At 44.6% G+C, this 288,358-nt stretch overlaps 1 protein-coding gene, 1 long non-coding RNA gene and 1 pseudogene across 11 annotated transcripts; all 3 read left to right on the top strand.

Annotated features, from left to right (window-relative positions):
- Positions 1-11,565: 11,565 nt before the first annotated feature.
- LOC137376487 (uncharacterized) lies at positions 11,566-48,287 on the top strand. 7 transcript variants are annotated; one of them, XR_010976244.1, is made up of 7 exons: positions 30,655-30,836; positions 31,996-32,313; positions 34,112-34,349; positions 35,130-35,335; positions 41,554-41,637; positions 42,626-42,698; positions 47,121-48,287. It is a non-coding gene; the product is annotated as an uncharacterized lncRNA (long non-coding RNA). The 7 variants fall into 7 exon arrangements; XR_010976245.1 differs by having other exon boundaries at positions 31,996-32,142; XR_010976241.1 differs by lacking the exon at positions 30,655-30,836 and adding an exon at positions 11,566-11,650 and having other exon boundaries at positions 31,996-34,349.
- Positions 48,288-72,938: 24,651 nt separating this feature from the next.
- On the top strand, positions 72,939-226,470 carry LOC137376488 (zinc finger CCHC domain-containing protein 3-like). 4 transcript variants are annotated; one of them, XR_010976246.1, is made up of 5 exons: positions 72,939-73,052; positions 126,443-126,521; positions 186,449-186,583; positions 203,717-203,909; positions 225,314-226,470. XR_010976246.1 is itself a non-coding variant. In XM_068045161.1 (4 exons), the coding sequence occupies exon 4, from the start codon at positions 131,544-131,546 to the stop codon at positions 132,321-132,323; it is 780 nt and encodes a 259-aa protein (XP_067901262.1). In that variant the 5' UTR covers positions 72,939-73,052; positions 126,443-126,521; positions 130,571-130,602; positions 131,480-131,543; the 3' UTR covers positions 132,324-133,742. The 4 variants fall into 4 exon arrangements, 2 of the variants coding, with proteins under 2 accessions (XP_067901262.1, XP_067901263.1); XR_010976247.1 differs by lacking the exon at positions 203,717-203,909; XM_068045161.1 differs by lacking the exons at positions 186,449-186,583; positions 203,717-203,909; positions 225,314-226,470 and adding exons at positions 130,571-130,602; positions 131,480-133,742.
- On the top strand, positions 131,428-131,536 carry LOC137376837 (U2 spliceosomal RNA; annotated as a pseudogene).
- Positions 226,471-288,358: the final 61,888 nt, after the last annotated feature.

Below are 288,358 nucleotides of genomic sequence, written 5' to 3' on the forward strand. Positions count from 1 at the left end.
CATAAGTAGTCAATATCTGCCCGCACACTTGATGTGGTGATGCGGAGAATCTGGATAGATGTCCATTTGTCAGGTGCGATCTTGATCTCTTTCTCCCCCCTCTCGCACTCTCTCCCTCTCTGTGTCAATCCCCATTTCCTCTCTGTGTCCATCTTTCTCCCCCTCTCCCTCTCCCTCTCTCCCCCACTCCTCCCTCTCTCTCCTCTCCCTCCTCCTCTCTCCCCCCTCCCCCTCTCTCTCTGCCCACTCTCTCTCCCCCCCTCTCCCTCTTCTCTCTCTCCCCTTCTCTTTCTCTCTCTCCCCACTCTCTCTCTCCCCCTCTCTCTCCCCCTTTCTCTCTCCCCACCACCCTCTCTCCTCTCTCTCCCTCTCTCTCTCCTCTCTTCCCCCTCCCTGCCCTCTCTCTCCCCCCTCCCTGCCCTCTCTCTCCCCCTTTCCCTCACCCCCTCTCTCTCTTCCCCCTTCTCTTCCTCCTCGCCCTCTCTCTCCCCCTCTCTCTCATTTCTCTCCGTCTCTCTGTTTCTCCCTCTCGCTCCCCCTTCTCTCTGTCTCTCCCTTTTCTCTCTTTCCCCCCTCCCCCTCTCCCTCTCTCTCCCCCCTCTCTCTCTCCCTCCTCTCTCTCTCTCTGTCCCTCCTCTCTCTCTCTCTGTCCCACCCCTCTCTCTCTCTGTTCCCCCCCTCTCTCTTTCTCTCTTACAGTTGCACAGAGTTACAGTTACCTCTACCAACTAGAAGGACAAGGGCAGCACATACATGGGAACACCACCACCTGCAAGTTCCCCTCCAAGTCACACACCATCCTGACTTGGAACGATATCGCCGTTCCTTCACTGCCGCTGGATCAAAATCCTGGAACTCCCTTCCTAACAGCACTGTGGGTGTACCTACCCCACATGGACTGCAGCAGTTCAAGAAGGCAGCTCTCCAACACCTTCTCAAGAGCAATTAGGATGGGCAATAAATGCTGGCCTGGCCAGCGTTGCCCACATCCCATGAATGAATAAAAAAAGTGGGAACTCTCAGTAAAGCAGTTTTGTTGGTCAGTTTTAAAATCACAGCTGTCAGTTTCACAGCTGTTTCGAGAGAGAACAGCGCTTCTGAACCTCAGACAGATTTGGGGTTTTCAGTGGGCTTTTTAAAAAAAGATTGGAACCTGCTGGAAAACCCCGAATCTGTCTCTGCTCTAAGCTGTGAAACTGACGGCTGTGATTTGTTTTTAAAGTCAGACTGGTCTGGCAGAAGAAGCCAATGGGAAATTTCTCATCCCTCAAATTACCAGTCACACACTTCAAAATTTTTACCATGGACACTGGACACGTTGCTGACCCCTGGGCTCAATCTGCCTCCCACCCAATGCCCATTGAGTGACAGCAGCACTTTCAGATGCTCTGACTGCATTTAGGGCCCTGATGAGCCTAATGCATACTATCAAGCATAGGTCTGCTGCATTATGATTGCTATATGCATTAGGCACACTGCAGACCTCAGGCCTTTTGCACCTATTTATATAGGTTAGCCACACTCAATGTGCATCTGTGCTAGTGGATCCAACCATTATATCTTACACATCTTTGAGTTTCATAAAACCTTAGACAATGAACCATAGTGAAATAAATTGGGAAATGTAGTGTATGTTTGACATATTTCTGCATCAAGGATGATTCCAGTTGTTTATTTATATGTACAGCATTTGGAACAAGATGAGATGATCTGTGATTCCATTATTCTTTGTTTTCAGAGATCTGGGTGAAGGATCAAGGTCCATCCTGCATGACTAAATTTAAGAGTAGCAGACAGAATGAAATAGAACAAGAAGTAACAGTTAAATCTCAGGATGTTAGGTTTTAAAAGCTTGGAGAATTTATATCCACATGTTTAGTTAGTTGCAATTTATAATATTAAACATTAGAAACGTTCAGGCTTTCATTTTGCCGTAAGTGATGAAAACAAAAATAGAATCTGAAAACTGTAAAGAACGGCTGCTCAAATAGTTAATGTTCAGGTTTAAAAAAAAATCAATTTGTTACCAAACAGGAGATTTGTTGGCAGTTTAAGGAGGTTTGTGATAAAATTCTTCTCAAATAAACCGAACTATCCTACATTGTCGCTTCACAATCATTTCAGCTGTGAAGAATTCTGTCAACACTTTATGAAAGGTTCTTTGTTGCCAAGAATTTCAGGCTTACAAATTTGGGAGCACTAAAGATGAAGGTGGGCGTTTGGGTCCACGCCAAATTTTACAGAACTTTTTGTAAAGTCTCAAAGGTGTAATCTTCATCGAGAAGCATTGAATGTGAAAGCCACATTTTAAAATTATCAGAAGAGGAACTGAGCAGCACAATGAGATTAGATAACTGACCTAGATTTTTGTTCTTCCAGCACTGAGTAATGGGTTTAACCCTAATGATGCTAACACATAAATTTTAACGTGTACACGCCTGCCTAATGGCTCTTTGATTATAGTGGTCAACCAGCAGGTGGTTTGTCAATCTGAGAATGAATTGGCCTTTGTTTGCTTCCAAAGCTATGCAGCAGCCAAAAAGAAACCAGACAAGACATTTCAGTTACTGTGGTGGGAAAAAGATCAGGTTCTCATCGGTTTTTCTCTTGCCAATGGTTATGACTGCAAAAAAAGGGACAATCAATCTGTGACCCAATGATTGTTCCTGTCATAATTCTGCCCATTACTGCACTGAAGAGTCCTGGAGCAATAATACATCCTTGATGAGCTCTAACATAATGCAAAACACATTAGCTAATCATGTTCCAATCCTATTACAGATGATGCTGTCATTATATAACAATTGAAACCTCTGTAAGTCCCTTGCTGGCATTCTTAAACAGTCAGCAACATCCTCAAGGCCTTGCAGTTGGCAGAATCTAAGGTTTTCAGTGTTGCACCAATGTCAACTTTTCATTTATTAGAAAAGCCGACCTATTTCTTAAATTTTACCCCCTTTAGAGCAAAACTGAAGGAATACTACATCACCAGATGTACTATCCTCGAAATGCTTGTTCGGATGGATATAATAGAATCCACAGCATTTACTTGACGAAGAACCTTGACTTCTTCGGGTATTGTGGCCAACATTCCTTCCTCAAGTAACATCACTGGAAGCAGGCGGTAAATTTTCCCAGCCCCGTGGTAGCAGGATTGGAGGTCATAGAGAGAGAGAGATACAGCACTGAAACAGGCCCTTCGGCCCACTGAGTCTGTGCTGACCAACAACCACCCATTTATACTAATCCTACATTAATCCCATATTCCCTACCACCTACCTACATGAGGGGCAATTTATAATGGCCAATTTACCTATCAACCTGCAAGTCTTTGGCTGTGGAAGGAAACCAGAGCACCCGGTGGAAACCCACACAGTCACAGGGAGAACTTGCAAACTCCGCACAGGCAGTACCCAGAACTGAACCCGAGTCACTGGAGCTGTGAGGCTGCGGTGCTAACCACTGTGCCACTATGCTGTGGGGAGTGGTTGGGAAAATAAGGGGAAGCCTCATCAGGACAGCTCCCCTCGTTCCCGCTGCTGCGGATCTTTCCCAGGGCAGGCTGGGAAGTGGATTCATAAAGACAGGAAGCCACTTAAGATTGTTGGGGGCCTCAATTAGGACAATTTTGCGGCCTCTCTGCCATTTTATCAGTGGTGGAGCAGTCCTCCACAGGATATGGGGGCTATCAGCTCAATGGAGGCAGCCTCCCTGTGGTAGGCTGGGGTACCCTTCAGAGCCAGAGACTCCATACCGCAAATAGAGATCTGCATTAATGAAAGGCTGCATTCATGGCCGAGACCTATTCAGTGGAGGGGCTTCCCCTCCAGGACAATTCACCTATTGGTCTAGATGTCGGCTATTTGATAATTGCTGTGCAGTCCAGTGAGGGTGCCTCTACGATGAGATCGCGTTCCCCGATCTGCCTCAGCAGTGCCCACCTCTCCTGGTGGGGCAGCTGGGGTTCTAGGGCTTCCGACTCTCTGATTCGGCGGGCAGCGTGGGTAGCCAAATGATGGCAAGCTCGGAGGTGACTGATTAGGACGGCGCCAGCAAGAAGATTGCTGACCCAGCAAGTGTGGGCTCGGAACCCCCATTTGGTCTTGCTGTCAGGGTCCCGAAGCCTGCGGCAAAATCAGGCCCCAGGTATATGGTCATTCATCTCACTTGTTGCATGCAATTTAGTTGCTGTGTTTACCTGAATAACAGTGCCTGCACCTCAGAATGTGATTCTTTGGTCCTGACATTGTGATAAGACATTATATAAATGCAAGTTCTTCCTTCCTTCCTGCTTTCCACTTCTAACTTGCTCTTCTCTCTTCCTCGGAAAGAAGACTCAGCCTCCCAGCAGGGTAAAGTTCCACAGGCGAGTGTAGTTCTCCAGTATCTTGCTCAAGTTGCCATTCTGAAGCATGAGCTTGAACACTGAACACTGCCAAGCCCTTTGTCTGCTGAGAACATTAGAGTTGATTCTGTCTGTTCCCATGCGCAATTTCTAGGTAAAATCAAAATTGCTGATCTGGTTTAGGTCAATTGATAACACAGATAGGGCATCAATTCTGGAATGTTATGTACGTCCCTGCAATAGATCAAAGGACACAAATTGTGATACTCCACTGTGGGTGTGAAGGCTCGCATGGGTCACAGAATCAGGGCCGCAAGTTTGCAGCACTATCTCTGACCTAACTTGCGTCTAGTGAGACCCAGCAATGACTGCATTTTAAGCTTTCAAGCGATGGTCTTCCCCACTAAACCACCTGGGGGGCCTTTCTTAATGTTAATTATGTTTTCATATAAATATTGATGGGCAATAGTTTAAATTACAGTGTTGTTACAACCAGGTGAGGAAGGGGTCTCAGGCTTCCCTCTGGCCCCTTTCCTGGTGAGGCCGTAACAGGGTTTAACTTTTAAACTATGGTGTTTTTAAGCTTAACCCCTCAGTGAGTCCTTGGTCACTGCTCTCTAATTGTAATTGTAAATGGACCAATCAGACAGGCTTTCTCAGGTTTAAACAAGAAAGATGTAAGTTTATTAGTCTTTTCACTTTAACTCAGTTAAAATTACTAAAATACGCGACACCACCATGCATACGAGATAAACACACACAAATAGATAGAGAGGAGGAGAAAGAATTAAAGGGGGAGGGTTTGGAGTAGTATATGGAATTCAGTTACTGTCTTTAGTTTTGCTGTAAAGTCCTTGGTTGGAATTGCGGTGTTGTAGTTCTTGCTGGGGCCCAATGCACACTTTCAAACTTGTTTCTCTGGTACCAGAAGGCTGAAAGAGTCCTATGTCTTGAGGCTTAAGTTGCTTCCATGGGTCCCTGGGACTTTGCTTGAGAGAGAGAGACAGAGAGAGAAGTGTTTTCTTCTTGAAGTTCAATTGCAGCCTGCCCCAAATCTTGCTGTGAGGCACAATTCACACAGTTCCCAGTCTTGCTAGCAGGAAAGTCATGTGACCCACTCTTTGTTTGAAACAGCATCTTCTAGGGAGGATTGTTGATTCTTCAAAGCTTACTAGACACAGTTGGTGTGGGTGGGGGGGGTGGGGGGGGGGGGTTGCTGGTGGTGGGAGGTAGTGCTGGCTCTTACACAGACAAGATGTGGATCACCACTTTTGCCCAGACCAATCTTGTTAATTGGATCAGTGAGCACTTCCATTGTCTCTCTATTCAACTGTCTGTCAGAATGCAAATGTGCAGCCATGTTTCTGCTGTTCAGCTCTGTGGTCCTTTTAAACAGGTTATGTTCAATGTCCAATAAAACATTCAAGTAGTGTTCCACATGACGAAATTAATATGTTTCCATTTGGCAGGTGTGGTTTCCGTCACAGTGTACATAAGAGCTAACGTCTGACATTACGATAAAAAGTATGTATCTATCTTATCATATTCATCCGAACGCATACCTAACATCTGCCATAACATCTGAGCACTTGCTCAGTAATAACCTGTTCACTGACACTGAGTTTGCGCTCCGCCAGGGCCACTCAGTTCCTGACCTCATTACAGCCTTGGTCCAAACATGGACAAAAGAGCTGAACTCAAGAGGTGAGGTGAGAGTGACTGCCCTTGACATCAAGGCAGAATTTGACCAACCATGGCATCAAGGAACCCTAGCAAAACTGGAGTCAATGGGAATCGGGGCAAAAATGCTCCAATGGTTGGAGCCATACCTAGCACAAAGAAAGACGGTTGTGGTTGCTGCAGGTCAATCATCTCAGTGTCAGGACATTATTGCAGGAGTTCCTCAGGATAGTGTCCTAGGCCCAACCATCTTCAGCTGCTTCATCAATGACCTTCCTTCCATCATGAGATCGGAAGTGGGGATGTTCGCTGATAATTGCACAATGTTCAGCACCATTCATGACTCCTCAGATACTGAAGCAGCCATGTCCATATGCAGCAAGACCTGGACAACATCCAGGTTTGGGCTAATAAGTGGCAAGTAACATTCACGCCACATAAGTGCCTGGCAATGACTATCTCAAACAAGACAGAATCGATGGTATGGCAAATGTTACCAACTGATGGGCATCCCTCAAATGAAGTGAGGAGGATCATAGTTTTGGTAGCACAAAAAAGTCATAATTAAGACCTAATTTTTCTCTTCAAAGAAAAAGATTAATGAAAGGAATCACATCATCAAACTGGGTACAAATGAGTCTCAGCTTGTTATTGGGCCCAGGCTCGATGCTCCAGACGTGTAGTGCCCAAAGCAAGAGCTCCGAGGATCAATGGAAATAGGTCCTTGTTGTCATCTGAATAATGTGGAAAGCTGCTATGCTAGTCGTGCCTCTGTTACGAGCTCACAGGCCAACAGTCGTGCTTGTACTGTATCTTTATTGAACTGCCTGTTGATGGATGCCTGCAGTGAGTGCCTCATGGTAGAGGTCACATGACTATGGCAAGCCAGGAGGCACATTAGTACAGTCTTGCATTTCTATCCAAAACAGCCTCCGCAGGCAGCACCCAATCTTGGACCTTGCTGCCATTGGCCCTTAGTTAGGGAGGTTTGGAGGGGCTATGTGAGAGCTGATGTGACTCCCAAACAGTCACAAGGAGCACCCCTGATGCTTCTGATTCCCCAGGAATATGTTTCTTAAAAACAAATAATGAAAACACGTTTAGCAGTCACAGGAGCTGCTGAGGAGTCCTGAGCTAGGCCGGCATCAGGACTCATCATGTTTGGGCTTGAAAACAAGTCCAGATTAACTGCTATCCCAATTAAGATGTCATGGAGATCGACTAGTAATATTTTAATTTTACCAATTATTTCACTAAAAGGTGGCCCATCAGCAAAATGGCTGGAGATACAGGAATTAGCTCGACTTTATTGATATGATGTCCTTTATATTATGTCCTTTAGGGAAGGAAATCTGCCATCCTTACCTGTTCTGGCCTACATGTGAGTCCAGACCCACAGCAATGTGGTTGACTCTTAACTGCTCTCTGAAATGGCCTAACAAGCCACTTAGTTGTCAAAGGCAATTAGGATGGGAAACAAATACTGACCTTGCCAGCAACACCCGCATCCCATGAAAGAATAAAAATAACCTACACACAGTTAACTTTCATCATCCCAAAGCCAGTGTACTTTGACTGACTAAAGAAAACAATGTCCTCAACAATGCTTATTTGTAGGGCCTCAATGGTATTGACTCTAAAGAAGGAGATGAATGATCTGTGGCACATTGTGCGAAACTTGTACAAAACCAACATGTTTTCAGCCCTCCACCCTATACCACAGTGACTCATGTTTCATTTCACTTTCTGAAATTTGTTTTACATAACACTGCATCATGCTTATTTGTAGTACAGATCCATCTAATTAGGCAAGTTAATGTAACATTTGCTGCACCATAATTGCAGGGTAGGGTTGATTAATGTCAAACAGTTGCTCCCAGCTGAATATAGTAGAACCAGCAGAAGAAGTATCGCCTCGTGCTTGTTTCTTTTCTGAATCTATTAATTTTCTTCTTCAGTTTAGATTTTCTGAACCATGCATGATTCTTTAGGTTCCCCTTGAGCTAGTATTTAGAAAGTGTGGAAGGGTGATCTACTCGATGACTTCTTCTTTTCTCAGCATGACCTTTGCTTAAGTCCCTCCCTGATGGTTTATCCCTATGGTGATAGGAAGGGCTATAAAGCCTATCATGGCCTTGTTGGCCTCTATCTCTTTAACCATGCTCTCTCCTCCAACCCTACAACTGACCCCACAGCTGTCTATTCCTTTTGTGTATCTCTTCCTCCCTTTGACCACCATTTGAGGCCATGCCTCCAGCTGTCTAGGCCACAGGAAATCCCTTCCTAAGTCCCTCCACCTCTCTTCCTTTAAGACCTTCCTTAAAACAGACCTTTTTGACAAAATATTTTGTAAACCCCCACCCCCCCACAACAGAGAGTAGGCATAAATGGGTTATTTTCTGGTTGGCAAGATGTAACGAGTGGTGTGCCACAGGGATCAGTGCTGGGCCCTCAACTTTTTATAATTTATATAAATGACTTGGATGAAGGGACTGAAGGTATGGTTGCTAAATTTGCTGATGACAGAAAGATAGGTAGGTAAGTAAGTTGTGAAGAGGACATAAAGAGGCTACAAAGGAATATAGATAGGTGACATGACTGGACAAAGATCTGGCAAATGGAGTCCAATGTGGGAGATGCGGCACAATGGCGCAGTGGTTAGCACTCACAGCTCCAGCGACTCGGCTTCAATTCTGGGTACTGCCTGTGCGGAGTTTGCAAGTTCATCTGTGACTGCGTGGGTTTTCGCCGGGTGCTCCGGTTTCCTCCCACAGCCAAAGACTTGCAGGTTGATAGGTAAATTGGCCATTATAAATTGCCCCTAGTATAGATAGGTGGTAGGGGAATATAGGGACAGGTGGGGATGTGGTAGGAATGTAGGATTAGTATAAATGGGTGGTTGATGGTCGGCACAGACTCGGTGGGCCGAAGGGCCTGTTTCAGTGCTGTATCTCTAACTATAAAAAATGTGAAATTGTCCATTTTGGCAGGAAGAATAAAAAAGTTTATTATCTAAATGGTCAGAGATTGCAGAGCTCTGAGATGCAGAGGAATTTGGGTGTCCTAGTGCATGAATTGCAAAAGGTTATGATGCAGGTACAGCAAATAATTAGGAAAGCTAATAGAATGTATAATTTATTGCAAGGGTAATTGAATACAAAAGTAGGGAGGTTATGCTACAGTTATACAGGGCATTGCTGAGACCACATCTGGTCTCTACAGTATTGGTCTCCTGATTTAAGGAAGGATGTAAATGCATTAGAAACAGTTCAGAGAAGGTTTACTGGACTAATACCTGGAATGGTTGGGTTGTCTTATGAGGAGACGTTGGACAGGCTAGGCTTGTATCCACTGCAGTTTAGAAGAGTAAGAGGAAACTTGATTGAAACATATAAGATCCTGACGGCTCTTGGCAGGGTGTATGTGGAAAGGATGTTTCCTCTTGTGGGAGAATCTAGAACTTGGGGTTATTGTTTAAAAGTAAGGAGTCGCCCATTTAAGACAGAGATGAGGAGAATTTTTTTTTGTCAGAGGGTTTTGGGTTTTGGCACTCTGTTCCTCAAAAAGCGATGGAAGCAGAGTCTTTAAATATTTTAAGGCAGAGGCAGATAGATTCTTGATAAGCAAGGGGGTGAAAGGTTATTGGGGGTAGGCGGGAATGTGAATTTGAGGTTACAATCAGATCAGTTATGATCTTGTTGAATGGCGGAGCAGGCTTGAGGGGCAGAGTGGCCTACTCCTGTTCCTAATTTGTATGTTCGTATATCTCCTTCCTTGGCTCAGTGTCCATTTTTGTCTAATTATGCCTAATTTGTCTAATGAAGCACATTAGGATTCTATGTTAAAGACACAATATAGAAGTAAGTTGTTGTTCAAATGAAATTTGTGGGTTTCTATAAGGGGTGACTGATGTGTAATGCCAGTTTTAAGTCTGGACAGGAAGTTAAAAATCCACCCACTGTTGTTGGCACAATCATCACTTACCAAAACGCTTTTTTTGCTCCTGGTATGGATTCTGTTAAATGTTGGCCATACATTGGCCTTAGATCATTCAATATCGCTGTCCTATTTCTCTTTGATGTGGTAACAGGATTAAACAAAGAAATGCATGTGTTTAGGTTTGGACATGTGAAACTTTTTAAAAGTCACAACTGCAGCTTTCATTTTTGAATGTTGGGCATGTCAAAGTGGCTGGCCAACAATAGGAAGTTGTATCACTGATCAGCACAGGAAGGTTCAGCCAGAAATAATAGCAAGTCCTAATTGAAGTGCTGTTTATATTACCATTGTGATGCTACCAGCCTGAAACCACTTGAGAAAACCACATCTTGGGGTGATCTGCACCCTTCTAGAGGCAATCACATTATTTATCTTACAATGTAACTGTTGTGGTCAGGACTGTTAGCAACAGAGATGCTGTAAGTTGAAAACGATGTATTAAATTTTTAAACCGGCCAGTTAGTGACTCCTGCTGAGTTCAGAATCTGATCCGAGATTCTGAGCTTGTGTATGTGAATGAGGCCCAAGAGCTAAGTGTCTCTGGGCCTCAGCATAAGAGCTTGTCGTTAGCTCTGCCCCTCCCCCTCACTACAAGCATTGATACCACCCTGAGTTAAAATCAAGGCCATGGATCAGACCTGTGACATTTCTGCTGCAATAGCTCAGTCGCACATCATACAGTTCCTTTGCACACAAAGCAAATGAGGAACTTTAAGATAACTTTTAATTAATGTTCCTCATTTATTAATTAAAAAGAAAGGTTGTTGGATTTTTTTTCAGATTGACAGATTGACACAATAATATATGAATGACTGACACAGGCTGTTTTATTCTCTAAGAACTAACCATAATGCCCAGTGAGGTCTGACGTGAGATATACAACTCATTCTATGGACATGTGACTAACAGAGCATTGAATGTGCACTTAGATGAATTTGGCAATAATAATACCTGCTATAAATCATTACTGCAGGAATTATCTTTTTACTTTTACTTTTGCCACTTTGTTTAACTTTCTTCTCAGTTCTGTCTTTCTATGTTTATCTACTGCTTGTCAAATTGAATGAAAGGCCCTTTCCATCCTGAATGCTAAAACTATGAGCCATTGGTTCAGAAGTGTATCTCTAAAACAAGTTCCATGTCTTGGGTCTAAGACATATTTGATGATATAGCAACCACAGAGCTTTTGAAGTACACCGCATATACGAATTGGTCCAGTCTGACATGCATCTTGTGGTTAGTTTCACAGCCTGAATGTGGTGTTTTATGTATGCAATGGGTTTTCTTGCTGAATTTCTGTACCACCCTACTTTGCCAGTGTTTTTAACCTGCTTAACATAACAGGAACTTGAGTCAGATAAAGTATAGAAAGTCTCTGCTTCGTCAGCCTATTTTCCTAATTTTGTTTGGTTACAGAATTAAGTGGAACTAAGACATACTGAAAGAGGCAATTTTCCTTGACAGGATATTTGCGCTTTGTATAAACATATCGTTTCACACAAACTAGGATTTGTTCATGGTGGGTCAAATCAGCGAGGTGGGGCAGTTGCAGTGCATACAGGGGAGGAACAGGGGCTTTGATTTATCGTATTGATCCACAATGATGGCTGGAACCTAGCACCATGAGTGAGTTTTGCTACTTAATTCATGGAACACTGAGTGTGTATTTTGAAATATTCTGGAATAACACTTGCTGTAGATCATTACTGCAAAGGTTCTGTTTTTATCTTTTGTTTTTTGTTTATTTCTATATTCTTTCACTTCTATCTTTCTTTTTTCCGTGGACCTTGCCTGCCCACTGCCATTGACCTGTTCCTAAGCCACTGCTAAAGCTTTTTGGCAGCTATTATGAAGAATTCAAGTTCAAACATATACAGCTCCCTGGGCTATCCCTTTGGCGGGTTGCGTTATGATCAATCACACTTCCAACTACCTCTTTATTATGGTAATTTCATCAGCAGCATTCTCTTAAAGTTAGGCATGTACTAAACTGTAACTATGTTGTTATTATAGAACTGTTTCTTACTAAGGATGCATGAACTCAGAGGCTACTCTTCTTTCTTTTTTCTTTTTTCTTTTGGGCCTCCTTATCTCGAGAGACAATGGATACGCGCCTGGAGGTGGTCAGTGGTTTGTGAAGCAGCGCCTGGAGTGGCTATAAAGGCCAATTCTGGAGTGACAGGGTCTTCCACAGGTGCTGCAGAGAAATTTGTTTGTTGGGGCTGTTGCACAGTTGGCTCTCCCCTTGCGCCTCTGTCTTTTTTCCTGCCAACTACTAAGTCTCTTCGACTCGCCACAATTTAGCCCTGTCTTTATGGCTGCCCGCCAGCTCTGGCGAATGCTGGCAACTGACTCCCACGACTTGTGATCAATGTCACACGATTTCATGTCGCGTTTGCAGACGTCTTTATAACGGAGACATGGACGGCCGGTGGGTCTGATACCAGTGGCGAGCTCGCTGTACAATGTGTCTTTGGGGATCCTGCCATCTTTCATGCGGCTCACATGGCCAAGCCATCTCAAGCGCCGCTGACTCAGTAGTGTGTATAAGCTGGGGGTGTTGGCCGCTTCAAGGACTTCTGTGTTGGAGATATAGTCCTGCCACCTGATGCCAAGTATTCTCCGAAGGCAGCGAAGATGGAATGAATTGAGACGTCGCTCTTGGCTGACATACGTTGTCCAGGCCTCGCTGCCGTAGAGCAAGGTACTGAGGACACAGGCCTGATACACTCGGACTTTTGTGTTCCGTGTCAGTGCGCCATTTTCCCACACTCTCTTGGCCAGTCTGGACATAGCAGTGGAAGCCTTACCCATGCGCTTGTTGATTTCTGCATCTAGAGACAGGTTACTGGTGATAGTTGAGCCTAGGTAGGTGAACTCTTGAACCACTTCCAGAGCGTGGTCGCCAATATTGATGGATGGAGCATTTCTGACATCCTGCCCCATGATGTTCGTTTTCTTGAGGCTGATGGTTAGGCCAAATTCATTGCAGGCAGACGCAAACCTGTCGATGAGACTCTGCAGGCATTCTTCAGTGTGAGATGTTAAAGCAGCATCGTCAGCAAAGAGGAGTTCTCTGATGAGGACTTTCCGTACTTTGGACTTCGCTCTTAGACGGGCAAGGTTGAACAACCTGCCCCCTGATCTTGTGTGGAGGAAAATTCCTTCTTCAGAGGATTTGAACGCATGTGAAAGCAGCAGGGAGAAGAAAATCCCAAAAAGTGTGGGTGCGAGAACACAGCCCTGTTTCACACCACTCAGGATAGGAAAGGGCTCTGATGAGGAGCCACCATGTTGAATTGTGCCTTTCATATTGTCATGGAATGAGGTGATGATACTTAGTAGCTTTGGTGGACATCCGATCTTTTCTAGTAGTCTGAAGAGACCACGTCTGCTGACGAGGTCAAAGGCTTTGGTGAGATCAATGAAAGCAATGTAAAGGGGCATCTGTTGTTCACGGCATTTCTCCTGTATCTGACGAAGGGAGAACAGCATGTCAATAGTCGATCTCTCTGCACGAAAGCCACACTGTGCCTCAGGGTAGACGCGCTCGGCCAGCTTCTGGAGCCTGTTCAGAGCGACTCGAGCAAAGACTTTCCCCACTATGCTGAGCAGGGAGATTCCACGGTAGTTGTTGCAGTCACCGCGGTCACCTTTGTTTTTATAGAGGGTGATGATGTTGGCATCGCGCATGTCCTGGGGTACTGCTCCCTCGTCCCAGCACAGGCATAGCAGTTCATGTAGTGCTGAGAGTATAGCAGGCTTGGCACTCTTGATTATTTCAGGGGTAATGCTGTCCTTGTAATGCTGTAACTATGTTGTTATTATAGAACTGTTTCTTACTAAGGATGCATGAACTCAGAGGCTACTCTAAGATCACATAATCACATGCATCCCTTACAGTTGGTTGAAGTCATGTGTTTTGTAGGACTGGTGCATGTATGACTTCTATATAAGCCTGGACAATGATTTAATTGAGCCTGGTTTGGTTTGGATTTTGCAGATCCTTTATTAGTTAAAAATGTAATCATTTAATTTGTTACAATTATTCTGCTGACATAGTTTTTCAATTTGATTAGTTTACTTCTTTGACCCCAAAATGAAGCTGGGCGATAGTAGCGTACAAGGGCTTACAGTGGTATGTTTGAAAATTTTCTCTTTGCTATTTTAAGGAGACATTGGCCTCTTTAAAACAAGAGCCTTGAGTGGCTAGTGCTTCTCTCTTAGTGGCAAAAAGGGTGAAAATTAAGTTTCTAAAGCTCCATGAGGCCCATCAGATCAGCATTTTAAAGTGAGAATTTTCATCAGTTTGAGTTGTGCTTATCTTGGCCTGAACACCAAGTGATTTAAAATTACCTTACACTGCTTTGCAAAATGGCAGTAAAACTACTCCCTTTGTTGCAATGCAACACTCTGCATGGACTTAAAACCACATCTACAGACCTGTGAAACGAATACCTTTAGTGCTACAACATGCTTTCACAATTTTGAAGATTCTTTGACTTGAGTGTTTATTGAACTAATTTTACAAAAAAAAACTATACTTCAAAATTTTGTGTTGCAAACCCTCATTGGAGTTTATGACTGTGAAAGAATGGTTCTTTAGAGTGGAAGAAATGTGAATTTCAATGGAGCTGGTTAGCCAATGGAACACAAACATGGGCTAGCAACAAAGCTCTGAACCTGAATCTTTCAACCAGGAAATTTAAAGTTATGTTAAATAAAGGTCATAAAGATTTGCTACATGCCTAATTACACGTACCTTGGATTACGCTTGGAGTTCAGGCCAAGATAAGCACAACTCAAACTGATGAAAATTCTTTAAAATGCTGACCTGTAAAATCACCTGACTGGCGCAGTGGTTAACACAGCAGCCTCACAGCTCAAGGGACCTGGGTTCGATTCTGGGTACTGCCTGTGCGGAGTTTGCAAGTTCTCCCTGTGACTGCGTGGGTTTTCGCTGGGTGCTCCGGTTTCCTCCCACAGCCAAAGAGTTGCAGGTTGATAGGTAAATTGGCCATTATAAATTGTCCCTAGTATAGGTAGGGGAATTGAGGGAAGGTGTGGGGATGTGGTAGCAATATGGGATTAATGTAGGATTAGTATAAATGGGTGGCTGATGGTCTGCACAGACTCGGTGGGCCGAAGGGCCTGTTTCTCTAAATAAATAAATAATATCAGACTGGTTGTTTTTCAGGTGTCTTTTGATGTGGGCTATTGCTTTCTAGAATTGACCCTCATTATGCCCATTTGTAAAATATGCCTAAAGATCCAATTTCTATTCCCCTATGTCCAATAAGTCAATTTTTGAAGTGCAGTCACTGTTGTTATGTTGGCAGACAAAGGAGACAATTTGCACACGTCAAAATCTCACCAACAGTAAATGAGACAATCGTCCAGCTAAACTTTTTCTAGTGGTGCTGGTTGAGAGAGAAACATTGATCAGAACACCACAGAAACTCTCTCTTTGTCCTTGAATAGTGCCATGGGATCTTTTACCTTCCACATAAAAAAATCAAATGGAGTTTCGGCTGACCATCTCGTCTAAAAGACAATATGTTCAACAATGAAGGACTCTAAGGGGCCTGAGCTGACAACCATCTGACTCAGAACTGACAGCACCAATACCTGTGCCAAGCTGATATATGAGATCGTTGAAGGATGGCCTAATGTTAGAGCTCCAGTACCACAGAAAGTCATTGTGTGCTTCAAGCCCTTGAAATTCTTTCTTTCTATATGTGGTCATAGTAAAAGCCGAGAGCAGGCACAAGGAGGTTAGGAAAGTCAGAAGAGAGGAACTGTAGGATACTGTTGTGTATTTCCTAATGATGATGGAATGGCATCAACAGAGGCCTAGAAGCAGGCTACCTACTTATTTTCTTGGCTAAGATTCTATGTGGTACGGGGAGACCACAGAGGGGAAGTGAAGCAAATAATAAAAGTAATAAAAAATTCTTCAGTAATCTTTCACAACTTAAAAATATTATTGAAAAGGATCAAATTTTGTATGTCTTTATTCCATTTTAGTTTCAGCATGTGTAATTTAGTGAGCTGAGTAAACATATTACAAATTGGTCTTTCTATAATAAGCAGGTTACAGAATTTCTGATCCAACCATAACATTTCTTGGCAAATGATCAGGGTTTAACTATAGTATGTCCTGAGTGCTGCTGACCATGCCATACTGGCAAAGCCTGAAGCAAAGTAGCCAGCAGTAAACTTTGTTTTCCTTTAAAAAATGTTTTTTTGTCCTCACCTTGGTGAGGAATGTTAGTGCTGGGGAGTAAGGACAATTTTAAAATCTGAAACCCCGACATGAGGTTTTGTCTGCTGGGAGCATGAGAGCACTCTCTCTCTCTCTGTGGCACTCTCTCTCTCTCTCTGTGGCATTCTCTCTCTCTCTCTCTCTGTGGCATTCTCTCTCTCTCTCTCTCTCTGTGGCTCTCTCTCTCTCTCCAATAAAATAAATGGGGGAGAAAAGTGGGAGGCTCTGTTCTGAATTCCCGATATATACTGTCAGTAGACAAAATTTAATGTCAGGGGAGTAAATTTATTAAATAACTGCTTAATTCTCCAATGTTTTTCAATTAGTGGGGGCAAGTTTGACTTTCTGTGATACTGTAAAACCTGTTTTACATCTCTCCCAATTTTGATCTCCCTTGAAGTCAGGTTCTCCAGCATGAGCTTTCTTTTTGAAATGCATATTGGCTGCTTCTAATTATTTCTTTTTCATCTTTCATATTTACTCATTTCATCTTTAATTAAACCGTGTAAGATTTTCCCTACCACAGATGTCAAATTTGAGAGAGGGAGAGCGAGAGGGAAAGAGATAAAGAGAGAAAAGAGCTTTCATCCCATGAATCTGGGTTGGATTCAAAGCCATGGCCCAAAGGAGAAAGAACAGAGAGTGAATTCAGTGCACTATCAAGACCTCCAGCTTCATTTTAAATTTTCTTTCTCTAACAAAGTAAAAGGTCGAGATAGCTGGCCTTGGTACTATTTGACCTCTTTATCCAGTGTGAAGCTCAGTCATACACATCGGAACAGTTCCAGGGTCAAATCGTACTCTGTGCTGTATTAGCTAATCTCAGCCGGGGCACAGAAAAAGTTAGCCACAGTGCCTCTGGGAGGTGCTTTTCAACCAGGTTTTCTGGTCCAGATTGGTCTCCAAAAGCCCCTGTTGTAAGTGTGAGTGCATTGACATTGGCTTCACAAGATCAGGCTCAGCATTACTGCCTTTAGCAGCTGAAACTTAATGGCAATTTTTTGTGGTCCCTTCAAAAGCAAACCCTTACTAGTTGAGCTGTATAAGTCAGAGAGAGTGCTATCGGCCCAGTTGTCCAAAAACATGCTCAATGCTGATGAATGCTTCATGCTGGTAACGGATGCTCATGAAATGACTCCTTTACTGTCGAGCTTCAAACATGAGTAATAGATCTTTGGATGAATACTGCAGGGCAAGCTGCCACATGTGGAGCCATTCCACAGCAAGAATCAGTAGAAGAGGGGAGAAAACTTGGCAAAATATTGAAAAGTGAGAGTATGACTGGACGTGGGAGTCTCAGTACAGACTGTCCTTCGATACTCATGAAAACTATATTTACATAGCCCGATGCAGCAGATCGCACGTGGGAGCACAGCTGTGTTTTGTGCATCTGTTGCAATCTTATAACAGCTATTTTTCAGGAGGATTCCTCCGTGAATGAGCATACAGGCACCAGAATTGTTACTGTACTGACTTGGAAGCAACTATCCAGCAGAATTTAGCTGTGCCACTATTACTTTAGCAACTGTTATACTTGTAAAAAATTCATAATGCTTCTTAGTTTGTTTTGGTATGTCTGCCACTTTGAGAGCTGAATGGCTTTTACCCATTCTGTGCTTTCGTGCATCATCACTCCATGTTACTAAATAAATGGCATCCATTTTACAAATATGATCTAAACTTTTTCATCCATTTAGAGTACAGCAAGTTACACAACAATCAATCTACCGTAGCCTTTGCTGCAGTTAGTCCCCTGTGCAGACAGTGCACAGTTTTGTTTTACCTGGATTTGTTCGAACATTGGCTAGGGGAGAGGTTTCTGCTCCTGAGCACTGATGCAGCAACCTTTGCGTGAAGTATACATGGGCAGCAGGCAAGGACAGGGGCACAGTCAGCTATGGCAGCCTCCACAGTTGAATAGATTGGTGAAATGCACTGTCATAGCTTAACATCAAGAGACCACTTGGGCACAGAGGATGATTGGCACCTGTGGATCTAATACCTCCAAGAGGGAGTCAGTGTCATCAGGAGAGGAGGGGAGCAATTTGGACAGTAAATGTGAAAGACATATGGTCCTGAGTTTCTTTCCTTGAATATTATTCCTATAATTTGAGACAATTTGTTCAGCTGGAACAAGCTGAGCTGTGAAGAAGCAAGTGCTAAAATATGCTAAAAAAAAAGTTCAGTGAAAAACAAATTATTCATATTTTTGTGTTTAAGAAGTTTAATTTAAACCAAAAAGACAATGTTCTTATGCAAGAAAAGATTTTTGGAAAATTTAATTGGTGAATGCAGTCAGAAATATGAATACATAATAAAAATGGAATGTACAATTAGGAAGAGGTTCAAAGTACTTGGGTGTGGTTCACAGAATCCCTCAAGGCCAATCCCTCATCTTCTTTCACTCCTTCCCAGGAAGGGAAAAAAATACAGGCCAGAAAGAAACAATTTAATGTAGTGTCCAATCGGAAGCTAGGCAAGGGTAGCAACTCGACCTAGCAGGACTGCTGATCAATGTAGGAAAAACCCAATGACTTAGAAATTTGGGTGTTGCAGGGTGAGGCCAAAGGCACACCTGATGTTGGGATCGGGGAGGTTGTGGGGGGGGCGGGGGGCGGCAACAGTTGAGTTGAGAAGCAGTGGTGTGGGCGGTGTGGAGGAGGTAGCAGTGGTGATCAGAAGAGGGAGTGGTGGCTGACAGAAGCCCGTGCTCTTTGAGTATGGGGTCCCGACTCTCCAAAGATGTTGATTGCTGCCACTGTGCCTTTGTAACGATTATGTCTTGTGATGCCCAGAGCTTCTTAAATAATCACACTTTAGACACAGCTACTGGATCTTGCATCATATTTTCTCACATCTCTTCATGTGTGGTGGAATGATATGGGGGGAAATATGATGGAGGCGACACAGGTCTCATGTTGCTTCCTTTGGGGAAGGCCCGCTGAATGACAAGCCAATCAGATATGTGAGAGGCCTAGAGCGGACCTATCCTGGGACCAGAACCCCTGGGGCAGGAAGTCCCGCCTGACGAGAGCTGCCGGCCAATCAGAGACCGGCTGCTCCTTTGCTCAGCATCGCCATCGGGAAGGCGGTGGGTGCTGCCGGAAGGACACCTACCGGTGGCCCAGGATCATGGAGTGACCCACGTCAGAGGTAAGTGATGGCGGGAGGGGTTTCGTGGAGTGGGGGTCATGGGGAAGCTGTGAGGGTGTCACAGCAAGGCAGGGGGATGGGTCTCAATGTCCCCCACTTTCCCGATGCTGGGTCCCTGGATCAGGCACTAAGTTGCTTTGAGCCAGGGTCCCCTGCTGCAGACCACAAGCAACTCTGCACGGGTTTGCATGTTGTGCTCCCCACATGGCAACAGGCTTGCCCGCCATTGGATTAATACCACCAGCAGCAGGAGATCTTAATTGGGCAATAATTACCCCTTAAGGGCCTCAACTGGCAGCAGGCGGGAAGGCTGTTCATGGGCTATCCTGCCGTGACTTAATTGGAATGGAGGCAGGTGTCCCCACCTGCCACCATCCTGCCCAATTAAATGCCCTTTCGGCCTCCAAACTCGCCACGGGGTCCAGCATTAAATATCACCTACATTTTGTATTTCATACACAGGTTATAGTGCAGTAGTAGATGTGGTATTGTAGAGCTATATATACATATGCTTGAACAATGTAGTTCCTAAGCCATTTTGGATAATATAACAATATAAGAACCACCCAACCCTGGAGACCTTCTAAACCCTGGAGACCAAGGCCAAATGAGTTTCCTCAATACTTGCACACACATTCCCACAGCATCCTCAGGACCATGCCAGGAAAGCAAATGTACCAATACTTTCCCACAAGTAATATGAGAACCAAATTGACAATGACTCCACAAATTATGTATGCCAAATTATGAAAAATAGCATTCATTAAAGAAAAGAAGTTAGGTACATCATATTTTGAAAAAATTCTTCTTGCTATTTTCATGTTTTGTTCATTTTAGTGAGACAAACATCAGATGATTCCAGAAAACTGTAAGTGGGTTTGGAACAAACAAGTATGCAAATCTAATTTACTGTGCGTTTGAACCATTGACTAATCTTGTATGTTGAAAGTATTGGCAAAATTGAGCGTTTCAAACTGAAATCATATGGCCCCATTTAAAGTAAGTAGTGATGTGCCAATCTACAAACATTATGACTGCTAACGAAGTAGCATTCTAGAGCACTCTGAGCCATGGCTTCTATCTCAGAACACTTTCATTAGCAAAGATATGGCAGAGGTGCCTCCAGATTTGAAGAATCAGGGCTAAATAGCTGTTGAAAAAACAAGTATATTGACTGCTTCAGGCAATGTGCAACACATCATGTGATCATGCAGACTTGGTATCCAAACCTGGCAGCACTCCACTTGTACAATTGTACAATTTTTTGCAAAAACATGTAGTGCAAATAAACAACACTTATGTGCACTTTTGAAAGAAAGGTATTTTTTAACCACATAAAACCACTCCTGAATTTCAATGCCAGTGATTTCCAAACCTGGATGAAAATGCAATATATCCCCAGGCTGTTTTACTTTCTTGCTGCTTTCCTGTCTTCTAAAACATTTATCTGTAGTTAAGCTTGATTAATTATAATTCATTAGGACACCCTAAAGGCTTTTCTTACACAAAAGGTAAGGTGTGCCCAGGGTAAAAGATTTGTTTTTCAAGGGTTTGTCTGTGAATACATGATCTTTATCAACTGTGAACTATTTGCCTGAGAACCTTAGTAAAAGAGGCTATAAAATATAGATGGATCTAATAAGCATTTTATTTGCAGTGGCTGTGTTTACTTTTGCTTTCTTCTAGTACTGTTATATCAAAGAATAGGCAGAGCTTGTGCTCCGCTGCCTACATTTTTAACATCATAGGTAAGCAGCTATGACTTTGCCCTGAAGATGTCTGAAATATCTTCCTTAAACTACTGGCTTCTAAAATAACAAATGCTCCTTTGAAGAATCATGTGTAGCTTCCCTCTCCAGATTGCTGCTTTAATGTTACACATGACTCTTTTATAATTCACAGAGCATGTCTTGATTGAGGAGGAATTCTTAGCATTATAGAGTAATGTCTTCCTGTACCTGAAGTGGGTGTAGAAATTGTGGCAGAGGGGCCCAAATCTGAATCTCTGATCAGTTTTGTTGAGTTGGGTGTGTCACCTTCTAGGGGTTCAATGAGGGCCGGCGTGTACAAACCATTGATAGGTTCTGTTTCTCTTTTAAGAAAATCTGTGTGGTGTTTTAAGCTTTGCCTATTAATTTTTTTCTCCCAACCTCCACCTGACTCAGGAACAATGGTTGAGGCGACTCAGGTTCAACAAGGAGGTGGTGACAGATCTGTGCCACTCCCTTCAAACTGAGCTGGATCCTCACACCAGGATGATGATGGTGCTACCAGTGGCCATAAAGAATCTTTCCAGGCGGAAGCGTGTGACATTGCCAACATAGGAACATAGGAAATAGGAGCAGGAGTAGGCCATTTGGCCCCTTGAGCCTGCTCTGCCATTCAAGTAGATCATGGCTGATCTTCTACCTCAATGCCATTTTCCCGCACTATCCCCATATCCCTTGATATCTTTAATATCCAGAAATCTATCGATCTCTGTCTTGAACATACTCAATGACTGAGCCTCCATAGCCCTCTGGGGTAGAGAATTCCATAGATTTGCCATCGTCTGAGTGAAGAAATTCCTCCTCATCTCAGTCCTTAATGGCCTACCTCTTAGTCTGAGGCTGTGTCCCCTGGTTCTAGCCCCACCTCACCCGCCACCCCAGCCAGGGGAAACATCCTTCCTGTATCTACCCTGTTGAGCCCTGTAAGAATTTTGCATACTTCGATGAGATCACCTCTCATTCTTCTAAACTCTAGCACATCTACAAACATGCCATCCATCGATGTATCCAGGAGGCGAAGGAGGCCATCTATGCTCGGAGAGATGAATACATTGTATTCTCCCTCAGCACATTCCGCAGTGGTGCAGGGTGCAATTGACTGCACGTATTTGGCTCTATGGCATTCCCATGTCAACGGTAAGAAGTCCAGGAACCGCAAGGACTGCCATTCTCTCAATGTGCAGTTGGTGTGTAACTATGCAGACTACATCATGTCAGTGGATCCTTGGTATCCTGGCAGCAGCCACAGTGCCTTCATTCTGAGGCAGTCTGCCGTTCCTGCCATCTTTGTGCCTCCACAGAGAACCAGAGGCTGGCTGCTTGGGGTCATAGGCTACCTCCAGTACAGGCTTATGAAAGCACCCCCATCCACCACTCGATCATATGATGAGAATGCGTAAGAAAGAGAGCAACACCAGACCTCTGAGGAAAGAACCACTTGGATGTCTGAAAGCATAAGTTTAGAAGTGGAGAGTTGGAGTGAGAGAGGAAGTATAGGGTGTATAGCAAGTGGTCCAGGAGCACACCATCTGCAGCTTGCATTTCATTCCAGATAACAGGACGAGGTGAGGTGGGAGTTTAGAAGTGGCATAAGACAGTAATATACTGTCATCCTGAATGCTCTTGGTAAGGGTCTCGTGAAACAATGTACCATCTCCTTCGTCGGACTCAGCCGCGTCTGTACCCAGCCAGTTCTGTTCTGCTCCCTTATATTGTGGGCAACCTTGTCCTGCAGGACAGAGGGTAGAATGCCAGCAACTATGTTGCACTGTGTTTGGGTAATGTGGCTGCTATGGCTGAATGGCTGGAGATCTATGAAGGCAGCGAGAGGCTGGGCCCATTGCAGGATGAGGTGAAGTCATTTAGGGAAGGCAATCTGCTGTCCTTACCTGGTCTGGCCTACATATGATTCCAGACCCATAGCAATGTGGTTGACTCTTAAATGCCCTCTGAAATGGAGCAAGCCATTCAGTTCAAGGGCTATTAGGGATGGGCAATAAATGCTGGCCTAGTCAGTGACGCCCACATCGCACAAACAAATAAAAAAAACCACACGCACGAATAGGAAGGGTAGATTGGTCAGATTAGAGTCTGGAGCAATAAAAATGGGTATACAGTCTGTGGAGTTTGGTGTCTCGGCTGAGTTTGGTGGTCCTGAGGCTTCAGGTTTGCAGATATGGTTCTTCTGGAGACAGTGATGCAGAAGATTTCCTTCAAGGGGTCTCTGCTTGCTGCAGCGATAGGCCTGGGTGGTTACGGCCAGCAGGCAGGGTTCAAAGCTTGTAAGGTGGACTGGAGAGAGAGGTGTGACACTACTTGGTTCTTCTCTTGTTGGTGTCTAGTTGCTTGTCTCGTTTGCTGCAGAGAAAACACCAGCTGAAACACATAGATGATGGGCCTGTCACATAACTGTCATCCAGTGATTCAACATGATGGCTCAGTGTGTATCCCCTCTTGCAACTTAATCAGTTCATGTCTAGGAATTCCCTTCTCTCAACCAGAGTCCCATTGTTCAAGGTTTGAGTGGATTGTCTCCACCAGTTTAATGTCCAAAATGATTGCATTAATGTCTTGTTAATGGGAGCAAGCTAGGTGGTTCACTCAAAATTCCCCAGACCATTGTTCTGGAGGGGACTGGGCAGACAACTTGTCTCCACCTTGATGCATTTGAATTTAGGAGGCTATCTTAGCTGCCAGCAGTCACCTTTTATCTGTTCCCTTTTCCCTTTGTTAAAATGTAATTCAGGTTTCCAGCCAGTAAATTAAAAAATCATCATTCGGCATAGCACGTTTCCGTGATACCAGGCAGATGTAGCTAGAATTAAACATTCAGAGGATAAATGGTGTATTATCATCCATACTGAGAAGGTCAAATGTGTCCAGAAAAATGAAAGATGATATTTCTCACTCAGCAGCACTCTATAAGGATTGCCAATTCTCCTCAGTTAGAAGCATTCAGCCTTTTAGCTTGGCAATCAGATTTCATTGTGAACTGGGGTAAACAGCCAGTGAAGATGGCTGGAGAAGCTGGTGGCCAAATGGAAATAATGTTGAAAGCTTTGGCCTACATGTTATCATTTTTAAGATCGGTGTTCCATGTAGTCTGGATCCCCTGCAGTATACGTTGTAGTAATGTTTCTCCAGCTTGTCGGCAAACCCCAGTTCTTAGCTTAGTAAGTCTGAAACTATGGCAAACCTTAGTGAGGATGAGAATGCCATGCTAAGACCCACTCATAGCAATGGCAGCTAATGTAGCTGGCCTGTCTGTCCATGACAAGGTTATATCTGGGGATAAACTGTTTCTAGTGTCAGAAGGGTTGGAAATCAGAGGACACAGATTTAAAGTGATAGGCAAAAGAACAAGAGGCGACAGAAATACTTGTTTTTAATGCAGCAAATTATTATGATCTAGAATGTATTGCCTGAAAGTATGTTGGAAACAAATTCAATAGTAACTTTCAAAAGGGAATTGGATAAATACTTGAAGGGAAAATAATTATAGGGCTATGGGGACAGAGCTGTGGAATGGGACTAATTGGCTAACTCCTTCAAAGAGCTGGCACAGGTGGGGTGGGCTGAATTGCCTTCTTCTGTGCTGTATCATTCTCTGATTCTATGTCATGAGAGCCATCGGTGGCTAAGGCTTAAATTGGACAGTTCAGTTTCAGAAACATAGGAATTGGAGTAGGCGGTTCAGCCCTTCGAGCCAGTTCTGACATTCAGTTAGATCAACTTCAAATTGGGCAGAAAATGTATCTTTAAGAAAATGATGGCCCCAGTATTTACAGAGAGGCAGGGATGCAGCAGGGCGAGTAGTAGCAGGTCAGGGTTGGGTTGGGGGGAAACCCAGAAATCCTGGGCTTGTGGAGGACCTGCTGAATTTACCAACAGAACTTCACTATCATATTTTTATTCTGTTTCCTGCTTGGCAGCCGCTGGCTGGGGTGGGGGAAAGCCACTGGTAGAAGGGCGCTGTTGGGGATGGTCCACAGGAATTAGGGAAGGATTAGGCCTTGGAGTTGGGGATTAGGGTTGGAGGCCGGCAATCACGAGGGAGGGAAAGGTTGGGGCTTAGTTTGGGGGTACGTCGTTCAGTGTTGTGCTATGTTCTTAAGTCTTCTTTAAATGATAACTGCAGATTTTATATTTGGATTCAACACAAACACAAGTTATTGCCTTACTTATCTACATTGCATTATTCATGTACAGGTCTTTTCCATGCTGGTGCGTGTCTGCTGTTTGTAAAGCCATGTGCTGAGTGAGTTCTCAAAATGGTGTCTCCTCTTTATATATGCCCGATGATGTCATCAGTCGCATCAATGGCCTGATTTCTTGAAGATACAGTTTCGTAACGGTGAAGTCACCACTACACCATAGGTCAGAGGCTGGCAATCAGGAGGGAGGGAGGAAAAGATTGCGGTTGGGGGTTTGGTTGATCGCGGAGAAGAGGCTGTGATCAACTGAAGGTTTGCTTAGACAATCAACCTAATTAAAACAGATTATCTGTTTGTGAGATCTTGCTGAGCACAAATTGGCTGCTGTGTTTCCCTACAAGACAACGATGACTTTAAAAGTACTTCATTGGCTGTGCAGTGCTTTTGGATGTCCTTGCTCCTTTGGTATGTGAACTATTGCAAGATTCACAGGACTTCAAGTAATACTCAGAAACACATGGGTTTTTATTATAACTTAAACTAGAACACATATATACACAGGTACTACAGGAGCCACACCAACACACTGTGTCAGGCTACACCCACAACTCCCAGGTCATGACTGACGTGACATCACTTCCTCCGGTGACCTTCACTTACAGCTTCTTAAGGTGGTCCCACAACAGTCCTGAGGTCATGAAAGGCTCTATTTAAATAAAAGTCTTTCTTTTCTTTTCAGACAGTGTTACTGCTTGGAACACTGCTCCTTGTATGCAGACGTTTTGAAGTAGGATTACTGGAACATACGTTAAGTTGTGGGAAATTTGTGGGTTGTTTAATGAATACCCCATCACAATTCTCGCTTCCTGTGTTCCCAGCACACATCGGGGTTAATATTATGGGACATCTGTTCATGTTATGTTAACTGGCTAGGCCCTGATGTTATACCACCTAAATTACAAAGCTAAAGCAGTGCAAGGGGACCATTGTAGAGGCAACATTTGAGAATTAATGAGGAAGAACTATCTCAAGGAAGTGCAGATACTGTATTGCTTTATTACAAAGCAAAATATTCACTGCCAGCTCATTTTTCCCATTCTTTTCCAGGTGTGCTTTGACTTCTTGCCATCAGCAACATCAGTTAAAGAATAAAATAGCAAGAAATATCATAAATTACTTTTAAAGTATATAGGACTGATTTTCCTATCCTACATGTTGGAAATGCTCAGGGGGTGGAGACCTATCGCGATGGCCCTAAGGCCTCCATATGGTGCTCAGGGTTTCTGGAGTTCCCCTGAGTGAGGGGAGAAGTAGTGGGCGGCAGAGTTTTTGCCTTTGCAGCAAAGGTAAGCAAAGGACAGGCAAGCTAATGAGGCATGAAATGGCATCACTGACCCTCTCGCCTCATTTACCCCACCTTCCCCCCTCCTCCCCACCCCCACACTGGGAAGGTGCCCAGCAGGCAGCAGTTAGAAGGCCCTTAAGCCAACGGCTGTTACCATTGCAGCACTGTTGCATTTTTGCACCTGTTGCCAGGTGCAAGGCCCTACCAAGGGGTTGGCCTGTGCCTGGTGTGTGTTGTGCTTTAGGTTAAAAACTTGCATATATTGCACATTAGCTGCACTCAGCTTGACTTGCACCCAAGAGCTAGAGGGGAGGAAAAGCACCCTTTATAATTCAGTCATAGGACTTAAACTTGCATTGCGCAAAAATAACTCATTAATCGACACTCCGTTTACATTTTTATAATGCAGAACAGTTGTAAACCTTGTATTCTTCTTTGGGCCTCCTTATCTCGAGAGACAATGGATACGCGCCTGGAGGTGGTCAGTGGTTTGTGAAGCAGCGCCTGGAGTGGCTATAAAGGCCAATTCTGGAGTGACAGGCTCTTCCACAGGTGCTGCAGAGAAATTTGTTTGTTGGGGCTGTTGCACAGTTGGCTCTCCCCTTGCGCCTCTGTCTTTTTTCCTGCCAACTACTAAGTCTCTTTGACTCGCCACAATTTAGCCCCGTCTTTATGGCTGCCCGCCAGCTCTGGCGAATGCTGGCAACTGACTCCCACGACTTGTGATCAATGTCACACGATTTCATGTCACGTTTGCAGACGTCTTTATAACGGAGACATGGACGGCCGGTGGGTCTGATACCAGTGGCGAGCTCGCTGTACAATGTGTCTTTGGGGATCCTGCCATCTTCCATGCGGCTCACATGGCCAAGCCATCTCAAGCGCCGCTGACTCAGTAGTGTGTATAAGCTGGGGGTGTTGGCCGCTTCAAGGACTTCTGTGTTGGAGATATAGTCCTGCCACCTGATGCCAAGTATTCTCCGAAGGCAGCGAAGATGGAATGAATTGAGACGTCGCTCTTGGCTGGCATACGTTGTCCAGGCCTCGCTGCCGTAGAGCAAGGTACTGAGGACACAGGCCTGATACACTCGGACTTTTGTGTTCCGTGTCAGTGCGCCATTTTCCCACACTCTCTTGGCCAGTCTGGACATAGCAGTGGAAGCCTTACCCATGCGCTTGTTGATTTCTGCATCTAGAGACAGGTTACTGGTGATAGTTGAGCCTAGGTAGGTGAACTCTTGAACCACTTCCAGAGCGTGGTCGCCAATATTGATGGATGGAGCATTTCTGACATCCTGCCCCATGATGTTCGTTTTCTTGAGGCTGATGGTTAGGCCAAATTCATTGCAGGCAGACGCAAACCTGTCGATGAGACTCAGCAGGCATTCTTCAGTGTGAGATGTTAAAACAGCATCGTCAGCAAAGAGGAGTTCTCTGATGAGGACTTTCCGTACTTTGGACTTCGCTCTTAGACGGGCAAGGTTGAACAACCTGCCCCCTGATCTTGTGTGGAGGAAAATTCCTTCTTCAGAGGATTTGAACGCATGTGAAAGCAGCAGGGAGAAGAAAATCCCAAAAAGTGTGGGTGCGAGAACACAGCCCTGTTTCACACCACTCAGGATAGGAAAGGGCTCTGATGAGGAGCCATCATGTTGAATTGTGCCTTTCATATTGTCATGGAATGAGGTGATGATACTTAGTAGCTTTGGTGGACATCCGATCTTTTCTAGTAGTCTGAAGAGACCACGTCTGCTGACGAGGTCAAAGGCTTTGGTGAGATCAATGAAAGCAATGTAGAGGGGCATCTGTTGTTCACGGCATTTCTCCTGTATCTGACGAAGGGAGAACAGCATGTCAATAGTCGATCTCTCTGCACGAAAGCCACACTGTGCCTCAGGGTAGACGCGCTCGGCCAGCTTCTGGAGCCTGTTCAGAGCGACTCGAGCAAAGACTTTCCCCACTATGCTGAGCAGGGAGATTCCACGGTAGTTGTTGCAGTCACCGCGGTCACCTTTGTTTTTATAGAGGGTGATGATGTTGGCATCGCGCATGTCCTGGGGTACTGCTCCCTCGTCCCAGCACAGGCATAGCAGTTCATGTAGTGCTGAGAGTATAGCAGGCTTGGCACGAGAGTATAGCAGGCTTGGCACTCTTGATTATTTCAGGGGTAATGCTGTCCTTCCCAGGGGCTTTTCCGCTGGCTAGGGAATCAATGGCATCACTGAGTTCCGATTTGGTTGGCTGTATGTCCAGCTCATCCATGACTGGTAGAGGCTGGGTTGCATTGAGGGCAGTCTCAGTGACAGCATTCTCCCTGGAGTACAGTTCTAGGTAGTGCTCAACCCAGCGGTCCATCTGTTTGCGTTGGTCAGTGATTATGTCCCCCGATTTAGATTTGAGGGGGGCAATCTTCTTGATGGTTGGCCCAAGAGCTCTCTTCATGCCATCATACATTCCTCTGATGTTTCCGGTGTCTGAGGCCAGCTGAATATGACTGCATAGGTGTTGCCAGTAGTCGTTTGCGCAACGCCTAGCTGTTCTTTGTGCAGTACTTCTGGCTGCTTTAAGTGCTGCGGATGTTAAATCGCTGGGGGCTTTCTTGTAGTTCAAAAGTGCAATGCGCTTAGCGGCTATGACAGGTTCCAGCTCTTCATTATGAGATTGAAACCAGTCTGCATTTCTCTTCGCACTTTTGCCGTAGGTGGTCAAAGCTGACTCATAGATGGCGTCTCTGATGTGGGCCCACTTGGTCTCAGCATCCCCTGTGGGAGTGTTTTGAAGGGCTGTTACAAGTGAATTTAGAAATTTTTGTAACAGCTGTGGGTGAGAAATTCTGCTCGTGTTGATGCGCGGGTGGCCCTTCTGCTTGGAATGATGCAACTTCTTTGGTCTGAGTCTAACCTTGCTGCACACCAGGGAGTGGTCGGTGTCGCAGTCCGCACTGTGGAAGCTGCGTGTGATTTGAACACTGTTTAAGGCGGCTCGCCTTGTGACAATGAGGTCTAGCTGGTGCCAACGACGTGATCTTGGGTGCCTCCATGAAACCTGGTGACAGGGTTTAGTGTGAAAGAACGAGTTGGTGATGCAGAGGTTATGATAGGTACACAACTCAAGCAGTCTCTGCCCGTTCTCATTCATCCTTCCAACGCCATAGCGCCCAAGGCAGGAGGGCCATGAGTCATGGTCGGCCCCAACCCTGGCATTAAAGTCCCCCAGCAGGAATAGGTGTTCGGTGTTGGGGATGCTGCTAATGATGTTATGGAGTTGTTCATAGAACTGGTCTTTAGCTTCAGGTGCGGAGCAGAGTGTTGGAGCATAGATGCTGAGTAGGTGTACTGGACCAGAGGTGGTGAGCAGTCGGATGGACAGTATGCGTTCCGAGCCATTTGAGGGAGGCTCTATCATGCTGAGCAAGGAGTTTCTGATGGCGAAGCCCACTCCATGCTGTCTTGGTTCTTCAGGATCCCTGCCCTGCCAGAAGAAGGTGTAGTCTTGCTCTGCTAGAGAGCCACTCGCGGGGAGGCGAGTCTCCTGAAGTGCTGCAATGTCCACATTGAATCTACTGAGCTCGTTGTTAATGATGGCGGTCTTCCGAGAATCGTTGATTTGTGTAAGGTCTTCCGACAGGCCAGGACACATAGTTCTGACGTTCCAGCTTGCAAAGCGAAGGGCTGGTACCTTCTTTCCTTTTTTCATGTTGTTTGGTGCGGTGTATCAGTCCACCTTTCGGGCAATGACCCTGAGCTCCAAGCACCCATTGAAGCAGGCAGACTGTGGCGGGACAGAACCTTATTGACCGGGGGCTGCCCGGTTTGAGGCGGGCGGTAGCTGTCCAGTGAGGTGCAATGACCTCTCCCACCGACAAAGGCAACCCGTGGCGCCCAGTTTCTACGCCAATTTATCTGGACTTATAACCCGTAACTGCTGCCTTCCGTGTTGTTTTAGTCGCTGTGAGGCAACTATGGAGTGACCTCTCCATGGCGCATGCCTGGGCAAATTTATGGAGGTTGAGAGTTGCCCAGTCGTCAAAACCCCCCTCTCGGCCTTTCTGGTGGGGTCCAAAGGAGTGCAGGACACGACGTTTGGCACCAGTATGGCTGCAGGAACTGCCGGAAACATGCCAAAGGTGACACATGACCGCCTACGGGGTTCCGCTCCGGATTTTCTGTTAGGGTTTACTCCCTTAGGTTTGGTCTCTCCCGAGACGCCCACAAGGCAGTGGGGTTGTTGGGGCCCCTACACAGGTGTAGGATGGTGCCGGTGGGAGGAGGGGATGCAAGGGGGAGGGGTAGAGGGAGGGGGTGGGGGGGGGGGTGCAGGGGAAGGGGGTGCGGGGTGAAGATGGTGCGAGGGGGGGGCGGGCTGGGACGGGGTTGTGAGGGGGTGAGCTGAGAGGGTGGAGCAGGGAAGGGGACGGGGGTGGGGGGGGGTGGAGGGGGGGGGGTGGAATCTGGTGCAGGTAATAAGCCATTTCCTCAGTGCCCACCATCGACGTCCGGAAAGCTCATCCACGTCCTTCGGGAGGTGAAGCATCATTTGGCAGACTTAGAGGTGATTACATTTGCTAAGGGTTTTTTTTTTTTGCAGTGGTTTAAATAAAGGCATGCAGCATTGCCGACAGTGCGCTGCAGATGCTCTCCGAGCCATCTCCCGCGGGCGCTTTGAAGTTGCGGCCGGGGGGGCCGTTCGTGGATGTTTTGGGTGTTCGGGGCACCTTTTCACAGGACTTCTCTCGGGTCCCGCAGCTCCTTCTTCACCTCAATGGACTTACCGCATGCCGTGGCTGCAGACACTCTGGACTGTGAAGACAGCAGGATCGGAGATTGAAGTATCGGCAGCTGTGCTCGTCAGTTTCATCCGGATCAATTTCATTGAGAAAACAAAGAGCAGGTGTGGCTGGGGGAGGGCAGTGGGCCCAGGTAACATACACTAAACTAACTGTTAACTTTTAGATAGGGCTAAAATGAACTGATTTAAAGAGCCTGGGGAATTTAAACAGTTTAAGAGGGCAGATTGGGGGAGAAAACGTTAGGGATGGGAGCAGATGGCCATGGATAGAGTTGAACAGCAAGGGAGCTTCCTAGGGAGCTTCCAGCCCAGGAGCCATCTTGTATAGACTCTTGTTAACCTTCTGGCTACATCATAGCTCAATCTTGGAATGAGATAAAGTGTGGGAAAGTGGGAGATTTATGTGAGGCAAAGTTCTCATGTAGTACTCAGCTTAACAATATTTGAAGAAAACAAACAACAAAACACAGATACATATATCTGCATATATTTTTCAGATACAACATGCATTATGCCTTTAATATGGAGAACACACCCCAATCCTCTTCATAGAAATACAAGGAGAAATGGATCGTGAAACAAAGGAGAAAGTAGGAGGGCTGAGTAAAGCTTGGTGTCCAAAGAATGGAACAACAGAATCGGTCGTATGTTTCTCTTTGTAAATGGATATGATTTGAACAATTATTCAACACTTCTTTTTCTTTGGTGATTTCACAAATCCTTTAGTTACCTTCTTGTAATGCCAGCTGCATTAAAAAGGATCATATTTGGGGAGTTACTCCAGTTGACCGAGACCCAACTAACTTTACGCTTTGGTACGCTTTGCATAGTCTTAACAGTGCATCTTTTTATGTGTTATTTTTAAAAGTATTTATTTTGTCTCCTTCCTCTGTGACTTCCTTACATCATAGGCAATCCCCAGCTGAGAGAGGGCAGGTGACCTGCTCCATGTCTTTGCCAATATTGCTTTTAGCTGGTCAGTACATGTTGTGCTCTGTGGTGGTTTTTTCCCCCAGACACCCATCTCCTTCCCCTAGGAAAGTGCTTGGCCTTTACTTGGCACCTCCCTATAAAGGCACAGTTGCAATCAGGAATTATGGAGGGAATTACCGGAATGAACCACTTCCTACACAATGTATTGCGCTTACTCTTAACAGTGAGTCTTAAAGAATTCCTGCCAAACTGTAAGAAATGCACCAAAGTTAAATGAAATTCTGTGTCATATTCCCTGTTTGTCAGTTTTGCGGAGGAATCCAAAAGAAGAAACCTGTTACAAAAAAGTATTTAAAATATTTTGTATAATGGACTTATTATCTTCTTTATGCTTTGATACAAATCCACATTGTTTGAGTGCAACACCACAGTTTGAATTCTATTCCTTTTGCTATTCCCTAGATGTTGCCTGTGACAACTGCTACAGAAGTTACCTACAGCCAAAAACTAGTCAACCAGTAAATTTAGGGCATGTTGTTAACCATGCTGCGTTTCTGTCTCAATCATTCAGTACAAGGCATGCTGGGTTCAAGGCCTCTGCAGAACCAGCAATGGCCACCGCTCCTGGTGGTGCTGCCGATACTGCTGAGCTGCCGGCCCTGTGATTGGCCAGCAGCACTTGGAGGCAAGAGCCCCATCTTTAAAGGGACAGGGAACCTGGCGTGGGATACTTAGGCTTTAAAACATTGGAGGATCGCTCTGGGAGGCCACAAAAATGCCAAGGCGAGGGTCCCCCCCGACCTTTTCAGCCCTGCGCTGGGAGCCCCGCCGCCTCCATGAAATCCAGCCCATGAATTTATCACATAGTTGATGGGTCACAAAACTCACAATGTAGCATGACAGGAGGACGTCAGGTATGATTATACAGTGGCACGTTTAAAGGGAAGCTAGATAAATACATGAGGGAGATAGCAACATGTTGACAGGGTGAAATGGAATAAATAAAACAGGAAGTGGTTCATGTGGAGCATAAACACTGGTTGGAATGAATGGCTTGTTTCTGTGGTATAAATCCTAGGTAATTCTATGAAAGTTACTGTCTTCATGCTGCTGAACTCAAAATGGAACATTGGGCGATATACCACAGTCCTGATCCTCAGTTTGATCTCTAGTTTGTGCTGAATTATCTAATCTCAATTGAGGTGGCAGTAGGAGCACGAGAATTGGCCTCCGTGCCTCTGTGTTAGTGTTAGTTAGTGCTCCTGCTCCTGATCACTATCCAGCAATACTAGCTGCATGTGAATATATATATATGGATGTCAGTTGAGAACAGGATTGAGCTTGGATATCATGTCCCCAAGTTTGAATGGTTTGAATTCTCATTGTACAAGCTTACACATAGAGAATGTCCATTTGTTGCAGCACCTGTAGACATGTAGGTGTTAGGTAGTTAGTAGGGGTGAAATTGGTCTTTGCTGTTAATGCAAAACAGGCTCACAATAGTTTGGCAACCCATTTTAAATTGGTTGGCATGTAAAAATATCTATTGTCTGTTTTGCGATACTGGTCTGGACCAATTTCACCCTCTACAGTTTGTGAGAACAATCTCCTGCATCCATTACCTGATATGTTAATTTTGAGCAACATGCTTTAAAAACGTTGAGCCGGACTTTACTGCAGGTTTCGGGACCCCGACGTCGGGACCAAATGGGGGCCCCGAGCCCGCACTTGCCAATGGTGGGATCGGCTCAGCAATTTTACCAGAGGCGGCCACCTCTGGGCTGTGATGTCGATGCTGCCAGCCCAATCAGAGGAACGACAGTTCTGAAGCCTCAGCAGACCTACCAGGAGAGGTGGGTGCTGCTGAGGTAGCTCGGGGATCAAGAGGGTGCCTCAACATGGAAGCGCCCTCGGAGAGGTAAGAAAAAATTTAAATTGAGATGGGCCAAGGAGGCAGACACCTCCAGATGGCCCACTGGGGCCATGGGGGTGGCTTTCTCTGCTCGCGGCTGCATCTTTGGGGCACGGAGCCTCCAGATTCAATGGTCCCTGGACGGCTACAGGGAGGCCCCCTGCATGAAGTTGTGGTGGAGGGGGAAGGGGACTGGTTGGGGTGGTGGTGGGCTGCTCCGCTGCTGGCAGAATGCCAGTGGACGAGGAAAAACACCCTTAATAGAGCCTTTAATTATTTAAATTGGCTGCCCGCCTCCATTCGACAGGCAGTTGATGCACATCTGGCTCCGCCATTAGGAGACTTTCCCGACGGTGGGACTGCAGCGGGAGCCTCACTATTTTCCCAGCTCCCCCGCCTCACATCCTGCCATTCCAGGACAGGGAAAATCCTGCCCATTTTCTGCAGGTGAATGAAACAGTAACAGGGTTTGAAGCAATGAAGGAGAAAAAAAGTGTCCAATTATCAAAACTGTCATTTTATTTCCCCCACCAAACCTAATTTATCTGATTACCTTTTTGGACAAGACTGAATGCCGTATTAAAGGGTTAATTCGCATATTAGATTGTACTGCATTAGAGAATTCATTTATTTTTTAACACCAGTTGCATGTCTTGAATTGGCAGAAATATTTTCAAATTGCACAACTTGTGCACAGTATAAATTTTCTCTCCAAAAGTATCCACAACAGGTCTGAGAATTGCAGAACTTTTATTTGCTCATGAAATTCTTGTTTACTCTTCCCAGGGGAGGGGAATTATGGTAAAACCAAGCAGCATAACATAAAGATTTGAACACTGTATGCCAGCGGCAGGGCGTGTCGAGGTTATAGAAGTTTACAATAACAGGAAACGAGAACCTGCTGAATAAAGGACACCATGTTACAGAGAACGAGCTCTGATATAATCTGCAGTACATACAACATTGCAGAGCACAGGAAGTTACAGCTGCTGGTAACTGCATTTTTAAAACACAATCCATTCAGCTCCAGGTGGTTCACTTACTAGAATTCCCCCCACCCCCGCCATTACTCATTTGAAGTCATCAGTACATTCTATAAATACTATTTTTTAAAAGTGATATCTTAAATTATGTTCATCAGGAGTCATTTTTCTCAAGAATTGAAATTAATAGAAGAGAAAATGTTCTATAATTTCTGAATCTCAAACATGGTTTGATAATAACATATTTTTATTGAGAAACTGAGGCCAAGGCTACCAAGGCACCCTTCAGGTAGAAATGAACAGAAGAGAGAATGAGATAAATTAAGACGTATTGATTAGGTGGTGTTTAGATTGGGATTTTAAGTTCAGGAGAGTTATTTAACAAGTATGAGGCAGGGGAATAGAAAAAGGGAAAGGAGAGAGTAAAACCGAAGTTCATTACGTTACATAGTTTCCACTTCTGAACGTCAACACACGGAGCACGTGTAGTCTTTGTTAGAAGTATTGACATGATAAGGGAATATGACAGATAATTACTTCCTACTTATGTCCTAGTTGTCCTATATGGACAAACCTAATAAAGCTAATCATCTGGAATTTCTATGGAATCCCCCTGATCTCCTGCTGTAACTTTGGCAGAAAATCAGTGGGACCTCCAGAGAAATGGTGAAAACATCTAAAATATGGCTGTTTATGCTGTTTCTTCAGGGGTTCTGCTCATCCTCCACTAAAACTATGGCAGGAGATCAGGAAAAATTCTCCGCTAACCTCTTTTCTGACTAGTTGGATGTCAGCTGTGGCTCAGTGACAGCACTCTCACTCTCTTGTGGGTGCAAGATCTATTCCAGAGGCTTGAGCACAAAATCTAGGCTGACATTTTGATGTAGTACTGAGGGAGTGCTGTACTGTCAGAGTTGCCACCTTTTGGATGAGACATTAAATTGAGGCCCCGTCTGCTCTTTCAGGTGGGTGTAAAAGATCCCATGGCACTATTTGAAGAAGAACAGGGGAGTTCTCCTGGTGTCCTGGCCAATATCTATCCCTCAACCAACAGCTAAAACACATGTGGAAACAGAAAATGCTGGAAATACTCAGCAACTCTGGCAGAATCTGTGAGAGAGAAACTGAGCTTAAAGTTTTAGGTCTGTGAACTTTCATCAGAATGTGAAACAGTTGATCTGCTTATTTATTTAATTACTATTTGTGGGAGTTTGCTGTGCACAAAGTGGCTGCATTACAAGTGTCTAAACTTTAAAAGTACTTCATTGCTTTGGGACATTGTGAAAGGCGCCATATAAATGCAAGTCTTTCTAGATGAAATTGGGTTGACATTCTGTTTACAAGCAGCTGATCTTTTCTTGTCCAGTTTTGTGTCAACAATAATTGTGTGGATGTCCTTCTATGTGATGGAGGTTGTGGGTTTGAGAGGTGCTGTCAAAGAAGCCTTGGCAAGTTGCTGCAGGGGATGTAGATAGTACACACTGCAGTCACTGTACACCAGTGGTGGAGGAACAGGATGTTTAGGCTAAATGCCAACAAACTTCATGATTTTCATGAATACAGTATAATTATTGCTCATAAAAAGTAGTTCATTTTGTAAAATGCTTTAAGGGATTTTGACATATAAGATGCTACATAAATACAAGTATTATTATTATACATAATAAATATGTTGTGTTTTAATGTATAACCTTGCTTACTTTTGAATGGGTTAATGGGCAATTGCAGCTCATATTAGTTATTCAAATATGTGAGAGTTTGAAATTGTATGAGGATTACCAAGCCCGATCCAATATGGCGGGTGGCGCACATCTAGCTCAAAATAAGCATATGATTCCTGCCCACCATATTGGTGGCTTATGCACCTGATAAACAAGGGTGGCACAAATGAATTTCTAGGCAAAGGTGTTCAGGAATTTATCGCCCACGTAGTGATGATTAAAGCATTTATTATGAAAACATTCAAGGCATTAAAATCTTACAATGCTCTGGGACCATTAAACTCTCAGGGTACATCCGACCAGATGGAATATGTCCCAGAATCCTGAAGGAAATCACTGAGGAAAAAGGTAATGTTCTTGTTAATATTTGTAAGAGTTTCATAAATACAGAGGCTTTATTTGTGGACTCGAAGGTGGCTCGATTAGCTTTCGTATTCAAAAATCGTCTGAGATAGCAATCAGGGAATTATAGCTAAAGACCTGGGATGGGAAAGTGGTCAAGACCATTTTATGAAAAATATCAATATTCATCTAAGGAGTTACAAAGGGCCTAATGAGAGTAATCAGAATGGGTTTAGAATGAATGACTCATGCTTCATGAAACTAGTGGAATTCTTTCAGGAGATAACTAAATTAATGGATGAGGGCTATCTGCTGGATGCATTTGACTTGGGTTTTAAAGGCATTTGATAAAGTTTTACATGTCATATGAAGTTTTCAAAGAAGACAAAAGCAAAAGTGGTACCATTATTCAAGAAAGTTAGCAGGGATAAACCAGGTAATTACAGGCCAGTGAGTCTAACATCAGGGAAACTATTGGAAAAAAATCTGAAGGACAGGATTAATCTCCACTTGGAGAGGCAGGGATTGATCAGGGATAGTCAGCATGGCTTTGTCAGGGGGAGATCGTGTCTAACAAACTTGATTGAATTTTTCAAGGAGGTGACTGGATGTGTAGATGAGGGTAAAGCAGTTGGTGTAGTCTACATGGACTTCAGTAAGGCTTTTGATAAGGTCCCGCATGGGGAATTGGTTAAGAAGGTAAGAGCCCCTGTAATCCAGGGCAATTTGGCAAATTGGATCCAAGATTGGCTTAGTGGCAGAAGGCAGAGGGTGATGGTTGAGGGTTGTTTTTGCAAGTGGAAGCCTGTGACAAGTGGTGTACTGCAGGGATTGGTGCTGGGACCCTTGCTGTTTGTAGTGTACATTAATGATTTTGACGTGAATATAGGAGGTATGATCAGTAAGTTCTCAGATGACACGAAAATTGGTGGTGTCGTAAATAGTGAGGAGGAAAGCCTTAGATTACAGGATGATATAGATGAGATGGTAAGATGGGCAGAGCAGTGGCAAATGGAATTTAATCCTGAGAAGTGTGAGGTGATGCATTTTGGGAGGACTAACAAGGCAAGGGAATATACAATGGATGGTAGGACCCTAGGAAGTACAGAGGATCAGAGGGACTTTGGTGTACTTGTCCATAGATCACTGAAGGCAGCAGCACAGGTAGATAAGGTGGTTAGGAAGGGATTTGGGATACTTGCCTTTATTAGCCGAGGCATAGGATATAAGAGCAGGGAGGTTATGATGGAGCTGTATAAAATGCTGGTTAGGCCACAGCTGGAGTACTCAGTCATAGAGTCAGAGTTATACAGCACAGAAACAGGCCCTTAGGCCCATCATGTCTGTGCCGGCCATAAAGCACCTATCTATTCTAATCCCATTTTCCAGCACTTGGCCTGTAGCCTTGTATGCTATGGCATCTCAAGTGATCATCTAAATATTTCTTAAATGTTGTGAGGGTTCCTGCCTCTACCACCTCTTAAGGCAGTGCATTCTCAATTCCAACCACCCTCTGAGTGAAATTTTTTCCTCAAATCCCTCTAAACCTCCTGCCCCTTACCTTAAATCTATGCGCCCTTGTTATTGACCACTCCGCTAAAGGAAAAAGTTTCTCCCTATCTATCCTATCAATTCCCCTCATAATTTTGTATACCTCAATCAGGTCCCCCTTCAGCCTTCTCTGCTCTAAGGAGAACAACCCTAGCCTTTTCAGTCTCTCTTCATAACTGAAATGCTCCAGCCCAGGCAACATCCTGGTGAATCTCCTCTGCACCCTCTCCAGTGCAATCACATCCTTCCTATAGTGTGGTGACCAGAACTGTACACAGTACTCCAGCTGTGGCCTAACCAGCATTTTATACAGCTCCATCATAACCTCCCTGCTCTTATATTCTATGCCTTGGCTAATAAAGGCATGTATCCCATATGCCTTCCTAACCACCTTATCTACCTGTGCTGCTGCCTTCAGTGATCTATGGACAAGTACACCAAAGTCCCTCTGACCCTCTGTACTTCCTAGGGTCCTACCATCCATTGTATATTCCCTTGCCTTGTTAGTCCTCCCAAAATGCATCACCTCACACTTCTCAGGATTAAATTCCATTTGCCACTGTTCTGCCCATCTTACCAGTCCATTTATATAGTCCTGTAATCTAAGGCTTTCCTTCTCACTATTTACAACACCACCAATTTTCGTGTCATCTGTGTACAGTTCTGGTCACCACACTATCGGAAGGATGTGATTGCACTGGAGAGGGTGCAGAGGAGATTCATCAGGATGTTGCCTGGGCTGGAGCATTTCAGCTATGAAGAGAGCATGGATAGGCTAGGGTTGTTTTCCTTAGAGCAGAGAAGGCTGAGGAGGGACCTGATTGAAGTATACAAAATTATGAGGGGCATTGATAGGATAGATAGGAAGAAATGTTTTTCCTTAGTGGAGGGGTCAATTACCAGGGGGCATAGATTTAAGGTAAGGGGCAGGAGATTTGGAGGGGATTTGAGGGAAAAAAAAATTAACCCAGAGGGTGGTTGGAATCTGGAACACACTGCCTGAAGGTGTGGTAGAGGCAGGAACCCTCACAACATTTAAGAAGTATTTAGATGAGCACTTGAAACGCCATAACATACAAGGCTACAGGCCAAGTGCTGGAAAATGGGATTAGAATAACTAGGTGTTTGATGGCCGGCACAGACATGATGGGTTAAGGGCCTGTTTCTGTGTTGTATTACTCTATGACTCTATAACTCTTTACACACTCTCCTTGTCTTAGAACATCTTGTGCTCTTAACCCTGAAAACCCATTTGGTAAAAGCAGTGCAGAAATGAGCCATTAAGACCACAAACTTCAGACTTCATTCCTAGCCTGTGCTGAGGCAGATATTTTTAACTGGGTCACAGTAGTGCTACTATTGATGTTAGGGTCCTGACTTAGGTGGTGCTGGAAAAGGTACATGTGTGAATGTCAGGTATGAAAAGGAATGGGGTCATTTGTGATCCTTGCCAAGCTGGATAAACAGCCAGAACTTACTGTCTAAGTTCACAATGAAGGATGGCCATTTGCCAAAACATTAGTGGGTGAGCTGGTACTCATAGGACTGTAAAGCAGCAACAGTCAATCTCTTCAGGAGGGAGAAGCAGAGAAAATTTGCACAACAAAGTTTTGTGCTTTCAGTTGCTCACATGTATGTCTCTGCAATACCAGTTTCAGATATTTCTTCAGGTGTTTTAGGATTGGAATTTTAAAACTGACAGTGTGTTCAGTGAACAGAAGCACATATATGGCCTGTAAAGAAATGCTCGGGTTTTCTGAAAACTATATTCTAAATTAACCACTTTGCAAACATTTCCATGTAGCCAATTTAGATGTTCATTCATAAAAGTAATCTAGCAAGACCAGCAAATACATAAAAATCACATATAAGATTGGTTATTAACTTTCTTAATATATGATACTATATCAAGAAAGAAAGACTTGTAGTTATATAGCACCTTCCATGATCTCAAGACATCCCAAAGTACTTTACAACTAATTAAGTACTTTTGAAGTGCAGTCATGTGTACAACACAACAGCCAATTTGCACACAGCAAGGTCGCATGGACAGCAATCAAATAAATAACCAGGTCATCTGTTTTAAGTATTGTCTGAGGGATAAATGTTGGCCAAGGACCAGGAGCACTTCCCTGCTGCCCTCCCTCTCCATGTTAAATTTTGTTAATAATAGCTGTGGAACAGAATTGGAATCTAGTTAGCCATTTGTTTCCTTCTCTGTTCCCGTTCTCTCTTGATTTCTCTGAAAGATAAAACACTATCCAAAGCTTATTCCAGGCTAATTCCGTTAACACCAATGCACCCTCAATGTGATGGGGACTGTAAGGTACTTTGTTGCAATGCTTGTCTGCCTGAAAGGAATTGAGGTGCATGGAGCATACTGCTGCCAAATATTAACACTAAAATATGTTTATATTTCTTTATTATAAAATATATAATTTAATTTGGGTGAAGGTTTTGGAGTTTATATTGGTTTCAGTCAAAAGCTTCATATCTTGTGTTGAAAACTTTGAGTAAGTCCTTCTCAATCAAGCAATCTTTTTCTGGTTTTCCAAGCTGAGTCCACTTGTGTTTAAGTAAATAGATAGAATGTTTTCTGCTTTTTTTTAAAAGAACTCAGCTGGATAGCAAGAGATTGAAAGGAAATCCAAGTTGACAAACAGCTGAATGAAAAGCAAGCAGGTTTAAGTACTAGAGGTAGGCAATTTAGCGTCTAATACCTGTTCTCAAGTTTCAACAAGCAGACTATTATGTGTCTTTTATGGACTTTCTACTGCAGATCCCTTTGGAAGTTTGAATGTTTCTAGCCAAAAAGTAGCCAAACTTCAGTTATGCAACATTTCAGACTGTATAAACATTTATTACAAACAAACTATCACTGCTGCATATGTACATAATGATTCATTTTGTTAATTTAGCCAATTTGGCAAAGATTAATTGCACTGTGCTTTGTTAGCTGGATTGGGAGAAAAGCCAAAGGGCAAGATGGCTGATGGCCAGGGCAAAAGCAAGATTTATTGCTTTCAAGATAAAACATAAAACTGCATGGATTAAAAGATGGCAAACACACCTAATTGGATTTCACAATAAATCCATACAGCCTTTATTAAGAAATGTACAGTCCCCAGTACAGACAACTTTGAGCCTGTAATAACATTATTTAAGAGCAAAATGACATTTTAATGAATTCCATAGAGAATCCTTCTTCTCGTCAATGCGATTGTATTTTCATTATGTGTGCCTGAAATGCTTGAGAACATTAAAGATGGCAAGATAAAGCTGCACATAAACTGGAGCAGGAATGGAATTTTCCATTGCTATGAGCCCAGACACAGAAAAAAAAAACTCCACTAATCAGGGCTGAACTGTAGTTCAGCTGTTTACTCTTAAAATGTATTTTTACAGTTGTTTGTAATTTACTGATTAGACTGTCCTTATTCTTTAAATTTTGACTTTGTAGAGTCCAATCTGATTTCTGTTGGTGACTGTTTACGATATGGGTCAAAGTCCTTTTTATCTATTGACTTCTAGCTCAAAAGGAGTGGCATGTATTACATTGTTTGTATTGCTGGCTCACAGAATGATTGCAATAGCATGATTATTATTTTTTTGCAATGTGATTGAATATGCATTGTTTACTGTGACTTAGTAAAGAACCTCATGATTTTTTTTCATCCCTTAAAAGATTGTGAACCCACCTCCTGGCAGTAAGGACAGCACCGACATATGGATCTCTATGGACTAAATACTTCAGTTAGGTACATCATTCACTCAACACTATGTCTGCTGCTTAATTTCCTCATTTTTGTTTATGTTTTTCCCAATGTGCATTCTTCTTCTCCACTGTGTGACCTGCTATTGAGATGCGCGCCAGGTGGCCAAGGATTATCTGTCTCCAATTTTCCATTTCTTTTTCCCTGTGGAGAATTGTCTGACCTCATTGCAATTCTTTCTTCCTTTCCTCTTTCCATAAAGTGGTATAGAACAGTGTGGCGTGTTCCAGTGAGTGCTAAATCAAAATAATGAATCACGCTTATGTTAGGGTTCGTTAACGAATATCATTAAAAATGGATTAATGGTCTTGTTTTGTTCAATAGTTCAAAAATTAATTTTATTGTTAGAAACAGAATTCTTCATTATGAAGTTACATCAAAGGAATGGGATAATTCCAAATTGTGTGTAAGTTAGATGTAGGCTCGAACTTGCCTTTTATTTGCAATGCAGTCGAGAAAATTCCACAAATGGTGCTCCCATGTTCAATTTTTCATTATGATTACTTATTTCAGTCTTTTTTTTATTTTCTCCCTGAGTTTCTCTGATGATTTTACTCCCTTCTCCTCAAAGATGCAACTCCTTGCTGGGGTCTGGTTCTATGGTGCCATGAGCACTGATTGCTCTTCAGTAAACGGCACAGTGGCGCAGTGGTTAGCACCGCAGCCTCACAGCTCCAGCGACCCGGGTTCAATTCTGGGAGCTGCCTGTGTGGAGTTTGCAAGTTCTCCCTGTGTCTGCGTGGGTTTCCTCCGGGTGCTCCGGTTTCCTCCCACATGCCAAAGACTTGCAGGTTGATGGGTAAATTGGCCAGTAGAAATTGCCCCTAGTATAGGTAGGTGGTAGGGAAATATAGGGACAGGTGGGGATGTGGTAGGAATATGGAATTAATGTAGGATTAGTATAAATGGGTGGTTGATGGTCGGCACAGACTCGGTGGGCCGAAGGGCCTGTTTCAGTGCCGGATCTCTAAACTAAACTAAACTAAACCCCCCAATCCCACCGACCTTGCAGCACTCCTTCAGCACTGCACTGAAGCATCAGTCTAAATTATGTATTAATGTCTTGGTATGGAGCTTAGGACTTACAATCTTCTGACTCAGAGGTGCCACGAGCTGCACCAAGCTGATATGAGCATATGCAGTGAAGAATTTAGTCATATCTGTTTAATGTTTGCAATTAATTCTGCTGATGTTCTTTGTTCACTAGCTTGCCTGCATTCTTCACTCACTTCTCTGCCTATGCTGCCCACTTCCCAGTCTACTTCTGCTGCCTGGTCCACTTCCTGAGTGTTTTCATGTCCACAGTATGTACTCCTAGGCCCAGGATGCTTCTCAATGATTTTAGGTCCCAGTTTCACCACCCTACACCTCCCCCCCATAATAATTTAACTGAGGGCACCCTAGAGGTTTCTAGACTTTCTTCAGTGTGCCAAGACCCACTCCAATTGCTTCCAAGTCCCAGCTCTCTCGTGCCTTACTGGCATTATCATTCCAATGACGCAGCCAACGCTATTTTTAAAGGAACATTTTAGGTTGGAAATGGTCAAGGCCTGCACCGTACTTACTCAGAATGGGTGATCGAGCCAAAGGAGCCCATTGAAATTGATGGGAAAAAGAATTGGGCTGCTGATTCATTAACACCTGTTTTACACTCTTGCATAAAGTCAAAATTAACGTCAGTGTATGGTTAACTAAAAAGATAATTAATATAGAGGGCACTGAAACTTGTATTCACCATCCAAAATAATTCAAGGTCTATTTTCCTATGCCTTATCCTATGCACAATAGCTTATGGGGCATTAGTCAAAGGAAATTAGAGCAGAGGCCTATAAAACTTGTCATCTGCCCCTTTTGTGCTTCTTGCACATTTATATGGATATTCCCCGTCATTTAAAAGGTGTGTAAATGATATGAAGTGATGTTATAGTGCTTCCCACATCATTTTCCAGAGATTCCACACAGAGTCCACCAGAAGAGAAAAGTGTATGCAAGGAAATTGAGTGTTAGAGGTTACGGAATTATCCTTTTAGATCAGAGGGGTTGGCAGCAACTGCCTGGTGCGTATGGTAAGTTGTTATCTTACTTTTAGGGTACAGCACGGCTCCACTGGCAAACTGGGGATCATTTGGCCATTTGGAAATCATTGCTCTTTCTGATAACAGCTAGAAGTCCTAGAACCTGCCATGAATTTGCTCTCCTCGGGCTTTTAAGACTTGCTCAAACTCTCTGCTTTGATTTGGGGCAAGCAAGCAACCATTCTCAGACAGTATTCCCCGTCTGGTGCTCACCCAGCTTATTAAAATCAGTTGATCCTGGAAAAACAGCCAAGTTCAGTTTAGGTCAAGTTGGAATTGTATTGAAAGAAGAACACCTGATTTAGAATGGGGGCCCCTGGATGCTCTGTGGCATGCTAACAACATAATTTCTAAGTGATCAGCACTGGTAAACAATGCTTTGCCATTTTAAAAGTGAGTGAACTCTATCTATAGTTAATAAAATATATAAAGGGTAATTTAATGAACTTGTGCTTTAAACACTGAGTTTCCCTGCATACATCAGGAAATTTGAATGGAAGACAGGAGATCCCACAGGATTTTCTGTCAATTCATTTCTGAGACAGGCTCCTGGCAGGTGAAGCTCTGCTCCAAGATTGTGAACATATAAATTAACACTATAAATATATGTGTAATACAATCACATAATGTAGGACCATAGACGTTTACAGCATGGAAGAAGGGAATTTGGCCCATTGTGTCTATGCTGGCTCTTAATCCAAATTTAATCCCATTGCATTTTCTTTCTCCCCATAGGACTGTTTGTTCCCCACTTCAAATATATATCCACTCTTCTTTGAAAGCATTCAGTAATTCCTGCCTCCGCTACTTATTGTGGGAATAGATTCCATATTCAAACAACTCTCTGCATAAATATATTCTATCTAAACTCTTTCGTTGTTCTCTTGTGGTGTCAGTTTTAAAATGGTGATCTTCATCAATGATTCCTCAACCAGAAATGGAAATAGTTTGGGAAATACTCTTTCTAACCCTTCCATCATTTTAAAAACCTCTTTTAAATCTCCTCTTCCCCATTTTTGCATCAGTGGGAATAGTCCCAGTATCTCAAATTTCTCCTCATAACTATAGTTTGCCAGTGCTGGCATCATCCTACGGTTACATTCTCTATGGTTTTAAACGCTTTTCTGTGATGGAGGTACCCACAACTGCACACAGTGCTCCAACTGTGGCCTAACCATTACTTGTAGAAATTTATTATTATCTCAGTGCCCTATTTCTAAGATCCAAAACGTGCCTGCACTTTTTTCTGGCTTTATCTGCCCACCGTCATACTTAGCCACATCGGAAAGCCAGTGTAACTCTAGTGAAATGTGGCAACAACTTCATCAGTCACTCTGCTGACTCTCAGCTTGTCCCTGCCAAGCAGATTCCTGGAAATGATGGGCTCACAGAATACATCTGTCCAAATATTCAATTTGTGATTACTGAAGGAGTAACTGGAATACAATTCACTCTCTGTTTGAATATTGAAATAATATTCACTGTTCTCCATATCTCAGGTAAAGCAGTCTGTAGTTATATGGGCTCCTAATAAAACTAACAAGGCCTTTCATCTATTTCCTCACTGATTGCCTTGAGGAGTTTGGTTGCAAGACATCTGGATGAATTTCTTCATGACATATGCTGCACTGACCTCTGGATATGTTAGAAATTTCTGATCCAGTTTGATGGGGCCTGGAATTTGTCCACAATATCTGTTCATTCAAACTGACATGAAACATTAATTTAATACATCTGCAATTTCTATCCAAAAAACATTCTTTAAAATACTCCTCAATAATTTTATGAAGGGGTAAACTACTTTCCACCCCCTTTCCACACACATTTATAAGTGAACTAAGCCAATGTGAAGGAGTGTGAAAGACTTTAATTGGATATCCTATTTATTCCTAAGATCGACACAACAGAGCAACCCCAGTTAAGCAATGGGGTAAATTAGTCTTCAGAAGTAGCACAAACTGGAGAATGGTGAATACACCATCTGTTTTACACTGAAGTCAATGGAAAATAAAACTGGGTGCGGTGTAAAACGGGCTTCCAATTCATTATCACACATTTTGTGCAGCTCTTAGAGAGAAGACAATGAAGTCCCTTGTCCATATGTACTGGGTCTCGGTGACCTCCCAGGTACAGCGATGCACTGTGAACTGAGAAATGTTGGCAAAGTCACTGGCTCCAGCTTGTAGGATCCTGAGGCGTAGAAATTGTTGTTGAATACATGTTCAGCTGTTTAAGAGAGAGTGTTAACAGGACCTGCGAGGTCCAAAATGGCAGGTTGGGTGCCAAATCAGCATTAAACACTGACTGATATCATGATCTGCCCACTCTGCAGGCTTCTGACATGTGCATGGCACACCCACCTTATCATCCTTCCAAGCATGGAAGTTGTCGGGAGCGGACTCTCGCCGTTAATTCTTTGCACCAAGCAGCGGGACTACGGAACTACATTTTGCAGCAATATTCTTGAGATGTTGGAAGTGACACATAAATTCCCATTCTGCCAGAAGTTATGCAAGAGTGGATTGAGATACATCATGTGGTTCACTTTTATAAGAAAGATTAGTTTTCCTTTTTTCAAATATCAGTATGTTAACAGTTCCAATTGTAAGTTGCTGCTTGAATGTATACCCTGCAGCAGCATAAACATAAATGGTAAGTATTCAAAGAGCTGTCAAGTATTCTGAATCTTTTGCATGGGCAGTAATTAATTTTAACAATGTGAGGAAATACTTTGTGGCATACGTACTTTGCCCATCTACCTGACGGAAAGTACAGTTGGGTAGCTCTACCATGGCAAATGTTTTCCGGTTATGAAACTTCTATCTCAATTGCTCCCTTGTTTTCTGGGTAGTATTTATCATATGCATCACTGTTATTTAGGTACTTAGCACCCCCTTTCCCGAGGTCAGGGTGCTCTTGAGTGGCAGACAGGACGAACTTCCTTTTCTGCCCTTCCTGGAGCATCAAGTCCAGAGCTACATTTGTGAATTTTGAGTTCTGCCACAACCCTGCTCTCATTTTTTTTTTACTGCTTTTACTTTTGAGAACAGGTAAAATCATCCTTCCCTTTAAAAAGTTGCTGCAGCTCTTTAAAGTCCCCCTCCACAAAGCTCCCAGCGAATGATAATTGAATCCTAGCAGGTCACGTGGGATAGATAATGTGCTAAAGCTTAAGCCTGAAGTCCTGAAGCTAGTGCAGGAACAGCCATTTAGGTGGGCCTAAAGTCCACTTTTCATTATTCCTGCTACTACACCAGGCAGAATGGAAGATCCTCTCCTACTCTTTTCAGCTTTGGTGGTACCATGGGCATGGCCTTTGGCCCTTCACTTAGGTTTCTCAATAAGTACAGAATATATAATCTTGTGTTTTATTGGTGGTAAAACCATACCCATTGTCACCTTATGTGCTAAAATATACTGCATTTTTTCTGGAAACTTCTTTTTAATGGATGGTAAATTGGTAGAGGAATGTGGTCTTTTTGGATATTTTAGAAAGGCTCTATTGTATGTATGTTCTTCTTGAATAAACAACTTGATTACATTTTCCTCAGTGTCGTAAATTATGCCACTTGGACTGTGGGAATGTAAAAATTACATCAAAGTGCAGTTTGTGTGCAGATTTTTCAATATTGGGTTCTCAGTGGAGGCTGATGGGTGTATATATTGTTTTCATAAATCTTGGTTTACTTGTGATATATTAGACATACTGGGGGTGATTTTCCTTTGGTTTCTGCTGCCACTTCCAGGATTTCACATCAGAACTGATGCCAGGCGTTCAGATGTGGGTGGGCTTATTGTAATGATAGGCAAATGATGTGGGTACAGCATTCAAAGTATTTTCCCACATATGCACCTTGGGAATGCTGAATACTAGGGCAAAATTTATATTTCAAATGCCTGACAGGCATGGAGTTCAATGGGGTGTGATTGACTCTACATGAAGCTTCATGAAACTTTAATTTTTTTAAAAACACTCCTGCCTCCTCTTTAGCTGCCTTGAAAGCAATTGGCCACATTGTGTTCAGGCCCTGCTGTGCAACAGTCTCTCTCTTCCCTCCCCCGAGGTGTGCTCCCACTCCCAGATACAGGCCGGAAGACCGCCATAATTATTTGAATAAGCCTGACCCTGGTAAACCTTCCAGTAACAGCGGAGTAGGCATGGGCTGGGTGTACGTTCTGCCACACTGAATTTGCACCACTGTTTAGCCCTGGAGGAAAGCCATCCCTATTAATTCTTATTTTTCTAGCATCCGGGCAAGGGATAACATCTCATGAATAATTCAAGTGATTGGCTTATTCATGCCTGGGGCCTTCATGACGTTCACCCCCTACTTTGAAATCACATTTGGTATATTATTACATTTTTCACATTAAAATATTTGTTGTAATAGTAGACAAAGGAATTTAAACAAATGTGTTGCATGTTGCACTGCCAACAATGCAGAATGCAATTTCAAAGCATCTGAGTTTCAAGCTCTTCATGATTACCTTGGTGTCTCAGGGTGATGTTTAAATCGATCAGAAATAGTCAAAACTCCCCAGCTCTAAAAGACAAAACAAAATGAAAACATGCAAAAAGCACACAGTTCCTGGTAAATGTAGTTGGAGTAAAAGGTCTCATGATGAATTAAATGTGATACCTTGGCTTGGATTCTCCTTGGAATTACCACCAGTTTTGGCACAGATTAAAGGAAGTCATTGCAGTAAAATATGTTCTTAAAGGCTACTGCCTCAAATCCACCACAAAATAATTGCACCTGCAATCTCCTTCTAAAAGAAAGGCCAGCTCCCTTTAAGGCCTGTGAGTACCTTATGTGCCTCATCTAAATGGGTCAAGGGGGTGTATCTAACCATTCCACTCCATTCCTTTCCATTTCCTCCTCAAATAATTATTGCCACTGTATCAGTGGTGGTAAGAACTGCTGCAGGGTATTGCTGAGGTGAATACAGGTGCTGAGAGAGTAAGAGTATGCTAAATAAAGAGATGAGTGAAGCTGTCTGAGTGGTCGAGGATGCGTGGCGTCAGTAGGGTTTTAATTTACCTTGGTCACCTAGTGAGATCTTCAGTTGATGATTGCACAATATTCAGCACCATTCACGACTCCTCAGTTACTGAAGCAGTCCATGTAGAAATGCAGCAAGACCAGGACAATATCCAGGCTTGGGCTGATAAGTGGCAAGTAACATTCACCCCACACAAGTGCCAGGCAATGACCATCTCCAACAAGAGAGAATCTAACCATCTCCTTTTGACATTCAACGGTATTATGATCACTGAATCCCCCACTATCAACATCCTGGGGGTTACCATTGACCAGAAAAAGAACTGGAGTAGCCATATAAATACTGTGGCTACAAGAGTAGGTCAGAGGTTAGGAATTCTGTGGCAAATAACTCACTTCCTGACCTCCCAAAGCCTATCGGCCATTTTCAAGGCACAAGTCAGGAGTGTGATGGAATACTCTCCACTTGCCTGGATGGGTGCAGCTCCAACAACACTCAAGAAGCTTGACACCATCCAGGACAAAGCAGCCCACTTGATTGGCACCCCATCCACAAACATTCACTCCCTCCACCACTGACGCACAGTGGCAGCAGTGTGTACCATCTACAAGATGCACTGCAGCAATGCACCAAGGCTCCTTAGACAGTACCTTCCAACCCGCAACCTCTACCACCTAGAAGGACAAGGGCAGCAGATACATGGGAACACCACCACCTGCAAGGTCCCCTCCAAGCTACACACCATCCTGACTTGCAACTATATCACCGTTTATTCACTGTCGCTGGGTCAAAATCCTGGAACTCCCTTCCTAACAGCACTGTGGGTGTACCTACCCCACATGGACTGCAGCGGTTCAAGAAGGCAACTCACCGCCACCTTCTCACGGGCAATTAGGGATGGGCAATAAATGCTGGTCTAGCCAGCGATGACCACATCCCAGGATCGAATATTAAAAAAAAAATCATTAAACATCTTCCTACACTCTGGTACATGCTGCACTGACAGCCTCTGCCACTTTCTTCCAGACAGCCTGTACCATTCCCTTATGAGACCTCTTGCCCTCGGTTCAGCCAGCTGCACCTCCATGGAAGCATCGGAGAATTTGTGGGTGCTTTCAGATGCTGACATCCTTAAAGCTGCTTTACTTTGCACCATTTTGCTTAGAAGTAATTTTGACCTCCAAGTGGCTGCAGCCTTCTAAATGCTGCACCAGAAATTGAATTTCTCTCCGCCGCAGTGGTGGTGAGCCAATCTCGTGGCCTCCAAACCACCCAGCTTGGCTAATAAGGGAAATAGGAGGAAATTCACAGAATCACAGAACTGTTTCGTGCAGAAGGAGGCCAGTTGGCCGATCGTGTCTGCACCAGCTCTGCGAATGAGCTATTCATCTAATGCCATTCCCCCGCCTTCTCCCCATAACCCTGCACATTCTTCCTTTTCAGGCAACAGTCTAATTCCCTTTTGAATGCTTCGATTGAGCCTGCCTCCACCACATTCTCAGGTCAGCAGATTTTACACTGGCGGGTCATCCAGTCAATGGGAGAAGAAGCTAGCTTTTTGCTTCTGTTGCAGAACAGTGGCCTTTGCAAGCATCCCTGTAACATAATCTAGTTCCCCTGCTGCAGAACCTGCCCCAAAGACATTGCAACAAGAATGGATCAGTTATACAATAAAATGATTTGTACGTGCAAATGTAAGTACGTGGTTAATGGTACTGGGTGCTGCTCACCAGCACTATGCTCCCAAGGCCACTTGGAGAACGAACTGGGTTGCTGTGTTTCTGGAGGCAGATTTATTATACAAATATTGTAGCTAACCACCTTTCTAATCCTGAGGAAGTGCTACACTATCTGGTCATTATAACATTGCTGTTTGTGGGCACTTGCTGGGTTTTGTCAGCCTGTCATTGGTCCCGGTGACAGCACTTGATGCGACAGCTGTCATGTATGCGGCTGGCCGACCGTGATCATGTGGCAGCTGGCCAATTGACATAACCAAGGTGTGGGGCCGATCCTATTTCAGGACGGGGGTGGGCTACAAGGCGCTGATGGCGGCGCAGCTGACAAGAACGCAGGTACTGGTGCCATCTTTGAAGTGCTGCCAGCCCTGCTTGTACTGCTGCCTTTCACTGATGATGTGAATCTGGAGTGCTGCTGGACCCCTCAACTGCTGCTGTACTCCTTTACACCCCTCACTGCTGCTGCTGCTGGACCCTCCCTCGACTGCTACTGCAATTCCTGCACCTTTTGCACTCCTGCTCCAGGACTGTGGACCAACGGGACAGAGCAGGAGACCACTGAGGGTCCATGGCAAGACATTGGGTGGCCCCATGGTTTGGCGATGCTTCCCTGGAGATTCTTCTCCAGCCTGCATGGGAAAGGCGGGAGGTCCTCTTTCCAAGGGATGGCAAGGAGAGATCCTCCTGCCTGACCAAGCAAGGATCAACAGCCGTGGGATCACCCCCTGTAAATGGGTCCAGTGCTGCAAGAGGGTCAATGACCTCCTTCGCTCTGCCAAGGTGAGGCTTTGATACCTGTCTTCCCTTCGGGGCTTGCATGTGGCTACATGGGTGGGAGTGCTACATGGGGAGGAAGTGACCACAAAGGCGGTGGTAAGGGGGTGAGGCATTGCCACATCCTGGCAAATGCATGGCTGCATCTTGGTGACAGGCTGTCTTCTTTCAGAGCTCACCCCCATTATGCCCCCTGAGAGTTGATGTGGGGAGGTGCCATTTAGGAGACTCCACCAGGGGAAGAGGTGCTGCCCCTGGCATAAATGTCCTGTTGTTCTTTGTGCGAAGTTTAACTGTGTCCCTCTTTCCACTTGCAGGAGAAACAGGCTTATAACACCAGGGAGAAATCAAGGATTGGAAGTGGGATCCCTGATGCGCGTGCTCTGACACTGGCAGAGGAGTTGGCTCTGGAGCTAATGGGGGCCCAGGGTAGCTGTGCAATCGTGGATGGTGAGACTAGAGTGTCTGCACTAGAGAGTAAGGAGACATTGTGTTCATGTGCCCTCCACCACACTTCTGGAAATCCACATCATGCATGCTTGGCATGAGGAGATCTAAACAACCTAAACAACAAATATTTGTGTTTTCTCATACAGGCCCAGGCACTTTGGAAGCAAGTGCTGGACAGGCGGCCTGTCATTGACCTCTGAGGGGGTGGAGGAACAGTCACAGGATGCAACATCACATCATTCCCCTGCACCCTCCACCAGCGCAGATACTTCCATATCGATGGGTACTGCGCTCAGGGTTAGATTCAGGGTCACGCACTGGTGAGAGCAAAACAGCTGACAGAGGCTGTGACAGCCAAGGCCACTGACAGTCAGAGGACTGTGGGTGACCAGGCCCATGCTGAGCCCTAGACTGATGACGAGCCTCTGGTGTCAGCAGCACAGAACATGCTGGAATTGCAGAGAGAGGTAAGGCAACATATGGCAGAGATGCCAGAGGCAATGCACAGCCATGAACGGATGATGAAGGAGTCCATCCATGACATGAATGCTGCCATATAACATGTGAGCACATGGCTTTCTCCATCGAAAGCTTGGCAACCCTCATGGAGAGCCAGATCCCACGGATGCGCGCAGACATGCACACGATCGCCTTGGCCATGAGCTGAATACAGCAGTGGCAAGGCAAGAGAGAAACAAGGCCCCTGGAGTCTTCTCCAGCTTTTCACCCTTCTCTGGTCAGCAGGGAGGTTCATGTGAGCCTTGAAAGGGAGGAGGAGAGGCTGGCATCCACAGCGGGGGGCTCTGCTCAGGGCGCTCCAAGTGTGGACAGCAGCACCTCAGCCCCTCTGCCAGTGACCCCAGTAGCTGTGATAACTGATGAGGCTTCTGCACCTGTGCAGGAATCCCTCAGCCAGCCAGGGCCCTCCAAGCCTCAGGCAGCCAGAGGATGGCCGCCAAATTCATCCCAGACCAAGGGACAGCCCGATCAGCAGACTGCCTCCAGCCTAGCTGTCAGCGCAGGGGTCGTACCACATAGAAGCACAAGAAAATGAATGAAGAAGAGCACCTAGACAATCTTAGGGCTTCCTGGGTATATTAATTGTGGCCTTTGCATTGGCTCCTGCAATTGTGCTAATAAACAGAGGTCAGATTCATTGCTGTAAATGGCTCATGCTTTCATTGCTGAATTGTGATTTGCAACCTTCAGCCTTGCTCCCTCAATGGCCGCTAGTGTAGGCATGGGCTGCGTTTGGTCAGTGTCTCAGATGCGTCCAAGCTCATGGTGAGGCTGGGCGCTAGGCACTGGAATGAGATAGGAAGGAGGCAACAGGTGGAATACAGTGAGTGAGTCTTCATTAAGTTCACTGTGAGAGGCCATCCTGGTGGCTGGAAGTAGGTATGTATGAGATTTTCTCATGCCTCCCTTTCACATCTCTCTATGGCCCTGGCCTCCACTGCAAGGGAAGCAAGATTTAGTTCTGCCTGCTCAGTAAGCTTCTCCACATCCTCCTCGTCAGATGAACATTGGTGATCAGTCATTTCTTCTTCATGCAAGGCCTCACCCCTCTGTAGTGCTAGATTGTGCAGAGCACAGCAGGCCACCACCATACGCGAGACCCTCACTGATGCAGGGCTCCACTAGATCAATTGAGGCACAGGAATCTCATCTTCAGCAGCCCAATGGCCTGATCGATGGTCACTCGGGTGGACCTGTAGCAGGTGTTGTATCTCTTTGCTGTTGCAGTGTGAGGTTTCCTCACAGGCATCAGTAGCCATGGCTTCAACGGGGAGCCTTTGTCCCTGAGATTACGTCCCTGAAGGCGAGCAGGGGGCCTGAAAAGCTGTGGCACCTGGGACTGTCGGAGTATGTATGCATTGTGACTGCTTCCTGGGAAGTGGACACACACCTGCAGGATGCGCTTCTGGTGGTCGGAGACCAGTTGTACATTGATTCAATTCAAAGCCCTTGCTGTTGATGAAGGCCGCTGGCTGCTCCGTGTGAGCCTTGATGGCCACCTGCGTGCAATCACACCTTGCACCTTGCACCTGGGGGAATCCAGCAATGGTCCCGAGTCCGATTGGCCTCTCGGCCTGACTGTCAGTGTCAATCCAGTACCACAGATAGTCGCCAGCCGTCTTGAACAAGGCATTGGTCATCTCCTTGATGCAGCGGTGGGCTGCTGCCTGGGAGGCCCCACACATGTCCTCAGTGGATGCCTGGAAAGAGCCAGACATGTAGAAATTGAGTGCCACAGTGATCTTCAGGGCCACAAGCATTGGGTGTCCTTCTTGGCATCGCCGGTTGCTGCTGCTTTCCTATTGGAGGTTCACGGGTGTGCCGAGCCAGATCCTGCCCCTTCCTCCCATTGAGCCACTGTGCGTGAGGGTATGGGACCCATGCCAATAAATTTTTGCCCCTCCCATGCCCTGTCCTTGCCAAGACGAACTTGCCTTGGGACTTTCCTGTTGCTACTGCTCTTTGAATATGTACTAATGCCCCTCAGTGCCCACCCTTGCGGAGAGCCCATCACCTGAGACTGTGCTTACCCATCCTTGCACCCAAGACTGTGCTCACCCTATCCTTGTACCTGAGACTGCACCCACTCTCCCCTTGCACCCGAGACTGTGCCCACCCTTGCAGAGAGCCCAGCACCGCAGGCCAGCAATGGCCTCCATTTCCCCCGTTCCCTTATCCACTGCTCCCCATGGCTGTCTTCCCGCGCATAACTGAAGCCTCGCCTCGGCGCCACCATCTTGAAACGGCCAGGGATCTGAAGGCACGTGATCCCCATGTGCCGTTGACTAAATCTGAAATCCCTTTCAATTCAGTGCAAATGCATTCTAACTAGCTGTTCACCATTTCAAATTGCAGTCCTGCCACATCATGGCAGCAATGCCGTCTTGAAGCTTTCCCACTGCTGACAAAATCTGGAACCGATGTCACGACATCAAATTTCCGGGCGAGTGCGTCCACACCGATTTTTCGGCCCCCCACAAGCCTCCACTCCTGCTCCTCCTGGCCGGATAAAATTCGCACACTGTGCAAATTGGTTGCCGTGTTCTTCCACTTTACAACAGTGACTACACTTCAAGGGTACTTCATTGGCTGTAAAGTGCTTTAGAACATCTTGAGATCATGAAAGGCATTTAAAAAATGCAAATCTTTCTTTTGTTTCTTTTTGGATCAACTATAAAATGAAATTTTAAGCGATGCATTTGGGGGCATACATTGTTGTAGGAATGGATACAGAGAAGTGATCACACAGCATTAATTATAGACTGCAGCTGATTGAAGTGACACCAACAGTGTGGATTGTGTTCAGAAGGACGATGGATATTTGCAATATTTATAGTGTTTACATTTCGTTACTGAATCACCGCGAAACCCAGCTTGAGCTGCAAACTGTGGCTTATTAGAAAAGATTGAGAGTTATGGAAGTGATGACAGTTTTAAATATTGCATAAAACAATATTTTGCAGTGTAGCTAAATGAAAACATTCTTGGAGTGATGGATTTATTAGTAAGACAGATGAAACATGACAGGAGTAGGTGGTTTACTGAAAAATAAACCAACCAGTGACATTAGGGGCTCCATAACTCACAAAGGAAAAGGGAAGTAAGTGAAGTTGTCTGACTCAGTTGGTGTTTATTTTTCTGTAAACTCGAGTCCTGTAATGTATCTTGTTTATATTTCATGTTGGGCGATTTTATGAGTTTATTTGAGTTACTTTTCAACATTCAGACAGCATGCTGGATTTATTTTGTCCAGATTTATCATCTCTGAAGTCTGCGGCATGCTTCATGAGACAGTACTGTAGGAGAGTGATGTCCTCATGTGGCCACTCATGAATTCAATGCCTGCCCTAAACACTACAGAAGCAAAGTAATAGGGAAGATTTTTATACTGTGGTATTACAGTCTTATAAGAAAGAAATGCTATAATTAAAAAAGAAAGTATTTGTAACCGAGACAAATTGTTTTTAATCATTTGTGTGAAAACTCTTCAAATGACTCTATGGCTCTATAGAGTTGAAGTGAGTCAACCAGTTTCTTTCTCCACTGCCTTGAATCTGGTTGTCAAAAAGGAATTATATTGCTATTTTGCGCACATTTGATGCTCTGTTGATTAGCTTTTGATATCAGTTATTTTATCAATCTATCTGGGCTGATAGCTGGTTCTGAAAATTCCCAGTATCTGAAAGACAGTTTTCTGACTTCGCTGACAGTGTGTGCCAGAAATGTGGGCAGCGACTGAGCAGGATGTTCTGACCATTTAAATAAATGGCGCATGCATGGTGTGGGCCTGAATTTCCAATAGGCAACTGGCAGGCACAGCCCCATTCCCGAAATTACCTCTCTGGCGTTCACATAAAAACAGGAAACTAGTTCCTGCCACAAGCAAAATCAGGTCAGCATCTTAGGGATTAGCTTCTGCAATTCCACAGAAATGCATGAAAATGTTTCCAGCTGGCAAATCAGACTGATTTTTAACACTTGCCATCAATTTCCCTAACCTTGATGATTAAATTGTAAATCAACTCTCTGATGTCTTGTTGCATAATTCTGTGTACTAGCTGTTGGGCCACATAAATTTGGGGGGAGGGTCGCTGATGTTTCACCAAGTTTAACTGTTGAGTTGAGTAATGCTGCCAGGAATGTCCAGGTTGGTTGCCTATCTGTTGACCTTAGCTGGGCCAGAAGTGAGGGCAGCCCTGGGTTAGGGCAAGGGAGATTGGTCAGTAGCATATTCATCTGGACACTAAATGGGGACCCAGGAGTTCTCTTTTGGAACAAGGACTATGTAGTGATTGTATCATTTGCAGAGACCAAGGACTTTTCATGTTAATAAGTAATCTGTATTTACAAAGGCAAACATGAGAATCACTGTCCAGAGTTCCCTGCTGGAAGTGTTTGTGTTTGGATGTTGAGTGAGGACAGGAAAATGATTGACAATGATGCCACCCACAGTTGAATAACCTGCTGATGCTCAATATCTAAGTTGCACAGATTGACCACTTGGCAAGATAGTTGAGTCTTATGGGTGCTCTGGAAGCCACCACTGTGTTTATATTAAGGAACAGCAAAGCTATGGACACTTTGTGACCAATAGTTAGTGATATGGCTGAAGAAGCACGGCACTGCTGATGAAAGATTTAAAGTTTTGAAGGTGGATGAGGGAACAACAGAGTTGGTGGTTTCTTTCTGATTGTCCCTCCAATGTTGACTAAGAATGCATACCTATTGATTTCCTGTAAAACGAGCACAACAAATCCAATTTCTACCCCAATATCTCCAAAAGTAATGATCCCCACAGTGACTTGCACAAATGGATAGCCAGGCATTGGGAATTTTATGCTCTCCCCCACTTCGGGTTTGAAGGCGGGGAGAGCATTTAATTGGGTGGGCTGGTGTTGGAGGGGTGGACCCGCCACCTTCCAGCCTCCACCCAAATTAAGTCCAGGGCAGGAAGGCCTGTGAACCAGAACCCTGCCATCAATTAAGGCCCTTAAGTGGGCAATTAATGCCCAATTAAGTGCCTTATCCCACCTCTGTAGATATTAGCCCAGCAGTCGGTGGGCTTGTCGCAGCATGGGGAGCACACCAAGCAAACCTGTGCGGGTTGCTTGCCGACTCTGTTGGGGGACATCCCTCTATAAAAAGCACAGTACCTGATTGAGGGTCGAGGGACCCGGCATCAGGAAGGGGGGGTGGGTGCCTGCTGAGAGCCACCCTCTGCCCTTGCTGCCTAACCCCTACACCCACTTCCCCAATGACTCCCCCGCAAAATCCCTCCTGCCTTGACTTACCCATGGCCTGGGTCCAGCACCTCTGGTGCGTCCAGTACTGGCAGCAGGCACTGCCTCCATGGGGAAGGCCCACTGCTGCCCACTTAATTGCCTAATAGGCAGGTAGTGCGGCGGACCTTCCCCCAAGGAGGCAACGTGGGGCTCTCGCCAGTGCTTTTGCTGGTGGTCAAGAACCCCATCGCCAAGATAAAATCCTGGTCAAAGAGTGGGCCTTTTATATCCCATGCAGTTTTCAAGTAGACTAAGCAGCTATCCATCACTGCCTACTCTCTTAACTAAGGAACAACTTAGTATTGGAGGAAATATACAAGCCTATTCAGACTTAATGATTCACAATGCGATAAGGACCTCGGAAATGTGTACACCACACACACTTGAGTACTGAATTAATGTATTTCACTAATAACTTGTTATTGAGCATCAGTCTTTTATAGCGATGAGACGCTAATGTTTTACTTGCGAGGGTCTTCCATCTCTCCAGGCAGCGGATCATTTCCTGGAGTAACTTGTTCCATGAGTCATTCCCTTCCTATGCCCTCTGTACACTCATGTAGCCCTCTCTTGTCCTTGTTGCATGAAGAGATACCCAATAATGATTGTACTGTGCTCCAGCAATCTCCTTTCAGCCAATTAACAACAGATGTAACCTGACATTTAATACTCACATGCCCTTCCAGACCACCTGTATAATGCTTTCTGGACACCCTGTATAATTTTGTGTGAGTTTCAGAAAATTGGTCTTTAACGATGCCTTACAAAGCAAAAGCTTGTTTCTTTGTGGTAATTTTTCTGAATTCATTTCAGCATGCAACAATGAACATGGTGAAGGAGCTTATTTCTGCCAGTATTGTACCACTGTTTGCGTAAGTCTACATTTTTACAAAAATTAGCAAATAGGGAACGATGTGGCCACTAATGCCTCAATATCTAAGGAAATTCCTTTATTTTGCGAGTAAAAAAATCATAACAAGATAAAGGAAGCTGGTGATCAATGGTGAAATGAGAGTGATACTGGAAACCCATCAAAGAAGCATAGACTAAAGTGTAATGTCAACAGGAAAAGCTTGATCGCAATCTGAAAAGATTGAGGTGATGAGATCTAATATTAGGTCAATTTATTTTGCACTAAGATCTGTAAGAACAAACTAATGTTGTTCTTTCTGCATGTTTTCTTCAGCCTATTTTCACGTGTACAGAGGAAAAAACAGCAAAGTATGTATCATATACAGGAAGTTACTGATGGCAGTGAGAGAGCTCAATTCACCAGACTGCACCGTTAAGCAGAAGACCAACCATACTTCTCTCTTTGCTTTATTTCAACAGGATAAATTCACCAATCCTGCATACCCAGTGGGGAAAACACATTCAAAGGGAGTATGGCTCAGAGAGTTGGTGCTGTGTCTTCGTTCGAGTACAGTTCCCCACCCGCATTGTGGGATTTGTAACATAGTCTTAAAAACATTAAATATTTTTGAAGAAAGATGCAGTGAGTTAGAACATAAAAGTTGCCTTCGTGATAGGGGACAGGATCTTTGGGCCCCGCCGAGGTCAGGAACAGATGTGGACAGGGCCCGAAAATACCGGCGCTGGCCAGCGTGCTGGTTTCCCAACACCGTTCCCAGAATCGGCAATTTTGGGGGAAGCGGGTTGGGGGCCCAACAAAGCTGCCCGCTCCCACAATTCAGGCAGCCAGTTAGGATCATTGAGAGCATTGTTAATCATAATTAATTTTCCAGTTGGCCTCCAGTTTCCTGATGTGACGGTGCAGGGGGGGAGGGGTAGTTCAACTGCTGGAGGCAGGCATCCTGCGGCAGACCAGGGTCCCAGCATTCCAAGCAGGCCTTCCCTGCCTGCCTGGGTGCAGGTGCAGCCAAACGCCGCCCTGTAGAGGATCCTCCCCCCACCTCTCACCGCAGCCCCCCCCCCATCCCCCACAGTGTGGCCTTGCTGCTTTTTCTATTTTTTACTTGAACTTTTAAAAAGATTGGTAATAGGGCACCTTCATGTTGAAATGCTTGCTCAGTTACTTACCATTTCCTACAGCCAGTTGCTCCTCTGAAACTGGAATGCCTCTGATTTGTCCTCCTGCTTTGAGAGACCACCTGCCACCCTTAATTGGCCAGGGAACCTGACTCCGTGCCAATTAAGGGGTTGCCCTGGTCAAAGTCCCAAAGACTGACTGTTTCCCTGGGCGGGTTTGGACCTGAAAACAGTCCCGGTTCCTGTTTCTCACTCCCAAAGTGAAAATTCAGCCCAGAGTCTCTGAAATACTAACCATCCATGTCAGAGGCAGACACTTGTGTCAGGCTGCCATAGACCCCCACAAGAGGTGATTCTAACTGAAGCCAGCCTGCCATAATTGACATGGACTACAGACAATCAGGAGAAGACAAAGTATCAGCAAAACAAATAGGCAACAAAGCCAATCCAACAATTGAATGAACCCTGCCAAATGCTCCATATTAAACTTTAGGCTCGCGACTTGGGAGTAATCCTCATCAAGAAAATGTTCTAGGAATGTACATCGCCATATATCAATTCTATGAGTCATTGTTTTTTTTATTCAGAACGATATGATTGTGTATGTGATATAAATGTCACGCTTGCCGACACTTGCAGTCTTGGTTGAAACATGGAGACAGGACACTTGGGTGGGTTCTAGAGTACGCTGGCACCTATGTTTCCCAAAAGGAGAGGAAGAAAATTCTTAAAGTTGTATTGACAGATTGCTGTGCATCTAATGCCACATAAATATCCTTCCTGCAAATCCTGATATATTGTCGTTGCATTGACCTCATGTATGATGACCTCCCACAATTGTACCACTTTCTGCCCATTAGTGGATTGCTTCTCCATTGTCACAATGTCTACAATGATCAACCGCAGCAAGGGTTATCTCTGCAATTTTTCTTTTCTATCTGCTAGGAAGCACCCAGCCAGCCCCTGATCAGCATCTCCATCTGCTGCTCTGCTAAAGCTGGAACTCCACAATAGTGAAACTCGAAAGGCAATCTGTGATTTACAAATCCATGGTTTCTTGCAGCACCAGATTTCCAACATGGAACTGCCATTGGTATCTTCCACTGTATTCACTCCATGACTGTACCTGCTATATTCAAGTGCATCTCCACAGACCCTGTCTATGACAGTTCAGATTTGACTACTAGGAGGCACTGGTATGAAGTGAATCAGCTTTTCTTCATAACTGCCCCTCTCTCTCTTCAACCCAACACCTTATTGAAGGCTCTCCAAGGCAAATGAAAGTCTTTCCCTTCTGGGACCAGGAGTGGCAAGAGTCCTCCTCCGGGCACTGCAAGGAAAGTTACAGCCTTCCTCAGCCCTGGATTCCTCCCCTTCCCTCCAATCTGAAATCCCTTTCTTATGACTTACCTGCTTGTCAGTGAGTCTTCTCTTTCTGCCGGCCACTGGCCTCGGGTTGCCTGCTGCTTCTTTCAGGTCATTCTGCATGGGCAGCTGAACTGGCATCATACAGATGAGGCCTAAGGAGTTAAAATACCCCGAGACTCAAACTTTGGCCCTGGAGCATGTTTTGAGCTCATCCCCTACCCACCTGAACCCCAGGTGTTTGTTTGTTGACACAGCAAATTTCCCTAGGTCACCTTAACCAATACTCCGCCAGAAGGACTTTGGAAAGAGATGCATCCTTCTTTGTAAACCATTGGCTTGTTAACTTAGTAGGTATGTATAGATCGTAATTTCGAAAGACCTTAATGTGATTCTGCAATCAAATATTTGAAGTTGTCAACTGCTGACACTGAAAAGATTATTGAGAAACGATTTCTGTATCTAACAAAGATTCAAAGCACTTGTTTGTTTGAGAACATGGTCTGTATTTTTAAAAAATTAAACATTCTTCTTGCTTTCTCCCATTTTGAAATATTTTTCTCCATCCTTTCGCTTCTTAAGTATCAGTTTGGCTCAGTGGTATCACCCTTGGATGGCAAACTTAGCTGATATAAAATTTTAGAAGATTTATCTAAAAATGTAGGTGATAAACAGCTGTCTAAGGGTCCAATATGGCAGGTCACATTCGCACACTCATTCCGCATTGTCCATTATATTACATTGGCTCCTCTATAGATGTCCAGGAGGTGCTCTGGAAACATTAAAAATGCTCATTATGATATTTAAATAAGGGTCCTACACTTGTTGCAGGACACTTTTGTGAAATTGGTCTGCCACAATGTCTGACTCATCATGTGATAAATGTACTTGGCACCTCTGACGCTATCAGGACCTGACAGCAGAAGTGTGAGGAAATGCATTTTGGCAGAAGCGATAGTGAGAGACAATATAGACTAAATGGCACAATTCTAAAGAGTGTGCAGGAACAGCAGGACCTGGGGTTAATGTTCATTGATCTTTGAAGGTGGCAGGGCATATTGTGAGAGTAATTAGCAAAGTATATGGGATCTTGGGCTTCATAATTGGAGATATTGAATACAATAGCAGGGAAGTTATGTTGAACCTTTATAAAGCTCTGGATAGGCCCCAACTGGAGGATTGTGCCCAGTTCGGGTCATCACACTTTAGGAAAGATATGAGGGTCCTTGAGAGGGTGTAGAGGAGATTTACCAGAATGGTTACAAGGATGGGGGAATTTTAGCTACAAGATTAGGTGGAGAAGCAGGGGTTGTTCTCCTTGGAGCAGAGGAGATTGAGGGGAGATTTGATAGAGATGTACAAAATTATGACACGTTTAGATAAGGTAGACAAGGACTAAGGGATACAGATTTAAGGTTTTGGGCAAGAGATGCAGGGGAATATGAGGAAGAACTTTTCTACTCAACGAGTGGTAATGACCTGGAGCTCACTGCCTATGAGGCTGATGGAAGCAGATTTGATCAATGATTTCAAAAGGAAATTGGATTGGCAGTAGAGGGAAATAAACTTGCAGGGCTAAGAGGATAGAGCATGGAATAGGACTGACTGGATTGCTCTTCAGAAAGCCGGCATAGACTTGATGGGCCAAATGGCCTCCTTCTGTGCTGTAGTGACTCTTTGGACTGGAGTTATATCGGCAACGGGCTGGAAGGCAGGCTGCGGGAAGGGTGACCCCTTTTATTGGCCACCCAGCCAACAATTAACTGCCGGCCGTTAGGGATGCTGTTTCCTTCAAGGGACAAGATCCTGCCCCGAAGGCTGCCGGCCAGTCAGAGGGCCGGCAGTTCAGCAGTTCCAGCAGCGCCACTGGGAGCGCTGGCCACTGCTTGTACTGCAGGAGGCCCGGAGCAGTGAAGATGGAGGAGGCCCTGGGACCAAGGTACGTGGGGTCGGGGTCACCGAGGCTAGTCAGGCAGGCCCCGGTGAGGGGGTGGGGGGTAGGGGGAGTCTTGCTGAGCGGCTGGCCATTGCTGCCAAGGGGACCCTCTGTGGGCCATGGATTGCCCCTAGAGGAGGTATCCTGCGCTGAAGCCGCCAGTTCTCAACTCTCCAGTTCTCTGCATGGGTCACTTAAGTGGCTTAATTGGCCTCCTTGCAGACAATCCTTCTGCCTCAGTGTCTGCCACGGACAAAATGCCATTGAGGCAGTACAACATTGGGAGTGACATCACCCCACATCATTTTGTTTGCCCCCACGCCCACCCTGCCTCCCAGACCGGCTCCAAGGGCTGCATAAAATCCAGCCCTATGACTCCATTAACAGCACTATTTAAAGGGTTCATAGAGTCCCGAGTGAATAGGCTGAATTTTACAGACCCCCCAATGTTGGGGGTCATGGTGGGGAGGCTGGAAAATACCTCCGGCTGAGGCCTGCGAAGGGCCTAGACGCCGGGAAGGCCCAGCCCGATATTGCCGATGGCGGTGAGGCCACTCAGTGATGGTAGCCAAATTTAAATATGTAAAATAATTTAAATGAATGAATAAACTACCTTCCTGCTCCCGCCGTCCATCCCGGAGTGATATTAGTGCCGGTGATCCGAGGCACAACACTGGTGGGGAGGGGGGAGCAGGTACATTTTTTAGTGCGGGGGAGGGTGGGGTAGTGGCATCAGTGTCATTTCATTGGTGGAGGGGATGGTGGGAAGGGGTAACGTTTAAGATTTGTGAACTTTGGGGGGGCGCAAAGGTCAGGTGCACAAGATGTTTTGCTGGGGGGTGGAGAGGGCAGGTAATTAATCCTATGATTGTTGGGGGTGGGGAGCGTGGGAGAGGGTCAGGATCAAATTATTTAATCTTTTCAAATCACTCTCTCTTTAAATATTTAAATTGAAATGTAGGGCTCGGAGCCCTTTAAAAATGGCGTCAGGACCTGCACAAAGGCGGCTGATGCCTTTGCTGGGGATGGATCGTCCTCCTCCTCCATGTCATTGGTGTGGGCAGTCCGCCCTGGCTCTTTAAATGAGATGCCACATTTAATATTGTGGCTGCTCCACGACGTGCAGCCCCCGCAGGCAGACCGCCATTGTTTACGTCCCCCGCCGATTACGGCAGCAGAAATATAAATTTTGGCCCCATGTTTCAGGTCTGTGACCTTCCATCAGAACTGATGAAGGGTCACTGACCTGAAATGTTAACTCTGCTTCTCTCTCCACAGATGCTGCCAGACCTGCTGAGTATTTCCAGCACTTTCTGTTTTATTTCAGATTTCCAGCATCTGCAGTATTTTGCTTTTATTATCATAGTGTCCATACAGGTTTGTTCATGCTTTTAGGCTGCTGGTTCACTTCTGAACATTTCATTTGTTTATTTTCTGCATTCCAAAACAGACATGTGACATCTCCTAACAACTTTGTTGCTGGTGTTGGACTGACTGTCTGTCCTTAAAAAACAGTTTTATTTCAGACATGGGTGATCTATTAGGGCCGCCTTTGGGGCTGGAGAATGAGGTGGAACAATGAAGGTGACAGGAGAGAGCAGGAGGAGCTGGGAGTAGAAGGAGGCCATATTGCAGGACACCATGCCCACAGTGGGTATTCAGGGAGCACTTTTCAAGCCTCAACTTCACTAAGCAGCAATATGTGAGTCGCCTTTCCTTCACCGAGGAAGCTGTCATTGAGTTCCGTCACCATTTGCAGCCACAAGTGGGGCCTCAAGCCAGGGCAAGGAGGCTGCTGTCTGTGGCCCTTAACTTTTCTTCAATGGGTTCCATCCAGATGGTAGCAGGTGACATCAGTGACATCTCCCAGTTTGCTGTATACTAGGGAGGTATCAGGGAGGTCACCGAGGCTCTCCACATCAAGAGGAACACCAACATCACTTTCCTAATAATAAAGAATCACTCTTGTACAAATCCTATCTTGCATGCTCATTTCCCTATCCCAGTGCTCCTCCAAAATGTATCCCTGTGGCTACAGCTTGAGAGATGGAAGGCTGCTGAACTTATATTGTGGACATGTCAGATGAACGTGGTGGGCAACCTTGAGCAGCTCTGGGCCTTGATGGTCTAGCTGCAGACTGCAGTATCTCCATATAGGCAAAGGCAGTCTGGCCTAGTTGGCTGTGTGGCATTGTTATGGTCAAGTGAGGAGGTGTCGAAGGGCTTCCCTCTTTTCCCTCTCCTTGTTTGACCACAACAGGTTTCATTCTTTCTTAAAGTGGATGTACTGGCCAATTCAGTAGGTGTTTGATTACTTACTTGGTATGATCATAACAAGAACCAATCGGTCATGTTTTCTTCAGTTAACAAAAAAAGCGGTTAACTTTATTGTACCTAAACTGAGCTAATAAAATAATAAGCAATGCACCAACTTTCACTCCCAAACACATTAGAGGTTTACACACACACAAATAGGTTACAGAGTGGGAAAAGGTAGATTGGTTGAGTTAGAGTCCATAAAAAAGGAACACAGTCTGTGGAGTTTGGTGATTCAGCTGGCTCCTAGCTGAATTCAGTGGTCCTGAGGCTTTTAGTTTGAAGAGGTAGATGACTGGTTTGGTGAGTCTCTTGGAGATAATGATGCGGATGATTTCCTCCAACGGGGTTTCGAATTGTGGCTAGAGTATGTAAAGGTGGTCAGTCAACAAGCAAAATTTGAAAGCTTTCAAGCTGGAATGGAGAGACAGAGAGTGGGGCTCCCACTTAGGGTCTGCTCATGTCAGAGCCCAGTTGCTTCTCCTTTGCTGCAGAGAAAATACCAGCTGAAAACCACAGATGGGGAGGAGCTTGTCACATGACAGTCACTCAGTGATTCAAACATAGCAGTTAGCAGTATTTCTCTGCTTGCTGAGAGAACAGGTAGTTCCTTTAAACTTCCTGGGTCTTGGTTCTTGCTGGGGACTTAGCAGACATTTCGTATCTCTCCTCACAAGCATTGCAGTGTAGGATACAGTGCTACAAATTAGGTCATAGAGTCTGCAGCAAAGGAGAAGCAACTGGAGTTATATCGTACAGAAACAGGCCCTTCGGCCCATCATGTCTGTGCTATAATCCCATTTTCCAGCACTTGGCCCGTAGCCTTGTATGTTATGGCGTTTCAAGTGCTCATCTAAATACTTCTTAAATGTATTGAGGGTTCCTACCTCTACCCCACCTCTTCAGGCAGTGCATTCCAGATTCCAACCATCCTCTGAGTGAAAATTTTGTTCCTCAAATCACCTCTAAACTTCCTGCCCCTTACCTTAAATCTACACCCCCTGGTTATTGACACCTTCGCTAAGGGAAAAAGTTTCTTCCTATCTAACCTATCAATGTCCCTTATAATTTTGTATACCTCAATCATATCCCCCGTCAGCCTTCTCTGCTCTAAGGAAAACAACCCTAGCCTTTACAGTCTCTCTTCATAGCTGAAATGCTCCAGCCCAGGCAACATCCTGGGGAACTTCTCTGCACCCTCTCCAGTGCAATCACATCCTTCCTATAGTGTGGTAACCAGAACTGTGCATAGTACTCCAGCTGTGGCCTAACTAGTGTTTTATACAGCTCCACCTTAACCTCCCTCCTCTTATATTCTATGCCTCGGCTAATAAAGGCAAGTATCCCATATCCCTTCCTAATCACCTTATCTACCTGTGCTGCTGCAAGTACACCAAGGTCCCTCTGACCCTCTGTACTTCCTAGGGTCCTACCAATCCGTTGTAAATCCCCTTGCCTTGTTAGTCCTCCCAAAATGCATCACCTCACACTTCTCAGGGTTAAATTTCATTTGCCACTGCTCCGCCCATCTTACCAGCCCATCTATATCGTCCTGTAATCATCTGTGATCATCTTAAGCTGAAAGGATGAGTTTGCTGGCAGTTTACCTTTTTAAAATGTCTTTTTAAAAAAAAATACAAATTCAGATCTCCAGCCAGTGGACCAAAGAAAATTATCATTCGACAAAACATATTGATGTAACAGGCATTAACAAAGGCACTGGCAGATTGGGTGGCAGAGGAGCAAGTGCTGCTGTCTTCTTGAGAGAGGACAGCAGGCACCATTCCCTTGGAGCCAAGGTGACTCTATTGGGACTGGACCTCAGCACAGCTACAGCTCTGCAAGAGAGCAGAGTGCTCTGGAAGGGGTTCTGGAAGCACCTGTCAACAGGAGCCCCCAAGAACCAAGCTATCTGAGCTGTCATTAGCAGCTGTGAGAGCTGTCAGCAGCGGCTCCATCATTGTGGACACCACTGTTATGTTCATGGAGCTGACCACTCACTCTATGTTGGACAGAATTGTCTCCATGCTCTGTGAGGAGTCTTGACTCCCTCCCGCATTGCCACTCACTACAACCATGACACTGTGTCTACCTGTGATGGCTAGCACATCTTCTTCTAGAGGGCAAAGGGTACCCTCCTCTAGTTATCTCTTCCTGCTGCATGTTGTGCACAACCTTCTCCTGCATGAAAAACGGGAGTGTGTTAGTGACAGCCTTGTGAGGTGTTTAGAGAATATACCTGTCTCAATTGAAGAATTCATATGTGCCTTCGGGAAAGTGAAGGTTGTAATATTTTGTCAGTAGGAGAAACAGAGTGTCTGAGTGTCTGAGGAGGAGGAAAATAAGGTGGAGTGTGGTGGGGTGATTGTATGAGAGTGAAGAGGAGGGGAGAGGAGTCTTGTGAGTAGAGAGGTGGTTCAGGTGTGACAAGAGAGTTATTGGTGTAAGGTTCTTGAGGTACAGTTCTTAACTTAGCAATTTCTGTATTGCAGGCATGTCCTGGGAGCTAAGCTCCTGGGCATTGACATACTGAGCAATCTCTTCCCACTTGTGATGGAGGTGTTGCCTGGAGGGTTTTTGACCTTCCAGAGGGGACAAGATTTCGCTCCTCCTGTCAATAGCCTGTTGAGGGCCTTCAACACTGAATCAAAGAAGCTGAGCTCTCTCCCAGTATCTCTTCCAGCCATTTTAGACCTTTTACAACATATCCCTGCTCTCTATAGCCAGAATACACCTTCTCTTTAAGATGTATTGGATGCCTTTAAGTGGTGTCAGTCAAATTTGATTTCCCATTCCCTCAAACAGCCAATAAGCAGTGTAGGTCGTGCATGTAAATGTACTGCATGCCTGACTCATGATAATGAGCTGGCAAACCACATGAACACACATGTGCAGTACCCGCTCAGTAGCCTGTGGGATGTGCCCCATCCCCTGTGACAAATGCCTCACCCCTTGCGCTCTGCCCCCTGCATGCCAGTTTTCAGGTGCAATCAAATTCCTGGTTTCTAAATTCTCAAATCAGAATCTAGTTCTGGGTACTAATGGAATCAACATAGGGAAAGTAATTTGCCACATCTGTTTACTTTTGGTCTTTTATGAGTTAGCATTGCATTCTGAACCTTTTATTATAAGAATTATTGATATAAACAACTGATAAGAAAGACGATCTTGAATTTATATAGTGCCTTTCATAACTGAAAGTACTTCACCATCAATGAACGACTTTTGAAATATGGTCAATATTACTTAGATAAATGTAGTGGTCAACTTGTGTACAGCAGGGTCCCGCAAACAGCAAAATGAATGATCAGCCAATCTGTTTTGGTGGTGATGGTGGAGGAATGCATGTTTAATAGAACATCAGCAGATCACCCCCTGCTCTTTGTTATTAGTGCCTTGTGAACAGGCAGAAGAGACCTTGGTCTAATGTCTGCTGCAAAATGTGACATCTATTCCACTGTAGCACTGAATATTGCACTGAGCTATGAACCTAAATAATGATCTCTATTCTTGACATGGGGGTGAACGTACAGTCTTCTAAGGTAAGAGTGCTACTACTGAGACAAACTGATAACAAAAAGAGGAGAGAGCGCGCCCAAAGGGAAACAGTGCAAGATGTCAACAGATGAAAGTGGGAGAAGAAGCGACAGAGTCAGTGAGAGCAGAGAGGGTCAGTGAAAGTGGAGAGAATCAGTAAGAGTGGAGAAAATCAGTAAGAGCGGAGGGAGTATTTATAGGTCAGTGTCTTAGAAGTCAGTGTTGTAGATATTTAGTGGTCAGGCTTTCAATGATTCAGAGGATTGACTACCATGGCAGGCCAGTATGGTTCCATTGCATCCTGTTCTATGTGAGAACTCCAGGACACTTGATGCATCCTGGACAACCATGTGTGCAGGAAGTGCTGCCAGTTGCTCGAGTTCGAGCTCCAGAAAGATAGTGAACTATAAATAACACAATTTTGAAAAGTGTAGATGAGCAATGAGATCTTGATGTCCATTTAACACAAATCTTTAAAGGTGGCAGGGAAAGTTAATAAAATGTTACAAACAGCATATTGATTTCTTTTTCTTTTGGGCCTCCTTATCTCGAGAGACAATGGATACGCGCCTGGAGGTGGTCAGTGGTTTGTGAAGCAGCGCCTGGAGTGGCTATAAAGGCCAATTCTGGAGTGACAGGCTCTTCCACAGGTGCTGCAGAGAAATTTGTTTGTTGGGGCTGTTGCACAGTTGGCTCTCCCCTTGCGCCTCTGTCTTTTTTCCTGCCAACTACTATTGATTACTTGGGTTTATAAATAGTGGCATTGAATATAAAAGCGAAGAGATCATCGTGGAACTTTATAAATCACTAGTTAGGCTTCAACTGGAGTACTGTGGACAAATCTCCGCACCACACTTCAGGAACGATGTAAAGGCTTTAGAAAGGGTACAAAAGAAATTTACCATGATGTTATCAAGGATGAGGGATTTCAATTATGAAGAGAGGTTAGAAAAGTTAGGACTGTTCTCCTTGGAACAAAGCAAGTTAAGAGGTGACCTAATAGAGGTTTTCAAGATGATGAGAAGTTTTGATAGCATAGATAGAGAAAAATTACTCCTTCTAGCGAGTGGGTCAATAATCAAAGGTCATAGATTTAAAATTATTGGCAGAAGATCTAGCGGGAGATGAGGAGAAATTTTTCACTCAGAGAGATCTAGGCATCTGGAACACTCTACCTGAAAGCTGACTTGATAAATGATTTTAGAAGGGAGTTGGACGGGTACTTGAAGATGAGGAACTTACAGGGTTACAAACAAAATGTGTGAGTGTGGAATTAAGCATGCCTTTTCTTTCAAAAAGCCAGAACAGGCACTATGGACTGAATGACCTCCGCCTATTCTGTAAGTTTCTATATGATTCTAAAACACAGGTATAATTGTACAAAGTTATCTTTTGCTATATTTCTCATATCAAATCTGTGGAGATTGCCTGACCTGAAGTAAATAAATCCTCCCCTCTTTTCATCTTCCCTAAGTCAGTTCCTGAGCTGACATTGTCTCCTTGGTTGGAAGAGGTCAAATGTACCCACCTCAGCCTGTTTGGACCAGCTTGATGGGAATCTCTAGTTGCATAGATCAAATCTACACTGAGGTCAGGAGGTGGGAGTTTTTATTCCAATGTGTAATCAGAGATCAGCGGACAGTGGAAGGGAGCTGAGTTAACATCAGTAAATATACTTATTAACTCGGGTGGTTCAGCAACCTTGTCACTGTAATTATGTACATGTTGATTCAGATACCCTGTACTCTATGACATAGGAACTCCCCCAGGCAAACCCTCCAGTGGTCATTAGCATTCATTGTTTAAATAAACCTGCTAAAAAAACAGAACTAGGCATAAATGAAGCAAAGAGAATGCACAAGTTGATTATTGTAATGGTTTAAGTGAGTTAATTATATTCCATAAATGTGGCCGAAGGAGTCACTGGAATGCATATCCTTGTGACTTTGAAAAATTAGTAAGCATTTTGTCAACAATTTTGTAAACCACAGTAATTGTGTTTGTTATGATACCCATTACTTTTAAATGACTCATCTTTGTCAGGTTCAGTGTGGCTCTACACCAGCTAGATGATGGAGATATTTGGGCCCTTATTCCAACATGGCAGTTCAGTGATTTTAATTTTTCTATGTACCTCTTTTAAATGAATTTTTTAATGCCACTCATATTGAATTGTGTTACTTAAATGAAAAGTTTGTACAATTTGCACAATACTGTTTTTCTGATGCAGCATGGAAGATAGTACTCACTTTGTACAGCATTGACTGGATATATAACACCATGGATTGTCCTTCATGCATATTTGAAGTGGGACAGCATTTGGTTGTCATGTCCTGAAATGATGTTAGGTGTGGTAATATTACTACATATTTACCACAATGTATTAGTACTGCTAGTAATGCAGTAATTACCACTGCTGTACATTTTCCATGTATGAGCTCAGTTGTAATAGAATGTCACATTTTTGCTAAAATACCAATAAACTCAAATGTCAGGGGGTGGCTACAATTTGTCAGAATGGTATTTTCCCAAGTCAAAAATTTTTGATTTGTGTAGTATCAAGTCAAATTTGTAATCTGTTTAAATACACCTACCAGCTGCTGGATGTACTGTCTACGTTTTTAAGTTTGGAAACATCTTGTGAATATTGGTGTTGGAATTGGTCCTCAGTGATAGTGCAAAATGGACAATCTTGAATTGGCAACCCGTTTTACACCTCCACCCAATCTTCTTTTCTATTGATTTTAATTAGTTTAATCTCATTTAGTTAGATCATAGCTCGACCTCTTCCTCAACTCCATTTACCTACTTTGCTCCATATTCGTTGACATCAAAAATCTATCGATCTCAGTCTTAAAAAATGTCTTTGTCCCAGCCTCTGCAGCCTTATTGAGAGAGAGTTCCAGATTTCCACTACTGTTTGTATGGAAAAGTACTTCCTGATTTCACTTCTAAAAGGCTTTGTTTTAATTTTTAGATTGTGTCCCCTTGTTCTGGATCCCTCATCCAGAGGAAATAGTTTCTCTGTATCTGTCCTGTAGAATCCCTTTATCATTTTAAAGATCTCAGTTAGATCACCCTTCAATTTTTAAACTCAATCATTAGCACTGAACAGTTAATAATACTCAATACATTATAATGGGTAAACAATTAATATTTCAAAGACCAATCAGTAGTGTAGATAAGGGTTTAAAGTCCTTACAAGAAGGGCAAATGCTGATAGTGACCCATAATAAAGGATAAGAATGGAAGTTTGCCTCAAAAGTATATACTGCATCACATAGAAAAGAGGCCATATTTTTGCCATTTTGTGAACAGAGAGGAAATCACATCTACTGGATCGTTGTATTCTGGCAAGTTATTTTTAACTGTTATGGGGTACGGTTTTCAACTTTCCACTTGGGCGTAAGGTTGGTGTAGAAGGTTTGACTGCATGTTACAGAATCCTCTTGATTTCTGCTTTTAGATGCATATAGGAAAACCCATTAATAAAGATGATGCTACACCAGATAAATTGGCCCACAAGATTTCCCTGGCAGTAAGCTCCCCAGAATTTTCCAGAAATTAGTCTGCCTCAAAATATCCCAAAAGGACAACTTGGCTGCATTAAATAAATCCTCCACAATCAACTGTGCAGTCCAATAAGCAGCTCATTAATGTAAAAGTTGGTGTGCTGATGCATTCTGGCTTCTTTACCCCATATGGAGCCTGAAGAGTGCCAGCATTTTGTAAGGATTGGATTTAGAAATTTGGCTGAAAGACAAGGTTAAGCAGAGAGTTATTTAAGTATCATTTACCGAATAGCACAGAACTGATCCATGAAAGTTACAAACAAAAGTGTCTCCATTATTAGATAACATGTACTCCATGGGTTGTGAGCACTTTTAGAACATATTTTCATTTGTTGGTTATGCTGCAGTGGCACATTACTCATTGGTTATGGCATGTCTGGAAAGTGAACCTAGTATATTGTTGCCCAAAGTAGTGGGGGGAGTATGTTATTTTCAGGTCTTTTAAAATTCTTTGTTTTAGTTCCTACTTTATCTCAAGTCTTGGTGTCACAAAATTCATTAGACAATCTGAGGCATGCAGGTGCTAATAGATCTGGCAGTAACATCATTTGTTCTACATTGCTCAGAGCCCTTTTTTAGCTTGTGAAGAAACTCAATGGATCTGAAACTGTGAAACACTAAAGTTGGATGGTGGCATTTTACCTTTATAGTACAGGTACCAGCTTCAGATTGTTACCTACTTCAGAATAATGACAACTGGCACTGCAAGATACATTGCCCATTCTACATGTGTGAAAGTAAAGCTTATCACATCTGTACCTAAAACTTGCTGTCAACCTTTACCTTCTAACATTAAAAATGTAGGTCCTGAATTTCCTTGATAGAGTCTGTGGAACTCACTGGGACAAGGCAGGGCCCCAGTTACACTTGACCTCCGCCAGTTCCAGGAGTTCCCATTTGGGTTTATCAGGAGCAGAACCATCGCTCGCCACTCACAAGGCCAAGGAGTTCCCACTTCTTCAGCTCAGAAGTGATCCAGTTTGGGACTGAAGGTCAGCTATTCAAGATAGAGGAGGCATACCAAACTTCAGGCCGGTGCAAAAGGGCTCCCTCAGAGGGGAGGAGGTCCAGGAAGGGGAGAGGCATCAATCCTTTAGAAATGTTTGGATCGGGACCCTGATGGTTTCTAGGCAAGTGATTTTCTGGCATAATAGGGCAGGCAGTGACCAGAGGTGCATCTGTTGTGATGTGGGTACCTGTTAGTCTCATGTAAATGAGACACCCTCTCACTGACCTCGTAAATTCCGGCTGTGTTAGCACTGGCAGGCACAATCCTGGCAAAACTGCCGGGGTCACAACCCAGTGTTTTTGGGTCCTCAAAGGCAAAAGAATTGCTTTAGTTTTAAAATTTAAAAAGATGGGCTAGTATTGGATCCAGATCATAATTCCATTTATGTGAAGCATACAGCATGCAGAATAATCTGGTAAGCCAATTTTTTCAACACACTCTCATCCTCCAGTTGAATTTGTTATTGACATTATTACCAACAGTAGAATTATAGAATCGTACAGCACAGAAGAAGGTCATTTGGCTCATCATATCTATGCTGGCTGTTTGAAAGAGTATCCACTTAGTTCCACCTGTTTTTTCTTTCCCCATAGCCCTGCAAATATTCAAGCATATATTCAGTTACCTTTTGAAAGTTACTATTGAATCTGCTTCACCACCCTTTCAGAGAGAACACACGCCAGATCATAACAACTGGCTGTCTAAAGAAATTTATCCTTATCTCCCATCCAGTTCTTTTGCCAATTATCTTTAATATGTGTGCTCCAGTTACTGACTCACCCACCAGGCGAAACATTTACTCCTTATTAAAATTTTATCAAAACCCCTCATAATTTTGAACACCTCTATTAATTGTCCCTTTAACATTTTCTGCTTTAAGGAGAACAATCCCAGCTTCTCTCATCTCCCATATAACTGAGATCCCTCGTTACTGGGATCATTCTGGTGAATCTCCTCTGTACCCTCTCCAAGATGTTGACATCCTTCCTGAAGTGAGGTGTCCAGAATTCAGCACAATACTTCAGCTGAGGTCTAACTATAAAGGTTTAGCATAACTATAAAGTTTTGCCCAGTGACTAGATAAGATCTGTGTTAATTTGTATTCTTCAATAATGAGGAGAAAATATATATTTCAAATATAAAAGGAAAAATCTTTGTTACTTGTTGAGAAATTTAAGTTATCAACTAAAGCAGAAATTCACAGGACAATAATTTTTGATAAAAGGCTGTAATTGTGTAACTGCAAGGCAAGAGACAAGATATATGTGCACAATATATATCTTACATATATGTGTCCATCACCTGTCCTTCATCAAACTGTCTGAATAAGTGTGCTAGTGGTATGTATTTCATTGTGATTTTGATCAAGAATTTAAAGACTGTTACTTTAAGTTTTAAAACAAAAATTTGTACCTTACAGCTGGATAAACAGTGCAGTAATGTTGGCATGCTCCACATAATCTTTAAATTGCAGCATTCATTCAAAGAATTAAGCTGTGTCTTTTTTCTGATGGTATTATTGCAGATAGTGCTTGTGGGTGTCTCCCATCTCCTTATGTCTGCAAAAGGACTTTCTTTTCCATAATTAAGGCGAAACATTAAAAAGAAAATAAATTAGAAAGTGACAAGGCCATTTTATTTATTTAGAAAGCTGTGAAATTGTCTGAGTCCCATGCAGCATTTAGAATGCGAAAAACGAGACACCCAGCCTAATTCCGCCTTCCATCATTTGGTCTGTAGCCGTGGAAGTTATAGCACTTGAGTCATAGAGTCATATATAGCACAGAAAGAGGCCATTCGGCCCATCGAGTCCATGCCGGCTCTCCACAGAGCTATGCAGTCAGTCCCACTTCCCCGCTCGATCCCCTTGAGGTGTATATCCAGACATCTTTCAAATGAGTTGCGGGTTTCTGCCTCTACTACCCTTTCAGGCAGTGAGTTCCACGATATAGAAAGAAAAAGAATGAACATGCACATAAGTAGCAACTTGCACTGCTGCTAGACACTGCAAAGGAGCTCACAACCATTGAATTACTATTGAAGTGTAGTCATTGTTGTAATGTAGGGAATTGTAGCAGCCAATTTTCACACAGCAAGATCCCACAAATAGCAATGAGATAAATGGCCATATCATCTACGTGAGAATAATTTTCACTCTCAGTGCATGTGGAAAGTTGGTGTTGATGGATTGATTGCCTGATATACACCCCATCTAATTTTCCTGTTCATTTGCTTTGAGATTTTGTTCTGTCAGTGGAGATGGGACATGGAGAGGCAGTGGGGTTGGTATTCATCCCACTTCACTTCAGATACATTTAAGGGGATTCTAGATAAACACACGAGAGACAAAGGAATATAGGTTATGCTGATGGGTTTGGATGAAGAGGATTGGGAGGAGGCTCATGTGGAGCATTATCATCAGCATGGACCAGTTGGGCCAGATCACATAATTCTGCACTGTGCATTCTATGTAGATAACACTGGAAGAGAGTGTCCTAACAAGTGGGGTCTTCATGGCTGGACAAACAGCAGGAGGCTTACCAGTACTCTGTGGAGTTATGCTGCACAGTTTTAATTGTTAACTACAGTAGTACTCCTGTTCATGCAGATGGAACCTTGTGCGTCATCTCCTGCCAACATTACCGAAGCTCATTAGTCATAGGTAAGTGGACTGTTTTCGGAAGAGCAAAATCTGTAGGTGCCAGAAGTCTGAAATATAAAAGAAAAAATACTGGATTCGCTCGGCAGGTCAGACAGCATCTGTAGTGAAAAGAAGCTAAAGTTAACATTTCAGGTCTGTTAGCCTTTGTGATGTACCAATAACCCTATATTGTGAGTCAATAATATAGATTTCTTTGTAGCTTCAGTTGAATCAAGAGTTGTCAACATAGGAACATAGGAGCAGGAGTAGGCCACTCAGCCCATCGAGCCTGCTCCGTCATTCAATTAGATCATAGCTGATCATCTACCTCAATGCCACTTATCTGCGCTGTCCCCATATCCCTTGATGTCATAAACATCCAGATATCTATCCATTTCTGTCTTGAACATGCTCAATGTTTGAGCTTCCACAGCCCTCAGGGGTAGAGAATTCCTAAGATTCACCACCCTCTGAGTGAAGAAATTCTTCCTCATCTCAGTCTTAAACGCCTACACCTTATTCTGAGATTCACATTCCAATCCAGTTACATACATCTTGATAAAAGCAAAATACTGCGGATGCTGGAAATCTAAAATAAAAACAAGAAATGCTGGAACCACTCAGCAGGTCTGGCAGCATCTGTGGAAAGAGAAGCAGAGTTAACGTTTTGGGTCAGTGACCCTTCTACATCTTGATGTTTGGTAACTTAGTTATCATTCATGCTTCTCAACAAATCTAGAATAATGGCTGGTAATATCTAAGCATAAAACGATAGGTCCAAATTATTGACACTATGGAAGTAATAAACATTTTCCATTGGCAAATCTCAATGTTAAGGAAGTGAAACATTAGCTAGATCATGCCCCCAGTTGTTATCCAGTAACGTCTACTATCTATTCCCCAGTACAAAGCTTGTATGTGGATATCAGGTGTTGTGTTGCTCCCCATGCTGGAATAGCCAGCTTACACTTGCTGCCTAGAGTTACACATGATTGATGGTCACTTGGACAAGGGCCAGGAAGGCAGATAGCATTTATGGAGTGTAATCCAGCACCTTCAGTGGAGCACAGAAGAGATAATAGGTGTTAAAAAATTGTGAAACGCAACATTTATATAATGCCAGTAATATGGTAAAACGTCCCAAGGCCCTTCACAGTAGATTTATCAAACAAAATTTCACACTGAGCCACATAAGGAGATATGAGGAATGGAAAGAGGTAGGTTTTAAGGAGTGTATTAAAGGGAGAAAGAGAGCTAGAGAGGAAGAGAGGTTTAGGGAGGGAATTCAAGAGCTTAGGGCCTAGGCAGCTGAAGACATGGAGGCTAATGATGGAGTGATTAAATTTTTGGGTGTGCAAGAAGCCAAAATTGAAGGAATGCGGAGATCTTGGCATGCAGTATGGCTGGAAAAAGTCACAGAGATAGGAAGGGGAGAGGCCATGGAGGGGTTTGGAAAAAGAGTTTAAACTAAAAAAAGGACAAATATATCTGTTTTCTTGGTATCTGGGTGCAGTACACTGTCATTTTTCTTTTCATTTTCCTTTTGCTATTTAACAAGAAAAGTAGAGAATCAGTTTTCATCTTGCTTTACATTGAATTACATAGCATGTACAGCACAGAATTGCTGTTTGTTATTGTGTAAGCTTGTGTGGAAGACTCGTTGCAGAGGAAGTGGCTATTTTGAGAAAACGTTGTCCACTTGTGAAAGTTTGTGTTGTTGGAGCAGTCATGCAAGTTACAAAAGGACGAGAGCCAGCATAAAGTGGCCAGATGTAAGGAGAGTAATAAAGAATGTCATTTAACCTTAGCGAGCAGGAAATAGCTGATGTAGGGAGGATGGGTGTTAAATCTCAAGGAAACAGCCAAGGCACCATGTCATTGTTGATTAATGAAGCTATTGTTATAGACAGGGTCTTCAGGTCAAAGGGTGATCACGCTTTCTGCTAAAAGGAGGCATCTTATTGTAGTGCATCCTTTAAGTAAAATGTCGACAGTTGGTAATGGAAACAATGTGACATGGGCACAACACACTAAATTCCAGCAGACAGGGCCCTGTTAACACTGCACCTGGTCACATTACATTGCTATGCTACTCATTACAAAAAGCAGCAATACTCCTTGCCCGACATTTGACATTTTCTCAGCCTTGCAGTCTGTACTGAATGAGCACATCCAAAAATTTTTTTTAAAAAACAAACCTTTCGGTTTTCACATGGCATCCAAGGCAATATTAAACAGCTCTCAAATGTTCTAGCAGCCACAACAGGAAACATTGTAAAACATTAAAAAAAACTTTGATCCTTAACTATTTTTAATAGTGTACTGAATATCGAGTTGAATGTTCGTATACCGATTTTACTTCTTTATGCGGAAAGCTCATGGAGTAAACTGAATTATTCCACTGTAGCCCATATCTACCCTTCAAGTAATGTAGAGCAGCATCTCGTTGGACTCCAAAGAAGTACCGGGGGAGAGATCATTACAGCAAGTATGACATTAAAGGTTGTCCATAGCAGCAAAAAGCCACATTCTTCGCTGCTGCTATTTTTTCTATTCTGGAAAGAGTCTAGTTAGCATACTTGGTTGATGATCAGTCCCAGTTTTGAACTCTGCCTGCATATCTTGGAATAACTCCATCTCACGCTCTTGGAACAAGCTACAAGCAAGAGCATGTTGTGTGATAGATGATCTGTCTCTCTTTCATTCTCTCTGCCAATCTTTGTTGTCCTTCATCAGTACCATTATGGTCATGTGTCCTTGAATGCTCCTATCCTGTTCTTCCAAAACTGCTTCCATTATTTTTTTCCAAAGAGCATACTATTAGGGAATATCTCCGTGGTAGGAGTGATATTTAGTTTTGTTATTATATGCACTAGATATAAATAACAAATTGGTAAAAACAACTGGCCCACACTTATTTTTAGATTGCATTTTGTGTGATTGTTGATGAGCTTTGCTAATCCTCTAAGATATTTTCCTGCATCTACTGGGCTGACAGCAGTGCAGAGTGTAAAGGGGACAAAACTGAACATCACTGTTGGCCAGCTAGATTAGCACTCTTTGCTAATGTCAGACGAGTTCAGTGGAAACCCTCTTGCCTCTGAGTCTGGATAGTTATAAGTTCAGGCCCACTCAAAGGTATATGTACAAAATCTAGCCTGACATTTCAATATAGTGTTGAGGGTAGTGCTGTATTATCATAGGTGCTAATCTTCAGTTAATTGAGATCTAGTTTTTGCCAGCTCAGGTGGATGTAAAAGATCCCATGGAGCTATTTGAAGTAAAGTAAGGAAGTTCTCCCATATTTACTTTTCAACATTTATCTCTCAAGCAATGCCATCAAAAACTGATTAACCAGTCATTTATGCCACTGCTATTTGGGGGACCTTGCTATGTACAAATTAGAAGCCACATTTCCCTAGGAAAAAGTGACTACATTTCAAAAGTAATTGCCTGTAAAATGTTTTAGGATAGCTTGAGGATGTAAAAGCTGCTATTAAATATCAGTAATTTCTTTCTAATGGCATGTAGTTTGGAAACATGAAAAAAGTGGCAGCCATAGAGGCTTGTATTGTCAGTAGTTTGCATTGAATCTGGCCTCATTGGCCTCATAATTATACAGAGAACAATGCTCTACATGTGGAACTGTCAGCATTGACAATTGCTGATGAGGTTGTGCATATTTTTAGCGATTATGAAGACAATTCGAAAACCACGAAATTCCTGAAAAAAGTCACAGTTCCTTTGACAGATCTTCAATTGTGGATATATTTAAAAATAATTGGTGATGAAACTGTGGGTGGCACAGTGGCGCAGTGGTTAGCACCGCAGCCTCACAGCTCCAGCGACCCGGGTTCAATCCTGGGTACTGCCTGTGTGGAGTTTGCAAGTTCTCCCTGTGTCTGCGTGGGTTTTCTCCGGGTGCTCTGGTTTCCTCCCACAGCCAAAAGACTTGCAGGTTGGTAGGTAAATTGGCCATTATAAATTGCCGCTAGTATAGGTAGGCGGTAGGGAAATATAGGGACAGGTGGGAATGTGGTAGGAATATGGGATTAGTGTAGGATTAGAATAAATGGGTGGTTGATGGTCGGCACAGACTTGGTGGGCTGAAGGGCCTGTTTCAGTGCTGTATCTCTAAGTAAAATAAAGAAACTGTGCCCTTTGTGCAATATTTGAGCAGCAAATAATGTTAGACCCCAGTTCAGAGCAACAGAAAGGACACAGAAAGCTAAATTCCTGATCCCTCAGGTCAATGTCAATCAATAATTAATACAGGACTTTTAAAGTTGGAAGCTCCTTATATGAATATGGCCAATTCCAGTTACAAGGGCAAGCATAGATTATGGTGATAAATATGACGTCCAGCCCTCAGGTAATACTCTTCAATTTAAAATGAAAGATTTTTATAAATGAAGAATTCTCGATCTAAGTCTTGCACAGGGCCTTCTAGTAGGTTAGAGCTAGGGCAATATCAAAAGCAGTACCATTTAAAATCCTAAGTAAATGATGACTGACACTGAGTTATATGTTTGTAACATACTAGAAGGGGATTCTTCCCACGGGTCTCAAGAAAAACACACCATCCAGTGAGGTACTAAGTCATATTGATCTAGAATCTTCGTGCTTCAATCCTTGGTCTTTGTTAAGTTAGCTGATCTCAGCTGGGTCCATGGAAGACCCAGTACAATTGCCTTCAGTGCTCTGAGCCTGAGAGCAAAAAAAAAAAATCAACAAGATGCTATGCAATGAGTCCATTTGGTCATTGCATGAGGGCATGAACAGGTTGGGCTGTCATGCCCATGCCACTACCCCCAACAGTCAAATAATTAGCCAACTATCCAGGTTTACATATAAAGAATGGACATTCAGGTAAGGGCTGCAGCCTAGATTTGTAGTTCAGCAAGTCAATACCTTCAGATGGATGGGAAAATTTATGATGGAATGGGAAACACCATCAAAAGGATTTCAATTCTGTCATAAAGATCAAGAGTGATGGCTCCTGCAGATCACATGATTCTCCCAGACCTGAAAGTGTGTTATGCTGGACGGTATGTTTCTAGAATTGAACGTGTTCTGGTGGTTAGTACATGCCTAGAATTGAAAACGCCTTCTGTCATTTAGTTCACTCCCAGACTCTTAGGCCTTGATATTTACCCACTCATTCCCCCCAATGACAGATGTGAGAAGGTTGGGATGGGGGAGTGTGGGGTCAAAGAGTTAATTACGGGGAATACGCCCCCAACAAGCTTTTTTACGGTGTGGTTATCGGGGTGTCCAAGGTAGGACACTTAGTCAACATATTTAAATCAGGCTCCCACAGTACAATTGCGAGCCGATTTAAAATGAACTATTGCTACATTGGTTTTCCGCTTGGAGTGAAAGGAGACCAGAGCTGCTGGCTCCCCAAGATAAGTGCCTTTTTCACCACTCCTTTGTGCTCCTCCTGGCCCCTCAAGGAAGCCTTTGGCCTCCCAGATCTTAACAGCAGGACCGTATTTAAATAATGCTTGCCAGACTCCCCCCACCCCCTGCACGCTGGCCCAAACACCCGGTCAGATTCACTACCGGTCCGGCAGGTGGGAGCAGGAATTTGGTCACAGGAGACCGCAGCCGGTGACCTGTGGGAACAGACCCAGTAGTCAGTGGGTGGAGGGGATTTCATTTGTGATCAGGTGGGGGATTTCATTAGAACTGGGGGAGCACGCTGGGCTGTGGATTTCCCTTGCAACTGGGGAGGCCGGGGCAGGGAAGGCCTAAAGACTCCTGTGGGTTTTGAGGGAAGCCCTCCTTTTCCTCCTGGCCCATAAGGAGTTTAAACAGGAGGAAATGATAAAACTGACCGTGGCCTCTTCTGACCAGTTGGCTCCTCCCACTGTTGCTCTGCTGCCAGGCTGCAGACATTTCAGGAATCCCCCTGGTGTGATATTATATTATTTTTTTACAAAAATACACTTTATTCATAAAAATTTGTCAAAAATACATTACAAAACAGTTCAAGTTTGACATTTCAGAAAGTGCAATAGAGATCAGATTCCTTCGATACAGAACATGAGGTGCCTTACAACTCTTGCCATTCCATTTTATATACAAAATACATTGGCATTACAGAGCAAAAAACATTTTTTGGTGCATACAGCTCAAGACGTTTTACGTGGTTTCCTGCCCCTCGGTATACTATGGCGGGAGGACCTTACACAGTAGCCTTTCCCCGTTAAGCCTTTGGGGTGGCTGCCCCAAGTTTTAGTGCGTCCCTCAGCACGTAGTCCTGGACCTGGAATGTGCCAGTCTACAACACTCGGTTGTCGACAGCTCTTTGCACTGGAAGACCAGCAAGTTTCGGGCAGACCAAAGAACGTCTGTAACCGAGTTGATGGTCCTCCAGCAGCAGTTGATGTTTATCTCAGTGTGCATCCCTGGGAACAACCAGTAGTGTACAGAGCCCTGTGTTACGAAGCTGCTCGGGATGAACCTCAACAAAAACCACTACATCTCTTTCCACTCTTTGCCTTGCAAAGGCACATTCCAGAAGGAGGAGGGCAGTGTGCAGAGGCAGTGAGACTCCGGGCATGCAGGAAGGATCTGACAGGGAGGGCCCTTCTCACCACCAGACAAGCTATGACTTGATGCTTGTTTGAAAGTTCTGGTGATGAGGCATTCTGCCAAATGACTGTGACAGTCTGCTCGGGGAACCATCCAACAGGATCCACAGTCTCCTTTTCCCGTAGGGCCTTGAGGATGTTATGTGCGGACCACTGCTTGATGGACTTGTGGTCAAAGGTGTTTTTCTGCACAAACTTTTCCACGACAGATAGGTGGTACAGCATGGTCCAACTAAAAGGAGACTTCCACGGCAGAGTGGCCAGACCTACCCTTTGCAACACTGGGGATAGATAGAACTTCAACACTTAGTGATGCTTGGTGCTTGCGTACCGGGGGTCTACGCACAGCTTGATGCAGCCGCAGACAATGGTGGCCAGGGTTAGTGCAACGTTGGGGACGTTTTCTCCCTCTTTGTCTCGAGGTCTGAACATCATATCCCTGTGGACATAGTCCATTTTCGATCTTCAGACAAAGCCGAAGATGGCTCGGGTGACCACCACGGCACAAGAGTGGGGTGTGGGCCAGACCTGCACCATATATAACAGGAGGCAGAGAGTGGGGATAAATGAGTGCTATTCTGGTTGGCAATCAGTCACTAGTGGTGTGCCTCAGGGATCGGTGTTGGGACCGCAATTATTTACAATTTATATAGATGATTTGGAGTTGGGGACCACGTGTAGGGTGTCAAAGTTTGCAGATGACACTAAGATGAGTGGCAGAGCAAAGTGTGCAGATGACTGTGAAACTTTGCAGAGGAACATAGATACATTGAGTGAGTGGGCAAAGGTCTGGCAGATGGAATATAATGTTAATAATTGTGAAGTCATTCATTTCGGTAGGAGTAACAGTAAAAAGGATTATTTCTTGAATGGTAAAAAGTTGCAGCATGCTGCTTTGCAGAGGGACCTGGGTGTCCTTGTGCATGAATCGCAGAAGGTTGGTCTGCAGGTACAGCAAGTAATTAGGAAGGCAAATGGAATTTTGTCCTTCATTGCTAAAGGGATTGAGTTTAAAAGCAGAGAGGTTATGTTGCAGCTGTATAAGGTACTGGTGAGGCCGCACCTGGAGTACTGTGTGCAGTTTTGGTCTCCTTACTTGAGAAAGGATATACTGGCACTGGAGAGGGTGCAGAGGAGGTTCACTAGGTTGATTCCGGAGTTGAGGGGGTTGGCTTATGAGGAGAGACTGAGTAGATTGGGATTATATTCATTGGAATTCAGAAGAATGAGGGGGGATCTTATAGAAACATAAAATTATGAAGGGAATAGATAAGATACAAGTAGAGAGGATGTTTCCACTGGCAGGTGAAGCTAGGACAAGAGAGCATAGCCTCAAGATTAGAGGGAGCAGATTTAGAACTGAATTAAGAAGGAACTTCTTCACCCAGAGGGTTGTTAATCTATGGAATTCCTTGCCCAGTGAAGTAGTTGACGCTTCTTCAGTAAACGTTTTTAAAGCTAAGGTAGATATCTTTTTGAACAATAAAGGAATTAAGGGATACGGTGAGAGCGCGGGTAAGTGGATCTGAGTCCACGAAAAGATCAGCCATGATCTTATTGAATGGCGGAGCAGGCTTGAGGGGCCGGACGGCCTACTCCTGCTCTTAGTTCTTATGATCTTATATACAGCAACACCGAGAGTGCCTTGTACCTGATAACCAGGTTCTTACCTGCAATGGAGAGGCAGCATCACTCCCAGATGACCAGTTTCTGTTTCACCATGGCTGCTTGCTCCTTCCAGTTTTTGCCACATGCCCTGGCCTTTCCAAACAATATACCCAGCACCTTCAGGTAGTCTGAGCTGACGGTGAAAGGGACAAGGGATTGGTTAGCCCAGTTCCCAAAGAACATGGCCTCATTCTTGCCGCGATTTACTTTGCTTCCTGAGGCCAGTTTGAACTGGTTGCAGATTTGTCTGCGATCTTACAGCAGATCCTAGCAGAAGATGACGACACCATCCAGCTCGTCCAGGGTTAGCGGCTTGTCCAGAAGTTCCCTCGTATTGTCATCTAAGACCTCCGTGATAAAGGACAAGAAGGACTGAGAGGCCATGCTGTCTGTGGGCTTCACATCGTACAACCCAGCATAAAAGGATTTGCTGATCGTTAATATGTCAGACTGCGATAACGTTACCGAGCCGTCCTCTTCCTTCAGGCTGCTGATCGCAGAGCTCTCTCTGTGTACGCTTTGGAAGATTAAGTACAAGCACATCTCATCCAGCTCAACGGAGTGGACTCTGGACCGGAAGATGACCTTGGAGGTCTCCATGGGAAAGAACAGGGCCTGCTGGCTCTTCATCTCGTGGAGATTCTCCTTGACATCGACCTCCATTGACTGCAGCAGGAGCAGATTCTGCATGCTTTTCTGGAGTTGGGATATTTCCCCCTGTCTCTCTCTCACCCTCTAAACCCCTTTGAGGATGAAGAACCTCTTGATGTTCACCTTGATCACTTCCTACCAGAGTGCCAGGGACTCAAAGAGGGGTTTCACAGTTCCCCAACCTTTGTAATCCCTTTTGAATTCCTCATTGTTCTCTGGGGTCAGCAGTTTTACATTCAGCTTCCATGTCCCCCTGCCAACTCTCTGGTTGTCCTGTAAATGACAGTCAGCCAGTAGAAGGCAGTGGTCAGAGAAGAATGACGGTTTGACGTCGGTGGATCTGACCGTGAATCTGACCGGGACACAAACAGGATGTCAATCTTGAAACAGGCAGACCCGTCTGGTCTTGACCAGGTGTATCTATGCTGCACTCCGTCTGCAGAGCTGCTGAAGATGTCGTGCAGCTTGGCATCTTTTACCGTTTCTATTAGGAATCTGGACGTGGTGTACATTTGACTGTTGGCCCTGCCGGATCGTCCAGCTGCATCAACGATGCAGTTGAAGTCACCGCCTAGAATGACCGGCCTGGATGTCACCAGCAGCAGTGGGAGCTGCTGGAGGATAGTCAGCGGCTCGCTGCATTGGACCGGGGCGTACACGTTGCTTAACCGGAGTGGAGCATTTTTGTACATTACGTCTGCTACGAGGAGGCAACCGCACACCACCTCCTTAACTTCGGAGATGGTGAAGTTGCCTCCCTGCAGCAGAATACCCAGGCTAGAGGAATGGGAATCATTTCCCCCTGACCAGATCGACAGCCCGTGGGACCACCATCGCAACCATTGCCTGTAAGTGCTGCGGTGCGGGATTCCACATTCCTGCAGAAACAGCAGGTCAGCTTCGACATTGGCAAGGTAGTTCAAGGTCGAAACACATTGTATAGTGGATTTAATGCTACACACATTAATGGAAGCAATCTTTAACCCATTAAAGCTGTATGTTGCTTGCCACTCCAGGTGTCATTATGAGTCCCAGTCTTTGGCTATGTTCCTGCATTTCTATAGTGTTCACAAACTGTTGCACAGTTGTTGGGCTCAGAAAACTGTCCTGGTCACTCACGGGGTTGCGGTTCATTCCGCTGGGGTGACATCAAGGGGGTCTTGAAGGCATCAAGGTTTGGAATGTTCTCTACTGGTGGTGTCTCTCCCTCTGTTCCTCCTTGAGGATGTTGCTGCTCCCAGCTTCCTGGAGCTGGGGTGCACTGGGCATCTCACTGCGCTCGGTGCTTTGGGGTTGGGGTACGCTAGGCCCTTCGCTGCTTCCAATGTTTTGGAGCTGGGGGGCCTTCTCTTCCAGCTGCTTTGTGTTCTGCCACTTCTTTTCCTGGTGACATCTTTCCTGCCCTTCCTCATCTGATGAGGAGCAGCCGCTGTAGTGCATCTCAGACATTAGCCTCCTCTTGCCACTAGTTTAGGGGGTGGCTTGTTCCTTTTTTGGGCCTTCTTCTTTGTGGTTTTCCACTTGCCACTTACCAGGTTGCCCCTATGCTGGCTCCTCCTCCATTGATTCTGCATGCTGAGGAGGAGGCTGTGGACACAGGGTTGGGGTTTGGCTGCTTGCTGCAGCTCCCTCTGCTTTCTTCTCCTTGGTTTCCTTAGACAGATTTTCCTCACTGGGGGGCTCGGTGGGCGAAAGGTTGCTGGTCACCTTCGCAGCTCCAGCCATATTCACCCCTCCTTCCTCCTGCCTCTCCTTGGTTCTCACTGCCTGTGCGTAATTGAGGCAGTGTTTTGGGCAAGTCTTGTTGAGGTGGCCTGCCCCACCACACAGGTTGCAGCACTTACTCTGCTTGCAGTCCTTTGTCTGATGGCCTTCTTGCTTGCAGTTCTTGCAGAGCACTGTGCTGCAGTTGGCCATCACATAACCAGATTTGCCACAGGTACGACAAACCCTGGGCTACACCGTGTAGATTAAGTAGTCCTGACTTCCCCCAATAGTGAAGCTGGAGGGAGGGCGGAGGATGGTTTCGCTGACGTCCACATTCAAGGTCACCTTGATTTGCCGTTTGCTGGTCCAAATCCCAAGCGGATCCTTGACCTCGGTGCTGCTCCCAGCCACGTCAACGTAACTGCTGAGGAACGTGAGCACATCCAATACAGGAACATGGAGGTTGTAGAGATGGATGGTCACTACCCAGTTATGTTGCAAAAGCAGTGTAAAGAGTGGCTCTGCTGTGAGGATCGACAGCGGCGCCTGGTTTCCTCTCTCCTTGAAGACGCCACGTTCTTGAACGTCACTTCATAATAGCCACTGCTAGGGAAGTCCTGCAGGCAGATGATGTCTGCAGCTTGGAATCCACAGCATTCAAACAGGACGCACTTAATGAAGAAGGTCCGGTCCATGGGTGCACCTCCTTCTCTATCTTTGACTGCCACCATAACAGTGGTACGCACCCCCTGACCTGGAGCTCTGGTGTTGGTTACAGCCATTGTTTGCTTGAAGCCTTCCCAGGACAGGCACTAAGATCCAAACCAACAGGAAAACAGTAACCACTGTAGATCTCCAATCCCAAAGGGTGAAATGCCATAAAAACGGCACTGAAATTCCACAAAAAACACAAAAAGAAAAACATAAAAACACCACCTACAGGATCCTCTGCTGATCATGGTCTCTTCCTTAATAAAAGCAAAATACTGCGGATGCTGGAAATCTGAAATAAAAACAAGAAATGCTAGAACCACTCAGCAGGTCTGGCAGCATCTGTGGAAAGAGAAGCAGAGTTAACGTTTCGGGTCAGAGACCCTTCTTCGGAACTGCAAGGCTAGGTTCCGAAGAAGGGTCACTGACCCGAAACGTTAACTCCATTATGGTCTCGTCCTTGCCAGGTGACATTAATATTATGTTACACTGCTGATGAATTTTGCATCCTAAGTAGACACTCATCCAGGACCTCAATCTCCACCTTCATGTGATGGCGGGCTGGAGCAGGATTTTAACTTTCATGATTTTAACCCGTCGCCCAACCCTTCCCTGCCTGTCATGTTAAAATTGAGGCAGGTTTTTTGTGATATATACTGTTTGGTTTTATTCATTGTATTGCAGCTTTTCCATTGCACCATTCTATTGGGTTCATCAATATGGCAACGTGCATATATGCAAAAGAGACACCATTTGCTTGCCATGCAATGCTTTTGGTGACTGTGGAAATGACACATCTTTTTTGATAACATGCCAGGATAGGTTTAAGGTTTTTTTTCAGCCTAACAAGGTTTAAAGTGCTGATAACTGTACTTCTAAAGGCAACCTACCAGAGCAGTACAGTAGACAAGTGCTGAGGAAATCCTAAAATACTGTTATTACTGTAAACCTTACTGTTTTAAATACTCATTCCCCAACTTATATAAATAACCTTTACAAATAATTGTTGAAGTCATGCATTGGTTAACAGTAAAGTGGTGGCTAAATATATATGGTTTGCATTTCTTCCCTCCCACTAAAATCTCTCTTTCTCCCCACAACATTTGCACAATTTTGGATGATATGTGCATATTGGTCTGACAAGCAATTCAGCCGTTCTCAAAACTGACATAACAATGTGGCTACATTACTGCACTCATCGCTATTTTTATATGGAAACCAAATGGCTGTAGACTTAAAACAGAAAGGGACATTAAGCCCTCCATTGGTGCTTCATTTCACCCTAACCTGATGAATTGTTTCCATGACACTTTTGAAAATGAGCAGAATGTTTCCTTTTTTCCCCCTATTCTCTGACTTTTTAGCCTAGTTCTATTTTAGTCATTGTGTAAACTATCTGTTCTGCTGAAGGACAAGAGTTCAATCACGCCCTAATTTTTGGCATTGCATGTGGAAGAGTCTAAGAAAAATAACATTTTGCATTAGTGTTACGACCCAGTGAGAAAGAGGTCTAGGGTTCCCTTTCAGCCTTCATCTGGGCTTACCATAACAGGGTTTAATTTTAAACATACCGTGCTTTTAGCTCCCCTTGGGGAATCCTTGTTCACCGCTTTCCAATTATAAGGCAAAGAAAGCAGCACAATCAGGTTTGCTTAGGTTTAAAGAAAAGAAGGTTGAAATTTATTAAACTTAAACCTAAACTCTAATTCGGTTGATGCCTACGGATACACGACACACCCACGCTAGCATGCATACGCAATACACACATGCAAATAGAGACAGAAAAGAGCAGAAGAAATAAAGTGGAAAAAGTTTGAGGCATTATCTGAAGAGGTTTTGTCACGGTTCTTCACGCTTACTGTAGAGTCCTTGATTGTTGGTAGATCTTGCTTTTTGTTGGGGCCCAGTATTCTTCTTAAACCTTGTTTGCTGTAGGAGACTTTTCTCTTTTGGGGTTCATGTGTCTTCAGTGGATTCAGAGGCTTGTGAGAAAGAGATGGGAGCAGACAGGCGAGATCTTCTCAGTCCAGGAGCAAACAGCCCTCTTTTCGAGTTCAAAAGACCCTGGAGCAGCCAGTTAGTCATGCTGGTCGAACCAGTCCTGGATTGTACCATCTTAGCAGTCACTGGAATGCTCCTCTTACACGCAATACCTGGTGATCAAGGTCCATTGTAGGTTGAATGTGTTCGGGAATGGTCCTTTGACCTTCCAAGCACTGTCTGTTAATATGCAAATGTCTTTTTCCAGCCATGGCTGATATGTTTAACAAGTCATTTTCTCATTCCAGCAACAGTTTAAAATCAACATTCATGACAAAATTAATGTGCCTCATTTTTGGCATGTGGGAGCCTAGCATAACAATTAGAAATGCCATTAAATGTCAAGAATGAACCAAAGTAAGTGAAAACGGAAGAAGAATAAAGTTTGTTTATGGATACTGATTGACAATAAAATAAATCTCATGATTGAAGCTACGATTCTATTACTTGCCCCATTCCTGTTCTGCCTCTTATCTAACTTGTGACTTGACAAAAAGTGGTAAATCTAATCTTTATATATTGGCATGGGTGGGCAAGTTTTGGCATCAATAGGACATTTACCAATATCAATTGTCATAACAGACATTACGGCAATGGAAACTGGGTTGGCAGACTGTCTCTTCTGCTTCTTCTTCTTCTCAGGTAGTCCTTCGGGACCAAGAATGACTTGATTCTACTCCGGTTCAATGTGTTCTAACATGGCTAACAAATTTGATGTGTGAACTGCAGACACCAACACATGTGGGGCAGGTGGTGTTTGAAGAGCTGGATAGGCGAGTTGCTTGGCAGACTGTAACTAGCAGGGTACAGCAAGACCAGTACTTGGGCCTCAGGTATTTACAATGTATATTAATGACTTAGATGAGGGGACTGAATGTAACATATAAGAGTTTGCTGATGATATAAATTTAGGTGGGAAGGTATGCAATGAGGAGGACGCAAAGAGGCTGCAGAGAAATATAGACAGGTTGGGTAGTGGGCAAGAACATGGCAAATGGAATACAATGTGGTGAAGTGTGAAGTTATCCACTTTGGTAGGAAGAATCAAAAAAAGCAGAACATTTTTTGAATAGTGAGAGACTGGAAAATGTATGCATTGTTACGGACAGGTGGGAAATGATAAGGATGGTTTCCCTTTTACATCTCTCAACTGATCGAAGACAGCATTTTTATTAGAAATGTGTTTTAAGCCTTGAGAGTTTTAATAATCAATAAACAAATGACAGGTTTTCTCGTAGGTTTAAAGAAAGATAAATGGCACCCACCCACATACACACATATGCACACACACAAGAAAAGGTAGAGATTAAAGATAGCATGTATTTAGGTCTAATGGTTTTTAAAAAAGAGTTCATTGTGAATCTTCTTTGTTTCCCTGGGAGAATGATCTAGAAATGGTGCAGGCCTGTTTTCCATTCATCTGGTTCACTGATGCCAAACTTTGGAAAGTTTCAGGTGGACGGATGCTTTGCTGCAGACTTCTTTGGTCAAATCTCAGTCACAGTTCAATGATAAAGGTAGGTAGATTCAAGGTCACCTTTTGTCTCTGCCTTTAGGTAGTTTAAAGATGGTGTTCTGGTAGGGTCCTTCTTCGTGCTAGAGTGGGTCTCTCTTCCTTCTGGCTTTCTGCTTTCCACAGAAAATATCTCTTATTAAAAACTCCTTAACAGAGACTTGGCTTCTGAACAGTGACCCAAGTTTCTCTCCCATTGTATTTTCACAGATGGCATTTGATGATGCGGCCATTGTTAGACTATGGGTTTGGATGTTGTTTATCTCTGTGTCATTTTGATAAAGTGTTTTTTTCACACCCAATATTCTGAGTTTTAGTCTGGAGTCTCTAGTTGGGATTTCATTCTGGTGGCGGGGGTCTCAATGTCTGGATAAAGCAACGCTGAAATCCCTGTGTCACCTCTTCTCCAGAAGGCCCACTGAATCTAGTGTCAATCAGGCACTTAAGTGGACAGCAGTGGGCCTTCCACAGAATCAAGGACCCCATCGCTAGAAGTTCAGCCTTTGGAGAGTTGCTGGCCAATCAGAGGCTGGCAGCTGCAGCACCACTGGGGAGGCGGTGGCTGCTGCTGGAGGAGCACCGGAGGTCAAGGAACAGCCACCCCCCACCCCCCCACCCCTTCCTGATGCCGGGTCCCTCATTCAGGCACTAAATACCTTTTAATAAGAGACCCGCCACTCCCAGAACCGTAAAGCAGCCTGCAAAGTTTCTCGTGCTGTGTTTCCCATGTGGCGACAAGGCTGCCCGCCGCATGGCTAATTGTGGCTGCAGCGGGAAGAGGCCTTCCCACCCCAGACTAAATTTTGGCACAGGCAGGATGGTGGTGGGAGAGCCCCCTGCCACCATCCCACCCGATTTTATGCTCTCCCTGCCTCCAAACCTGCTAGGGGGAGGGCATAAAATTCCCCTCTCTCTGTTTTCAAAGTCATTGTTAGCCCAACTTGTTGAAGAGGAGTAGCCATTAACATTGAACGGGCCATTTACATTTCTAATGCTTTCTTCAACACTTGACCAGACATGTCAGTTTGTTCAACGTTCCAGCAGCTAACATGCATATTTGCAGTACAGGAGAGGTCACCTGACCTCTTACTCCATCTTGTTTTGCAGCGAAAGATGCCCGTTTTGAGTCCAATTCATCAGTTCATTTTATAGTTCATAATTTCTCCTGGCGTGAACATGACAGCATTTAGAGGGGCCTGGGTGTCCTTGTATATGAATCACAGAAAGTTAACATTCAGGTACAATAAGAAATTCGGAAGGTAAATAATATGTTAGCTATTATTACAAAGGAATGAGAGTATAAGAGTAAAGAAGTCCTACTATAATTGTACTGGGCATTGATGAGGTTACACTTGGTGTACTGTGTACAGTTTTGGTCTCCTTACCTAAGGAAGGACATAATTGGCCTCGAAGGAGTGCAACGATGGTTCACTAGACTGGTTCCTGGAAGGGGTTGAGTGGACTAAGTCTATATTCCCTGGTGTTTAGAAGAATGAGAGGTGATCTAATTTAAACATTTGTGGGCCTTTACAGGATAGAAGCTGAGAAAATGTTTCACCTAGCTGGGGAATCTAGAATACCAGGTCACAGTCTCAGAATAAGGGGATGGCCATTTAGGACTGAGATGACAACGACAGCATATATTTGGGTGGCACAGTGGCGCAGTGGTTAGCACCGCAGCCTCACAGCTCCAGCGACCCAGGTTCAATTCTGGGTACTGCCTGTGTGGAGTTTGCAATTTCTCCCTGTGTTTGCGTGGGTTTTTGCCGGGTGCTCCGGTTTCCTCCCACAGCCAAAGACTTGCAGGTTGATAGGTAAATTGGCCATTATAAATTGCCCCTAGTATAGGTAGGTGGTAGGGGAATATAGGGACAGGTGGGGATGTGGTAGGAATATGGGATTAGGGTTGGATTAGTATAAATGGGTGGTTGATGGTCGGCACAGACTCGGTGGGCCGAAGGGCCTGTTCCAGTGCTGTATCTCTAAACAAATAAATAAATATTTACATAGTGTTTTTAACATAATAAAATGTCCCAAAGTGCTTTACAGGAGCATTATAAAACAAAGTATGACACCAAGCCACAAAAGGAGATATTAGGTCGGATGACGAAAAGCTTGGTCAAAGAGGTAGGTTTGGTCAACATTGGAGAGGCATTGGAGGAAGATGGTATGATGAGGATAATTTGTTTGCTCAAAGGTTTCTGAATCTTTGGAATTCTCTACCCCAGACAGCTGTGGATGCTCAGGCAGTGAGTATATTCAAGACAGAGGCTGATAGATTTTTGGGTACTAAGGGATATGGGGATAATGCGGGAAGGTGGAATTGATGTAGAAGATCAGCCATGATCTTATTGAATGGCATAGCAGACTTGAATGGCTCCTCTTTTTTAATTTCTTATGCAAGAGTTACTCAGGGTCTGGCAGTACAATACTGTATGCCTGCAACATTTTTTTTGTGGGGTCACTTTGATCACTTGTACAGGGCTCTAGTTTTGTCTCATAGCCAAAGTATGGAGAACATTTTCATCTCATCAATCTAATTGATACAAATTCATTCCCAACAGTGACAGGCCAATGCACAAGGTTATGCCACCTATCCATGGCACTGTCAATATCTCTCTGGTCAGAAGCATAATCTAGTTGCCTTTTAAATCCATTTACTTCAGTGGCACATCCTGGTACATTGTTATATTGTTCCATAAGTCTCCTCTCTCTGTTCCTTCTTCAAATCAATGAACTCCATTCATCATCCAGCGTTAATTACTCTTTTCCTGATGATTTTACTGCAGATTCCCTTCAGTTCACATGCCATCAAAAACGCAATGTTTCCATTCCTCTTACACTGCAGCGGCAGAATCTGTATATCTTAATCTTCCTGTTATCCTGTCATGGGGCACTGAAAATCTTGTTTCTTTCAATTCTTCAAAGACACTGTTAAGAGTCTCAGTTTAACATAGTGAAGGCATAAGGAGAAATAACAAGGGAGTTCAGAAGCACAATGATCACAGTAGTATTAACAAGAATATAGAGAGGCAATAAATATGGAATAAAAATCAGATGGGTTCCACAAAGTGTGGGTGATGATCTGCTCTACCGAATAGTCTCTTCATGTTACCTTCAAGTCTAACAACTGCAATTTTTACTCGCTTTGTTTCTTCACTTAATATTCTTGATATCTCTATGTCCTCTGACCTCAGATAGTGCTCTTCTATCTCTTCCATTGCTAAAGCTGCCTTCAAGAAATTCAGTTTCCTCTTTTGCAGTGAACATTTCTTCTCCTTCAACAACTTTTAATTCTCTATGAAGTATAAGTCTGTCTGAAGCTGGTCCCATATCTGGAGAGACATTTCTAACACTTCCGTGACAAGAAAAACCTGTTGTCAGATGCGCAGCCACTCCATTACTGATAACCTACAACTTTCTTCATTTCAATCTTCTTTGCCTCTCTATATTTTTGTTAATACTACTGTAATCAATGTGCTTCTGAACTGTTTTGTTCTTCCTCCCTATATCTTTGTTAAAATTGAGACTCTTAATACAGTCTCCAACTCACTCATTCACAGGAACCTGAAACACCTTACCTCCCATAGCCCTTTCATATCATTATCATGGCCATGAATTTCCTTAGAATTTCTGCTGCTGTACCTTAGTTTATACGTGTAAATGGGGTTTCTGTCACAGTTCCAACTAAATTATCATGGCGCAGTGACAGGAAGTCTGAGCAAATTAGGGCCCAAATTTATAAAGCCCATGTGTGGTGTTACCAAATCATTGCTTCCTGATTTATCTGATCGAACAAAAAAAACACAAAATGTTTTCAAAGTTACTGTATATTCTTGTGGAGTCAGAAGGAGCGAGATGTTTCTTCTGGTTCAACGACAGTATGGTGGGCCAATACCAGCTCAGCACCCCCTCCCCCCACCGACCTTGACTTCACCTCCTCCTTCCAACCAGGAGTTACTGGGGAACATTAGGAACAGGAGTAGCCCATTGGGCTCTTTTGCTTCTTCCACCTTTCCGTTAGGTCATGGCTGATCTGTACCTCAACTACAAGTGGGCCAGATCCGTGCCAGAGCCGGACGGAATCGATAATGCCCAATTGGGGTGTACCTTTGGGATGCCTGTTTGGTGCCTGCAGCTCGTTGATTCCAGTCAATGAGGCCTCAGACCTCAAGCCAGCATGGTCCAGCCTGCGAAGCAATCATTCTACTAACTTGCCACCCGTTTTGGGCACAAGTTGAATTTCTCCCCCTTGGCTTTACTGAGCTGGATGGAAACACTTGTTTTGCTTGAACACAGTTCAACTGCTTTTAATTTCCATTTAGCACAAATAATGGTGATTTGTTTGCTTGTTTAGGTTAACTTTCTGGAAATATCAGAAAACGCCTTGGGGGCTTTAATTTTCAAAATGAAGTAATCTTTCCTCAGCTCATTTCCAAAATCAGTATGTGCACTGTCTCAGTTGATCTGTGGTGTGGTGTTTTGATGAAATTTTGCTTCTGTTTATTTTTAGCACAACTCTAAAGTGACTTTGTTGCGAGACTGGGGACATCAAGTATACTTATTGCAACACTCAGGTATAACCTACTCTGAAAACACAGCTTAATCTCTGACCTGTTCATTGGCAGCCTAAACTTGCGCAGTGACAGACAGTAGGGCTGGAATTTTCATTCTGGGGTCAGGAATCCAATGCCCGAAACATTTCTGGGTCCCAACCCTGTGCCTCATCAGTCTCAGTGATGTGAGGCAATTTTCATATGTAAAGGGCCTAATTGGCCCAGGGATAAGTCCATTGCCCAATTAGAGATGCCGGAAGCATCTTGGAGGCAGGACCAGGTTACAGAGGGTGATTTTAAAAGGCAAGTAGCAGCCATGACTGGGCTTGCCGTTGCCTTCAGAAATGGAGCAGCAGGGAGATCGGAGGGCCAGTGTTGGCATGGACATCCGTCCCCAGACGGTACCACGTTTCTCTGATGCCTTGCTGGAGGTGTTGATGATGGAGGATGCAGTGGCAGAGAGCAGAGAGGTGCTCGTCTCGGCTTCAGGAAGGAGAAATCCATCGGGTGAGACCAAGAGGGCTTGGATGGAGATAGGCAAGGAGGTCAGCAGCTGGGGACCCACCAGAAGGACATGGATCCATTGTAGGAAGAGGTTCATGACCTCTTGCCATCTGGTAAGCTGAGTGGCCAGAGGCAACCAGTTGATTGGTGACCAACTCGCTAAGCAGCAGTATGCAAGTGAGCTAAAATCACAGAATGTCCATAGTTCTCCCTAACATTGTCAGATCAAGTGTCGAGTCGCATTAATGAGATGGCAGCCATCCTCACATATGGGCCGATGGGGACATCAATGAGGGGAACAACAGCCCAAGCGTATGTCATGCTGGAAAAGATGAGGGAGGGCAGCCTACCCGTGAATAATTCTGCTCTCATCCTGCAGGAGAAGACATCCCATAAGGCTTGAGAGATGGCCAGAACGGGTGGTGGAGTGGCCCAACTGCACACTTTGACTCAAATGGAGGAAGCGGCACTGGAGATTGCCAGGGTGCCCTTGAGGCATTCGGTGGGGACTGGCAAGGTGGGAGGCTGTGAGCAACGGGGTCATTTGATTGCTCTCTCTTGAGGTGAAGGGCATGGCACAGACTCCTGCCCAATGCGTGCTATGGATCTAAGACCGCTGACATCTGGGAGGATGGTTGTGCTGGGGCACTTGTTGAGTAGGACCAGTCCTCATTTCTATTTTCTTGCATTTCGAACTGGGCCAGTTGCAGAGGGGGAGTTAAGTGCACCTGTCCAACTGGCGCTGCCAATCTCGGTGGGGCGAGATGCCATGGAACCAGCACCATCACATCCTACCTCAGCACCTCTACCAGCACAGACACACTTAGGAGTCGGCAACCTGTCCGTACACCAATGTCCATGGTAAAAAATTTTGAGGTCCATGACTGGTAATTTCAAGGATGAGAAATTTCCCATTGGCTTCTTCTTTCCGACCAGACTGCCTTTAAAAAAAGTCGCAAATGCCAGTTTTACAGCTGAATTGGAATTTCTAAGTTCAGATCTTTATCTCATGTTCATTAACAATCCTTGCCATATTCACAGCTGACAGCTTATTCGGGAGCAGAGAGTGCGAGCGAGTGATCAGCTGGGAAGGTCAGTTTCAAAGTAAACTTAATTTCCTTTTGTTTTCGGCGGAGACCAGGGTGCTGCTGGGTAAGTAAAACCCCATATATTTGGGCCGTTTAAAATAACTTGCCTTTCATTGCAGCAGCTTATTCGGGAGCAGAGAGTGCGAGCGAGTGATCAGCTGGGAAGGTCAGTTTCAAAGTAAACTTAATTTCCTTTTGTTTTCGGCGGAGACCAGGGTGCTGCTGGGTAAGTAAAACCCTATATATTTGGGCCATTTAAAATAACTTGCCTTTCATTGCAGCAGCTTATTCGGGAGCAGAGAGTGCGAGCGAGTGATCAGCTGGGAAGGTCAGTTTCAAAGTAAACTTAATTTCCTTTTGTTTTCAGCAGAGACCAGGGGCTGCTGGGTAAGTAAAACCCTATATATTTGGGCCGTTTAAAATAACTTGCCTTTCATTGCAGCAGCTTATTCGGGAGCAGAGAGTGCGAGCGAGTGATCAGCTGGGAAGGTCAGTTTCAAAGTAAACTTAATTTCCTTTTGTTTTCGGCGGAGACCAGGGGGCTGTTGGGTAAGTAAGACCCTATATATTTGGGCTGTTTCTGAACCCGAGACACTACACGGGTAGTGTCTCCCACCTGCCCTCCTCCTCTAACCAAAAAAAAAACTCGGTGGTGTGTAGATAAGGTAAGGCTTTTTCTATTTCTCTTTTTTTTTATTGTGTGATTGGTAAAAACTTTTCGTTCCTTTTTCATTTAACTAAGTTAAGCTTAAGATTAAAAATGGCAGGAGATCTCAGACCCGTGCCATGCTCCTCTTGCTCAATGTGGGAGCTCAGGGACACGGCTGATGTCCCTGACTCCTTCACGTGCAGGAAGTGTGTCCAGCTGCAGCTCTTGTTAGACCGCATGATGGCTCTGGAGCTGCGGATGGACTCACTTTGGAGCATGCGCGATGCTGAGGAGGTCGTGGATAGCACGTTTAGCGAATTGGTCACACCGCAGATTAGGATTGCTGAGGGAGAAAGGGAATGGGTGACCAAAAGGCAGAGAAAGAGCAGGAAGGCAGCGCAGGAGTCCCCTGCGGTCATGATTAGATTAGATTAGAGATACAGCACTGAAACAGGCCCTTCAGCCCACCGAGTCCGTGCCGAACATCAACCACCCATTTACACTAATCCTACACTAATCCCACATTCCCACCAAACATCCCCACCCGTCCCTATATTTCCCTACCACCTACCTACACTAGTGACAATTTATAATGGCCAATTTACCTATCAACCTGCAAGTCTTTTGGCTTGTGGGAGGAAACCGGAGCACCCGGAGAAAACCCACGCAGACACAGGGAGAACTTGCAAACTCCACACAGGCAGTACCTGGAATCGAACCCGGGTCCCTGGAGCTGTGAGGCTGCGGTGCTAACCACTGCGCTACTGTGCCGCCCTAATCTCCCTCCAAAACAAGTATACCATTTTGGATACTGTTGAGGGAGATGGCTCACCAGGGGAAGGCAGCAGTAGCCAGGTTCATGGCACTGTGGCTGGCTCTGCTGTTCGGAAGGGCGGGAAAAAGAGTGGAAGGGCTATAGTCATTGGGGATTCGATTGTAAGGGGAGTAGATAGGCGGTTCTGTGGTCGAAAACGAGACTCCAGAATGGTATGTTGCCTCCCAGGTGCACGGGTCAGGGATGTCTCAGATCGGCTGCAGAACATTCTGAAGGGGGATGGTGAACAGACAGTTGTCATTGTGCACATAGGCACCAATGATATAGGTAAAAAACGGGATGAGGTCCTACAAGCAGAATTTAGGGAGTTAGGAGCCAGTTAAAAAGTAGGACCTCAGATGTAGTAATCTCAGGATTGCTACCAGTGCCACGTGATAGTCAGAGTAGAAATGAAAGAATAATCAGGATGAATGCGTGGCTTGAGAGATGGTGCAGGAAGGAGGGGTTCAGATTTTTGGGACATTGGGACCGGTTCTGGGGGAGGTGGCACTATTACAAAGTGGTCGGTCTACACCTGGGCCGGACTGGAACCAATGTCCTTGGGAGTGCTTTTGCTAACGCTGTTGGGGAGGGTTTAAACTAATGTGGCAGGGGGATGGGAACCAAATGAGGAGGTCAGTGGACAGTAAGGAGGTAGTAACGAAAGCCTGTAAGGAACTAGATAATGAAGTCAGTGTGACTAAGGGGAAGAGTAGGCAGGGAGCAGATGATGAATGCAAAGGGAGTGGTGGTCTGAGGTGCATTTGTTTTAATGCAAGAAGTGTAGTAGGTAAGGCAGATGAACTTAGGGCTTGGATTAGTACCTGGGAGTATGATGTTATTGCTATTACTGAGACTTGGTTGAGGGAAGGGCATGATTGGCAACTAAATATCCCAGGATATCGATGCTTCAGGCGGGATAGAGAGGGAGGTAAAAGGGGTGGAGGAGTTGCATTACTGGTCAAAGAGGACATCACAGCTGTGCTGAAGGAGGGCACGATGGAGGACTCGAGCAGTGAGGCAATATGGGCAGAACTCAGAAATAGGAAGGGTGCGGTAACAATGTTGGGGCTGTACTACAGGCCTCCCAACAGCGAGCGTGAGATAGAGGTACAAATATGTAAACAGATTATGGAAAGATGTAGGAGCAACAGGGTGGTGGTGATAGGAGATTTTAATTTTCCCAACATTGACTGGGATTCACTTAGTGTTAGAGGTCTAGATGGAGCAGAATTTGTCAGGAGCATCCAGGAGGGTTTTCTAGAGCAGTATCTAAATAGTCCAACTCGGGAAGGGGCCATACTGGACCTGGTGTTGGGGAATGAGCCCGGCCAGGTGGTTGAAATTTCAGTAGGGGACAACTTTGGGAATAGTGATCACAATTCCGTAAGCTTTAAAATACACATGGACAAAGACGAGAGTGGTCCTAAAGGAAGAGTGCTAAATTGGGGGAAGGCCAACTATACCAAAATTCGGCAGGAGCTGGGGAATGTAGATTGGGAGCAGCTGTTTGAAGCTAAATCCACATGTGATATGTGGGAGGCTTTTAAAGAGAGGTTGATTAGCGTGCAGGAGAGACATGTTCCTGTGAAAATGAGGGATAGAAATGGCAAGATTAGGGAACCATGGATGACAGGTGAAATTGTGAGACTAGCTAAGAGGAAAAAGGAAGCATACATAAGGTCTAGGCGGCTGAAGAAAGACGAAGCCTTGGAAGAATATCGGGAATGTAGGACCAATCTGAAACGAGGAATTAAGAGGGCTAAAAGGGGTCATGAAATATCTTTAGCAAACAGGGTTAAGGAAAATCCCAAAGCCTTTTATTCATATATAAGGAGCAAGAGGGTAACTAGAGAAAGGATTGGCCCACTCAAGGACAAAGGAGGAAAGTTATGCGTGGAGTCAGAGAAAATGGGTGAGATTCTAAACGAGTACTTTGCATCGGTATTCACCGAGGAGAGGGACATGAAGGATGTTGAGGTTAGGAACAAATGTTTGATTACTCTAGGTCAAGTCGGCATAAGGAGGGAGGAAGTGTTGGGTATTCTAAAAGGCATTAAGGTGGACAAGTCCCCAGGTCCGGATGGGATCTATCCCAGGTTATTGTGGGAAGCGAGAGAGGAAATAGCTGGGGCCTTAACAGATATCTTTGCAGCATCCTTAAACACGGGTGAGGTCCCGGAGGACTGGAGAATTGCTAATGTTTTCCCCTTCTTTAAGAAGGGTAGCAGGGATAATCCAGGTAATTATAGACCGGTGAGCCTGACGTCAGTGGTAGGGAAGCTGCTGGAGAAGTTACTGAGGGATAGGATCTATTCCCATTTGGAAGAAAATGGGCTTATCAGTGATAGGCAACATGGTTTTGTGCAGGGAAGGTCATGTCTTACCAACTTAATAGAATTCTTTGAGGAAGTGACAAAGTTGATTGATGAGGGAAGGGCTGCAGATGTCATATACATGGACTTCAGTAAGGCGTTTGATAAGGTTCCCCATGGTAGGCTGATGGAGAAAGTGAAGGCGCATGGGGTCCAAGGTGTACTAGCTAGATGGATAAAGAACTGGCTGGGCAACAGGAGACAGAGAGTAGCAGTGGAAGGGAGTTTCTCAAAATGGAGACGTGTGACCAGTGGTGTTCCACAGGGATACGTGCTGGGACCACTGTTGTTCGTGATATACATAAATGATTTGGATGAAAGTATAGGTGGTCTGATTAGCAAGTTTGCAGACGACACTAAGATTGGTGGAGTAGCAGATAGTGTAGGGGACTGTCAGAGAATACAGCAGATAGACTGGAGAGTTGGGCAGAGAAATGGCAGATGGAGTTCAATCAGGGCAAATGCGAGGTGATGCATTTTGGAAGATCCAATTCAAGAGTGAACTATACAGTAAATGGAAAGGTCCTGGGGAAAATTGATGTACAGAGAGATTTGGGTGTTCAGGTCCATTGTTCCCTGAAGGTGGCAACGCAGGTCAATAGAGTGGTCAAGAAGGCATACGGCATGCTTTCCTTCATCGGATGGGGTATTGAGTACAAGAGTTGGCAGGTCATGTTACAGTTGTATAGGACTTTGGTTCGGCCACATTTGGAATACTGCGTGCAGTTCTGGTCGCCACATTACCAAAAGGATGTGGATGCTTTGGAGAGGGTGCAGAGGAGGTTCACCAGGATGTTGCCTGGTATGGAGGGCGCTAGCTATGAAGACAGGTTGAGTAGATTAGGATTATTTTCATTAGAAAAACGGAGGTTGAGGGGGGACCTGATTGAGGTGTACAAAATCATGAGAGGTATAGACAGGTTGGATAGCAAGAAGCTTTTTCCCAGAGTGGGGGATTCAATTACGAGGGGTCACGAGTTCAAAGTGAAAGGGGAAAAGTTTAGGGGGGATATGCGTGGAAAGTTCTTTACGCAGAGGGTGGTGGGTGCCTGGAACGTGTTGCCAGCGGAGGTGGTAGACGCGGGCACGATAGCGTCTTTTAAGATGTATCTAGACAGATACATGAATGGGCAGGAAGTAAAGAGATACAGACCCTGAGAAAATAGGCGTCATGTTTAGATAGAGGATCTGGATCGGCGCAGTCTTGGAGGGCCGAAGGGCCTGTTCCTGTGCTGTAATTTTCTTTGTTCTTTGTTCTAGGTGCTGAGAGTCGGAACAGTAGTTTCTGAACTTCAGACAGATTCAGGTTTTCCGGCGGGCTTTAAAAAAAAAATCGGAACCCGCTGGAAAACCATGAATCTGTCCAAAGTTCGGAAACCACTGTTCCCACTCCCAGACCCTGTCAGGACAGCTTCGGGGTTTTCTGGTGGGTTCCGATTTTTTTTAAAAAGCCCACCAGAAAACCCTGAAACTGTTCGTAGTTAGGAAGGCACTGTTCCTGCCCTCAGCAATGGTCAGACGGGGGTGGGGGGGCAGTGATGTGTCGGGGACAGTGATGTGGCAGAGCCAGAGAGAGAGAGGGGCAGAGAGAAGAGAGGGAGGGGGCAGAGAGAGAGAAAAGAGAGAGGGGCAGAGAGTGATAGAGGGGGCAGTGAGAGAGATGGGCAGAGAGAAGGGGGCAGAGATAGAGAAGCGAGAAAGTGGGGAGAGAGATGGGCAGAAAGAAAGACGGGCAGAGAGAGAGTGGGGAGAGAGAGGGGGCAGAGAGAGAGGAGGCAGAGAGATGAGAGAGATGGGGGACAGAGAGAGGGGGACACAGAGAGGGGGGATGACACACGAGGGGGAATGACACAGAGAGAGGAGGGAACGATACAGAGGGGGGATGACACAGAAGGGGCAACAAAGAGGGGGGAACACAGAGGGGGGGGGAACACAGAGAGAGGGGCACACAAAGAGGGAGGGGGAGAGAGACGGAGAGAGAGAGAGAGGAAGGAGGGAGAGTGAGCAATCAAGATCACTCCTGACAGATGGACATGTATCCAGAATATACCCCATCGCTACAGCAAGTGTGCAGGCCGACAATGACTACTTATGCAAGCAAAAGAAAATGCAAGTATCTCACTAAATCAGTGCCCAACACAGTGAAGAGAAAATAAGTCAATAAATTAGTCTTCTCATTGAAAGCTTCTTCACAAAAATACACATTTGTTGTTTTGATTAATAGTAAGATAAGTCTTAATGCCTTTATCTTTCTGAAATTGTCTCATCACTCCGCATGTAAGACAAAAATTGTGATGTGGTCCCACGCGTGCAAAGGTTGGACACCCCTGCTCCAAGCCTTTAACCGTGTGTTTTAAAATTACCTCGCAGCCAGGTTATTTTAAAACACAGGTTTAAAGGCTTATGTTATGTAAACTCATTTTAAAATGGCAAAAGCCACTGTGGGAATGTCTCGATTGCTACGCTCTGGCACGCATTACTTTCATTTGGGATACAAGCTCACTGACATGTTGAATGTGGCTGTACTTTTACTTCTATATAAATGTCACAATTCCGCTGCTATCCATTTGGAATCACATTGTTCCAGAACCTGTATTGAGGGGACAACAGGCAAGAAAATCCCAAGGAATCTCCAGACGTCAGAACTGTAGATTCCTCATGAATACAAGAATATGGTGTAATAGGGTTGAGTGATAGTGACAAAAACAGGATGCTGCTGACCCATATACAACAATTAGTAAATGCAATGTAATGGATAGCTTTAATAAACTTTAATCTACGACGAACTGTTTACGATTCCTGAACAAAATCCATGCCGCATTTGCAGTTTTAAAAACTATCGGGACATCAAAGTAAAAATTTATTATGTTTCAATGACCACGTTAGAAACAGTCAAAGAACAAACAAAGAACAAAGAACAGTACAGCACAGGAAAAGGCCATTCGGCCCTCCAGGCCTGCGCCGATCTTGATGCCTGCCTAAACTAAAACCTTCTGCACTTCCGGGGACTGTATCCCTCTATTCCCATCCTATTCATGTATTTGTCAAGATGCCTCTGAAACGTCGCTATGGTACCTGCTTCCACCACCTCCCCCGACATCAGTTCCAGGCACTCACCACCCACTGTGTAAAGAACTTCCCTCGCACATCGCCTCTAAACTTTGCCCCTCTCACCTGAAACCTATGTCCCCTAGTAACTGACTCTTCCACCCTGGGAAAAAGCTTCTGACTATCCACTCTGTCCATGCCGCTCATAACTTTGTAAACCTCTATCATGTCGCCCCTCCACCTCCGTCGTTCCAGTGAAAACAATCCGAGTTTATCCAACCTCTCCTCATAGCTAATGCCCTCCAGACCAGGCAACATCCTGGTAAACCTCTTCTGTACCCTCTCCAAAGCCTCCACGTCCTTCTGGTAGTGTGGCGACCAGAATTGCACGCAATATTCTAAGTGTGGCCTAACTAAAGTTCTGCACAGCTGCAGCATGACTTGCCAATTTTTATACTGTATGCCCCGACCGATGAAGGCAAGCATGCCGTATGCCTTCTTGACTACCTTATCCACCTGCGTTGCCACTTTCAGTGACCTGTGGACCTGTACGCCCAGATCTCTCTGCCTGTCAATACTCCTAAGGGTTCTGCCATTTACTGTATACTTCCCACCTGCAATAGATCTTCCAAAATGCATTACCTCACATTTGTCCGGATCAAACTCCATCTGCCCTTTCTCCGCCCAAGTCTCCAACCGATCTATATCCTGCTGTATCCTCTGACAATCCTCAACACTATCCGCAACTCCACCAACCTTTGTGTCGTCCGCAAACTTACTAATCAGACCAGCTACATTTTCCTCCAAATCATTTATATATACTACAAACAGCAAAGGTCCCAGCACTGATCCCTGTGGAACACCACTAGTCACATCCCTCCATTCAGAAAAGCACCTTTCCACTGTTACCCTCTGTCTTCTATGACAGAGTCAGTTCTGTATCCATCTTGCCAGCTCCCCTCTGATCCCATGTGACTTCACCTTTTGTACCAGTCTGCCATGAGGGACCTTGTCAAAGGCTTTACTGAAGTCCATATAGAGAACATCCACTGCCCTTCCTTCATCAATCATCTTTGTCACTTCCTCAAAAAACTCAATCAAATTAGTGAGACACAACCTCCCCTTCACAAAACCATGCTGGCTCTCGCTAATAAGTTTGTTTGTTTCCAAATGGGAGTAAATTCTGTCCCGAAGAATCCTCTCTAATAATTTCCCTACCGCTGATGTAAGGCTCACCGGCTAATAATTTCCTGGATTATCCTTGCTACCCTTCTTAAACAAAGGAACAACATTGGCTATTCTCCAGTCCTCTGGGACCTCACCTGTAGCCAATGAGGCTGCAAAGATTTCTGTCAAGGCCCCAGCAATTTCTTCCCTTGCCTCCCTTAATATTCTGGGGTAGATCCCATCAGACCCTGGGGACTTATCTACCTTAATGCTTTGCAAGACACCCAACACCTCCGCCTTTTTGATAATGAGATGACTGAGACTATCTACACTCCCTTCCCGAGGATCATCATCCACCAAGTCCTTCTCTTTGGCGAATACTGATGCAAAGTATTCATTTAGTACCTCGCCCATTTCCTCTGGCTCCACACATAGATTCCCTTCCCCGTCCTTGAGCGGGCCAACCCTTTTCTTAGTTACCCTCTTGCTCTTTATATACGTATAAAAAGCCTTGGGATTATCCTTAATCCTGTTTGCCAATGACTTTTCATGACCCCTTTTAGCCCTCCTGACTCCTTGCTTAAGTTCCTTTCTACTGTCTTTATATTCCTCAAGGGATTCGTCTGTTCCTAGCCTTCCAGCCCTTACGAATGCTTCCTTTTTCTTTTGGACTAGGCTCACAATATCCCGCGTTATCCAAGGTTCCCGAAACTTGCCAAACTTATCCTTCTTCCTCACAGGAACATGCTAGTCCTGGATTGTAATCAACTGACATTTGAAAGACTCCCACATGTCAGATGTTGATTTACCCTCAAACAGCCGCCCCCAATCTAAGTTCTTCAGTTCCTGCCTCATAATGTTATAATTAGCCTTCCCCCAATTTAGCACCTTCACCCGAGGACTACTTATCCACAAGTACCTTAAAACTTATGGAATTATGGTCACTGTTCCCGAAATGCTCTCCAACTGAAACTTCGACCACCTGGCTGGGCTCATTCTCCAATACCACGTCCAGAACGGCCCCATCCCTAGTTGGACTATCTACATATTGTTTCAAGAAGCCCTCCTGGATGCTCCTTACAAATTCTGCCCCATCTAAGCCCCTAGGCACTATGTGAGTCCCAGTCAATATAGGGGAAGTTAAAATCACCCACCACTACAACCCTGTTACCTTTAAAACTTTCCGAAATCTGTCTGCAGATCTGCTCCTCTACCTCCCGCTGGCTGTTGGGAGGCCTGTAGAAAACCCCCAACATCGTGACTGCACCCTTCCTATTCCTGAGCTCCACCCATATTGCCTCGCTGCACGACCCCTCCGAGGTGTCCTCCTGCAGTACAGCTGTGATATCCTTAACAAGTAATGCAACTCCCCCACCCCTTTTACATCCCCCTCTATCCCGCCTGAAGCTTCTAAATCTTGGAACATTTATCTGCCTTACCTGTTATACTTCCCTTAACCAAGTCTCTGTAATAGCAACAACATCATAGTTCCAAGTACTAAGCCAAGGTCTAAGTTCATCTGCCTTACCTGTCTGCTCTTCCTCTTACTAAGGCAGAACCCTTAGGAGTATTGACAGGCAGAGAGATCTGGGCGTACAGGTCCACAGGTCACTGAAAGTGGCAATGCAGGTGGATAAGGTAGTCAAGAAGGCATATGACATGCTTGTCTTCATCGGTCGGGGCATAGAGTATAAAAATTGGCAAGTCATGCTGCAGCTGTACAGAACTTTAGTTAGGCCACACAGAATATTGCGTGCAATTCTGGTCGCCACACTACCAGAAGGACGTGGAGGCTTTGGAGAGGGTACAGAAGAGGTTTACCAGGATGTTGCCTGGTCTGGAGGGCATTAGCTATGAGGAAAGGTTGGATAAACTCGGATTGTTTTCACTGGAACGACGGAGGTGGAGGGGCGACATGATAGAGGTTTACAAAGTTATGAGCGGCATGGACAGAGTGGATAGTCAGAAGCTTTTTCCCAGGGTGGAAGAGTCAGTTACTAGGGGACATAGGTTTGTGAGAGGGGCAAAGCTAAGAGGGGATGTGCGAGGGAAGTTCTTTACACAGAGGGTGGTGAGTGCCTGGAACCTGTTGCCAGGGGAGGTGGTGGAAGCAGGTACCATAGAGACGTTTCAGAGGCATCTTGACAAATACATGAATAGGATGGGAATAGAGGGATACGGACCCCGGAAGTGCAGAAGGTTTTAGTTTAGGCAGGCATCAAGATCGGCGTAGGCTTGGAGGGCCGAATGGCCTGTTCCTGTGCTGTACTGTTTTTTGTTCTTTGTTTGTTCTTTGTTAGTCTTACTGGCCTTATTTACTCGTTCCCCTCATTTATTTCACTTGCTGTCCTACTGCTCTGGTTCCCACCCCCCCCTGCCACACTAGTTTAAACCCTCCCGAGTGACGCTAGCAACCTCACAGCCAGGATATTTGTGCAGCTCCAGTTTAAATGCAACCCATCCTTCTTGTACAGGTCCCATCTGTCCCTGAAATGATCCCAATGATCCAGATATCTGAAACCCTCCCTTCTACACCAGCTGTTCAGCCACGTGTTTAGCTGCACTATCTTCCTATTTCTCGCCTCACTGGCACGTGACACAGGGGGTAATCCCGAGATTACAACCCTAGAGGTCCTGTCTTTTAACTTTCTACCTAACTCCTTAAACTCCCCCTGCAGGACCTCATCACTCTTCCTGTCTATGTCATTGGTACCGATGTGTACCACAACCTCTGGCTGTTCACCCTCCCCCTTCAGAATGCCCCCTGTCCGTTCAGAGACATCCTTGACCCTGGCACCAGGGAGGAAACATACCATCCTGGAGTCTCTTTCATGTCCACAGAAGCGCCTATCTGTGCCCCTGACTATAGAGTCCCCTATAACTATTGCTCTTCTGCACTTTGTCCCTCCCTGCTGAACAACAGTGCCAGCCGTGGTGCCACTGCTCTGGCTGCTGCTGTTTTCCCCTGATAGGCCATCCCCCCCAACAGTATCTAAAATGGTATACTTGTTAGAGAGGGGGATAGCCACAGGGGATTTCTGTACTGACTGCCTGCCCCTTCTAGCGGTCACCCATCTATCTGCCTGCACCTTGGGTGTAACCACTTCTCTAAAACTCCTGTCTATGACGCTTTCTGCCACTTGCATGCTCCTAAGTGCATCCAGTTGCCGCTCCAACCGATCCATGCGGTCTGTGAGGAGCTGCAACTGGGTACACTTCCTGCAGACATAGTCGTCCGGAATGCTGGAAGCATCACAGACCTCCCACATCTCACAGGTGAAGCACTTCACCCCTCTAACTGTCATTTCTAGCACTAATTAATAACTTAATTTAGATAAATAAATACTTATTAAATCCTTACTAAATTGTTATAATAACTATATGGTCCCTAGTGCTAGATTCCTACTATAAATATTAAATGGTAACTAAATACAGTAATCTCCTCCCTCTGGTTTAGTAACTCTACTTTTTAATTAGTTAATTAGGGTTTTAATCAATTTTTATCAATGTTTTATTTTCAAATTCAGTAAAAAAAAATCCCTACCAGCCAATCAGGTCACAGCTTTCCTGTGACGTCACTTTCAGTTTTTTTTTAACCAGAGGTAAGTTTTTTATACTTACTGGTCCGGAACGCCGCCCTCCGAGTCTTCTCCCAGTCAGCTGTGCTCTTTGGAAGCTCTGGGCTCCCCTCACTCTGAGGACAGGTAGGAAATGAAAGGAGCTCCTCGCTCCCTCCTTACTGAACTTCCTCATTTACCAAACTTCCACTGTAGCACTCTATTGCACCCAAGTCAGCACTCCTGTGCAAAGTCATTAACTTATTTAGTTTTGTGCTGCAAATTATATTAAAGGACAAGTTTTACAAGTATGTCAAAGATCAGTAACTGTAATGTGTATCATTTACTATCCAATTTGAGGGCAGATAATCTGAGTGGCCAATTTCATTTGAAAGTTGTCTGCATCATACAATTGTATTACATTAAAAGTGCACCTTTGCTAACAGGTAAGAAATTTGGATGGACATAAATTGATTAGTCTGGAGTACAATTTTACAGATAGTGACTAAACATTTTGTACATGCAGTAACAACTGCTCAACTTTTTGCAGAAAAGTTTTTGTTAATAATTGTCTTGTCAGAACTGAATCGGAATCAACAGTGATAGACTGAGATATAGATATAAGTGAATTTAAGAGAATTGCTTTATCGGGGGAACTGAAGGGTGCTCTTTTTTTGTAACTGTGTTTATCTAATTTTGACACTAGCTTTGGTGAGTAAATGACATTTTGTCCATGAGAGATGTTGTTGTTTCTGTATTTTTGAATCCAGGACCTAGTTGAACAGCTTGTCAAGATGAATAAACTAGTCTTGGTTACCTAGCGTTAATCTCTCTGTCCCTTCCTGTCCTACTCTGCTTTTCTATTTTACATGACTGTTCTGAAGTACTGTCTGATCCATCCTATAAAATTCACCTGATTTGGAGATCACTGTCCTCTTGTTGACTGAGCAGGTGGAGACGTTGCACAAACATTAACCGTCATGGGTTAAATTGTCTTGTGACAATAGCAGTGTGAGAAATGGTCTATCTTTCTATTGCTGATTTTTCTACTGCCTCACCTCAATATCCACAATAACAATTCTCTCCTTGAGTTTCATGGTTTATTGCATGAATTTGCACTGCTGACACAGTGTGAATCCACAGAGGTCATCTGATATGGTTCATCTACCACCCTGTGACATGGTGTAGCTAACTGTATTCTGTCAACAGAAGCAATTTGCATTGGCATTGCATACGATTTTGTTTGCTAGCTAGCTAGTTAATACAATTGTGCCGCTCTCCATTGCTGTTTGTATGCTTAACTACTTAGCACTTGGGTGGCATAGTGGCGCAGTGGTTAGCACCGCAGCCTCACAGCTCCAGTGACCCAGGTTCGGTTCTGGGCACTGTCTGTGTGGAGTTTGCAAGTTCTCCCTGTGACTGTGTGGGTTTCTGCCGGGTGCTCCAGTTTCCTCCCACAGCCAAAGACTTGCAGGTTGATAGGTAAATTGGCCATTGTAAATTGCCCCTAGTGTAGGTAAGTGGTAGGAGAATGGTGGGGATGTAGTAGGGAATATGGGATTAAAGTAGGATTAGTATAAATGGGCAGTTGTTGGTCGGCACAGACTCGGTGGGCTGGAGGGCCTGTTTCAGTGCTGTATCACTCTCTCTCTACTTTTTTTATAGGGAGAAATGTGTTTTAAATCAGACTGTATTTTGATGGCATTAGATTGGCTATACACTTTATATACAGATTAATTGGCCCCATGCCCGTGGCTGAGTTAATAATTTTGTCAGTTGTCTGTGGTGCAGCATGTTGGTGCCTATCCCTTGGACACACTCACCTCAGTTGGGTCCCAGAGTAACGTATAAAGGGGAGCACTGCGTGAACCTCACGCAGTGAGCAGGAGGTGGGGGGGCGGGGGGTGGGTGCTGGGTGATGAGGCAGAATCAGCTTTGGCAAGTCCTCTTCGGAGGACAGTGGATAGACATGATGCTTCGCTGGGTGAAGATGCTGTGCCTCGACTGTTTCAACCATGGATGGTCTTCCTCAAGAACCAGAGGTAGATAAGTTCCAGGTTGTGAGAGTTTTCTGAGGCCTTGAGGACCATGGGCAGACAATGGAGAAGTCCATGCAGCACTTGTGCTCTGTCATGACTCAGGGATTCGATCGCATGAACTGCTCCATTGAAAGACTGAGCAACCTCTTGGAGAGCCATATGCAGCACCACTCTGAGTGGGTGCAGGAGCAGTGTACTGATGTACACAAAAAGAGTGAGACTCTCAGTAGCAACAACCACTTCATGTTGCTGATGGCACAGAAATCCTCAAAGTGGATGTCAGCTGCGTCTCTGTCAGTGGCCTCATCCAGCATTCAAGGGCACTGAGGCAGTCGAAGTGGCAGATGAAGGGGTTACCCCTCAGGAGGCCCCGCGCCTCCTCTGATTCAGGAACCATATGTGTGCCAAGGCTCTGTGACAGAGGCAGCCCCTGCAATGACACAGGCACAACAGCCTGTGGAGGAGCCCCTACAGGTACCTCCAAGACGAGGGTGGAAGCCCTGGGCATCTCAGCCAGTGGCAGACAGTAGGGAACAGGCTGCCTCCACCTCATCCTCTGCCACAGGGGGAGCACCCTGTAGAAGTGGTCGGGAAAGAAAGGTGCCATGCCATCAACTTCACTTAATTGATCACGTGGGTGCTGTACGCACATTTGTCTGTTCTTTTGTTATCGTCACAATATTACTTGTTTATGTTATCACTCTGATATGTGTATTGTTGATCAGAAGGGGAATGTAGCATTGTGGGGTGGGTGGCGAGGACAAGGGGCCCTAGGAATGTTACATGCAGGGGTCGGCAACTTGATAAAAGATTTTGAGGTCTGTGACTGGTAATTTCAGGGATGAGAAATTTCCCATTGGCTTCTTCTTTCCGGGCAGAGAGGCTTTTTTAAAAATCGCACTGTCAGTTTCACAGCTGACAGCTGACGGATGCTGACAGCAGGCACGTTGCTTCCGAACTTCGGATAGTTCTGGTGTTTTCCAGTGGGTTCTGACTTTTATAAAAAGCCTGCTGGAAAATCCCGACAATGTCTGGACTTTGGAAACTACTGTTTCTGTTCTCAGCAATGGTCGGGGTGGAGGGAGGGTGGCACAGAGAGGGGGTTGCAGAGAGAGAGGGGGGAGAGAGAGAGTGGGAGAGAAAGAATGGGGAGAGGGGGAGAGAGGGAGAGGGTGTGAGAGAGAGGCAGGAGAGACAGGGAGAGGGGAGAGAGAGAGGGGAGGGAAGAGAGAGGGGTAGGGGGTGGGAGAGTGAGAGAGAGAAGCAGCAATGAGAGACTGAGAGGGGGAAAGAGAAAGGGTGCAGAGAGAGAGGGGAGAGAGAGAGGGAGAGAAGAGGGGCGGAGAGAGGGGTGAGAGAGGGTGGCAACAGAGAGAGACAGAAGGGGACAGAGAGAGAGAGTGGGGGAGGGGAGGGGAGAGACAGAGGCAGTCAGAGGGGATAGAACGATAGACAGAGAGGGAACACAGAGAAGGAGGGGGAAAGACAGAGAGAGAGAGGAGGGAGAGAGCGCAATCAAGATCAGTCCTGACAGATGAACATCTATCTGGAGTATTCCGCATCGCTACAAGAAGTGTGAGGACAGACATTGACTGCTTGTGCAAGCAAAAAAGAATGCTAGGTATCTCACTAAATCAGTGTCCAACATAATGTCTAGAAAGTAAGTCAATAAATTAGTTTTCTTATTTAAAACCTCTACACAAAAACGCACATTTGTTGTTGTTTTGATTAATAGTAAGATAAATTTTTAACTCCTATATGTTTCCGAAATTGTCTCAGCTGTTCCCTATGTAAGACAAAAATTGTAATGTGGGCCCCAACATGAAAAGGTTGGACACTGCCTCTCTCTCTGCCCCCACCCCCCCATTCCCCTTCTCTCTCTGTCTCTCTCCCCCACTCCCTAGTTGTTAGGTTATTTTAAAACACAAATTTTAAGCTTATGTTATGTAAACTCATTTTAAAATGGCAAATGTCACTTAGGAAATGTCTCAATTCCTACGCTCTGGCACGCATTACTTTCATTTGGGATACAAGCTCAGTAACATATTGAAAGTTGCTGGACTTTCACTTCTATATAAATGTCACAATTCCACTGTTATCCATTTGGAATCACATTCTTCCAGAACTTGTATTGAGGGGAAAATGGGCAAGAAAATCCCAAGGAATCTCCAGAAGTCTGAACTGTAGGTTCCTCATGCACACAAGAGTATGATGTAATGGGGCTGAGAGATATTGACAAAGACAGGATGCTGCTGACCCATATACAACAATTAGTAAATAGAATGTCATGGATAGCTTTAATAAGCCTTAATCTATGATGAACTGCCTACAGTTCCTTAACAAAATCCATTCTGTATTTGCAGTTTTAAAACCTGTTGAGGAAGACATAGTGAAAATTTATTATATTTCAATGACCACATTAGAAACAGTCATTAACTGATTTTCTTGCTGCGGATTGGATTAAAGGACAAGTTTTACAAGTACGCCAAAGATCAGTAACTGCGATGTGCATCATTCACTATCCAGTTTGAGGGCAGATAACCTGAGTGGCCAATTTCATTTGAAGGTTGACTGTATTATATAGTTACATTAAGTTAAAAGTGCACCTTTGCTAACAGGTAAGAGATTTGGCTTGGACATAAATTGGTTAGGCTGGAGTACAATCCTACAGATAGTGACTAAACATTTTATAAATGAATAATACATACAGTAACAACCACTCAACTTTTTGCAGAAAGGTTTTTTGTTAATAATTAGCTTGTCAGAGCTGAATCAGAATCAACAGTGATAACACTGAGATATAAATATCAGTGAATTTAAGAGAAGTGCTTTATTGAAGGAACTGAAGGGTGCTCTTTATTTGTAATTGTGTCTATCTAATTTTGTCACCAGCTTTGTTGAGCAAATGATATATTGTCTGTGAGAGATTCTGTTGTTTCTGTATTTTAAAATTCAGGACCTAGTTTAACAGCTTGTCAAGATGAATACACTAGTCTTCCCAACCTACTGTTATTTTCTCTCTGTCTCTTCCTGTCCCACTCTGCTTTTCTGTTTTACATGACTCTTCTGAAGTACTATCTGCTCCAGCCTATAAAATTCTCCTGATTTGGAGACCACTGCCCTTTTGTTGGCTGCCCTGTCTTCAGACACATATTACAAGCAGGTGGAGAAGTTGCACAAACATTGACCATCATGGGTTAAATTGTCTTGTGACAATAGCAGTGTGAGAAATGGTCTGTCTTCCTATAGCTGATTTTTCTACTGCCTCACCTCAATAACCACAATAACAATCCTTTCCTTGAGTTTCATGGTTTATTGGATGAATTTGCACTGCTGACACAGTGTGAATCCACAGAGGTCATCTGACAAAGTCTATCTACCAACCCGTGACCTGGTGTAGGCCAGCTCTATTTTGTCAATAAAAGTAATTTGCATTGGCATTGCATAATATTTTGCTTGCTAGCTAGCTAATACAGTTGTGCTGCTCGCCATTCACATTTGTTTGCTTAGCCACTTTATTTATAGGGAGAAAAGTGTTTTAAATCAGACTGTGGTTTGATGGCATCAGATTGACTATACACTTTATATACAGATTAATTGCTCCCATGTCCGTGGCTGAGTCAATAATTGTGTCAAATGTCCATGGTGCAACATGTCAGTGTCTATCCCTGGTTATGTGCCCATGTCTTTTGACGCTGGACAATGTTATCGAAGGAACCCTCATTCTGCATGCTCAAGGCTGGCAATGCTACCTCTCAGTTATGGGTCATATTGGTTTGATAACTCTCTGTGCTGGAATGTGAGTTTTGGGGTCTTTTGCAGCAAGAGTTCAGGTGATGTGCTGTTGTATCAGCATGGCCCTTGCTGCCACGCCAGCTTGGAGTTCACCCTGAGATGTGGGACGGCATTGGCTAGTGTCCTCTGCAGTCTGGTCACCGGCCACCTCTTGAGTGATGCCTTCCTCTTCTTCTTCCTCCTCTTCTTCCTCCACCCTGTCCTTCTCCAAGGTAAAGTGGCATTCCAGCTCCTGCTCTTCATCAACCTCCAGGCCTCTTTGCATTGTTATATTGTGCAGGGCGCAGCAGATGACCATGATACAGGACACTCTGGCTGGCTCGTACTGGAGGGCACCACACTGGTCAATGCAACGGAAGCCATCTTCAAGAGGCCAAAGGTCTGTTCAGTGCAGGTCCATGTTTGGAGATGGCTCTGGTTGTAGTGCCTCTCTCCATCCGTGTCTGGGTAGTGGACAGGTGTCAGGAGCCACCTCTTCAGTGGATAACCCTTATCTCCCAGCAGCCACACACAAAGTCTGGATATGGGCCTGAAGAGGTGTGGCTCCTGGGACTCTTGCAGGATTAAGGAGTCATGACAGCTGCCTGGGAACAGGGCACAGACCAGCAAGATTCACTGACCAGCTGGACATTCAATGAGTGGTAGCCCTTGCTGTTCAGGAATCTGACCGACTGGTCTGTCAGTGCCTTGATGGCTATGTGGATGCAATCGATGATGCACTGAACCTGCAGCTATCCATTGATGACAGTGAAGCCCAATGCCCTTTGTGCCTGCACAGGCTCATGTGTCAAAGTGAATGTAGTCCCCCAACCTCCAGAATATGCCATCCATGACCTGCCTGATGGTGTGATGAGCTACTGATTGCAAGATACCACCTAGGTCCGTAGCTAATCCCTGGAACAACCCAGTTGCATAAAAATTCAGGGCGACGGTGACCTTGACGGCTACAGGTAAGGGATTGCCATGGGGGCTGCAAGGCTTCAGGTCATTGTTGATTAGAGCACACAAGTCCGAGACCATCTGCCTGGATAGGCCCAGCCTCCTACGGCACTGATGCTCTGTCATTTGCAGGGATCTGACTCTTGTGCAGTAGACCTGTTGTGTTAGGTAGTGCCTTCTTCCCCTTGCAGCCCCCCACTGTGCTCCTCTTGCCTCCTTCTGTCCAGGAGATTGCATCTGCTGAAGCTCATCCTGGCTGCTCTGTCCAATGTCAGAGTAGCCTGTTCCCACCTAAACTCCCACAGCTGGAGTTTGTTTGTTCACCAGGCCTTCCCCTGCCAACCGCAGTTGCCCGAGTGATGCCAGTGGCCTCATGTCCCTCTCCAGATTCCTACCACTCACCACTAACAAATGCAAGTCTTTCAACTCCAGCAATGGCTACTCTGTGGCACTTTAGGAGCAGCTGAGCTATAGAGTCATAGCGTCAAAGAGTTATACAGTACAGAAACAGGCCCTTCGGCGCATCGTGTCCTTGCCAGCCATCAAGCACCTATCTATTCTAATCCCATTTTCCAGCACTTGGCCCGTAGCCTTGTATGCAATGGCATTTCAAGTGTTCATCTAAATACTTCTTAAATGTTGTGAGCGTTTCTTTTGGGCCTCTTCATTGTGTTAATCAGTCCTTTCCATAGCCCTCATGGACCTCTGCATCCTGGCGCATTCCAGACAGGGCATTTTCCCCGTGCCCTTCCATTGAAAATTACAAACTGCTCCTGATAAGCCTTTGAATGACCTCCACAGTGAGCTCAACAGGTGATTCATTGGGGGGCAATTGCATTTCCCACTCTCTCTGGAGGTGGTGGGAGCCAGTGCCGACCTTCAAGAACGTGCCCTTCAAATTGTGTGTGTGCCTACTTCTGCTCCCAATGGGCTTTCAAAATCGGGCCCTACATCTGCTGCAGCATTGCATTTTCAATGTCATTTTTTTCCCCCCTTCTCAACTGTGTTTGAATATGGATTTACAGGGTGCTACCAGCTGCCCTGTATCTCATTCAGGTGGCCAATTTTGATATGCAAACCTAGACAGTGAGTGGTGTCAGGCTATTCAATTGCCAATGGAGATACAGCAGAGCCTGATCTAGGCCTCACCCTTTCACACAGATAGATCTTAACTTTGTGAGATACTGTAAAACAGGTGATAGTGAGTCAGCAACATGTTTTACATCTCTCTCCATTTTTATTTCCATTGACCTCAGAGAATGACCTCCTTCTCTGCTGTATGATTCTATAATGAGGGAAGATGCATGATTTATTCATCCTTTAGAATTTATAAAGTTTAGTTTTAAATCTGCCTTTGAAACTATTGGCCAACATTCCTAACGTAACAATACACAGTCCAAGCTGTACCTTTGAAAAGAGACTTAAAGCCAAATGGTAAAGGTCAAATATTTAAAAGGTGAACGTTACTGTCTATCAGTGCCCCTTGTAAGAATAAACAAAGAATATTTTAGGCTGGAATTCTACACCCTCAGGAACGGGCTGGGAGGCGGGTGGGAGCCTAAAATTGGGTGGGCTGGCAGTGGGGTGCCATGTCCGTCTCCTACCCTCCACCGCTGGTATTTTACCAGTGGTGGAGGAAGTGGTGGGCAGCCCGCCCAACCTTAGACCAATTGAGGCCCTTGGTGGACAATTAATAGTCACTGAAGGGCCTCTTGCCACCTATGCTGATATTTTACCAGCAGCAAATGGGCACTTTGCCACCTGGGGAAGCCGCCCAGTTAAACCTGACGGCCACCTTTTGGATGGGGTGGGGGGGAACCCTCTGATCTGTGCCCCATAGAGTGACCCCCCCCCCAGGGGCATGGGCACCCCCGCTGGAAGACGCCCCCCTTCCCTCGCGATTGACCCCCCCCAATCCCCTTGCCAGGGCCTGACTGATTGGCCCCAGCGAGCCCTGACTCCACTTACCTTCATCTCTGGCCTCCATTGCTGGCTGGGTCTGGGGACTGTTGCAGTCCCAGCAGTGGCCACCACTCCCGGTGGCGCTATTGGGGCTGAAGAGATGCCAACTCTTTGATTGGCCGGCAACTCTTGGAGGTGGGACATCTTGCCTCAGAGGGGCAGAAGCCATGACCTCAAGCAATTAATTGCCTGAGCCATGCAAAATAACGTCATGGGTTATTTGGGGCGGCGGATGCGGACTCGCACCCGGTTTTCCAGCTGGTGGGTGGGGTCATAGCCTTCTCGTTAAATCCCAGCCCATGTTTCTGGAAATGTCTGCTGATATTTAAACCATAAATGTTAAGACTGGATAGCATAGTGGATTTGAAAATTGTCCTTTCACCTCAATGACTTGCATTTGAATCTAGCCCAGGCCCAGAATCATTATTCTTAAACCACTGTTATATTGTGTTAGTCCTATAAACATAAAGGTCTCACACAGCCAGTAGATACAAGAAGATAGATCTGCTACATTCATCAGTAAGACTTATTAGGAGTACCCTACAACTCTGGCAGGGAGGAAAGCTGATAGTGTTGGATCAACTGCCTTACCAGATTTATCCAGTTAGTCCCACTCCCCTGCTCTTTCCCCATAGCTCTGTAACTTTTCACTTTTCGAGTATATATCCAATTTCCTTTTGAAAGTTGCTATTGAATCTGCTTCCACAAAACTTTCAGGCAGTGCGTTCCAGATCATAACAACTCGTGTAATTTTTTTTCTCCTCATCTACCCCCCCCCACCCCCAACCCCCCGCCCGAGTTCTTTTGCTAATTGTCTTAAATCTGCATTCTCTGGTACTGACCCACGTGTAAGTGGAAACAATTTCTCCTCAAAACTCTTCATAATTTTGAATACCCTTATTAAATCTCCTCTTAACCAACTCCATTCTAAAGAGAACAATCCCAGCTTCTCTATTCTCTTAACATAGCTGAATCCCATCCCTACTACCATTCTTGTAAATTTCCTCTGCACCCTTCCAAGGCCTTGACATGCTTCCTAAAGTCTGGTGTCTAGAACTGGACACAATACTCCAGCTGCAGCCTAACCTGTGATTTGTAAAGGTTTAGCATAACTTATTTGATTTTGTAATATGGCTCTCTTTCTCAAGCCAAGGGCTGGGATTTTATGCTTGCGACGAGGTCTCGTCATCTAGAAAAAGTGACGCCGAGAACACCGCATCGCCTCTTCTCTGGAAGTCCTGCCGAATCCAGTGCCAATCAGGTACTTAAGCGGGCCTTCCAAGGATTCAAGGACCCTGTCGCCAGAAGTCCCGCCCTTGGAGATTTTCAGGCCAATCAGAGGCCAGAAGCTCTTCCATTAAGCAGCGCCACTGCGGAGGCAGTGGCTGCTGCTGGAGGAATACCTACCAGAGGCCCAGGAACAGCACTGGACCCAGGCCACAGGTAGGTCAGGGTGGGAGGGGTCTCGCAGGGTGGGGTTTGCAGGGGAGGGAGCATCAGTAGCAAGGGCAGGGAGTGCTTCTTTTCTGCCCCTCCACCCTTCCTGATGCCGGGTCCCGAGTTCAGGCACTAAGTGTTTTTTAACGAGGGACCACAACCACCGCACCCCAAGCTAGGAAGCATCCCGCATGGTTTTTTGTGCCGTGCTTCCCGTACGGCAACATGGCCACCCACCGCATGGCTAATTGCAGCGGCGGTGGGATGAGACCCTTAATTGGGGATTAATTGCCCAGTTAAGGGCCTCAATTGGTGGCAGGGCAGGAAGGCTGTTCACAGGCCTTCCTGCCCCGGGCTAAATTTCGGTGGAAGTGGGAAGGTAGCAGGAACCCTCCCGCCCCCCCACCACCATCCCACCTGATTTTATGCTCTCCTCACCTCCAAACCTACCTTGGGAGAGAGCATAAAATTCCCCCCCCAGGATCCCATTTGCTTTTTAACGGCCTTTTTAACTTATCCTGCTACCTTCAAAGATTGATGTATGTGACCCCCAAATTTCTATTTTGCTGTATCCCTTTTAAAATTGTACCATTTATTGAGAATAATTAGTACACCAGTTCGATTATAGCATTTTTAGCAAAACAGCGACCATAAAGCAAAGGTACAAATATATTGAAAGAAAGAGGGAGAGAAAGAGAGAAAAAAAGGAGAAAGAAAGAGAGAAACATAGTGAAAAAAGAGAAAGAAAGAGAGAGAAAAAGGAAGAAAGAAAGAAAACGATTACATTTTCCATGGGTTTTGGAAATTGCTTGGCGATTCCAATCCCCCGCCTCCCACGACCCCCACCCTCCACAACAGTCATCTACATCAGTCACTGGAATCCATCATGAAAGGTCAATAATGACCAAATGTTGAAGATATGCTACACACCCTGACCTGGCTGCATAATTTAAACAGATCCTGAGGATTTGCGTTCTTGTTGTAAACACGGCTCAGGCGATGAAGTTGACCAAATATGGGAAGAAGTTTAGCCTGAGAATGGACGACTGACTGCCTGCTGGCAAAATATGCTGGTGCTGTACCATGTTCATATGTTCCCACTATGGTGATAAATGACAGCATCAAAAGGTTTATAATGTCAAGGCACAATAGTTGGCTAAAATTAACACAGCATTGAACACTCCAACTTTGCTGACATTACTTTGTAACAAAGTCTTATCATGAAATATTGGGTTTTCCTGAGTTGCAACAAACATGAACAACAAGCCAATAATAAAAAAGTGCATAAAAGGGATTTATGTCCCTTTAAACTCCAAAGAGCTCAGCTTTATAAATATTTGCAACAAAGGCAAATCTACTGACGCACAGACTTAAGGGCTGCTTATATTGATTTTGGTCCTAGCCTCCTGTGGTTTACTTTTCCAAAGGATAGTTTTGGTCAGACAAGTTTACCCAAATGATCTCTTTTAGACAACTGCATCCAGATTGTGCGGAAGGCCTGCGGGTTTTTTCTGCTCACACGATTTTATCCTCATATGTACTCCTTAAGATATTGGGTAGTCTTAGATTTCTTGTACACTGCTAGTTACTCACGGGAATACTGGCATGATGTGGGTTCCTTAACTTGATTAAAATGACGCATACCCTCCACAGCCTAATTATAACTCGTTGATGAGAATATATGAAACCATATGGCAAATTGCTTTTTCTCCTGATGTTCTTTTTTGTGGCTGAACATAAAGTGAACATATCAGTTTTGTTGGCATTGACAGCTGGTCTATTGACAAATCAAACCACCAAATTGGACTCTGTCATGCTATGAAGGGATGATGTAAATTTGTTTTGACTACATTAGACGTATGAGTCAGAAAGTCTACTGCATCTTGTATTACTACCAGCAACAGGCAGATGTTTTAAAGATGTGCTAATTTGCCTGGTTGCATTGGTTCAATCAGGCCTCAGTAAGTTCTCAGACATAACAAGTTGTAAGTGAAACAATATAATTTCAAATACTATGGCCATGATTTTGCCCACTGTGGTATGGTGACTGGCACTTTTTTTTTTAGATATTTTTAATCATCATGTGGGAAGATTTCCTGTGTGCTGTGAGTATCAAAATTGTAAGTTCATTCTTTACAAACTGGTTTACAGTTTCATTACACACATATCACAGGTCATTTGCTTTCTGGCATTAATGAAACCCATCTGGTTCAGTAATGTCCTTTAGGCAAGGAAATCTGCCATCCTTACCCTGGTCTGGCCTGCATGTGACTCCAGACCCACAGCAATGTGGTTGACTCTTAACTGCCCTCTGAAATGACCTAGCAAGTCGCTCAGTTGTCAAGGGCAATTAGGGATTGGCAACAAATGCTGGCCTTACCAGCAACGCCCACATCCCATGAAAGAATAAAAAAAGCCACAATGTTTAGCACCAAAATGTAACAAGTTCAGCATGGTGGAAATACTGACCTGTCCCATCGATTTGTTAAAAAGCTACTGAAGGTAAAAAGGTTGACCATGACTCCCCAGCACTGAGTGCTCACTTTTAAAATGGCTATTCAACAATTAGCATATGCTGGATCCATGTTCTTGGTGGGTCAGCTTCCTGATACAACACATATGTTCATACAACCACATATGTTCAGTCCAGCCAAAAATAGAGCACATTGTGTATAGTCTGTGAAAGAATAGGCTTAAAGGACCAAAAATATTCTTGCTGTTTAGTATTAACAATTCTTGGTTTGATAAATGCCTAAACCTTGAAACAGTGTGCAACTTATCTTACTAACATAAGGATATAAGCAATGACAAGTAATGAAAGCAAAATAGCAGAAATATTGTAAAGTTGTATTGCCTCGGTATTTATTAGAGTGACTAAAAAGGTGGGCATGATATTAGAAGAGAACAAATATGATAGAAAGACACTTAAGATAGAAAGTGGGGAGAAATTGGTAAAGTAATAAAACCTACAGAGGATAATACCCCTGGTTTGGATGGATTGCATCGTGCATATTAAAAGAAGTTAGTGAAGAGATAGCAGCGGCACTATTTTATATTTTATTTCATTAGAAAAGGGAATAATGCCAGAGGATTGCTGGACATCTAATGTGATTTCTACATTTATAAAGGGAGATAGAACAAACCCAAGGAACTATACATCAGTTAACATAACAACAGTTGCAGGAAAGATAATGCAATCTTTATTCAAAGATCTAATTGAAAAACATCTAGAAACTGAAAACATAATAAAATGTAGTTAGCAGTTTTCAAAAGGGAAGATCAGACATGATCAAACTTATTGAATTCTTTGAAGGAGTGACAGAAAGAGTAGACTAGCTAATTTCGTAGATGCAATATATTTGGATTTTAAAAGGCATTTGATAAGACGCCACAGAGTAGACTCATGACTAAGGTCACAGCCAATGTACCCTCTAATTTTTTTTTGAGTGGACAGGTGATTTATTTAAGTGCAGCTGCACATGCGTGATAACTTAAAGGGGCTGACTTGTGCGTGACACTTTTCAGATTGTTGGGTGGCAGTGCAGCTGAGAGAGAACATTGGACAGAGCATGTAGAATCAGAGGACAAGAAACAGAATGGATATCAAGCTAGCTACAAACCAGAGAGTAAGGGTTAAGGGTAGTTGCTTATACTGGCAATAGATGGGAGTTGGTGCTCTAAAGGAATCATTACAGGGATCACTGTTGTTCACAATTTCCATTAATGATTTGGACTTGGGAATTGGAAGTACAATTTCAAACTTTGTGGATGACACCAAATGGGATGGGTGGGTGGGGCAATAGTTAATATGAAAAAGGACTTTGAGAAAATACAAGAGGACGTTAACAAACTTACAGAACGGGTGTGCAAACGGCAAATTAATAAGAATGAGGTGGTGCATTTTGGTAGCAAGAATAAAGAGGCCACATGTTGCTTGGATAAGTTGCCTAAATGTATAGAGGAGGAAAGGATCCACATTCACAAATCACTAAAAGTAGCATTGCAGCTTAATAAAACCATAAAAAAAAACAAGCAGAGGGGCTTATTTCTAGAAGCATAGAAATGAAAAGCAGAGATGTTGATGTTAAACTTTTATTGAACCTTGGTTAGACCTCACTTGGAGTATTGTGCACCCTTCTGGTTTCCATATCATAAAAAGGATATCGAGGCACCGGAAAAGGTGCAAAAAAAATTCACAAGGTTGATGCCAGAACTGAGAGGATTTTAATTATCAGGAAAGACTAAACAGGCTGGGGCTCTTTTTTTCTATAAAAGAAGAGGCTAAAGGGTGACCTGATGGAAGTCTTTTAAGATAATGAAAGGGTTTGATAGGTTGACACGAAAAAAAATTTCCATTTTTGGAGAGTAAGTAATAAATGTAAGAAGTATAAGAAGTAAGAAATATAAGAAGTAATAAAAATAAAATAGTCACTCATAAATCTAATAGGAATCCAGGAGAAAGATCTTTACCAAGAGAGCAGTAAGAATGTAGAATGCGTGACCACAAGGAGTTGTTGAAGTAAATATTATAGCTGCATTTAACATAAGCTAGGCAAGCAGGTTCATGTGGACCTCTTTGATCTGCCTGAAACTTGCTGGTCTTTCAGTGGAAAGAACTGTTGATGACTGAGTGTTGCAGACTGGCACATTCCAAGGTCCAGGACTACATGCTGAGGGACACACTCAAGCTTGAGACAGCCACTGCAATGGCTCAATGGTGAAAGACCACTGTCTAAGGCCCTCCCGCCATAGCGTACTGAGGGCTGAAACCCATGTAAAACCCCTCGGGCTGTGTGCACTGGAGAATGTTTGACACAAAATGTAAATGTACATTGGAAATATAACCTGTAATGGCAAGTGTAGTGAGGCACCTCATGTACTGCATTGAAAGAAACTGATATGTATTGCACTTTATGTAATGTCAAATTTGAACTTTTATGTAATGTTCTTGTACAAGCTTTTTGAATAAAGTATAATTTTGGGAAGGAAAAAGCAGGCTCATGTGGAGCATAAATATTGGCATAGATCATTCTGGCCAAATGGCCTATTTCCGTGCTGTATGCTCAATGTAGCTTGAAATAAAGGCCACTTTACTCATCAGGAGTGGACCATACTTTTCACTGACTGTGTACAATATTCCCTGTTGTGGACTCACCTTAATGTTGCTAATATCTTGAGGTATCTGAAGAATTGTAGGTAAAAATTCCACGATGAAACATGTACACCCGCAGAAATGTTTTAATTTAAAGCATTTATAGAAAATAATGTTTTTTCCATGATGTTCTAAAGCTGCCAGGATACAATGTGTGCTCATATACCTTACCCACATAGTTTTTCTTCATTTGTGAGCATAGACAGTGAGTGTCACTAAGTTGTTCAATGATGTGTGCATCACAAACAAACCTGATCCGGTTCTCACTTGATGTCCAGACACTTGTACCTTCCATTAGGGGTCACTGGATAGTGGAATCTCTGACTGATATTTCCCCCCCCCCCCCCACTACACAGAGGTGCTGAGGTCAATTTAATGCTCTTTTTCCTGTGCTGATTATCAGCTATCTTGGAATTAGCTGAAGATTCAGCGCAAGGCATTCCTTACCTATATGGCTCAGCTTAATACCAGCAGTGCAATTAGCATCTGAGCCTTCAGAGTAGTTGGGGGCAGAAATTAAAACCATGCAGTCAGTCAGAGAGCAAGTTGTCACTTCTGTAAGCACTGCAAGGGGGCCTCACAATGATGGAGACTCTGGTGACAGTTCTGACAGCTTTGATTGGAGCTCAAAGTGCTGCTATTTTGGCTTTGTAATCCAGCATCTCCTCTGGCATTCAAAGCCTGAAGGAGAGTATGGGTAGGAACTTCAAGAACCTTCCAGCATGCCTACTGTCTGTTCTCATGCAGAGCTGAGGCTCAAGACCCTGAGAGTGGGATTAGCTCCATGGGCGATGCATATGAAGAAATTCCTTCCTATTGAGAAGCAGTGCAGGGCTGCATGTATGCAGTCTATGATGTCCTGCATCTGTGGGAATCTAGCAATGTGGGCAAATGCCAGTGCTGTTTTATTTTGCTACATGCCATCCTCGATGAAGAAGGTAAAGAACTGTTGTTGCTTTGTAAACAGTGCATCACTGACCATGCGCACATCAAATTGACTGATGTTTGGAAGGAGTCAAAGGCATAAACATTTAGAGCCATAGTGACCCTCACTGCCACTGTTGAGCACATAAAGCAATATGGCACTGGACACACTCTGGCGCCATTCCAGTGTGGGATGTCGCAATGGAAAATTCCACTTTGTGACACCCTTTTTGGACCCAGAAAACGGGTAAAAATTTCTACCAATTTCTACCTCACAATATATTAAAGGGGATGGCCCCAATTTTAGGTGTAGAGAGTTTTAAAGAGCTCAAAACACATCATTTTTGCCACAGTAACATCATGCACAATTCACAAGATTATCTTTTAGCAATCTAATCTTGTTTTCATGATACAGTTAGTGATATAAATTTGCCATTGTGTCACTTGTTTGGAAACAGCTTGCCACAGCCTGAGCTCTTTGCATGATGAAATACTTCTATTGATAGTGTGAATGGACAGTTTCATGTTATTCACATCCCTGATCGTTTTCCCAGCACAGTCCTAAATGAGACACATGTGTCACGTAGTTATCTATTTCTGTAAAAATTTGCCCTTAATTTCCTCAGATGCTGCGAATAGGCCACTGTAATTTGGTCGAAGGTGTGATGGAAACCCCACTTCATCAGAAGTGCACAGGAAGCTCAGGTGAAATTTCTTTACCCAGAAAGTGGTGAGAATGTGGAACTCGCGACCAAATGGAATGGTTGAGGTGAATCGCATAGGTGCATTTAAAGGGAAGCTAGATAAAAACATGAGGGAGAAAGGAATAGAAATATATGCTGATAGAATTAGATCAAGTAGGGTGGGAGGAGGCACATGTGTAGCATGAACACCAGCATTGACCATTTGGGCCCAATGGCCTCTTTACCCATGTGTCCTCCACTAATGTGCGTGTTTAAGGGGCATGATGCCTGTTTTGGGGTCCCATAATGCTGTGCTGTGAATTCTTTGTACAACTCTGTGAGAACTGATTGAAACAATGGAAGGGCTTTCCAATGACTCAATGGGGTAAATCTTGGTCTGGACCCTTACCAAGAGGCCTGAGGATTGATGAAAATCAGTCCTCGGGCCTCTTCAGCATACCCAGATTGAACTACTGTCATTGTTTGCGCCTCCATAGGCAACTTGCCTAAGCAAAAAGATTAATATCACTGGCAGCAGGCCTCAGGTAAGTCCTGGGAGGTGGAATTGGAACAGAATGCAGGAGGGGCCACTGAAGAGTTCCAAGCGGGGTACGCCTGACACCTGTCTCACTCACAAGTGACTAATTTTACCCATGTGTCCTTCAACATGCTTAGGCCACTAATGTGCATGTTTAAGGGGTATGATGCCTGTTTTGGGGTCCCATAAATTTAGCAGTGGGACCAGCACCCACACAGATTGGGTAGAGACCATTTCACTGCGACATTGATTTGCTTTACATGCATTTTGCCTGAAAAATGGATGCAATGCATACCAATTTCTACCCCAGTGAGTTTTACCAGTGAATAGCTGAACTATAAAATTCAGAAAAGTTCCAGATTTGATGCCTGCTCTGTGCTGAGTTTGCAATTCTCAGCTGGTGCAATGATTGTAGTGCCACGATGGACCTCAACACCCTTGATTTCGGAAAGGAGAATATCAGCCAGGATTCCTGCTCTTGCTTGCTAACCAGTTATTGCAGTTTAAGTATGCATGTGTGCAGGTAAAGTGATGGCAGGATTTGATTCAGCTATAATTCCCTCCATGGTCTCATAGGCTGCCACCATCTATGGTCTGGGCTCACTTGTGAAAAAGTTGTTTCTTAGGTTAGATCCCAGAGGTCAACCAGTGAATAGGAAATCATATTCAAAGAGTTCAACACTTTCAGAAAAGCATTAGATGGAAAAAATGGCAAAGAAAATTAAATACAAAAGAAACAGTGGATGATATCACATGGATTCTGCTATTGTTTTTGTTAGCTCTTAGTTTGATAATTAGGCTGGCCCAAAATGCAATAATCTTTTCTAGTTAGCATTGACTTCAAATAGTTTTTCAATTTTTATAGCATGAATAGCAAGTTTAATGTAAGATTGATAGATTAAAGCAAGATGTTTCTTGCTAGCCAACTTCCATATTTAATACAACTATGTAAAAATGCATTTGTGCCACAAAGAGGTAATTTTATGTTGAGAATGGAGTCCTAGCAAAAGTGCAGTATCAGAGATATTGTCCATATCCTATCTTCTCAGCTATTATAAAAATATTTTGAGTTGTAATTCCTACTGAAACTATGAAGGTAATAGGTGTAATTTGCCAACATGTGGCCTGCTCAAAATCCACAACCGCTGTTGTATATGCGCACATTTAAAAAAGAAAATAAACACATCAAGATGTGTATAGTTGAAGGTGGTAGGGAAAGCTGATATCGCTAATGGGATACATAGCTTTGTAAATAGAGACACTGGGCTGAATTTTACCGGCCCCTCGATGTCACGGGTCACGGTGGGGGTGCAGGTAAAATTCTGTGGGGAGAGGCCCACCTCAACCTGCAATGCAAGAAGGGCCCGCCGCATATTACTGGCAGCGGGGGAACCTCGGTGCGGCCCCCCCCACTGCCTGGCGGCGGGCCCTTCATCAGCATATGCAAAGTAACATCAATCATATGTAAATAAACTTACCTGCAGGCGGCAGCCGTCCCATGCCCGATATTACGGCTGCTATTCGTGCTCTGCACTCTGCATGGAATTCCGAGGTGAGAACCTGGTGGGGAGGGGGGAGGAATAAAATTTTCTGGGCGGGAGAGGTGGAGGAGCAGGTAAAACACTTTTGATTGGATGTGGAGATGGTGGGAAGGGGTTGAAGGGCAGATGTAAAGAGGATGGGGGGGAAAGTGTGGGTTGGTAATAAAGTTTCTTTTTCTGCTAAAAAACATTGGGGGGGATGGGAAAGGGCCTCCGTTATGTGCTTAATTTTTATTAAATAACTCTTGACAACATTCCTTTAAAAATTAAAATTTCTCCTAAGGGCTTGCAGCCCTTTAAAAATGGCGCTGGCGCCTGTGCGGTGGCGCCGGACGTCACTGCCGGGGACGCAGAGGCCGCCCCCTATATGTCATCGGTTGGGGGCCCTTCCGTGTCGGAAGGCTGCTGAGTTGAAAGCAAGCTGCCACGGAGCGCGGAGCGCGATTAAAATTCAGCCCATTGAATTCAAAAACAAGGAAGTCATGCTAAACCTTTACAGGTTACTGGCGAGGCGTCCACTGGAGTGTTGTGTATAATTCTGCACACCCCACTGTAGGAAGGATGTCAAGGCCTTTGACAGAGTACAGAGGTGGTTTACCAGGGTGATATCAAGGCTGAGAGATTGGAGAAGCTGGGATTTTTCTCCCTTGAGCAGAGAAGGTTAAGGTGAGACCTAATAGAGGTAGTGCAGATTGAAAGTGGTTTTGATAGAGCAAGTAGGGAGAATCTGTTTCTTCTGGTAAGTGGGTTGGTAATCAGAGGTCACAGATTTAAAATTATTAGCATAAGAACTGGAGAAGTGAGGACAATTTTTTTCGCACAGAGAGTTGTTAAGATCTGGAACTTTCAAAAGGCATCTGGACATGTACTCTGAAAATTATTCCACAAATATAGAAATGGCTCACATGTATGTATTTGTCATTGAAACATATTTCAAAATGGGTCTGTTTAACTCTGTACAGTTTGACGGTGGTTATAGTTATCACAATCAAGATCCACTCATTTTCTATGCCTGGATGTTGAAAGAGGTAAGAGTCAGGCTTAAAAATGGTAGCAGTCAACAGCATTGTCTAGGCCAAGGAATGAGATCAGCCAGTGGGTGAAGGTTAAAAACCTCTAAGCCGATCACATGTCTGTGAACTTTACCCAAAGTGAGAGGCATGGCAAAGGTTAAAGAACTCTGAAAGATTTAGAAAAGAAAGCTAAATAAATAAATGCAAGGTAAGTGATGCTTTTGATTTTTAGATTCAATTTGCACATGAATGGCCGAGCTCTTGCCAAATCTGCCTCTATCCCTATCAATTACTGAAACTTGAATTGCTCTAGAGAAGCGATTTGGCTTCAAAGTGAACTGATTTGTTAAGTGCAGTTGTTGCTGGCAAAAATAACCTGTTGAAATAATGGTTACTTTTCCAGCACCTTTTAAATTCAAAAGAAGTGTTCTGATTTTGGCATTGCTTCAAGTCTCATTGTATTTCTGCTTCTGCTGAATACTGAGACGGTTCAAAACCTCAGGTTCCTGCAGATTTGTTTTTAATTATGGTGCTTTGCACAGGTCATGCCGGGGTAAGAATGCACGTAGCTCAGAAAGAATGGTTGCTTCTAGTCAATTCATTGTACTGTGTCTTCCAGCCATTCCTTCTTTCTCCCAAGAACAGTTGGCTCATGCCCAATCCCAATAACCTATAGCTCACTGTTCCTGGTGACAGCCTCCTGCCTTCCTTGATTTAATTGTCCCACCTAAGATTAACAATCCATTTTAAAAAACATCAAAGGAGTAGCTAATGATTTGTGGCACATATACAAATGAACATTGAACCATGCACATTGTTGCATACACCTTCTTTTATGTCCCTGACATTTTAGTTTCCCTGCATTAAAATTCTATTCTCATTTAAATCTGAAATATTGTGCGTGAAACTCTAATATGTTCCTTTTTTGATCATTCACTTTCTTTTTTCTCTCCTAATTTTCTCCCCTCCTCTCCTGAAGATGGTGACTCTTGCTGGGTTATGGTTACCAAGGTAACACCAGTCCTTTGGTATCTTGGTCAAGTGACCATTCTGCATATGCTAGCTTGGACAGAGGTTGTCAGACTATTCAGCCATTAGTATAAACAAATCTCCAGAACCTGATAGGTTCCATCCCAGGGTATTGAAAGACATAGGTGAAGAAATTACAGATGCATTGGTCATAATTTTCCAAAGCTCTCTAGATTCAGGAATTGTGCCTTTGGATTGGAAAATTCCAAATGTTTTTCCATTATTTAAGAAAGAAGTGAGGGAGAACCCAGGTAACATCAGTCGTGTCAGTTTAATATCAATTGTGTGAAAGTTACTGGAACCTATCATCAGGGACAGGGGGCTGGAATTTGTTGAGGTCCCAACACGGGATCCGTGCTGGAGTGGGGGAGGTGGGGGGTGGGGGGGTGCCAGAAGATTGTACTGACAGCAGCTCATCACGGAGCCCGATGCCGGAAGTGCCAAGCCCGATCTTCCCAGTGGCAGCAAAACTCCAAGGCAGCCCCCCTGCTACTGGGAAATGGGACCCGACTTTGAATATGTAAATTAAGAAAATTAATACATTTAAATACAATTGTCGGCGATCTTACTGGCTGCACGGGATCTTCTGAGCGGTGGCCGGCCTTTACTTTCCCGTCGAGGGACAGCTGGTGCCACGAGGTGGGAAGGGGGGTACTTAGAATTTTCAGTGTAGTGGGGGATGGTACGGGGTCAAATGTGCATTGGGGGCAAAGGGGTGACCTCTGCACTTTGAACAGTTTGGGGGAGAAGGTCAAGTCTTGTATGTAAGTCTTTTGTTGGGGGGAGAGGGCAACTATTATCTGTGTTATCGCTTCTCGGCCTTTTGGCTAAGATCAAGTGTGGTATCTGTTCTTATCAGTGCTTACTTGGTTGAGAAGAGACCATGATCATTGCCTTTTGATCCTGGGGAAGCTTTGAGTAAAATGGCTATAACCAATCTTCGAGCTTCGGGCCAGGGAGTGCGCAACACCGTTCGGGTGGTCGTGAAGGACAAGGAAGGAGATGCACCGGTCGATCGCACCTTCTTCATCAAGAAAATTCTCTTCGATTGCTGCGGATTTCAAGCGACGGACGTCTTCTGCCTGCAGGATTTCCCCAGCAGTGGATACTCCGACGTGACGTTCCGGAACGTGGCGGGATGCATCAAGTTCCTGAAAGTGTTCAAGGAGAAAGGGGACCGGGCGCCACTGTCGATCCTCACAGCGGAGCCGCTCTTCACACTTCCGTCACAACGGGACCGGGTGGTGACGATTCACCTCTACAACCCCCATGTTCCGGTGGTGGATGTACTCATCTTTCTCGCCAGGTACGTCGAGGTGGCCGACAGCAGCACTGATGTCAAGGACCCCTTTGGGATTTGGACCAGCAAGCGGCAGGTCAAGGTCACCTTGAAGGTCAATCCCAGTGGAGCCATCATCCACCCTCCCTCCAGCTTCGCTATCGGGGGAAGTCGAGGCTTCTTGGTCTATGCTGGGCAGCCCAGAGTTTGCCGCACCTGTGGCAAATCTGGTCACGTGGCGGCCAACTGCAGCACGGTTGTTTGCAAGAACTGCAAGGAGGAAGGCCATCAGACCAAGGACTGTAAGCAGGCTAAGTGTTGCAACTTGTGCGGTGCGGCAGGCCACCTCTACAAAACCTGCCCCAAACGCTGCCTCAGTTACGCCTCAAAAGAGGCGGCAGAACTCCAAGGAGATGGAAGATAAAGCATCCCAGCCCCCGGGCACTGGAAGCTGCGATGGGCCCGGCGTGCCCCAACCCCAAAGCGCCACACGTAACGATGTGGCCAACGCATCTCAGCTCCGGGACATCGAGAGCAAAGACACGTCTGGCACACCTCAGCTCCTGGAGGCCAGGAGCAGTGATGTTTTCGAAGAGGAACAGATGGAAGCAGCAGAGGATAACCCAACCTTTGCTGCCTACAAGACCCCCCCCCGATGTCACCCCAGCAGAAAAACCCCTGCATGAAAAACCAGGAGGGGTTTCTGAGCCCAACCAACGTGAAACTGCTCGCGCACACGATGGGTATGCAGGAACATCCCGAAAGACTGGGACTAGCAAGGACAAATGGTATGGGAAGCAACAACTAATTTTTTAAAAAATGGGTGTAAGAATTGCTTCCATTAATGCGCGTAGCATTAAATCTACTACGCGATGTGTTTCAACCTTGGATTACCTTGCCAAGGTCAAAGCTGACCTACTGTTTCTGCAGGAGTGTGGAATACCACACCTCAGCACCTACAGGCAGTGGTCGCGATGGTGGTCCCAAGGGCCATCGATCTGGTCAGGGGGTAATGATTGCCGTTCCTCCGGCCTGGGTATTCTGCTGCGGGGAGGTAACTTCACCATCTCCGAAGTTAAGGAGGTGGTGGGCGGTCGCCTCCTCGTAGCAGACGTGATGTACAACGCTCCGCTCCGGTTGTTCAACGTGTACGCCCCGGTACAATGCAGCGAGCGGCTGACCGTCTTCCAGCAGCTCCCACTGCTGCTGGCGACGTCCCGGCCGGTCATCCTAGGCGGTGATTTCAACTGCATCATCGATGCGGCTGGACGGTCCGGCAGTGACGCCAGCAAACTGGACGCTACGTCCAGATTCCTAATAGAAACAGTTAAAGATGCCAAACTGCACGATGTCTTCAGCAAACCTGCAGACGCAGCGCAGCACAGATAAACATGGTCAAGATCGGACGGGTCTGCCCATTCCAGGATTGACTTCCTGTTTGTGTCCCGTGCTGTCACGGTCGGATCCACCGACATCAAGCCGGTGTTCTTCTCCGACCACTGCCTCTTACTGGCCGACTGTCACTTAAAGGACGACGAGCGGGTTGGCAGAGGGACGTGGAAGCTCAAAGCTACACTGCTGACCCCAGAGAACGTTGAGGAACTCAAAAGGGATTACAAAGGTTGGAGGACCGTGAAACCCCTCTTTGAGTCTCCAGTTCACTGGTGGGAAGCGATCAAGGAGAACATCAACAGGTTCTTCATCCACAAAGGTGTTCAGAGGGCGAGAGAGAGACAGAGGGAAATGTCCCGACTCCAGAAAAGTATGCAAAATCTGCTCCGGTTGCAGTCAATGGGGGTCGAGGTCAAGGAGGACCTCCAAGAGGTGAAGAGCCAGCAGACCTCGCTCTTTGCCAAGGAGGCCTCCAAGATCATCTTCCGGTCCAGAGTCCGCTCCATCGAGCAGGATGAAACGTGCTCGCGTTACTTCTTCCAAAAGGTACACAGAGAGAGCTCTGTTATCAGCAGCCTGAAGGAAGAAGATGGCTCGGTAACATCTTCGCAGTCCGACATACTAAGGATCAGCAAATCCTTTTATGCTGGGCTGTATGACGCGAAGCCCACAGACAGCAGAGCCTCCCAGTCCTTCCTGTCATCTATCACAGAGGTCTTAGATGACAGCAGGAGGGAGAGATTGGACAAGCCGCTAACTCTGGACGAGCTGACAAAGACCGTCGAGTCCTTCGAGACGAGTAAAACTCCCGGAAGCGACGGCTTACCGGTCGAGTTGTATTCGGCACTGTGGGACTGGGTTGGCCCGGACCTGCTGGAAGTATATGAGAGTAAGCTCCTGGCCGTCAGCATGTCAGAATCCATGAGGAAAGGCATCATCACCCTCATTTACAAGCGGAAGGGGGAGAGGGCAGAAATCAGAAATTGGCGGCCCATCTCACTGCTTAATGTTGACCACAAGATTCTGTCCAAAGTCATAGCCAGTCGAGTCAAATCTGCTCTGGAGTTGGTGATTCACCCCGATCAGACCTATACTGTACCCGGCAGGAAGATCTCTGATAGTCTCGCGCCTATGTATGGGACAGGAGGGTGGACACCTGCCTCATCAGCCTGGACCAGGAGAAGGCTTTTGACAGGATATCGCACACCTACATGATGGACTTGCTCTCCAAAATGGGGTTTGGGGAGGGAATCTGCAATTGGATCCAACTGCTCCACACAAACATCAGTAGCGCAGTCTCAATCAACGGGTGGGAATCGGAAAGTTTCCCAATCAAATCTGGAGTCAGACAGGGCTGTCCTCTCTCCCCGGTCTTGTTTGTTTGCTGTATTGAACCCTTTGCTGAGTCTATTAGGAAGGATGCGAGCGTAAGAGGGGTGACAATCCCAGGCAGCGGAGGCACTCAGGTTAAAACCTCCCTGTACATGGATGACATCGCCGTCTTCTGCTCGGATCCGTTGTCCGTGCGCAGACTGATGAGCATCTGCAACCAGTTCGAACTGGCCTCGGGAGCCAAAGTTAACCACGGCAAGAGCGAGGCCATGTTCTTTGGGAACTGGGCTGACCGATCCTTTGTCCCCTTCACCGTCAGGTCAGATTACCTGAAGGTGCTGGGGATATGGTTTGGAAGGGCCGGGGCGTGCACCAAAACCAGGGAGGAGCGAGTAGCCAAGGTACAACAAAAGTTGGGCATGTGGGGGCAGCGATCTCTCTCCATTGTGGGTAAGAACCTGGTCATCAGGTGCGAGGCGCTCACGTTGTTGCTCTACGTGGCGCAGGTCTGGCCCATACCCCACTCCTGCGCTGTGGCAGTCACCCGAGCCATTTTCTGCTTCATCTGGGGATCTAAAATGGACCGGGTCCGGAGGGACACGATGTTCAAATCTCTGGACAAGGGCGGGAAAAATGTACCCAACGTGGCCCTCATCCTGATGACCACCTTCGTGTGTGGCTGCATCAAGCTGTGTGTAGACCTCCAGTACGCAAACTCCAAGTGTCACAACGTGCTGAGGTTCTATCTGTCCCCGGTGTTGCGAAGGATGGGCCTGGTCACATTGCCGCAGAACGCTCCATGCAGTTGGGCCGTGCCATACCACCTATCCTTCGTGGAGCAGTTTCTGCGGGAAAACACCTTTGACCACCGGTCCATCAGGCAGTGGTCTGCACGGAATGTCCTCAAGGCCCTACGGGAAAAGGAGACAGTGGATCCTGTCGGATGGTACCCCGAGCAGACTGTCAAAGTCATTTGGCGGAATGCCTCATCACCAGAACTTTCAAACAAGCACCAAGATGTAGCTTGGCTGGTGGTGAGAAGGGCCCTCCCCGTCAGATCCTTCATGCACACCCGAAGTCTCGTCCCCTCCGCACAATGCCCCCGCGGAGGCTGTGGTGGGGAAGAGACGGTCGCCCACCTCCTCCTGGAATGTGTCTTTGCAAAGCAGCTGTGGAAAGAGATGCAGTGGTTTTTGTCGAGGTTCATCCCAAGCAGCTCTGTAACACAGGAGTCTGTGCTCTGCTGGCTGTTTCCAGGGACGCACACCGAGACAAACATCAACTGCTGCTGGAGGACTATCAATTCGGTGAAAGACGCCCTTTGGTCTGCCCGAAACTTGCTGGTCTTCCAGCGCAAAGAGTTGTCCACCACCGAATGTTGCAGACTGGCACATTCCAAGGTCCAGGACTACGTGCTGAGGGACGCACTAAAGCTTGGGGCAACTGCAGCAAAGGCTCAATGGGGAAAGACCACAGTGTAAGGTCCCCCCACCAAGCTGAACTGAGGGGCTGGATCCATGGGAAACCCCTCGAACTGTATCGGAGAAATTTTGTGTGCTGTAAATGTAAAAATATATATGGCATGACAATGAAATGGAAGAGTTGTGAGGCAACTCATGATTGTATAGAAGGTAACTGATCACCTTTGCACTGTCTGTATTCTTTGACTTGATGCTGTTTTACACTGTTTGGGAATGTAATTTTTACAGATTTTTATGAATAAAGTATATTTTGGAAATTAAAAAAAAAACTATCTGTGTTATTTGGGGGAGCAAGGAGCGATATTTGTTATTCTGGTGTACTGCGGGGGGATGATTTTTAATATTTAAATTTAGCATGAGATCTGGCTGCCCTTTAAACATGGCGCCAGCACCTGCGCACAGGAAGCTGATGCTGTTGCCAGCATCGCAGAGCTCGCCCCCACCATGTGATAGGGTGGTGGGGCTGGGGGGAGGGGCGGCCTGACCGGCGTATTATCTTGAGCCGCTGCGTGGTAGATTGCAGCGGCATGGCGGCAAGCAACATGTGGCCCGCACGTGCGGGCCGCCATTTTCTTCACCCGCCGCCAGGAGAATAAAATTCAGCCCAGGATGACTGAGCACTTGGACAAATATCAGTTTATAAAAGGGAGTCAGCTTGAATTTGTGACGTGTAGGTCATGTTCAACCGATTTGGTTGGAGTTTTGGGGTCATTGGCAATGCCAACCATATCTATTAATAACTTGGAAGAAAGAGTAAAGAGTTGTATATCCAAGTTGAAAATAACAGAATCATTGTACACACTTTGGGAAACGATATAGAAATTGAGAGATGCTGTCGAAACAAGAGTAGGTCAAGTAGGCCATTCAGCCCCTCAAAACTGTTCTCGCATTCAATTACATGATGGTGAATCTGTACCTCAACTTTCCTCCATATCCCTTGATGCCTTTATCTAACAAAAAGTTTTTTGATCTCAGCCTTGAAAATTTAAATTGAATAGCATCCACGGCCACAGAGAGAATTCTAGGTTTCCACTACACTTTGAGAAACAAAATGCTTCCTAATTTCACTCCTAAATGGCCTAGCTCTAATTTAAGATTGTGCCCGAGATAAGACCTGAAATTACAGTATGTCAAGAGTGTATGTACATATGTGATGTATTAAATGTCCTGCTCTAGGCACAATGTAATGTCCGACTACACAATACAGCAATGAGCTGGATCAAGTCTTTGTTTCTACCCGCTGCAGCCTATTAAATGTTCTGAATTTAGATCTGGAGTTATATGGGTAATCATGGCTGTGATTAATATGAAGAGGAATATCTGAAGTCAACAATGATAACAACTAAGGTTTCATAATATCATAGCCAACTATCTTGGTGGCATTGCTGTCTGGAGCCAGGCAATCAGATTCTAGTTCACCTGACTTGTAGTCCACAAGTTACATACATATTCTGTTTCAGTGTAAGGTTGAGTGGGTGAGCGAATAAGGAACTAATTCAAGAGAAAATAAGATCAGCCATCAATAGCAAGGTATCTGGGAGTCTTATTGCTTTGCATTGACTTAACACACACAGTGATAGATGTAATATCATTATGTGACTCCATGTGTGAGTCAATAATTATCATTATGAATTTCCAACATGCTGAATAGATTTATTTGTGTACTTTATCCTCTTCAAAGCATTCATTGTAGTTTTCTTTGAACTTTTACATTTTTAGTTGGATTCAAATTTGAATTCTAAAATTTTTAAATATCCAAAATCAAACCCATATCATTTTTGTTTTTTTTGTTGATCCTGACCCTATTAGTAAAGTTCCAGGCATTGTAAATTTATTCCACTGAAAGACAATTTTATCATTAAAATCTGTTGCCATGTATATTTAGGGACTCAAGGGAAACCAATTTTAAAATTCAAACTGATTGCGTTAGAAACATTTGCTGAGTATTCCCACACTATTGACGTTGGATAAAAGGTATTGTTATGTACAATGTATAGTTGACAGGTTTGAAATCTGGGTTTAATGTGGAAAGCTAAAAAGAGATACAGTCTCCTTCAAATTGAAACAAAGGGGGCAGTTTTCTCAGCCCCGTGGAAGTGAGTTTGGAGGGGCGGATCCAGGAAAATTAGAAATATTGCCGGATAGGTATGCCAATATGTTTCCGCCTCCTCCCGCTTTTCCCGAAGGCAGCTTCTGTGCGCAGCTGGCAAACTTCCCAATAGAGCTTGTTAATGATTCAATTATTAGTCATTTTGCCAGGTCAATGAAATCTTCCCAGCATCGCACGAGACCCATGCAGTGTCTGCACCTCGACAACTCACGGGAGGCGAGAGCACAATGGAAGGTCGGAGCGGCATGATAGTGAGATGCAATCTCGACAGTAAATGGGGAATACGGCAAGCCTGAGATCATCCGCGGGCAGAGAATCACCATTGCATGAGAAGCGCCTGAAGAATGCTGTCATGGACAGTGCTGGGGTTGCAGAAATGATTGCCGGTCCCTTCAGCCTCATCTCACATCCTTTTCACTCTGCCCTCTTTTGTACCATTCACCTCAGCAGCACTCTCACAGTGAAGGCCGCTGGCTGCCCTATCAATAGTTTGCGCTGAATCGTCCTCTTGCTTCCTCAACCCGCCAGTGATCCCGGAAGTGGGCTTTTAATTGGGTGCCTTCCAAAGATTGAACCAGAAGGTGTACCACTTTTGGCTTTGGGTTATGGACTTGGAAATAAAACTATGGTGGGAAAATTCAGCCCATAATATCTTTACAAAATATAAAGCTTCTTCATGGTTTCCACCATTGATGTAATATTTCATTGTGCATGTCTCCAATGACTGAAGATAGATTTCCATTTGAATTTCTCTAGGGAAAGCACACTGTGTTCATTTGCTATCTAGCCTGATGTGACATCTTTTTCCTGCTAAGTATTGTGGAGGAAATGGTGTAATTGATGACTCAGTTCATGTTCAAAACCAATCCCTGGAACATTTGATTGCTTATAAAGTAATAATGTATTCCAGTCTCCTCTGAAATATTTCGCTCACACTGTTTAGTAAGACGTGTCATGGCAGCCTAGGCTGCCCACATGAATGAGCTCAGGGAGCTCTGAGCATAAGAATACAGTCAAGAAACATTTATGCAATTTAATGTGAAGAATGACTAATGTAATGAAAGAAGTTACTTCAGCACTGAAGTTTAATTTCCTCTTTAATTATCATACTGCTGCTTTTAGTGAATGTAAAGCATTTGAATTTTTGCAAATAGGCTGCAAGTTTTACAAGAACATGATGGAGTTTGGTGGTAACCTATTAAGGAATAGGATGCTTCATCAAAGATACTTTCCTATTAAATATATGATGCTTTATGTTATAATGGATCTTAAGGTGCAACAAAACCATCATCCTTTTCACAGGGATTTAGACAATACATTAAAGCTATCTTAGATTTGATTTGAATATGCCTGAATCAAAAATCAACATTCATTTTATATTATATGTTAATATTGATTCAATAGAGAAAAGCTCATGTAATACTGATATCCTACCATGAGATGTAGCTGGTGGCTTTATGCAACCATACTATGTCATACTTACAGCACACGTTACGGAAAACTTGGCCCTGATAATGGGCAGGTGGGAAGACTGCAGGCGAAGGTGGTGGTGCGTGTAAAACCCGGCAAGGTCTGGGATGTGGAGTCCCTGCTGATCTTAACAGGACGGCCTCATTGACATAACATGCTGTAATCTCCCATTTGACAACTAGCCAGATTGACAGCCTGGCCAAAGAGTGGGAGCATGGACAAGTGGCAGGAGGCCACAGCTGGGGACACATGGAGACAGTCCCTGGCAGTTAGTGGTGTCCATCCCATGGGGAGGTTTGGGGAAGGCTGAGCGATCAGGCCCATGATTGGGAGGTTGGGGTGCTGGGGAATTAGTCGGCACAGGGGAGGCACAAGATTTCCTTCTGAGGCCAAGAGATGCACTTCAGCCCCTCCTGGCCCACAAGCAAACCTAAAAATTAAATTGCAAACTTATCTTCTGAGCCTCATTTGGCCTAAGATTCATCTACCAGCAGGATTTACCCACTCAGGCCTCTGGCTGATATTGCAGATCAGGTATTGATAACATCATTGGAGCCAATCTGTATATTTAAAGAACTATGATTCTTTCCTGTGGGTGCCTTGCCTGCAAGCTCAAAAGATCAGGTTAATATGGGGAGAGAGTGAAATCAGTGGGGGTAAGTGACGCCCATTATTTTAACTGCCTTCTGTCAGTGGGGCCAATTAAATTTGGGGCCCTACTGATTGTAAAGGACAGCTTCCCCTCACTTGCAAAGGGGGTAATTAAGAGCCTCATTTGTAGCTATTTTGGGGGAGTGGGTTTCTTATGGAGCATCTCATAATGAGTCATCAAGATAATAAGCAGAAGGAAAGTTTTATTGCCACTACAGGCTTAATATGTTTTACTTATAGTTTTATAAAAAATTGAGATTAAAATTGAGTAAAAGGTTGTAGAGTTTCTGCATTGCTCTTTGTAATCCCTGATAATCTATATTTGGAGAACCATACAGATTAGAATTCTAGAGTTAATAAACCTTTGCAATGAGAAATTGGTCTGTCAGTAGGTCAAATATTGTTTGACTAGATCTTGACAATTTTGTGTTCAGCTAGCTGACTTGTAAGAGAACAAAATTATCTGCGTTGCACCATCGGCAATATGTTGTCTAAGCCACTTTGCTCAGTCTGAGTGCTTTACTCCTTACACAGTGCAACCCTTTAATTACCAATTTAAATTTGCCAGGTCCCAAGAAACAGGACAGTAAACAGGAAATTAAGCAACAAGGTTTCTATCTGATGTGAGCAAAACAATTAAATCAAACAACTTTGCAGTAAAAGTTCCAATAAATCAGTCGATGCTTCAGGCAAAACTAAATAAGACTGTAAATTAACCAAGAATATGTACTTTTGCATCAGCTGTGTCATTTCACTTTGGCTTTCTTCTACCACTTCTCCTTTTTAAAATTATTTTGGTTTCGCTTTTTATCATTTGATGAACAGTTCCTGGCACGCAGGGGAGTGATCGGAGGAAGGGGGAGCTAGGCAATGATTGGGAGCATTCTCAATCCTCCTGGCCCACAAAGAAACTTTTAAAAAAATCTTTTAAAATTTACTTTACTGGAGCTCTTCTGGTTCTGGATTCACTTCTCATCACTTTTCCTGGTAGGGAAGGCACCGTTGCTCCTCAACTCAGGCCTTAGGCTAACATGACAGTCGGGGCCCTGATAATGTCATTGGAGCTTATTTAAAGGAGGATCCTGCTGGCTTTGGGCTATGTCCTTGCCATTTGCAATTTAAGATTGCAATCAGCCAGATCAGGAGGGGAAGCCAGTGGGTAAGTTCCCTGAACCAGTTTAACTGCCCTGCCCCTTGCACCAACACTCAAACACTCAAAGGACAGGTACAGTACGGGGTTAGATACAGAGTAAAGCTCCCTCTACACTGTCCCCATCAAACACTCCCGGGGCAGGTACAGCACTGGGGTTGGCTGCTGCCTAACTGGAGGTAAAAAAAACCCACCCAACATAGTTAAAATTGCCCCCTAGATTTCACAGTACTTCACTGGCTGTTAAGTGCTTTGGGATATCTTGAAGTCACGAAAGGTGCAATATGAAAGTAAATTCTTTCATTCTTTCTGTTTTTAGTCAGGTATTGGCAGTGCCAGCAGAGGCAGCAAGAACCTGGACAGTAATCTGGTGGTATGGATCATCCTCTCATTATACAACCCGTCCGATTTTTCAATCTATAATGGGCTGGTGATCCATTCTGGCAGGTTATTGCGCAGGCGGTGATGACCAAAGTTTATCCCATTCTCTTTACTTATCTTTCTTTTACCATCTTTATTTTTTTTCATTATTTTATTTAGCATAGAAAGCAAACCACCTCTGGTGGATATGAGACCTGATGATAACTATCTGTATATCTTTTTTACCTGTCTACCTAACTCTAAGGGGCCAAAAAGCTGTGGGTTTATAAGTGCCAAATGTGCCCACTGGTGACCTCTGTCCCTGCCAGAATATGTAGTGTGAGGCAGAGATCTACCCCACCATATAAATACGATAAACTCCAACTTGTCTAAAACTCTGGTGCCTGTTTCCTATCCCATACTAAGTACTGAAGGAGAGGGGGGAGAAACACATATAGAGAGAGTGACATAAACTTGCAGGCCCAATCTTAGGTTTTCCAGGATGCCCTCTTTATTTGACCATGCATACTGGGTGCCTTCAGGACAGACACATCAGCTGCAGTGGCAGTGAGGCCTCCTCCAATCCTCAAAAGTTCATAGCCAGTCTGATTTCAGCCTTACAGGCCTGAAGGCTTCCCAGTGTCTTTACACCCCATGCATTCCCTAAAGAATAAGCAAAGTCCTCGAGAGACAACCGTAAGATCTTACTGAAAAACCAATTGGTGACATACTGGTGACATGCCCATGCTCCAAATTATTCGTGAGCAATGCCACAACTAGTATATTTAAATATTTCCTGAATTATTTTTGAAATACATATATTCCTGTGTTCTTAATGCAAAAGTGATCTTTGGGCTTTATTACAGGGCGTTGTTATGCCTTGTATTCCAAGTTTATACATGGCTTTGTGAACTGCTTTATTTTATGATTGATATGTTACACTAAAGTGAGTGACATCACTTCATGTGACCATATTTTCCTTTGCCTTGTGGCAGGTCGTTCTGGCCATTTACACAGCATCACCTGAAGTACTGGCTTGTGAATGCCAGTGCAGGAAAAAATGACATCACCACAGCAGGTGTCGACATTCTCTGACCATGTTTGCTGACTGAAAACTTGCAGCCGGTCAGCACTTCATAAGCTTTATTTTTTAATGATCCAATTGAAAAGAGTACAGGATTTGAGCACATAATCTAAACTCACACTACAATGCGGTACTGAGGTAGTGCTACATTGCTGGAAATGGTGTCTTTCTGATGAAACGCTAAACTGAGGCCTAGTCTATCTGTTCAGGTGGATATAAAAGATTCCATGACACTATTTGAAAAAGAGAAGGGAGTTCTCCCTGTATCCCGTATCTTGGCCAACATCCTTCTCTCAACCAACACTAACAAACATATTATTAACCAGTCATTTGTCTCATTTTCTAATTGTGGAACCTTCCATTTCCATTGGCAGTTAGCCTCCAATTCAACTTGTGGTGCAAACGATGCTGAAGATTGGACAATGTACACAATAGAATTGCACTTTCTGAGTTTTATTAAGAGATTGTTGCAATTATAATGCATTGCATTTCATTGCCAAAAATGTCAAATGACTTCACATAGTGAACTATTTTGGAGTGGCGTGACTGTTTTTAAGTATACAGACATAGCATCCAGTCTGTGCCAGCAAGATCCCACAAACAGCATTGAGACGATTGACGAGTAAACCTGTTTTTAACTGGTTTTGTTGAGGAAAAGATGTTAGCCATGATAGCAGGAGACCTCCCTCTTCTTTGACTAACAACATGGCACATACAAGTGATCTCATCTGTGCATTTGACTTTTCATCTGAAGCATGAGATCTGTGACAATGAAGCACTCTTTCAGTAATGCATTGGTGAAGTGGCTCAAGGTGCTATATATAAATGTCTTGGATCTTGGAACGCTGTGTAGAATCTCAGAATTTGCTGATTACACCAAACTTGGAGGTGCAGCAAACAGTGAGGATGATATGAACCACCTGCAATAGGCCATAGATAGGCTAGCAGAATGGGCAGAGAAGTGGAAGATGGAATTTAATACTGACAAGTGTGAGGTGATGCATTTTGGCAGAAGGAATAGGGAGAGGTAATATATACTTAATGGCACAGTTCTAAAGAGTGTGCAGGAACAGAGGGACCTAGGGCTGCATGTGCATCGATCTTTGAAGGTGGCAAGACGTATTGAGAGAGTGGTTAGTAAAGCATAAGGCATTGAGTACAAAATGGGGGGGACTTATGTTGAACATATATGAATCTCTGGTTAGGCCCCAGCTGGAGTATTTCATCCAGTTCTGGTCACTACACTTCAAGAAGAATGTGAGGGTCCTTGAAAGTGTGCAGAGGAGATTTACCAGAATGATTCCAGGAATGGGGGATTTTATTATAAGGTTAGGTTTTAAAAGTTGGAAAAGGAGATTGAGGGGACATTTAATAGAAATGTACAAGATATTGACAGGCTTAGATTAGATAGTTAATTCCCATTAACGAATAGTACAAGGACTAGGGGACACAGATTAAACATTTTGGGCAAGAGATGCAGGGGGAATGAGGAAGAACTTTTTTACACAGTGGGTGGTAATGACCTGGAACTCACTGCCCACAAGGGTGGTCGAAGTGGAGACAATCAATTACTTCAAAAGGCAACTGGATGGCCACTTGAAGGAAATAGACTTGCAGGGCTACAGGGATCGAGTGAGGGAGTGGGACTGATTGAATTGCTCCGTGGAGAGCCAGCATGAACTCAATGGGCCAAATGGCCTCCTTCTGTGCTATAAATGACTCTATGATTCTACAGCCTGGCATTATGATTTCTGCTTTCCTCTCAATAAATGTTATTAGCATTCCTCTGATCTTGAAAGATAAGGCCCTGTCCTGCCCATAAGTATCCTGCTGTGAGACATATTGTGTAGCTCCAAATTTCTACTTCTTGATAGCTGGTGTGAACTAAGTACTTTGAAGTCTTGGCAGTGACTCTAGATCTTAATTTAACTTCAGGTAAGTGCCATTCCACTATAATGATCAACTGCTTTGGTCAGGAAACACGTCGATTTTAAAATTCTCACCCTTGTTTTGAAATCCTTCCATGGCCCTGCCACTTCCCATCTCTGTAACCTCCTCCAGCCTTAATGGCACAGTGGCGTAGTGGTTAGCACTGTAGCCTCACAGCTCCAGCGACCTGGGTTCAGTTCTGGGTGCTGCCTGTGTGGCGTTTGTAAGTTCTCCCTCTGACTGTATAGGTTTCTGCTGGGTGCTCTGGTTTCCTCCCATAGCCAAAGATTTGCAGGTTGAGAGGTAAATTGGATATTGTAAATTGCCCCTAGTGTAGGTAGGTGGTAGGAGAATTGTGGGGATGTGGTAGGGAATATGGGATTAATGTAGGATTAGCATAAATGGGTGGTTGATGGTCAGCACAGACTTGGTGGGCTGAAGGGCCTGTTTCAGTGCTGTATCTCTCTATAACCCTATGCGATCTCTCTGCTCCTCCAATTCTGGCCTCTTAGGCATCTCCAATTTTCATTGCTCCAGCATTGGCGGCTGTACCTTTCGCTACCTAGGCCTTAAGCTTTGGAATTCCCTCTCTAAACATCTCCACCTTATCACCTCTCCGTCCTCCTTAACGACACTCCTTAAAACCTATCTCTTTGGCCGAGCTTATGTTCACCAATCCTAATATCTCCTTACATGGCTTGGTGTCAAATTTTGTTTGATAACATTCCTGTGAAGTAACTTGGGATCTTTTGTAATGTTAAAGGTGTTATATAAATACAAGGCACTGTCATCTTTACATAGGACTCCTTTATTTTGGTTGTGAATTTATCCAGAGTTTTAGAAAAGGACTTATAACATCATGCATAAAGCAGATCAAACTCAGTTTGCTCATATCTAATTTTGATCTTAATCAGCATTGACTGACTGTGTGCCTTGATCCCGAAGCAATGTGTCAAACAGCACTAATTCATAACTTGATGTACTATGCAGACCAATGTGCCCAGACACCAGCAGCTATATGAATCAAACCTTCTACACCAACCAGAGTCATATTCATTTGCTAATCTTTTATTATTTTTAACGTGTCTTTCAAGACATGACCATGTTTATACTCACTGTAGGGAACCATAATAAGACCAGTGATGGAATGATATGATAAGAAAACTCTGCAGTTCAGCTTTCAAGACCTGCTTGAAAACTCCCTAAGACACTGACACTGCCCTATTAAAATGATAGATTAACTACACCACAAATCTTATTTAATTATTTAATAACTGACTGCATAATAGCTCCTCTAATGGCTCTGTTAATCAGTGTGGAAATGAACCAAGTATGTGCTGAGATATGTAATTTCAACCAAGAATAGCATTTGAGTGTGTTACAATTGACCTCAGTGTTCCCAAAGTAGATACGGGAAAAATATGCTTGTGTTCCCACTCCTGGTCACTGCTGAATGGTACCCCACTGGAAAGTGTACATAGGTAAACTTTATGGGGTAGAATTTCACTGAGAGTTCTCTCACAGTAATTTTGGTGGAAGGTTAGAGGAAACCCTAGAGAAATGAGTAAACCCCCATGAAAATTCTATCACGAAAGGGTGATTGTCTGGTGGTACTGGAGCAGAATAGGCATGAGAAATGACACAGAAACCTGCCACTTTTGATCCTCACCCGCTTTTTACATCTACCCAATTTGCTGTCAACTGTGCCAGAAGCTGGTGGTGCTGGCCCAAATATGGATGATCGTATTTAAATGAGATGAGAGTGATATGTTGTTGCCATGTGCTCCATTTTCTGTTTTTGGACACCAATCACGTTTGAGGAAATGGTTGGCATGCTCTTGAAGCTTCTTGGTGGCTCTGTTCTCCACAGTGAGAGCAAAGCCTCTGGGCAAATGTGCTTCCTTCATTGGCGGTTAGTGATTAGATATTCCAGGCTGCGTCTTCCATGAATGTGTTAGCACAGGTATCTCAGACTCCCTTCCATACCATGCCTCTCAACCTGGGTCAGAGAGGCTCAACTGAAATGTTCCTGAATCAAGAGATCCCTGACATTCTTGGCATCCTCACCAGCCCTTCGCACCCAAGCTGTGTCTGGCCACTTCCTGGTGCAGCCGGAGTGCCTCTCTGTTCAGCGTCATCTCCCTCCACCTCCACTTCCTCCTCCTCTGTCACTCCTTTTCCTGTTCTTCCTCTGATGAGCTGTCGCCTTCCAGGACCTCACTGTCTTCAAGGTCCACACCTCTCTGGTGAGCCATGTTATGGAGAATGCAGCAAACCACCACAATAACTGAGACCCTTGCAGGAGGGTACTGGAGGGTGCCAACTGATCAATCCAGGTACCAGAAGCACATTTTGAGAAGGCTGATGGCCTGCTCAATGGTTGTCCTAGTGAGCTGCTGGAATTGGTTGTATTGCCTCTGTCTGGAACTCCCATAGAGGGGTGAGTAACCATGACTTCAAGGGATATCCCTTGTCCAGGAGGATCCAACATACGCTTTGGGGGTTGGAGTGAAGATCTGAGGTAGCCCGGATTGCTGGAGGATGAAGGAGTCATGGCAGCTGCCAGGAAAGTGAGCGCTCACACAGAGGAAGCTCTTGTTAGATTTAGATTTAGATTAGAGATACAGCACTGAAACAGGCCCTTCAGCCCACCGAGTCTGTGCCGACCATCAACCACCCATTTATACTAATCCTACACTAATCCCATATTCCTACCAAACATCCCCACCTGTCCCTATATTTCCCTACCACCTACCTATACTAGTGACAATTTATAATGGCCAATTTACCTATCAACCTGCAAGTCTTTTGGCTTGTGGGAGGAAACCGGAGCACCCGGAGAAAACCCACGCGGACACAGGGAGAACTTGCAAACTCCACACAGGCAGTACCCAGAATCGAACCCGGGTCCCTGGAGCTGTGAGGCTGCAGTGCTAACCACTGCGCCACTGTGCCACCCACAGTGTTGTGGTTGCAGACCCGCTGAATGTTGAGGTAGTGAAAGCCCTTCCTGTTAATGTATCTCACTGGCTGAAAACGGGTGCCTTGATAGCCACATGATGCCTTGCACATGCAATGGCACTAAAATCCACTGCCCTCTGTGTCTGTGAGGCCACATCTGTCATGAACTGAATGTACTATCTCGCTCTGGCAAAGCAGGTATCAGTAACCTGCGAGATGCAGTGGTGTGCTGCAGTTTGCGAGATGCCACGAAGGTTCACAGCTGTTTCTTGAAAGGAGCCATGAGCAAAGAAGTTCAAAGCCACAGCGACTTTGACGGCTACTGGCAGGGCATGGCGAGCAGTGGTGCAAGGTGTGAGGTCTTCGGTGATGAGGTCACAAATGTCTGCGACCATTTGCCTGGAGAGTCGCAGTCTCCTGTGACACTGGGTCTCGATCATCTCCAGGTAGCTACGTCTTTGGTGGTAGATCCTGTGTTGAGTGGAAGGTATCTGTGTCTATCCTGTCCCATGCCCTCCTGCTGCCTGGGGTTCCAGCCTTCCTGTGGAAGGTGATGCTCCCCATCACTACTGGGCCCAAAATCTGACAGTCATGTCCCCATTGCCAGCTGCAGCCTTCCTTTTGGACTGGTGGCTGCCCTATTGTGATTGGCAGTCATGGTCCTTGCTCTGCTGCCCCTATTCAATGTCCCACCCTTCCCCCACCCTGGTGAATATTGCCAGTGCCGGGAATGGCGTCTCGATACTGACACGCCGGCTAGCTTTGGTATTCTTGGGCACCCTCACCTCCTTTCCCATCCTCGATGGGTAGAAAATTCAGCCCAATGCCTCCAGAAGAGAATTATAGAATCATAGTATGAGACAGCACAGAAGGAGGCCATTCTGCCCATCATGCCTGTGTCACAGAAGGGGAAAAGATGTAAAGAAACAAATTTGCCTTAATCCGCTGTATAAGAAAAGTCATAAGCACCAAAATATCACTTCTTCTCTCCTCCCTGACATTCACAGAAAAATGCTTTTTAGAGATCTTGTCCCTTCTTGTTTTCAGATTATGTACTGTCAAGAATCTGAATGTTGTCACAAAGATTTGTTTGATTTGCAGTTGCATTTTATTATAGCATAAAGTCTACTAATTGGAGATAGTTATCACAAAAGCACAAGAACACTCCAGCTAAACGGGATATGGCTAATTTGAGATATTGAGATTCTCCTTTTCTATATTAAGCCCCTGCAGTAATTCAACACCACAGGCATAGATATTCCTTGATAGTCAGGGGGAGTAATGATGCTGCTTTTTTCTTAAGGAACATTGATTAAAATACTGATTTATCTTTGGAGTGGGTCACGAACCCTACCTTTCCCCCTCCCTTTCAAACAGTGTATGTATTGTGCCACAATAAATAGCTCATGGCATTTTGCCTCGCGAACATCACTTAGAAAAATTGAATAATTCATGCAACATACGCATAAGAAAGCTAAAGGTTAAGGTTTCATGTGAAAAGAAAACAACATCATCTATAAGGGATGTTATCGTCATCAAATGGAACCCTTTAAGGCTCTCTTTCGATAATGATCTCACGCTTTGATCTTCCAGATCACATCTGAAGGAGAAAAATTACAATGTAATATATTTGCTGCAGATTGTTGTACCTAAGTTATCATGGTGCAATCCACTCACAATACAGTGGTGCCTGAGTCTTTCTATCTATATAGCGTTATACAATTGACAGATTGGGTAGTATTTGTCTCATTAACTTGCGTTTTCCTTGACTACCCCTTTATGTTTGCCAGTGACTAGGAGGGCAGGTAATGAGGGAGGAATCTCTTGTTAGCAAACTGATACCTCCTTTGAAAACCCATAATTACTTAAAGGAAGGGATTAAGTGCCCCTATTGAACTATATCTCCAACACAGAAGTCCTTGAAGCGGCCAACACCCCCAGCTTATACACACTACTGAGTCAGCGGCGCTTGAGATGGCTTGGCCATGTGAGCCGCATGGAAGTTGGCAGGATCCCCAAAGACACATTGTACAGCGAGCTCGCCACTGGTATCAGACCCACCGGCTGTCCATGTCTCCGTTATAAAGACGTCTGCAAACGCGACATGAAATCGTGTGACATTGATCACAAGTCGTGGGAGTCAGTTGCCAGCATTCGCCAGAGCTGGCGGGCAGCCATAAAGACAGGGCTAAATTGTGGAGAGTCGAAGAGACTTAGTAGTTGGCAGGAAAAAAGACAGAGGCGCAAGGGGAGAGCCAACTGTGCAACAGCCCCAACAAACAAATTTCTCTGCAGCACCTGTGGAAGAGCCTGTCACTCCAGAATTGGCCTTTATAGCCACTCCAGGCGCTGCTTCACAAACCACTGACCACCTCCAGGCGCGTATCCATTGTCTCTCGAGATAAGGAGGCCCAAAAGAAAAAAGAAAGAAAGACTTAAAGGAAGGGATTAAGTGCCCCTATTGAAGGGGCACAACTAACGTATGGTAACAAAATAAATGTAAAAGAAAAATTTTGACGGAGACTTCATTCAAATTAAAATAACATTCCCTGGGGTGATAATGAACTCCAGTCCCCCTGGTGCCCAACGGTCGCAGAAGGACTGCAAACTGATACAAGCACTCTTTTATCACCCAATTAACTTAGAGTTAGGAGGGAATATTCAAATTAGTTCAGGCCTGATTTCACCTAGTATCTGTCATGACAATTATCCTTAATTGAAATGGGCAAAGGTTGTCTAGAATTAGCTTAACTGGGCAAATTCAGAAAAACTAACAGATTTGAGTTAATCCCGTTCAAATCTATTTGAAATAAAAACAGAAATTGCTGGAAACAATCAACAGGTCAGGCGGCATCTATAAAGAGAGAAAAACAGAGGTAGGGCCAGAATTTGATGTCGTAGGGTACCTAATGGTGTCTGCCATTAGATAGACTTGTTCCTGCAGCTGTCACCTCAACATAATTTTGCCCATAAAGCTGCTGAAAGTACGAGCTGGTAACAACGCGACAATGGAAACAGGGCATTTGGGGCTAGAGGGAACAGGGCAAGGAACAGGGTATCTCCTGCAGCAATGAAGCTTAAGGGCAGGTGCATAATCTGAGCAAGGATTGAGCGGGAGGGAGAATTAACTGGGGTGAATTCAATGTCAAGTCAGGTACAGAAAGAGAAACGAAGGGCAGAATTTTAATCTGCAAGGGTTTTTGTATCATCATTAGCCACGGGTGAGGCACCAGAAGACTGGAGGATAGCTAATGTTGTGCCTTTATTTAAGAAGGACAGCAGGGATAAGCCAGAGAATTATAGGCCACTGAGCCTTACATCAGAGGTGGGAAAGTTATTGGAAGGGATTCTGAGAGACAGGATTTATATGCATCTGGAAAGGTATGGTCTGATTAGGGATAGTCAGCATAGCTTTGTGCGTGGGAAATCATGTCTCACGAATTTGTTTGAGTTTTTCGAGGAGGTGACCAAGAGGATTGACGAGGGCAGGACAATGGATGTTGTCTATGTGGACTTTAGCAAGGCCTTTGACAAGGTCCCGCATGGTAGGCTGGTCCAGAAGGTTCGAACACATGGGATCCAGGATGAGCTAGCAAATTGGATACAGAATTGGCTTGGTGATAGGAGGCAGAGGGTGGTAGTGGAGGGTTGTTTTTCAGATTGGAGGCCAGTGACCAGTGGTGTGCCGCAGGGATTGGTGCTGAGCCCTCTGTTGTTTGTCATATATATTAATGACTTGGATGTGAATGTAGGGGGCATAATTAGTAAGTTTGCAGATGACACCAAAATTGGTGGTATAGTGGACAGTGAAGAAGGTTGTCTAAGGTTACAACAGGATATAGATCAACTGGGAAAGTGGGCAAGGGAGTGGCAAATGGAATTTAACGCAGTCAAGTGTGAAGTGATGCATTTTGGGAAGTTAAACCAGGGCAGGACATATACAGTGAATGGCAGGGCCCTGGGGAGTGTTGTTGAGCAGAGAGACCTTGGGGTGCAAGTACATAGTTCCCTGAAAGTGGCATCACAGGTAGACAGAGTGGTGAAGAAGGTGTATGGCATGCTTGCCTTCATCAGCCAAGGCATTGAGTACAAGAGTTGGGATGTCATGTTACAGTTGTACATAACGTTGGTTAGGCCGCATTTGGAGTACTGTGTGCAGTTCTGGTCACCACACTACAGGAAAGATGTGATTAAGCTGGAGGGGTGCAGAAAAGATTCACAAGGATGTTGCCTGGTTTGGAGGGCTTGAGTTATAAAGAGAGATTGGATAGGCTGGGTCTGTTTTCCCTGTAGCGAAGGAGGCTGAGAGGGGACATGATAGAGGTCTATAAAATTATGAGAGGCATAGATAGGGTAGATAGCCAGAGTCTGTTTCCCATGGTAGGGGTGACTAAAACTGGTGGGCATAGATATAAGGTGAGAGGGAGGAGGTTTAAAGGGGATCAAAGGGGTAAATTTTTCACACAAAGAATAGTGGATATCTGGAATGAGCTGCCTGAGGAGGTGGTGGAGGCAGGAACAGTAACAACATTTAAGAGGCATCTGGACAGGTACTTGAATGAGCAAGGCATAGAGGGATATGGAATTAATGCAGGCAGGTGGGATTAGTATAGATAGGCGCTATGGTCGGCATGGACGCGGTGGGCCGAAGGGCCTGTTTCTATGCTGTACGACTCTATGACTCTATGAGGGTTGGGGGTGGAAGCAGATGCTGATGTGTATGATGGGGTAAAAGATCAAAAAGTGCTGGCATGTCAGAAACTCAATCGGCTCACTTTCGCCTTTCACTTGTGTGTGTGGGAAACTCCCATGGCAATGGTGGCTCTGAGATTCACATATGTAAAAAGGCAGTTGAAGGAAGTTTTAACCCCGCCTTCTGTTTTTAACAGGCAATGCATGTGTTTCCTGACCTATCTGAAACTCGTCAAGGTCAACATGGTGAGAGCACAGAGGGGATTGATGGCTCTATGAAATTGACAGTCTGGAAAGCCTTTAAAGACTAAAACAGGACAGCTGCTTCCTTGGAAGGTGAAACACTTTTGCTCACACGACTTGTTCTGAGAGTGTGCTTTCACGTCTTTAAAGGTGATTTCCAAGATTTTGTGGAGGTCATTTCTGCTATCTTGGACCTTACCATGATCTGCACTTCCCTTCTCAGTAGCATGGGAGAAGCTTTACTTTGGACCTCTTATAAGGAACAAGAGGAGCAGCAACACCAACAGCACCAGGAGCAGCAGGAGCAACACCAGCAGCTGCTGCCTTCTTGTCAGTCACATGCATCCCTACAGGACAGAGGGGATGGACAGAGAGCTCCAGCTCGAAGAAGGCAATGCCCACAACATGGGGTTAACAGGCAGAAGATCAGCTTTCTGGACATGACTAAGCAACAGTGCCTCAGGAGGCTCACACTTTCATGACAGGTTGACCTCCTTCTAAGTGGGCCAGGTGGGCATGCATTGCCAGTGGCCATCAAGGTGGCCATAGCCCTGAATTTCTTCGCCTCCAGATCCTTTCTGGGATTTGCTGGTGACATCTGCAGGATTTCACAATCTACTGCACACAAGTGCATCTCCCAGGTGACCAATGCCACGTTTGCCTGGGCCGCCAATTATGTCTACTTTGCTATAGATGAGGCCAGTCAGAACCAGAGGGCTCTCGGAATTGCTGCAGGGGCTGGATTCCCACAGGTACAGGGAGTCATGGACTGAACACATATAGCAATAAAGGTGCTCTCATATCAACCAGCAGTCTTTGTCAATCAGAAACGATTCCACTCCATTAATGTTCAACTGGTATGTGACCACCAGTAGGTTTTCATATATGTCTATGCAAGATATCCTGGAAGCTGACATGATGCCTTCATTTTCTGACTGTCACATCTCCATACAGAGTGAACGGGTGGCTCCTTGGAGACAAGGGCTCCCTCTAAAGACACCTGTGAGGAAACCTACAACTGATGAACAGGAAAGGTACAATTGAAGCCACAAAAAGACAAGAACAACCCACTGGGTTGCTGAAGATGCAATTCTGCCTGGACAGATCTGGTGGCGAATTTCAGAATGTACCAGTAAAGGTGTCCAGAATGGTAGCGGTTTCCTGTGCCTTGCACAACGCAGTGCAGCAGAGAGGACTGGAACTGCATAAGGAGGAAGGTGATGACTGCTTCATAACCAATGAAGGCGGAGGAAGAGGAGGAGCAGCAGCAGGAGGACCAGGATGTGAAGGAGGCTGATGTGGTCCGGGTGGCTGCAGCCACTCACCTAGCTCCCAGAGAAGCTCATGACAGACTCATAAGGCACAGTTCAGATAATCTGAGTGTGTGAAGCCATATGGCACAACAGTGCTGAATCCATTGCCCACCTACCCATCCTCACCCGTCACAATTCATTCTTTCAGTCAATAGTCCCTACATCTCACTCACACCCTTTGTTCATCTCCTACTCTGGTCACACCATTCATCTCCAGGCAAATGGCAATTTGTCAAGCTGGAGGCAACAATGGCGATGACTGGACAATGGAGAATTCAAATAAAGTTTATGCTTCATTAACATTTTCAAATACGTTAACACAGTAACATTATAAACACCCATGTGAATCCCTTGTGGAGCTAAAAAGTCTTCCTCTTCCGTTTCCTATTAATTCTATGAGGTGCTACCCCTGTGGCTTCAGCAGGGTTAGAGACAGGCTGCTCATCGCCCTGCTCTTACAGCAAAGATGCCTGTGGCGGACATCCTCTGGGTTTTGGGGCCCCTGAGGGTCCTGCCAAACACTGTCCCACTTTTAACTGTGTCCAGTCATCGTGGAAGGAGACAGTATGTGGAGCTCTGACTGAGGTGGGGGGTGGGGTAAGGGATGAGAAATAGGAGTGCCTTGAGCAGAGTCCCCACTACCATGTGCCCTTTCTCCATCTTCCCTTTCATGATCTACCCGCATTCAGCTGCAAGCCAAGAACTGGCGAGCACGTCGTAGCACTTTGTGGAGGTGCTGAACGGCCAAGACCTGTTTGAAATAGCAGATTGAGTGTGCAGGTCTCTGGTCAGGGCAAGAGTGTACTCGGTTGCCTGCAACATCTGATTCTCCATGTAGATGGTCACTCTTTCCATGGAGGTGGACATCAGCACAAATACCTGAGACATCCTTCCACTTGTGCTTGAAACAGAATCCTCCAATATCTCTCCAAAGGTCCGCAGTGCCTCAGGAAATGCTGACAGATCCTCTCCATCAACAGCCCCCTAGTCTCAGTATCTGCATCCAGCTGAGCAGAGCTTGGATTGTCCTGCACCCGCTGACAGGGAATCTTCACTGCTGTCCCTATCTCCAATATCTGTTCCTGCTCACTTGTGGGGGGGAATTTTATGCTCTCCCCCATGTCGGATTCGGAGGTGGGGAGAGCATATAACCCTGCCACCTTCCCACTTCAACCCAAATTAATTCTGGGGGAGGGTGAGGAGGGGGGGGGTGGATGAGGTAGTCCCTTGTTAAAAGGCACTTAGTCCCTGAACAAGTTACCCAGCAACAGGAAGGGCAGGGGCTCACTGAGAGCCATCCCCCTACACCCCCCTATCTCCCCACCACCGCACCCCCCCCTCTCGGGACCCCCACCCCACAAAACCTCCTCCCACCCTTACTTACCTGCAGCCTTCATCCAGGGCCTTGGGGGAGTCCAGTATTGGCAGCAGCCACCACCTCTGCGGTGGCGCTGCTCAGTTAAAGAGCTGCTGGCCTCTGATTGACTGGCAGCTCTCAGCAGGTGGGACTTCCACCGCTGGGGTCCTTGATCCTGGGAAAGGCCCGCTGCTGTCAACCTAAGGACTTAATTGGCACTTGATCCAGCGGGCCTTCCAAAGAGGAGGCGACGCGGGGCTCTCGCTGGTGCTTTTGCTGGTGGTCGAGACCCCTGTTACCAAGACAAAATCCTGGCCGTGATGTTTTGCTCACCAAGTGACAACCCAGCTATCTCACTTGGAGGTTCTCCCGAGGTGTGTGTCTCTACACTGGTGGAGGCTGTGCAAGAGCCATGTAACGGGTTCCTCAGAGTATGCAATCTTCTCTGAGGACTCCTCGGTCTGCTCCCATGCCAGTTCCTGTGTCACGCTTGAAGGATTTGTGGGAAATAAAAGACACGAATTAGAACTGACATAGAAAAGGGTTCGAAGTTATCATTGTGCTGCCATTCACTTATCAGTTAGTGGTGTCAGTAAATTGATATGAGTGATTGTTAAGTGCCATGTGGTGGTGTAATATCCAATTCTGTCACTGGGTATCTGGGAGACCACCATCTCTCTATCTCCAATGACCTCGCACTCTACCACCTTGCTGATCTGCAAGGCTTCCTCCACCGTAGTGGTCAAAGTGGCAATGACAGGAGGGTCAGCTCCCAGTTCTCTGTACCTCTATGGAGTTCTGTATTCTCTTCTCCTGCATAGAGGGAAAGCAGAGACTTATGTGTAAGAAATATATTGTGTGGAGAGGATGGAATAACATTTGTGGAAGGTGACTGTGAGGCATGGGTGTGAGTCTCAATAAGATGTGCCAGTGTTGGCTGTTCAGATTGGAATGTGAGGAGGTGCTTTGAGAGAGAGGAATGAGCTATAAGGTCTGTTGGTCTGAGGAATGCTGTGCAGGAGAATGCTGGGGAATTCAAAGTGTGGGGATTGGCATTTGAATGTGAGATGCCACACACCTTTCCTGCCCTAATTAGCTCATTGAGCCTCTTGCAGCACTGTATTCAGCTGCAAGGCACCATAAACGTGTTGCTCACTTCTTCAGCTACCTCCATCAATGCTTGTTTGATTTGAGAGGCTAACTTCTTTCTCCCATCTGTGGGAAACAATATTTTTTTTCGAGCCATCGCAACCCGCAGCATGACCTCCAGGGAAGCATCAGAGAACTAGGGCAGGGTTGGGGGCACAGTGGGGGATAGTGTTCCCATGTTGTGCATCCATCCTTCTGCTTGTTCTATCCTCAGAGACATATCTGCAATGGATCTGTTCTAACCCCTGCCAGAGTCACTTTAAATAGAGATCTTTCCTTTGACAGTTGCGGGTTGTCATCATGCCCGCACTATGGTCCCTTTGTTGGTCTCCCAGGCTGATAGTCAGGTGAGGGCCATAAATCACATCAATACCAGGTCACCCCTGCCATTATTTTTCCGTCTAAGTGGCTGCGGCATAAAAATGGGCATAAATCCAGCACATGTACAATTGCCATTGACTGAAAACAACTTTTTATTGCTTTAGGTGAGACTATCAGCAGAGCAGCATGAATATCCCAACAAATTATGCCACTACACAACTAAACTCACTTATTCCTTAGCTCCTGGAGCTTTACATTTGAATAATGATGCACTCCATTAATGCGTCATTACTATGGTGCAAACCTCTGTCAAATTCAAGTCTATTAAAGCTGATTGTGCTCTACTGCCACTTCAGTCAAGATCAGCTATCTCAACCCGGTCCAGGAACCCAAGCTGGGGCCTTCTAGTTTAGCTGAACACTGTATTTACCAACTGAACCATCAGTGGAACATGGATTTATTTTCTGGTTCTTAATTGGCTAACTGGCTCAGTGCCAGCCTTTTCAGCTGTAACCAGCTCAGTAGTTCTGACCCAGTAAGTGTGTGCGTTGAACGCAAAGAACGGTAATGAAATGCTGGAAATACTCAGCAGGTCAGGCAGCATCTGTGGAGAGAGAAGAGCTAACGTTTCAGGTCTGTGACTTTTCATGAGTTTTGAGTAAAAATTGGTGAGTATTTTATCAGAATTTGCCATTTTGCACATTTTAGAGTGTTTGGAACATTTTTGAAAGAATGGTATGGAAACTCCCAACATCATGATGATGTGTGGAATTGGTGCACATATGATTGTATGAAACAAATCTCAAATTGCTATGGATTTATTAGTATCTCCTTCTAGTACATGACTTTGGAAGAAGGAAGAAAGCTTGAACATGCTGAGATTTCTACGAAATACCTTAGTCAAGGTGACCCTACACTACTCTGTACCACCTTGATCACTTGTGGCACACTTACCTAACAGGCCGAACATTGACACCGCTAGATGATGTCAGCATGTCAAGATTAGTTCATAGTTCTGAATAAGCAGCTTGTGGTGTATTCCAGTTGGCATATGTCCTCCCCAGAATAAGGAAAACAATTCTAAAATAAATAAATTACTGAAGATATCCAGCAATCCTACAATGAGTCAAGCCACCTTTTTCAGTAGTTTCTCAGGTTTCCATAGAAACAAAATTACTTTCATTCGCACCAGTCACACTACAGCAAAGCAATCAATGTATCAGTTCAAAAACACCTCTCAGAGCTCAGTTTATTTTCTCTGAATTGAATATTATTATTTTTGTATATTTTAAATAATGGTAGCATTTTGTGAAAAGTAAGTGTGATTCTCTCCACAAAGATTAATTCTGGGGTTTTCACTGATGTTACTGGTGGAAAGGTTCCAAAGAAGTCGTTCATCATCTCCTGTCAAATACACATGTGATTATCTGACATGCAGTGACCCTCATTTTGGTTAACTGCCACTGACGAAGTGTATAAATAGGTCCGCCAGGGCAATGTAGTTTTTTTTAGTTTATTAGAATACTTTCTTTTGCTGAACAACGTATCAATCATACAATACATATCATTCATGCCACCCTCTTGCCCGTCCACCTTCTGCTTCTCCCTGTTTGCTGGTCACCACTCTGCTGGTCCCTTCTTGCTGGTCTGCTGTGCAGCTACATGTCTGCGAGCAGCAGGCTTCTGTGGGTGTTGTTGTTGGTGCTGTTGCTGGCCATCTTCTAAGTCAGCATAAGCAGCACCTGATGTGATGCAGCAAACGTTCAAAGTGTAAAAAGTAACTCTAAATTGTACAACGTAATCTCTCAGCAAAACAAACCCTTTCTCCCCAGCAGGCAAGGAAAGCAACTGTGAATGCTGAGTATTTATTGGCATATTTCACGGAGGTTAATTCAGCCCCCTCAATTGCTGCTTTGTTTCACTGGAGAGTTTCAAGAAACTGGGGAAACCCATGGACCCGACATTATAGTGAAAACAGTGTGTCAATATCACTTTAATTGAGTGATTATGGCATAATTTAATGTCCTGAGGCAGCCGAACCCGCTCTAGTCAAATGTGGAAGTCAGCGGGTTGGAGTCTGCTTCCCGACGGGCTGTCAATTTCACTGGTTTTAATCCTCATGTGCACCCAAACCCAGGCCTCTTCCATATAAAAATTCAGCCTGACATTTCAGGTCGATGACCTTTCATCAGAACCAGGAAAGGTTGGAGATGTAATTGTTTTTAAGCAAGTACAGAGGCAGGGAAAGGGGATGGGGGAAAGAACAAAAGGAAGGTCTGATATGTCAGTTCTGATGAAAGGTCACAGACCTGAAACATCAACTCTGTTTCTCTCTCCACAGATGCTGCCAGACCTGCTGAGTATTTCCAGCACAGGCTGTATTTATATTCAGTCTGTTACAGTTTGGGGGGCAGGAATGATTAAACAACAAAAGAGATGATGGCGCAAGGCAAAAGGGAATGGTAATGGGACAAGTAAAGAAACAAAAAATAGGTCTAGAGGAGGTGTAAAAGGTAACCAGCAGAACGATTACCAGCTGCTGCTGTCTGGAAAAATTGGACAGTGGTTATGATCTGAAGATGTTGAACTCAATGTTAAGTCCAGAAGTTTGTAAAGTAATTGAAAGATGAGGTGCTGTTCCTCTATCTTCTGTTGAGCTGCATTGGAACAGTGTCAGTGGCTGCATATAGAGAAGTTGGTGTTGGAGTGGGATGGAGAATTAAAATGGCAAGCAAATGGAAGCTCAGGGTCAAGCAAGCAGACTGAATCAACTTCAAAGTATCTTTTTCTTAGCAATAGTAAAATTAGCCTCTAGAGGGAACAAACAATTGCAACACTTCTTGTCACCTCCAACATGGACCAGCCTCCCTTTTTACCCAGTGCTCAGGGTAGCTGCCTATCAATATACTCATAAGGAGCAAAATGTTGAGTGATTCTCACCCAAGCAGGAAATTAGTTCAAGAACCTTAGGCTGCTTGTTATTCAAATCCCCTTATCTAATTCACATGCATTTTTATCGTTGAGTGAGCTCCATGTCAAAGTGAGTCATTCCATCAAAGGTAGAAGTAAAGCTGATACTGTTTGATTTATCTTGCTTGAATTGTGCTGGTACTTACCTATAGATTAACTTGCCAACCCAACTGGAACTGAATGCTTGGTGTGGGCATTTTGAAAGGGGAGAGTAATGAGGAGGAATACTAAATATGTTCTGATAAGTGAATAGTCAGTTTGTTCCCAAATTATTTGAGATTGTTCCAACAACATATGAAAGCAAAGATTAATACAATATTGTACTTAAATACAATATCAAAGTAATGGTCCATATTCAGTAATAACGAATCATTCAATAATCCACCATTTACTGTTTACTCCACAAATTTCCTCTCCTTTCTGCAACCAGCAGTACCTCTTGCAGTAGTGTGAACCTAGACAGGGAATGTTGACAAGCTAATTGATTGAGTGAGGGGTATCTCATTGCAGTTGAACCCTTTCCTTGATGGGAGAGCTGTACACTGTACTAAAAGTTAATGCCTATTATTGGGAATATGTTACAAACAGGTGAGAAGGGGTTGAAAGGCTCCCCTCTTGTCCCTCTCCTTGTTTGACCGCAACTGCGCTTATTCCTTTTTAAACAGTGGATGTGCTTACCAATTCAGTGAGTGTTTAACCCTTTATATGCTATGATCATAAAAGAACAAATTGGACAGGTTTTCTTGAGTTTAAACAAGAAAGAGGTTAGATTATTGTACTTAATATCGAACCCCAATCTAAGTAAAAGTAATAAACTACACTCCAACTTTCACACACACACGCATACACAAATAGGTTACAGAATGATGAAGAATTGTTTGGTTGGATTAGAGTGCAGAACAAATAAAAATAATATACTGTCAGTGGGATCTGGTAATTCAATTGTCTTCCAGATGAATTCGCGATTCTGAAGTCCTGGCTGGTAGAAGTGGCCCCACTGTTTCAGGGTTTACTTGGAGACAATGATGTAGGTGGCTTTCTCGCCAGGGTCTCTGTCTGTGACAATGATAGACTTGGATGTTCCGTGGTTGCCAACAGGGTTCGTAGCTTGCAGTATTAGCTGGAGAGAGAGAGAGAGAGAGAGCCCCACTGGGGTCCTGTACCGATTAACTCTCAAAGCCTGTCTGCTGTGTGTAACAGAAACTCCATGTTTTCACACAGACTGGGGAGACTGTCACATGATTCTCTCAGTATATTCTTTTTTTTCACAGTAATGAGATCCAAGTCTAAAAATCCCAATCTTTCTCAGGTCTTATTGTATCAATGTTTACCCCCCCCCCCCCCCCCCGTGGAGGTCTGTCTCCACTAGCGTGAATGCTCCAAGATGGCTTTGAATGTCTTGTTAATGAGTGCGATACCAGATAGTTCACTCAACTGTTCCAGCTATTGTTCTGGATGAGAGCTATTTAGACATGTGTCTCCACTTTGCTGCCTTGGAATATGAAGTATTTCAATGCAAATTGTGGTGGCCATCTGAACTGCCAGTTTTTTTAAAAGGTGAATGTAGGATTCCAGCTTTCCTTTTCAAAAGTTTAATGTAGGTTTCCAACTGATGAATTAAAATCATCATTCACCATAGCACATTTTCATGACAGATAGTTAATAACAATATCTATTCTCAAGCATGACTGAATCCCAATGTATTTCAATTAAGAGAATGGGTTTTCTAAATAAGAATAAATGGCGCAGTTCATTGGGGAGGTGGTAGCATTGTAGTATTGTCACTGGACTAGTAACCCAGGGTATTGCTCTGGGGACATGGGTTTGAACCCCCCCCACCCCCACCCCCACAATGGCAGAAAGTGGAGTTTGAATTTTATTTTGTATATTCTTGTTGGGCAAGGGGAACAAGGGTTATTGGGGGTAGATGGGAGTTTGGAATTCGAAACACAAACAGATCAGCCATGATCTTATTGAATGGTGGAGCAGGCTCAAGCGGCCGAATGGCCTACTTCTGCTCCTAATTCGTATGTTCGTATATTGCCTCCATGTTCTTGTTAACATGTTTCGGTGCTGGAGCTATTGTTAACATTGATTTGTACACCAGCATTCATCTTCATTCAACAGCAGTTCATAAATCGCAATGTATGTGCGTGCAACAATCTAGACTCCACATGCTGTCAGCGTAATGGATGATCTCACAGCGAATGCCACACATTACTAAAGCTCATGCACTTAGGGGAACTGCTGGCATAAAGATATCAGCATCTGTAACACACTAACTATACATGTACATAGTCCTGATAAAGAGACACAGCAAGCTGATTTATAGCAGAGATTGGTATGTGGAGAGAACACTGTGAAAAGACAAGGGAAAGATGGGCAGAAATTAATCTATCACTTTAAAAGTCTGAAGGATCTGATGAATTATATTCAAATTCATTGTATTTTTAATATGATTTTGTATGAATCTTCTGCTGTACTCACAGGGAATAGAATTGTTAATATTTATTGTTAGAGTAGTGCAATGGTTTTACACATATTTTATGAAGCTATTATATAGTTTACATGGGACTTGCAGAAGAATACATTGCGAACTTAGCTTTGTTGGTGCAGCTGTGCATATGTTGAAAGTACTGAAGAACCAAGGGAATTTTCTTGGATACATCCCCTGCAGTCTATTTACACTGGAGGTCCCAACTATAATGATTGCTGCTTGTGCTGGAGTAAGCCACAGATCACTGCCCTGGATAAGGTAGCTTTGGATAAGGTATTGATGACAATCTATGTCCTGTCCCCCAACATTGCTCTGCCTTCTATTCCTGGTAGATGGTTTGGGTGTTGGAGATGCGAGAGGGAATGCTTTAGACAGCGAGCTTCCAGAAGGGGGACCCAGACTGCTTGGTGTCTCCAACAGTCCAGGCGGAAGCCATACATCACATTGTTCATGGCCAGATTGGCATTTATCCCATTGTTGTATTTTCCACAGATTGGCAGAGGGGGGCAGGGGAGGGAAAGCTATAAATATCCCTGTACAAAACTATGGCTGAGGCACTTACAATTTTAGTCATGTTCTGGTTTAACAGCAAGTTCGGCAAGACGTACAATCATTTGTGGTCCATAGAATCTGCTTCCCATACTGGGAAGAAGTGGAAATGGGCATTATTGTGAGTATATTAGTGTTCAGAGTATATTAATGCCTGCAGAGTATATTAATGCCTGCAGAGTCTCATCGACAGGTTTGCGTCTGCCTGCAATGAATTTGGCCTAACCATCAGCCTCAAGAAAACGAACATCATGGGGCAGGATGTCAGAAATGCTCCATCCATCAATATTGGCGACCACGCTCTGGAAGTGGTTCAAGAGTTCACCTACCTAGGCTCAACTATCACCAGTAACCTGTCTCTAGATGCAGAAATCAACAAGCGCATGGGTAAGGCTTCCACTGCTATGTTCAGACTGGCCAAGAGAGTGTGGGAAAATGGCGCACTGACACGGAACACAAAAGTCCGAGTGTATCAGGCCTGTGTCCTCAGTACCTTGCTCTACGGCAGCGAGGCCTGGACAACGTATGCCAGCCAAGAGCGACGTCTCAATTCATTCCATCTTCGCTGCCTTCGGAGAATACTTGGCATCAGGTGGCAGGACTATATCTCCAACACAGAAGTCCTTGAAGCGGCCAACATCCCCAGCTTATACACCCTACTGAGTCAGCGGCGCTTGAGATGGCTTGGCCATGTGAGCCGCATGGAAGATGGCAGGATCCCCAAAGACACATTGTACAGCGAGCTCGCCACTGGTATCAGACCCACCGGCCGTCCATGTCTCCGTTATAAAGACGTCTGCAAACGCGACATGAAATCGTGTGACATTGATCATTTGGGCGGCACAGTGGCGCAGTGGTTAGCACCGCAGCCTCACAGCTCCAGGGACCCGGGTTCGATTCCGGGTACTGCCTGTGTGGAGTTTGCAAGTTCTCCCTGTGTCTGCGTGGGTTTTCTCCGGGTGCTCCGGTTTCCTCCCACAAGCCAAAAGACTTGCAGGTTGATAGGTAAATTGGCCATTATAAATTGTCACCAGTATAGGTAGGTGGTAGGGAAATATAGGGACAGGTGGGGATATTTGTTGGGAATATGGGATTAGTGCAGGATTAGTATAAATGGGTGGTTGATGTTCGGCACAGACTCGGTGGGCCGAAGGGCCTGTTTCAGTGCTGTATCTCTAATCTAATAAAAAAAAAAAGTCGTGGGAGTCAGTTGCCAGCATTCGCCAGAGCTGGCGGGCAGCCATAAAGACAGGGCTAAATTGTGGCGAGTCGAAGAGACTTAGTAGTTGGCAGGAAAAAAGACAGAGGCGCAAGGGGAGAGCCAACTGTGCAACAGCCCCAACAAACAAATTTCTCTGCAGCACCTGTGGAAGAGCCTGTTACTCCAGAATTGGCCTTTATAGCCACTCCAGGCGCTGCTTCACAAACCACTGACCACCTCCAGGCGCGTATCCATTGTCTCTCGAGATAAGGAGGCCCAAAGAAGTAAGAAGAAGTAATTAGTGTTCACAAGGGTGTTTATTTAAAAGAACATATAATGTAAGTTCCTTTATCCCCCATTGACATCGTCTAACTCTGTAAAGTTCTTCTGTCGCTGCTGATGCTGGAATGCTCCGCTTGTGACTTCTGGTGCTGACCCTGCCAGAGTTCATATACTGGCGAGAACCTGCACCACATGGGTACCATTGCAACTTTGGGTGCCTGCTCTAAGGGAGAGGTTATAGAATCATATAATGGTTACAGCACGAGGAGGCCATTCAGCCATTGTGTCTGTGCTGTCTCTCTGCAAAAGCAATTCAGCTAGTCCCACTCCCCCGCCCTTTCCCCATAGCCCTGCAATTTTTTTTTCCCTTCAAGTAATTATCCAGCTCCATTTTGAAAGGCACGATCAGACAGTACATTCCAGATCCTAACCACTTGCAGCATAACCTTTTTCTCATGTTGTCTTTGATTCTTTTATTGTTCACCTCTGGTTCTTGACCCTTCTGCCAATGGGAACAGTTTCTCCCTGTCAACTTTATCTAGATCCCTCATGATTTTGAACAGCTCTATCAAATCTCCTCTCAACCTTCTCTTCTCTAAGGAAAACAGCACTACCTTAGAATCATAGAATCATTTATGGCACAGAAGGAGGCCATTTGACCCATCGAGTCCATGCCAGCTCTCCCCATAGCTATCCAGTCAGTCCCACTCCCCTGCTTGATCCCCGTAGCCCTGCAAGTCTATTTCCTTCATGTGGCCATCCAATTTCCTTTTGAAGTCATTGATTGTCTCCACTTCAACCACCCTTGTGGGCAACAAGTTCCAGGTCATTACCACGCGCTGTGTAAAAAACTTTTTCCTCATATTCCCCCTGCAACTCCTGCCCAAAATCAATAATCTGTGTCCCCTAGTCCTTGTACCATTAGTTAACGGGAACAGTTTTTCCTTGTCTAACTTATCTAAGCCTGTCATAATCTTGTACACCTTTATTAAATCTCGCCTCAATCTCCTTTGTTCTAAAGAGAACAACCCCAGCTTTTCCAACCTAACCTTGTAATTAAAATCCCTCCATTCCTGGAACCATTCTGGTAAATCTCCTCTGCACCCTCTACAGGACTCTCACATCCTTCCTAAAGTGTGGTGACCAGAACTGGATGCAATACTCCAGTTGGGGCCTAACCAGAGCTTCATAAAGGTTCAGCATAACTTCCCTGCTTTTGTACTCAATGCTTCTCCAATTTATCCACGTAACTGAAGCACTCATCCCTGGAAACATCTTCGTGAATCTTTTCTGCACCCTCTCTAAAACCTTCACATCCTTCCGAAAGTGTGGTGCCCAGAATTAGACATATTACTCCAGTTGAGGCTAAACCAGTATTTTATAAAGGTTCACTATAACTTCCTTGCTTTTCTAGTCTATGTCTCTATTTATAAAATCCAGAATCCCATATGCCTTTTCAACCGCTTTCTCAACGTGCCCTGTCACATTTTATGTGCATATACCCACAGGTCTCCCTGTTCCTGGACCCCCTTTAGAATTGCACCTTTTTGTTTATATTGCTTTTCCTCATTCTTCCTGCCAAAATATATCACTTCATACTTCTCTGCATTAAATTTCATCTGCCACGTGTCTGCCTATTCAACTCGCCTGCCTATGTCCTCTTGATGTCTATCACTATCCTCCTCACAGTTCACAATACTTAAAAGTTTTGTGTCATCTCCAAATTTTGAAATTGTGCCCTGTATACCCAAGTCTAGGTCATAAATATATATCAAGAAAAGCAGTAGTCTTAGTACCAATCCCTGGAGAACCCCGCTATATACCTTCCTCCGGTCTACAAAACAACCATTCACCGCTACTGTCTGTCTCCTGTCACTAGGCAACTTCGTATCCATGCTACTACTGCCCCTTTTATTCCATGAGCTTCAACTTTGCTGGCAAGCCTATTATGTGGCATTTATCAAATGCCTTTTGGAAGTTCATGGACACAACATCAACTGCATGAACCTCATCAATCTTTTCTGTTACCTCATCAAAAACTCAATCAAGTTTGTTGAACACAACCTGCCTTTAACTGCTGGCTTTCCTCAAATAATCCAAGTGACTATTAATTTTGTCCCAGATTGTCATTTCTAAAAGATTTCCCTCCACTGAGGTTAATCTGACCGGCCTGTAGTTACTGGGTTTATCCTTAAAACTTTTGGAAACAAAGGTGTAACATTTGCAATTCTCCAATCCTCTGGCACCATCCCTATATCTAAGGAGGATTGGAAAATTATGGCCAGTGCCTGCCCGATTTCCTCCCTTGCTTTCCTCAGAATCCTCAGGTGCATCCCATCAGGTCCTGGTGACTTATCAACTTTAAATACAGTCAGCCTTTCTAATAACTCCTTTTCAAATCAATTTTTAGCCCATCCAGTGTCTCAACTACCTCCTCTTTCGCTATGACTTTGGCAACATCTTCATCCTTGGAAAAACAGATGCAAAGTACTCATTTAGTACCTCAGCCATGCCCTCCACCTCCATGTATAGATCCCCTTTTTGGTTCCTAGTCATCCCCACCCCTCCTCTCATGACTTTTGGATTCCCTTTTATGTTAGTTGCCAGACTCTTCTCATACTCTTGCTTTGCCTCTTATTTCCCTTTCCACTTCTCCTCTGAACTTTCTATATTCAGCCTGTTTCTTACTTGTACTATCAACCTGACATTGGTCATACACACCCTTTTTCTGCTTCATCTTACTCTCTCTTTCATCATCCAGGGAGCTCTGTCTTTGGTTGCCCTACCTTTTCCCCTCATGGGAATATACCTTGACTGTACCTGACCCATCTCTTCTTTAAAGGCAGTCTACTGTTCCATTCCAGTTTTCCCTGCCAATCTTTGATTCCAATTTACATGGGCCAGTTCTCACCCTATTGAAATTGGCTCTCCTCCAAATAAATATTTCTACTCCAGATTACTCCTTGTCCTTTTCCGTAGCTAACCTAAACCTTGTGATACAATGCTCAATATTCTCCTACTGACACTTGATCCACATGACCGATCTCATTCCGCAGAAACAATCCAGCAACGATCCCCGGAAAGACTACAAAACACTGTTCATCGACCTGCTTTATAATGAGACTGAGATAAACTGAGATTACTGCTAACAAAACCTTTGGGGTTCCTGGTTGCATCTCCGGCCAAGGTGGGAATCCCTTCCAACACTCAAGCAGCTGGTATGCCTCTTGTCACTGGATTGACCCATCACTCAGCAGGACACTTTGTTTATCTTTGCATTTAACAAAGAACTTCCATTGGTAGGATTTGTGCTGCAGTTCTTTATCCTGTCTATTATTTTATCCTTGTGTGTTGCTATGCCTTTATGATGCTATGCCTTTATGATGCTGTGTGTATTTGTTCCAGTTTGATGTTCTATCTTGATCTGAAATCAGCTCAGTGTGGAAGGGATGGGAATGTTATGCCTATTTATCAAATTGTGGGTTGACGTCTATATATATACATGAGGTATTCTATGTCATTGTGTCTAATAATAGGTAATAGATAACCAGTTTCACAGAACGTAAATGTAACTCACAGGCGATTAAATGTCATATTTCTCTGCCTGGTTAATTCAGAAAGATATAAATTGTGCTCTTGATGGGAATATTCAAATAATCTCTTGTGAAATAAGACGTTATCCCCTTTTGTATCAGCAGACAGCAGATAGGGTAGGGCTTTGTAGCTTGCTTTCCGGTTACAGCTTGATTTAAGAATGATAAAGAAATAGGATGTGGTGTGGCACATGATACCATTTAAAAAGACGAAGACAGAACTATGACTTAATCGTATAAATATTACTGAACTCTGAATGGCTCAAGGCAACGTGATCATTTTGCTTATAGGATTTAGTATAACTTTTAAATCCCTTATAATTCCACTTTATGAATTGCAGTGGAGCTCAAGACTAATGAAAATGTCAACTCAACCCTTTTCAATCCATTGTCAATGTGCAGAGAGAGGTGTTTGGAATGTGTGATCACAACAAGAGTGTTCTTTGTTACTGTGGCTCCTCTCCTTAAGATGCCAGAGCTGATTTAGAAAAAAATTGAGTGACGACATGGCAACTGTTTCTAAGGGCTGAGTTTTGCTGCCGATCCTGTTGTCGGGATGAATTCTGGTTTGGGAACCTGGAAAAGCAACAGGCAGGATGTTGGATGTGATCTTCCCGGAGCCAGCCAATTAAGAAGGTGCCGCTGGGTGCCCCATCCAATTAGGGAAGGAGGCTGGATTCCAGCGTCGGGAGGTTCAATCAGCGCGGCCTGTGGAGATGGCCACCATCCGTCTTCGCAGTGCAGGCGCTGCCTGGCTGTTAGCAGGAGCAGCAGCTGCGCCACAGAGGCAACTTCAGTGGGAGGAAAGGGGCTGCCATTGAAAAAGGGCAAGCATTAGCAGAGACATCAAGTGGCTGCAAAGGCATGCCTGCTGCTTGGGAATAGATCCCCTTTATGAACTACTTCCAGCAAATACATTTAAAAGCTCAATTGGGTCATAGTTCGAACACTCCACTGCGAAGCTGACTCCGATCCATTGCCAGGCTCCCAACACAACAGGGGGCCTGTGAGACGCCAGGAAAATTGCTGCGCTAGGGGAAAATGGCCTTTGATTGGGGCCCTAATTGGCTTCATTGCCTGACCGCCTCTGTCGAGCGAGCTGCCAATTCCCCTTCCCCATCTCTGGGAAAGTCGCCCAGATGCAGGACAGTGTAGGGAAGCCGTCCCAACAGTGTTTTCTGGTACTTTCCTGGTCCCACTTGCCTCCAAACCCATCTTCATGGGGCTGGAAACATTCAGCCCTAAGTATCAGCAACAATTTAATTACAACATGAAACAAATTGCTTTTTATGCCCTCTGACTCTCTTGGAAGCTGTGACTCCTTGTTCAGAGTAGAGTTCTCCAGGCATCAGACATCAGCCTCACACAAAGATGCGACCTGATGATCTTCTGCCCTTAGAATCATTAATATATTACAGGTGGCATTCCTGTCCCCTGTCAGGATGGAGTTTAGTCGCAGAAGGCCTCAGCATCCAGCTCTAGCTTATCAATGTAGGCAGCCTTTGAGCTGCTCTGCAATCGACAGGCCAAGCTTTCTGCCATAAAAAAAGCAACCAACCCCTCTCACCCATCAAAGAAATGCAGGATGCCATAGGAAGCTGGTGACAACCAGGAGTGCTATGACGCAAAAGATGGGAAATACATTTTTTTTTTTACTCGTTCATGGGATGTGGGCATTGCTGACTAGGCCAGCATTTATGGCCCATCCCTAATTGCCCTTGAGAAGGTGGTGCTGAGCTGCCTTCCTGAACCGCTGCAGTCCGTGTGGGGTAGGTACATCCGCAGTGCTGTTAGGAAGGGAGTTCCAGGATTTTGACACGTTGACAGTGAAGGAACGGCGATATAGTTATGTCAGGATGGTGTGTGGCTTGGAGGGGAACTTGCAGGTGATGGTGTTCCCATGCATCTGCTGTCCTTGTCCTTTTAGGTAGTAGAGGTCACGGGTTTGGAAGGTGCTGTCTAAGCAGCCTTGGTGCGTTGCTGCAATGCATCTTGTAAATGGTACACACTGTTGCCACTGTGCGTCAGTGGTGGAGGGAGTGAATGTTGGTGAATGGGGTGCCAATCAAGCAGGCTACTTTGTCCTGGATAGTGTCGCACTTCTTGAGTATTGTTGGAGCTGCACCCATCCAGGCATGTGGAGAGCATTGCATCACATTCCTGACTTGTGCCTTGTAGATGGTGGACAGGCTTTGGGGAGTCAAGAGGTGAGTTATATCCGGCAGAATTCCCAGCCTTTGACCTGCTCTTGTAGCCATGGTATTTATATGGCTACTCCAGTTCAGTTTCTGGTCAATGGTAACCCCCAGGATGTTGATAGTGGGGGATTCAGCGATCATAATGCCACTGAATGTCAAGGGGTTATGATTAGATTCTCTCTTGTTGGAGATGGTTATTGACTGGCACTTGTGTGTCATAAACGTTATTTGTCACTTACTTCAGAATAAAATCCACCAACCAGGTTTCTTTAATAAACAACAAAATTATCAATTTATTATAAAACAAATCATATTCAGTAAGGATGCAAAGCATTAACAGATTGAAATATGTAAATTCCCTTCTAACATAGCCCAACGTGCACACACACACACCGGTTAAAGTAAAAAGAAAGAAGTTTTCTCTGCAGAGATCTCATTACAAAAAAGACAAAAACTAATACTTTGGCCAAATACTTGTTAATTCTTGAAAGAAAAGGACAATATATGGAATGATATCAGTTGTTCCTTTTCTGGTGTCCCAAATATGCATAGACAGCTGTCACTGGGATCTTTTTGGAGCAGTTCTCTTCAGGCAATGCAAGGATTAGTCTGCCAGGCTTTAGAGGAGAAATGCAACATCAGGGATTTCAGCTATCTCACACTGGATTCTCAGGGTTTCTCAGAGAGGTGGAGAAAAGATAAAATGGTGTCTTCTCTCTTAGCAGGCTAACCCCCAACTGACTCAAAATAATATTCAAACGAAACCAACTCTTGACCACCATAAATCTTGACATACCACTTCTCAGTAAATAACTCCTCTTAGTCACCAAGGCTCTTACTGTTTACTTAGCTGAAGACATGTGGCTTCCAGTAAATGTGTTTCTAAGCCAAGTCCCAAAGTCCTTCCAGTGATTTTATTTGGAAAAAAAAACAAAGCCCAGCATCTATGTAATCTCTTCAGTCCTCCAAAGGAATCCATTTCCACAATTTTAAAACACGAGTCCTCACAAAATATAAAATAATTGAAGCACTTTCATAACTAGTCATTATCATATTGCTGATTGAGGGACTTTGCAGTATGCAAAATTGGCTGCCGCGTTTCTGACATTACAACAGTGACTACACTTCAAAAGTACTTCATTGGCTGTAAAGTGCTTTGACTCAGAGGTGAGGGTGCTACCAACAGAGCCACAGCTGACACCTTACACCGCCATGCACTCTCTGTAGGTAATCAGAGGCATGTAAAATGGAGAAATGGAATGCATCCCCAACCCACCTTCTGCTACTGCCTGCCCCAATTCTGCCAAAATATTGTGGAGGAAAGACAAAGATTCTCAGTCATAGCGAATGCAGACTAATTGGCTGTGAATGCTGCCCTCAGCTGACATTTCAGCAGGGATATCAGCAGGTATCACTGGATAGCGAACAGGACATTTCCCCCGGATCCCAGGACTGCTGGCATTAATTGCAGCAACCCTAGTGCCACTTCAGCTGGGATCTACTACCTCAAACTGTCATTGATTTTGAAGACCATGAACAAAAGGAGAGATTTGCATTTATAGACCGCCTTTTATGTCCTGACGTTGACCAAAATCACCTCATTATTTGCTTTTGAAGTGTAGTTGCAGTTGTTATGTAGGCAGCTAGTATGTGCATGGCAAAGTTCCACAATGAATGGACAGAAAATTCTAACAGTTCACCTGCTCTTTTCCTATAAGCCACCCACTTTGTGCCAGGTCTTGCGAGTGACATGGTGTCTTGTAAAATATTGCCCCATGTAGAGCATTTGACTTCAATTGTGAAGTGAAATAAGAACTTCTGGAAAACACTGATGAGTACATCAGAAGACCTCATCTTCATTATTGTCTTCAATCATGAAGCATAATGCAGGGAAATTAAACCAGAAAATGTGACTTGATTTTAAGCATTTCAGGTCAACAATGAGTGCTGACGGAGTGAGGGGGAGTAATGCTTAATGAACAGCAATCCTATTGTAATGGAGAAGGGCTGCAATTGGAGCAATTGACCTTTGACCCTTGAGCTAGGGAGGGGTAAAAAATAGCCAGCTAGGGTTTCCACTTCTAATCACAATCGAGTGATCCTGTCAGAAAGTTTGTGTTTGTGGACATTAGGTGAGTCAAGGTTAAGCCAGAGCTCTGATGTGTCTCACATCTGAACAGTCTGCTGACCCTCAGTACCTGGGTCTGTGTAAGGTATTGCAGGGCTGTTGGAACAGTAGTCTATTGTGTTCAGCATAGGAGGAAGAAAAAAGGAGAGAAAATTTGTAAAATCTCAAATAAGTCTGCAAGCCTGAATGGAAGACTTCAGTGACACCAGCATAGTTAAAAAGACATGGAGAATTCAACAGTTAGGAGGGGTTTTCGGATTTCTCAACCTGCTGTTTCCACAGCTGAAGTGAATCTTAAAAAAGCCCCTGAAACATCTCTGGCGTTCATGAAAATATAGCAGAAGGAATGCAGAAAGATAACACTCCAGCATCAACAAGAGAAATATTTTGGTTCTGCTGTGCACACAGCAAAACGGTTCTCCAAAAATGATTTTACAAGTTAGTGAGTTTGAATGTTTGCTTTTCTGAAAGATGTTTAAATTAACAAAAACTGAAACCTGAACTTTAACTGCTGGAAATCAATCATTTGAAGCAATAAAATAAACTTGCAAAAAACAAGGTGTTAGTGGGTTGGAGAAAAACAGAAACAAGTCTGAACAGATTAGATGAAGCAGGAGAGCAGAGACATAGAGTTACAGATGGAGGGATACTTGCAGGCCAATGAAGTGCTTTGTTTTTGAGCTCACCAAAACTGGAAAGCAACTCATCCCAGGCTGTTACTGAGTGAATTAAAAACAAGAAATGCTGGAACCACTCAGCAGGTCTGGCAGCATCTGTGGAAAGAGAAGCAGAGTTAACGTTTCGGGTCAGTGACCCTTCTTCACAAACGTTAACTCTGCTTCTCTTTCCACAGATGCTGCCAGACCTGCTGAGTGGTTCCAGCATTTCTTGTTTTTATTTCAGATTTCCAGCATCCGCAGTATTTTGCTTTTATTTTAGTGTTACTGAGTGAAATTTTTCATCCTTATACTTATAAAGAGATTTTTAAAAAGAGGTTTCAAGTGAAGCACATTGGACGAATTTAGTTTTGTTCCAGGGCTTTCACCAAAACATTCTAAATGTTGCACAGAAAAACATAGCAACTCCCCATAACCTGTAATGGTTCTACCCTTCTGGCAATGGTTGTTAGTAATTGCTGCAGTTAACTTTTGCCTTGACCTTAATGCTAGTGGAGATGCTGTTTGAGTAGTGTTTAAAATGGTCAGCTAGTATTGCCTGTTTGATGGAAAATGGCAATAATACTTAACTGACAGGTTTGTATTCACAAATGACATATACCTTTCTTATGGTCCCTGCCTCTCAGTCACGTGCTCATTTCTCAATTAACTAGCAGATGAACTTCATTCTTAGGCCTCTGTTATTGTTGTTTTCTAACGGAATGAGGGGAATGGGGGGGGGGGGAATGGGTGGGGGGGGGGGAGGAATGGGGGGGGGAGAGGAATGGGGGGGGGGGAGGAATGGGGGGGGGGAGGAATGGGGGGGGGGAGGAATGGGGGGGGGGAGGAATGGGGGGGGGGAGGAATGGGGGGGGGAGGGAGGAATGGGGGGGGGGGAGGAATGGGGGGGGGGGAGGAATGGGGGGGGGAGGAATGGGGGGGGGGAGGAATGGGGGGGGGGATGATGGGGGGGGGGGGGATGATGGGGGGGGGGGGATGATGGGGGGGGGGGGGATGATGGGGGGGGGGGATGATGGGGGGGGGGGGGATGATGGGGGGGGGGGGGATGATGGGGGGGGGGATGATGGGGGGGGGGGGGATGATGGGGGGGGGGGGATGATGGGGGGGGGGGGATGATGGGGGGGGGGGGATGATGGGGGGGGGGGGGATGATGGGGGGGGGGGGGGATGATGGGGGGGGGGATGATGGGGGGGGGGGATGATGGGGGGGGGGGGGATGATGGGGGGGGGGGGATGATGGGGGGGGGGGGATGATGGGGGGGGGGGATGATGGGGGGGGGGGGATGATGGGGGGGGGGGGATGATGGGGGGGGGGGGATGATGGGGGGGGGGGGGATGATGGGGGGGGGGGGATGATGGGGGGGGGGGATGATGGGGGGGGGGGAGATGATGGGGGGGGGGGAGATGATGGGGGGGGGGGGATGATGGGGGGGGGGGATGATGGGGGGGGGGGATGATGGGGGGGGGGGGGATGATGGGGGGGGGGGGGATGATGGGGGGGGGGGATGATGGGGGGGGGGGATGATGGGGGGGGGGGATGATGGGGGGGGGGGATGATGGGGGGGGGATGATGGGGGGGGGGGATGATGGGGGGGGGGGATGATGGGGGGGGGGGGATGATGGGGGGGGGGGATGATGGGGGGGGGGGGATGATGGGGGGGGGGGGATGATGGGGGGGGGGGGATGATGGGGGGGGGGGGATGATGGGGGGGGGGGATGATGGGGGGGGGGGATGATGGGGGGGGGGGGATGATGGGGGGGGGGGATGATGGGGGGGGGGGATGATGGGGGGGGGGGGATGATGGGGGGGGGGATGATGGGGGGGGGGGGGATGATGGGGGGGGGGGATGATGGGGGGGGGGGATGATGGGGGGGGGGGATGATGGGGGGGGGGGGATGATGGGGGGGGGGGATGATGGGGGGGGGGGATGATGGGGGGGGGGGATGATGGGGGGGGGGGATGATGGGGGGGGGGGGATGATGGGGGGGGGGGATGATGGGGGGGGGGGATGATGGGGGGGGGGGGGATGATGGGGGTGGAAAGAATCAGGGAAAGAGTCGCGCACAGCCAACTCCCACCACCTAAGTAGCGATGAATATCGCAGAAGCAGCTGTCTTACACTTGCCGTTTCCCCACCATAACATGACAGAAATTGGGGGACTCGCTGTGCGGGAAGTCACAAGCCCATATCCACATTATCCCAAGCACTCCATGGCAAAGTGTGCGCAAACACCATGCTGGCTTTTAAATCATTATCATTTGTGAGGCTAATCCAGCCTGCAAGAAAATTTCTCGGTGTAAATGTAATTTCAATCCAGCTGTTAGATTTGGCCCGTTAACATAAGTCTGCAAGCGTCAGCAGAAATCAGCAAGGAATGCAGCTGCTTGCATTCTCAAGGGAAAAAAAAACAGAAGTTGAAAACATTCCGCAATGTGCACGGAAATTTGCAGCCCCTGCAGTATTTCGATTCTTATACACGGAAATCTGCTTCTTTCAAAGTTGGCCAGTGGAAATGCAAACTTGCACAAAGGTTTGCATCACACTTTGAGCTTCAAGGACCTTCAACTCCAAATCCGACCTGATGTGAAGGGAAATTGCATGTGACATTTGGACATCCATAAAGACAGGGTTTTTCTGCCCAATTCTTATCTCTACTCACCTGATAATACTAATGTTGGAAATTTCCTTGGAGTTTCACCTCCTCTGCCATGATCTCGACCGAAGTTCGGCAGAAATGCACGAATGGGGTTTGCACCTAAGTTCTGGCGACAGAGTGGGAGAAGCACCGAGGAAATTTCAGGTGTAATTCATTTTCATTCGGGTGCATGCCTGTTTCTGTGCTGCAACTTTCTGTGGTACAATTAGCTCCACAAGCATCAGCCTTCTCTCTGGTCACTCACTGAAGTAATCATTCTTCATTTTAGAGCCTAAGTGAGAGTCAACAGGTTATGTGATGGTAGAAACAGAACAGCCATACTTGGTTTTGTCTTCAGCTGATATTCACATTCATACACTTTGCACCATGAGTCACCAAGATAGCAATCAGGAAAACCTGGCTGATTTTGTCCCCACTTTATCTCATGTGGAATTCAAGACTAATTAACTACCATCCTGGCTAGCATCAGCTACTTGAACACAGGCCAGGAATTGAACCTGGGAATTTCCCACTTTGGAGGTCACAGTACTGCACCAGGCAGTGCATTTATCAATTAAAACATCACAGGACTAGAAGATTATTTTCTAAGAAGGTAGCAAGTGATGCAATGTATTTCATTGTAACTGGTGAATAGAGAGTTAATGAACTTCCTGTAATAGAGTATTATTTCTTTTCTTCCCAATGAGCTTGTCCAACAGGCTGGGCTGTCTGACTGCACAACATTGACATGCATCGTTTGCAGGCACGTAGCCCAGCTCAGATTTCTCCTGTCAAGATTAGGAACGAGATGCAACCTGTACCATTACCTCAGGTGAAATCATTATCTTTCTTTTGTGGAGGGGAGAGGCAGAATGTTTTCTGCTTCACTTCATTCCCACATGCGCACTTAATAAATTGAACTTGTATTGCCCCAAGGTGGGGCTAGAAATGTAAGGTTAAGTGTTTTGAAAAGAAATTCAAACCAGTTGCATCTCATTGAAAAAGCTCAAGGATATACCAGCAGTTCTATAATCTGTATGAAAGAGCCATGATAATGCCATTTATCTTGACAGGCAGTGATAAATTGAAAAGGCTTGTTCACAGACATTTGCTTGTTTATTTGCTGCAGTGAAAAATAACTTTTTAAAGGTCAACAATCTATCTGATATACTGTGGAACTATTGTGTCTCTTTCCTATATTCTAGTTTACCGAACTAATTACTTGTAACAAGTACTAACAAGCACCTACTTCCACCATACTGGAGAATCATGATCAGATTGACCAAAACCTTCAGTCTACATTTCTTACCCTTTACAAGTGGAATCCATTATTCAGTCAAGGACTTTGCTTCTCTTTCCACAGATGCTGCCAGACCTGCTGAGTATTTCCAGCACTTTTTCTTTTGATTTCAGATGTCCAGCATCTGCAGTATTTTGCTTTTATTCAGTCAAGGATATTTTTGTGAATTGTGTTTTCATCTGATTTGAAGACTATCAATTTTTCATCTAAGCACTCCAGATCAGACTAGATGCAGAGTAAAGTTGCCTCTACTCTTTCCCAGTAATTTGGGTGTATCTCAGCTTTAAATGAACACACCCTAGTGCACTGTATCAATGTAATATTTCTTATTATTTTGCCAATTTACTCCCTCCTTTTCCTGGCCCTTCCTGGTACTCTTTGCTACAGGTACTAGTAACCAATAAGTAGTTCATCATTTTTCACGTGTGTGTGTGTGTGTGTTTGGGGCTATGCTATTTAATTGTGTAGGGTATTACAATTACATTGGCCATGTTATATTTTCTGTATTTTTAAAAGGCCTGTGGACATGTTACCTTTGTGCTCAGCTCAGAGCTGGTACAAATGTTGTGAATTCTTTGCCAAGCCCAGTAACAGGTGAGATGAGAGTTTTTGTCCTTGATATGAAGGCAGCATTTGACCACTTGTGGCATCAAGGAGCCCCAGCCAAATTGAAGTCAATAGGAGTCAGGGAAAAACTCTCCACTGGTTGGAGTCATACCTAGCACAAAGTAAGATGGTTGTAGTTATTACAGGCCAATCATCTCAGCCCAGGATATTGCTGCAGGGGTTCCTCAGGGCAGTGTCCTAGGCCCAATCATCAATGACCTTCCCTCCATCATAAGGTCAAAAGTGGGGATGTTCGCTGACGGTTGTACAATGTTCGGTACTATTCACAACTCCTCAGATACTGAAGCAGACCGTGTCCATATGCAGCAAGACCTGGACAACATTCAGGTTTGGTCTGATAAGTGGCAAGTAACATCTGTCCCACACAATTGCTAGTCAATGACCATCTCCAACAAGAGAGAACTTAGCCACCTCTCTTTGACACTCAATGGCATTACCATTGCTGAATCCCCCACTATCAACATCCTGGGGGTTACCATTGAGGAGAAACTGGACTGGACCAGCCACATCAATACAGTGGCTACAAGAGCAGGTCAGAGGCTGGGAATTCTGCAGCGAGTAACCCACCTCCTGACTCCCCGAAGCCTGTCCACTACCTACAAAACACAAGTCAGGAGTTTTATGGAATACTCTCCACTTGCCTGGATGAATGCAGTTACAACAACACTCAGGAAGCTCAACACCATCCAGGACAAAGCAGCCCACTTGATCAGCACCCCATCCACCACCTTAAACATTCATTCCCTCCATGATCAGCACCCCATCCACCACCTTAAACATTCATTCCCTCCACCACTGATGCACAGTGGCAGGAATGTGTACCATATACAAGATGCACCACAGCAACTCACCACGCCTCCTTCGATAGCACTTTCCAAACCCGCGAACACTTCCACTTAGAAGAACAAGGGCAGCAGATGTGTGGAACATAGCCATCTGCAGGTTCCCCTCCAAGCCACATACTATTCTGATTTGGAAATATATTGCCGTTCCTTCACTGTCGCTGGATCAAAATCCTGGAACTCCAACCCTAACAGCACTGTGGGTGTACCCGCACCAGACGGACTGCAGCAGTTCAAGAAGGTGGCTCACCACCACCTTCTCAAGGGCAGTTAGGGACGGACAACAAATGCTGGTCTTGCCAGCAACGCCCACATCCCATGAAACGAATAAAAAAAGCACTGAGGTTTACTGCCATAATCCCTCCAGTCCAGCACTGGGGCAACCCGAAAATTCAGGACAATTTGATGTCCAGGGATTCTCCCATGGAAAGCTGAATAATGTTTGGCTGATACCAGGCCATATATCAAAACAACCTAGTCCCCTTACAAAATAATGCACAGACTTATATTTAATAATGAATAAAGACAATAAATCATTAGCCATACTTAAATCTACCTTTCTGCTCTTGTCATAACACTAATTCTTTCCACAATGTAGACCTACTCTTATCCTAATCCTGCACCAAGTCCTGTTCACCAAGCACTACTGTGCTTGTTGACCTACATTTGGCTCCCCATCCCCCAAGGGCTCCAATTTCATGTTCAAATCCCTCAATCTATTTGCCCCTTTCTATCTCAGTTATCTCCCCCAGCTCTACAACTCTCCAACATTTCTTCTAACTCATAACTCTTGTGCATCATTCACTCTCTTTGCCCCACAATTGACAGCTGTGCCTTTAGCCATCTAAGTAACACAGCCTAGATTCCCTCCCTAAACCTTCCGCCTCTCCAACTCTCTCTCTCCTCTTTTAAGACTCTCCTTCAAACATATCTCTTTGCCAGAGTTGTTGGTTGCCTATCTTTGACGTCAATGGAACTGACTATCAAGCAGGGCATACTATGGGTGGCAATGTGATACTGTCCTTTTTGCACTGCTGCCCAAGACAAATTTCTACCCAATGGAATTTAGCATCCATGTTGTGGGGAAGATAGAAGGAAGTTCACTCTGGGGAGTAAGTTTTCCAAGTCCATACTGATGCCAAGCTACGGGTTCAGTGTGACAGAAACCACACCTGCCAAATGGAAACATTTTAATTTTGTCATATGGAACACTATTTGAACACTTACTGGACATTGAAAATAACTTGTTTAAAAAGCCCACAGAGCAGTGGGTGAAAACATGGCTGTACATTTGCATTCTGAGAGCCAGTTGCACAGATAAACAATGGAAGTGCCCCCTGATTCAGTTGCCAGATGGATTTTGTCAATTGTAATGATGAAAGGGGGAACAGCATGTCAATGATGAATCTCTCTGCTCGAAAGCCACACTGTGCCTCAGGGTAGACACGCTCAGCCAGCTTCTGGAGCCTGTTTAAAGTGACTCGAGCAAAGACTTTCCCCACTACGCTGAGCAGGGAGATTCCACGGTAGTTGTTGCAGTCACCGTGGTCACCCTTGTTCTTATAGAGGGTGATGATATTGGCATTGCGCATGTCCTGTGGTACTGCTCCCTCGTCCCAGCACAGGGAAAGCAGTTCGTAGAGTGCTGAAAGTATAGCAGGCTTGGCACTCTTGATTATTTCAGGGGTAATGCCGTCCTTCCGTTGGCTAGACAATCAATGGCATCACTGAGTTCTGATTTTGTTGGCTGTATGTCCAGCTCATCCATGACTGGCAGAGACTGGGCTGCATTGAGGGCAGTCTCAGTGACAACATTTTCCCTGGAGTACAGTTCTAGGTAGTGTTCCACCCAGCCGTCCATTTGCTTGCGTTGGTCAGTGATTATGTCCCCTGATTTAGATTTTAGGGGGGCGATCTTCTTGATGGTTGGCCCAAAAGCTCTCTTAATGCCATCATACATTCCTCTGATGTTTCTGGTGTCAGAGGCCAGCTGAATATGACTGCATAGGTGTTGCCAGTAATCGTTTGTGCAGCGCCTGGCTGTTCTTTGTGCAGCGCCTCTGGCTGCTTTAAGTGCTACGGATGTTAACTCGCTGGGGGCTTTCTTGTAGTTCAACAGTGCAACAGTGTTCTCCCTTCGCCAGCAACAGGAGAAATGCTGCAAACAACAGATGCCCCTCTACGTTGCTTTCATTGATCTCACCAAAACCTTTGACCTCGTCAGCAGACGTGGTCTCTTCAGACTACTAGAAAAGATCGGATGGCCACCAAAGCTACTAAGTATCATCACCTCATTCCATGACAATATGAAAGGCACAATTCAGCATAGCGGCGCCTCATCAGACCCTTTTCCTATCCTGAGTGGCATGAAACAGGGCTGTGTTCTCGCACTTACACTTTTTGGGATCTTCTTCTCTCTGTTGCTCTCACATGCGTTCAAGTCTTCAGAAGAAGGAATTTTCCTCCACACAAGATCGGGGGCAGGTTGTTCAACCTTGCCCGTCTAAGAGCAAAGACTAAAGTACGGAAAATCCTCATCAGGGAACTCCTCTTTGCTGACGATGCTGCATTAACATCTCACACTGAAGAGTGTCTGCAGAATCTCCGACAGGATTGCAGCTGCCTGCAACGAATTTGGCCTAACCATCAGCCTCAAGAAAACGAACATCATGGGACAGGACGTCAGAAATGCTCCATCCATCAATATCGGCGACCGCGCTCTGGAAGTGGTTCAAGAGTTCACCTACCTAGGCTCAACTATCACCAGTAACCTGTCTCTCCATGCAGAAATCAACAAGCGCATGGGAAAGGCTTCCACTGCTATGTCCAGACTGGCCAAGAGAGTGTGGGAAAATGGTGCACTGACACGGAACACAAAAGTCCGAGTGTATCAAGCCTGTGTCCTCAGTACCTCGCTCTATGGCAGCGAGGCCTGGACAACGTATGTCAGCCAAGAGCGACGTCTCAATTCATTCCATCTTCGCTGCCTCCGGAGAATCCTTGGCATCAGGTGGCAGGACCGTATCTCCAACACAGAAGTCCTCGAGGCGGCCAACATCCCCCGCATATACACCCAACTGAGTCAGCGGCGCTTGAGATGGCTTGGCCATGTGAGCCACATGGAAGATGGCAGGATCCCAGGACACATTGTACAGCGAGCTCATCACTGGTATCAGACCCACCGGCCATCCATGTCTCCGCTTTAAAGACGTCTGCAAACGCGACATGAGGTTCTGTGACATTGATCACAAGTCGTAGAAGTCAGTTGCCAGTGATCGTCAGAGCTGGCGGGCAACCATAAAGGTGGGGCTAAAGTGTGGCGAGTCGAAGAGACTTAGCAGTTGGCAGGAAAAAAGACAGAAGTGCAAGGGGAGAGCCAACTGTGTAACAGCCCCGACAACCAACTTTATCTGCAGCACCTGTGGAAGCTTCTGTCACTCTAGAATTGGCCTTTATAGCCACTCCAGGCGTTGCTTCACAAACCACTGACCATCTCCAGGCGCTTACCCATTGTCTCTCGAGACAAGGAGGCCAAAGAAGAAGAAGAAGATGATGAAAAGACATTGAGGATCATTGAATGTTTAAGAGCTAGCATTCCATCCCCCACCTCCCCTCCCCATTGACTGCCTGGTAAGCTTTGAAGAATCCACAAACCTCGCAGGCGATGCTGTCTCAAACAAAGAGCAAGTCACATGACTAACCTGCTGGCCAACCTGGGAATTGATTGAATTGTGCTCACAGTAAAGTCTTGAGGCAGACTGCTTTTGAAGACCAAAAGAGAAGCAAGGTCTCTCTCTCTCTGTCTCTCTCTCTCTCTCATGCAAAGTTCCAGGGACCCACAAAAGTAACTTAAGCCTCAAGACATAAACCCCCTGCAGCCTTCTGGTAGCAGTGAAACAAGTTTGAAAGTGTGCACTGGGCCCCGATGAGAATTGCAAGACTTAACTTCAATCAAAGGCATTACATGCAACCCAAAACCAGTAACTGAATTCCATCTACTACTTCAAACCTCCCCCCCCCCTTTAATTCTTTCTCCTCTGTATCTATTTGTGTGTGTTTACCTCATATGCAAGCTAGCATGGTTGTGTCACATATTCTTAGTAGTTTTAACAGAGTTAGAATTTTAAGGTTAATAAACTTGCACCTTTCTTGTTTAAACCCAAGAAAGCCTGCCTGATTGATTCCTTTACAATTACAATTAGAGAGCAGTGAGCAAGGACTCACTGAGGGGAAGCTAAAAAAAAAAATACTGTGTTTTGAAAGTTAAACCCTGTTACGACCAAACCAGGAAAAGGCTGAGAGGGGTGCCCTAGACCCCTTCCTCACCTGGTCGTAACATTCAGGCTTGTATTTCACGTGCGACACCTGATTAGGCAGTTTTTGGTGCTGGCATTGAATAGCTGAAATGGAAAATCACCCTGTTCCTCAACAGCTGATTTTCCTGAGTTTAGATGAACACAAAAAACGCGAAAACTAAATATAAAAAACAGACATCAAACTATTGTACACGTGGCATGGCACACTGACATTAATTACAAGGCTGAACTAATTCATGAAGATGATGCTAGAAATGAGTCTTTGAACGTAATTTTTACCAACATATGCCTCAAGAGTTCTATTATTGAACAATCAAAAGCCATGTTTACAGTAGTTGCTAATTAAAACATTTTTTTAGAGATACTTCCTCTTATAAATGCATCTTTATTAGGTCAAGACTTCAGTCTTCTATTTTTATGGAAACTGAGCCTGATATTCTTTAGAAAGTAGAGTTTTGTATCCAGCCCACACTTCCCACTGGGCCTTTCTTCCCTTTTGCACATCTGAAAATTTTTAATACAAAATAATGGGCCTAATTTCAATGCAGCAAAAGAGCTGCAGCTACGGTCGTAACTATTTTCCACTGGTGGAAAGCCAATAGCATCTTCCAACAATAAAATCAGGTCCAGTGTAGTTGTTTGTCTCTCTTTTTCTCTCTCTCTCTCTCTTGAGTGAAAAGCCAGTTAAAGGCCATGTGTTCTCTTTCAGTTGCTTTCAGCAAGTAATTACGAGCTTGTAAATGGGCTCAGGTGACAATGTCATTGAGGAAGGTGGGCGCCATCATGTGAAACACAGCATTCGTCTCTGACTTTCCAAGACCCTGAGCGATGAACTGAAAAGCACAGCATCAATGTTAGAAACAGCCTGTCGGGCGACATGAGGACAGTTAATCATTAGCTTGCTTGGTTACTTTTCCCTAACTTATTACTTCATTGTACAATACACTCATTCTAAAGATGTTGTGGTTTATAAGGTGATTGACCTTGGTTCATATGCTTTCAGATTACATTTTATGTTTTTTTTTATGGGATGGTCACTGTTGGATGGACCTTGGTACAATATAATAAATGCTTAACTACTCAACCACCATATTACAATGAGGGTGGAGTACACAATGAAACATGTTATTACAGGGAGGAAAAGAGCTTTTGGTGCAATAATAAATCCCTTTCTTTTTATACGTTACAGTAAAATGAAACACAGAGATAGGGTTGCTGCAAAGGCAAGATTTATCTTGCTGAGAGAGTTTTAACATGTGGAAAAATTCTGCATTAAATCAGCTTTTCTGATGATTCAATGAACAAAAGTGCTGAGTCACTCAGACCCTAACCCCAGGTTTGATCCCCGGTCTATATAAAGATGGTTGATCTCAGCCAGGAGTGCTACAATTGCCCTTGGTACTCTTAGTGCCCTTTTGTTTATATATTCTGCCCTGGGTAAAATAGGAATGGTGTACTTAACTCCCCGTCTGCACTGCATTCGTGCAGGCTGATATTTTAACTCCTGGGCATTGGGAGATTTGTGAGACCCCCTTGCCAAAATTTGGGACCCGATGACATCATTTGCACTTGTGATTCTTGCTGAGTGCGGAATGTGCATGGGAAAGCTGACAACAAATGGATGGACAAGATAAATGTAAAATCTTTTTTTTTTGGTTTCCTTTCTTGCCAGAAGTTAACGACTTAACTTAGTGCTGAGGACTGTTCCCTCCAGTCCTCAGCTGTGGCCTTCATCCTTGCCTGAAATCCTGGTTCTGCCCGCCAACCTCAACGCTAGTTTGGACTGGGAGTCCACCTCCCAAAATTTATCTGTGGTTCGGCAGTTAAAATGGCCCAGGCCTCATGTTGGTGCAGCTGTGCAAGCCTGTCATTCACTCCAGCCCCTGCTCACCACACTTATGACCATAGTCAAAATTATGTCAGACAAACATGAGGTGGACAGTTACAGTGACTCAAAGGAGGATGGCACTAAGCAACTTGTGGCATCGTAGTGCTCTCACCTCTGAGTTATAAGGCTGAGGCTTCAAGTCTCTCCTGTGATCCGTGGTGCCCCTCAAGAATCCATAGTGGCATCTCAGCTTTTCATTATACTTATAAATGATTTGGATGAAGGAATAGGGAGTTGTATACCTAGGTTTGCTGACTAGTTTAGGTGGCATCGTAAATAGTGTAGATTGGAGCAAAATGTTGAAAAAAATACATTGATAAATTAAATGAGTGGGCCAAACTGTGGCAGATGGAGTTTAATGTGGCAAAGTGTGAGGTCAACCAATTTGAACGAAATTGGATGAAAATGTGAGACAGATCAGAGTATTTTCTGAATAGTGAGAAGCTAGGAACTGTGGACGAAAAGAAGGATTTAAGGGTCCAATTACAGAGATCACTAAAAGTGAGTGGACAGCTGCAAAATGTAATTAAAAAGGAGAATGAAATATTGGCCTTTATCTCATGTGGGCTGGAATACAAAGGGGTGAAAGTTATATTATCATTATATAAAGCTTTGGTTAGACCCTATCTATGGTCTAGTTTTCAGTTCCAGCCACTGCACCTCAGGAAGGATATATTGGGGGTGTCTAGCGCTGATTCACCAGAATGATACTGTGTCTAAAAGGTTTAAGTTATGAGAATAGGTTGCATAGGCTAGTCTTGTATTCCCTTGAATATAGATGATAACAGGGTGATCTCATTGAGGTGATTAAGATGAACCAAGGATTTGATAGGGTGGATAGAGAGAAACTATTTTATCTGGTGGGGAAGTATGGAACAACGAGGCATAACATTAAAATTAGAGTTAGACCATTCAGGGGTAATGTCAAAAAGCACTTCTTCACATAAAGGCTAGTGGACTTCTGGAGTTCTATCCCCCAAAAACTGTTGATTCAATTGAAAATTTCAAAATTGAGATTGATAGACTTCTATTAGGGAAGAATATTGAGGGTTATGGAGCCAAGGTGGGTAGATGGAGTTAAGGTACAGATAAGCCATGATTTAATTAAATGGCGGAACAGACTTAAGAGGCTGAATGGCCTACTCCTGGTCTTATGTTCCACTCCAGTGGCTTGAGCACAAAATCTAGGCTGACACTCCAGTGCGGTGCTGCACTGTCAGAGATGCTGTCTTTCAGATGAGATGTTAAACCGAGGCGCCGTCTGCCTTCTCTATCCTTGGCCTTCCACATTGTTCCAATGAAGCTAAACACAAGCTTGAGGAACAGCATCTCTTCTCTCTACTGGGCACATTACAGCCTTGCATTATTCCAGTATTATCATTGACTTTAACAACTTCAGATCTTAACTACCACTCCCATTTTCTGTCCCAAAGCAGGTGCTGGTAGTACAGGATGGGTGCAGTACAGCCAGTGGAAATTGGGGAGGTCTGGGCTGATGCTTGGGATAGGGATGCCCTCTGGTTGGCCTCCATGCCATCGGGGCTACCTGCCTTTCTTCCACCACATTCGTGGATGACAGGAGGTTTTGCCATTTTTCCAGGTTTTCAATACTTTCTTCCCCCTCTGCTATTCTGTTGTGACCATTTACATCTCCTCAGGATGCATGACAGATTTTTAAATGGTTGCATCTCCAACTTTTACCCATTCTGACTTAAAATCATTGACCTGAAATGTTAATTCTGCCCGACCTGCTGAGTATTTCCAGCATTTTTGTGTTTATTTCAGATTTCCAGTACCTGATGTATTTTACTTTTGCTTTATTGTTTAATCCACTGCCACTTCTCTTCCAGGAATGCTCACCTTGAAGGACTTCTGCTCTTCTCTACAGTAGGATTCAAAAACTTAAATCTCCAACTTCTTCCGATTCTAACGCGAGGCCATCAATCTGGAATGCTAAGATCCACAGATGCTGCCTGACCTAATGAGTATATACAGCATTTTTTACTTTTATTTCCTCTGGACACATCTTTGATTTCTCTAATTTCTCTCATTGCCACCTCCTTTTGCCTTGCACCATCATCATTGCCATTTAACCACCCCTGCCAATCACAAACTCTCCTTTCTTCTTTTCCTGACCCCTTTTCCCTGCCACTTTAGCCACTTAAATCCATTTCATCTGTAACATCTTTCAGTGTGATGAAAGATCATCGTTAACCTGATATTTCCCTGTCCACAGCTGCTATTTGACCTGTTGAGTGGTTCCCGAAATTTCTTCTTTTATTTTAGAAAAGTTAGCAAACAGGTTGTCAGATTAGCAGTGAGAAATGATCAAATGTCAGTTGCATGTCAAGTATATATATATATATATATAGATAGAAAAATATTCCTATAACGCAAAAAGGGGCTGCATAAAAGTGTAATGTTCTGTTGATAAAATAAGGCATTAAAGTTAAAATAAAGTCAGGGCTCAAAACTAAATATGATCATGAGGAATACAGAAAGTGTAGCTGAGAGGTGAAATGGAAAATTAAAAGGCTAAATGAATATGAAAAAGAGACCAGGAGATAATATAAAAGGAAGCTTTAAGGGCTTTTCTAAGCATTAAAAAGTAAAAGAATAGTTAAAGGAGAGTGTAAGACCGCTCGGGGATGAAGGAGAGAGTCTAATTGTGGAGAGTGAAGGTATACTAGAGGCAGTAAAGAAATATTTGTTCTTGGTTTTCACAAATGGCGTGAATGATAAAATGTAGTTGTATCCAAAACTGCAGTATTCTAGTTGTGGCTTAATTAGATTCATCATTACATTTTGCTCTTTATTTAATTAACTGTATATATAAAAAACAGCATTTTCTCTTAAGGTCTTTTCCACCAGCAATCCTCATTTTAAAGATCTATGTGCCTGTACCCTTAGATTACCTGTTCCTCCACTCCACTTGAAACTTCTGCTACTTAGGGTGTATTTTCATTGCTTGTTCTTTTACTCTCAAAATATGCTGCCTCATATTTATGTACATTGAATGGCATTTTCCATATATTTGCTCACTGCCCTAACTTGTCTGTGTCCTCTTGCATCCTCACTCACAATTGCCAAGCTCTGGTTTTGGTGTTCCAAGCAAAGTTTCATTTATTCCATTTGTCTCATGCCCAAATGGTTTATGCAAAAGGAGAACAAGGGACTTTCCAACACAAATCCCTGGGATGCATCACTAGCTACATCTTACCAATTTCAGAAACATCCAATTGGTTCCACTCTCAGCACTCTATCTTTCAGCTATAGCTTCCAACTTTGCCAACACTTCACCTTTAACACCATGACCTTTATGTTTGCATTCGTTATTGCGACCTGGATTTCGCGGTCAGCATCAAAGAAAACTGCCCACAAAGATCTAGTGATCTCTGTGGTGTGGATTCCCCCTTTACCAACATCAGTTAAAATTTGGTGCCAAGTCAAGGGGATCTCCAGGTGTCCAGCAACAGAGATGTCATCAAACAATGTAAGCATCCAATCACATTGAAGTCTTCTCAAAGATACTAAGCCAGGAAATAAAGTGCACTGATTATTCTTTACTTTTAATTTAATCTTACAAATAACAAAATAAATGACTGGCCTATACACATGGGATTAAGATAGCAGCTGAAATATCATAAACAAGGTTTTAAAATATTATTTTAAAAATATGCGAAATTTGTTATAATAAAGAAATTTGACAATCACAGATATAAATTACTCTTTCAGGGCCAGTGAGGCAGTTTAGCAGTAATTACAAACTTAGTACACTGTTAAAAGCCCAAATACACCTCATTCAACAATATGCCACTTTTTCAAGGGTTTTTACAGTGAGACTGATCATGTAACACTAGTTCAGCCTCAGCTGGAGTACTGCGTCCAGTTCTGGGCTCCACACTTTAGGAAAGAGGTGAGGGCATGGGAGAGGGTACAGAAAAGATTCATGAGAATGGTTCCAGGGATGAGAAATTTCAGTTATGAAGATAGATTGGAGAAGTTAGGACTGTTTTCCTTGGAGAAGAGAAGGCTGAGAGGTGATTTGATAGAGGTATTCAAAATCATGAGGGGTCTGGACAGAGTAGATGGAGAGAAAGTGTTCCCACTCATGAAAGTATTGAGAACGGGAGGGCACAGATTTAAAGTATTTGGTAAGAGAAGCAAAAGTGACATGAGGAAAATCATTTTCACACAGCGAGTGGTTAAGGTCTGGAATGCGCTGCCTGAGAATGAGGTGGAGACAGATTCAATTGAAGCATTCAAAAGAGAATTAGACAGTTATATGAAAAGGAAGAACGTGCAGGGTTATGGGGAGAAGTCAGGGGAATGGAACTGAGTGAATTGCTCTTTCGGAGAGCTAGTGCAGACACGATGGGCCGAATGGCCTCCTTCTGCACAGTAACGATTCTGTAAAAGAGCAAGTTCTCGTTTGTTTAATGATTTCCATTTGATTGCAGTCTTCAGGGACTTCAACAGTGCACCCTATTTGAAAGCATAGAATCACTGACACTGACTTCTGGATTTCCACATTATTCTGTGAATGTTTAGTTTATTTTAGTTCAGAGATACAGCACTGAAACAGGCCCTTTGGCCCACCGAGTCTGTGCCGACCATCAACCACCCATTTAGACTAATCCTACACTAATTCCATATTCCTACCACATCCCCACCTGTCCCTATATTTCCCTACCACCTACCTATACTAGGGGCAATTTATAATGGCCAATTTACCTATCAACCTGCAAGTCTTTGGCATGTGGGAGGAAACCGGAGCACCCGGAGGAAACCCATGCAGACACAGGGAGAACTTGCAAACTCCACACAGGCAATACCCAGAATTGAACCCGGGTCGCTGGAGCTGTGAGGCTGCGGTGCTAACCATTGTGCCACTGTGCCGCCCGATGTGCAGACTCCAGATGTTGCGGTCAGTTTCAGAGGAGTAATGACGGCGAATGCTGACAGCGTCACTGTCATTACCACCACAAAATGTTTTATGTCTCTTTAAGAAGCACAAAGTCTAAATATACCACAACCACTGCCTTTCCTTTTTTTTCTTTGTCGTCATAGCTACAAAAATACAGTTCTTGTCTTGCTGTGATTGATAAACAGCATGATATTACAAATACAATCTCAGGATTAAAAACACCAGGGCTCTATTCTTAAATTAAACTCTTCTGCATAAAAAGTGTAACATGGAATCACTCTAAATGAAGAAAATCCACAGCATGTTTGGCAAAAAAAGCCTTGCATGCTAATAAACACCTCTAACTGTCTTAATCTTATATATATTAACACATTAGAAGCCTGAAGTGTTTGGCTAAACAACATAACCTGGTCAGGAACCATTTACAGTCAAAGAATTAAACAAAAAGCAGACTGATCCTCCACACACTTCAATGTCAATCCCAGTGCTGCATATTTTCTCCTTCACTAAGGCAATAGTTATCCTCCCTAGAAAGAAGTCACAGAAGTCATTCTTAAAATTTTTAATACAATGGGGCCAATTTCCAACAACCCTGCATTCTCTGATACCCCAGGACTGCCATTTTGAATTGGGCCCTTCAGATAAGTGGCCAAGGCTGTCAGCAAAAACAGACAGTAGCTTTCTTACAGAGAGCAAACCGGAGTTCTATGATGTCATTAGGACCCTGATGCAATCTTCAAGTATCAAAGGGTGAAGTGGGCAATGCACACACTGTGCCTGCATATAAAGAAATTGGCCAAATGTCTTGAAAAGAACCCCAGGAAAGCACTCCAATGTCCCAGACTCTGCCCTCACCATCCCCGGGTATGTCCTGTCCCACAGGCAGGACAGACCCAGCAGAAGTGGCGGCACAGTGGTATACAGTAGGGAGGGAGTTGCCCTGGGAGTCCTCAACATCGACTCTGGACCCCATGAAGTCTCATGGCATCAGGTCAAACATGGACAAGGAAACCTCCTGCTGATTACCACCTACCGCCCTCCCTCAGCTGATGAGTCAGTACTCCTCCATGTTGAACAGCACTTGGAGGAAGCACTGAGGGTGGCAAGGGCACAGAATGCACTCTGAGTGGGGGGACTTCAATGTCCATCACCAAGAGTGGCTCGGTAGCACCACTACTGAACGAGCTGGCCGAGTCCTAAAGGACAGATCTGCTAGACTGGGTCTGCGGCAGGTGGTGAGGCAACCAACAAGAGGGGAAAACATACTTGAACTCTTCCTCACCAATCTGCCTGCCGCAGATGCATCTGTCCATGACAGCATTGGTAGGAGTGACCACTGCACAGTCGTTGTGGAGACGAAGTCCCACCTTCACATTGAGTATACCCTCCATCGTGTTGTGTGGCACTACCACCGTGCTAAATGGGATAGATTTCGAACAGATCTAGCAATGCAAAACTGGGCATCCATGAGGAGCTGTGGGCCATCAGCAGCAGCAAAATTGTACTTAACCACAATCTGTAACCTCATGGTCCAGCATATCCCCCACTCTACCATTACCATCAAGTCAGGAGACCAACCCTGGTTCAATGAAGAGTGCAGGAGAGCATGCCAGGAGCAGCACGAGGCATACCTCAAAATGAGGTGTCAACCTGGTGAAGCTACAACACAGGACTATCTGCGTGCCAAACTGCGTAAGCAGCATGCGATAGACAGAGCTAAGCGATCTCATAACCAACGGATCAGATCTATGCTCTGCAGTCCTGCCATATCCAGTCGTGAATGGTGGTGGACAATTAAACAACTAACTGGAGGAGGTGGCTCCACAAATATCCACATCCTCAATGATGGGGGAGCCCAGCACATCAGTGCGAAAGAAAAGGCTGAAGCATTTGCAACAATCTTCAGCCAGAAGTGCCGCGTTGATGATCCATCTCGGTCTCCTCCTGAAGTCCCCAGCATCACAGATGCCAGACTTCAGCCAATTCGATTCACTCCGCGTGATATCAAGAAACGACTGAAGGCACTGGATACTGCAAAGGCTAATATTCCGGCAATAGTACTGAAGACCTGTGCTCCAGAACTTGCCGCGCACCTAGCCAAGCTGTTCTAGTACAGCTACAACACAGGCATCTACCCTGCAATGTGGAAAATTGCCCAGGTATGTCCTGTACACAAAAAGCAGGAGAAGTCCAACCCCGCCAATTACTGCCCCATTAGCCTACTCTCAATCATCAGTAAAGTGATGGAAGGTGTCATCAACAGTGCCATCAAGCTGCACTTGCTTAGCAATAACCTGCTCAGTGATGCTCAGTTTGGGTTCCGCCAGGGCCACTCAGCTCCTGACCTCATTACAGCCTTGGTTCAAACATGGACAAAAGAGCTGAACTCAAGAGGTGAGAGTGACTGCCCTTGACATCAAGGCAGCATTTGACCGAGTATGGCATCAAGGAGTCCTAGCAAAACTGAAGTCAATGGGAATCGGGGAAAACACTCCGCTGGCTGGAATCATATCTAGCTCAAAGGAAGATGGTTGTGGTTGTTGGAGGTCAATCATCTGAGCTCCAGGACATCACTGCAGGAGTTCCTCTGGGTAGTGTCCTAGGCCCAACCATCTTCAGCTGCTTCATCAATGACCTGCCTTCAATCATAAGGTCAGAAGTGGGGATGTTCGCTGATGATTGCACAATGTTCAGCACCATTCGTGATTCCTCAGATACTGAAGCAGTCCATGTAGAAATGCACCAAGACCTGGACAATATCCAGGCTTGGGCTGATAAGTGGCAAGTAACATTCGCGCCACACAAGTGCCAGGCAATGACCATCTCCAACAAGAGAGAATCTAACCATCTCCCCTTGACATTCAATGGCATTACCATTGCTGAATCCCCCACTATCAATATCCTAGGGGCTACCATTAACCAGAAACTGAACTGGAGTAGCCTTATAAATACCGTGGCTACAAGAGCAGGTCAGAGGCTAGGAATGCGGCAAGTAACTCACCTCCTGACTCCCCAAAGCCTGTCCACCATCTACAAGGCACCAGTCAGGAGTGTGATGGAATACTCTCCACTTGTCCGGATGGGTGCAGCTCCAACAACACTCAAGAAGCTTGACACCATCCAGGACAAAGCAGCCCGCTTGATTGGTACCCCATCTACAAACATTCACTCCCTCCACCACCGACGCACAGTGGCAGCAGTGTGTACCGTCTACAAGATGCACTGCAGCAACGCATCAAGTCTCCTTAGGCAGCACCTTCCAAACCCGCAACCTCTACCACCTAGAAGGACAAGGGCAGCAAGTGCATGGGAACACCACCACCTGCAATTTCCCCTCCAAGTCACACACCATCCTGACTTGGAACGATATCGCCGTTCCTTCACTGTCGCTGGGTCAAAATCCTGGAACTCCCTTCCTAACAGCACTGTGGTTGTACCTACCCCACATGGACTGCAGCGGTTCAAGAAGGCAGCTCACCACCGACCTTCTCAAGGGCAATTAGGGATGGGTAATAAATGCTGGCCTGGCCAGCGACGCCCATATCACATGAATGAATAAAAAAAAATATTGGGGCAGGTTGATTTTTAAGCAATGTTTGTGGGGCTAAGAGGAACATTAACGCCATGCAACTATTGACACCCCCGATTCCTGACCCTTTGCTGCCCTCCTCTGGGATTGCCTGCCCCTTTAACGTAACTGGACTGACTTAGTTCTGTGCAGGAGCTGTTGGATTTCCCCCTCCTTGGATTGGCAAGTTAGTTCAAATGCATGGGCAGCTCATCGCAAATATGGCCATGAGGCCTGACCTTCCAAACAGTTTGTGTCACTGACCACTTACACAGCGAGCAGCAGGCTTGCTCCACCTGATTTTTGTTTGATGAAAAGATTGCATCAAAATTGGCCCTGATATGTAACTACAAACTTTTCTAAAAATATTATCAATGCTAATGATCTGAAACAAGATGAATTTTAGGTCTTTCACAAAGACATTTATGTCATTCCCACAGCCTGAAAGTACAAATGAGTTAACTCATTCATCTACTCAAAGGTGATATAATTAAGTAAGTTTTAACATAAAGCATTTGTGGTAAGTAGGTGTCGTATCAGAGTTAAGCTTTTCATTATTTATGGTTGCAATCATGTAGGTGTACTTCCATGGTGATTTTCTAGCACAAGATGTATACATATATTAAACAAGCAATTAAATTAATATTGGTGGTGTTGTTTGAGCTTTGCTTTTAATCAGCGAGAATTAAAAATAGTGTAAGTTTGCCACAGTTTGTGTGGAATCTATCTTTTTACCACTGGCATTTGGATTAACACCTAGGGAACAATATACTTGCCTTGGAGAGAGTGCAATGAAGGTTCACTCGACTGATTTCTGAGATGAGGGAATTGACCTATGAAGAGAGAATTGAGTAGACAAGGCCTGCATTCCCTAGAATTAAGAAGAATAGGGGGCGAACTTGTTGAAACATATAAAATTCTTAAGGGGTTTGATAGGGTGAATGCTGAGAGGATTTTCCCCAGCTGGGGTCCAGAACTTGGGTGGCACAGTGGCGCAGTGGTTAGCACCGCAGCCTCACAGCTCCAGGGACCCGGGTTCGATTCTGGGTACTGCCTGTGCGGAGTTTGCAAGTTCTCCCTGTGTCTGCGTGGGTTTTCGCCGTGTGCTCCGGTTTCCTCCCATATCCAAAAGACTTGCAGGTGATAGGTAAATTGGCCGTTGTAAATTGCCCCTAGTGTAGGGAGGTGATAGGCAATATGGGATTACTGTAGGGTTAGTTTAAATGGGTGGTTGTTGGTCGGCACAGACTTGGTGGGCCGAAGGGCCTGTTTCAGTGCTGTATCTCTAAATAAAAATAAATAAAACTTAGGGAGTTACAGTTTCAGGATAAGGGGTAGGCTATTTAGGACTGAGATGAGGAGAAATTTCTTCACCTTCACCAGCGGGTGTGTGACTATAGGCAGCAAATCATGCAGGTCTTTGCCTGGTATCCTGACAGCAGTCATGATGCCTTCATTCTGCAGCAGTCCACTGTGCCAACTGCATTTGAGCTACCAAGACAGAGATTGATAGATTTTTACTAAGGGGATTAATGGGTCTGGAAAGGTGGAGTTGAGGTAGAAGATTAGCCATGATTATATTCAACGGCAGAGCAGGCTCTAAGGGCCGAATGGCCTTCTCCTGCACCTATTTCCGATGTTCTTAAGTTCACTTCTAGCTTAGCTAGGCTGAAAGTCTCTGCTATGCTAATTGTAAAGGACAGTGGGTGAGAAATTGGGCTTGTCAGTGCCCATTTCTTGGGTGCTATGAGTGCCCTTAGAGTTCCAAAATGATGTCCATGTCGCACATGCACATTTGTGGGGCAAATCATGCTGGATGTCATATTGGTGCAGGCATTAGCACATGCGCAATGAATGTCTGCGGTATGCAAGGCAGACAGATCATGGTGTCAATCAGCGTGTGATACTGATTTAATGCCAGTGGTGCCGTTTTGGAGCTCAATGGTCCAGTCAATGCCACAACTTAACCTTGCGCAGCTGAGCATGTATTCAGCAGCAGGAAGAACCCCATTGGAGATCATCACCTGCTTACAGGTTAGTTGCTAGTTTCTTCCGGCTGTTGCTACAAGTCTGTGTTTGGTGCTTTCTATACTTGTTCCAAGTTGCAAAACTCTACAGGGAGTGGTGTGGCAGGTGCTGAAGGACTGTTTGCTGACTTCAAAGCTTCTGCACAAACCAGTTGCTCTCAGATATGGATGCACTAGTAGGAATTCCCCATGGAATACAGCATGACTTGGAGAATGAACAGAGACTATGCAGGACAAACTCCTAGAAAAGAGAGGAGGGTGAGAAGCGCTGTCAGCAGGGATAATTCTCCCACCTGAACCTCAGCAAAAACAATGAGTGAGACATCAACGCTTCAGTAAGGACATCCTCACTGAAATCTGCCATCTCTGCAGCCACAACTGCAACTTCAGAGGAGGGCAAGGACCACATTGCCAGTGTCCTTGAAGGTGACCATGGCGATGAACTTTTATGTGTCTCGCTCCTTCCACGTTGGAGCTGGAGATATTTGCAACAACTCGCTGTTTGCTGTTGATTGTTGCATAATGGAGGTCACTGAAGCTCTCAATTCAAAGGGAGCTAACTACATTTTATTCTCCCTTCCCAGAAACAAACAGGTGGAACGAGCGTGCGGCTTTACTAGGAGTGCAGGCTTCTGCTTGGTGCAGGGTGCCATTCACTTCACGCTTTGTGGGCACCACATACCAACTCTGGCCTATAACGGGAATGAAAGGGATTTCACTTCCTCAATGTGTCGTGGGTGTATGATGTTATGCAGCGAATTATGCATGCCATTGCCCAATATCCTGGCAGTAATCATGATTCCTTCATTCTGTGGCAGTCAACTGTGCCAGCTGCATTTGAACCATCATGACAAACCAAAGGGTGGGGTGACTAGGGCTATCCACTGATGACATGGCTGATGACACTGGTGCGGAATCCACACACATTTGTGTGCGCCATATGTACATGAAAGCCATGCTGCCACACAAAATGTGAGGGAGCAGACCATTGGGGTATTGAAACAAAGCCCTCACTGCTTGGACTGCTCTGGAGGAGACCTGCAGTTCTCAGCTTGATTGGTGTCAAGATTCAAGGTGGTCTGCTGCACGTTGTGCAACCTCACCATCATGAGGGAACAGCCCTTGGCCCCAGCTGGTCAGGAACAAGAGCATGAGGAAAAGGAGGAAGAGAAAGGAAGGAGGCAAGCTAGACAGTCCCTCTCTCACTGGGTTGTCCATGATGAACTCATCCGACTGCAATACCAGTAACCGCAACCACAATTTGCCATTCGCCACCTGTCCCACAACTTACCTTCCACTGTCACTGTCCATCAAAGTGTCCATTTGGTCACAATGCAAAAATAAAAACCACCACAAAATAAATATTTTAAACCAAGTTTATGAATGCACTCATGCAATATTGCATACCAAAGTCAACTAATCATCCTTGTGCATTCTCTTAATGCCTGTCTTCCGTGTGCCTGGCCCAATGCTCTGATGCAATGCTACCCCAGTGGCTGCAGTATGGCTGGTGGAAGGCTGCTGACTTCCAGTGGAGGAAACTGCAGATGGCCTTGCAGGACAACCTTGAGCAGCTCTGGCCCAAGAAAGCTTGTCTGTGGACTGCACCATCTTGGCAAAGGTGGCAGCAGTCTGACTTGGCTGGCTGACAGGCAGCAGCAAGGGCACTGGTGGATTGGCATGAGTGGAAGGATGAAAGCTGCCTTCCTGAGTGCGCTTGTGCTCCATGGACCCACTGCCACTCCCTGTGACAGTGCCTCAGCAAACCTTATAATCTGTTGGAGGACAGGCTGCTGGACTGCTGTAACACCCTGCACGCATGCTGTAGTCCATAATCATGATGACAGCAGTGTGATCTTGCATGGCAGCAAGCTGAATTTGCATGACAGCAGTCTGAGCTTCCACTGCAACATTCAAGCATTGAGTTGCAGCTGCTCATGTTGCAATGGAAACTGCAACATCGGCCATCAGACACTGCATCATGGTTGACTCTACAAGTGTGAAAAAGGAAATTAAAAACAGAAAATGTTACAGATACTCAGTCAGTCTGGCAGCATTTCTGGAGAGAGAAACAGAGTTAATGGGCTGAATTTTGTCGGATGCGTCACGATCCTGATGTCAACCTCAATTCCAGGTCGGGAACTCGGAAGTGGCTGTGGCGGGATGTTGGGTGTGATCTTCCCGGAGGCGGCCAATTAAGAAGCTGCCTTTGGGAGCCCCGTCCAATTCGGGATGGTGGCCAGATTCCAGCGTCGGGAAGTCTGTTCTGTGTGGCCCGTGGATAGGGCTGCCGGCCTCTTTCACAGTGTGTCCACGGATGAGGGGCCATCTGGAGCGGCAGTGGTGCTTTCAGTAGGAAGGGAGCGGCTGCCATTGCAGCAGGTACAACATTAGTGGAGACACCAGTCTCCATGAGGTGGCTGCAATGGCATGCCTTCTCCTTGGGGAAACCTGAACATTGCAATTTATTGCCAACAAATTAATAAAAGGCCTCAAATGTATTGCATCTCGGACCTCCCACCGTGAAGCCGCCTCTGCTGCATTGCCGATCCTGGCACAGCGGGGGGCTTGTGCACTGTTGGGAAAATTTCAATCCATTGTTGAAATGGGACTGATTGCTCTATTACGTACCCTAAGTGGCTACCCACTGCTGCTGGGCAGTTAGCTGTTGCCACTGGAATCCTGTCTCTGGAAAAAGCGCACAGAGGCCGGAAATATTTCATGGAGTGAGCCCGCGCGCTTCCATTGAAATTTCCATCCTTCCCACCCCACAGGCTCCAAAGCCACCTCCACAGGGCTGGGAAAATTCAGCCTAATGTTTCAGGTCAATGAGCTTTTGAGTTCCTATGATGAGTGTTTGCAGCATTTTCTGTTTTTATTTCAAGTTTCCAGCACCCACAGTATTTTGCTTTTGTATTAGTGTGCTGATTGAGTTGGCTACCACTTTCATGCTGGAAAGGATGAGCTCCAAGCTCTGCGCAAAGCTCTGTGTCAAGGTGGTGCTGCACTCCTCCCTGTTCCCCGACATTGACTGTAGATTTCATCGAGTCATAGAGTCGTACAGCATAGAAACAGGCCCTTCGGTCCATCACATCCATGCCGACCATAATGCCTGTCTATACTAATCCCACCTGCCTGCATTAATTCCATATCCCTCTATGCCTTGCTCATTCAAGTACCTGTCCAGATGCCTCTTAAATGTCGCTACTGTTACCCCCTCCACCACCTCCTCAGGTAGCTCATTCCAGATACCCACTATCCTTTGTGTGAAAAATTTACCCCCTTGATCCCCTTTAAACCTCCTACCTCTCACCTTAAATCTGTGCCCTCTAGTTTTGGTCACCCCTACCATGGGAAACAGATTCTGGCTATCTACCCTATCTATGCCTCTCGTAATTTTATATACCTCTATCATGTCCCCTCTCAGCCTCCTTCGCTCCAGGGAAAACAGACCCAGTCTATCTAATCTCTCTTTATAACTCAAGCCCTCCAAACCAGGCAACATCCTTGTGAATCTTTTCTGCACCCTCTCGAGCTTAATCACATCTTTCCTGTAGTGTGGCGACCAAAACTGCACACAGTACTCCAAATGCGGCCTAACCAACGTTATGTACACCATGACATCCCAACTCTTGCACTCAATTCCTGCCGGGTTTCCCAATGCACTAAGCATTTTGTTGTACTTATCCATCAGCATTCTTCTGTAGGCTGCCCCATTGGAGTCATCATCTGTGCCCTCTGCATGGAACCCATGTACAGCCTTACCCTCCAGCAACTAGCACCTGTGCTTTCCTTGCCCTCTACCCTGGCTACAGGCCACTTGTGCCTGGTGTCTCATCAAGTGCAGATCCCACCTCTAATCTATCCTCCAAGACACAAGTGGTCAGTATCTGAACTGGTGTCTGCGAGTGTGAAATCAAGTGACAGTGGTGTGTCTTCAACATTACTCTCTGCTTGGTGTTTCCCCACTGCCTGGCCAGGTTGTAATTCTTGGGTATCTGAAAGGATTTAGGCACAAGGGTAAGATTATGGTGTGAGAGGGGGAGGGAAAGTGAGAGGTGAGTGCTTACACCATCTGCAGCTTGTAAATCAGAACAGAATGGGATAAGAGGGGGAGGTGGGATGTGAGACGGAGTATTAAGTATGAGAATACCATCATCTTCCACATTTTCAGTTCCGCCGCTAGCCACAGCCTCAGCAATGGGCATCTCAATAATGGCCAGCACCGTCACCTCCATGGGGATAAGACATGCAGGTAAGCCTGTCCCCCTCCGGTTAGTTCCTGCTGCTTCTGGTTGTGCGCCACCTTGTCCTGCGAGAGAGAAGGAAGTGTGTCACTAATAGTGGTGCAATGTGTTTGGGTGATATAGCTGTCATGGTTGAAGAGCTGGCAGAGTGTGCTATGTGTGAGATGTGAGTGTGAGGGTTGCAGCAGTGATAAGTGTGTGAGGGTGAGGTAAAGCATATCAATCAATGTTAGTTATGAGGCCTCATTGATAGGCATTGTTGGTAAGTGAGTTGTAGGGGTGTGGTGATTTGAGCAGTGGCTGAGGCTATTGGTACAGTGATAGGAATACAGGACATCTCTCCTCCTTTCTACCTCCTCCACTGAGGCATCCAGTGCAGTGTCTGAAAGCCTTGGACTCCCCTCTCGCCCCTATTGTACCATTCCTCACTCTTTCCCAGGTCAGTTTCTTTAGAACCACAATCCCAGTACCTGCTCCAGCCACAAAGAACCTCCCATTTAAGAGGTGCAGGCTAGCTTTAAATGGTGCTGGCCACTCACAATATTGGCCCCTGCTGATGTGTGCAGCCAATGCAGTTAGGGCTGTTTGGATGCAGAGATCATGGAAATGAGCTGGCAGCACAAAGTAGGCATGCTGCCCACGTGGCAATCAATGGGTGTGGGATAATCGCACATTGTGATCTCGGCACCCATTTTCAGGGGCTGTCCAATTTAGCCCTCAGTAAGTTTGCCACAGTTAGTTTGGAAACTATCTTGTTGTTTCAGGTATTTGGATTCACAGTCAGCTCAATAGCCTAAAAGTCTCTTCTGTGCCAATTTTAAAAGACAAAGAGTTGAGTAGTTTTAATTTGCTTTCCAATAAATATTGCCCTGCAGTAAAAAATTGAGTATGATTCAACAAAACTAAATTGGCAAACTTACTTTTTATGTTACTGTTTCTATGGATCTGTATCTGCTTCATTTATTTTTCAGGCATATTTGTAATGGGAAAATGCACACATGCATGCCATTTCAAAGTTGTGAACACAGCTCTAATATATTTATGTCTGTGCCAGTTCAAATGTTTGGAGAAGGTCTGTACAGGTCAGTAATGTTTAACTGAGAGATACTGGGAAAAATACATCAGCAGTTTATTTTTAAAAAATTTTTTCGGAATGTGAGCGCCACATGCAAGGCCATCATTTATTGCTTCTCCCGATTTGCCCTTGAGAAGATGGTGATGGTCGTTCTCCTTAAACCGTTACATTCATTGTGGTGAAAAACTTCCATAAAGCACTCCCTTGACCACAAGAGTAATGTGGCTGCAGTGTGTACCATCGACAAGTTGCACTGATCTCGCCAAGGCTGCTTCGGCAGCACCTAGCAAATCTACAAGCTCCATTGTGGGTAAGAACCTGGTCATCAGGTGCGAGGCGCTCACGTTGTTGCTCTGCCCATATCCAACTCCTGCGCTGTGGCAGTCACCCGAGCCATTTTCCGCTTCATCTGGGGATCTAAAATGGACCGGGTCCGGAGGGACACAATGTTCAAATCTCTGGACAAGGGCGGGAAAAATGTACCAAACGTGGCCCTCATCCTGATGACCACCTTCGTGTGCGGCTGCATCAAGCTGTGTGTAGATCTCCAGTACGCAAACTCCAAGTGTCACTACGTGCTGAGGTTCTATCTGTCCCCGGTGTTGCGAAGGATGGGCCTGGTCACATTGCCGCGGAACGCTCCATGCAGTTGGGCCGTGCCGTACCACCTATCCTTCGTGGAGCAGTTTCTGAGGGAAAACACCTTTGACCACCGGTCCATCAGGCAGTGGTCTGCACGGAATGTCCTCAAGACCCTACGGGAAAAGGAGACAGTGGATCCTTTCGGATGGTTCCCCGAGCAGACCGTCAAAGTCATTTGGCGGAATGCCTCATCACCAGAACTTTCAAACAAGCACCAAGACGTAGCTTGGCTGGTGGTGAGAAGGGCCCTCCCCGTCAGATCCTTCATGCACACCCGAAGTCTCGCCCCCTCCGCACAATGCCCCCGCGGTGGCTGTGGTGGGGAAGAGACAGTTGCCCACCTCCTCCTGGAATGTGTCTTTGCAAAGCAGGTGTGGAAAGAGATGCAGTGGTTTTTGTCGAGGTTCATCCCAAGCAGCTCTGTAACACAGGAGTCTGTGCTCTGCTGGCTGTTTCCAGGGACGCACACCGAGACAAACATCAACTGCTGCTGAAGGACTATCAATTCTGTGAAAGACGCCCTTTGGTCTGCCCGAAACATGCTGGTCTTCCAGCGCAAAGAGTTGTCCACCACCGAATGTTGCAGACTGGCACATTCCAAGGTCCAGGACTACGTGCTGAGGGACGCACTAAAGCTTGGGGCAGCCGCAGCAAAGGCTCAATGGGGAAAGACCACAGTGTAAGGTCCCCCCACCAAGCTGAACTGAGGGGCTGGATCCATGAGAAACCCCTCGAACTGTAGCGGGAAAATTTCTGTCTCCTGTATAATGTAAAAATGTATCTGGCAGGACAAATGTGAAATGGAAGGGTTGTGAGGCAACTCATAATTGTATAGAAGCAAACTGATGACCTTTGCACTGTTGTATTTTTTGACTTGATGTTGTTTTAAACTGTTTGGGAATGTAATTTTTACAGATTTTTATGAATAAAGTATATTTTGGAAATTAAAAAAAACACTTAGAAGGACCAAGGCAGCAGATGCATGGGAACACCAACACTTCCAAGTTTCGCTCCAAGTTTCACACCATCCTGAACTTGGAAATATATTGCCGTTCCTTCATCATCAATGGCAATAAATGCTGGCCTTGCCAGTGATGCCCACATGCCATGAATGAATAAAAAAAAGGCAGGGAGCTCCAGACTTTTCATGCAATGGCAAAGAAGGAACAGCGATATGTGTCCAAGTCTGGATGGTGTGTGACTTGGAGAGGAACTGGAGGTGATGGCTTTCCCATACTTGTGCTATCCTTGTCCTTCTAAGTGGAGGTGGTCACAGGTTTGGGAGGTACTGCTGAAAAAGCCATGGTATGTAGATGCAGTACATGCTGTAGCTAACACATTGCAGCCACAGTATGCTCATGATGGAAAGGGTGGATGCTTAAGCTTGTGGATGAAATGCCAATTATGCAGGCTGTTTTGTCCTGGATGGTGTTGAGCTTCTTAAGTGTTGTTGCAGCTGCACCAAAGAATCCAGAGTATTCCATCCCACTCCTGACTGTGCTTTTCTGGTCGTGGAGAAGCTTTGAGGAATCAGGAGGCAAACCATTTGCCACAAAATATCCAGCCACTGACCTGCTCTACTAGCCACGGCATTTATGTAATCGGTCAATGGTAATGCCTGGATGTTGATTGTGGGGGACACTCTTGTTGGAGGTAGTCATTGGAGGGAGTTTCAATGAAGGGTCACTGACCCGAAACGTTAACTCTGCTTCTCTTTCCACAGATGCTGCCAGACCTGCTGAGTGATTCCAGCAATTCTTGTTTTTGTTTCAGATTTCCAGCATCCGCAGTATTTTGCTTTTATTTTTGTTGGAGGTAGTCATTGCCTGGCACTTGTGTAGTATGAATGTTACTTGCCTTTTGTCAGCCCAACACTAAATAGTGTCCAGGTCTTTCTGCATATGGACTGCTTCATTATCTGAGGAATCATGAAAAGAGCCGAACAGTATAGAATTATTAGCAAACTGTCCGACTTCTGACCTTATGATGGAGGAAAGTTCATTTATAAAGTAGACAATGATATTTGGATTTAGGACGCTGTCCTGAGGAACTTCTGTAATAATGTCCTGGGGCGAAGATGATTGACCTCCTACAACCAAAAAATCCAATGGGCAATTCAGAAGAAACTTCTTTACCCAGAGTGGTGAGAATGTGAAACTCAGTACCACAGGGAGTGGTTGAAGCAATTTTTTAAAAATTCATTCATGGGATGTGGGCGTCACTGGCTATGCCAGCATTTATTGCCCATCCCTAATTGCCCATGAGAAGGTGGCGGTGAGCTGCCTTCTTGAACCGCTGCAGTCCATGTGGGGTAGGTACACTCACAGTGCTGTTAGGAAGGGAGTTCCAGGATTTTGACCCAGTGACAGTGAAGGAACGGCGATATAGTTCCAAGTCAGGATGGTGTGATGGTGTGAGGATGGAATAGTATAGATGCATTTAAGGGGAAGCTGGACAAGCATATAGGGGAGAAGGGAATAGAGGGTTACGATGTTAGATTTATATGAGAAAGATGGGAAGAGGGTCGAGTGGAGCATAAAGCCGACATGGACTGGTTGGGCCAAATGGCCTGTTTCTGTGCCGTATATCCTATGTAATTCTATATAACCATAACTATCTTTCTTTGTAACAGGTATTGATGTCATATTTACGAGTGCTCCTTGATGCCACATTCAGTCAAATGCTGCCTTGATTTCAAGACCAGTCACTCTCACCTCACCTTTGGAATTCAGGTCTTCTGTCCATGTTTGGACCAAGGCTGTAATGAGGTCTTGAGTGAGTGGCCCTGGTGAAATTGAAAAGGAGCATCAGTAAGCAAATTATTGGTGAGTAAATGCTGCTAGATACTATTGTTGTTGATGACGCCTTCCATCACTTTGCTGATGAGTGGGAGTAGGCTGATAAGGTGGTAATTGGCCTGGTTGGATTTGTCCAGCTTTGTGTGGACGGGAAAAATCTGGGTAATTTTCTGTATGACCAGGTAGACTGAAACAGCTTAGCTGAGCACGTGGCTAGTCTGGATTTGAGTTAAACTTAAAATTTTACAGCAGAACATTTGCAAAAATGGAGTAGACATCTGTTCAATCAGATGAGAGTGATTGCAGATGCTTTATTCTCCTCTCCACTCTTGCTATTGATTGGTCAGGGTTCCATGTGCACTAGTAATTCACTGGGATCTGATCCATGTAGGCAATCTTCATGCATGACCCAAACAGTGAGTTCTGGCAGGCTGTATCACAGAATCACAGAATTGTTACAGCACAGAAGGAGGCCATTCGGCTCATTGTTTCTGCACCAGCTCTCTGAATGAGCATTTCACCAAGTGTCATTCCCCTGCCTTCTCCCTGTAACCCTGCACATTCTTCCTTTTCATAAAACAGGCCAATTCCCTTTTGAGTGCTTCAATTGAACTTGCCTCCACCACACTTGCAGGCAGCGCATTCCAGACCTTAACCACTTGCTGCGTGAAAAGGGTTTTCCTCATGTTGCTTTTGCTTCTTTTAACAATTACTGTAAATCTATGCCCTCTCGTTCTCCATCCTTACACGAGCGGGAACAGTTTCTCTCTGTCTGCTCTGTCCAGACCTCTCGGGATTTTGAATACCTCCATCAAATCTCCTCTCAGCCTTCTCTTCTCCAAGGAAAACAGTCCCAACTTCTCCAATCTATCTTCATAACTGAAGTTTCTGATCCCTGGAATCATTCTTGTGAATCTTTTCTGCATCCTCTCTAAAGCCTGCGTATCCTTCCTAAAGTGCAACGCCCAGAACTGGAAGCAATACTTCAGCTGAGGCTGAACTATTGTCTTATACAAGTTCAACATAACCTCCTTGCTCTTGTACTCTCTGCCCCTTTTAATAAAGCTCAGGATACTGTATGCTTTATTAACCGCTCTCTCAACCTGTCCTGCCACCATAATGACTTATGCACATATACACCCAGGTCCCTCTGCTCCGGCACCCCATTTAGAATTGTGCACTTTATTTTATATTGTCCCTCCATGTTCTTCCTACCAAAATGCATCTGTTGACACTCTGACTGCATTGTCATCTGACATACCCAAGGGTGCTGAGATTAATTGTAATGGCCCAACTGCTGCCTAGATGTGATTAGCGAACTCAGATAACTCCTTCTGTTTAGGACAGTATTGTGCTAGCTGTTGCATTTACCAGTGGAAACAGTCAAGCAGTGGTCAACCTGCATTTATAACCCAATTCAAATAATGAGTTAGGCATAAGCTTAAAAGATTTAATGATCTTCCACAATATAGACACTTGGCAACCAAATGATTAAAATTTCTCGTCGACTTAATTGGCAGACAGAATTGATGGATTTATTTTTCTGGGTTAATGTCATTGTAAGATTTTTTGATTGGGGTGAATTCGGGCCTGGTTAGACATTGGCGTAAAGCAGGCAAAACCTATACAGCATATTGCTCTGATTGCATTGTATCATTGACAATGGAACTTGCCAACACTCTGCAATTTGAATCCATTTGACAGCATCATGGAGAATGCCTAACGTGTCCAAGGTCTTATGATACTCTTTCCTGATATGGGTTGAAAAATCAATTTGCGACATATTGTTCCACTCTGAGTAATAACGGTAATGAAAGCCAGATGTACCTTACAGCAAGAATGAAAAACACTAAGGCCAACTAGTTTCATATAAACTTGTAATGGTGTTAGTTTTCTCTCATATTTTTCCTTGACATTCCATGTTATGCCCACTTTGGTAGCAGTGATCGCCTAGACTTCAATGTATAAAAAAGCTGTTTATAGAAAGTTTTTAAAATACAGCTTAATTTTTAGAAGCACAATAAAACTCAAATAGAACTTTAGAAATATTTCATTTTGTGGGAGCAGGTGATAAAACATTTTATAAACAATTGATTGCTTTATTTATAATCTAGTCACCAAATGCATTTGTTGCACTTAATCATTTGGCGCTAAGACTGTCATGTTGCCAAAAAATAGGGCTTTATTTTTAGGAAGGTGGAAATGCTAAAACATTTAAAGCAGCCACTGAAGAGTCTTAAATCACACATACATACCACGCCATTAAATTTTAATGAAGAAAGTTACATGTCCAACCTGAAGGCATTAAGCAAATAAGAAATAGTAAGAAATGTCAGGATCAGTTTGATTGTGAACCAATATCCTACTAATGTTTAAATACAGATTTTCCCTCTTCAGTTTTCTCCCTCAGGGAGGAATGCCATTGATACAGGATACCCTTTCACCCGAGTGGCCATTTGTCACATGCAAACCGAGATAGTAAGTCAATCCCAATCCTCATCTGCACACGCAATTTCGAGCAGAGGTCACTGCTTTTCTTTCAGCTCTCAAGCCTAGAGAATTGAGGCCAAATTTAGTGCACCTACTGCTATTCTGGCTGAGATCAATGGAGGTCAGCTAACTCAGCATAAACTGGGAATCAAACGGGCACCTTCCTGGACGGCACTTAAATTAATTCTGCACTAGGCTGCAGATTTAACCAGCAGAAAGTCAGCCAACATTTAATGACCATTTCAGTGCTGACAGAACCGTTTTTTGCAGAGAAGGAAAGACATCAGCCCATTACCCAAGGCCAGGAAGGTTCTGTTTTGAATCAGATCTTGTGGTTATATTGCGAGCCAGAGACATAATCCAGGCTCAGTGTTTAGAATCGGCATGGGTCAATTGAGAAAACAAGTTATATTGCTTTTTCTCAGCAAGGAAACAGAAACCTGTAAATGCCCAGACATGTGAACAATTAAAATTCTTTACAAATGTTTTAATCTAAGTTGCAGTGCCAGGCAATGACGGTGAACCTTAGGTAACACATGGCAGCTGTGGAGCAGAAGGGAAGGTCTGAGAATCAAAGTGAAGGGGTGCATTGAGAAATTCAGCTTTCAGTGCACCTCTAGTATAGATTGGTCATTCTGGCAAGTGTTTAAATTGATGCTGATATGAAACCAATCTTTGAGACAGTTCATACTTTGTTAGGAAATGCATAATTTAACCTGAATATATGGGATTTTGGAATCCAAATTTTAGACTATTTCAACTTCAGTATGGCAATATAATCATGGCAGTTGAGTTTGACAGAGATGTCTAAATGTGCATTAAGTTCAAAGGTACGTTTTACATGGATAAAAAGAAAGACTTGCGTTTATCACGGAATTTCAGAATCTCAGAATTGTTACAGCACAGAAGGAGGCCATTCGGCCTGTCATGTCTGCACTGGCTCTCCGAATCCAGACCTCAGGACGTCCCAAAGCGCTTTACACCAATTAACTACTTTTGAAGTGTTGTCACAGTTAGAATGTAGGAAACGCAGCAGCTGATCTGTGTGCAGCAAGCTCCCACAAACAGCAATGCGATAATGAACTGAAAATCTGTTTTTTTTTAAGAGTTGACAGAGGCATAAATATTGGCTAGGACACCGGGGAGAACTCCCCTGCTGTTCTTCAAATTAATTCCGTGGGGCCTTTTGCGGCCACCTGAGAGAGAGAGAGAACATAAGAAATAGTAGCAGGAGTTGACCATTCGGTCTCTCGAACCTGCTCTGCCATTCAATGCAATCATGGCTGACCTTCTGCCTCAACTCCACTTTCCTGCTTACTCCCATTCCATGAGAGACCAAAAATCTGTTTATCACAGCCATGAATATATTGAATAATGGAGCATCTACAATCCTCTGGGCAAGACAATTACAAAGATCCCCAATCCTTTGAGTGAAGAAGTTTCTCCTCATCTCAGTCCTAAATGATCAACCCCTTATCCTGAGACTGAACCCCCATGTTCTAGATTCCCCAGCCAGGAGAAAAACCTCTCAGTGTATACCCTGTCAAGTCCCGTCAGAATCTTGCATGTTTTGTTGAAATTACCTCTCATTCTTCTAAGTTCCAGAGAGTATAGGCCCAATTAACACAGCTTTTAGTCAGAGGACAACCATTCGTGACACCTCAGATACTGAAGCAGTCTGTGTAGAAATGCAGCAAGACCTGGACAATATCCAGGCTTGGCTGATAAGTGGCAAGAAAAATTCGTGCCACGCAAGTGCCAGGCAATGACTATGTCAAACAAAAGAGAATCTAACCATCTCCCCTTGACATTCAAGAGCATTACGATCACTGAATCCCTCACTATCAACATCTTGGAGGTTACCATTGACCAGAAACTGAACTGGAGTAGCCATATAAATACCATGGCTGCAAGAGCAGGTCAGAGGCTCGGAATCCCGCAGCGAGTAACTCACCTCATGACTACCCAAAACCTGTCGACCATCTACAAGGCACCAGTCAGGAGTGTGATGGAATACTGTCCACTTACCTGGATGGGTGCAGTTCCCACAACACTCAAGAAGCTCGACACCATCCAGGACAAAGCAACCCACTTGATTGGCACCCCATTTACGAACATTCACTCCCTCCACCACCGACACATAGAACAAAGAACAAAGAAAATTACAGCACAGGAACAGGCCCTTCGGCCCTCCAAGCCTGCGCCGATCCAGATCCTCTACCTAAACATGTCGCCTATTTTCTAAGGGTCTGTATCTCTTTGCTTCCTGCCCATTTATGTATCTGTCCAGATACATCTTAAAAGACGCTATCGTGTTCGCATCTACCACCTCCACTGGCAACGCGTTCCAGGCACCCACCACCCTCTGTGTAAAGAACTTTCCACGCATATCCCCCCTAAACTTGTCCCCTCTCACTTTGAACTCGTGACCCCTAGTATTTGAATCCCCCACTCTGAGAAAAAGCTTCTTGCTATCCACCCTGTCTATACCTCTCATGATTTTGTACACCTCAATCAGGTCCCCCCTCAACCTCCGCCTTTCTAATGAAAATAATCCTAATCTACTCAACCTCTCTTCATAGCTAGTGCCCTCCATACCAGGCAACATCCTGGTGAACCTCCTCTGCACCCTCTCCAAAGCATCCACATCCTTTTGGTAATGTGGTGACCAGAACTGCACGCAGTATTCCAAATGTGGCCGAACCAAAGTCCTATACAACTGTAACATGACCTGCCAACTCTTGTACTCAATACCCCGTCCGATGAAGGAAAGCATGCCGTATGCCTTCTTGACCACTCTATTGACCTGCGTTGCCACCTTCAGGGAACAATGGACCTGAACACCCAAATCTCTCTGTGCATCAATTTTCCCCAGGACTTTTCCATTTACTGTATAGTTCATTCTTGAATTGGATCTTCCAAAATGCATCACCTCGCATTTACCCTGATTGAACTCCATCTGCCATTTCTCTGCCCAACACTCCAATCTATCTATATTCTGCTGTATTCTCTGACACTCCCCTTCACTATCTGCTACTCCACCAATCTTAGTGTCGTCTGCAAACTTGCTAATCAGACCACCTATACTTTCCTCCAATAGGGGGAGCAGGGGCAGCAGTGTGTACCATCTACAAGGTGCACTACAGCAATGCACCAAGGCTCCTTAGACAGCAACTTCCAAACGCATGACCTCTACCATCTAGAAGGACAAGGGAAGCAGTTGCATGGGAACACCACCACCTGCAAGTTCCCATGCAAGCCACACACCATCCTGACGTGGAACTATATTGCCGTTCCTTCACTGTCACTGGGTCAAAATCCTGGAGCTCCCTTCCTCACAGCATTGTGGGTGTACCTACCCTACATGGACTGCAGCAGTTCAAGAAGGTGGCTCACCACCACCTTCTCGAGGGCAATTAGGAATGGGAAATAAATACTGTCCTAGCCAGCGATGCCCACATCCCAATGAATGAATTTAAAAAAACCTTTCTTTCCAGGAACCAATCTAATGAACCTTCATTGTACTGCCTCCAATGCAAGTATATTCTTCCTTAGATATGGAGACCAAAAATGCACACAGTACTCCAGATTTGGCCTCACCAAAGCCCTGTACAATTGAAGCAAGACTTCCTTTTCTTGCACCCCTAGCAATAAAGGTCAATATGCCATTTGCCTCCCTAATTATTTGTGGACCTGCATACTAACTTTCCGTGTTCATTGTACGAGCACGCCCAGTCTATCTGAATGCCAATGTTTAGAAGATTCATGCCGTTTAACAAATATTCTGCTTTTCTATTCTTTCTACCAAAGTGAATGACCTCACATTTCCCTATGTTATATTGCATCTGCCACCTTATTGCCCACTCACTTAACCTGTCTATATCTCTTCGCAGCCTCTTTATGTCCTTCTCACAGCTTACATACCTACCTAGCTTTGCATTGACAGCAAACTGGGATACATTACTCTCAGTCTCTTTGTCTTTGCCATTAATAGAGATTGTAAATAGATGAGGCCCCAGCACTGATCCTTGTAGCACTCCACTAATTTCAGCCTATCAAATTGAAAATACCCCGCTTATCCCTATTCTCTGTTTCCTATCCATGAACCAGACAGGGCCTCAGTTTAATGTCTCATTTGAAAGATGGCACCTCTGACAGTGAAGCACTCCCTCAGTATGGCCCTGGAGTGTCATCCTAATACAAACATAAGAACAGACATAGGCTATTCAGCCCCATTGATCCTGTTCCACCATTCAATGAGATCATGGCTGATCTGTTTCTTATCTCCATTTTTCCACCTTGGCTGCATATCCCTTAATACCCTTGGTTAGCAAAACTCTATCGATCTCTAATTTAAAATTCTTAATTCAGCTGGCATCTACTAGTTTTTGTGAGAGAGAGTTCCATATTTCTTGAATCCTTTGCATGAAGGAGTGCTTCCTAACTTCTCTTCTGGACAGTTTAGCTCTGATTTTAAGATTATGAGCAGGATTTTCAAGGGCTCATGGAGGTGAGATTGGAGGTGAGGGGGCCTGAAAATGGGAGGGAAATCCTATTGGGCCAGCTGCACTACACATTTCCGCTCCACCGGATTCTGCAGGAGGTGGGTTGAAGGTGGGACTGGTTACCAGACTGGCCACGGCGGGTAGCCAATTAAGCCCCTTGAGGGCTTAATTAAGGGCATTGCCCTGATGCCTCTGGATATTCTAGCTGGTGTACGGGGTACCCGTCGAGCCAGGAGGCCGTCCAGGAAATGATGGCAGGCTCCCAGCGGCGGTTCAGGTAGTCATCAGAGTCGGAGGCACTATTCAATGGGGAATGTGCCGCGCTAATAAATGGCCGCAACCATGGGAGTGCCCATTACTGTGGGGGCTTTCCAATGGCCTAGCCCTTTTCGCCCTTCTTATATCCCCCATTTGTGGTCGACAAGCTCCCTCTTGCCTCCCTACATACTTCAGCAGCTCCCACGTCGTGACAGTGGGCTGCTGATCTTTCAGTGCTGGATGGCCTCCTATTAGCCCTCCAGACACCGGAGCCTGCCCGCCATCCTTAATTGGATGAGGCTTCTAGAGGCAGCGACTTAATTGGCCACCTCCTCCATAATCTCACTCGGGGTCCCGCCGCCGCCATTTCTGGGTTCCCAACTCACATTTCATCCCGACGGTGCGATCGAGACATGGGAATGAAAGTTTTCCCCTGTGTCTCCTTGTCCTTGAGTCCACCATCAGCGGAAAAAGTTAAAAGTTTCTTTCTATTGACCCTACCAATTTTTTTCAAAATCCTACAAGCCTCAATGAAATCGTCACTTTTCCTGCTACATTCCAGAAGGTACAAGTAATCTGGTGACATGTTTTTAGACTCTGCATAGCTGCATCGTGTATAAGTAGGTAAAATGGGTGTGGTAATATAATGGTTTTGTTCTTGGATTAATACTGCAGATATCTGGACTAATAAAAAACTCACTACTATATACCAATATAACCAGCAAATGGTAAAGTTTATGAAAGTCTTTTTCAGTTATTTAAAATCAGGTTACTCACAAACAGTGGACTTGATGCTTTTATTAAAATTCTTATTTATTTATGATAAACCATTTTCAGCTGTATTAATCAAACTTCACCAGGTTATTATTCTTAAATACATCAAGGAAAAACTTAAAAGCAAATTTTAAAAAAAAATTACATTCTAAGATGCTGCCCGATTGCAATGGCTCACAGCAAATTTTACATGAGTTTGAATGGAGGCTTGAGAACAGAAAACACTTCTCAAAACTAGAGCAATTTTGAGTGCAATTTGCGTCTGGATCGTTGATTATGCCTAAAGTGGAAACTCTGGGCAAGATTTTCCGTTTTGGGTCGGGACCACGACATTGGAGTCAAATGTGGGTCTTAGCCCCTCACCATGTCGGGAACAGTCACCAGATATCAATTTTGTCTGATTGGTCAATTGGTCGTCAGAGGGCATGCTTGCCATCATTTGGCGGAATGCCTCATCACCAGAACTTTCAAACAAACACCAAGATGTAGCTTGGCTGGTGGTGAGAAGAGCCCTCCCCGTCAGATCCTTCCTGCACATCCGGAGTCTCACACCCTCCGCACAATGCCCTCGTGGTGGCTGTGATGGGGAAGAGATGGTTGCCCACCTCCTTCTGGAATGTGTCTTTGCAAAGCAGGTGTGGAAAGAGATGCAGTGGTTTTTGTTGAGGTTCATCCCAAGCAGCTCTGTTAGACAGGAGTCTGTGCTGTACGGGCTGTTCCCAGGGACGCACACTGAGATAAACATCAACTGCTGCTGGAGGACTATCAATTCTGTGAAAGACACCCTTTAGTCTGCCCAAAACCTGCTGGTCTTCCAGCGCAAAGAATTGTCCACCACCGAATGTTGCAGACTGGCACATTCCAAGGTCCAGGACTACGTGCTGAGGGACGCACTAAAGCTTGGGGCAGCCGCAGCAAAGGCTCAATGGGGAAAGACCACAGTGTAAGGTCCCCCCACCAAGCTGAACGGAGGGGCTGGATCCATGGGAAACCCCTCGAACTGTATCGGGAAAATTTTGTGTGCTGTAAAACGTAAAAATGTATATGGCATGACAAATGAAATGGAAGGGTTGTGAGGCAACTCATGATTGTATTGAAGGAAACTGATCACCCTTGCACTGTTTGTTTTTTTTGTCTTGGTGCTGTTTGAAACTGTTTGGTAATGTATTTTTTACAGATTTTTATGAATAAAGTATATTTTGGAAATAATAAAAAAAGCTTGCCATCCAATTAAGAATGGCGGGCAAGCTCTTGAAGCTGGAGGCCAGAGGAGGGCTTCCAGCACAAAAGAGCTGCAGCCTGCTGTTGCAGGTAAAGGACAGTAAGGCGTCTCCATCTTGATGCACCCTCTCAGCACTTTTAAAATATTATAAATTAAAATGGTCACAGCTGTTGGACCACCTGCGGCTGCGGATGTGGCCAGGTAGGCAGGGGTGGTCCTCAAAGTCATCCTGGATCTTGGTCTCTGATCTAATGCCTTAATTGGCCTTTTCATTACCTTGACTAGATACCACCTGCTTGTGGGCCGGTAGCTGTTCCGCCCCTAATCCCCGAAAATGGCTCAGGGCCGGGATGGTGCTGACAAACTAGGCGGGCTCTCGACATTGCAGAACCAAAGGGCCAACAGCTCTGGAGCCTCGGCAGTCCCACCAGGAGAGGTGGGCACTGTTGAGGCACCTCAGGGATGGCGAGGGAACCTCAACATGGAGGTGTCCTCAGAGGCGTTCATGAAATTAAAAGCTAATGAGGATCGAAGTTGGTCAGTGAAGCCCCTGGGAGTGAAGGGGAAACCCCTCCACAGCACTAGTTTGGGCCTTTCATGGCTATCGCCCCATCATTGGGGCATGGAGCTTTTGGCTTTGAGGACACCCAGCCAATTGCAGGGCAGCCATTTTCACTGACCTGGAGGCCTCCTCATGCGGCGGTGGTGGTAAATGCTGGCGAGGCTGTGAAATCACCCCTAATTGCGGCCTTAATCATCTTAATTTGCTACCAGCCTCCGTGGTGTGGGCAGCCGATCTTGTTCTCTGCCTGCCCCACGAAACTTGCCCGGTGGCGGGAATGCACGGGGTGCTGTCCCGACATGGCTCCCTCCCTCTTTTCCCAGCCCTTCCCTTGCTTCCAACACTGTCTCCATAGGGCTGGGAAAATCCAGCCCATTGAAAAGAGGTTCTATATCAAGCAGACTTGTGTATAAAAATACTAAAACAATATGTTAGCCCAAATACCTAGACAAAATGTAGTTTCCCAAAAAATGTGAGGCTACTGTGAGGGGTAAGAACATCACACTGGCGATCATGTCAGTGGGTTAGGTACAAATGAGGTTACTGAATGAGGCGGCAGGTCTAGTGTCTAGAATGACGGTGCAGGTGATAAGAATGATTGTGTGCTAACTCTTTCCCAGCTGCCTCTTTTGACACTGGGCGTGTTTTAAACACACTTTAACAGCAATGGTGTGGATTGAGATTGGCACGTAACAAGGAGATAGGGTTTCAAAACACTCATGGTTTCATGCCTTAACTATGAGGTAAATGTGCCAATGATTTCAAATGGATCAACAAGAAAACTCTACAAGCTAATTAAAAAGGTTAAAGGTGAAGAGAAATAAATTCTTTTTCAGTTGGGAAGAAGTAGAGGATACTGATAGTTTAGTTTTTCATCAATAAAGATTTCAGTCACAAACAAATATGTGTGTTTTTTTCCATTTCATCAGACATGACCTGAATTTTCACCTCTGAGTACTTTTTTTTTGTTTCCAACAGCTAGCCATGATAACAGAACTTGTGTATTTCAACTCTCAGCTTTGGTCTTCTGCCTTCCATTTATCAAAAGAGGCATCAGTGCTTCATTTCAAGTTAAGGATCTTTTTGACTTTTCACTAAAGGAGGTTTCCTGCTTGCGTAATAAATAGTTTCAAGTATTCAGCTGTTGAACAGATTTAGAAGATCATGGGGCATATTTGAGTTCTTTGAAGTCTCAGTGAAATAAAGCTGTGCAGCAAAAGTTCTATTAGCATTGTCAAATATAAAAAATGACATGCTATTCTGAGCCTTTAATGGGGCCTGTGTTCTGGAGAACAGATAAATTTAAAAGGGAGTTGTACAACACAACTGAAAATGTTCTGTTGAAAACCTCTTGCTGTGTAGAAAAATTATGAAACTTTCACCCATCATTGCAAGAAATAAATTTGGATGATATACTGTGTAGAGCAGCATAATCAGTTCCTGAAATGCTTGCTTTCTCTTTTCAGTTTTTCACTTTCTCCCCTGAAAGTATTAACTCTTGGTCTGATATGGCACCATAGGCACTGCAGCTGGTCAGTATTGTGCCCAGGTTTCAACTCTTCATGTGTCACTGATGTTGCTGGGCTGTTTATCCATGACAGTTATCAAAGCGGAACCCACACTTCTTATTGAATCTCACATCTCTGCACTTTCCAGCCCAAGTCTCTGTATCATAAGCAGCATTGGGAATTCTGGCTGATTTGACCTCTGCCTAGCTCAGTGGCACTAACGCCAAATGCAGCAAATCTATTACCACTCTGGCTGGGATCAGCAAACACAACACATTTCATGGATCAAAACCTGGACTCTTCTGTTTGGTATGGCTTGTCTCCATACTAGACATATATTTATTCATTGAACCATCAGGGAAACTTGGCCTAAAATGAAAATGTTATTTTATACCACATGTGGAGCTAAAATTTCCAACTGGTGGGATGCAAATCCAGCCTGCAGGAAACCACATTTTCAGTGATCTTGTTCAGTCCCCATGTGAACCTCGAGACCCACTCCACCCCCACGCCTGCATGAATTTCCATCTGCCCTTTTTGCCAGTGTACAGTGCGGTTGAACTAAAGGTGCAAAACCTAAGCCCGCTGCCTGCGTGCAAGTAAATGTTTTTATGTCAAATGAAGGATTTCCCAATCTTCAGGTGGAAGTTCCACCCAACGTTAACTCAGCCCATTCACACTGGACATTAAAGATTAACTGTATGAAGAAGGGAGCTTTTAATGGGACAGAGGCTTTCAAAACTTTTTTAAGCAGTACATTTAAAAAATGTTAATGTTAACAGAAGAGCAGCCAAATCATTGTCTCCAAAATCAGCAACAAACAGAAGAAGATTCTTAAAGAAGAGGGAAATGCCAGAGCACAAAGGCTCACTTCAGCTCAGGGAGCGACAGAATAATAAACTGCAAACTTCCAAATCCACTGCTGTTCGGCAAGTCCATATAAGATGAATGTAGGATTTAACTTTTTTCAGTTCCCCTAACTGCAATATATAATGCTTGAAATTGTACAAGATAAAAGAAGGCAGGTTTGGGAAATAAGCTGACAACAGATCAGACTTGGAACACTTGCCTTTATGACACTAACTGTATCTGCAGGTCCTAGCACAGATATCTTCTGATGAAAGAGGGGAATTTCCCCTTTTGGATATAGGTCAGCTCAAAGGCAGTCGGAGAGCCGTATAATTTTCCAACAGCAGTCAATGTCACCATCTTCCTTAACACCTATATCTCTCCTCCTTACAGACTTTACCTGCAATTCCAAGACAACTTATTGCACATAGATGCAGACTTATGCACAAAATCAGCAGTGCCAGCACTTGTAGCTTCTTCCCTACTAAATAGCAACAGCAGAATGGCCTAACAGCTCAGCCTTGGCTCAGTTGGAGAACTGTTACCTCTGAGTCAGGAAAGCTGTGGGTTCAAGTTCCACTTGTGACCATAAATCCAGGTTGATAATTCATTGCATTTCGGAGGGAGTACTACATTGTCGGAGGTAACGTCTTTCAGATGAGTCATTAAACTGAGGCCCTGTCTGCCCTCTTAGATAGATGTAAAAGATCCCAGGATGCTATTTGAGGAAAGAGATGGGGAATGATCCTAGTGTCCTGAACAATATTTATCCCTTAACCAACTTTACTGTGGATACTGACCTGACTCCTCCAGTGTTCCTAATCACTGAAAAACTGCACATTAATAGGATAGAAGGCCTTTGTGCTTATGTAGGCCATGACATTGTGTTCCGAGCCTGCACAGCCAAATGGACTGGAAAATCCTTCACCACAAAACAACTGTGCAGCTGTGTCATGTTGCTATTCAGTAGGAAAGAAGCTAGAAGTGGTACCACTACTGAATAATGCTTCAGTCACTTGGTCTGCACATCCATATGCAACAAATTGGCTTGAGGTTATGCACTTAGTGCTTCTGAACTCAGTGTTTGGTGATAACCTATGCTATTATTCCTTCCAGGTATTTCACCTATAGAAGGAGCAAGTATTTGTTGGGTCTCAGTGGGAGCTGATTGAGATTGAGATGTCTTTGTGCTGGGTCACACTGAACATTGAAAGCTTCCAAGCAATATACAACTACTCCTGAGCCAGAAGCTTTGGCAGAAATGTCTGTGTTGTACTTTGTATCACGAAATAAGAGAGTATACAAAATTTGTGTGCTTCCTTCTTCTGAACATCCCTGAAAACAGGACAAAACAGTCCTTCAGATATTATGGCCAGAATTTAACGTCACCTGGTGGGACCACGGTCCGGGAAGCGGAAGTGGGTGCTGAAGGCGCTCCCGCTCTGGGCTCAACTGCCGCCACGATTGCGCGCTAGGTATTCAATTAGCGTCTTGCTGGTGAACAGAAAAGGTGCGCACAGGAGGGAAGGTCTGCGTCAGTGGGGGTGGGCAAGAGCTGGAAGAAGGTGCTGACAGCCATTTAAAGGGGCTGTCAACACCTTTAGTGGCTCTGAGAATGCTACATGCTTCTCAGAGTATACTGAGAGGAGCAGAACCTGCAGTGAAGACACATATAGCAGGCTGAGGGGAACAGGAGCTGTCCTCTGACCTGAAAGGGCGATCCACCAGACCTTCACAGATACCAACCCGAGACCCTGGAGGACCAGTATCCGCTTGCAGTAAGCGCAGAGAGAACCAACAGGGTGGCCCCACAGTTCATCGATGACTCTCTGCATGTCCTCCTCCAGGCGGCTGAGGCAAGGCAGGAGGTCCTCTTCCCACGGGACAGAAGGAGGAGGCTTCCCCAGAACACCAGGAAGGCCTGGATGGAGGTTGCAAAGGAGGTCGGCAGCCGCAGGGTTGTGAGGAGGACATGGATCCAGTGCCACAAGCAGGTCGATGACCTTCTCCGCTCTGCCAGGGTGAGTGGCAAACCTCAGTTCTAGTTGCTTTGTACTCAGATGGGTGGGGATCCAGGTGTTGATATTGTAAAGTAAAGCCCTCTATCTGGAGTGAATGGCTGCAGCTCTGTCATGGGGCATATGCCGGGCACATCTGACCCGACAAGGGTCCAGAAGTGTGCCAATCTTACACTCGCATGGCAATGGTCCCAGAGGCAACATGCAGCAAGAGGGATGAGCAGGTGGTCTTTGAGGTCAAGTAACTGAAATGATTCTCATGTGTCTCCACAGGAGAAGAGGGCCCAGACTGCCCGTGAAAGGGCACGGACCGGTGGTGGTGTGCCAATCATTGCGATTTTCACTGCTGTGGAGGAGAAGGCATTGCTACTTGCTGGTGAGAATGGAGACCAGTCAGTTGCTGATGGGTGAGGTTGGAGCACCTGGGTGAGTCACCTAGAATGTGGGCATGCTGCGGGGGGTGGCGGGGGGCTTAAAACAACGAAGGTTGTTTGAGCATTCAAACTCACAGACATGTGGCCAGACTGTGGGCTAAGACGTGTCCTTCAGTCTGGAGTGTTGCACAGACCTGATCATTCTATTTCCTACTGCAGGTGAATCACAGCTGCTGCCAGGTGATGTATCTGGGGGACATCTGACCACCTCTACAGAGGAGGGGAGGAATCTCAGAGGGTGCAGCAGCACATCCTTTCCCCACGCCAAGCACCAGATCAGAAACAGTCACCTTGGTTGGACTAATAGCGCATTCAGATTTCTGGTCACAACCTGGTTCTAGCACCGCACAAGTGCCAGACCAGCTTCCAGAGGCAATATCGGCTGATGCCTCTGACACTTGGAGGACTGTGGGAGGCCAGGCCAGTGCTGAGCCCCATGCTGATGATCAGCCTCTGAGGTTATCCATTCGGTGGCAGATGCTGCAGGTGCGTGAGATGTGTGAAGATCTGGCAGAGTTACCAGAGACTATGTGTGCTCTGGCTCGGACTCTGGAGGAGTCCTTCCAGGCCATGAGTTCTGCATAGTCCCTCTCATCTGTGCAACTGGCTTCCTCCATTGACAGATTGGTGACTGCTGTGGAGAGGCAGCGCCTGCCAGAGATATGCAGAGAATTGCACACCATCGCAGTGTCAATGGGCTCCATGTATCAGCGTCAATGCACAAGCGGGATGAGGCACCTGGGGTCTCTTCCAGGTGCTCATCCCTCTCAGGTCAGCAGGGAGGCCCAAATGTGTCTCATGACAGCAGTGGAGCAGCAGCAGTCTGCATCTGGGGGCTCTTCTCAGAGCGCTCCTCATGCAGACAGCAGCTCCTTGGCCCCTCTACCAGTGACACCAGCACCTCAAATTGTCATGGTGACAGAAGGTGCTCCTGAGACTCCTCAGGTTCACCTCAATATGCCAGGGCCCTCATGGCCTCAGGCAGCCAGAGGATGGCGCCAAGGTCATCCCAAGCCACAGGGCAGCCTGATCAGCCACCTGCCTCTGCCGTAGCTGGTAGCGAAGGGGATCGACATGTAGGAGCATAGAGTCATAGAGTTATACAGCACAGAAGCATGCCCTTTGGCCCATCTTGAGCACTCTGAAAAGATTTAATAAACCACTGTAACTGCACTTTGGTTTCACTGGTGTGATTTTGATCCATGTTAATTTTTGTGCAATGTTCTACAAACTTCCCTGACACCCAACTCCTGCAACCTCCAACTCCTTCCCCCCAACATTCAGGTGGCTGCGCACCCTCCTCGTCTGAGGATGCCTGGTGCTGAACAATTTCCTCAGCATCCAGGGCCTCTCCCCTCTGCAGCGCCAGGTTATGGAAGGCGCAGCAGACAACCACAGTGCGAGATACCCTTGCTGACGAATACTGAAGGGCACCATCTGAGCGATCCAGGCACCTAAATCTTATCTTTAGAAGACCTATAGTCTGCTCTATGGTGACTCTGGTCATCACATGGCTCGCATTGTGCTGTTCTTCTGCCTCATTCCGTGGGTTCCTCACAGGTGTCATCAACCATGTCTTCAGCGGGTAACCCCTGTTGCCAAGTATCCATCCTAACAGGCACTCAGGGGGGCTGAAAAGCATTGGCATCAGTTCCCACCCTTATGCTGTGCTGTGCAGATGATTGTGAGATTCCGCACATGTCTCCTGTAGAAGCCTGGAATGAGCCTGATGCAGAGAAGTTCAGAGCGACTGTGACCTTTACTGCCACCGGTATTGGATGGCCACCCACGCAGTTGGAGCTGACCTCCACTGCCATCATCTCACACAGAGATGTCATAGTCTCTTGGGACAGGTGCAGTCTTCTAAGACACTGGCACTCTGACATCTGCAGGAAGCTCAATCACTGCCGGTTTTTCCTGCCTACTGGGTAGGCTTGTCTCCTCACAGGTCTGTGCTCCCAGTGCACTCTGTGGCCTTCTACCCCTCCCCCATTACCAGACTGCACCTGCAGCTGGCCAGCAGGTCGCTGATTTCCTTAGCCATTTGCCCGCCTGTCCCTCTTTGTACTGTTCTCTTCCTCGCTGGAGGACCCTCCTCCAGAGTGGACAATGCCCATGGTAGCAGCGTTCCAAAGATGTATTTTTTTTTAATTCTTTCATAAGATGCGGGCATCGCTTGCTAGGTCAGCATTTGTTGCCCATCCCTAATTGCCCCTGAACTGAGTGGCTTGCTAGGTCATGTCAGAGGGCAGTTAAGAGTCAACCACATTGCTGTAGGTCTGGAATCATATGTAGGCCAGACCAGGTAAGGATGGCAGATTTCCTTGGGGACAGTTTTTGCCGCTTGCTGCAAGGAAAGGCACTTCCCTTCCCCTACCTGGGATAAATCACAGAAGCTGTGACCCTACCAGGAATATTAATCACTCAAGGGAGCCCTGGTGAGCCAGCAATATCAGCCCAGACCTTCGAATTTACTGCTAAATCCAACACACAAAACAGAAAACTCCTGTACCTCAAACTCCTTCAGTGAGAGAGCGGTTGCCACTCATTTAAAGCTGTTGGGTCTGAGACCCCTCATGTGTCCTGTGCGCAGAACATAAAATGGCTGTCAATTGGCTTTTTAATTACTTCAATTGGATGTCAATTGCCTTAAATCGGATGGCGAGCGGCCTTCCCATCTCACCTGCCGTCCGATGAGCGCAAAATGGCAATCTGATGTCATAATGTCAGGGACCAGTTTCAACGCCATCAGCGCAATTTTTTGATGCAGCTGCCTCCGAGTACACCCAATTTGATAAGGTAAAATTCCGTACCTATCGTCTTTGAATAGTGCCTTGGGATCTTTTACATTCACCTGAGAGCACAGACTGGGCCTTTGTTTGATATCTCATCCTAAATGCATACTGAATGAGGTTCAGTATATTCAAAACACAAGTAATGCCCCAAATGTATCCACCATGTAAATAAGAGTCAGCAACAATGATATAGATTTTTGCTCAGTATGATAGTGGGGCTATAAATTATCTTAAAGTTTTAATCTTGAGACAGCTGTTGTTTTGGTGGAACTGTATAAACATTTTTTTGGATCTTATAAAATCAGTCTCAGTCAGCCAAGGAAATAAAAGAGATTTATGGGCTGTAAATGGAAGTTGGTTTGAGCATGAAGGAGGCCAAAGTTGTTTGGTGCTAAAGTGTGTAATATAGTCTACATGTGGGTATTCATCACGGACTTCTGGTTTTCCTCAAAGTGTCAGAAATTTGTATGGTTGCATTACTAGTTATGTCAGTAAAATATTGAGTTAAATAGGGTGAAGCCATGGTACATACAATAAGGAAGGATAGACAAAGATCAATAGCTATGACCAGATTTAATGACTAATTTTATATTATAAAATGTAATAATTCCATAGCAAGGACTCCTCCAGTAGCTTGGTGGGTCATGCATCATTTGCTGTTTTACTGAACCATATAGGCCAGAACATCCTATGTTTGGCCCCTAGTACATACTGAGTTGGCTGATCTCATCTGGAGCTTGAGAAGGGACACTGCGATTTGTCTAAGTTGCCATTTGGTTTATTAGCCACAGTTCCTGCCCCTGACTGCATAGAAAGCACAGCTGCTGGCACCTGTGCAACAATGCTTCCAGCAAGAGTCTTGAACGGTCAGGGAGGAAAGCAAACCAGGAAACAAAAAAGAAAACAAATATTTACCACTTCACAGCATAAGTACTTATGAGTAAGATGGTGTTTACTCTTAGAGGACCCATTCCCTTTAAGTCAAGGACAAATTCAAGCAGTGCAGAAAAAGTTATTGAGAATCAACTAACTTCACCTTGACAAATTTGTTGACGAGTTCTTTTTTTACTCGGTAGATTGATTCAGTGAATAAAATTGTGCAGTGGTGGAGATGGGTTTGTTCCCTAATATTGTGGGATTTATTTGACTTTATCTGCTGTTGTTAATAAAATAGTCATAAAAATGTCAAACAATATAGCTGATACTACTTAGATGTTGTCAGTGAATTCTGGATATGATGAATTTTGTTTGTGACAGATGCCTGTTGTTGGCTCGCTAGCATCACGTGTGGAGCAGTTCATTAATAAATCTAAAATTTATTGATTGAAAAACTTCCTGACACAGCGTCGAGTATTATGGGCCAGTTGGATAATTTTTATTGCGAGATACACAAAGCATATTACTTCCCCATGCAACAAAACAGAATCTGCTCAAGCAGCCCAGCTCAGTGAGTTGCAGCAGGGTGGGGGCATGAGGGTGGGTTTGGGGTGCGGTGCTGGTTCAATGCCTGGCAGAACTGCTGTTTGTTGAATATGGGGTTGGGAGGAGCACTCCTATTCCTCTAGGCTTCACATTCAGATAAGTCCATTTTAAAACTTAATTGGTTGCAACCTGCAGCGGCCCCTTAGGCTGTCTATAGACCTTATTTTTCTGAGTACTACCGCCACTTAGTTGCATATACAAAGGGCATAATGCCTCGTTCAGGTGTGGGCATTGAATGCCAATTTTTTGGTCTTTACCAATATTGGGGGGGGGGGGGGGTGGTGGGAGGGGTGCAGTGCACCTCTGGATCATAATGAACATATTCTTTCTGCCCGCCAGTGTAAGACTTAGGATGCTGTTTAGCGCCTAGAATTGTGGGCTGCATGGCTGAATTTCTAGGCCAGTGATTAATTTCATTTGACAAAAATTAATTTAAAATAAATGCATTCAACAAATGTTGAATGTGACAGATGCCTGTTGTTGGCTCTCTGGCATCACGTGTGGAGCAGTTCATTAGTAAATCTAAAATTTATTGATTGAAAAACTTCCTGACACAGCGTTGAGTATTATGGGCCAGTTGGATATGGCACATGTTTTAATTCTGCTATAAGCATCAATGGGAATTGACGTTAAAATCTGCAGTTTGCACCATAGCAGAGAGTATGCTGCAGCCTCATAGCCACGGACAGAGGAGACTTCCATTCGATTAGACTGATCTGGTGTCGGGCCCGAATTCTGCAAGGCCAGTATGTGAGGCACTCCACCACTTAAGTTCCCTATGAAAACTATTTCAAATTGATATGTATTTCCTCTTGTTGATGAATTGATTAAAGATATAGCAATGGTTTTATGTCAACAATTTTAGGACAAGTGCAAAAATGAGTCGTGCATTAGTCCCAAAAAGTAAAAGCTACAAAGCCAGTAGCATGCTTTGTGTTTCTTAAGCCATGTTTTAACATACTGGGGGTGAAATTCAACTGCAGTGGGTGTGAAAAACGGATGGCTGGTAGAAGTCAATTTGAAGGAAATTTGGGTATGTTGTATAATGGATAAGCAATCCACTAATGCTAAAGTTGAATATCCACCCCCACAGTGTCAGCAGGATTTTTTAATGCAATGAATTGGAAAATAGTCTTGTTTATGTGAAAGTTTGGTAATGCAAATGAAAAATGTTTTCCCTACTGAACTGAAATAATAAAAAACAGACGCACGAGGAGCTGCCAGATTTGAAATCTCACGTCTCACTACCAATTATTGCTGTCTTTGTTTTTTGGTGTTAAAATCCCTGTACCCCTGTGAAAAACTTGAAGATTAATCTGAAGCCAAAGTTTGGCATTTGCAGCAGACCTAAGCACATGGTTTTCTGTAACAGACTGATTGCACATACACCTTTGGAAAGATCTACCAGATTGAACCGAGCTTGAATTTACTGGAATAAACTTTTACAGCAGTAGCTTTTTGTCAAGGGGCCTCCCAACCAAGAGGTAGTAAGCTTGTATCTGTGATTCACAACACATTGGGGATTGGCAAATGATGACCATACGCTTTTCCACAGAAAGAAAAGTATGAGGCTAATTGAATAGTTTTATTTTAAAATGTACCTTTCATGTTGCGTGGAAACTAAGGTACCGCAATCGGCACAGATTCCCAGGTTAGATAACATCACCCATCGTTGATTAGGCCATGAAGGGGGACCATAGATGCATGTAGCACTAGATTTGCTGATGTCCACAGGGTAAGGTGTGTGGTCACAAATAGCCCTAAGGCCACAAAATGAGCCCCACCATTGTAGGGCAATGTAATTTTGATTTTGAAATGGTTTCTTTATAGATTCCATTTTTGAAAACTTAATTATATATAACCAACAGGGAAGTGATGGAATTCAGAAAACAGCCCACCAGTTGAGGTCAGGCTATACAGTTGCACAAGCAAACAATTTCATTCTAACTTAATACTGCTGACAAACATAAGCCAAGGCCATATGACATTGTCAGCATTGTTTCCAGAATAAAGCCATCAACATAATATATGTGCTGCTGTTTCCTGTTTATCTGTGCAGTTTTGTGCAATTGCATTTTGTGAACATGTTCACTGCATGTATAAGATTCAGCTGTGACATGTGATTTAATTGCTAGTTAATGAGAAGAATCCATTTAAATTAATTACCAGTCAGTTTATATTGCCTGTTTATTATCCACTGGTACCACCTCATTGTCCAATGATTCTCTAATAATGGTTGTCAGTGCCCATAAATCTCACAAATGTTGTTAGTCCTCTGGAATAATACTGTCTATTCCCTGATAATTGGGATGTTTTGAGCCCTTTTAGCCTACATAGATTTCCATCTTATTTATATTGAAGTCACTACTTTGTTTACTCTTTTTGCAGAGGGCATGTTGTCCATGTCTTCTTTTGTGAATGCTTGGAGGAGATAATCATTCAGAATAAAATTATCTTGTGCTCATCCTCGGTTTCGATTCTGTTTGTATATTTTATGATTTTCACCTTTTCTCGCATTGCCCACTTTCTGTTAGAGTATTGGAAGAATGGCTTGGCCATGTGAGCTGCATGGAAGATGGCAGGATCCCCAAAGACACATTGTACAGCGAGCTCGCCACTGGTATCAGACCCACCGGCCGTCCATGTCTCCGCTTTAAAGACGTCTGCAAATGCGACATGAAGTCCTGTGACATTGATCACAAGTCGTGGGAGTCAGTTGCCAGCGTTCGCCAGAGCTGGCGGGCAGCCATAAAGGCAGGGCTAAAGTGTGGCAAGTTGAAGAGACTTAGCAGTTGGCAGGAAAAAAGACAGAGGCGCAAGGGGAGAGCCAACTGTGTAACAGCCCTGACAAACAAATTTTTCTGCAGCACCTGTGGAAGAGCCTATCACTCTAGAATTGGCCTTTATAGCCACTCCAGGCGCTGCTCCAACACCACTGACCACCTCCAGGCGTTTACCCATTGTCTCTCGAGATAAGGAGGCCAAAGAAGAAGAAGAAGATTGGAAGAATGTTTTTTTTGTTTTATTTTGCCTCTGCTGCTCTGCGTTTTTATGTGACTCTTTGTCTCTCTATTCAGTATGCTGAGATACAGCACTGAAACAGGCCGTTCGGCCCACCAAGTCTGTGCCGACCAACAACCACCCATTTATACTAATCCTACATTAATCCCATATTCCCTACCACATCCCCACCATTCTCCTACCACCTACCTACACTAGGGGCAATTTACAATGGCCAATTTACCTATCACCCTGCAAGTCTTTGGCTGTGGGAGGAAACCGGAGCACCCAGCAGAAACCCACGCGGTCACAGGGAAAACTTGCAAACTCCGCACAGGCAGTACCCGGGTCGCTGGAGCTGTGAGGCTGCGGTGTTAACCACTGCGCCACTGTGCTGCCCATTCATCCAGTCGATAAAAGACTTGGAAAAGCCATTTATTTCCTTTTTATATCACTTTTACTTTGCTTGTTAATCCATTTTGGGTGATGGTTTGTTTGAGCATGTTGGTTTTCAGTATGTATGTACCCTTCATATTGAACACTATATTTTTAAAGGTGTCCGACTTTTCCTTAACTGTAGTGTCATTGAGGAACTTCATGCAATCTACTGGCTTTAGTTGTTCTCTTATTGTATTGAATACATCTCTGTAAAAGTTACATATCTGGCTCCTGGTTTAGGGTATTTCTGAATTCCAAGATCACGTTAAACTTGATTTTTTAATGGTTAAATATCTCAGGGGTACAATGATTTCCACTTCCTATGTATTACCTGGATCTATTACCATTAATAATAATTCTTTGCATCTGTTTGTTTTGCAAAAAGAGATTTTCATTGAGGGAGTTCCCCCTTTAGTGAAAGTACACTTCTGTTCCACATTGTAAGTACATTTTTCTCCATTTTTCAGGTAGTGTATTGTACATAGAATCCAGTGACAATAGCTGCAGGACTGTTAGGCAGAAAACAGAGAGTAGGAATAAACAGATCATTCTTGCATTGGCAGGCTGTGACTAGTGGAGTACTGCAAGAATCAGTACTTGGGCCTCAGCTGTTCACAAGACATATCAATGATTTGGATGTGGGGACCAAATGTAATATTTCCAAATTCGCGGATGACACAAAACTAGGTGGGAATGTGTGTTGTGAGGAAGATGCAAAGCAGCTTCAAGGGGATTTGGACAGACTTAGTGAGTGGGCAAGAACGTGGCAGATGGAATATAATGTGGAAAAATGTGAGGTTATCCACTTTGGTAGGAGGAATAGATGTGCAGAGTACTTCTTAAATGGTAAAAGATTAGAAAGTGTAGATGTACAAAGGGACCTGGGTGGCCTTGTCAACAAGTCACTGAAAGCTAACATAAAGTGCAGCAAGCAATTAAGAAGGCTAATGGTATGTTAGCCTTTATCGCAAGAGGATTTGAGTACAGGAGTAGTGATGTCTTGCTTCAATTGTATAGAACCTTGGTTAGACTATACCTGCAGTACTGTGTGCAGTTTGGGCCCCTTACCTTAGGAAGGATATTATTGCCATAGAGGGAGTGCAACCAAGGTTCACCAGACTTGTTCCCGGGATGGCGGGACTATCCTATGAAGAGAGATTAGAGAAACTGGGCCTGTATTCTTTAGAGTTTTGAAGAATGAGAGGTGATCTCATTGAAATCTACAAAATACTTAAAGCGATAGACAGGGTAGATGCAGGTAAGATGTTTCCCCTGGTTGGAGAGTCTAGAACCAGGCGACATAATTTCAAAATAAGGGAGAAACCCCTTAGGACCGAGATGAGGAGAAATTTCTTTACTCAGAGAGTTGTGAATCTTTGGAATTCTCTACCCCAGAGGCTGTGGAAGCTCAGTCATTGAGTATATTTAAAGCAGAGATTGACAGATTTCTAAATACCAATGACATAAGGCGATATGAGGATAGAGTGGGGATTGAAGTGATTGAAGTGGATGATCAGCCATAATCGTATTGAATGGCAGGGAAGGCTCAATGGGCTGAATGGCCTACTTCTGCTCCTATGTTCCTATGCTTTTAATGACTCAACAAAACTTAATCCATGCAGATATGGTCAAAAATATGCAACATGTACACCATGAAAAGCTTAGAATTTATCATTCTTTCACCTACAATGAAATTCTTCCTTATTCATTGTCTCACGCTGTAGTAAGCTTGTGCTCAGAGTACATTTCCATTAATTTTGGAATGTTCCTACAGTCTTGGCTACATTTGATAGAAGATTTTTCACACAATTGTGTCTCTGAGCGCTGACCAAATGTGGTCAAAGTAGCAACGCAGCTGCTCTGCATCATCCTTACTTGTTTTTTTAGTTTTACAACCTAATTTTAAGTTGAAGTAGTGACATATCTGCAACACAAAACTGCAGCAAATGGTTGGAGCTCAAATTTAGCAAATGCTTCTTGCACAGTCACATATCAATTTTCTTAAATGACATTCTGTACATGAATACAGCTTTCAGAAAATAGGCAGGAAATGGATGCAATGTATTTGTGCAAATACTTAACACTCTCAGTATCAAATTATTTTCTCCATCATTTGAATAGAGGGCCATAACCCATTGGCTTGATGGACTCAAAGGCCTCTTCTCATTCCAGGTCTTTAAAAAAAAAATCTGTATTGAATTGCATGATTTTACAGAAAAACAGTTGGAACAAATCTATGCATGATGTGATATCACATACTATCATAAGGTTTGGAAGAATGATAAGGCAAAAACAAAACCCACCAGCATATGGAAAAAAACTCACAGCAATGCACTAGGAAAAGCTGCTGCCTTCATCCAGAGTTGTTTCGGTTTGCTAAGGTAAGTAAAAAAGCTATAAAAGACTTTTCGTGGTGTTCTTTGGCCTCCTTGTCTCGAGAGACAATAGGTAAGTGCCAAGAGGTGGTCAGTGGTTTGTGCAGCAGCGCCTGGAGTGGCTATAAAGGCCAATTCTAGAGTGACAGACTCTTCCACAGGTGCTGCAGATAACATTGGTTGTTGGGGCTGTTACACAGTTGGCTCTCTCCTTACACTTCTGTCTCTTTTCCTGCCAACTGCTAAGTCTCTTTGACTCGCCTCTCTTTAGCCCCACCTTTATAGCTGTCTGCCAGCTCTGGCGATCGCTGGCAACTGACTCCCACGACTTGTGGTCAATGTCACAGGGCTTCATGTCGCGTTTGCAGACGTCTTTAAAGCAGAGACATGGACAGCTGATGGGTCTGATACCAGTGACGAGCTCTCTGTACAATGTGTCCTTGGAAATCCTGCCATCTTCCATGCGGCTCACATGGCCAAGTCATCTCAAGCGCCGCTGGCTCAGTAGGGTGTATATGCTGCGGATGTTGGCTGCCTCGAGGACTTCTGCGTTCTGCCGCCTGATGCCAAGGATTCTCTGGAGACAGCAAAGGTGGGATGTGTTGAGACTTGCTCTTGGCTGATTCTTTACTAAATGCTATACCAATATATTTCTGAAATTTGTTTAGCACAAAAGTTGTCAAAATACTGTAAGTATTGAAATATATGTTGTCCTATGACATCATCCATCCCTGTAATAAGATTGTTAGATAATAAGATTTCCAGCATCCGTAGAATTTTGCTTTTATATAAAATTATTAACATCTTCTCAATTAAAAAACATCAAATTCCTTAAAAATACTGTCTGTTCCTTACCAAATAAAATATCAGATGATCAAGGGTTTACTGAGGTGAATGCAGTCTCTCATTGGTTTTTGCATTGCATGTGGATCAATGGCAAATAGCCATAAATTGACTCAAAACCTCACATGTTCTTGTATTAAACCTATCCATTATTCTACTTGTAGCCTCATTGGCATTTTCATAATTTACTTTGATGATAATACTCAATCGTACAAGTATGACTCCTTGAAATGATGTGTGGGAAATGCCACAGGATACTTAGAGAACACTGCGTAATAACTAACTACAAACAGAGATGAAGGATTATACAAGGGATTTCACTGGTCCTTCAGCCAATTCTGAGACGTTTATACTCAATCATATGTAAGATGATGAGGCTATGTGCCAATCCAATAAATAAGCATATGTGAAGAAACAGTGCTATGAACAATAACAACAACTTGTATTTATATAACACCTTTAACATAATAAAATATCTCAAGACACTTCACAGGAGCATTATGAAGCAAAATTCGACACCAAGCCAAATAAGGCAATATTAGAGCAGATGGCCAAAAGCTTCTGCAAAGAGGTAGGTTTTTAATGTGTGTCTTAAAGGAGGAAAAAGAGGTGGAAAGATGGAGAGGTTGAGGAAGGGATTTCCAGAGCTTAGGCTCTCAGCAACTGAAGACATGCCTACCAATAGTGGAGTGGAAAGGTGGTTGAAATTGGGGATGATCAAGAGGCCAAAATTAGATGAGCATAGATATCTCGGTGGGTTGTGGGGCTGGAAAAGATTACAAAGATATGGAGGGGCAAGGCCATGGAAGAACTTGAGAACAAGGATGAGAATTTTAAATTCGAGGCGTTGCTTGACTGGGTGCCAATGTAGGTCAGCAAGCACAGGGATGATAGGTGAATGGATTTGGTGTGAATTAAGACACTGGCAGCAGATTTTGGATGACCTCAAGTTTATGGAGGGTAGAACATGGGAGGCCAGCTGGGAATGCATTGGAATAGTCAAGTTTAGAGGTAACAAAGGCATGAATGAGGGTTTCAGCAGCAGATGAGCTGATCAGGATGGAGTCAGGCGACGTTAGAGAGGAATAAATAGACAGTCTTAGTAATGGCACGGATATGTGGTCAACAAATAATTGGAGCTTAAATAGCAAATTTTAAAACTTCTTTTTCCAATCTTCCATCTTCCTTCACCCTTTAACTCATTGTACACAGTTAAATAGGTGCTGACCGCACTCTGGTACCTCAGGCAAATGCATGTTCTACATGTGCACAATTTTAGTTACTGTCACCTTCACACATATTCCACATAATGAGCAAAGCATGTGCAGTTGTTCAAGCAGATCCAAAATTTCTCAACAAGGATACAAAATTTCAGACATGACCTGGGAGACAAATATTAAGGGATTGAAGAACCATATGGGGAAGTGAATAGATAGCTCATTACATATGCATGTTATTATGGTAATTACTTGCATTGCTGAGCATTTGAAACATATGTGCTATTCTTATTTCTTTCCTTTCTGACTACCCAGCTAAGGAGTAAATGTGTTTTTTGATTGGCTTTAATTTCTTCAAGACAGCAGCCTTTGTCTGGAAATGATATGTTTTCCACTCGCTAATGAACACCATCTTGGAGCTGGCTTCTTCTATCAAAGTAATGCAGATTGGTGAAAAATAAGGTCACCTTTATTTTTGTTCATCGCAAAAATGATGAATAACAGATGAAATAACCTTATACATGCTGTTAGAAAAGGTTAAAGGTAATCACGAACAGGACCCTTAGTTTGCTTGACCAGTACCTTATGAAAGATATCTAATAAAGTTTGATTTGACTCCCTTTTTAAATGTCTATTAACCGGTTTTAACAGAAAAAGGATACCAAGTTCCTCAATACTGAGGCTGGAATTTTACGCCGCCCCAGTGGGTCGAATGGTGGCATGGGGGCAGCGTAAAATTGAGCAGCAGGCTCTGGGAGGCCTACCCGCCCCGATTCCACCTCCAGACAAGTTTACGGTGATCAGGCGGGGGGGTGGGGGGGGGGGGGGGGTGGGAGCCTGTTCCGCGATTGCTCACTCCCTCCCTCAACAGAAGCCTGCCTTGTGATTGCTGGGCCACATAAGGGCCCTCGATCACCTCCACGGGTATTTTACCCGTGGCAAGTGGGTGTGCTGGGGACGTGAAAGGCCGCCCAGTGATAGCTGCCTGCCTTTCTGCGCCCCGGGGGGGCGGTGGGGGGCACGGCAGTCGGGCACAGGGTGCCTGATTGAGGGCCACCCCCGCCTCCCAACCTACCCCCAGGACCCAAGACACCCCCCTCCTCCCAAACAACTCCAGCCTCACCAGGGAAGGACCGATCCCCCTGGTGAGGCATGCCCCTACTTACCTTCCCTCCTCGATCCATGGCGTCGGCTGGGCTGCAGTCCCAGCAGTGGCCACCGCCGGCAGCTCACTGAAGCGGGACCTCCTCCCTCAAGTGGGTGGAAGTCCCATCTCGGGACAATTAAAGCACGGGCACCCGTAAAATACAGAATGGATCCCCGGGCTAGGCGGAAGCGGGTTCGCCACCGACTTTCACGTCAGAGTCCGGCTCCCATCCATCCACCGTAAAATTCTGGCCTGAATGTGGGAAATGTTTTCCATCATGGGCTTCGTATGGAAAAATGGCTTTAACATACGTTACACAGATTAATGGACTGCACTATTGTTAGACTCACTACTTATAATCACAACTACTTTTCCTTGTAAACATACCAGGTCAAGTCTCACCTTATGTGCCAGGTGAAGCAAAATCGGAATGAGCTCTTTACAAATAAGCTTACGAAATTGCAACACAGAACATATTTTCTCCCAGTATGGTTTTATTGTGGTTGGTGCTGGTGATGTTTGTTTTCCTTTCAATGCCAAAAACTGTACAATGTTCTCATTTTTGGTAAGTTTGCTGCATCTTGTTATTATGCCTAATCTTAACCTTAAACCCTGGCTGGAATTTTACAGCGCCCCAATGAGTGGGCTGGTGGTGGGGGAATGGGGGGCCAAAGATTGAGTGGCAGGTAGTGTGTGGGCGGGGGGGTGGGTGGTGGTAGGGGCTGTTCGCGGCTCCTTCTTGCCCCCGCTGCAATTTTACACAGGCGGCAGCAGTGTAAAACGGCCCGCTCATCCCAGGCCAATCAAGGTCCTGAAGTGGCCAATTAACTGCCACTTAAAAGCCTCCTCTCGCTGCCGCTGGTATTTTCCTCACAGCGGACGGATGGCAAAAGCCCCAAGAGCACTGTCTGATAAAACCTGGCGGCCTTCTTCCGGGCTCGGGGAGAGCCGTTCTGATCGCCCACCTTGTGCACCATGGAGGGCTGCCCCCAAAGCCCCAACTGCCCCCAACGCATAACACTACCCAGCGCACAACTGACCCTCCTTGCCTCGCCGGAGCCCAGCCGATTATCCCTGATGAGGCGCTCAAAACGTATCTCCTTTCCTGGGCCATCCTTCCTTCTCCTCCTGAAGCTGACCACTGCCCCCAGTGGCACTGCTGGTACTCAGGACTGCTGGCCCGCTGATTGTCTGGCAGCTCCATTAGGTGGGACTTCTTGCTTCAAGGAGGTGGAAGTCCCGCCCGAGACAAATTAAGCTCCTCAGGCCTGGCAGAAGCAGGCTTGCCCCTGACTTTCCGGCCAATGGGCAGGGCCTCCCACACAACGGCCCAGATGTTGGCATGTCTGACCAAGGTGTGAAATAACTCCACTTCCACTCAGCTAAGGTTACCATCTCTGACTGGACATATTCCTGGAGGTTTTGTCAGGTGACCACCCAGCTCGCCTCACCCCAACAGCCTTCTTTTTCTCATCTGCAACATATTTACAAATAATAAACAAAAACGAACAATTCCCCAGTGTATTTTCTTTCGGGTTGTTTGCAGCAGTACCCATGAAATTAACTTGAATTCCTGGAGAGTCCAGACCAAGCCTAGAGGGTTGGCAATCCGACACACAACACTACTACACTTTGGCATCCTTGTATTGACTATGTATTGAACAACTGTTGTCTCCATATTCAAAAGAAATATCAGGTCTGGGAATTTCCTCACTCAGAAACTGGGTCTCCAATGGACTTCCAGTGAAGTTATGGTGGCTGAGTGGGAATGGCCTGAGGAAATTTCCAATAATCATTTTGAAAAACAGGTTTGTCCCTAAATTCACACCTGTACTTTCCTACAGCCTAAAACATCAAGAACAGTAGTCAGGAGCAGGAATCTTAGCTGAATTCCCCAATCCCCAACTACCCCCATTCCCAAATCAGGGGTATTGAAGCCAATTGCAGAACCCTTACTGATATTGACCAGCTGAAATTAACTAACTGAGCCCAGACCAGGGATGGCTACTTGGATATGATGGTCTGTTTAGTCCTCTACTGTACCACATGGTCCACAAAACCATGGTGGGGGGGGCGGGGGGGACTTCACATTGTTGTCAATGTTCTTTGATGTTCTTGAAAAAAAACTTGGGTGAAAATAAGTTTCAGAAAAGATTTTTATATTTGACGGAAGATTTCAGTAGTCAGCTGGTTCCATCAGATGAATACAAGCAAGTTGGTCACTGCAATGAAACGTATTTAAAAGATAGGTGACAAACAATTTTAGAGCTGAACGGAAACTATGCTGATTACAACCACATGTTTCCAGCTATCTCAGCTCATAATAAGTAACAGAATGAGGAATTTCAGGAAGAACAACTGCTGTGATGTCCCTTTAAGCCAGTTTAGCTTTACTTGGTCAAACCTTTGAAAGCTTGAGAAGATTAATTTATGTGAAGAATGTAACTGGACTGGAGATTACCTCAGCCAATCTTAGTGCCCATTTTAAGAGATCTTAAACTGGTTGGTTCACAATTCCTTTACAGAAGTGTAATTAATACTTGCCACACTCTACTTCGTCTTTGTGTCGCTATTTCCTGTGCTAGAATATTTCCCTCTAGAGCCCTAAGAGCAATCTTTCAGACAGAATGGGAAGAAGAGGATAGAGGGCAGAGGAAGTTTTCAGAAAATGTAGTTCCTAGCTATTCCAAAAACTAAGTCTGTATCTTTCTCCAGCCAGATAACACCTCCACTGCCCTGAACTCTTCATTCTTCCAACTCTGGCTTCTTGTGCATTCCTTATTCCCCTTGTCCCACCTTTTTGTGGCTGCGCTACCAGCTGCCTTGGCCCCATTCTCTGGAATTTCTTCCCTGTATCTGTCCATGTCTCCATCTCTCCTCTCCTTAAGATCCTTCTTAAAAGCCATGACTTTGACCAAGATTTTGATCATCTCAATATATATCTCTATTTTGACTCAGGATCCATTTTATTCTGATTGCACCTCTGTGAAGTGCCTTGGGTACAAAATGATAGCTGTTTTTGTAAAAATGTTTCCAGAGAATGAAATTGTCTCTTTATATTAAATAACTTCCTTAAATGAACATTTTAACTTTTTTCTGTAATAAACTTGCCATTGCAACTCTAAGTTCATTTTGAGTATGGCATGCTGCTCTACATTGTTTACCAATTAGCTTGGAAAATCAGCTTTTCAATGGATGTCAACTTTGCGAAGGCACATGATCAACTACTCGGTATGTTTTTGAGTATATTTTGAGTGTTACTTGGAACTGGTGTACTTGGTCACTGTCTTTGTCCTTTCTGACAGTATGCTTGATCAGCTCCCTAGGCAGCAGCAGGCGCACGGTGGTCTAGAACGCCTGGGAACTGATGGTGCAGTACTTGTTGTAATGGGCCAGGCAAGAAGCTCCATGCACGAATGGGCTTGAAAATATCATTCACAAACAAGTTTATGATGCTCGTGGCCTTGGAGGAGATGTTGGTGTCGGGGTAAACCTGCTTTATCACTTTGTACATTTGGATCAAGTAATTCGCTTTCCTTGACCTCTGCACTTCTAGCTGCCCTTTGTTGGCACTTTACTGAGGGGTTTCTTGGCGTCCTGCTTGGGTGTTGCTTTTTTCTCCTCTTCAAGCTAAAATTGTAATTTTGACCTTACTCGATATCACTTTGGGCACAAATATTTCAACATTTACACTGTTTCCATCCCATGTTTGAATACAAGAAAACACACAAGGAAAATACTTGGTAAATTGTGGTACAAACCAATTATTGATCAGTAGATCATCAAAGTCTTTCTAAAGTGGACTGCTCTAAGCTATATATTTCTTAGTTTTGCCAGAGTTTTCCCCATTTTCATTCCTCGCCTAATAATGGTGGCCCATGCTAGGGATTGTTCGTATTTGCAACAGTGACCATGAATCACGCTACTTAAGTGGCTATTCTCTAACTATGAGCCTGGATAGTCAGTGTTCATGTAGCAAGGGCATATCTCATTCTGCGCACATTAGACAGTCACATATATACAGATGTCCAGCAGAGGTCACTGGAGGGCAATCAGAAGCAGGAATGAAACCCTACATTTTCTCCACCCTAGCCTGGAGACACTAAGGAACTGACTCAGTACAGGCCAGGGATCAGGTTTGGAACCTTCCTGCTTTGTATGGCTGAGTGCCAACCACACTATGCAATGCATTTATCCAAATTTTTCAAGGGAAATGGCATTTTTCAGTTCAATTTATTTCCTTGACAGTATAGAATGTATTCTTTGTGAGACTGGGTGTATTTCATTTACAACTGCAAAGCATTCTTTATTTAACAGTTTTCTTGACATTTAACATGGGAAGAGGAATGACTGCATTTTGTAAGAGACTATATAGACTGCATTTAACACCGTTCTCGAGAAGCAGGATGAAAGTAAAGTTGATGAACAACACTGGTTATGATATCATGACTGTTTCACCGCACCCCGCCCCCCCGCCCCCCAAGACAAAAGTATGAGAAGCTATTTGTGTATTTGCAGTGTCACAGGGGAGTTTAATGTTTTGAAAGACTGACTCAAAAGTCATTCATTGGTTTATGCCACATATCCATGTGGTTTTGGGAGGGACAAAGGAATCAGCTGAAGGCTGCCATGGTTCTCATTACCTTGGGTAACAAGAGGATGGAACACAAATTTAGCACGCTATGTATGAAAAATAATCATCCACAAATTATTCTTTGATACAGAATATGTATCATAAAACTGCAGAGAATATCCTTCCATCCATTTTTAACAAATAATTGACAGATAAACAATTTGTTTCAATACGATTTTTTCCAATATAACATTTTTCTATCAAAGGCCAACACTGTTCCCTCCCACTCAAAAAAAAGTCCTAGATTTGTTGATAGTTAATATCTTTAACCTTCAGGAGCTAATGTTTGCCGGGTACCAGTTTAGCCTACCTCAGACTTTGAAGAAAGCAGGACTGGCTGTGAGCATTGATTCCAAGAAATTCCAATGGTGTCTAGGAGTTCAGTTTAATTGCAAAGAGGTTTAAAGGGGGAGAGAGAGAGAGAAAATTCCCAAGATCGCTGTATATTTTTATACTATTTGGAATAACTGTGCCTTTCAGAAAGTGCCTGGCCAGCTGCTGATGCTGCATTCCAACTCATATAATTTTAATTCCAGCAGTTCCACTGTGCTTTCCCAGCATGAGATACACTACTCTGCCAAGACCTTGGTCTTATGACTGAGGTCTGTGCAAGGTCACACTGTGGCACAAATTTTAAACCCAGTATTTAGCTGGAGGGTAGCTATTCCACAGACCATATCCTTACCATTTAACTTTGAAACATTTGTTGCATTTATTTTTCTGGCATTTTTTAATGAATCCATTTACATTTGCAGCATTTTTTTTTAAAACGAAAAACCGTCTTTGAAAAAGCAAATCTGTATTTCAGTTCTCAACATAAACTGATTCATTCAGAATGTGAGAGCTACGATTGACCCAAAAACAGTTCCTCAGAGGCTGAAAAATGTTCTGTCGGAATAAAATTGCATTTAACAAGGAAGCTATAAGATTTTTTATTTCTTTTCCGTCTCCAGGGTCCTACTGATTCATGTCAGGGTATGGGTTCATGATGCTTCTGGTGCCTTGCCCAAGTGACTGTTGTTCATGTACTACTAGACAGTGAGTCTCGGTCGGCTGTTCGGCCAGAGGGAGCCTCGCAACAGAGCCTGATCCTGTCCACATGTGAGGATCTTCCAGCTGAAGACACTGAATTCTATTGTTATGTGGGAATTGAGAACTCAGAGCAACCCAAGGTTCCCATACCAAGTGCAGGAATGCTGAGGTCTATTGTACTATACCTTGGATGAGATCAACTAGCTCAGTACAGGCTCGGGTTTGAAATTGGACATTCCTTGTTTGTAAGTCTCACTACCTCCCAATAGTGCATTTTACCCACTGAGCCAGGGAGTCACGTTAAAAATTTTAAGCTAAAGGTAGTTAGCATGCTTTTTCCACAATCAATTGAGTACTCATTTTCTTTCTTAATATTTTAAAGAACATTTTTTAGGAAGAAAAATGCACAACTAAATTTCTTTCTTTGTGGATATGTCAAGATCTAGGTGAAGTGGTTGTTACTGCCGATGATTCACTCATCTTAGGCAGAAAAATAAATTCTATTTTTTGTCTGTTTTCTTTTAAATTCAGTATTATTAGCGGTCTCTGAGAGTTAAAGTTACATAGCTGGATCTGGCATTCACATGTGTTTCCTGTTTTTCCAGTGAGTTCTGTGCTGCACCAAGCCTTTGGGAGTGAGTGTCCAGGATTTTCCTGAAAGGAAGGAGTGCTTTGTTCATTGCTATCATGGGAATGTTTCAAATTTAGACATTTATAACAGAGGCCTCCTGTGTTTCAAATGGATATCATATTAGTGCATGAAATTAATAAGTTTGAGAGATCGTGAAGGTTTTATGAGAACTATATGCAGATTATAGGCATCGGCCACAATCAACTTCATGAGCTGATCTCTGGCAAGGTTGTTTATAAAGTAATATAGAGTGATGCAGACTGGTTTATTGCAGTCTCCTTCTGTAAAGGAAAGCATAGCATTTCAAATCTTAAACTGGTGAACAAGAGGGGAGAGATGCTTTAAATTAAGAATGATCACCTTGAGCACCATAAACATGACCTGCTCTTTAGTCTCTTTACCTGTTAGTGCCTGATACAGAACTGATGTTATGCCAAAACAAATGGTAGATTCCAACACATCCCAACCCTCCCCACTCCCTACCCCAACAGGGTTTGGGTGGCCAGCCACAGAGCATGCTGCATGCAGCACAACCAACTGTCTGATAGCCTAAGCCCCCTCCATTTTGATAGTGGAGATTCACTAACAGAGCTAGTGGACAGAAATTGAGCACCCCAGGGTAGCCTGCTAACTGCAGGCCAAGGCAAAGTCAGACATCCTGTTCAGTCTCTAGGCCCAGTAAAATGTTGGTCCAGAGGATATTCAGTTCTCAAAATGGAGGTTGGTGGGGTGTTTGGAGCACCTGGTTGTTTCTGCGCAGCTTGGAGGAGCATTTTCAGGTCCTCTCAGCTCCACGGAAATTAATTAAAATATCTTCTAGGCAGCTCATTGGCTGGGTGTCACAGGAGCCAGACATTAAAAGGGCCTACCGCCAATCTCAGCCACAGTCACCGTAACCGGGTGGTAATAACATTTGTTAATATTTATGGGCTGCTGCTGCTACCCATGGGATTTCTGCTTCTTCCAAAGCGTGCTGCCCTCCTACCATGAAGCAATGTTTAAAAACTTTGTGAAACACAACCCCAACCTGCCATGTTGCACCTGCCACCATTTTCCATTGGTGGGTAACGAGGCATCTTGGAGAAGTGGGGCATTTCATTAACATATCTAAATCAGGCTCCCACACTGAGTTTCCCAAGGCTTGGAGAACCCGGCAGTGAAATAGAGGCAGGAGCTGCTGGTTGCAGAGGGTAAATGTCTTTTACAGCATTCTCTCTGGACCAGAAGTGCACAAGCCCTGATCCACAGCCTGTCTATATCCCAATTGCTGCGGACCATTTCTTCCAGTGTGAAGAAACAACATAATCAGTGACTGTTCTACAAATAACCTAACAGTTAGAGATGAAAGAACTATCCTAACAGTTGACATTTGTGGAGGATGTGTCTGAGCCACTGCAGCCTTTCAAAATGAATGCAGAGGCTTTGCAGATTGAGGTATATTATTGGATATCACAGAGTCCAATGTCATGAGACAGCACCGCACTATCGGGTAATTAATCTCACCGTGGCCTGAGTCAGTCCTTTATTCTGAGCCTCAAGCAGATAGTGCAATGTTTTCTGGAGTTTCCAGTACATCCTCCAACCTTCTCCTTCACTCAATCAGTCCTCAGGGGGCTGGCTTTCCTGCCCGCAGCCAGTCAGCATGTCTATTTGGTCAGCTACTGGATTGGAAATGGAAGAAATTTTTTAAAATAAGATCCTGCCTTTAATTTCTGCAGAAATTCTTCAACCTCTGTCCCTGCCTTCCTGTAAAGATGGAGCCCATAATCTGAGTTCCTGAGTTCAAATGATGTGAAGACTCCTAACGATATTTCTTCATGATTTGTGTGTGTGATGACACCACAACGTATGCACACATGACAGTTAAGTTCTGCCAGCAAAACAAAATTCCTACATTATCCCCAGGAGGGAAAACTGATTGGTCAAAGATTTTTGCTTAGTTTTTAACCTGCTTTGCCGGTAACAGTTGCAGCTATGCCCTTTGTCTATGTCCGTCCTGAACAGTATAGTCTGTGATCTACAGTTCAGTCTTGACGGCTTCAGCTCCTGGAGCTTTCACATCAGCAGCTCTAGTGGGACCTGTTATGACCTTGCTCGCCTCAATCTCTGCTTGCACGTCTACTTCAGCATCAGAGTGTTGTGGAAACCATTATGCTGCAAGGTTGAAGCTGCTGTGTAAATGCACCCTTAATCCAAGTGTCCTGTTGCAGCCTAGTTTTGGGAGTGAATTCCTCTAAAGAGATCATGCTGTTCTGCAGACTGTTGGCTGCGGAGCAGTAAATGTTTCTTCTAGCATTATTAATTAGGTATGAACCTGAAGATAGCCATCATGTCCAAGAATTACCATCTGGTTCTAAACCTTCAAATTTATTTTTATTCATTCATTGCTGGCAAGGCAGTATTTATTGCCCATCCCTAATTGTCCTTGAGAAGGATTTGGTGAGCTGCCTTCTTGAACCGCTGCAGACTGTGTGGTGTGGGTGCACCCACAGTGCTGTGGGGTTGGGAGTTCCAGGGTTTTGATCCAGCGCCAGTGAAGGAACAGTGATGTAGTTCCAAGCCAGGATAGCGTGTGACTTGGAGGGGAACTTGCAGGTGGTGGTATTCCCAAGCGTCTGCTACCCTTTTCCTTCTAGGTGCTGGAGGTTGCGGGTTTGGAAGGAGCTGTCAAAGGAACGTTGGTGAGTTGTTGCAGTGCATCTTGTAGATGGTGCACGTTGGTGCCACTGTGGAGGGAGTGAATGTTTCAGATGGTGGATGGGATGCCAGTCAAGTGGGCTGCTTTGTCCTGGATGGTGTCGAGTTTCTTGAGTGTTGTTGGAGATGCACTCATCCAGGAAAGTGGAGAATATTCCATCACACTCCTGACTTGTGCCTTGTAGATGGTGGACAGGCATTGGGGAGTCAGGAGGTGAGTTACTCACTGCAGAATTCACAGTTTCTGGCCTGCTGTTGCAGCCACAGTATTTATATGGCTGGTCCTGTTCAGTTTCTGGTCAATGGTAACCCCAGGATGTTGATGATGGGAGATTCAGCCATGGTAATACCGTTGAATGACAACGATAATATGGCTCAAACTGTAAAACCATGGTCCCAAAAACCCCAAAATACTAGGCTCTCAAAACACTTGTTTCCAAATCACCCACAGAGCCAGAGAGGTCTACAAGAGTGGAGTTAGATACATTACCTTGATCTGTGGACACAATTTACTGCACACTCATAGCTGTGGAAGGTCATTATAAAGAAAAAGTTCTAACATTACAAAGTTTCCTCTCCTGAATAAATATGCATTGGTTGTATTGTTGGATTTTCCCCTAATGTGACATTGTCGTCAAAAGAAATAGATCTTTTTATATCAAAACTGTAAAGATAGTGCTGTATGGGCAGATGAAGAATAGCTTTTATTTCCATTATCTTGCAGTGTGTAAAAACCTTAAAAATGAAATGTTCAAAATCATTACACTAACTAACATCATTTGAGCAGTTGTCCCAAGTGCTTGGAAACAATTGACCGAAAAATGTTTGTTTTCCCCAGAGGGTTGTGGAAGCTCAATCATTGAGCATGTTCAAGACAGAAATTGATAGATATATGGATACTAATGACATCAAGGGATATGGGGATAGCATGGGAAAGTGGTGTTGGGGTAGGTGGTGGTGTAGTGGTATTATTACTGGACTAGTAACCCAGAGACCCAGGGTATTGATCTGTAGACATGGGTTCGAATCCCACCACAGCAGAAGGTTTGTTTATTATTCATTCATGGGATGCGGGCGTCGCTGGCCAGGCCAGCATTTATTGCCCATTCCTAATTGCCCTTGAGAAGGTGGTGGTGAGCTGCCTTCTTGAACCGCTGCAGTCCATGTGGGGTAGGTACACCCACAGTGCTGTTAGGAAGGGAGTTCCAGGATTTTGAGCCAGCGACAGTGAAGGAACGGCGATATAGTTCCAAGTCAGGATGGTGTGTGACTTGGAGGGGAACTTGCAGGTGGTGGTGTTCCCATATATGTGCTGCCCTTGTCCTTCTAGTTGGTAGAGGTCATGGGTTTGGAAGGTGCTGTCAAAGGAGCCTTGGTGCATTGCTGCAGTGCATCTTGTAGATGGTACACACTGCTGCCACTGTGCGTCGGTGGTGGATGGAGTGAATGTTTGTAGATGGGGTGCCAATCAAGCGGGCTGCTTTGTCCTGGATGGTGTCGAGCTTCTTGAGTGTTGTTGGAGCTGCACCCATCCAGGCAAGTGGAGAATATTCCATCACACTCCTGACCTGTGCCTTGTAGATGGTGGATAGGCTATGGGGAGTCAGGAGGTGAGTTACTCGCCTCAGGATTCCTAGCCTCTGACCTGCTCTTGTAGCCACGGTATTTATATGGCTACTCCAGTTCAGTCTCTGGTCAATGGTAGCTCCTAGGATGTTGATAGTGGGGGATTCAGCGATGGTAATGCTGTTGAATGTCAAGGGGATGGTTAGATTCTCTCTTGTTCGAGATGGTTATTGCCTGGCAGTTGTGTGGTGTGAATGTTACTTGCCACTTATCAGCCCAGGCCTGGATATTGTCCAGGTCGTGCTGCATTTCTACATGGACTGCTTCAGTATCTGAGGAGTCACGAATGGTGCTGAACATTGTGCAATCATCAGCGAACATCCCCACTTCTGACCTCATGATTGAAGGAAAGTCATTGATGAAGCAGCTGAAGATGGTTGGGCCTAGGACACTACCCTGAGGAACTCCTGCAGTGATGTCCTGGAGCTCAGATGATTGACCTCTAACAACCACAACCTTTGCGCTAGATATGACTCCAGCCAGCGGAGGGTTTTCCCCCTGATTCCCATTGATCTCAGTTTTGCTAGGGCTCCTTGATGCCATACTCGGTCAAATGCTGCCTTGATGTCAAGGGCAGTCACTCTCACCTCACCTCTTGAGTTCAGCTCTTTTGTCCATGTTGGAACGAAGGCTGTAATGAGGTCAGGAGCTGAGTGGCCCTGGTGGAACCCAAACTGAGCGTCACTGAGCAGGTTGTTGCTAAGCAAAAGCCGCTTGATGGCACAGTTGATGACACCTTCCATCACTTTACTTATGATTGAGAGTAGACTAATGGGGCGGTAGTTGGCCGGGTTGGATTTGTCCTGCTTTTTGTGTACAGGACATACCTGAGCAATTTTCCACATTGCAGGGTAGATGCCAGTGTTGTAAATGTACTGGAACAGCTTGGCTAGGGGCGCAGCAAGTTCTGGAGCACAGGTCTTCAGTACTATTGCTGGAATATTGTCAGGGCCCATAGCTTTAGCTGTATCCAATGCCTTCAATCGTTTCTTGATATCACATGGAGTGAATCGAATTGGCTGAAGTCTGGCATCTGTGATGCTGGGGACCTCAGGAGGAGGCCGAGATGGATCATCAACTCGGCACTTCTGGCTGAAGATTGTTGCAAGTGCTTCAGCCTTATCTTTCACACTGATGTGCTGGGCTCCCCCATCATTGAGGATGGGGATATTTGTGGAGCCACCTCCTCCAGTTAGTTGTTTAATTGTCCACCACCATTCACGACTGGATGTGGCAGGACTGCAGAACTTAGATCTGATCCGTTGGTTATGGGATCGCTTAGCTCTGTCTATCGCATGCTGCTTACGCAGTTTGGCATGCAAGTAGTCCTGGGTTGTAGCTTCACCAGGTTGACACCTCATTTTGAGGTATGCCTGGTGCTGCTCCTGGCATGCCCTCCTGCACTCTTCATTGAACCAGGGTTGGTCTCCTGCCTTGATGGTAATGGTAGAGTGGGGGATATGCCGGGCCATGAGGTTACAGATTGTGGTTGAGGACAATTCTGCTGCTGCTGACGGCCCACAGCGCCTCATGGATGCCCAGTTTTGCATTGCTAGATCTGTTCGAAATCTATCCCATTCAGCACGGTGATAGTGCCACACAACACGATGGACGGTATCCTCAATGTGAAGGCAGGACTTCGTCTCCACAAGGACTGTGCGGTGGTCACTCCTACCAATACTGTCATGGACAGATGCATCTGCGGTAGGCAGATTGGTGAGGACGAGGTCGAGTATGTTTTTCCCTCGTGTTGGTTCCCCCACCACCTGCCGCAGACCCAGTCTAGCAGCCATGTCCTTTAGGACTCGGCCAGCTCGGTCAATATTGGTGCTACCGAGCCACTCTTGGTGATGGACATTGAAGTCCCCCACCCAGAGTACATTTTGTGCCCTTGCCACCCTCAGTGCTTCCTCCAAGTGGTGTTCCACATGGAGGAGTACTGAGTCATCAGCTGAGGGAGGGCGGAAGGTGGTAATCAGTAGGAGGTTACCTTGCCCATGTTTGACCTGATGCCATGAGACTTCATGGGGTCCGGAGTCGAAGAGTCGCCCCCAGTGGCACTGCTGGGACTAAGAGCTGTCGGCCTGCTGATTGGCCAACAGCTCCATTAGGCAGGACTTACTGCCTCAAGGAGGTGTAAGTCCAGCCCAAGACCAATTAAGGGCCTGGGGAGCGAAAAATCCTGACCTGGCTCCCCAGGCCCGGCAGAGGCAAGCTCCCACCAACTTATCGGCCAGATCTCACCCAACGTAAAATTCCGCCATGGTTTTACAAATTTCAATTGGATATAGTCTAGTTATCTTTAAAGGGCTAATTCACTCAGAATAAGGATCAACAAGTCCTCCTATAAACTGCTGCTTCCTGTTTGAGAAAGTACTTAAGTAAGCAAAGAGAAATAAATTTCCTGACCCTCTTCAAGGCCAATCTGCAGAATGGACGATGATCCAAAAGAAAGCCTGAATATTTTAGCTCCAAGTAGGTGTTAGAATTGGTTATTATTAATGGCTGCTACTGTTCAGGGACTTTGAAAAGAAGAGGGACTCTCCTCTTCAAAAAGCCTACCCTTTACTCATCCATCCCTTCCGACTACCAACCAAACTTGTCCTTGGTCCTTGAATATGTCATTACTTCCCAGCTGCATGCTCAATTCTCCCACAACTTTCAGATCAAAACCTTTCCATCTGGTTTCCACTCTGATCACAGCACTGGGACAATCCTAGTCAAAGTCACCAACAATATTGTCTATATCTACAGCCATGGTGCTTCATGCCTCCTTGACCTTTCCAAAGTGTTCCACATGGCCGAGCACACATCCTCCTTCATCAACTCTCCTCCATGGTCAACCACTGTGTGACTAGTCTTGACTGGGTCCATGCCTACCTGTCCCATTTTGTCCAGTTTGCCTCCAGAACTGATTCTCCTCCAGCTCTTTCACAGCCACTTCTGGAATTTTCCAAGGATCAATCCTTGGTCCTATCCTTTTTTGTTACCTATATAGTCCCGCGTAGTGACATCAACTATGACATGGGGATCAGATTCCACATGTATGTTAGTGGCACCCAGCTGGACTTCTCTGCCACTTCATTAAACTCCCATGTCCATTTCTTTGTTCTCAGAATGAAATTAAGGCAAGGATAAGCCAAAGTCTCCGATAATTAAATTTCGTTACTTGCCAAAAACTCTACACTTTTGCCATTAGTTCCATCCCACTTTCTGGTTGTTCACTCAGGTTGAAGCAGACTGCATACAAGTTTGACATTCTGTTTGATTTATAGTTAAGCTTCGAACCTTATATCCTTACTTCCACTGCTTTCTTCCACCTCTTAAATATTACTTGCCTTCTCCCCTACCTTACCTCGACTGCCATCAAAAATATTATCCATATCTTTGTCACCTCGTAATTTGATGTCTCCAACATCCTCCTTGCCAATCTTATGGCCTCCACTCTCCATAAACTCCAAATCATTCAAACTGTGCTGCTCACATCCTGTCTCCCATTATTCCCTGTTAGACCATCAATCCAACCTCACTGACCTACATTGCTTCCCTATCCTCCAACTAGATTGCATTTAAAATCATTGTCCTAGACTACTTATCCCTCAATGACCTATTTGCAACCTAACATCTTTAGTCTAATGTCCTCTGATCCTCTCCTGTCCATTCCCTCTTTCACCCATCTCCAGCTCTATTTTCAGTCACAGGATCGACAGACACTACAGCCCTACTATTTGGAAATCTTTCCTCAAACCCTTCTGCCTCTCAACCTTCTGCCTCACCTTTAAAAGCTTTCTCAAAATTTTTCAATCAAGCTTAAGCTCATCTTCCTAATGCTTGCTGTTGCTTCTTTATACCTCTGTTAAGTGCCATAGGACATTTTTCTACATTATATAATATAAATGCAAGTTATGATTATACTCAGATCACTGTGGCACACCTGCTTGTACAGAAAGTACCTTGAAATAGCCCTTTCACTCCAAGTGAAAGTCAAAGATAGGTAGGAAAGTAAGTTGTGAAGAAGACATAAGAACGCTACAAAGGGATATAGATAGGTTAAGTGAGTGGGCAAAGATCTGGCAAATGGAGTATAATGTGGAAAAGTGTGAAATTGCCCATTTTGGCAGGAAGAATAAAAAGAAGCATATTATTTAAATGGTGAGAGATTGCAGATCTCTGAGATACAGAGTGATCTGGGTGTCCTTGTACATGAATCGCAAAAGGTTAGTATGCAGGTACAGGAAGTAATTAGGAAAGCTAATAGAATGTTATCGTTTATTGCGAGAGGAATCGAATACAAAAGTAGAGGTTATGCTTCAGTTATGCAAGGCATTGGTGGGACCACATCTGGAGTACTGTGTACAGTATTGGTCTCATTATTTAATGAAGGATGTAAATGCATTGGAAGCAGTTCAGAGAAGGTTTACTAGACTAATACCTGGAATGGGCAGGTTGATCATTTTTTATTCATTCATGGGATGTGGGCGTCACTGGCTATGCCAGCATTTATTGCCCATCCCTAATTGCCCTTGAGAAGGTGATGGTGAGCTTCCTTCTTGAACCGCTGCAGTCCATTTGGGGTAGGTAGACCCACACTTCTGTTAGGAAGGGAGTTCCAGGATTTTGACCCAGCGACAGTGAAGGAACGGCGATATAGTTCCAAGTCAGGATGGTGTGTGACTTGGAGGGGAACTTACAGGTGGTGGTGTTCCCAAGCAAATGCTGCCCTTGTCCTTCTAGGTGGTAGAGGTTATGGCTTTGGAAGGTGCTAAGGAGCCTTGGTGCGTTGCTGCAGTGCATCATGTAGATGGTACACACTGCTGTCACTGTACGTCGGTGGTGGAGGGAGTGAACGTTTGTAGATGGGGTGCCAGTCAAGCGGGCTGCCATGTCCTGGATGGTGTCGAGCTTCTTGAGTGTTGTGGGAGCAGCACCCATCCAGGCAAGTGGAGAGTATTCCATCACACTCTTGACTTGTGGTTTGTAGATGGTGGACAGGCTTTGGGGAGTCAGGAGGTGAGTTACTCGCCTCAGGATTCCTCACCTCTGACCTGCTCTTGCAGCCACGGTATTTATAGTGCTATTCCAGTTCAGTTTCTTGTCAATGGTAACCCCCAGGATATTGATAGTGAGGGATTCAGTGATCATAATGCCATTGAATGTCAAGGGAAGATGGTTCGATTCTCTCTTGTTTGAGATAGTCATTGCCTGGCACTTGCCACTTATCAGCCCAAGCCTGGATATTGTCCAGGTCTTGCTGCAATTCTACATGGACTGCTTCAGTATCTGAGGAGTCATGAATGGTCCTGAACATTGTACAATCATCAGCAAACATCCCCACTTCTGACCTTACGATTGAAGGAAGGTCATTGATGAAGCAGCTGAAGATGGTTGGGCCTAGGACACTACCCTGAGGAACTCCTGCAGTGATGATATGGAGCTGAGTTGGTTAACCTCCAACAACCACAACCATCTTCCTTTGCCCTAGGTATGACTGCAACCAGCGGACTGTTTTCCCCCTGATTCTTATTTACTCCAGTTTTGCTAGGGCTCCTTGATGCCATACTTGTTCAAATGCTGCCTTTTTGTCAAGGGCAGTCACTCTCACCTCACCTCTTGAGTTCAGCTCTTTTGTCCATGTTTGAACCAAGGCTGTAATGAGGTCAGGAGCTGAGTGGCCCTGGCGAAACCCAAACTGAACAGATTATTGCTAAGCAAGTGCAGCTTGATAGCATTGTCGACGACACCTTCCACCACTTTGTTGATGATTGAGATTAGACTGATGGGGTGGTAATTGGCCGGGTTGGACTTGTCCTGCTTTTTGTGTACAGGATATACCTGGGCAATTTTCCACATTGCCAGGTAGATGCCAGTGTTGTAGCTGTACTGGAACAGCTTGGCTAGGAGCGCAGCAAGTTCTGGAGCACAGGTCATCAGTACTATTGCCAGAATGTTGTCAGGGCCCATAGCCTTTGCGGTATCCAGTGCCTTCAGTCGTTTCTTGATATCACGCCGAGTGAATTGAATTGGCTGAAAACTGGCGTATATGATGCTGGGGACTTCAGGAGGAGGCCAAGATGGATCATCATCTTAGTACTTCTGGCTGAAGATTGTTGTAAATGCTTCAGCCATATCTTTTGCACTAATGTGCTGGGCTCCTCCATCATTGAGGATGGGGATGTTTGTTTAATTGTCCATCACCATTCACGACTGGATGTGGCAGGACTGCAGAGCTTAGATCTGATCCATTGGTTGTGGGATCACTTAGCTCCGTCTATTGCATGCTTGGCACGCAAGTAGTCCCGGGTTGTAGCTTCACCAGGTTGATACATCATTTTGAAGTATGCCTGGTGCTGTTCCAGGTATGCCCTCCTGCACTCTTTGTTGAACCAGGATTGGTCCCTCGGCTTGATGGTAATGGTAGAGTGGCAGATATGCTGGGCCATGAGGTTACAGATTGTGGTTGAATACAATTCTGCTGCTGCTGATGGTTCATAGCGCCTCATGGATGCACAGTTTTGAAATCTGTTTGGAGTCTATCCCATTTAGCACACAACACAGTGGAGGGTATCTTCAATGTGAAAACAGGAATTCGTTTCCACAAGGACTATGCGGTGGTCACTCCTACCAATACTGTCATGGGCAGATGCATCTGCGACAGGCAGATTGGTCATGATATGGTCAAGTATGTTCTTCCCTCTTGTTGGTTCCCTCACCACCTGCCGCAGACCCAATCTGGCAGATATGTCCTTTAGGACTCGACCAGTAGTGGTGCTACCGAGCCACTTTTGGTGTTGGACATTGAAGTCCCCCACCCAGAGTACATTCTGCACCCTTACCACTCTCAGTGCTTCCTCCAAGTGGTGTTCAACATGGAGAAGTACTGATTCATCAGCTGAGGTAGGGTGGTAAGTGGTAATCAGCAGGAAGTTTCCTTGCCCATGTTTGACCTGATGCCATGAGACGCCATGGGTCCGGAGTCAATGTTGAGGACTGCCAGGGCAACTCCGTCTCGACTGTACACCACTGTGCCGCCACATCTGCAGGGTCTGTCCTGCCGGTGGGACAGGACATACCCGGGGATGGTGATGGCAGTGTCTGGGACATTGTAAGGTGTGATTCTGTATGACTATATCAGACTGCTGCTTGACCCGTCTGTGGGACAGCTCTCCCAACTTTGGCACAAGTCCCCAGATGTTAGTAAGGAGGACTTTGCAGGGTCAACAGGGCTGGGTTTGCCGTTGTCATTTCCAGTGCTTAGGTCGATGCTGGGTGGTCCATCTGGTTTCATTCCTTATTGACTTTGTAGCGGTTTGATATAACTGAGTGGCTTGCTAGGCCATCAAGCGTCAACCACATTGCTGTGTGTCTGGAGTCACATGTAGGCCAGACAAGGTAAAGACAGCAGATTTCCTTCCCTAAAGGACATTAGTGAACCAGATGGGTTTTTACGACAATCGACAATGGTTTCATGGCCATCATTAGACTAGCTTTTAATTCTAGATTTATTAACTGAATTCAAATTCCACCTTCTGCCATGGTGGGATTCAAACCCATGTCCCCAGAGCAATACTCTGGGTCTCTGGGTTACAAGTCCAGTGACAATACCCCCACATCACCGCCTCGCCTGTTTTATGAGGAAAGGTTGGCCAGGCTATGCTTGTATCCACTTTAGTTTATAACAGTATTGGCAACTTGATTGAAACATCCAAGATCTTGAGGGGTCTTGAAAGGGTGGGTGTGGAAAAGATGTTTCCCTTTGTGGGAGAATCTAGAACTAGGGGTCACTGTTTAAAAATAAGGGGTCGCCCATTTAAAACAGAGATGAGAAGAAACATTTTCTCTCAGAGGATCATGAGTCTTTGGAACTCTCTTCCTCAAAAGGCGGTGGAAGCAGAGTCTTTAAATATTTTTAAGGCAGAGATATATAGATTCTTGATAAGCAAGAGGGGTGAAAGGTTATTGGGGGTAGGCGGGAATGTGGAGTTGAGTTTACAATCAGATCATCCATGATCTTGTTGAATGGCGGAGCAGGCTTGAGAGGCAGAGTGGCCTACTCCTGCTCCTAATTTGCATGTTTGTATGTAGTTGTTCGTAAGTGAAAACAACTTGAGAGCCTCCTGTTCCAGGGAGTGCACATCCTTGTCATTCACTAACTTGTCCACATCTTGGCAAGGGCAGACACATCCTGCATGCATTCTTCATTCTCTCAGATTCCCAGGGTCATTACAACATTGATGAAAGAAGGAGTTCAGGTGATTTGAATTGCTCAATCCTAGCCATGGAAACCATAGATCTCTTGTCTCCTCTCCCTCCCACAGTCTCATTCATTTGCTCTGTCACTGAGGGAGAACCAACTCTGCCAAAAGGAGAGACTTGGCAGTTTGCCCTACTTAGCTTTCAAATGATGTCCTAGTTATTGAAAGGAGCAGATTGAACAGCCAGCAGATGATTGATAGAATTCTGGCATAAAGAAAGTTTATCATAATAAATGGCAAAGGATCGGGAAGAAGATTTCGCCCGTCCTCCGCCACCTCACTCCCCACCCTTTCAAGCCTGTGTAGAATCCTTCCAAACTGTCAAATGAAGGTCTTAATGGCAGTCTCGTCAGAGTGTATGCATGAGGCACGCTATTCTTCAAAAAGAAGCTCAGTGAAGGGACACAATTCAGGTCAAGATTTTATTTATGATGTTTCTGTCAATTGCATGGCATTAAAAAAAAACCTGATTCAGTGGTGCGTAGCAAAAATTAACAATGCTGAATAGGACATCACCAGACTAATTTAAATGTATTTTTGACATTTATGAACTGGCATATGAGAGTTAAACAGAACACTGAAGCAATGGCCACACACAGTACAGGAAATCTAAATAGTCATTTCCTCCCTGATCATGAGACAACAAAAATTGCTTCAAAATGGCACTTAAATCCATTGGGAATCCTTATCCATTGAGGTCAATGGTCTGTAAGTACATATTATTTTCTTCTTCATTTCCTGAGTCGCATTAATATGAACTATTTCCCGAGAAACAAGAACCTTGTATTACCACTCACAAAAGTGGGAGGCTTAAAATTTGGCATAATTTTAGTACAACATTAAGTAACATTACTCTCATAGGGCTGGATTTTATTTCGGTGACAGGGGTCCAGGCAATGGGCCAGAAGTTGAGGGAGGGCTCGGGTGACTCCACTTGGCCCTTTATTGGACCCCTGGCAGAATTCACCAGTGGGAAGGTAATTATCTGCCCACCGGGGTTGCCGTCCCCTTTGATGGACAAGAGGTGCCAGCCAATCAGAGGGCCATTAGCTCAGCAGTACTAGCGGCATCAGTGGGAACAGTGGCCATTGCTGGTACTGCAGGAGGCCCAAGACCTGGAGCAGCCATGGAGCCCTGGACTTCAGGTCAGTGGGGCGGGCTCGCGGGGCCAGTCAGGCAGGCCCCGGTGACGGGTGGGAGGGGGGTTGCAGTTGTTGAGGGCAGGGGGGCGGGTGTTGGAGCAGGTGCGGGCCTTTGCCGCCAATGGGCCTCTGTGGGCCACATGTGAAATGCCAGCGGTGACAAAGAAAGGCCCTTAAGTGGCCATTAACTGGCCACATAAGGGCCTCAATTAGTTTATGGGTGGGATGGCCGTCCTCGGCCTTCTCCGGCACTAACAAAATTAAATGGCATCAGGAAGACGACGGGCACTCCACCTCCCCACCATTTTATGGGCCTCCCAGCCTCACTGCCCGTCCCTAGAGGGCTGATAAAATTCAGCCCATAATATTTGACACTAAAGCCTTTTGACATTAATACAAAAACTATCCTGGTTAATTTCCTTGGGCTTTTCCTTGTTCTTTGCCTTAACTTTGGTGGAAACCCCATTTATGCACGTAAACGGGGGTTCTACCAAACCCCTGCTGAAGTGGCAGAGCAGAAAAAGCTGTGAGCAAATTCACCATTTAAAGCAGTAGCGTTATCTGCCATTGTACTAGTTAACCTAGGCACATGTAGAAATTTCCGACAACTTGAAAATGAAGCCACAATCAAAAATCAAAATTCCTTGAATTTGTTCACAGGTTTTGCAACACCAAATGTGTTATTGCAAAACTTTATTTACACCACCTTTGAAGTGAGGGCGTCATGAACCATAAAGTTCTTCACATTAGGAATTGGCATCTTTACAGCACTTGTATTGAGGAGAATGAATTACTACAATAACACACCTACCCATCCGGCAGACATTTCCAAGTAAGCTACTTTGTATCATGTTTCTCCTCTTCTGCTCAGCATTTACCATCTTACAACATGGCCACTATGCAGCTGTGTGCACAATATTTCCAGCCCATGCACATGCACTCACTTCTGGTTTTTGATTGAGAATGGTTCAAGGCAAGATATACGTACTGACAAAAAATTGCTTAACATTTTCAACATGGGAGATTTTGTCTCAAGCAAAATTATAAACACACACGTAGAGAATGTATTTATGATCTTGTCACACCTACCATGTCAAAGAGGCCTATGTCATGTTTGCCATTTATTTACACTGAAGATGAACTAGTTTGGTTCTATTGTGAGTCTAAAGTTTAATACTTCATGCTGCTTTAAGAGAAGTGCTGCAAGTTCTTAGGAGTTTACTCTCAAAGTGTTAAACTAGAATTGTGCAATTAGTTTCAGACAAGGGTAGTTTTTATAAGTGTAGAGAGTGTATTAGTCACTGAACAATCCCTGTGTTATCTGGAAAAGAGAGAGAACTATGCTTAGACTGCATCTTAATTTCCTGCCCTGGGCAGTGTCTGAATTCCATATAGCTTAAACATTATCATACCATCTTCCTATCCGTCGCCATATAAATCTGGAATGAAAGGCAGGTACCATCAGATCTTTATCATAAGTTATCTATAATCATTTGAATGGAACTACAAATGTCACTCAACTGCCTCTGATGGAAATGAACAGAATAATCTTGCTAACAAAGGCTGTGTCTTAAATTCAAACTGCTTCCTACATTGCTACAAACTATTGGGGAGACCATTCCCCCTCCTCCAGAAAGATTATGGTGATTCCACATGAGCTTTAGCCACTGTGGGCCAAATTGTCTTTTAACTTGTAGATGGTCAATCTTGAAAACCTCATGCAGAATTATGCAGGTGTGAGAAAATTAAAAAGTGGGTATTCAACTTTAGGTCAGATCTAGAGTTAGTGGAGAACAAGATTTTAAAGTATCACCGCAGCATTCATTAAAATGAATGGTACAGACCACGTACCCCAAGATGTAAGGTTCGTGGCAGGTATTACCAAAACAGTATCATATACCTGGGCATGGTGATGGATAAATGGATTCAGGCTCAGCAGGAACACTGTGACTGATTTGTACCTTGTGACTGAAAAAGATCCACAAGAACAATCTACCATTCATACTGTGCTAGAGGGGAAATAAAGGTCAGTGCCTTCATCTTTTTAACACCAGATCATTCTGGGTACCTACAGAGATCATCAGAAGAGTCAAAAGCTTTGCAGCACTCCATTAAAGGAAATTGAAAGACTGTTGCCACACACCCAGAGCTACATAAACCAACATTGGCCAGTCGGAGCAGCAAGCTGCCAACTTTTTCCCTACAGCACAGGGTATCATTGACTGTATGCATATAACTATTCATGTAACCACTATTAATTCTATGGCATGCCAAATATCAAAAGGCTAATTTTCCATAAATGTGCTAACAGTATGTAGCCCTCAATTTACAGTTCTGAGGGAGTGAACAATGCTTTCCTTCTGACATAATGAAGTCTGTCACAGCTTTTTAAAGAAGCGGGGAAGATGGATACCTGGGTTCTTGGAGGTATGAACTATGTGCTACAATCATGACACGCTGCACAATACCTGTACTTTAGCAGAGAATGGCTACAGGAAGGCACATAGGAGAACCAGGGACCTCATTCATTAGAGTTTTGGTAAGTTAAAGCAGCATTTAGATATTTGAACTAGTCAGGAGAGGGTTTTACAATATACTGCAGAGATGCTGTGGTATGCTGTATGGTATTGATGTCGACAGGCCAGGTCATGGACTTGAATGGCACATCATGGAAAGGAAGGAGAGTGGTGAAATGTGACAGCTGCGAACACTAGCTCAGCCACTACAGGCAGAGAGATAGGAGTGCACAGAGCTTGTTGCTGCTGTTACTTTTCTTTGAACTTATCTACTGTAGCTGAAGGCTGTTTGCTTTACCTGTAATTGAGAGAACTGCATATACTTCATTAGGTTTACTTTTTGGACAATGAATACTTTATTTTCTGCACAGTAAAAGAATGACAGCCTGCAGCAAGATACATTATAAGTGAATACATTCTATTTTGCATTTCAGTCTATGGTTTTTATGTTTCATTTATTTTGCTGGAGCTTATTCACTTTGTGCGCTGTGGATTTCTGCATTTTAATTACCATGAGCTCCCTTAGCTGAATCAGTGATGGGTTACTGCTTTTCAGTCAGCAGGTGACGCTGAAGCCTCATAGCTTGCATCTGCAACTAACCCTGATAAATCTGAATCAGTGCAAGAGATTTTCTTTGCTGGAGTGGCTTTGGACTCTACTCCAGAGGTGGGGCCTACTGTTACTTGTGCAGGACAATGCATTAGCACAGAACTGCTGCTGGCATTAGTACCAACCGACTTCTTCCATGCTATTCCATCATGATACTGTCGGATGGTCCCTTCTTATGTACCCCATTCATATGCATGAGTACAGAAGAGTGGAAAGCTATGAAGTCTCTGAGTCCCTCCCTTAAGATTGTATGTCGACATGCTCCAAACAAATAGAAGCTGGCCATGACAGTTTCTTGCTATTGAATGATTTGAGGACAACTGCAATAGTGGAAGCCTTCGTGAGAGATTCTGCTACTCTGCCCATGGCCTACATTACTGAGATAACCATTGTAGAGACCACTGGCATTGATATTTCTCAATGGGAGGTTGCAGTCAGACAATCATTGGCCCAACAATCCATATCATCTTCCATTATAGTATGTATGAAGGCAATTCAACATGGGTCATGTGTTCTGACACCCTCCTTTGGAAAACAGGTTGACTAAGACCTGTGTTACAACTTTTGGGTGACCTTAAATATTCACTTAGATACAATTTCGCTGCTCACTCCTGTAAGCTGTCTGAATAGCTTTCAGACATGTGTCCATTTTGCCCAATATCTAACCATAAAACAGCATAACGCATGAGTGTAACTGGATATTGTGTCTTTCGCATGTGTCCCAATGTAAGCTTCTACAACCTTTCAGAAAGCAGACGGAGAAACAGCAATGGGAAAAGATGTAATCATTGTTAAGCTGCTTTAATTTATGAACAGTTGTACTTCTTGCCATGGGTCTTTCGTGGGCTGACATTGTTTTGGTATTGCTTTTATTTCTAGATAACTTTGAACTAAAAAATTGCCCTCCTGCATTTTAATTTCCAGCCTCAGCCCCAGGCCTATACCGTATAGTCCATTGTTTGTAACTTAGCTGACTGCCCAAGTGTTTCTTTTGTCCTGCACTCTGAGTATTTAGAGGAACTGGAATGGCAGGGCCTCCAACTCCTTTCCCATTCAGTGACTGGACAGCAGGCCTGTCAACCAAACAGGCTACCCCTTCTCCCAAGAGTATGTTACCTCATGAATAGAAATATCCACACCATAATAGGCATGGTGGTTTTATTAGGCTATTAAGATGAGATAATTGCATAATACACCTGGTCGTTATAGACAACAATAAGGAGAGTTGCCTCATTAATACATCAACCCCTCCCTGTCTGAGTGCTGAGCTGGGATTTTTAAAAAACCTATGTGAAGTCACTTTGTTTGAAAACACAATGCTTAAACATTTCCAAATCATCTCTATCAAGGAAGAAGTCAAAAATACTAAAGCATAATGGTCTGAAACCTTATGCACCTTAGAATTGGCAATCATCATGCTGGACTTACATTTTGTATCTGTTCGCAGTCCCCACCCCCCAATTTTTTCGCCACTGTTTTCCTTGTCACCTAGTGACTATTGTTTCACCCTGTACTTCCTTACCTACATCTCTATCTACTTCTGGTAAAAGTGTCACTTTCTGTGCTAGTGTATGGTTGAAGTGTGGGTTGTATATGATCAGCGGTCTTGCTGAGTAGCTTGTGGATCTATGCTCTCCTTGTCCTGTGAGGAGAGAAAACTGTACATTATTGGGTTGGTTCCACCATCTTGCACAGCCAGTGATGAGCCGCATTTACAGCAAACACATCACAGAAAATCAGTAGTGCCTAACTTATGATCTTCTGTCCACAATTGATGGAAAATCATAGTTCTGCACGCCTGGGATGCACTTTCTGCAAATACGAGTACATAAGCATATCCAATCAGGTACATCTTACTCAATTCTGCACAATGTATGTGGACATATATATGTAACATACTATGCAATTCATATAAGACAAGATTTATATGGCACTTGCCAAACTGTCTGTGAAAACCTGCCACACCTGCAGTCCTAAAGTGCTCTGGAGTCTCCCTCTTGAATAGATCCACAACCTGCTCCTTATGTTGACTGAGAGGCTTCATCTGATACAGACTTCCATACTTTGCTTCTCAGCCATTTCAGAACAAGTATTGCAGATTTCATGCAGGATTATTGAAGTTTTTACAGCTTAAACTGGAAAATTGACTCGTTAGTTACTTGAGTTATTTGATGATCAATATTGCATGTGCTTTGCGATTGACCTTTTTGTCCATTCAGCTAATGAATTTTGCATTCCACAAATTTCACATTCTTGCTGTTTTGTTAGGAAATCATAATCATTAGAGAAAAGAAGGCATTTAATCCCTTTGCTTTAAAAAGGAAAATGTAGCCTTATGCAGGCCAATTTAAAATGGGTAGCATTGGATTTAAGAGTGACCATCATATTTTCACCCAGCCTTAACATCTGTATTTGATCTTAATTTGGCAGAGAAACTAGCTGTAGATATAAACATTTATTTTTCTTGAAGAAATTTACTTTCTGATGATGACACTCAATTGAGCATTATAAAAAAAGTTGGATTACTTTACCTATCAGGTTGTGTTTCTGGATTAATTAGCCACAAACCAAATTTTCTCCCTCTGAAGCTTAGGCCCCAAAATTCCATTAAGAACCAAAGCAAGATTTCACTGGTTCTACCAGGATTTCTAACTGTGTTTTCTATTTTGCCATTTTTGGGGCTGGAAGCACATGGGTGGAATTTCTGCCTGCCCCCTCCACATCAAAGTGAATGTGTCTGGGGAGGTTCCCTGACAACACCAGAAGTAATGAATGCCCTTTAGGCCTTCCGTAGGCCTCAGTGGAACTCACTGAGAGCCAGAAGATCTTAACAAGGGAAAGATTTGATTTATATGTAATAGGTCTTCTTCCTGAGGAGGCCTTCTTGCTCCACTGAGAGCAGAAGAATAGAAGCAATGACATTTCTTCAGGGACTACATTCTGTCACTGAAGCAGCATGGCGGCAGAGCAGACCCCTTCAGAATTATTGGGGCCTAGTATTGGGTAAGTCACGTGTTTGGATCCCACTATTCCTGGATTGTTCGGCGTTTTATTCGGAATTCATTGTGGCTACATTAATGCAAGTTAATGTTGTCCTGCGTCCAGAACTTTTTTTTTAAGTTTGCAATATTGCTGTTTAACATCCTTGAAATTCTATTTCTCAAGAAAGACTTTAGCGAAAGCCTTGCAATGGCTTTATCGGACAGCATCCAACTCCTCCATTTGACTTAAGGGAAAAACTATTGGTTAAAGATAGTTTAAGAGCTCAGTGTGCGGTGGCCAGTCTCCCAACTGAGGTCTCTATTGCGGTGCCTCATTGATTAGGCCGCTGAAACATTGGGCACAATTTTAACCTAACCCACCCTTCAGGAAAGTGAGTTCAGGTCAAACACTGGCTTTACACTTTGCCCGATTTTATTCTCCGTTTTGCCGGACAAGTTAGATTAAAATTACCTCAATTGTTTCAGAAATGTAATGAAGCCAGCTTCAGGAATAGACAAACTAACTTTTAATTTTGAATTACTGTATATTAGTTAAATGTGTTTTCAACCTGGACTGCATTTTAAATGTGACATTTCAGCTAAATTTTTGAGCGCTTGATTCACAAATCACATTTGAGTAAAGTCATCTTGAAGATGTGAGTAAAATGTGTTAACCTTGAAAATAATTAACTTTAGTAAGATTAGTTATGGAGGGTATTTTCCCAGTGAATACTACACAAGGTCAAGGCAAATCCTAGATATAAATTCCATTAGATCCTTTGAATAAGTTGTTTTATTTTCCCCCCAAAAAACAGCTTGAAATGATTTGCTGGTTTGTTCTTCCAGTTAAAAATACTGAAGATGCCCACATGGGGGAGCCTTAAAAATACATAGAATTTGGCAGGAATGGCACATGGATTGGATGAAAATCTCTTAACGAGACGGGCATCCTTTTTTGAATTCCTCCTTCTCTTCAGTGCTTTGCTCTTGCCTATGATTTGTGATGGTTAAGTCAATGCAAAGAATGAGAAAGAATACACCACGGTGTAAGCAACTAACTTTTATTTTCGAATTGCTATGTGTTACTTAAATCTGAATTGAATTAGTCCATTGCCAAATTTCCAATATGTAGCTTGTCTTTTCACTCTGGAATTAATTTGAATTTTGACTTTTCAAGAAAGTTTTTCAGCACTTGATTCATAAATCACATTGGAGTAAAATTACCTATGTACATAGATTTGGAATAAGAGTAAGAAGACAGTGTACTTTAGGATCATTGTTTATTCACTGTTGCCTACATGTACTAAAAATGAGAAATCCTTGCTGAAGCCAAGAAACAAAATAATGTCTATGTGAGAAAGGTTTTTCCACTTGGCTGGTCATTGCGGGCACTTTGCCATATTTCCCCGTTCAGTAATCGGATGAACATCTTGAACTAGCTCTTGATGCCATCAGCTCCTTGAGCCATGCCTGAACAAGTCAGTGATAAACAATAGCTAATAGCCCGAGGGTGCTGGCATATCTCAACTCTTTTCCTGCTGATCTTTCACATACGTCCGTGCAAGTTTCCGAGGCAGAGCAAATACCGAAGCTTGTACCAAGTGTCTGCTGCAAACTGCAACACATCAAAAAGCTTTTTGCTAATGTAACTGTATGGTGCAATGCAATCTTTTTTTAAGCGCTGTGCAAAGAATGGAAATTACACTCACGGAGCATCTAGCTGGTGCAGCTTTGTGCATTAAAGCTGCACTCTGTGTGAATGGAAGCTTCCAGCACTTAGAGTGGGGCTGGTTGTATCATCTTGCAGAATGAAAACTCTAAGGGGCCTAAATAGGGTATCCAATATGGCTGCAGTCATATTCAACTACCATAACAATTTGTGTCTTTTTTCAAAGATGAGCTATAGAGGAACAATGTACATCCACAGTATTTTTGCTTTGCAAGATTTCATAGCAAAATGGTAGAACCCATTTACTGGTTAGCAGTGCATACATAAAGAAATGCCATCGTTTTGTGTAGCTTATGTTTGCATATAATCTTCATTATTTCGATGGTAATGAAAACACACCAGCTCTATTTAGCAGTCATTAGTTAGCTGTTGCTTTTTTAAACATATAGCTGAAAAGAAAGTATGCTTCAATCTTGTTGTATCACTTTTGCTGGAATAAAGTCTGTGTTACACTGTGCAGTCACTTTTGATTCATTCATTCAGTACAGGATAAATGTGCGAAATCACTAGTCAGTTTCACACAATGTCAGATACAGACATGCCAGCATTTCCACTCAGTGGGACATGAGTACAGTGCAGGTCAGAGGGATAGGTTTACTTGCTGCTGAGCCAGGAGCTGAAAATAGATCATCGTATTTTAAATGAGGCTTTTTAATTGTGCAAGAGCAGCTTGCAAGACAAAATTGACAGCTGTGACAAGAGGTATTATTTCTGGTACAGTTGGTGGCCATGTTGTCTGCTGGAACTATTAGAATAATAATTGTGTTTCTGGCTCGTTTCAAAAAGCTGAACCTTTGAAAATCTGCAAGAAATGTTATTATGTGAAAATTGTTGCAGATTCCATCTTGGAACAGTTAAGCAAGGTTTTCTTTCTCAGCCTTTTCAAAAATAATAACAGTGTATGAGTGTAGTGGCATGTTCGAGTACCAAAAAGCTGGGGTACAACAGGTTTGGGACACATCTGCTGGATTCCTGATCTTGCCTGTGCTATTCTAAGGAGAAGCTGAACTGAGTTCAGGCATCACCATCCACTGCTGCTGCCACCTCCCCCACCCCCCCTCCACCACCCCCCCTCCAACCCACCGACCAGGAGAGAGGTGGATGAGGAATTAGGTGGTCAATCATGGACTGCTCTAGTGTCTTTCCTAGTGGCTGACTCAGAGTGATATTGGTGGACATCGGGGAGCAATCTCTGCCATTCTTTGTGCAGGGCCTGGGAGATCAGGGAAACTGGGAAGATTTCCATGAAATGTAGCCTGACCAAACAGTGTCTGAAATACCCAGAGATGTTCTGTTGCCCCCCTCTCCCTAGCAAAGCCTTCCTACTGCTCAAAAACTATCGTACTACCAAACTACCTCTCCTTCATCCTCTACTTGCTGATATGATCAAGCTATATCTATCATCTGGCAGAAACCTTCCTCTTTCAAAATAGCCATTACCATCTCCCTTCTCAAAAAACTTACCATAAATCCTTTTTGTCTCCAATTATCACCAAGTCCCGTATTTCCTTTCCACCTGAAAATCATTTGCTCCTTGTGCGCTGCCAGATCAATTTTAAAATCTCTGCCTTCATCTTCCAATAACTTAATGGCCTTACCCCACTCTAACTCAGTGACTTCCTTCAGCCCTATGTCTGCTCCTTCTTCTCCATCCTCTATTCTCCAGCATAGAATCATAGAAAGTTTAAGGCTCAGAAAGAGGCCACTTGGCCCATCGTGTCTGTGCCAGCAGAAAAATGATCTACCTACTCTAATTCCATCTTCCAGCATTTGGTTCAATGCTGGTTGCTCTTTCAGTTATCATGCCCTGTCTTCTAGGACTCTTTTACTGAAGCCCTCAGCCTTACCTACTCCCTGCCTGTTTTCAAATGTCTTCTCAAAACCTTTGTCCCACTTTATGTAGATCCAACTTGCTTTCAATCGATGCCTCTATATTATCGAAATCAACAGAAATGACCAGAGAATTGAAGAGATCTAGGTTTTGCAACCAATAGATCAGGACTATGCAGGCCCAGAATTCAATGCAAGATAATGACCTGTGGCCCAAATTTCCAGTGACTAAGACACAGCAAGGTAGAACTTGATTTTGTGCCCTAGTGGATTTTAGTTGGGTGAAATGTAAAGCGGGCTGGTGACTCACCGTCACCCAGTTTGCACTATGGCACAAAATTAAGACATTGCCCAGCATACCACCAAAGTCTCAGCAGTAGGTGATCCTTGAGTCATCTCAAGTCATAACATTATGCTGTTGGATAAATAGTGTGAAAATAAATAATCAGGGAACAGAGTCCCTTTAATACTTCAAAAATGTATCCCCATTCCTTGCATAGATTTAGCCCTGCGCACTGCTTTTTCCCATAAAAATATAAATGACTTCCAGCTCATAGTGCATTCAGTACAAGTATTTACAATTAGATTCAGCAGGGTTGTGGTGTACCATGCACATCAATAATACCCTAGGACTGGAATTATCAGCATAGAGTTGTTCTGTGGGAGGGAGATTCACTGAACTAGATGCAATTTACAGTAAGCTGTTTGCGATTTGAGATACAGTTCTATTTTTGTTTTTACTCAAATGTCTCCACATGTACTGAAAGTGGGACTTGCCCCAGCCAGTCTGCACATCCTCAAGCAGGATGCTAAGAATGATTGGATTTGTTGAACTGTGTGCTGTAAACACAGCCTAAAGTCTTTTTAACTGAAGGACATGTTGCATTTCGTACCTTTAACATTTTCCAGGCAGAGGGGTGGATTTTTTCAGAAACTTTTTTCAAATAATCATCATGTGTGTATCTCTATTTTGTTTGGATATTGTGTGAGAAGCAGGATCCAGCTTGCTTGTTTTGCCCCACCCCCTCACAGTTGATTAGACCAGGTTCACACATGAATGATCTATTGGAGGGATAGAACTCATCTAGTCTAAGCAAGCAGCTTCTTGAGCTAAGGGAAACAAGTATAAAAGGAAAAGAAGATGCTTAGCTTTCAAGAAAGGCTTGTTCTTTACAGCTTTCTTGATCATTGTTTGGGTTCCTGCTTTTACAATAATTAAAATTGAGTTGACAGCATTCCTTTTCTTCATTAAATAAAATCTGGTACTGAGAGTGTGCATTGTATAAACACATAGGTAAAAATCTTTAATGTGTCCTATTCAACACTGAGCTGAGTATCTGACTCAAAGATCAGCACCTTCTGCCTCTGAAACAGTGCCCAACTATAATGCTGCCCCAGCTCATCTGTTGCCAAAATCCTCAGACATATCTTTGTCTTCCCCAAATTTGAAGGTCAGCATTTTACGCACCCACCCCATTTTACCACCCTCCCCCCACCCCCCATGGGAGCAGGCTGGAGGTGGGAGTGTTGTAAAATTGAGTGGGAGGAGGTGGGGGGGGTGGAGGTGCCGTTCCCATTGCCTTCCCACCGCCGCTGCAATTTTACAAGCAGCGGCAGCAGTGACAAACGGCCTCCCCGCCCCAGGCCAATTAAGGCACTTTTTTTTTATTCATTCAGGGATGTGGGCGACGTTGGCCAGGCCAGCATTTATTGCGCATCCCTAATTGCCCTTGAGAAGGTGGTGGTGAGCTGCCTTCTTGAACCACTGCAGTCCATTTGGGGTAGGTATACCCACAGTGTTGTTAGGAAGGGAGTTTCAGGATTTTGACCCAGCGACAGTGAAGGAACGGCGATATAGTTCCAAGTCAGGATGGTGTGTGACTTGGAGGGGAATTTGCAGGTGGTGGTGTTCCCATATATTTGCTGCCCTTGTTCTTCTAGGTGGTAGAGGTCGCATCTTGTAGATGGTACACACTGCTGCCACTGTGCGTCGGTGGTGGTGGGAGTGAATGTTTGTAGATGGGGTGCCAATCAAGCGGGCTGCTTTGTCCTGGATGGTATCGAGCTTCTTGAGTGTTGTGGGAGCTGTACCCATCCTGGCAAGTGGAGAGTATTCCATCACACTCCTGACTTGTGGCTTGTAGATGGTGGACAGGCTTTGGGGAGTTACACGCCTCAGGATTCCTCACCTCTGACCTGCTCTTGTAGCCACGGTATTTATATGGCTACTCCAGTTCAGTTTCTGGTCAATGGTAGCCCCTAGGATGTTGATAGTGGGGGATTCGGCGATGGTAATGCTGTTGAATGTCAACGGGAGATGGTTAGATTCTCTCTTGTTGGAGATGGTCATTGACTGGCACTTGTGTGGCGCGAATGTTACTTGCCACTTATCAGCCCAAGCCTGGATATTGTCCAGGTCTTGCTGCATTCCTACACGGAACGCTTCAGTATCTGAGGAGTCACGAATGGTGCTGAACATTGTGCAATCATCTGCGAACATCCCCACTTCTGACCTTATGATTGAAAGAAGGTCATTAATGAAGCAGCTGAAGATGGTTGGGCCTAGGACACTACCCTGAGGAACTCCTGCAGTGATGTCCTGGAGCTCAGATGATTGACCTCCAACAACCACAACCATCTTCCTTTGCGCTAGGTATGACTCCAGCCAGTAGAGGGTTTTCCCCCTGATTCCCATTGACCTCAGTTTTGCTAGGGCTCCTTGATGCCATACTCGGTCAAATGCTCCCTTGATGTCAAGGGCAGTCACTCTCACCTCACCTCTTGAGTTCAGCTCTTTTGTCCGTGTTTGAACCAAGGCTGTAATCAGGTCAGGAGCTGAGTGGCCCTGGCGGAACCCAACTTAGCAGGTTATTGCTAAGCAAGTGCCGCTTGATGGCACTGTTGATGACACCTTCCATCACTTTACTGACGATAGAGAGTAGGCTGATGGGGCAGTAATTGGCCGGGTTGGATTTGTCCTGCTTTTTGTGTACATGACATACCTGGGCAATTTACCACATTGCAGGGTAGATGCCAGTGTTGTAGCTGTACTGGAACAGCTTGGCGAGGGGCGTGGAAAGTTCTGGAGCACAGGTCTTCAGTACTATTGCCGGAATATTGTCAGGGCCCATAGTTTTTGCAGTATCCAGTGCCTTCAGTCGTTTCTTGATATCACGCGGAGTGAATCGAATTGGCTGAAGTCTGGCAACTGTGATGCTGGGGACTTCTGGAGGACGCAGAGATGGATCATCAACTCGGCACTTCTGGCTGAAGATTGTTACAAATGCTTCAGACTTATCTTTCACACTGATGTGCTGGGCTCCCCCATCATTGAGGATGGGGATATTTGTGGAGCCACCTCCTCCAGTTAGTTGTTTAATTGTCCACCACCATTCACGGCTGGATGTGGCAGGACTGCAGAGCTTAGATCTGATCCGTTGGTTATGGGATCGCTTAGCCCTATCGCATGCTGCTTACGCAGTTTGGCACGCAGATAGTCCTGTGTTGTAGCTTCACCAGGTTGACACCTCATTTTGAGGTATGCCTGGTGTTGCTCCTGGCATGCCCTCCTGCACTCTTCATTGAACCAGGGTTGGTCTCCTGGCTTGATGGTAATGGTAGAGTGGGGGATATGCTGGGCCATGAGGTTACAGATTGTGGTTGAGTACAATTCTGCTGCTGCTGATGGCCCACAGCGCCACATGGATGCCCAGTTTTGCATTGCTAGATCTGTTCGAAATCTATCCCATTTAGCACGGTGATAGTGCCACACAACACGATGGACGGTATCCTCAATGTGAAGGCGGGACTTTGTCTCCACAAGGACTGTGCGGTGGTCACTCCTACCAATACAGTCATGGACAGAAGCATCTGCAGCAGGCAGATTGGTGAGGACAAGGTCAAGTATGTATTTCCCTCGTGTTGCTTCCCCCACCACCTGCTGCAGACCCAGTCTAGCAGCTATGTCCTTTAGGACTCGGCCAGCTTGGTCAGTAGTGGTACTACCGAGCCACTCTTGGTGATGGACATTGAAGTCCCCCACCCAGAGTACATTTTGTGCCCTTGCCATCCTCAGTGCTTCCTCCAAGTGGTGTTCAACATGGTGGAGTACTGAGTCATCAGCTGAGGGAGGGCAGTAGGTGGTAATCAGCAGGAGGTTACCTTGCCCATGTTTGACCTGATGCCATGAGACTTCATGGGTCCGGAGTCAATGTTGAGGACTCCCAGGACAACTCCCTCCCTACTGTATACCACTTAATTGGCCAATTAATTTATTATTACCTACAGTGGGCGGGTGGCTCAGTATCTCAGGAGGCCACCCAGTAAAATCTAGCGGCCTCCTTGTGGGCTGGTGGGGGGGCCTTTTGATTGAGCACCCTGTACACCACAGAGGACCCCCCACAATGCACAAACTGTCCTCACTGCAGCATATTCCCTCCCCCATCAACAGCCATCCCCCTGAGCCTCGCCAGGACCTGGCCAATTGCCCTTGGCGAGGTCCCAGAAACTTACCTCTATTCCGGGGCATCCTCCATTGATGCTCCTCACACTGAGTGCAGTCTCAGCTCTGGTGGCGCTGCTGGGAATGAGAGCTGCCGGCCCGCTGATTGGCCATCAGCTCTTGGAGGCGGGACTTCCAGCCTCAGAGGGACAAAAGTCCTGCCCGAGGCCAATTCAGGGCCTGGGCCACGTAAAATCACTGCATGGCTTCCAGGCACAGTAGAGGTGGGCTCGCCTCTGCCTTTTCTGCTGGTGGGTGGGGCCTCCAACGCCATGTAAAATTCAGGTTGATGCTTCCAATGTCCTTCCATACACCATCCCAGCCTCCGATCTGCATAAACTTGAGCTAATCCAAAACATTGCTGCTTGTATTCTATCCCGTACCAAATCCCATTCACCCATCACCCTTGCTGATCTAAAAACAGAAAATGCTGGAAATACACAGCGTCTGTGGAGAGAGAAGCAGAGTTAACATTTCAGGTCAGTGACCATCAGAACTGGGAAAAGTTAGAAATGTAATAACTTTTGAGCAAGTGAAAGAGGGACGGGTGGGAAGAACAAAGGGAAGGTCTGTGATAGGGTGGAAGGCAGGAGAGATTAAATGACAAAAGCTTTCCTGGTGCAAAGCTGAAGGGTGTGGTAATGGGACAAGTAAAGAAACAAAAGATGTGTGAATAGCAGGAATGGCAGGACCCTTCTTGGTCTTGGCTCCTGGTCTCCCAAACACCTCCAAATTTATCATTCCGATCCTTGTGTTTAAAAACCCTTTATGACCTCAGCCCTCCCTATATCAGTAACCTCCTCCAGTCCTGCAATCATCCCCTTGAAAACTTTCCATCCACCATGGGCAGCCATGTCTTCAACTGTCTAGGCTGTAGAAACCCCTCCCTCAAATCATCGCTCTATCTCCTTCTCTTCCTTAAAGATTCTTCTGAAAGCCTGCCTCTTTGAGCTAGCTTATGGTTACTCCTGCTGATATCACCTACTTTTCCTTACACCTCTGTGAATGCCTTCGAATGTTTCTCCTGACGTTAAACCGTGATATAAATGCAATTTGCTGCGACGATAGATGCAGGGTTTTTTTTTTAATAGCTGTGCAGACAGGATCCAGAAACAAATTTATGAACTACAAGTGCAAAAAATATATCAGGTAAATAATCAAACAAACACAGGCTAGAAAATACTGTTGCCATTATTAGTGACAGGAGGTTGTGGGGGGAGCGCTGGTTAACAGAGAGACAGGAATGCATTTTAACCTGGGCCTGAGCAGGGAAACTACTGCGGCTTTCCTGCCGGGGAAGGTAGGTCAACAGCTGTTGGGAAGGATGAATATGCCCTGTGAGATAAGTGAGAAACTTTCCCTTGTAGGGCCAGGAAGAGCAGGAATCAGGGCCTCCCCTGCTCCTGGACACCCAAAGCCCCATCCCACCAGCTGGCCAGCTACTTTCTGTCCTTTTCTGGCAAGCACTGACTGACAGCATACAGAGTTAAAATGCCCTGCACCTCAAACTTAGGCCAGTGAAGATGTAAGGTACTCACCCAGCCCCTTCCTGCCTGAAACCCGATGGGGTTAAAATCAATCCCGAGATCAGTGAGTGAAGCTGGTTGTTAACCCCTTGTATGCTGTGACAGAATTGAGAAAAGCTGATATTATAATGAATGTTCGACGAAAATACTTAACTTTTTTCCCAGCATTTACCTCCATGTTGAGAGATATCCTCCTGTGCAATAGAAATGTGAATTATCAGCTCTGGCAACTGGGAGGAAATGAAGCAAGTGTGTTCTCCTCCAGATGTGTGTGTCACTGTTGTTAATTGTATATCTGTTGGGTGTTAATAATATTCAGTGATAGGTATTAATTGGTGCTCCAGTGCTCATAGAGAGAGAGAGAGAGAAAGAGAAAAAGCAGGCTGAAAAGGTTTATTTTTGTTTTTCGAGGTACACGGTATGAAATGTGTGTCTCTGTAAATAACAGCTTATAATTGAATAAAATCTAGGCTCCAGTATTCTACTCTTCATCACCTGGCTTTCTGAGTTTGGAAAACTATGTGCTGTTACATAAATTAGCCCAACGTTAAATAAAAACACGAGGAAGAAAGCACAAAGATTTACAGGAAACAAAAAAAAGTCTGTTTTTTTTTAGCAATGCTGGAATCCGTCAAGAGCTCCAGTGAAAACAGATGCACTCCATTTGAGTGTTTACGTACCATGACTGTCAGTATCAAGTTTACAGCATCTTCTTTACATCAAGAAATTGCATTCCCAATTGGTCATGAATGTCATTGTGATTTATAACGTCATGTAAATAACAAAATACATTGACAGAAAAAAGCTTTTTCTTCTCTCTCCCATTTTTTCTCTCTTCCTTTCTGAAGGTGCTGACTGTTGCTGGGGTTATGGGTGCATGGCGTGCTTCAAGTGTGCGTCTAGATTGTGAATATCAGCAAGCTGTTCAACTGTTTAAAGCTGCGCTCAATTCTCGCCTCACTCAGTAATCACAGTTTTTAGCACAAGCCATTGGATCGTTGTCAGGATTGGGAACCTTGGCTGATTTTTCCTTCCCTTAGCTGAGGTGTGCTAAGACCAATGGTAGTAACCCTACTGCCACCCAAGCCGAGATCAGCTAACTTAGCCCAAACAGGCAATCAGAGCTGTAGCTCGCTGCTCTAAAGTTACTTGCTGTCAGAAGAACACCAACAGCTGTTCTCAATATAAACTGTAATTAGCAGATCAAAGAATTTGGGCCCCCATTTTAACAGAACCCATCCAATGGAGTCTAGGTGGGTGAATGTTTAAAACTCTGATAATCAACTGAGCATGCAATTCCCGCCAGAAAGTTGCCTAGCGCCATTTTAACTCTGGAGCTCACTCTGATGGCAAACGCACTCTTAGCAGGAAGCAGGTACTTCATGAAAAAATTCATATAGGGATCTGAAGAAATCATTTAGACCCTGACACAATTTTTACTGGGTTGGTCAGAAGTCCAGTGGCAAAGCATGAGGTAAAATCAAAAGGAATTGGTTTTGCAATCTGACTTACATGACTGCAAGCTACACTTAAAGGAGGACTCACCTGCAGACTTTTCGGCAATAAGGATCTGTGTGGCATGGTGGGGAGTACATCTCCATGATAGTTCTGAGCTTCCAGTTGGCTTCTTTCTGATCTTTCCCCCTGTTACCCTCAGGGTCTATAGGCTAAGAGTTGGTTTCATGAATATCTCTGAGGAGCAGTGCATGTGGAACCTATGCTTCACCTGGCAGGCTCTTGTTGACCTGCTGCAGGCTCTTGTAGCAAGAGGTGCTGCCTGCTGGACCCGGGAGCTGTTCTTTATCAAAACAAAAACAAAAAGTGCTGGAAATACTCAGCAGGTCTGGCAGCATCTGTGGAGAGAGAAGCTTCTCTCTCCACGGATGCTGCCAGACCTGCTGAGTATTTCCAGCACTTTTTGTTTTTGTTTCCAATTTCCAGCATCTGCAGTATTTTGCTTTTATTTTAGCTATTCTTTATCAGTGAGTGTCAAAGTCACCACTGCCCTTAATGGGCTGAATTTTCCAGCGGGCATCGGGACCATTTCCAGGTCTCATACCCACATATTTCGGTAGCACACCCGCCAGATAATTTTATGAATGGCAGGCAGTTAGTAGGCCGCCTCCACATTTGCCATCCAATTATGGACAGCAGGCAGACATGGATGCGGGACAGCCAATCGGAGGGGCCGAAGGGAGGGTCTGTGGGCAGCCCTATTGGGAAAGGTGAGTGCTACTCGGGCAGATGGAGAGTGCGGGACGCCACAAGATGGAGGCATGCACCTAATGTTCCAAACAGCCTGAAACATCTCAGGGCCAGAACTGTCAGGGGCATCTGCTCAGCAGAGGGAATGTCTCCAGGTGAATGCATTTGGCTGCAGCTGTGCACCTTTATACAGGAATGTGCAAAATCATATGATGGTGCTCAGAGCTCCTGCCTTGAAGCAGCCTCCAATGTGTTGCTGTGCTCCTGACACAGAGCGGGTCCCGTGCACCTTTTGTTAAAATTACATTGAAGTGCAAAAATATGTGGAAAGTGCCCTTTTAAATACTTTAATTGGCTACCTGCCACTGCCAGGCGGGTAGCCGTTGCGCCCCTGGGAAAAGTGCACAGAGGCGGGAACACACTGGGGAGCCGTACCGACGTGCTCAGTTCTAAATCTCCATGTCCCCCCCCCCCACCATGCCTGCAAATAATACAATAATGGGGAGGCGGTGGCGTAGGTGGTGATATCATAGGACTAGTAATCTACAGCCCAGGCTAATGCTCTGGGCTCATAGGTTTGAATCCCACCACAGCAGATGGTGAACTTTGAATTCATTTACTAAATCTGGGATTAAAAGCTAGTCTAATGGTGACCATGAAACCATTGTCAATTGTTGTAAAAACCCATCTGGTTCACTAATGTCCTTTAGGGAAGGAAATCTGCCATCCTGACCTGGTCTGGCCTACATGTGACTCCAGACCCACAGCAACGTGATTGACTCTTAACTGCCCACTGAAATGGCCGAGCAAGTCACTCATTTCAAGGGCAATTCGGGATGGGCAATAAATGCTGGCGTAGCCAGTGATGCCAATAGCCCACAAACAAATAAACAAAAAGCTGCCTCCACGTGGCAGGGAAAGTTCTGGCCTATATTTTAGCTTCAGGCTGCTGCAGGATACATCACCCATACCTCCAGTCTGTAGTGCACAGCTTCATGAAGCAAATCACAGAGCAGGTCACCTGGAGAGGTAATATACTTGGCTAGTCTAGCCTTCCTAGCCAGAGCAGACTCATAGATTACCTCTGTGATGGATGCCAAAAGGCAGAATGAGAGAGCTCCAGGATTAGCAGCGTTGGCCAACTTCCCTCACGATCAGGGCATAATAGACTGCACTGATACAGCTATCAGGGCACCAGAAGATGATCCAGCAGCTTATGGGAACAGGAAAGGTTGTCCACTCCATCACTGTTCAACTGGTATGTGATCACTACAGAGGAATAATCCAAGTCTGTGCCAGCTCTGCTGGCAGTTGCCACAACACCTTCATTCTGTTTCATTCATTCATGCCCCCACTAATCCACCCATCCAGAAATGTCAGAGGTTGCCATCTAGGAAATGAGGAATATCCCCTAACACATGGCTGATGACAGCTTTCCACAACCTTACCCTGCCTGAATAACACCGATACAATGAGTGCCATGGGACCCCCGCCCCCCGAGGGCCATCATAGAGCATATCATTGGCATATTGAAGAAAAGATTTAGATCCCTCAATTGTTTTGTGGGTTCACTAAATAAAGCCCAGATAAAGTATTTTGTTGCATTCTGGTAATGGAAAGAGGACTGGGGTTGGAGGAGGTGCAGCAAGAAGAGGCATCATCAAATGAGGAAGAATTGAATGAAGGTGAGTGAGAACCATAAGAGGGAAGGCCAGCAGAACACATTGTAGCCAAAGAGGCCGGTGAGCAATTGATAGTGGAATGTTTTCAATGATCTCCTTTCCTGAAAAGCCAGAAAATGCCATCAACATTAACAGTCCTTGTTGCCCTGACACCACTCCCTTGATTCTACATTGAAGAACATTGAAAACCATTCAGCCAACCTCCAGATCAATGATATTCTCATGATGCAAACTAAGAAGTTGTAACAAGAAAAAACCATAGAATGAAGTTAGAAATGTACGAAACGTGTTATTTTTAAAATTCCAAACACAATGGGCTGAATTTTACTAGCCTTCTGGAAATGTGCTGAGAGGCGGGAGGCCTTGGAAAACATACGAATTAGAAGCAGAAGTAGGCCATTCAGCCCCTTGAGCTTGCTCCGCCATTCAATAAGATCATAGCTGATCTGTTCATGTCTCGAACTCCACACTCCCATCTACCCTCGATAACCCTTGATTCCCTTGCCTAACAAGAATCTGTCTACCTCCGCTTAAAAATATTCAATGTCCCAGCCTCCACCACCTTCTGAGGCAGAGAGTTCCAAAGTCGCACAACCCTCTGAGAGAAAAATTTCTCCTCATCTCTGTCCTAAAACAGTGTCCCCTAGTTCTGGACTCACCCACAAGAGGAAACATCCTTTCTACATCCACCTTGTCAAGACCGTTCAGGATCAATTAAGTCTCTCCTCACTCTTCTAAACTCCAGTGAAAACAAACCCAGTCTGTCCAACCTTTCCTCATAAGACAACCCGCTTAGTCCAGGTATCAAACCAGTAAACCTCCTCTGAACCGCCTCCAACGAATTTACATCCTTCCTTAAATAAGGAGACCAAAACTGCACACGGTATTTGAGATGTGGTCTCACCAACGCCCTGTATAACTGAAGCATAACATCCTTACTTTTATTTTCAATTCCTCTTGTAATTAAGGATAGCATTCCATTAGCCTTCTTTATTACTTGCTGTACCCACATACTAACTTTTTGTGACATGCACTAGAACACCTAAATCCCTCTGCACCTTGGAATTCTACAGATGTTCTCCATTTAAGTAATACTCTGCTTTTTTATTCTTCCTGCCAACGTGAAAAATGGTGGTGGCAGGCATCAGGAAGGGAGCCCAATAGCTTCCCAGCACCACCAAGGGATAGTACCAGTGGTACTGGTGGTGGGCGGCCAATTAAACCAATTAATTGCCCAATTAAGGACCACTTCCCTCACCTACTGGCATTTGGAGGGGCCATTTCCACATGGGGAGAACACCAGGTAAATCATTGTAGCCTCCCAGTCGGTTGCTGGTGGGGGGCCCTCCTTTCTGGCTGGTCCATGGCCCACGAAGGGGCACTCCAGTGGCAATGGCCACTCCATGGCTATGGTGCCACCTCTTGAGTGTGCACCCCCCGATTGCCGGAGCCTGTCTGCCTGGCCCTGGCCTGATAATAAAAAAAACTACCTTGTCTTTGAGAGCATCTCAACGTGGCTTAGCGCTTCAACTGATTTGCAGAACAGCAAACTGCAGAAGATGAGTGACTTCTTCAAAGTCCCCAATCTCTCCAAGGTCAATGTCTGTCTATCCAAGTCAGAGCACAGGTTTGAGACAAAACCTGCAATACTGACTGATGCAAGGACAAATTCTTATTCAAATCAGGTTACTTCAAACATGTGGAAGTCAATGTGATAAGTATAATACTTTTGTTGCTTGCCATGGGTAAGTTTACAAAACTATGAGGAAATGGAACATGAACTAGCTCCTCACTGACTGTCAAATTACATACATAATATTTGATAGATAGCAGGAAGTGTGGATCATTAAAAGTAAAACCTTAAGTCTTGTGATCCAAAAGTCTCTTTGTTCACCAATGGGCTGTACTAATTGATATCAAAAAGTCATAACTGCAAAGCATCCTGCCTGAATTAAGCAGAAATGGAAACATTTGGACTGTTGCCAGCTATTTCGCCTGAGACTGTGATGTTACTTTTAAAAGACTCATAATTGCTATATATTTCCCTATATTTATACTAGGCTACTACAATAGTGTTCCCTTCACCAAGTCTATTTTTTGTTACAAAATCTGAAAATGTTGGAAACACCCAGCAGGTCAGGCAGCAACTGTGGAGAGAGAAACAGATTTAATGTTTTAGGTCGATGACCTATCGTCAAAATTGGCAAATATGAATCGTAGAGCAGGCTTGAGGAGCTAAATGGCCTACTCCTGTTCCTATGTTCCTATTACAGTACCAATATGATGTTTATTCAGATATAATACCCCTCTCCTGAACACAATTGTCTCTGCAGCTCCTCCTGTACAATTTACTTGATGCTGGGGACCATTCCCTCAGATCCTCAGCGGTGGTGACTCCGAGCACCCAATTTTAATGGCTAGCTAGTCACTTCCTGATGATTTTTGGCTGTTTTGGTAGAGAAGTTGGCAAATGGCACACTGCTGAGCCCATCTGATAAAAAGGGCTGATATCTCTGCTACCGCTTCTGGACGGCGCCTGCTGCTTGTAAGGCCGCATTCCGGCCTGGGAATTAAAATAGACCACGAAGGTAATGCATTAATAAAGATCTCGTACTGGGATTGCCTACCAAAGGTTATGGGTGAGTGGCGGTACTGGATTACTTGCCTCCATGCCTGTTATAACTTATCTATATCCACACACTCCTCCAGTTCAATTGACGTTACCTGATATATGGCAGGGACAGAACTTTTGTCATCAGGGCCTGTTTATAGCAGTTCTTTTTTTAAACTGGTTATGGCAGATGCTAGGTCTATTTGGCTGACAGCACTTCATCAGAAAAAGCCATCTGAGGACAGAATGGGTTTAACATCTAAAGTCCCAGTTAATTAAAAGCCTTTTTATGGGGTTTCAAATGCAATGTGCTTGCCTTCGGTTAAATAGAAGGAAAATCTCGTGAATACTGTTTGTTCAAACTGCTCTCCATTTTTAATGGATGACGTTGCCAATTAGATCAAAAATTCTCATGATGATTTACATATTTTAAGTAAATCACTTAATTAATAGACGTTATTAGAACAGCCAAGCAGGGAGGGAGACTCCACTCAACCTTTCAATCTCAATAAAAATTTGACAATTTTAACTAAAAGTGTCCTGAAAATTGCCATCCTTCTTCTATAAAAAAGGGCAGCATTTTGAACAAAAGGAGCAGCCTTCAGAATTTCCTTCCTCTTTAAATATCTCATTATAAGTAAAGTGTTTGGCCCCATAGTTTCATTGGAAGGTGTTAATAACTGAATTATTATGTGATTGATGGCTCGTAGACACAGTACTTTGCGCATTGACGTGCTACGTTATGAAAGAAAAAAAAACTTGCATTTATATAGCAGCTTTCACCACCACAGGATGTCCCAAAGTGCATTACAGCCAATGAAGTACTTTAGAAGTGTAGTCACTGTTGTAATGTGTGAAATGTGGAGCCAATTTACACACAGCAAGCTCCCATAAACAGCAATGTGATAATAACCAGATAATCTGTTTTGTGAAATTGATTTGGGGGCAATTATTGATCAGGACACCAAGGATAACTCCCCTACTCTTCTTTAGAAGAGTGCTATCTGAGGGGGCAAGCAAGAGCTCAGTCTAATATCTCAGCTGAACGACAGCACAGCACTCCCTCACTACTGTACTGCCAGCCTTGATTTTTCTGCTCAAGAGCTGGAGTAGGACTTGAACTCACAATCTTCTGTCTTAGACAGAAGCCATGGCTGCCACATCATTGTGCATCCATAAGGATTAGTAGGATGAGGGGCTTTCCTTGTAATTGCCCATGCATGTGTTCCAGTATTAGCCAAATCAAGCAAAGTAACTTCTTTTGTCTGGTACTCAAGGTTTTGCATAGGACATTGAGCAAATTTCTAAACTGCTCACTGTCATTGCTACAACCAGTGCAGGACCCTCATTTGCATGTTTAAGCACTTGCTGCCTGTAACAGGTGGTTGTGCTGCTCATCCATTTATAGGCCTGCCTAAAAATTGCCTTGGGTGTCAATGGCTAGTGCAAATGCTGCCTGATTTTCACTTGCCAGCCAGTTTCCTGGTGAGAAACAATTGGCCAGCAGTTGAAAATTGCCTCTGCCTGCCTGATTTTTCCTGTTCTAGTAGTATCTCCTCAGACAGTATGACTGAGATTGAGAATTCAGTGAGCTGGGGGACTCAAATCCTCAATCTGCCCATCTGAGGCATTGTGCAATGATACTTCACCACATCTTTCTTTTAGCTACTGTTGTGAATTTTACATGTGTCCCAGAAATGACTTTCATAGATTTGATCCATGCTCTAGACCCAGTGCTGCAGCATTTACAGTTCTAAAGATCTTGGACCTTTTCAAATTCATTTACACATGTGGGACGAGTGGAGCAAGTATGGACGGCTTCAAGTTACTAATTTGGCTTCTTCTGTACAGAGGGAGATCAGAGGCTTCAAAGTATAGCTTGGAATTAAGCAATGATTGCATTGCAATGAATGATGACACCCATAACCAACGGAAGAAGTATCATATTAATGTATGTGTGGAGAAGCAATTATGGTAACATATTAGATAGTAGCACTACTCCTCTCCTCCCCTGCAAACCCACCCTGCACCAGCCCCTGCCCCCTTCCCCCGCCCCCCACAGCATTGATAATGCTAAATCCTAACAAGGGTGCTCCAATGTTCAGAGGCAGTGATTAAGAATCTTCTTTTACTTTCTCCTTTTCCACATCTAAAAATCAGTTTTCCATTTTTGTGCTACCAGCAGGAAATTCCTCTTGCTGGGGTTACATATTGAAAACTTACACAGACCCAACCTCAAATCTCCAACCATTTCCACAGAAGTAAAAAAGTTACCCTCTACTGCCTATAAACTCCTTGGCTACTACTTTAGATCTATCTCATCCCATCAGCCTTAAGTCCTGCAAGTTGTAGGCCTGAATTTAATGTCTCTCCCCCGGGATTGGGCTGGGAGGCGGGGTGGGGAGGGGCGTGTAAAATCATGTGGGAGGCAGGGTTGCTGTGCCCTTTTTCTACCCACCTCTGCTGCTATTTTATCAGCAACAGGGGAGGTGGCAAATGTCCCGCTTGCCCCAGGCCAATTGAGGCCCTTAAATGGACAATTAATTGCCACTTAAGGGCCTCTTCCCACCCCAGCAGTGGATAGACACTGCAGCACCTGAGGAGACTGCCTTGTAATACCTGGCAGCTTCCTGGAGGGCTGTATGGGGAGGCCCACCTGATCGGGCACCCTGTGAGCCATGGACACCCCTCCCAGCAGCATAGGCCATCACCCCTAAGACGCCCCCCTCTGCCCTGGAGTCTGAAGACCCTTTCCCCTCACCAGCACCTAGCCGATTGTCCCCGGTGAGGCCCAACTCCCACTTACCATTTTGGAGGCCGGTGTCAATTGTCCTCTTCACACTGACTGCGTTCCCAGCAGTGGTCACCCTTCCGGTGGCACTGCTGGAAATGAAGAACTGCAGGCTATCTGATTTGCCAGCAGCTTTTGGAGGCAGAACATGCTGCCTCAGAGGGGCATGTTGTGTGATTGCCTTTAAGAGTAATGTACCTTTAAGATCTTAGTATGCTAATCAGCTAAGTGTCAGGATGCAGGCATGTGACTACACGCCAGTCTCACTCTATAACTTTAACAACGAGAGGCAAGACCTGTAAATAGAGAGCTCTGCACTGTGCATATTAGTTCGCTGTTTAACAAGCCTGTTTGGGATTTTCAATCAACTGAACTCCATGCATCTCATTGATGATGTAAAGAAGAAAAAAAACTCACTTCCAGCTGTAGACAACAGAGCTAAATGTCAGGCTACAAATCAATCACTGTGATCGGTAAGTCAGTGTGCCCTTGATAGAGAAATCCCAGTTACAAAAAGAGAAACCTTGAAGTCTTTAAAAGATTGATTTTTTTGTTTCTCAGAAGCTCCTTGGGAGTGTAACAAATTCGGGGAAGACCCGATTCCTCCTCCAGGCTGAACAGGTCTATGCCATTACATGAGGCATCTGACAGTAACAAGCGTAGGAATCCTCCATTCACGCAGATCGCAGCTAAAGCTTTAAATAGAAACCCATTAAGTCACTTGAACACTGAAGAGCTTTCACTCAGTCAGCCAGAGTTTTAAAAAATCCCATAAAATCACTCTACTGTGAAGAATTGCCTGTTGAACGGCTGCATAAACAAACTCTAGCAAAAAAGGGCACTTGTAATGCCTATTGCACAGCATATAAACAGACATACTAGAGAGCTGGAAGCTAGATAAACAGACAACACTGCAAAACACTTGCTTCTGTTAATCAAAGCAGCTGGTCTAGAGAACAAACAGTTTTTTTAAAGGAAAAGCAGTACAGAGTCACAGAACAAGGTCTTAAACAAGTTCTTAAAGCAACAGCAAAAGCAGAAAGATGGATACCAATTTTCCCATTATGAACTGGAAAGCTTTGATATCCTATTTTAGTTCAAACTATTCCAACAAAGAATGCCTTACATGCAATTATGCCTTGCAGACCACATAATTGCAGAACCAGAAAAAGGCTGTGGAAATAATGATAGCAATTGGAAATGAGGGGCTGCACAGAATCAATACCTCTGGATTGTCTGACAAGCACCAGAAATACCCCGCAAAAATATGGAACGTGCTGTAAGATCAGCTCCGATTGAGAGTGAATTTTCGAATTCACCGCCTGCAATTGATGTCCTACAGGCAACAGCCAGAGGAATCAATAGACCAGTTCATCTGTGGATGCCATAGTAAGGGCAACAAATGTGATTTCTCAGAAGCTGAGCTATTAGACTGAATAATGGAGCTGGTGATTGTATCAACACCCATTGAAGCATTTCAAAAAAACCTCTTGGGGAAAAAGAAAGGTCACAGCATTGACTCACTGCTGGAAGATGGCAGGAAATATGAAGCCATTGTAGCTGGACAACAGCACCTGCTGGCACTAGGTACAACCAACAGTTGCAGCACCATCACCAGGTCAAAAAGGGCAAGCAAGCTGTGCGGTAAGTGTGGTTGGTCCCACTCATGGCGAAGTTGCCCTGCATTTCGAGACCTGTGCAAGGCATGCGGTGCAAAAGGACACCGGGCTCGTCTATGCACAAAGTCTGGCTCCAAAGACGCAGCCAGAAGTCACAGTCAGACGCAAATGAACAGACAACAGGGCAACAGCAGCAAGGAAAGCACCAAAGACCGGTGTGAACGCAAGTCGATACATGAAATCCATGGCAAAACAGACCTGAGACAAGACTCAGAGAAAAGTAGTTCTCAGACAGAAGATGAACAGGCATTCCGCAGTGTGAATCTGATTCATTACATTCGCCACTATTAACATCACGCGCTCAAAGAAAGCAAACTTACACTCAGGGTCAAGATTGACACCGGAGCTGGTGCAAATATCCTACTAGTCCTAATCCTCAAAGATATGTACAGGAGTCATTGGAAATCAATGATACAACTGATGGCTGCCAAGTTATCTGCATATATCGGGTCACCAGTCCCTAGCAGTGGTACATTAACAATGCAATGCAGCCATGGCAAGTTGGCATGGAAACCACAAATGTTCTACCTAGTAGACACGAGCGGCCAGCAGTGGCAGACTACCAGCATGTAAGGACCTCAACATCATAACTATCCACCAGAGCATTGCCAAGGGGAAATCTCCAAGGACTGGACAGACTCAGAACAGCATCAAATGGTGCAGTCTCAAAACCCAGGAGCAGCACAGCTATGCCGCGCCTTCACCTCTGTTCTCTAGAGAACCGCCAGCATCACAATGAGCCAGAACCGACAGGTATCTCCATGAGACCACGTACTCTTCCCCCAACAAGTCCTCAACCTTGAGCCCCAAGCCTTCAGACACGGAGGATAAGGAGAGGGGAAGGACAAGCAATGTCCTGAAGAGGCAGAGAAGGAATGAGTTGAAGCAATGTCTATTGGTTCTTCGAGATGAGATGCTGGAACTTTCCAAGAATACGAGGCCTCAAAAGTGGTCATCTTGAGAAAAGCAACAGAGTATGTTAGCAGGCTGAAGGCAGAGCAACAGAAATGGAATGCAGAGAGGGAGAAACTTCAGAAACAACAGCAACAGATGAGACACAAACTCCCCCAGCAAGAGTTGTCAAACCACCGAGATGATAAATGGACTTTTGAGTCTCCATTTTATAAAGTTCATAATCTCTATCCATGTGTAAATAATTTGATGTTATCTAATTTTATATGATTTTGCTTTTAGCATACGTGACTTATCTTTGGAAAGAAGGGGCAAGTTGTATGATTGCCTTTAAGAGTAATGCACCTTTAAGATCTTAGTTTGCTAATGAGCTAAGTGCCAGGATGCAGTCCTGACAGTCTCACTCTGTAACTGTAACACCAAGAGGCTGGGTAAATAGATAGCTCTGCACTGTACAAATTAGTTAGCTGTTAGTAAACCTGTTTGGGATCTTCAATCAACTGAACACCACGTATCTCACTTACGTTGCATCAGTCAACATAAAAAGCTTCTGATTACAAGGCAGAAACCCCAACTGAAGCCAATTAAGGGCATGGGCCATGTAAAATAGCAGCGTGGCTTTCAGGCCTGGAGGAGGCAGGCTCTCCCCAACTTTTCAGCTGACGGGCACTGCCACTGCCTCACCGTTAAATTCTGGCCCTAGCTATTGCTCAGTTGGTAGCACTCTTAGTTCTGAACCAGAAGGTTGTGGGTTCACGTCCCTTGAACACGCAAATTAAGGCCGAAACTCCAATGCAGTACCGACAGAGTGCTAAACAGTTAGAGGTGCTGTCTTTCAGATAAGGTGTTTAAACTGAGGCCCTGTCTGCCCGCTCAGGTGGATGTAAAAGATCCCATGGCACTGGGTCAAAGAAAAACAGCAGAGTTAACCCTAGTTCCCTGGCCAATATTTATCCCTCAATCAACATAATATGACCAGATTTTCTCGTCATTATCACATTGCTGTTTGAGGGAGCTTGCTGTGTGCAAATTGGCTGCTGTGTTTCCTACATTACAACAGTGACTACGCTTCAAAAGTACTTCCCTTGCTGTAAAATCTTTTGGGATTTCCTGTGATGGTAAAAGGTGCTATATAAATGAAAGTCTTTTTTGCACCGTGGGCCTTGTCCCCTCTCCTAACTTTCTCAATATAAAACAAAGTTCATTCTGGTGTGGTTGACGAAGGGTCAGAAGGGTGAAGAGGGAGTAACATTGCGACATTTATTCTGGTCTGTTTCAGGGAGGAGTGGGGGAGTGTGGTTATATTGACCGGTTAACATTCATAAAAGGCCAATGTGTACCTAAATATCTTCTCCAACTATCTTTACAAGCTTTCATCTCCATCTGTTTGACCTTTGCACCCACCATTGTTCGTGTAATTAATTACTGTTGATTGGTTTAATTTACTGTTCTTTGTTTCTGTGCATGATCAAAGACTGACCTCAATTAAACCACTGAAGCAAATGTCAGATTAGCAAATTCTTCAGTGTTATTATAAAGATTTTCTCTTAAATTAGGGCTTGTTAAGAATGATTGCTGCAAAGTTCATCTTGGAGGTCAATCTGGAATTCAATGTTTTCAGTCCTTAGAAGCAACAGGTTGTGCTGGGAATTCATGGCCACTGCAAAAGTACAGATTCCATATTATTAAAGCAAGAATTTACTGCTTCATTTGTTGCTGTTAAATATCATCCTGACATCTGAATGCTATCCAGTGGGGGTAACAAACAGAATTTAACAGTATCTCCTTTATTTGGAAAAAATGGAATTGAAGACTATGGAAAACAGCTAACATGTATTATTATATCCTGTGATTGTGGGTCTCTCAGCATGTAATAGTAATGTCTTAGGATTTTAAGCTTTTCATTAACCAATTTCAAAGTAGACCAGTTAATATTTTCATTATGTAGATGGGGGGAAGGAATTGCTGTAACTGTTAGATGCAGCGATACAGTGAATATATTAAAAATGTCATTACGTTGCTGTTCTGTGGAATAATCAGAGCAATCCATTCCCCACAAACAGATTACACAAAGTTTGGCAACATAAAGTATCCCTGAAGTTATAAGATTCCACCTCTGGCAGACTCTTGCTCGATTGAAGGGCAAATTGTAGAATTGGATGTGGAGGGCAGTGCTCCCGATTCATGGTGCTTCCTATTTTCAAGCCATTGATTTTAATCTAAGTGCAACCCTAGTGGTCTTCTACATCTCATCTTGCGTGCCTGAGGCAAAACAACTTCCAAGTAGTTTCAGCTGCCAGTTCGATTTGCTCATGCAACCTGAAAAGTTACTTGCAATATTAGCGGTTCTTAAGCGCCAGCCACAAAATTCGACCTACAGCATTTTGGAAATGTAGGTGTGAAAGATCAGAAAGGTTATTGTGTCAGTGCCTCTTTACTAATGCTGCACAGTGCTCATGCCGTGTACAGTACGGCCATAGGCTGTACTCCAATTCCCAACTGTGACAAGACTTAACTTGGCACTCTTCTTCAAGGAGACTTTTTTCTCACCTGCACCTATGTTCTATAAATGTGCAAGACAACATTACCTTGAACTTCCACCTACTGCTATGCTTGCTGAACCATGTGGGGGGTGGGGGGTGGGGGGGGGGGTGGGTGGGGAGGTGGGTGGTTATCTTAGGTCATAATATGGCTACCCTCCTCTGCTGCCACTCTTTCAATTAAACATCCAAGCTGCGTTCATCAAACAGGGTCATTCCAGGTGCATTGCCTCCAACTCCATTGCTGATATGGTAAATCTGCCATGCCATATTGACTGAGAAGGGAGCAGCAATTCTTTAGAGCCCAGTGAAGTCAGCTGACCACTGCAGGATGCAATGATGCTGACACCATTTCAGCGATTATTGCTCGATTGACCTCTATAACTTTATTATTTTTATTATTTAGAGATACAGCACTGAAACAGGCCCTTCGGCCCACCGAGTCTGTGCCAACCATCAACCACCCATGTATACTAATCCTACACTAATTCCATACTCTTACCACATCCCCACCTGTCCCTATATTTCCCTACCACCTACCTATACTAGGGGCAATTTATAATGGCCAATTTACCTATCAACCTGCAAGTCTTTGGCATGTGGGAGGAAACCGGAGCACCCGGAGAAAACCCACGCAGACACAGGGAGAACTTGCAAACTCCACACAGGCAGTACCCAGAATTGAACCCGGGTCGCTGGAGCTGTGAGGCTGCAGTGCTAATCACTGTGCCGCCCTAACTTATCTCATTTTAGTTTTACTTTGGCATTATTAATTACTGTAACATGCAATTATATTGTTGTTGAGTTTTGTATTTGCTTTGTTTTTTTAATCTTTCACTATTTCTGAAGATGTTGACTCCTGTACGAACTGGCATCCTTTAGGTACAAAGTGGCTGTGAGTATGGACAAAGATATCAGCAAGCAATTCAACTGTGTGTGTGACAGGACCAGGGAGAATCGCAGCTAAGCCAGGTCCTGTCCTGACCTAACATCCATATGTGCACATTATCCAGCAGCGTTCACCAGCATACAGGCTGGCCTATCGAGTCTGATTTGAACATCAGCACTCCATCGGCCCTGCCAATGTATCCACATTTGCAGATCAAAATTAGCATTCCCAGACACCAAGAACAGCTTTGGAGTTCCAACTTTCTTATGCTCCTGTTGTTGATGTGGTCCTGTACAGTCTGGATGTGGTTCTTTTCAATCTGAATCTGGTTCTGTCCAGTCACGAGAAACTCATTTTCTATGGAATGACCCCTTGCATATTTTTGATATGTGGATGATATGTTTGCTGGATTTGAATCTGCAGCTGCATGTAAGAATTTCCTTACACACTTTTATGTGCTCCAACCCTGCGCTTAAATTCACCTTTGAAATGGAGCCGTCTAATGAGCTCCCATTTCTCGATGTGTTAGTTGAGAAATCTGCTAATGGTTTCTCTACTATAGTCTACCGCAAGCTTAGTTTCACTGGTCAATATACACGTTAGGATTACTACAGCTCCACGCAATGTGGCTACAAGAGCAGGTCAGAGGCTGGGAATTCTGCAGTGAGTAACTCATCTCCTGACTCCCCAATGCCTGTCCACCAACTACAAGGCATAGGTCAGGAGTGTAATGGAATACTCTCCACTTGCCTGGATGACTGGGCTCCAACAACACTCGAAGCTCAACACCATCCAGCACAAAGCAGCCCACTTGATCAGCATCCCATCCACCACCTTAAACATTCACTCCCTCCACCACCAACACACCGTGGCAGTAGTGTGTATGATCTACAAGATGCACTGCAGCAAGTCACCAAGGTTCCTTTAACAGCACCTTCCAAACCTGTGACCTCTACCCACCTGGAAGGACAAGACAGCTGATGCATGGGAACACCACCACCTGCAAGTTCCCCTCCAAGCCACACACTATCCTGACTTGGATCTGTGTGGCTGTTCCTTCACTGTCGCTGAGTCAAAATCCTGGAACTCCCTTCCTAACAGCAGTATGGATGTAACTGCACCAGATGTACTACAGCGGTTCAAGAAGGAGGCTCACCACCACCTTCTCAAGGGCAATTAGGGATGGGCAACAAATGCTGGCCTAGCCAGCAATGCTCACATCCCATGAAAGAATAAAAAAACATTTACAGCTTGGTTATTTATGCTTTATTCTGGCCCAACTCGCCAAGTTTGAGATATTCACAGTTCTGGGCGCAGTTCCATACCTCGTTTCCCCTTCTACCCCTCCCACCCTGCAATTCCCCCCCACCCCCGCCATACACAGACATACTTGATATCCCTCACAACCCTGACTAGTGATTATCCTCATCACAGATGCAGCATTGTCAGTTGATTATGATGTTTGACACTGAAGTCAGCTGGGTTAAAATTAGCACTGCAGTAATATTGGTTCACAAGGAATGTGATTTATATTTCCATGGGCCAGGGTTACAAATACTCCTGAGGGGATTGAACCATTTCCTGCAAATCTGTAAAATGAAGTAAGGTCAGATTGCATCTGAATGGTTTTCCACATGCTTACAGACACAGTCCATCCCTCGGACAAAGGATAACAGAGCAGCTGAAAGGCATTAATATTCAGCTCGACATGTCAAAAAATCTAATTCGTCACTTTTTCTTAAGACATTTAACAAGATTTTCATTTTAAATATCCTGCCTGGCTCCACATGGTTATTGTTTTATCTTTGCATTTTTTAACATTGTCATAAAACCTATTTAGCATCCATAAAGATGTTATTAACTAAGAGAATTTCAGATCTGTTTCTATGACCCTCAAGTACATGTATATGTGAGAATTGAATTGCAATTCTTTCACCAGAAGATTAGACTCCATTCTTTGCTATTAGGCTAAGGCAGGAGTATTGAAAAATAGAGGCTTCTCCCACTTCTCAATTAGGGTCAGGATAAAATACTCCTGCGTCAGATTTGCTGTGGGTCAAAGGTGAAAGTGTATTTGTTGGCATGGTGCAAAAAAAAGGATCTGAAAAGAGTTCTCTACATTCAAAATGAGCACATACCCTTCCTTCACTATGTGGCTCCCGTTACTGCATTATCTCTCTTAAGCTGCTTTCATACTGCAGCCTGGGTTTTGGGAGAGCAACTGAATTGCACTCTTATCCCTTATTAACCAGTAGATAGTGCAATTAGTCTTCCCATCAAATGGTTGTATTGTGGGTCTCTATATTTTGCACATGTGCAGACAGAATATTTTGGTCAGTGTGAATATGCAAAGTTCTAATGCCATAATGCTGCACCACAATACCACTATGGACAAAATTTCTGTTTGTATACGTAGTGATGTCATGACATTGCATTACAATCAATAACTGTTGTTGCTGCTGGAACAGAATGTTTACTCCCCTGGCTGGCCTTCCATCTTTCATCTTCCATGAACTTGAGCTCATCCAAAACCCTGCTTGCCATAACCTGACCCGCACCAAGTCCCATTCACTCATCATGCCTTTGCTTGCTGACCCAAATTGGCTCCAGGTCCAGCAAGGTCAAGATTATAAAATTCTCATCCTTGTGTTTACATCCCTTCATGGCCTCATCCCTCTCTATTTCTGTAACCTCCTCCAGCACTACAACCCCCCGAGAACTCTGTGTTCCTCCTATTCTGGCATCTTGCACATCCCTGATTTTAATCGCTCTACTAGTGGCAGCTGTGCCTTCAACTACCTAGTCCATAAGCTTTGTAATTATTTCCCTAAACCTCTGCCTCTCTATCTCTCACTCCTCCTTTAAGGTGCTCCTGTCCTATCCTGATATCTCATTTTATATGCCTTGGCGTCGAATTTGGTCTGATAACTCTCCTGTGAAGCATTGTGGGACAATTTACTCCATTAAAAGAGCTTATATAGATGCAAGTTGTTGTTGTTACTGGCCCGAGGAAGACTAGTACATGAATAAAGGTCTTTTGAGCTGCAAGTCTTAATGAATTCAGCAAAATTATCTTCATGCTTCTATCGGTTGCATAACACCCATGCTACAGGAACCAATGGCTGAAGAGAAAAAGGGACGTCATAAGATGGCTGAATTTTGGCTCTAGTTTTATGCTGTGTCGCATGAGATTAGTTTAAAATCAACTTATAAAATGCGCTGTATTTGAGTGAGGTTTTATAACAATGGTGGCCTTCTTGAAAAAGTGCTTGGCAATGTTTAGGGAGGAAAAGAGTTGTGTGACATCTTCATCACAATTGCATTGCCTGAAAGTGAAACAATGTTACTTTTTGTTGTGCCTTGTCCCACTACCTTTGTAAACAAAACCATATGGTTAATTCTGAAGACAGTTCCCCATTTATTTTCTTTTGTTCTACAGCCACTTTCAATGTTTGAACATCAGCTGGGCTTCATCACACTGGAGTCAATAGAAATATAGATTGACAATGAGAAATGCCAAGTAGTCTGGAGTATATGGTACCCAAGCTCTATTACACTCTTATTGAGTGTTCAGAGAAACAGGACACCGCAGGATGAAATCTAGACAAGGATCTGAAATCATTAGTGTCACACAAAAAAACCATGGCCTTTGGGAAGGTGTACATGCGGAGTAAACTGTCTCCACCAGAGCATTGTTCCTTTCTCCTCACTCTTAGTCTGGCTCCCGAATGCTGCTGTATCACAAACTGAATTCTAGTACGTGTACTCCTCTGATGAAAGTTCTTTCTTTTCTTATACTAGTTTTCAGAGTCCAGTGTGGTCTCAGATTTCAGGCAATGATTTCATTGAAGTTGTCTTCATTTACAGAATGGGTTTTGCTGCAGGAGGGGATGCTTCCCCCCACTGACAACAAAATAGTATTGGTTTTATATGCTTTAAAACTTCATTTCCTTTAAAAAAATACATAACTGATTGAAACATCTATCGAAGTCTTTCTATTTTTTAAATTATGCTTCTTGTGTCCCCCGATCAACAGTGTTTCTCTCCAGTTCCATTTGCTGAGAGTAGATCAACCTCAAGACACTGGGCATTTTATTGTGTGGTTCCTTCAGCACAAAAGTTGCCCTCAGAAGAATGAGTTTATTTTGCAGCGCGGTGCACAGTGTCTCATCAAATTTTCAGGCTCTTTTTAATTCTATATACATCAAGGAATAAAATTCACCTGTTCACATAAATCACAATCCCTGTTTGTTCCCCTCAGACTGACCCCAAGCTGTTGTAAAGACCAAAGGAAGTGGCCATGGCCTAGTAATGATGTAATGGAGATGAGCAGGAATGATCGTCTGATCAAAATATTTTGTCTACGCTTCTGACGTTCGTCTGGAGCTCATGGTTGTCATGGTTTGGACATGTGTGCCGGATGTCTACAAAGTCGTCTTCCACAAAAATGCTTGATTAACTGCCTGAGGGAAAGAGACATCATGGGAGACACAACAGGCTCGACATGTGCTGGATTGATGTGGTGTCAAAAGACTGCGACCATCTGGGACAAGGCCAAACACCTGATGGCTGGTCGGATGAGTCAGGAAAAAGCTGATGTCAGCTTCAAATCGCCTTATCATTTCTTGAGTCTAATAATTTCAAGCTGTAGATGAGCATCCTCTTATGTTTCTCAGCTTTACTATTAACAATATCTCATGTTAACAATGTGACACCAGACTTACAGGATTTGAAATGCACACCTGCTGCAGCTCATAGTTCTGCAAGCTCTAAGGCTCACTACAAATGTCGAGAACAACGCTGTAAATGATGAGGGATAAAAAATTATTTTTCAAACCGTTGCAATTTGGAAACTCATAAATTGCCATCTTAATATTTTTTAAATCTTTCCATCAGTGATAAACAATATTTACCTAGTAAAACATCAGTTTTGTGTTTGTCATTTCAAGCTTCTTGCAAACTAATAGCTTCCAAATAAATTTCTCTGAAACATTCAAGTATTTTGCCATTTGAGCAAACTGGAAATGCAGTGGCCAATTTGTTTTTCCATATTAAAAATCCATTTGTCAAACAGCACTTACGCTTTTATTGAGGGGAGGCAATAATGTTTCGCTTGGCGTGTCTTGAAATACCAATATTTGTGTTAAAGAACATTAAAGTCTTGGACTTACTGGCTATATTTACTTACTGGTAATACACACAAACAAAATGTGTAATGTGAAGACATGTGGTTCTAATCTTTACCATCCCATCATGTGGCAGGCTCAATGTTCCCATTTATTTCCCGTGGGACATTAAACATTGGGTATCATTGGGCACATTCTTAAAAGTACCACAATTCCCCAAAGCAACAGGAATTACATTTATGGTATGCGTTTGTCAAACAGTGAAATTATGATAAACGCACAAATAGTTTGCCAAGAAATATCTTGCCCAGATGAGACTTCAAATTTTATTAAACCTAAATGCAAATGATAGAAGACTTCTTTTGATCGGACTCATAGTATTTATCAACATTGCAACAGGCATCTTATGCAGCCTCAG

Source organism: Heterodontus francisci, chromosome 13 (genome assembly GCF_036365525.1).
Source record: "Heterodontus francisci isolate sHetFra1 chromosome 13, sHetFra1.hap1, whole genome shotgun sequence".
Lineage (NCBI taxonomy): Eukaryota > Metazoa > Chordata > Chondrichthyes > Heterodontiformes > Heterodontidae > Heterodontus > Heterodontus francisci.

What these genes read in the sequence shown, in the direction of transcription:
- LOC137376488 (XM_068045161.1), top strand. Translation starts at nt 131,544, where the DNA reads ATGGCTATAACCAATCTTCGAGCTTCGGGCCAGGGAGTGCGCAACACC.